The sequence below is a fragment of the Camarhynchus parvulus genome, chromosome 7 (genome assembly GCF_901933205.1).
Source record: "Camarhynchus parvulus chromosome 7, STF_HiC, whole genome shotgun sequence".
Taxonomy (NCBI): Eukaryota; Metazoa; Chordata; class Aves; order Passeriformes; family Thraupidae; genus Camarhynchus; species Camarhynchus parvulus.
In genome coordinates this window covers 36,633,635-36,896,687 of record NC_044577.1, presented here as the reverse complement: position 1 = coordinate 36,896,687, position 263,053 = coordinate 36,633,635, and the positions used below count along the sequence as shown (strand labels likewise).

The following is a 263,053-nucleotide window of genomic DNA, read 5'->3' as shown; positions in this document are numbered from 1 at the left end:
CGCGCACCGCCCCGCGCAGCGGCACTCCCCCCGCGCACCGCCCCTGGATCCCGCCCCGCACCTGCGCCCGCCCGCACCCGCCGTGACCCTGCGCGTCTCAGCGACCCCGCGCACACCCCGCCCTCCGCAGCCTCGGTGCGCTCCGCATCTTCATCCTCAGCATCCTTCGGTCATCCTCCTCCCCCCGGCATCATCCTCCTCCTCATCTTCCTCCCCGGGGCTCCATCCCTCCTCCTCCTCCTCCCTCGGAGCGGCTCCAGCAGAACCAAGCAGGAGGGGCCGAGGGGAGGTCGGGCACTCCTATTCTATTCTATTCTATTCTATTCTATTCTATTCTATTCTATTCTATTCTATTCTATTCTATTCTATTCTATTCTATTCTATTCTATTCTATTCTATTCTATTCTATTCTATTCTCCTATCCTATCCTATCCTATTCTATCCCATCCCCTTTTATCCCGTTTTTACCTTCATTGCATTCCATTTTTTTGAAGATGTTTAGATCCCCACGGCAGCCACGCAGCGCTGCCAGCACACAGAGGGGACACAGCCCCTTCCACCCGGGAAGAATTTCCCTAAGAGAAGCCACAGAGCTCAGCCCTGATCCAGGACTGGTGGGAAGCAGGAAAGCAGCCCCAAAATGTGGATAAATGCCCAAGGAATCATGGAGCAGTTCAGGTGGGAAGGGGGCTGGTGATGCTCCAAAGGGCCAGGCTGTATCCAAGGGTCCTCCTCACCCGCTCCTGCTGCAGGACTGCTGCCATCAGCTCCAGAAAAAATCTTGGATTGGCAGCTTTAACCATGGGATAAAGCCCAGCCACACCTCAGTTTTTAACCATTATCCCTTCACCTTCCTCAGAACTGATTCCCAACGATTTTTCTGGCCACTGTATTTCTATCCCAGCTTTTTTTTTTTCCAGAAAATAATTTAGTTTCTCACTTTTACTCTTTTCTATTCCCAATTTCTCCTGTTCCCCACCCTTTCTTCCTGTGATTGACACAATGCCTGTTAATTTTCCCACCCAATTAAAGGAAATTTTGCATGGAATTCATCCCAAACTCCGGCCATGCTGCCAGAACCCTCCTGGCTCAGAGATCCAGCAGCCTTGCCAGCTTCCCCTCTCCTATTTCTCCTTCCTCCATCCCTCCTGTTTGCCCGGAGGCCTCTCCCTGGGCTGGAATTGGGCAAAGATTCCCTGTGATCCATCCCGATGTGACAGTGGCAATCCAAGGGGAGCCATTCCCTGTAATTACTGCAATTAAAATCCTCATTGCTTTTGGGGGCATGAGCAGATTCCCAGCATGTTCTGCCAGCCAGGGTGGGATGAGGGAATAGTGGGAGTGACAAAGGAGTGGTGGACATGGAACAGTGTCACCCAGAGGGTCCTGGTGACAGGAGGCTGCTCCAGGAAGCCCTGGCAGAGCTGTTCTCCTGGAATGATGGAATTCCCAGCTGATCCTGGTGTGCAGGGACACCTCCTGCTGTCCCAGGGTGTCCCAACCTGGCCTTGGGCACTGCCAGGGATCCAGGGGCAGCCCCAGCTGCTCTGGGAATTCCCAATTCCCAATGTCCAACCCATGCCTGCCCTCTGGCAGTGGGAACCATTCCCTGGCTCCTGTCCCTCCATCCCTTGTCCCCAGTCCCTCTCCAGCTCTCCTGGAGCCCCTTCAGGCTCTGCCAGGGGCTCTGAGCTCTGCCTGGAGCCTTCCCTTCTCCAGGGGAACATTCCCAGCTCTCGAACCTGGCTCCATGGCTCCCCTGGACTCTCCAGCAGCTCCACATCCTCCCTGTGCTGATTATCCCACAAACCCAACCTTCCCCTGCCTGCTGCCATCCCAGGTTTCCCATCCCAGGCCTGAGGTTTGTGTTTAGATCCATTTAAACACCTGGCCAGGAGTTCCCTCTGGGCCTCCTTTCCCTGCAATTCCATTTCTTCTTTCTATTCTATTCTATTCTATTCTATTCTATTCTATTCTATTCTATTCTATTCTATTCTGTTCCGTTCCATTCTATTCCGTTCCTTTCCATTCCATTCCATCCCCTTTTATCCTGTTTTTACCTTCATTGAATTTAAGTTTTTGAGATGTTTAGATCCCCACAGCAATCCCCTGCAATTCCCTGATTTCAGCACCTGGAGGCTTCCCAGGCTTTAGGGGATGTGGGGATGATGACAAATAAAATGATGACATTAATTATGTACTCCCTGAATTAACAGAGACATTCCCAAACCTGTCTCTGCCAATCCCACTGCCTGGATGTGGATTTGAGGGCAGATCCTGCTGCTTTCCCTCAGGAAAATAATTTCCAGTTTGAAATGGGAGTTGGAGCAGGCAGTCATGGCACCAGTACCAGGATATTCCCGACCTAAAAAATATCCTAATATCCTTCCGGATGAATCCCTAAATCCCTTAAATAAATTCTAAAAAAAGGGATAAATCAGATTTCCAGGGAAATGAGACAGAGGTTGGTTCCCTCTCTGTAATTTTCTGTCAATCCTAATTATTAACATTTCTGAGAAATTCCCAAAAAAAGGGGAAATACCTCCGTGCCGGCATTCATCCCTCCCAAAGGGATTACTGGGTGATTCATTCCCAGGCTCCGCAGCCCATCATTAACAGGAGCAGTTAATTACCTCTAAAGGCTTTAATTACTAGCAGGGGAGGCTGGGCCTCACCAGGGTTTGGTGTCACCTGCAGCTCCAACCCCCCAGACACCTGCAGGGACAACCTGGAACAGGGAATTACTGAGAAAAGGGATTTTAGCTGGGGTTTTTCCATGGTTCTTGGACAAGGAAGCAACTCTGGATGTGGTGAATCTCATTACATGAGTTGTTAATTAGTCCTTTTGTGATTTGGTTGATTGAAGGGCACTGCAGCAGTGTAGGATGAATTACAGAGTTATGTGTTAATATAGAAACTCTATTTATAAAATCCTAATTTTGTAAACAGCTCCAGCTCGGATGCCAAGGAGCCTCGGGATGGGACAGGGCAGCGCTGGGAATGTGGAGCTGTGCCCCTCTGGAGCCAGGGGTGCTCCACAGGGAGGTGACACCGCCCTGTCCCACTGTCCCCAGGACATTCCCCACCTCCTCCTTCCCACCCCAACCCCAATTCCCACCACAGGACCCACCCAGGGCTGTGCTGTGGCCAAAACCCTCGGCAAGGAGGTGAAATAAATAACTGGTTCCTCTTTTCCTGGTTAAATTTGATCCTTTTGTTTTCCTGCTCTTTTTATGAAGGAGAACAAAACTTCCCCCTTTTCTGGGAGATTTTTAAACCACATTTTGTATTTTTGGGGTGACTGGAGGATGAGGAGCAGGAATATTTGGGCAGGAGGCTGAAGATGAGCCCCAATTTGAGTTAATCCAGGATATTCCAGCTCCATGGATGCCCAGCAATCCCTTTCCCAGCTGAACCCCCTCCTGCTTCCCCTTTAATGCTCAGTATCCAGCAAACACCCTCTGTCATTTACACCATCCATAAACCCCGGGATGAATCCAGAACCAGCAGAGCAGATACAGAAAATACCAGCATTTTTAATGACCCAGTGCATTTACAGAGATTTTTGGGGAATTGTGAGGGAAATCCTGGGAAATATTTCCCCACTTACCCGTGCTGGGATCCCGCTGCCCTGGGATTTCAGTCTCCTGAACCCTCTGGGCAGTGAGAATTCCCAGAATCCCAGCCCAGAGGGCCAGGGCTGCATTCGGGGTGGCTCCCAGAGGAATGTCCCTGTCCCCACATCCCAGCAGGGAGCAGCTCCTGAGGGCCAGCAGCGCTTTGGGAACAGCCACACCCACACAGGGATGGAGCCCCCAGATTCCTGAAACCAGAAAGGAGCCCCTGTGATTCCAGAGAACACCTGGAGGCAGAGCTGGGAGCGGATCCAGGGACACGGCTGGGATGCAGGGACTCATGGATGTGATGGAGACCTCCAAGCTCCAGAGGTCTCAGTTTTGGTCCTTCCAGGTGTCCCCTGAGCCCCAGGTCCAGCCCCAGCTCCGTTCCCATGGAAGGAGGGGACAGCTCCCTCCATGCCACCCCGAGGTCCCACAAGTGTCACTCCTTCCCCTCGGCATTCCCATGTCTCCTGTGGCCTCATCTGCTGGAATTCCTGGTGAAGTGCACTCCTGGCCTGGTTTTCCCAACGCTGAATCCCGTTTTTTCCCAGCACAACCCAGGAAGCTTTGGTGCTGTCAAATCCCACTGGGCACGAGAGAACACCCAGGATTCACCAGGATCTCCTCCAGGAGAGCCCAGCACATCCCACCGGCTCGGGCCACACCTCCCAGGATGGCTCCCAGTGCCAGCTGGTGCCACAGGGCCTCTAGGCTGGGCCACCTCTCTGGGGTGACATGTGACACCGACACCTCCATATCCCACCTTCTCCAAGGTGCCTCTGGAATCTCTGGAGTGACAGCAACACCTCCATACCCCACCTTTCCAAGGTCAGATGATGCCTCTGGAGTGACAGCAATGCCTGCATATCCCATCTTCTCCAAGGTCAGACAATGCCTCTGGAATTTCTAGAGTGACAGCAATGCCTTCCTATCCCAACTTCTCCAGGGTCAGACGATGCCTCTGGAATTTCTAGAGTGACAGCAATGCCTTCCTATCCCAACTTCTCCAGGGTCAGATGATGCCTCTGGAATTTCTAGAGTGACAGCAATGCCTTCCTATCCCAACTTCTCCAGGGTCAGACAATGCCTCTGGAATTTCTAGAGTGACAGCAATGCCTTCCTATCCCAACTTCTCCAAGGTCAGACAATGCCTCTGGAATTTCTAGAGGGACAGCAACACCTCCCCATCCCAACTTCTCCAGGGTCAGCTGATGCCTCTGGGATTTCTGGAGTGACAGCAACACCTCCATATCCCATCTTCTCCAAGGTCAGCTGCTGCCTCTGGAATCTCTAGAGTGACAGCAATGCCTCCATATCCCATCTTCTCCAGGGTCAGCCGCTGCCTCTGGAACCTGGAGCCCGCTGGTGCCGGTACCAGCAATCCTGGATCACCTGGAGGCCCGGAGGAGTCCCAAGGGCACGGCGGCACCAGGAGCCCCTCGGTGACTCTGCTGGGGCCGGGAGCGGGCTGGGCACTGCTGGGAGCAGCAGGAGCAGCGGGATGGGAAGCGGGAATCACGCCGGCAGGGTCATGTTGCGCAGCAGCCACTGCTGGGCGCGGCCGCCGCCGCAGTCGCGCACGGTGGGCACCAGCCGGTCCTCGTCCGACGGCTCCGCCAGGCACTGGTTGCTGTTCAGGTGCCTCAGGGTGAGCTTCTGCAAGGGGATGGGACAGAGAATTCCTGCTGAAAACACGGCATTCCACTGGAATTCTGCAGCCGTGATATTTTCTGAAAAATCCCTTTGCCAGGATTTTCCTCCTGAGAAGGTGAGAGGCCTCAGAGGAAAAGAAAAACAATGATTGTCTGCTGCTGTGGGATGCAACAGGTGCATCCGTGATTGGTCTCCTGTGGTTGTTTCTAATTAATGGCCAATCACAGCCCAGCTGTCTCGGACTCTCTGGTCAGTCACAAGATTTTATTATCATTCCATTCCTTTCCTTTCAAGCCTTCTGAGGAAATCTTTCCTTCTATTCTTTTAGTACAGTTTTAGTATATCATTTTCTTTTAATATAATACATATCATAAAATAATAAATCAGCCTTCTGAAACATGGAGTCAACATTCTCGTCTCTTCCCTCGTCCTGGGACCTCTGTGAGCACCATCACAGAATTCCACCTGGGGAATTGCAATTTCCTGGCGTTCCAGGCCTGGTTTGGTCACTGGGTGGAACAATCTGCTGGAGCTCCAGGACAGCCCCACCAGAGCCACCCCTGCTCCTCCCTCTGCTGAACCAACAAACCCCTCAGCAAAGGGAAAGGAATTCCAAGGAAATCTTGTATTTCCAAGGCACAGCTGCTGGATGAAGGAGTTTGGTCTCCACAGCCATGGACACGTGGGATGTTTGGGAGCAGAGCAGGAATTTTTTGTTGCTGAGGGGAATGTATTTGCTCAGTATTCCATGAAAATGCTGCTGTTTCCTTCTTGGGACACCCCCTCTGATCCCACCCCATTTCTGTGGGATAGGACAATTAGAAGGACTCAAAATGTATTGGAAGGAATAAAACAGCACCTGTTCCATGGGGAGAACAAATTCCCAGAGAAATCCCAGGAAGTTAAAGAGGAAACTCTGTCCTTAAGCAACACCAGAGGGGTTCAGTCCCAGCTGAGCCAGGAGCGTTCCCATCACCATTCCCTGGGATTGTGGCAGGGCCTGCCCACCCTCCCAGCCAGGAATTCCCAATGTCCCATCCATGCCTGCCCTCTGGCACTGGGAGCCATTCCCTGGCTCCTGTCCCTCCATGCCTTGTCCCCAGTCCCTCTGCAGCTCTCCTGGAGCCCCTTCAGGCCCTGCCAGGGGCTCTGAGCTCTGCCTGGAGCCTTCCCTTCTCCAGGGGAACATTCCCAGCTCTCCCAAGATCCCTGGGAATGGGGAATTTCAGGGCGGAAATCCTGTCTGCATGTCATCCACTGGAGCAGAGCCTGATTTTATGGCAAGGGAACAAACAGGGAAAACCAGGATGGGCAGGAAAATCCTGGAGCCCTCAGGAAGGGAGGAATTAATCCCAAAATTCATCCCAAACAGCCCAGGCTGATGTCAAACCTTGGGATCTCCTCAGGGATAGAGGGGCTGGAATGGTGGGAGCTGCTTGAGGTCTTGGGCTCACCCAGGAGCATAAATATTGATACAATTTAAAAAATTAAAATAAATAAATTATAGAAAAAAATAATAAATTAATATAAAATATAAGATTATAGAAAATATAAAAACAATACATTAAATAATATAGATGACTATAATATATATTACGCACAATATAAACAAATATAAAAATAATATCGAATACGAAATTTAAGGGACTAAAAATAGATTAAATAATATAATCTAGAATAATATAAAATATAAGATATATAAAATAATATACAAATAATATAGCAGAGAATAATATAAAATTTAAATTAAAATAATATAATAATACTAACTGAAGGAAAATCAGGAATCATTTTCACAAGAGTCTGATGCTCTAAGGGCTCATAAACACCATTTATGTTCATTATTTATAATATTTCTATATAATATTATACTTACTGAAAAATATAGCAGTATGTTTATCTATTACATTATAAACATACATGGTGTTTATGAGTGTAAATTTTTATCTATTATATATATTATATATATATATTTTTTTTAATTTTATATCTTTTAATTTTATATAATAAATATATAAATAAATAAAAAATATAAAATAAATTCACCTATAGATAAATATTTCAATACATATAGATACAAAGAAAGACTTTTCTAGTGTTTCAACTAAACTGGTCAGAAATTCTGTTTTTCTTACCACCTATCTCCTTGGGCTACTCCACTGAATAGGAAGAATTCCATGAAAAGTACAGGAAAAAAAATCTATAAAAAACCAAATTCTAGGAAAATTCTAGGAAAAATCTGTGGAAAATCCTAGGAAAAGTGGAACCTTTTTGAAAACTATTTTGCAATTGGGATTATTTTTATGTCTTGGAATAGGAATCATATATTTAGCTCCTGCAGAGTGGAACATTCACAGTGACAGCAAGAGATCAAGGGAGTTTAATTCATACAAAATTAATTAAAACTAACAATAACTAAGACTAATAATTTCTAGTAACTAATAATTACTAAGAACTAAGAATTAACATTAAACATCTGTTCTATCCTACAGCTATAAAATCATCTTCTGTCTTGTTTTATAGAAAAAAAAATTGATATGAAAAATTCTATTAAATTCTATGAAAATTCTATGAAACAAAATGTTAGATTTTATGAAAATTCTATCAAAATTCTATTAAAATTCTACAAAAAATTGTATGAACATTCTATGAAAATTCCACGAAAAATTCTATGAAATAATTGTAAGGAAATTCTATGAAATAATTGTAAGGAAATTCTATGAAATAAGTATACGAAAATGATATGAAAAATTGTTAGAAAATTCTATGAAAATTCTATAAAAGATCCCTGAAAATTGCATGGAAAATTTTAGGGAAAATTTCATGAAACAATGAAAACTGTATGAAAAAGTGTTTCAAAAATTCTTGTGAAATTAACATTCCATGAGGATCTACGAATCCCATGAAAAACGAACAGTTGCGAAACCGCCAAAAAAAAATTTCCAAAACCACAAAAACCTCACCCAAAACTAAAACAAGACAGAAACTCCGCCGAGCTCCTCCAGCAGAACCCGGAGCAGGAAGATTCCCTGGGAATTCCTTACCACATCCCAGATTTGCTCCCAGTCCTGACGCCCCTACAGGAAGTAATCCGTGGGGCTGGAGTAAACCTTCCTAAAGACTTCCAGGCGGGAGTAATTCCTGAGGCTCCAGGTCTGCAGGGCGCTCCCGTCGCAGGCCTCCACCGTGGGGCCCTGGGAGCCGTCCTCCACCCTGCCCAGCGTCAGGCACGACTGCGTGATGATGTGCAGGAACGTGCGCCTCTGGAAAAGCGGGAACGCTCGGCAGGAATGGCGCGGAAAACCGGGAATTGTTCACGGAGAGCGGGATGGGAACGCGCCGCGGACAGACGGGGATGTGCGGAGGGGAATTCATGGGCTGGGGTTGAATCGCACACAAAATCTCCTCCCTGCTCTCGAGAGCATTCCCGTGATCCAGACTGTGGCTCCAAATCCTGTTCTCCCTACCCTTGGATTGCTATTCCCCATTAGGAAGACCCAGGCAGAGATGGGGTTTTCCTAGAAATATCCCCAAACTTTCTCCTTGCTCTGGAGAGCATTCCCATGATCCAGACTGTGGCTCCCAATCCCCTTCTCCCTACCCTTGGATTGCTATTCCCTGCTGGGAAGATCCACAGATGGGCTTTTCCTAGAAATACCCCAAAACTTCCACCTTGCTCTGGAGAGCGTTCCCATGATCCAGACTGTGGCTCCAAAACCCGTTCTCCCTACCCTTGGATTGCTGCAATTCCCCACTGGGAAGATCCACAGATGGGGTGTTCCTAGAAATATCCCAAAACTTCCACCTTGCTCTGGAGAGCATTCCCATGATCCAGACCAGATTGTTGCTCTCAGTCCTGCTCCTCCAACCCCTTGGATTGAGACTATTCCCTACTGGGGAAGACCCAGGCAGAGATGGGGTTTTCCTAGAAATATCCCAAAACTTCCTCCTTGCTCTTGAGAGCATTCCCATGATCCAGAGTGGATTGTGGCTCATTCTCCCTACCCTTGGATTGCCGCAAATCCCTGCTGGGAAGACCCACAGATGGGAAGATCCACAGATCCACATATTTGGAATATTTCTATCAAATTTTCTATTGGATAGAAATATCCCAAAACTTCTGCTTTGCTCTTGAGAGCATTCCCATGATCCAGAGTGGATTGTGGCTCCCAGTCCTGCTCTCCCTACCCTTGGATTGCCGCAATTCCCCACTGGAAAGATCCAGGCAGAGATGGGTTTTGTTCTGCACAAATATCCCAAAATTTCCTTCCTGCTCTTGAGCCCATTCCCAAGATCCATCAAGGAGTGTGGCTTCCAATCCTGCCTCTCCAGCCCCTTGGATGGCTAAGATTCCCCACTGGAAAGATCTGGGCACAGATGGGGTTTTTCCAGCACAAACCACCCTAAACCCCATTTGGGAAACACCCAATTAAAAACAGAATTCATTAAACATTTATGAGTTGGTTTTTTTTCTCCACAATTGCAGCTTTTCCATTCCAGTGCTAATTCCAGGTGGGGTGGGATGAAGAGGAGCTTCCACTTCCCTAAATTCTCCCCACTGTCACCCCATCACTGAGGTGGAATGCTCTTCCCACATCCCTCACCCGCTCCTTTTCCATGATTTTGGCTTGGGAATGGAAAAAGTGACGTGAGGATAAAGGAGGCACCAAAAATACCAGAGCCCAGTGTCCCTGAAATGTCACTTGGAGTCACAGGCAGGGAGAGCAATGCTGGATCTCTCTGGATCAGCACTCCCTGCTCCCTCCTGCCCACCAGCCCTTCCAGGGAATGCAGAGGTCCATCAGCACAGGACTTGGGAATTCTCTCTCTCTGGAGTTCACAGGATATGAAATATCCAAAGGTGGCACATTCCTCACATGGGGATAAACAGGAATGTAGGAATCTGAGCAGGATTTTCCTGGTATGTGGATTCATGGTGTGGTTTGGGGTGGAAAGACCTTAAATCCCACCCCATCCCACCCCTGCCATGGCAGGGACACCTCCCACTGTCCCAGGCTGCTCCAGCCTGGCCTTGGGCACTGCCAGGGATCCAGGGGCAGCCCCAGCTGCTCTGGGAATCCCAGCCCAGCCAGGAATTCCCAATTCCCAATGTCCCATCCATCCCTGCCCTCTGGCAGTGGGAGCCATTCCCTGGCTCCTGTCCCTCCATGCCTTGTCCCCAGTCCCTCTGCAGCTCTCCTGGAGCCCCTTCAGGCCCTGCCAGGGGCTCTGAGCTCTGCCTGGAGCCTTCCCTTCTCCAGGGAACATTCCCAGCTCTCCCAGGCTGGCTAAGGGAGCGGGAAGCTCTGGAATGTTGGAGCAGCAGCTATGGAGAAGCACTGAGTGAGGGCACTGCTACAGGAGCTATTCCAGGGATTGGGATGTGGCACAGGGATTGCACCAGACTTACCTCAAAGCTATACTCCCATTTCCCAAAATACTGAGGGAAGGGAAGACAGAAGGAAAGCGGAGTCAGTGATCCAAGGAACATTTTTTGTGCAGCCCTCCAGCTCTCCCTGGATGGAAATTCCACAACTTTGCAGGGACATCACAACTGGGGACAAACAGTGGCAATTATCCAGGAAAAAATCATGGAATCCTGAGCGGGAAGGGATCCACGGGGATCACTGATCCAAAACCTGGCCCTGCCAGAATATCCTAACAATCCCATCCTCTCCCTTAGAGAGTTGTCCAAACACTCCTGGAGCTCTGGCAGCCTTGGAATAAACCCCGAGGGATCTGTCAGGAATAAATCCTGAGGAATTTGTCAGGAATAAATGCTGACATCACCATCCATCCACAAGGAATTAAACTCCTTCCTATCAGCTGTGACACATTTCCAACTTCATTTTTCCCCTGGATCCCTTCGTGCATGTCACGTCCCAGGATCTCATCCCTCTCCACATCCAGAGGTTTCCCCAGATGTCACAACAGGAATCACCAGGCATGGGAGCCTGGAATCTATTCACTGTTTAAATACCACAAACTAAATTAGGAAATTATAAAAATAATAGCAGGAAATCATCAAAAATTCCATGAAAATCCCTCAGAGAAACCCCTTTTTAGGATTATTTCATGTCCACCTGTGGCCCTGTTGTCCACTGCCAAGCCAGAATTCCTAAAAATTCCTAAAAACCACTCAAAATCCCTCCATGCAATAAACCACTCAAAATCCCTCCAGGCCTAAATAAGGAAGGTAAGGAAAAATCAGTGTAATCCCACTGGAAAATCAAATTACTGAATACAAGGGATTCAGGAAATATCCTGTAATTGTTTCTCTTAGAAAAAAAAAATGGAATATCACAACTGGTTGTTTTCTGGGGGAAAAAAAGTCCTGGATATTAGGAATGTTTGGAGGTTAATAATACAATAACAAATACATAATAATGGCAATAATGAAATGAAAGGGAAAATGGGCAGCTGAAATCTGAATATTTCAAGGAAAATTGGCAATAAAAAGCTTTGCTCAATAAATCCAGGGACAGGGAATGCAATGGGATGTTTTCCAGGAGAACAAGCAGCCAGTCCTTGGAGATGCCATAAAAACACGGAGTATTCCTGTTTTAGGAGCTCCATCTCATGGCCGAGATGGGTTTTACACAATTCCTGGGCAATTCTGCTCAATTTAAGGGGAAAACCAGCACATTCCCTCTGTGTGTATTTTATTGGAAGAATTCCAGCCTTCCAGGCAGGAAGGGTGGAGGTGCCCAAGGAATTCCTGGATGTGGCTGGGCTGGGGAGGAGGTGGGGATGGGGCACAGCCTGGACCTGATGACCTGGGAGGGCTTTTCCAGCCTCAGGGTGGACACCAGCAGGAATTTCCCCAGGGAAAGGGTGTCACCATCAAATTTTCTGGAAAAATCCCTTTGCCCAGGACTTTGCTCCTGGGAAGCTGAAAAGCCTCAGAGAAGAATGAAAACAATAATTGTCTGATTTGCTTCTCCTGTGTTTTGCTGCTTTGGAATATGGTTGGGACATTGTTTACCAACTGGTCATTGTTTGATTGGTTTCATGTGAGTTGTTTTTATTTATTGGCCAATTACAGCCCAGCTGTGTCAGGGCTCTGGAGAGAGTCACGAGTTTTGATTATTATCTTTTTAGCCTTCTGTCTGTATCCTTCCTGCATTCTTTAGTATAGTTTAGTATAGTTTTAGTACAGGATTCTTTTATACAATATAAATTGCATAAATAACATAAAATAATAAATTAGCCTTCTAAGAACATGGAGTCAGAGTCATTCTTTCCCCCTTTATCTGGGGAACCTCACAAATATCACAGAAAGGGGTCTCAGGCCTTGGCAGGGGCTGCCCCAGGGAGCTTTGCAGCACCCATCCCTGGAGGTGCCCCAGGAATTCCTGGAGGTGGCACTCAGGGCTCTGGGCTGGGGACAAGGTGGGCACAGCTGGGACTCCATGACTCTGGAATGCTTTTCCAGCCTCAGGGATGCTGGGATTGTGCCAGAGCCACCCCCCAGGCCCGGGGTACCTCAGCATCGTACTCCCAGAGCTGGTTGCCCCTCAGGTGGTGGCACTTGAGCATGAGGACGGGGCCGTTGAGCCGCGACACGTCCAGGCACAGGTCGTCCGTGCGGATCTCCTTGTCCGCCGTGTAGGAGAACACCTGGAACACAGAGGGGCTGGAAAAGGGCTGGGAACCCCAACCCCAGCCCTGGGAGGGACCCCGGGCTGGAGAGCTGGAGCCTTTCCTCAGAGAAATCCGTGGGAATTCAGCAGAAGGGAAAGGCTTTCCACTGGAGGAATCCATGGGAATTCAGGGAAAGGTTCTCCACTGGAGAAATCCATAGGAATTCAGGGAAAGGTTCTCCCTTGGAGAAATCCATGGGAATTCAGGGGAAGGGAAAGGTTCTCCATTGGAGAAATGCATGGGAATTCAGGGGAAGGTTCTCCACTGGAGAAATCCATGGGAATTCAGGGGAAGGGAAAGGTTTTCCCAGCCAAAAAGCAGGGAAATGAGGCCAAGCTCCAGTGAGGATGGAGGAAGAGACAGGAGGAGATGGCAGGAGCTGGGATGAACCTCCAGGATAAATCAGGGATGGGAACATGGAGCATCCCAGCCTTTCCCACCAGGAATGTGGCCAGGAGCAGGTGTCTGGAACACCAGAACTATCAGGGAATTGTGACCGTGCCAAGCTGGCACCACCTCTGGAAAATTCCACACATAAATAATAAATTCTAATTAATTAAAATAGAGTTAATCTAAAATATGCTTAAAAGTCCCTTAATTATAATTTACATCCCAAACCCCATCTGGAGCAGCCATGCTAATTTGAATATCCACTGGAATATGCAAATTTTGTTCTAATTAACCCAGTGTTGTTGGTCACAAGACCAAGAATTCCATCCACCTTTCTACTCCCCTTCCAGCTCCTCCAAATGAAACTCCCCAGGCCCTCACTACTGGAATTCCACTAAAAATCTTCCATGAATATCCTGGATATTTATTTGCCTTCACACATTCAGAACAGATGGATTCAGCTACGTTTATGGATTATGCCCATTTCATTTTTATGAAATTAAATTCAAATTCCTGATCACATTTCCCAAAGTTCATGCCTGGAATGTTTAATTTATCATTAAATGACAGCAGGATTCTATTCAATATATTCACTAGGATACTTCCCACAGATGTGTACCAATATTCCCCCAAAAATCTGGAGCTAAAATTGAAAAAAAAAAAGGGCTGAGTCCTCTTAAAATCCTTCAGCTCTAAATTGAATGTATTTTGGAATTTTCATTGATTATTTTGATATTACTTTCACACAAAATCTAAAACAGAATTGAAACAGATATTTAAAATATTCCAAAGGAATTCTTGGACAAACAAGCCACTTTTCCCTGGTTTTATTTACCTGGTTTCCTCCCATGCCATGGCAGTTGAAAAATCCCACTTTTTCGTTCTCCTTGCGGCCCATGTTGTCCAAGCACTGGTTGGTTTCAACATTCCTGATCTGGAGAAAGGAAAGAGGTGAAATGTTCTTTAAAATATTTCCTGGACCTGCCAGATCTGTGCAGAAAATTGCAATTTGTGAACAGATCACATTCCTGAATAGTCAGGGAATGGTCTGGGTTGGAAGTGGCCCCAAAGCTCATCCACGGCCAGGGGCAAATCTACTATTCCACATCAAGCCATGAGGGAATTCAGGATGATTATCCCAAATCTGTCAAAATCTCCATTCTTTCTCTCCCTGTCTGCCTCAGAAAACAACAAAACATCCACTTGGGAAATGCACTTTGAGGCCTGGTGCTGCTCACCTTTGATTTACACCATTTTTCCTTGGATTTGAGCCCAGGAGGAGCCATCCAGGGCAGGACATGGATCATTTAGGGCCTAATGATGCTGCTCCAGCTTGGATGGATCAAATCCTGCCCAAATCTCTTCTGCAAGGCAGGAAAATGTCCAAAAAATGCACTTGCAATGCCTTAAAAATCCCCCATTTCTCTGCTGCTCCCCGGGCTTTAAGGCTGCAATTCCCTTTTCCTGCTGCACTGGAACAGCCAGGCAGGGCTTTAATTCCCAGCTCCTGCCTGAGCTGCTGTTTCCATGGGAACTGAGGCCACACTGCACAGATCAGGTGTTTTAATCACTTCTTTCTGCCTTTCTCATCCCATTTTCCAGCCTGACAACGTGCCACAATCCCACTTTATTTGACATTCCCTAGACAAGTCCTTTCCTTGCTGGAAACCCCCATTTCCCTTTATTTTGGCAGGATTAAACCTGGAATCCTCCAGCGCCTTTTATTCCTGCCTACAATGGCAAATTTCAGTGGGAAATCACTTCCCTGGATGTCAAAAAAAAAGCCATTTGTGCCTCAGAGTGTTATTCCAGGATTGTTATTCCATCACCAAATCCTTTGATTGTTATTCCATCATCTCAAATCAACCCATTCCAGGGCTTTTAAAAGGCAGTGTAGGTACAACTCAATGTAATATTTTTAACTGTGTATTTGTTGAATTTGAAAGGAATTCCAGCTCCTGGTGGTCCCAGAACCTGGTGATTACCAGGAATGTCCTTGACCCTCAGCTCCAGGCTGGAAAACACTCAGTGAACAAACATTTCTTTAAAAAAATAATTTTAAAAAAGCCATTTCTAGTATCTTTCTAAGCAATTAATGATGATGGAAGATTCCCCTCAAGGGCTGCATATTCATTGTGTCAAAATATTAATACCAAACTTCACTTTTCCAATCTCCTGCTCCACTTGGGAGATAAATTTGCCTGGTGAACATTTGGAATAGACACTTGATTTAAAGGGAGATTTTAAAGGAGAGGGAATATGTTTGGAACAGTAACTTCTCCTTAAAAAGGACTTGAAAAATGGAAATAAAGAGAAATAAGAGACAAGAAAGGAACTCCAGGACCTGAGTCTTGGCTTCAAAGCCACCTCATCCCCATAGGAATGGATCCATTGGCTCTGGACACCTCCTGGTTCGCTGCACTTACTGGTTTCTTTACTTACTGGTTTGTGGTACTTACTGGATTCCTGCACTTTCTAGTTTTTGGTACCTACTGGTATTCCTTACTAACATGTTTCCAGTTCTTACTGGTTTCCTGCATTGCTGATTTCTTTTACTTACTGGTTTCCAGCAGTTACTGGTTTGCTGAAGTTACTAGTTTCCTTTCCTTACTGGTTTGCTGCACTTCTTGGGTGTCCCAGATTTACTGGTTTACTTTACTTGTTGGTTTGTTGCAGTTACCTGTCAGGTTGCTTTCCTTTGCTTACTGGTTTCCAGTTCTCACTGGTTTCCTTTATTTCTTGGTTCTCCTGCTCTCCTAGACTTCCTCCTTCGTTGTAGTTACTGGTTTCCTTCCCTTACTGGTTTCCAGTTGTTGCTTTACTTACTGGTTTGTACTACTGATTTCCTGCACAGATTGATTTCCTTTCATTCCTGGTTTCCTCCACTCCTGGTTTACTGCACGGATTGATTTCCTTTCATTCTGGTTTCCTGCACAGATTGATTTCCGTTAATTCCTGGTTTCCTGCACAGATTCATTTCCTTTAATTCTGGTTTCCTCTACACCGGGTTTCCTACACTGATTGATTTCCTTTAATTCCTGGTTTCCTGCACGGATTGATTTCCGTTAATTCCTGGTTTCCTCTATGCCTGGTTTCCTGCACTGATTGATTTCCTTTCATTCTGGTTTCCTCTACTCCGGGTTTCCTTCACGGATTGATTTCCTTTAATTCCTGGTTTCCTGCATGGACTGATTTCCTTTAATTCCTGGTTTCCGCTACTCCTGGTTTTCCTGCAATTCCTGATCTGCTTTACTTCCTGGTTTCCTGCAATTCCTGGTTTCTTTTCTTTCCTGCTTGGCTGCCCTCCCCTTGTCCCTCCATTCCCATCCCGTCCCAGCAGGCCCGTGGTGAATTCCAGTACCTCTCCCAGGGAGTAGTAGCGCCGCGGGATCTGCGAGTCGGGGTACACGTTCTCCAGGTACCAGGAGAAGGGTTTGCAGCCCAGCCTCTCCCGCAGGGCCTTCCTCACAGAAACGTCTCCATAATCCACCTTCACCACCCCTGCAATGGGGAGAGAAGAGCCCATCAAACATTTGGGGAAAATCCCGGAGCCACCCCAGCTCCCCTGCTGGAAACATGTCCATAATCCACCTTCACCACCCCTGCAATGGGGAGAGAAGAGCCCATCAAACATTTGGGGAAAACCTCAGAGCTGCCCCCAGCTCCCCTGCAGGGTTTTCCTGAAGGAAATCCATAATCTAGTCTCCATAATCCATCCTCACCACCCCTGCAATGGGGAGAGAAGAGCCCATCAAACATTTGGGGAAAACCCCAGAGCTGCCCCAGTTCCCCTGCAGGGCTTTCCTGATGGAAACGTCTCCATAATCCACCTTCACCACCCTTGGAATGGTGAGAGAAGAAAGAGCCCATCAAATATTTGGGGAAATAACCCCAGAGCTGTCCCAGTTCCCCTGCAGGGCTTTCCTGAAGGAAACATCTCTATAATTCACCTTCACCACCCCTGGAAGGGTTTTCTTAAATCCGGCTTGGCTTTATTAAAAATTCTGGCTCCTGACTCATCTCAGCACAAATAAAGATTTTCCTGTTATGCACACAAAAACAGGAGAAGGCACCAGTTAAAAATATCCCAAAAATTAGAGCTGAGCTCTCCTCCAGCAGAATTCTGTTTTCCCAGGGAACCAGATCTCTCCAGACTTTTAATTTGGGATGTAATTATGAGGTGTGCCCCTCATTATGCTGAGAAGTCTGCTTCCCACTGGGAGCAGCCCCTGGCTCCTCTCTCCTGGGATCTCAGCTCAGGAATGGGATGAATCAGCTCCCAGAGGAGCTGGGGGATGAGGCTGTGCCAGACAACAGAGCCCTCATTACCAACAGGCAAAATCCTTTGTTCTCCCAGGGAATTATCCAGAGATACCCATTTTCCTCATTAATTGGAAGGGAAAAGGATCAAAAAGCAGATTAAAAATATTTTAAAATATCTTTTTATATTTAGGAATGCCCTATTAAAAAAAAAATCTGCAATTTCCTACTTCTTTTTATGGACAATTTCCATGAAAATTTTCATTTTATTTCCCTTTCTCCTCCATTTGCTTCTCAATGCTGGGGAACAACCTCATTATATTTTATCTATTAATGAATGCAGATATTAATAACTTGGGAAGAGATCAGGGGCTGGAGCATGTCCAGGGAAGGGAACGGAGCTGGGAAGGGGCTGGAGAATCCCTGAGGGAGCCGGGAAGGGGCTGGAGAATCCCTGAGGGAGCCGGGCAGGGAATGGAGAATCCCTGAGGGAGCCGGGCAGGGAATGGAGAATCCCTGAGGGAGCCGGGCAGGGGCTGGAGAATCCCTGAGGGAGCCGGGCAGGGGCTCACCTGGAGCAAAGGAGGATCCCCAGGGATCTTTTCCCTCTCTGGAATTCCCTGCCAGGAGGGCGCAGCCGGGGGGGTCGGGCTCTGCTCCCAGGGAACAGGGACAGGAGCAGAGGGAACGGCCTCAGGCTGGCCCAGGGCAGCTCAGGGTGGATTTTGGGGCAATTCCTTCAGGAAAAGGTGTTCAGGTGGAGTCCCCATCCCTGCAGGGATTTCAGAACCCTGTGGATGTGGCACTGGGGACAGGGCAGTGGTGGGAATGGTTGGACTCAAAGACCTCAGAGAACTTTTCCAACCCAAACAACTCCATGACACCTCCATTCCCATCTCCCTTTTTCAGGAAGCACTCCAGACCTCCAGAGGACCCCAAACCCAGCCGTACCCGGGGAGATGATGTAGAAGAAATCCTTGAACTCGTCCATCCAGACCTCGGCCAGCCTGCGGTTGTTCTTGTTGATGACGTGGCCGGTGCCCCCCGGGAAGGTGTAGGGGGTGGCCTTGCGGAACACGTGTCCCACGTGGGAGCAGGTGACGATCTCCAGGGAGCCTCCACACTGCCAGATCTGCAACGGGAACGGGGCCAACCTGCAGGACACTGCTGGAACCCAGGACATCTCTCTGGCTGCCCTGGAGGACTCCAGACCCTGGCAGGGGCTCAGAGACCTTGGCACAGTCACAGACACCTGTGCCTTGGATTTTAACCCATAGAAACAATTCCCAACTTTGTGTGAAGAGTTACAAGCCACAAGGGTTTGAGTAGAATGATAGTGAATTTGTCACAGGGTGAAAAAGTGACAAATTAACTATCACTCTACTCAAAAGACTTCCAAGAATTCTGGGGTTTTAGAATGGGGGTTCAAGAGGCAAGATGGAGGAATCTGGGCATGTCCTGTCCTTCTTCTTCTCCTCCATCTTCTGCTGTGACGGTGGCACTTTTGGATTGGTTTAGAGTAGAGACAGGCCGTCTGACATAGGTGATAGGTATTGGAAAGTTATTGTAAATAAATTACACATGGATTCTCAGGGCTCTGGCTGCTCACAGTGACCCCGAGATGTGTCAGAAATTCTCCTTTCCCAGCCCGGCGCTCAAAGAAGGAGTCAGAGCTCTTCAGTTCTCGGTCCCAAGGCTGTTTGTTGTTCCTTATCTATAAAATTCTTTCTCCTGTCCAGCCCAGGGCTGCTCAGCAGGACAGACAGAGGCACTCTGCCTGCCCCAGGTGGTGTTATCTTTTTATACTAAAAACTACGTGTGCAATATTTACAATTACTGCCCAATGCCCATCACCTGTGTTAGACAGTGAGCTCCTACTCTGAACCAATCCAACAGTGCCACCAGCACAGCAGGAGATGGAGACCAAGAAGAAGAAGAAGAAGGACAGGGCATGCCCAGATTCCTCCACACAGGAATTCTATGGAAAACAACTAGAAAAGGAGAATTTTAACTGGATTTTCCTGCTCTTCCCCAAAATCCATGGAGCTCGGGCCCAGCCCCACTCCAAGGAGCAATAAAGACAATTTTTGACTGGATTTCTCCTGCTCTTCCCCAGAGCTCCCAGAGTGGAAGTGCTGGGGATGGGTCATTTGGATTTGTGTCCTTGGAGCACATCCTGCTGGGAAAGGTGTCATTCCCAATGGATTCATGGAGGGTGTGGATTTTCCAGGATTCCATAATAGTCAAAGGAACGGAGCAGAACTTCTACCTACACACTCAAATATATAATTTTTTCATATATTTTGATATACAGTTATGTATACATATTTTATATATATATTATATATTATAATATAGTTTTATTTTTTATATAATTACATTTTATATCTATATTTACAGAATTTTTTTCCAAGCAGAATCCCATCCATGGCCATCCTGAGGAAAGCCCCAGCATTCCCAGGATATTGCCACACCCAGGGACACAAAGCAGCACATCCCAGACCCTCAGAGGGGTCAGGGAGAAATCCAGGATTTCAGGGTGTGTTCTCTACCTTATGTGATGAAATCCCAAAAATTCCATAATAAATGAAGAAGACAATGCGGGGAACTTTTCCCAGATGGAGATTTTCCCTTTCCAAGTGCCAACATCCATGCTTGGGATAATCTAAAACATGCTGGAATTTAGAACTTTGGGGTTAAAGAAAGTAACAAATTTTGCTGCTGGATCACTGTGGAGTGAGAAATGCTGGGAATCCTGGAATTATTTAGCTTGGAAAATACTCCCAAGATCATTGAGTCCAATGTTAACCACATCCACCACTGACCCATGTCCTCATTCCACAGCTTTCAGATCCTTGGGGATGGGACTCCACCTCTGGCCTGGGCTTTAGTTCCCTCCTAAGGAGCCAGAAGGATCCAAATAATTTAATTATTTATTTTAATTAATTTAAATATTTAATCCTAATTATTTTAATTAATTTTAAATTATTTTTGACTTTCAATTAAATTTCAATTATTTAGTTCCATTTTTTATTTCAATTATTTATTTCAAATATTTCTTTGAAATATTTCTGTTCCATTTTTAAACTTCAATTACTTATTTCAAATATTTCAATTATTTCAACTTTTCATTTCAATTATTTTATTACAATTCTTTTACCTCCAGGCTCCTCCTGGTGTTAAATCCCTGAGTTTTTGGGGAGTTTTAAACAGGAGCTCTGGCAGAATCTTGGAATTAAAGCTCCTTGACACAGACCTGAGTTCCCATGGCAACCAAGGCAGATTTAGCTAATTAGGGCTCCCTCCATTTCCAGAATTCCATGAGAATGAGGAGGGATGGGATCTGTGGGATCAGCAGTGAAACATCCCTGTGGTAACTGCTCAGGTACTTGGGGGAACTTCGGGATCAAGGATGCCGAGGAATTCCAGAGGGAACATGGAAAAATCCCAAATGTACACCAGGGATGTGCCCATGGAGCAACCTGGGAGCATGGAATAACCCCAAATAACTCCATGGAATAACCCCAAATATACCCCAGAGAATAAATCCCAAATATTCACCTAGTATGTGCTCATGGAGCAACCTGCGAGCATGGAATAACCCCAATAACTCCATGGAATAACCCCAAATGATTCCATGGAATAGCCCCAAATGATTCCATGGAATAACCCCAAATAATTCCATGGAATAACCCCAAATAAACTCCAGGGATGTGCTCACGGAATAACCCCAAATAAATCCATAGAATAACCCCAAGTAATTCCATAGGATAACCCCAAACAATACCATGGGATAACCCCAAATATACTCCAGGGATGTATTCCCAGAGCAACCTGGGAGTGTGGAATAAATCCCAAATAAACCCCAAGGAGTAAATTCCAAATATTCACCATGGATGTGCTCTGGAGCAATCTAGAATAACTGGACACACAATTTGAGGCACGCTCCATCCCAAATCCCAGCATTCCCCTGCTGGTTTCCCATTCCAGCTGGCAGGGAATTCCTCCCACACCACCATTTTAAAAAATCTTTGCTCTTGGACACTTTTCCAGCCCATTTTTGGCTCTCCTTGGAGCAATCTGCTCCCTGTGCCAGCTGCGATGGGATGTGGGGGAACCTGCACCCTCTTCTTAGGAAAACGAAATTTTCGACATTTTTTTAAATCCCAACAAACCAACCTTCTGGGACACTCCCTGGGAATGTGATTGCTTCCCAAAAGTTCCCATCCTGCCTAAGGATTGTGGGGTTTCAGGGATCTGCTCCCCTCACAGACTGTGGGATGCATTCATCCCTCGCCGTGGTGACCCCAGGGAGTCAGGGAATTCTGGAATGGTTTGGGATGGAAAGGCATTAAATCCCATCCCATCCCATCCAGAGACACCTCCCACTGTCCCAGGCTGCTCCAGCAGGAAAATCCAGAGAAATCCCCTTTCCCCTGTCCTTCCTGCACTTCCAGCAGTGCCAGAAATCCCAAATGAACCCCATCCTACCCTGCCCAGAGCTCACATTCCCTTTCCCAACCTAAGAAATCCTAAGGAATAATCTCATAGGAATTTTTTTTTTTTGATGGACAGATTAATTTTAATTCCCATAGGAAATCCTTTCAGAGCTTCAACGTTTTCAGGGCTATCTCCAAGTGGGATAAAACCACTTGGAGAATTTAACAGAAGATTAAAAATTTCAGTAATTCCATAAATAAAAATAAAGTTTAAGAATAAATCAGGTTTTCCTTGACTAAAGCAAACCCTTGGAGCTGTAAGAGATTCCTGCCAGGAACTGTCATTATTCTTCCCCTAATTAAAAGACATTCCTAAAAGGAGTCATTAAAGACCCATCAGCAACAGGAAGCAGCTAAAAGAAAAAAACATGGATTTTCCCAAAATAATCAAATTATACCCCATGGATGCTCCTCCTGGAAATGCCCCTGAGAGCAAAAAAGCTGGAAATCCTTTTAATTATTCTTTGGGATAATGTTGGAGCTGGATGCAGATGAGACAGACATGATCCAGGAAAAGCAAAGGCACTGGATAACATTTATGAGGATTCAGGAATTCACAAAATATGGGGGGGAGGGGCTGGGTTTATTTTATTTTTTGAGATTTATTTTTATTATTCTGAACCAGTCCCAAATCTCCTCGCAGCCTTTGGTGATAGAATCCTGGATGTAAGAACAGGAGCACCCCTGTGCCACTCCAATCCCAACCCTCTCCCACAGCAGGAATTGCCCCCAGAGTTTTCCTGGCAGGAGATATTCCCAAATCCCACTGGATAGAACAGCTTTGGAGCTGGAGGAACCTTCCTGATCCTTCAGCTCTCCCTGCCCTCATTTTCCCAAGGATTTGTTCCCTCATCAGCTGGGATTTGAACCCTTTGATATCCCTGAGAAAGTCACACAAAATATCCCTGGATTTTCAGCTGGTTTTCCTTCCTGAGGCTCTAATTAATCCCAATAATCAGCACCAGGTGATTCCCTGGCCTTCCCATGGCAATATCTGCATTTATTCCTCTCCCTGATCCCATTAATTCACTGGTTTAGGGTGGAAAGGCACATTTGGAATGCTTTAACAGGGCCTGGCACTCCCTGCTCCAGGGATCTCCTGTAGAATATGGAAAACCAAGGAAAAGAATTCCTGCACAGGGGCCTTGGCACACCCCAAGAGGAATTTTAGGATTTAAAACAGCAAAAAATGCAGGAATCTCCTTCCTTGGAAGCATCCAGGCTCAGGAGGAGAACGGAACCCTTTGATTTTCCTGCAAAGGGAACAATTAAAGTTCAGAGGAATGGCCTGGGAAAGCTTTCAAACTCCCCGCCGGTGTTCCCTGGAAAAATCTGTTCCCCAAAACACTTCAAAGGGGTTCCTGGCAAGGCAAACGGTCCTGGTTGAATGGAAAAGACAGGAAAAGGGGGGAAAGGGCATTGCTAGGATGTCTGTGGGCACCAGAGGGATCCTGGGGGTTATTCCCATCACTGAGCCCAGAAACTGGGACACATCCCAGGAGTTCAAAGCCATTCCCACCATCCCTTCCAACCATTCCTCAGCCAAGCCTCAATTTCCCACGTTTCTATCCCAAGGGCAGTGACTGGATGCATTTCCCTGAGGTGTGGCTCACCCCTACCGCAGCATTTTCTGCAGGATAGGAACTTCCCCGGAACAGACCCAGAATTCCAGCAGGAACTTGCAAGTCCATGACGCCACCATTCCCAAAACATCTTAAAACTTATTTTTAATTTTGTTTTTTAATATCGAATTTCCACTGGGCACCTCGTTTCTTCCATGAAGGAATGACTAAAATATATGGAATTTTTGAGGGATAAAACCCTCCAAATACTAAAATATTCCATGCAGCAAAAAAAAAAAACCGAAACACTCAACGAGCTTCCCCCAAATTTTAAAAGTTCCATTTAACTCATGACTTGCAGGCCAGCTAAAGCAGGAGCTCCCTGAAGGAATGACAGCACAAATGGGGGATATTTTTGTTGGGGGGTGGGGAAGAAAAGGAAGGAAAACAGAAATTACCCTAAAGGACATTTCAAGATTCTCGCCACCCCAGATATCCATTCCTGCATCGTAAGTTCCTATCTCTTCAAAGTAGTTCCTGTCAATAGAAAACAGGCCACCAGCCATAGTTGGGGTCCTGGGTGGGAAACAAACAGGAAAAAAAACACAAAGGAAAACAGAAAAGAAAAGGAAAAAAAAAAGGGAGAAAGGAAAGAGAAAAGAAAAAAGAAAAAAGACCTTTTAAAGGACACTGGAATTTATAGCACATTTCACTACACAGGAATTCTATGGAAAACAACTGGAACAGGAGAATTTTAACTGGATTTCCCTGCTCTTCCCCAAAATCCATGGATTTCAGGCCCAGCCACACCCCAAGGAAAAATAAAGACAATTTTAACCGGATTTCCCTGCTCTTCCCCAAAATCCATGGAGCCTTGGGCTCAGCCACAATCCAGGGTTGCTCCCATTTCTATGGATTATTTCAGGGGAATTGGGAGGGTAAATTGGGTGGGATTTGGGCATCCTGAGTGAGCAGCAGCTCAAATCCAATCAGGAATGCTTGGGAGGAGTTGAATGGGGAAAAAAAGACTTTTGAAGGACACTGTGGAATTTACAGCACATTTCACCACACAGGAATTCTATGGAAAACAAATAGGAGCTATGAAAAGAGAATTTTGACTGGATTTCCCTGCTCTTCCCCAAAATCCACAGAGCCTTGGGCTCAGCTACACTCCTAGGAGCAATAGAGATAATTTGGAATGGCTTTTTCCTGCTCTTGCCCAAAATTCATGGAGTGCAGGCCCAGCCACACTGCAGGGAGAAATAAAGAAAATTCTGACTGGATTTTCCTGTTCTTCCCTAGAATCCACAGAGCTCAGCCCAGCCACACTGCAGGGCTGCTCCCATTCCCATGGATTATTTCAGGAGAACTGTGAGGGTAAATTGGGTGGGATTTGGGCCTCCTGAGTGAGCAGCAGCTCAAATCCAATTGGGAATGGATTTGGGAGGAGTTTCATGGCTGGGATTTGCCTCAGAAGGAGCCCAAAACGGCATCAAAGGAGCAGGAAAATCTCAGCTAAGAGGATTAGAAATCCTTACAACCAGGCAATCCCAGGGGATGGCTGAGTTTCCCTGGAAATGGAAATGCCATGGAACGCCCAGCCCAGCTGCTGGCAGGGAACACCTCAACCCCAAATCCCAGCTTTCCTCTGAGATGTCCCAGTACAGCCAAAGGGGTTTGGGGTCTCAGCCCATCCCAGCCCCTCTGCTGAAGTCCCAGCAGCCCTAAACCTGCGGGATTTGGGGGAGTGACCCCTGGCAGGAGGCTCTGGAGCTGCTGCAGGGCTGGAGCCAGGCTGGGAGAGCTGGGAATGTTCCCCTGGAGAAGGGAAGGCTCCAGGCAGAGCTCAGAGCCCCTGGCAGGGCCTGAAGGGCTCCAGGAGAGCTGCAGAGGGACTGGGGACAAGGGATGGAGGGACAGGAGCCAGGGAATGGCTCCCAGTGCCAGAGGGCAGGGATGGATGGGACATTGGGAACTGGGAATTCCTGGCTGGGCTGGGATTCCCAGAGCAGCTGGGGCTGCCCCTGCATCCCTAGCAGTGCCCAAGGCTGGGTTGGACATTGGAGCTTGGAGCAGCCTGGGACAGTGGGAGGTGTCCTTGGGTGAAATGGGATGGGATTTAAGGTCCTTCCCAATCCCAACACTCTCATTCCTCCTTCTTCCTTCCCCTGGATGGAGACACTCTTTGCTTGATACAAAATTCCCCATTTTTTCCAAGACTGAGCCTTAAGCAAGTTTAGAAGGATGAAACTGAACTGGACACACAGACCTGGATTCTTCCAAAGGACCCCAAGTGTCCTCTGCTTTCTGAAACCAAAAACCTCCCAAATCCCTCCCTAACAAACCTGGGAGTGCTGAGTTTCCCTCTGGAAAATCCAGGGACTCTGGCCCTGATCCCCAGCCCAGCTCCTGGGATAGGGGAATGCAGCAGGCAGGACTGTTCCCTGGGATGTGAATTTAATGGGACACAACCAGACCTGCAGAGCTTCCCTTGGAAAATCCCCTCCACCAAAATATCAGCAAGATCAAAGGCCTTAAAGAGGTTTTTAAACTGTAAAAATAAATTTTTTTCCTAAATTCTGCATCTTTTCCCTGTGGAATCACCAGACAGCTCCTGTGAATTGCTGTGATTGATTCAGGATTCCCATTCCTGTACAGAAAAATGGGAGCAATCCCAGGTTTGCTGCATGCCAGCCAAGCCACAGCCCATCCCAGGATTTCATGATGGGACAGGAAGAGGGATGGCAAAGGGATTCCAGCCCTGGAGCTCCCCATGGCATCACCTCATCCTGCTTTTCCCAGGGAATCCCATCCCAGGCAGGACTTGAGCAGCACAAAATCCCACTAAACCAGACCTCTGTGGGTATATCTGGGAATAAAGGATTGGCACCAGGATCAACATCAATCCCTGCTGTTCATCACCCAGGCAGGGTTAATTAACTGCAATCAACTCCAGGTTTGATTATTCCTAATCAAGATATTAATATAATATCAAGTTAATGAGTAATATATTAATAATATCCAGAGTTTCAGGAGCATTTGGAAAATGTTCCCAGGCACAGGGGGGGATTTTGGGGATGTCTTGCAGGGCCAGAGGTTGGATTGATGGTCCTTGTGGGTCCTTTCCAGCTCAGGAAACTCCATGATCCTGACAAATTCCTGATATTTAATCTTGTCCTTTTTTCTGTTTTTTTTATCTTGCCTTTTTCCTTGGATTTGATCCTGTATTTTCCCTCTCAATCCCTAATTTATACAAAACATTTCCTGGACCACAATCCATATTTTTTAGTATTTCTAATCCCAGCCCGGAGTGCCTTCAGCTTTGAAAACTGAGGGAAAAGCATGGAAATATCCACAAAAATGGGATGTGCTGAGCCTGGAAATGCCCTGACACCAAAGACTGAAATTCCTGGACTAAAACCTGAGATTTTGGACTTAATCCAGCCTAAAGCACCAACCCTTCACTCTCAGCTCTTTGTGACAACTGCGGCACAGGTGACATTTGTCCCTCTGCCCCCTTTGCTTCCCAACTCCCATTTTATCCACAGAATCCCCCAAGATTCCAGCCAAAAACTGATGGGAAAAAAGAAAGGAATTTTAAAACCCCCTTTTTTTTTTTGCTTTATCAGTTTTAAGAGTCAATTCAGGGTCTGAGCTGGGATTAATTTTGAGCCCAGCTCCATTTCAAGGTAAGGAAATAAGGATGGATGGATGGAGCTCAGCAAGGCCCTGCAGCTCATTAGGATAATTCATTTTCCCAATTTCCATGCACACCTGAGCTTTAATCAAGAGCTGCTGGCCTGGAAAGGAAATTTTGGATCAGGAGGAAAACAATTCTCTTGGCTCTGACAGCCAGGGCCTGCTTGTTTTTCCTGGGAATAAATCCCAAATCCTGGGAATAAACCCCAAATTCACCCCTCCCCAATTCCAGCCTTGCCAGGACAATCAGGGACAGAAATGGGAATTTTGAAAGCAATTTTGGAAGGTTTTTCCTGCCCTTCCATGCCTCCCTTGCCTGGACTGATCCCTGAGCTGTCCCTCCCTCCACCTGCAGGCTGGAATTCTTCCCCTTTCCCAGATTTAAATCCATTCCATCCACTCAGGAACCCTTTTTTGGTCTCTTTTGGAATTTTGCAGGAAGCCCCAGCAGCCTTTGGAGCTGAGCAAACATCCCATGGCCAGGAATTTATTCCATTTGTTCCCTTTTCAGCTCCATTTGCAATTTTGGAAGAGGTTTTGTTCCACTCTGTGATTCCAGCAATTAAATGGAAGAGGTCAGGACGTGCTCTTGGATCATTTTTCCCTCAGGGTGCTCCGTTATCAATCCCATTTTCCAAGCAATAAAACCAGGAATTTAAGTGCAAATCACTGGGGTTCAAAGCTCAAAAGTGCTCAGAAATCCTTTGGAATATCTGCCTTAAATTCTGAAAAAATGGGAATAAAAATCTGTTTGCAGCAAATTAACAGAGGGAGCTGAACAGGCAGGAATCATTGGAATTCCTGAACATTGGGAAGAGGATGGGATGGGGTTAAGCACAAATCACGGGGGTTCAAAACTCAAAAATGCTCAGAAATCCTTGGGAATATCTGCCTTAAAACCCAAAAAACCAGGCATAAAAATCCATTAACAGCAAATTAACGAAGGGAGATCAACAGGCAGAAATCTTCAACAGCTAAACAAGAGAAATCTTTGGAATTTATTAAGATTTATATATTTAGAAATTAAAAGCAAATTTTGATGACTTTGAGAGGATGGGATGGGCTTAAGTGCAAATCATTGGGGTTCAAAGCTTGAAAGTGCTCAGAAATCCTTTGGAATATCTGTCTTAAATTCTGAAAAATGAGAATAAACATTTGTTTGCAGCGAATTAACAGAGGGAGCTGAGCAAGCAGGAATCTTTGGAATTCCTGAATCTTTGGACTCCTTTGGAATTCATTGGGAAGAGGATGGGATGGGGCTGGCCCAAGGTTGCGGCAGCGAGGCGTGCCGGGCTCTCTCTGCCATCCTGCCTCTGATCTTGCAGCGGGATTTTGGGATCTGGGGGGATTTTTTGGGAGAAGAGGGGCACTGACCTGACGGGCAGGGTCCTGTCCCCTTTCCTGCGGTCCATCTCCCTCTGGGGCACGGGGTACCAGCGGAAATTCAGCTTCCAGTTGAAGCCCCCGTAGGTCATGTCCGAGCCCGCCATGTACTCGAAGGTGTCGTCGCTGATCACGTCGATGATGGGACACACCACAGTTTTCCTGGGGGGAAAAAATGGGAATTTGGGGGTTATGGGGGTGTTTGGGCACGGTGGGAGGGGCAGGGGAGGGAGAGAAGGGGAAAGGGGGGGAATAAAATGAGGGAGAAGGGGAAAAGAAGGAGGGAAGAGGGGGAAGAAAGGAGGAAAAAGAGAAGGAAAAAGGTGGGAAAGGGTGAGGAATGGGAGGAAAAGAGGGAGGAAAGATGAGGAAGAAAAGGGGAAAATAGGAGAGGAAAAAGAAAAGGAAAAAGGTGGGAAGGCAGAGGGGATGGGAGGAAAAGAAAAAGAGGGGGGAAAAGGGGGGAGAAAAAGGGGGGAATAAAATGAGGGAGAAGGGGAAAAGAGGGGAAAAAAGGGGGCAAATAGGGAAAAAGAGAAGGAAAAAGGTGGGAAAGGAATGGGAGGAAAAGAGTAGGGAAAAAGGGGGGGGAAAGGAGGGAATAAAATGAGGGAGAAGGGGAAAAGAGGGGAAAAAAGGGGAAAAATAGGAGGGAAAAAGAGGAGGAAAAAGGTGGGAAAGGGAGAGGAATGGGAGGAAAATAGGGAGAAAAGATGAGGAAGAAACGGGGAAAATGGGAGAAGAAAAAGAGAAGGAAAAAGGTGGGAAAGGGGGAGGAATGGGAGGAAAAGAAAAAGAGGGGGGAAAAGGGGGGGAGAAAAAGGGGGGAATAAAATGAGGGAGAAGGGGAAAAGAGGGGAAAAAAGGGAGAAAAGAGGAGGGGAAAAGGAGAAGGAAAAATGTGGGAAAGGGGGGAGGAATTGGAGGAAAAGAGGGGGGGAAGGGAGAGAAAAAGGAGAGAATAACCTGAGGATGAAGGGGAAAAGAGGGGGGAAGGGTGAAAAGGAAGAGAAGAAGGAGGGAAAATAGGACGGGAAAAAGAGGGAAAGCAAAGAAAAGGGGGGAAAGGAGAGGGAAAACAGAATAAAGGTAGGGGATGGAGGGAAAAAAGGGGGGGAAGGAGAAAATGGAAGAAAAAGGGAGAAGGGGGAAAGAGAGCAAAGGGGAGGAAGAAGGAAAAGAAGGGAAAGGGAGGAAAGGGGGAAAAGGAAAAGGAGAATAATGGGGAAAATCAGGGGGAAGAGGGAAATGGAGGGAAAGAAGGAAGAGGAAAAAGGGGGGAAGCAGGGGAAGAAGGAAAAAAGGAGGGAAAAGGGGAGGAAAAAAGGGGAAAGTGGGAAAAAATATGGGTAAAAGGGTGATAAAAAGGGAAAACAAGAAAAGAGAAGGAATAAAAAGGGTGCAAATTCCCATGAGTTCAGGGGGTCAGAGAGAGAAGTTGTTCCTGGTAAAAAACAGGGAGAAAGCTTCCTTTGAATGGGAGAGATCCAGACCTTGGGAAAGCTGCTCCCACATTTATTCAGGAATGAGATTTTGATTCAAATAGCAGCAAATTCAAAAAATATTTGAAATTATCTTCATCCCAGCTCAGCAAATCCTTTTAATTCCTATTTCTCAGCAGCCAGGGAAGGGCCTGGAGCAGATCCCTGCCTCTGGAGCCTGGAATTCCTCACCTGTCCTCCTTGATCCTGGCCAGCAGAGGCTCCAGCCAGCCCAGGGTGCACTCACAGTGGGCATCCAGGAATGTGATCACCTGGCCCTTGGCGGCTGCTGCCCCTCGGAGCCGTGCCCGGATCAGCCCCGACCTCTGCTCCATCCGCAGGATCCTGACGGGCACCTCCAGCTTCCTCACGTAGTTCTCCAGCGAGGCCTTCAAAAACTCTGCCAAAATTGGGGAAAACAGAAGGAAAACGGGATTTTTTTTTAGGGAGGTTTTATTCCAAGGCGGTCACAGAACCTCCCTGCTTGGAGCATCTCACGGGGGTGGGCTTTAAGGTCCCTTCCAAGCCAAAGCATTCCCTGATTCCAGGATAGTATCTCAGGAATTTTAAGTAAAGCACAATCAGTTCCTTGGAGTGAACCAGCAACCACAAAACAAAGACACTTTGGGCAATTTTTTGCTGCCAATTCAATCAAAAAAAAAAGGGGTTTTTTTGATGGATTTCCGCACTGGAGCTCTTTGCATGCTTTCAGGAAAAATGGGAATTACTTGGCTCAAATCCTCCTCCACCTTCTGGCACAGGGAATCATTAAGCCACTTAATGAGCAGGGAAATTCAGGGAGTAATTAGGGTTCAATTAATGCTCCATGGGGCAGAACTGAAAGATGGAGCGGCTGCGGGGTTGAGGTTGCCATCAGCACTCATTGGGCTGCTCCAGGATCCTTTCTCATTCCATTGGATCCATTTAAGGAACTTGATGGGATTCCTTTTCCAGGGAGTCCCAGTTCCACAGGCAGAGTTTGCTTTTTAAAGTCTGGGGTCAAAATAGAAATGAAAAGGCCAAAGAAAAGTGAAGAATGAAGGAAATTAAGCACAAAGAAGAGCAATTAAGGCAGAGTTGGAATGAGATGGTCCCTTCCAACCCAAACTATTCTGGAATTCTATGGAAATGATTTAGTGGGGATATTCAGGAAAATCTGAAACATGGAATGAGGAGGGTGGAGAGACAGGAAGGAAAGGATTGACCTTGCCAGGAATATCAAATTTACTGAGCTGGATCTGATCCAGGGCCTGAAGGGGCTCCAGGAGAGCTGCAGAGGGACTGGGGACAAGGCCTGGAGGGACAGGAGCCAGGGAATGGCTCCCACTGGCAGAGGGCAGGGATGGATGGGACATTGGGAACTGGGAATTCCTGGCTGGGCTGGAATTCCCAGAGAAGCTGGAATTCCCTGGCAGTGCCCAAGGCCAGGCTGGAGCAGCCTGGGACAGTGGGAGGCGTCCCTGCCATGGTGAGGGGCTGGATTAGGTGCCCTTTAAAGGTCTCCTCCAAGCCAAACCATCCTGGATCCCATGAATTTTTTCCACCCCGCTCTAGAACCCAGCACTGCCGGGACAAGCTGGCTGGGAAGCACACTGCCAGGGGCAGGAGGAGGGGGTGGCATGTGGGCTGGGAAGCGCCGTGGCGGCCCCACCTCTCTCGCTGGCATCATCCACCAGGAGGATCTCGGCCAGCAGGCGCGGCGGGGAGCGCTCCAGCACGCTGTGGATGGTCCTGAGCAGCGTGCTCCACGCCTCGTTGTGGAACACGATCACCACGCTGGTGTTGGGCAGCTGCTCTGGGTACACCTTGCTCTTGCACCTGCCCAAAACACCCAGCGAACAGGAAGGGGGTGTGACTGCCATATGGGTAATTTTTTTCTTTGTTTTTTTTTGGTTTGGGGGTTGTATAGTTTGATATATATGATATAGTTGTGATAGATGCTAGTGCATGTAGATAAGAAAAACAAAGATTAGAGGGAGCCAAATACGGGGAGAAACGAAAAGGGGTCAGGCCACAGGAGGGACAGCCCAGAGGGGATCCGTGCCTTCCCGGCATGGAAAAGGGGCTTGGGAGGCACCACGGCACTGCTGCCACTCCCAGCATGTGATGGGGCAGGAATTACAGGGGCAAAATCCCAGAGACTGCAATCCCAGTATGGAAAAGGACCCTGGAAGCAGCCGTGGCACTGCTCCGAGGGGGAGGTTACACATCCAGGTGGTAAAAAATTACAGGAATGAATTAAGGAGGCAAAGCGGACACACAGAGACTGGAATTCCAACTGCTCTGAAGCTGAGGCAGGGTGGAAAAGGGGCCTGGAAGGAGCCATGGCTCTGCTCCGAGGGGGAGGTTCCACATCCAGATAGCTCAGGATGGTGGGGAATTAAAGGGGCAAAGTGGAGCTCCAGAGACTGGAATTCCAGTGGCTCTGAGGCAGGATGGAAAAGGGGCCTGGAAGCAGCTGTGGCTCTGCTCCAAAGGGGAGCTTCCAGATCCAGGCGGTCCAAAATTATAGGAATGAATTAAAGGGGCAAAGTGGGGAGCTGGAGACTGGAATTCCAGTGGCTCTGAGGCAGGATGGAAGAGGGGCCTGAAGAGCCATGGCACCTCTTCAAGGGGTAGCTTCTACACCCAGGTGGTTCAAAATGATAGGAACAAATCAAGGAGGCAAAGTGGAGATCCAGAGACTGGAATTCCAACTGCTCTGAGGCTGAGGCAGGACGGAAAAGGGCCCTGGAAGCAGCCATGGCTCTGCTCCAAGGGGAACCTGCCACATTTCAAGCTGATGGGATGAATTAAGGAATGAACTGGAGACCCAGAAATTGGAATTCCAGCTGCTCTGAGCATGACACAGGCTGGAGAAGGGGCTCATCTCACTCTCCCAATCCTGACATTCCCAGCAAGGACCTGGCTCAGCCCCAGGGATCTGATTCCAGCCCTGAGCTGGTTAATCAGGAATTCCAGGTACAGCCTTTGCCAGGTGGATGCGGCTCCAGGGAGGTCTGGAGCACACTGGGAATGGCCTGGGATGAGCTGCCAAGGAAAGGCAGAGCTGACCCAGGACTGATCCACCAGGAATGTTGAAATCCTGCCTGCTTTCCCAAAGTTCCCACTCAAGGACCAAACCCTGCCAGCTGAACCAAGCACCATTCCATTATTGAGGGTATTTCTGGGAAAGCCAGCAATGTGGGGCACCTGCACATCCTTTAAAAATGGGAAACAGCCACAGATTTTTCAAAGTTAATCCATGCACACCAAAGCATTCAAATCCCCCTCCCAAACCCCATTTCCAGAGGTCTGTGAGGAATGTGGCATCCCAGATTTCCTGCAGATTCTCTGGGAGAAGATACCATGGGAAGGAGGTGAGGGCCCTTCCAAGGCAGCCTGAAAATTCACCCTTGAAAAAAACCAAATCCCTGCAAAATAACCCTGGGTTTATCTGGGCTGATATCCAAACTGCTCCAGCATTTCCTGCAATTCCAAGCCCCTTGAAACCAGGAATAAAAGGAAATAAAAAATCCCCTTTGGAACAATTTTCCTTAAATAAAATCTGTTTTTTCCTCCATCCAGGGATGTCTTGGGGGCCCCTCCGAGGCTGCCAGGGAGGAAAATCTGTTTTCCATGATTTTCACACTAATTAAGGAGCTGACAGCTCCTCTTTTCCAATTATATCTCCCATGCAAACGGCTGCTCCAAAGGCAGCTGCAGCCCACGTGGAAAGCATGGGAGGGAGAACAAGGACTGTGCTTCTGGAAGGGAAATGCTCACATATTCTCAGAATAAAGGAGAACGGCAACAACCCCAGGGTGTCCATGCCCATGAAAAACATTCCAGGGATATTCCATGGAGTGACAGAATTGCCATCATTCATCCATGGGATCAGGGAATCCCAGGTGGGCTGGGATGGAAGGAACCTGAAATCCCAGTCCTGCAATGGGCAGGGACACTTCCCTCTGTCCCAGCTCCAGCCTGGCCTTGGGCACTTCCAGGGATCCAGGGGCAGCCTCAGCTTTCCTGGAAAGCTGGGCCAGCATCTCCCCACCCTCTGAGGAAGGAATTTTTTATCCACCACGACTCAGAGCTGGAAAAACCCCAACTCCAACAGGTCCTGGTGGAGAACAAATGCATCAGGGGTGGCTATCCCAAAATAAACCAAATTTTCCCTCCCCTGAGGGCTGAATTCCAGGAATAACAAATTTTGGTCTCACCTCAAAATCCAATCAAGAATTCCTGCCCTGAAACATGGATCTGAGGGAAGGATTTTCCCAATTAAAGGGAGTTTTCCCACACATCCATTGCCACTGCTTCATCCCAAGTCCTTTCCCCCACCCAGGACCACATCCCAATGTTTTTTTCTTTGGAGAATCCCCACAAAATTCCAGCTCCATGTTTAACCCTGGCTGCTGTTCCAGAAATCCCAATGTTTCTGCTCAGCCCTGGATATTTCCAAGCACTGAACACACCCAGGAGCCAATTCCAGCTGCAATCTCCAGGAGAAAATCCATTTAGGATGCTCCAGCAATCCATGGAATGCCACTTGCAGCCTCACTCATCCAGAAAAGATTGAGGATGGATTTCTTCCCTCACTAGAGAAAATCCTTGGGAATGAAATGAGGCATTTCCCTGGTGAGTTAAGCTGGGTTTAAGGTCTATCAATAGCTCCTAATTAGAGCTGGCTCTGATTAAAATCTCCAGCTTGGCCATTTCCAACAGGACCCTGGAAATCCAGGGACAATCCCTGACAGAAAGTGCAGGATGGAAAGGGAAGGAAATGAAACTCTGTGTGTGAGATCCCACAGATCAGCTGGAATTAAACCATCAGTCCCAGGCTAGGGATGCAATGGGAGTCAGTCCTGCTTGGATACAGCAATGGGATGGGGAATTTCTAGGGTCCTGATGAGGAATCCCATTCCCACAGAATCCCATTGACCCTGGGGCCAGGCTGGGAGAGCTGGGAATGTTCCCCTGGAGAAGGGAAGGCTCCAGGCAGAGCTCAGAGCCCCTGGCAGGGCCTGAAGGGCTCCAGGAGAGCTGCAGAGGGACTGGGGACAAGGCATGGAGGGACAGGAGCCAGGGAATGGCTCCCAGTGCCAGAGGGCAGGGATGGATGGGACATTGGGAATTGGGAATTCCTGGCTGGGCTGGGATTCCCAGAGCAGCTGTGGGTGCCCCTGGATCCCTGGCAGTGCCCAGGGCCAGGCTGGAGCAGCCTGGGATGGTGGGAGGTGTCCCTGCCATAGCAGGGATGGGATGGATGAGATTTCAGCCCCCATCTCATCCCAATCCCTGGGATTCCTGGGATGTGATTGAAGTTCCCAGCCCACCCCAATCCCCATGATTCCCAGGATGGGATTCAAGCCCTCAGCCCATCTCAATCCCTGGCATTCCTGGGATGGGATTTCAGCCCCCAGCCCCGTTCCCAGCCCCCAGCCCAGCCCCTCACCCGTCCAGCCGCACGTCGGGCAGACTGCGGTTCAGCGCGATGCGGTCGCTGGCCAGCAGGTTGAACTGGTTGATCTTGAACAGCTCCTTCATCTTCTCCTGCTCCTCCTTGGGGATGAGCACGGCCCTGCCCATCTCCCCCGGGCCCTCCTGGTTCCGGGAAATCACGGCTGGAAAACCCAACGGCAGAAGGTGCTTTGAGCTCCTGGGAATTGGATTCATCCTTAGGGGAGCTCCTGGTTTTCCACAAGGAATGCTGGAAATCCAACCCCCACTCTCCCTGCTCCACTGGGAGCTTTTATCCCTCTCTGCATCCAAGAACATCCAGATTTATTCCAAGATAACTGAACCCTCCGGATTTATTCCCTTCCACTATCCCAGGTTGCTCCAAGCCCCATCCAAGCTGGCTTTGGACATTTCCATGGATCCAGGGGCAGGCTCAGCTTCTCTGGGCACCTTCACAGAGGAGCTGTGGCTGCCTCTGGATCCCTGGAATTTCCCAAGGCAGGCAGGACGGGGCTTGGAGCAGCCTGGGCTAGTGGGAGGCATCCTTGCCCCTGGAACAGGATTTAAGGTCAACCATCCCATGAAACACAAACACAAACTCAGACAACACCAAAGCAGCAGTAAATCCTGCAGATCCTGGCATTCTGTGCTGTTCTTGTGAGCCAGCAAAGGCCTCCTGATGATAAAGGAAAGCCCCGTATCTCTCCTGAGGAAGACACCAAGGCTGTCACCATGGAGAGGTGATGAAGGAGAGAAAGTTAAGAGATACAGACTCCAGCTGGCTCACAGAATGATGCGGCTCCTTGGTCACTCACTGAGAGCTTTGTTTCTTTCTTGTAACAATGGGCAGCGAATGTGTCTGTTGAGTAAATGTAAATATCTTGAAAAACTAAAAAAGCAACATGTTGCTGTAACAAATCTCTCTCTCTTGCACCCTTCTGATGGAGTCTTGGTACTTTGTGCTTTATAACACTTCCTCTGCTGGGAAAAGCCATTTTGAGACACAAACACGAGGACAAACACTGCCAAGCCCTGCCAGGATGTGAGAGTCTGTTCGAATTTTCCCTCATCTGCCTCACAATCGTCATTTGAGGACCACTGAAGAGAAGACCCTCCCGTCTTCTCTGCAGGAGAAAGTCACATGCCACAAGGCCCTGAGACCTGAGAGCGTTGCTAACTACATTGTTTTCACAGGTGTTGTTTGCTGGATGCTACGCTGAGCCCAGTGAGAAGAAGAAGGGAGCAGCGTGCCCTTTTTGCAACAACAGCCTTGGGAGCTGTCCCACCTCTCGGCCTGGCTGGCCTTCTCCTGAGTTCTGGGTGGTCCCCCCACAGAAGACCCTCACCTGTTTTACAACCGCCGTGACAGACAGACTGAGATGTAAGGAGCCTCTCCATCAAGGACTGAGACATGAAACCCCCATGCCGACTGAGAATGAACCCCTCTGAAAGGCTCCTTCCTCCAAGGACTGGGACTGAAACCCCCAGCCCGGGGCAGGTGTGTGGGGGAGGCAAGCTGACCAAAGCGAGATGTTTGCCTGCAGGTTGTGACCGCTGCACCAAGAACACAATGGCTCTTGTTTACTGCTGAGAACATGGACTGCCTGTTACATCTATTCCTTATTGTATCTGTTTCCCCTCGCCACAATTTCCAATAGAGTTATCATAATAAAAACCTCTGAGTTAGCTAGAGATTTTGAGATCTCCCCAGCGTAACAGGCGGATCCTCGACTGGACTGGACCAAAGGACTTGGTCTCTACGTTTGGTAGCTCTATCCCCCTCTCTCTTTCTCCCTCTCCTTCTCTCTCCATCATCCTTCTCTCTCTCTCCATCATCCTTCTCTCTCTCTCTCCATCATCCTTCTCTCTCTCTCTCCATCATCCTTCTCTCTCTCTCTCCATCATCCTTCTCTCTCTCTCTCCATCATCCTTCTCTCTCTCTCCATCATCCTTCTCTCTATCACATTTTGCTGTGGTCACTCAATAAAGGTGCCTTGGTTTTGATTATACTGCAACCCCCCTGTGCCGTGTGGGATTTTTGCAGCCTGAAATCAATCCATGAACCATGAGGAACCATCAGGTAAGGACAGACTGTGACCCTGGATCGGCTGCGAGGGGCGGGGGCGGCACTCACCGCGCAGGGCGGGCAGCAGGGAGCGCTCCTTGCTGTCATCACACTTGTTGCACTCGCTGAAGTAGAGCAGCAGGAACACGTCCAGCAGCACCCAGAGCAGCGAGGTGGCCAGCACCACCCGGCAGTAGCCAAACCTCCTCATGGCTCCTGGCACCCAGCAACAGCAGGAGCACAGCGGGGTCACAGTCCCACGGCACGGAGCCACCGGGCAGGCAGGGAGCAGCAGCCCACTGCAGGCAGAGGAGAACAGCAGATTCTCATGGATTCGTGGATATTCATCCTTTTGTTGAACATTGTTTGACACTGAAATGTTCATTATCCTCAAATAATGATTTTAGATTTCTCAGCGTTGAATTTGTATCCTGCCAAAATATTTCGGACTCCACCTGGTGAGCACCAAAGATTGCTTGGAAAAGGCGCCAGAGTCACTGATCCAGGGTTTGGGCTCCTGCCTGAATTTGGGAGTTTGGAAAACAAAGCTAAAGGTGAGGCCTCCATACCCAGTTCTCCAAAGGGGGGAGCCAAGCTGGGAATGTTCCCCTGGAGAAGGGAAGGCTCCAGGCAGAGCTCAGAGCTCCTGGCAGGGCCTGAAGGGGCTCCAGGAGAGCTGCAGAGGGACTGGGGACAAGGGATGGAGGGACAGGAGCCAGGGAATGGCTCCCACTGCCAGAGGGCAGGGATGGGTGGGACATTGGGAATTGGGAATTCCTGGCTGGGCTGGGATTCCCAGAGCAGCTGGGGCTGCCCCTGGATCCCTGGCAGTGCCCAAGGCCAGGCTGGAGCAGCCTAGGATAGTGGGAGGTGTCCCTGGGTGGAATGGGATAAATGGGATTTAAGGTCCCTTCCCATCCAAACCATTCCAGAATGCTCTCCCCCCCTATGGCCGCAATCAGTAATTAGAGCTCTGTAATTAATGATCCCCACTCACCATCACTGCCTGCATTCTGTGCCCAGACTCCGTGTCCTGCTCCAGCCATGCTCCCACAGAATTCCCTCAGCACCAAACCACTGGATAATTCTCCAAGTGCCTGGAATAGAAAAAGAGAAGAAAATCCCATCACTTTTCCATATTTCCTAAAATAAAGAAGCTTCTTATAATTAAAAATCCCTCCTCAGTTTTATGCACATTTTAACTTCCTTATCCTCCCCACCTCAGCTCCTCATTCCCAAATGGGATCTTGCCATTTTCCATCCCATTTTAATTCACTTTCATCTGAGCCAAAGGGATGGAAGAGCTGGAATTATTTAAATAAATTAAATAAATGATTTATTTAATTATTCTTGCAGCATTTCTGCATGGACTCCTCATTAATAACAATTTCCATCTGTCCTAAATATCAACCAATGGCTCTTCCTGCTGAGGGATTCCCAGGACACTGATTTAAAATTCCAGGAATTGCTGTTCCAGGGTAACACAATCCATTTCCACAGTGGTCATGGGGAACAGCTTCATTATAGAAAAAAAAAAAAGAGGAAGAAAATACCAAATTTCCCAACAAAACTGTGGATGCTCCATCCTGGGAAGCGTCCAAGGCTGGAAGGGCCTGGAGCAATCTGGGATAGGGGAAGAATTCCCTGCCTATAGAATGGGATGAGCTTTAAGGTCACTTTTACCCCAAAACATCCCAGGATTCTGTGATTCCATAAAATCCCCTCCAAACCTCCAACAGGAAGAACATCCCCCAAAATAAGATTTATTTTAAGCAAAATTCAGCCCAACAAGGTTTGCGGGAAGAGGAGGAAGGGAAAAATCTGGAGGTTCTGAGCTTCCCCTTCCTGGAATAACCCCAATTTTACCCCATTATCCTGCAGTGAAGCAGAGGGAAATTCCTGCCCCAAACCCTGCAGGGCTGGCAGCAGGAAAAGCAGGATTTGGGGTAGGAAACAGGAGGCAAACTAAGGAACCTGCCAGCGTTTCCTGGGACTGGCCCCACACAATGCTGGGGAGGGAATTATGGAGGCTGCAAATCCAAGTGAATGGCAATTCCAGACTCCAATCCTTGATTTGCCTTTTCCCTGGATTAAAAACCTCAATTTTCTGTGCATATAAACCAATTGCTCAGGATTTTCCCCTGTTAGCCCCCAGCCCCTGGTTATCCCCACAGCCAGGCCATACCCAGGATGACCAACATTGAAATTTTTGAACCTCAGAGACACAGAATCCATCACTGCTCCCCGAAAACTTCTTCATTTCCCTTCCCAATACCCCTGCAAGGTAAAATAAACATGGATACAGCAAAAGCCCCAATTGTTGAGCTGTATTTTCCCAACAGTGCTGGGAAATTAATTCTTTAGTGAAACTTGGAGTAATTTCTGACTCTTTCATGGGCTGAAAATGTGGAACTTGCAGCAGCACAGGGTGGGGGTAGGAAATGAAAGGGTGTTCAGAAGAAACTCAGCAGAATTTTGGGGAATCACAGGATTCCAGACTGGTTTTGGGCGGGAAGGGACATGAAGGATTATCCCATTCCCCCCCCAGGGACACTTCCCACCATCCCAGGCTGCTCCAGCCTGGCCTTGGGCACTGCCAGGGATCCAGGGGCAGCCCCAGCTGCTCTGGGAATCCCAGCCCAGCCAGGAATTCCCAATTCCCAATGTCCCACCCATCGCTGCCCTCTGGCAGTGGGAGCCATTCCCTGTGTCCTGTCCCTCCATCCCTTGTCCCCAGTCCCTCTGCAGCTCTCCTGGAGCCCCTTCAGACCCTGCCAGGGGCTCTGAGCTCTGCCTGGAGCCTTCCCTTCTCCAGGGGAACATTCCCAGCTCTCCCAGCCCTTCTGGCCTCATTCCAGGAGGTCAGAGCCCTTCATTCCCAAATGGGCACTGGCTGTAAATCCGGCTCAGCTGAGCCCTGAGCTGCTCCTTAATCCCCTGGCACTCCTCAGGCTCATCACAGATGAAGTGTCCTAATCCCCAGCAGGACAGGAATAACCTGGCCATGGAAATTCCCCAAGAAAATCCCAAAGAAAAGCAGAGGAGTTAGCCAGTTTCTCACCCAGCTCCTTGACTGATTCAGCAGAGTTGGAATTCCAGAGTCCAGCTGCATCCCGGGCATGTGATTAAATCTTCCTAATTAACATCAGAACTGCTCTGACCCCAGTGTGACCTCACAAACCTGCAAGACTCCAACTTTCCTTGGCCACCTGCATTCCCAGGAACACCAAACCCGACCGCCCACATCCCCATGCTTGGATAAGGAAGGACACAAAATCCAAATTATTACCAGGGAAGCACTGTTCCCTAATATTCCCATTTTCATGGAATGAAACCTAAACCAGAGCTGAACACTTTACCAGTCAAAACCGCTTTTAATGCCACCCTAAACCCTAAGGAGGGATTCCATGAGCTGGGCCTGGTAAAGCCCAGCTTAACCCGAGGTGTGGGACAGGAGCAGGCTCAGGATGGGACAGGGATTTCCCCTGCTCCCCTGCCAGATGTGGCCACATCTGCAGCAGCCCCAGCCAGCTGCACATCCCAGCAGTTGCCTGGCAACAGAGGGATGCTGCCCTGGGTACCAGGGTCTGCCCAGCCCCCCAGGCTGCCCAGTGCCCCCCGGTTTGTCCAGCAGATCCAGGATGGGCAGCTGGGGAGCCCAGCCCAGCCTCCCAGGCTGCAGGAACTTTGGGATCACTCTTGTTTTCCCTGCTCCAAGGGGTTCCCAGCTCCTCCAGGAGCCCATTCCCACAGGAGAATGACAAGAACACCTCCTGTCCCCTGCTCACAGCAAAAGGATGCAGGAAGAGAAATAAAATCATCCCAAAATCCAGCCTGGCTTTCCCAGGGGATGAGAGCTCAGCAGTGCTCTGTCTGCAGCTCAGCCATGGAAATGGAATCCAGAACATCCCTGGCAATCTGTCCCTGTTTGTGCTGCTGCTCTGGTTAAACAGAATCAAACCTCACCTGCAGGCACACCAGGATTATCCCCAGTTCCCCTGGAGAGCAGAACTCCTGCTCCTCTCCTGACATCCCTCTGGAAGTGTGCAGGGGGAAATCACCCAAGGAGGGGGTGGGAAAGCGCCTTGGCTGAGTTCAATTTTCCTTGTGAGCCTTCAGAGCACAGGCACATCCCAGAGATGGGGAATGGATGGAACCACCTCCTGCTCCCACTCCAGAGGTGAATTCCTGCCCTTCCACTGTCAGTTTTCCAGGGAATCTCCTGTTTGCCATGAGGGCCCTTCACACCTCACTGAGAGCCCAAACCCAGCACCTCTCACCTCTCCCAACAAAAGGATCTGGGCTGGAAGCAGGAACTGGATCCTTGAGATGGCCTTGGATACTGCTCTGCCATGGATCCCAGGGAGCAGAATTCCAGGGGTTTAGGAGCAGCTCACCCAGGTTTCAATCCCTGAAGCCATGGATCCCAGGGAGCAGAATTCCAGAGGTTCAGGAGCAGCTCACCCAGGTTTCAATCCCTGCTGGCAAATCTAAAGCAGCACCTGACACTCAGGGATGCTCCTGCTCATGAGCACCCAGCCCACGGCAGCAGAATTGGAATTTTTCATGGAATTTTTAGGAGATTTGGGGGGAAAAACCTCCCCAAAACCCCACAGCAAGAAGGGTCTGAGGCTTCCAGGACTCCCCTGCTCAGGCAGGGCCACACAGGGCTCAGGAAGCTCACCAGGAGAAATTCCCAAGCAGGAATTAAATCACTCACAAATACATTCTTCCACCTAAGAAAGGCAGAATCCTGATCCAGAATTCCCAGCTTTCCCCTCTGATAAATTTAAGGATTATTTCTCACAGCTGTCCTGGGATTCACCACAAAAAAAAATTTGGCCAGGAAGGTTTGAAACTCCCCCTTTCCAATTTAAAATTGGATTTTAGGGCTACACTGATCTAAGCAAACCTGAATATAAAACACACCCTCCAAAAATCATCATTTAATTCCATGAGCAGCTCATTAATTCATGGATAAGGAAGAACTTTTAATGGCAGAACTGTCAAACTCCAAGATCAATCCAGGAAAGCTCTTGCACATTTAACAAGGAATAAAAATAGGGAGAGGGGGGTAAATGGAAAAAAAACCAATCAGGTACCTTTAGTCAGAGCCACGCAGTGTTTTGTGTTTTAAGAATTCTGTTTTTTCTGCCTCTCTCCTCTCCTGAAATTTATTAATAGCCCCATTCTTCCCTTGGGAATTCATTCCTGTGACTCAGGAATTGAAGTGGAAAAGCCTCATTAATTCCTCTCATCCCAGACCTCGGGAGGAAAACCTTTGGGGGACTTTGTTCAGGCACAGCCACACAATTCCAGGCTCCCCCAGTTGCATCCTGCCACATTCCCAGCAGCTCCAGAGCCACAAGGTGGGAAATTTGGCAAGAGCTCACCTGGGTTGATTCCCTCCTTTAAAGTGCTGGGGCTGTGCTGGTGCAAAGCACTGAAAAGCTGCAGAGAATTCAAATAAAGATTTTTAAACCCCTAAACCTTAATGGAATATTGCAGAGCCATGGAATGGTTTGGATGGGAAGGGATATTAATCCACGGGCAGGGACAGCTTCCTCTATCCCAGGGTGCTCCAAGCCCCATCCAACCCAGCCCTGGACACTTGCAGGGATGGAGCAGCCACAGATCCCCTGGAACAACCAAAATTTTGGGAATTAACTCCCAACCATTGGAGAACAACGCCTTTTCCTGTATGTTAGAAGCTCAAAATCCTGCTCCCACTCCTTCTTCCAGATTTTTCCCTCAAACACAGCCCACCTAGAAAAGCAAATTGCAGCACTTTGCTCACCAGCTTCCCAAATTCCTCATTCCCAGGCAGTCCTGGCATCTCCCACTCCCAAACCTCCACCTCTCCCAGGATTTCTCCCTTTGCAGGAGCCTCCCCAAGGCTGATCAGCTGCCTCTGTTTGTTGCTGTTCCAGAGCTGGGAGAGCTCCCACATTCCAGGGAAATGCAGAGCACCGAGTGGCACTGACAGCTCGGCACACCCCCCCTGCAGGAGTTTTCCAGCTCCTCCAAGCCAAGGATCTCCTGTTTGCCACGAGGGCCATTCACAGCCCACCGAGAACCCAAACCTTTTTGTGGACAGCTGTGAGAAATAATCCTTTAATTTATCAGAGGGGAAAGCTGGGAATTCTGCATCAGGCACATCCACCCTGGAGGAGTTTTCCAGCTCCTCCAGCCCAAGGAAATGCTGCCGAGAGCCCTAGTGACCCAAGGAGCAGGGAAATCAGGGAATGCACATTCCCGAGGCTGCCGGAGCTGCAGGAATGTCAGGCCAGGGTGGGACTGTGTGGGGTGGATCAGTGATCTTGGGGTCCCTTTTCATCATTCTAGGATCTGAGGAAGCATGGAGCACAGGATGGCCCCACAGAGCTGTGCACAAGCAGAATTCCCTCTGTTTTTCCCATCAAACGGATCAGGAGGGAACCCCAATCTCTGAGCACCAAAAGCCCCCATGACAACCAAGAAATTGTTTAAATCCCACTGGCTCCCCCCCCAAACTCATCCTCCCAAAAGGACTGGGATCTCCTCTGTCCATCCCTGGTTTATTCCTGCCTCATCTCCTGCTCTTTGAGGGAAGCAGATTGGTTGGGATTGATTGGCTCTCACTCTGTGGGATTTCAAAATAAAACAAAAAAAACCCCAAACCTATTTTCCCGTGTCCATAAAGGTGCAGGCACGTGGAGCTTAATCCTCCCACATTCCCAGGCAAAGTTTTCCTTGGATTCACCTGATGGACAAAACCCTCTGGAATTTTCTAATATAAAAAAAATAAAGGAGAGATTCCCAATTCCTTCTTTGCAGGCAATTCCCAAATCTCCTCCATGAGCCACAATTTTCCTGTCAGTTTCCAAACCTGTGGGGTTTGATTCCTGCATCCCCACACTCTGCAACCCCCAAAATCCCATGAAACACGAGGAGGAAGGAACCCCATCCCATTCCACACATTCCCACATTTAGAGCAGCCCAAATTTCCTACGGAATAGAATGCTGGGGGTGCAGATGGTGGGGAGAGCTCTCTCATTCCTAAAAACCAGGAGCTGTTTCTGGAGCAGGTGGGAAGAAGGTGGGAACAGCCAGAAAACCCCAGAACCGTGTGGGATCGTGCCCCTCCCCTCCCCTCGCTTGAATTGGGGAAAAAAAAAAAAAAAAAAAAAAAGAAGCAGATTTTTTTCCCTTCAAAAAAGCAGCTTTTTACATAAGAAAAGCAGATTTTGACCCAAAAAACCCACCAGATTTTTAAACAATAATATCGCTCTTTTTTTCACAAGTAAAGCAGATTTTTAGACAAGAAAACCACTTTTTTTTTTCCACAAGAAAAGCAGTTTTTACACAATTAAAGGAGGGTTTTACTCAAAAAAATAATAAAATTAGGTTTATACACAAGAAAAACAGATTTTTACGCAAAAAAATGAGGGTTTTACTCAAGAAAATTAGATTTTTGCACAAGAAAAGGATTTTTATACTGGTATTTTCCTAAAGTGTGGTTTCTTTGACAATACAAAACACCAAATGTGCAGCACAAGAAGAATATTTAAAAAAAACAAAAAACACATAAAACCCACCTAAATATAACCTATAAACTCCTAAAAATACCTTAAACCCTCAAGTTTTAAGGCCTCATCTCCCCCTCAAAGCCCAGCAGCCACCAAGAGTTAAAATAATCTTTGCCTCCACCATTCCCAGCGTGCCTTAATCTCCCGTTAATCTTTCCTCCCCCTATTCCCAGCGTCCAAGTAAATTCCAGCCCTTATTTTCCCACAAAAAACAGCTTTTACCAGTTGTCTTCACTTTATCCATTCAACCGATTCAATTTCTAACGAAAAAAAGGGAAAATAAATGGAAAATAAACTCGATTTTCTGACAGCTCGGAAGGGGCTTTTCCCCGATTCCTGGGAAAGCAGCTGGTATCCCAACTTTGGGATTTTCTGGGAAAATCCCAGCTTTTAACAGCCAAGCCAAACCCCATTTCCAGCACTGCGGGCTGTTTCTATCCTTATTTCCACGCGGGGGAATTTGGGAGGAATTTAAATGGAATTTAAATGGAATTTAAATGGAATTTAAACGGAATCATCCCGGTCTCTTGCTCTGTGCGAGCATTAGGAGAAACCACCTGCAAAACCGGGAAGCAGCCAGGCTGAGGCGCTTCCAGGGAAACCTGCGGCTGGAAGAGCCCCAGCCGCGATTCCAGGGAATCCCGACAGCCCAAAGCAGAATTCCAGAGAAATCTGACAGCCCCAAACGCGATTCCAGGGAATCCTGGCAGCCCCAAAGCAGAATTCCAGAGAAATCTGACAGCCCCAAACGCGATTCCAGGGAATCCTGACAGCGCAAAACAACATTCCAGGGAAACCTGACAGCCCCAAAAGCGATTCCAGGGAAACCTACAGCAGAAATCGGCAGCCCTGAGCGCTATTCTAGGGAATCCTGACAGCCCAAACTGCTATTCCAGGGAAACGTGACAGTCCAAAACATCATTCCAGAGAAACCTACAGCTGAGATAATCGACAGCCCTAAGCGCTATTCCAGGGAATCCTGGCAGCCCCAAACGCGATTCCAGGGAATCCTGGCAGCCCAAAGCAGAATTCCAGGGAAACCTAGGGGTGAGATCCAGAACGCAAAACGGGGTTATTGCAGGGAACCCTGACATGCCTAAGCGCTGCTCCAGGAAAACCCAGGGATGAAATGGAAAACCCGCCGCTCCGTACCATAGGCAGCCCCCGCGCGGTTTTCCAGGGATATTTGGATGCTCCCTCGCGGCCCAGCGGAGCTTCCTCGGGGAGCTGCCGAGCAGAGCCCGGCGCCGGGGCTGGCTTAGGGCGGCTCGCACACCGCTGATCCCAGCCCGGCTGAGCCCGGATTAACCAAAGCTCCCGGGAAAGCCGGGATCAGGGACAGCGGGGGGAGCGGAGCCGGGAGCCAGGGGTTCCCTCGGGATAACGGAGCCGGGAGCCAGGGGTTCGCTCGGGATAACGGAGCCGGGAGCCAGGGGATCGCTCGGGATAACGGAGCCGGGGCTGAAGGAGCAAGCGAGGGGAGCCCGGCACGGACCCCCCCGGCCTCACCTGCGGCAGAGCCCCGAGATCAGAACTGGCCCGGGGGGCTCGGCAGTGTCTGAGGGGCTCAGCCCCGTCAGTCCGAGGGGTCAGCCGTGTCCGAGGGGTTTCAGCAGTGTCCGGGGTGGGCTCAGCCCCGTCAGTCCGAGGGGTCAGCAGGATCCTGGGGGGCTCAGCAATGTCTGGGGTGGGGGGGGCTCAGCACTGTCCTGAGGGATCCAGCACCTCCAGTCCTGGGGTTCAGCAGCGTCCGTGGGGGGCTCAGACCTGTCAGTTCGGGGGCTCAGCAGTGTCCGGGGGTGCTCAGCCCCGTCAGTCCGGGCGTTCAGCAGCGTCCGGGGGATCTCGGCAGTGTCCGGGGACGTTCAGCAGTTCCAGTCTGGGGACTCAGCAGGGTCTAGGGGGGCTCAGAGCCGTCAGTCCGGGGGCTCAGCAGTGTCCGGGGATTCAGCCCGGCGGCGTCCAGGGGCTCTGAGCCTCCGGCGGGGGCTCAGCTCGGCCCGCGGGGGGCTCAGCGCGGAGCCGCCGCCCTCCTCCTCCTCCTCATGGCCGGGGCAGAGCGGGAGCGGCCCCGCCTCGGCCGCAATGGCCGCGGCTCCCGCGATGCTGCGGCTGGGCCCGGGGGCAGCGGGGAGCGATGGGAGAGGAGGAGGAGGGAGGGATGGGGAGGGAGGGATGGGGAGGGAGGGCCGGGCAGGTGCCGGGGGCGGCTCCGGCCTCACGAATCGCGCACGGAGGGAAGGGCGGAGGCGGCGCGGGAGGGAGGGAGAGGCGGGGATGGGGAGGGAGCGGAGGCAGCGGCGATGGAGAGGGGATTGAGGGCTGGGATGGGGGCCGAGGAAAGGCGGGGATGGAGAGGGGATCGGGGGCCGAGGAGATCGGGGGGAAGGCTGGAATAGAGAAGGGGTTGGGAAGCGGTGAGGAGGAGAGCAGAGGGATGAGGGAGGAAGAGGTGAGAGCAGGGGACGGAGGATGTGGGATGAGGTGCTGAGGAGAGATGGGGAAGGCTGGAGGGGCCGAGGGGAGCCCAGGGAATGCCAAGGGGAGCAGGGGAAGGCTGGGATGATGAGGGGATAGTGAGGGGGTTGGGAAATGTGGGACGGGGTGCTGAGGGAGCAGGGGAAGGCTGGATGGTGAGGGGATTGGGGAATGTGGAATGAGGTGCTGAGGAGAGATGGGGAAGGCTGGATGGTGAGGGGATTGGGGAATGTGGAATGAGGTGCTGAGGAGAGATGGGGAAGGCTGGATGATGAGGGGATGGAGGGATGTGGAATGAGGTGCTGAGGAGAGATGGGGAAGGCTGGATGGTGAGGGGATGGAGGGATGTGGAATGAGGTGCTGAGGAGAGATGGGGAAGGCTGGAGGGGCCGAGGGGAGCAGAGGAGGCAGGCACAGGCACTGGAGCGTTTCTGTTGATTCCAGGCCCGCACCAGGGCAGGTTCCCATCCCCAGGGCCACTCCCGTCCCCCCGGGACCATTGCACCATTCCAGATCCCCACCCCTCAGGCCCGGCTCTCCTGCCGGCATCTGGGTGGAATTCCCTGACTTTTTTTGGAGTGAATTTCGCTCTCAGGGAAAGCGAACCAAAGGGTAAAAGCGGCTCATCCCTCTGTGCAGGAGGAGCGGGGCAAAGGCTGCCCAGACCGGAGCGTTTCTGCCAGGAACCCCTGGAGAAATCCCAGAATGGGTTGGGTGGGAAGGGACCTTAAAGCCCATCCAATTCCATGGGCAGGGACACCTTCCCCATCCCAGGATGCTCCAGCCTGGCCTTGGACACTGCCTCATCCAAAAACAGGCGGGATTAAAAAACATGTTCTCCTTAAAAAAATAATTCATTAAAATATTTCCACCGTAAGAAATAAGCAATAAAAACCATTTTCCCCTTAAATATTAAGTAATAAAAACATTTTCTTCCTTATAAAATAAGCGATAAAAGCATTTTTTGTGTATAAAATAAGCAATAAAATCATTTTTCATTTAAAAAATAAGTAATAAAAGGATTTTTCTCCTTATAAAATGAGTCATAAAACTATTTTTTCCTTATAAAATAAGTCATAAAATGATTTTTTTCCTTTATAAAGTCAGCAATAAATGCATTTTCCCTTTATAAAAAAGGGAATAAGAGCATTTTTTCCTTAATAAAATAAGGAATAAATATTTTTTTTCTTTTTCATAAAGTAACTCATAAAAGGTTTTTTTCCCTTTGTAAAATAAGCAATAAAAGCATTTTTTGTGTATAAAATAAGCAATAAAAGCATTTTTCCCTTATAAAAAAGCAAGAAAAGCTTTTTTTTTCCCTTATAAAATAAGCAGTAAAGGATTTTTTTTCACTAATTAAAATATTTAATAAATTATTTAAGGGCCTCTTTCTCTCCCCTGCACATCCTGAAAAATTCCTCTGAGGTTTTGCCCTGCCTTTGGGCAAGCCAGCAGAATTCCATGATGGAATGGTGGATTTCATCCCAATGCCAGCCCTTTGGAAGAGCAGCAGGAAAATCCTTCCCTTTTACTCATGGAAAAATCCTGGAATAGCTGAGCTGAGAGGGCCCTTCCAGAGCATTCCGGGATTTTGGGAGGTGAGAACCAGGACACCACGCCTGGAAGCAAAAGGATCTTAAAATTCCTGGGTTTTCCAGCAAGGAAAAAGAAAAGTTTTAGTTGGGAAAAGAAATTCCCTCCTAAAAAAGCCTTGGATGAGTGGAAAGGGGAACGGGTTTTGTACAGAAACCAAAAATCCAAGTTTGGCTGGAATTAAAAACTTCCAGGAGACAGCAAAAAAAAAATTTCCCCAAAAATCTCCCTTTTAATTGTGTGCAAGAAAATTCCATGGAGCCTTTGGAAACAGCAAGGAGAGAATAATAAACTCCAAAATTAGTTGGAAATGCTAATTAAAATTGCTAATTATAAATGCTAAACTTTTAAGCCTGTCAGTCCCAGAACTTTTCCTCTGATTCCAGATTCCCACGTGTCAGACTCCAACATAATTCCAGGATTTAGGATTCATTCATTTTTCAGATCTGAGTGAATCTCTGGCCAATCCACAATAAAGGAAACCAGGAGAAAATCGGGAGAGGGAAGGAGATGTCCAAGCCCTTCCCCTCATGTTTCCTTGGAATTTTTCCTCCTCTCTTCCAAAGAAAACTTCCCATCCCAGCTGGAGAGTTGAAAAATTTAAAAAATTAAAATACAGAAAAAGAAAAATTAAAATTTTTAAAAAGGGGGGAAATATGAAAAATAAATATAGGAAAAAATTTTAAAAAATCAGGGGAAAATGCAGGAAAAAACAGGAAAATAATACAGGGGAAAAAATTAACAGGGAAAGAAATTACAGGAAAATATCCTTTGCACATTTTAACTTTCATTTAAATGTTCTAAATGTGTGGGAAACAGGTGGAAAAGAGCCAGGTTTGCACTCAAGGAGGTTCCTGCATTCCCTGATTTCCCTCTGGAGCCACCACTATCCCCTTTTTCCAAGTTTCCAAGAAAAGGAAGAAACTGTGGGAATAAAGGCAGGAAATTGGGGAAGATCCCCAGCATGGACCAGTGCTCCAGAGGATTTGTGGAATTCCCTGCTCAAAGAGCTGAAAATCCCAAAAAGCCCCAGGAGGTTGTGCTGGGTTTGGGCAGCACCAGCAGCTCCTTGGGCTCATCCCAGTTCCCTCCTGGAGAAGAGCCTGGATCGGGCCCTGGGAACCCCTCCTGAGGAGCCTCTCCCATCCCATTCCAACATTCAATTCATTTAAAACCCACGGATCCCACCTTTCCTTTCCCATTGCACTTCCAGGAGGAGGAATTCAGCCCCAGGATCTCCTGGGCCTGGCAGCAAAGCCAGGCCTAACTCAGAGCTCTGTTTTTTCTAAGCCAGGCTCAGCCCCCAGCCTCATTTTCCCCTTTTCCCAAGGCTCTTCCCAACCCAGGACACCTGGATCTGATATCCAAGGGGTGGGAAGGGCTGATCCCTGCGCCTGGGTTTGGGATTTCACTCTCAAATCCCAAAGGAAGAGACCACTCCATCCTCTTCAAATATTTCAATAAAGCCACTCCCTCCTCATTCCTTATCCGTGGCAAATGTGGATGGGCACCATTCCCTGGGAAAGCTGTTCCATTCCCTGGGAAAGCTGTTCCATTCCCTGGGAAAAGGATGGGATGGCACCAGCAAATTAATTTAATTGTTGTTTAATTGGACTTCAGTTGGAATTGTGGCTGTTCTTTATATAAAACCTTGTCACTGCTGCTCTGGGGACATGATTGGATTTTCCTACATTATCCCATGATCCCAAACTTATGGGAAGTTTAAAAAATCCATATTGATTGGATGGCTGATATTAATGGGAATTTGTTGGTGGCAAACTAATAATAGTAACTTCAGGATTGCATTTCCAAGGATCCTTCCTGGAACTGCAAAGGGCACAGAGCTGCTCTGGGAATCCCAGCCCAGCCAGGAATTCCCAATTCCCAATGTCCCATCCATGCCTCCCGGGGAGCCATTCCCGGCTTCCCTCATCTTCCCCAGTCCTCTGCAGCTCCGGAGCCCTTCAGGCCCTGCCAGGGGCTCTGAGCTCTGCCTGGAGCCTTCCCTTCTCCAGGGGAGCATTCCCAGCTCTCCCAGCCTTGGAACATCTCCATGGCCTCTGGGGTCACTCAGCAGCTCCACATCCCACCCATCCATGGGATTGTTTTCCACCCTTTCATTCCTGCTTATCACACTTGTACAACTGGAGCAGAAGCAAGCAGGGATTTTTTACATCCCAAAAAGGGAGGATCCTGGAGTGGGATGTTGGCCCTGCTGGCAGTGTGGATTCCCAGCTGGATCCTGGGATGAAAGGGATCCTGGCACAATCCTTTCCCAAATTTTGTGCATTGTCCTGCTCAGAACCAAACAAATTCCAATCACAACCAAAGCGAAAATGTAGGGGAGCAAATATAGGGGAAAATCAAAGCTGCCAGGGTCCTAAAATTTCCCTGTGGAGATTCCCAGGTTTTTATCAGGCACTGGGATTCCCGGGGTTATTCCCACAGGGAGGTGTGGCTGCAGGAGGTCCCTGCCAGCCTGGATGGTGGCAGGTATCCCTGTCCATGGAAAGCATGGAATGGGATGGGATTTAAGGTCCCTCCCAATCCCAAACCCTTCCATGGTCTGTGATTCCAGCCGTGGAATTCCCGGGAATCTGAAGCCCAAGAAAGGCAGCGGAGCTCTGCAGTGACAGCGAGCCAGGCCGGTGCTCCTGGGATTTCGGGAATGGGATTTGTGCCCTTGGAAAAGGGGAGCAGCGGGGAAGGGGCTGCCCGGAGCCCGCGGCTGGATCCCGGTATCCCGATATCCCGGTGTCCCGGTGTCCCGAGTGTCACTAGGTGTCACTGCTCTCCCGGCAATCCCGGCCCCGCTCCGCATTCCGGGATACGGGGCTGAGTGGGACACCGGGAATCAGGAAACAGGGCCGGGATGTGTGGGACAGGGATGGGGAATGGGACAGGGATGTGTGGGACAGGGATGGGGGACTGGGGTTGGACAGGGATGGGGAATGGGACAGGGATGGGTGGGACAGGGATGGGAATGGGACTGGGATGTGTGGGACAGGGATGGGGAATGGGACAGGGATGGGTGGGACAGGAATGAAGAATGGGACAGGGATGTATGGGACAGGGATGTATGGGATAGGAATGGGGAATGGGACAGGGATGGGTGGGACAGGGATGGGGAATGGGACAGGGATGTGTGGGACAGGGATGGAGAATGGGACTGGGGATGTGTGGGACAGGGATGTGTGGGACAGGGATGGGGAATGGGACTGGGATGTGTGGAGCACAGGAGGAGGGAACAGGAACCTTCCTGCCTCCAATTGTTCCTCTCATAATTTAGGAATGGGACTTTTCCTGTCCTAATTGAGAGATGGGATTATCCCTTCCATAATTTAGGGATGGGACTTTTCCTGTCCTAATTGAGGGATGGGATTGTTCCTGCCATAACTTCGGGATGGGAAGCATTTTCCCGTGGAGTTGCCAAGAGCTGGAGGTGAAGAGCTCAAGGGCAGAGCTCGAGCCATGTGCCTGCTGAGAAGGGAGAGAGCCACGCTCCAAACAGGAATGGTGAGGAGCTCCAAGAGCTCTTCCAGCTTTTCCCCTGGCTGCAGGAGCTGCCAGCCCTCCCTTGGCTCCTTAGAATCAATCCCATCTTCTCCTTCCAGCAGGAAAACAGAATGTTCCCACTGGGTGAGGGAGCGAGGCAGGGCCAGCACAGCCCTGCTGCCGGGAGGATCTCAGCACTGAGGGGACCCCCACGGGGGACTGTCACCCCTAAAGGTGCAGGGGACAGGACAGGGGCACAGGTGGCATCCACCATCCAGCTCATGGCAGAATCATGGAATGGCTTCGTTGGAAAAGCCCCCCCAGGTCACTGAGTCCCAAGTGCCACCCCAAGCCACCACAGCAGGATCAATCAGCTGGAAGGGGTTTGGAAAACATCCTTTCTCCAGGCCTTGGCCTCTCCACCAGGTCATTCCCATGAGGAGCATCCCAGAAAATCCCCAGGTGCCCCAGGGCCACCACACCCCCGTGGGCAGGGACTGTCCCAGCCCCCCTGATCCCACACATGATCCCTGAAGCTGTTTGGGATGATCCCAATTCCACACATGATCCCTGGGGATGTTTGGGATGATCCCATCCCCACACATGCATCGCTGGGGCTGTTCGTGATGATCTCACACGGAGCCCTGGGGCTGTTTGGGATGATCCTGATTCCACACACGATCCCTGGGGCAGTTTGGGATGATCCTAATTCCATACACAGATCCCTGGGGCAGTTTGGGATGATCCCGCACGGATCCCTGGGGCATGTTTGGGACGATCCCAATCGCACTCGGGAAGGACAGCACAGGGTTAATCTCGGCCGCCGCTCCCAGCTCCGCATCCACGCTCTCCTCCAGGAAATCCCCAAGTCACGGCTGGGCCGGAGCTGGGAGCTCGGCCTGGCCGTGCTGCCCATCCCTGGGAATGCCAGGGCGCTGCAGTGCCGGGATACACACCCAGCCCCGGGCTCTGCTGTGGGGAGCTGCTGCCCCCCTCCAGCTATTCCCAAACCTCCAAAATCACCCGTGGGAAACTGGTCTGGAGCAGCCCCAGGCTGGGCACTTCCCTGAGTGGAGGGGGACGAGAATTCCCAACAATTCCCAGGCTCCTGGGAGGAGTTTGGGTCCCTGGGGTGCTCGGCAGGGATGGGCAGTGGGATCCAGGGGCCCCCGATGTCACACCCGGCTGGCACCGCTCCTCTGGCACCGCCCCCGCACCCACGGGAAGGCTCCTAAACACTCGGAGCTTCATCTTCCCTGAAAACAGAGCTGGGGGAACTTTGGGAATGGGGGTTCCACCACCCCAGCCCGCAGGGCCCCGAAGGGCTGCTCGGGCTCTTCCCGCAGCTCCCAGGACTGGCCCTGTGCCCCTCAGCACAGAAACCTCCTCCAAAACGTGTTTCCCCAAAAAAAAACCCACTCCCTTTTCCCTGGGAGTGCACAGCCCGGAGCTCGCTCCCGCTAAAACCCACGTGGGAAATCCCACTCCCGCTAAAACCCACGTGGGAAATCCCACTCGCATTAAAACCCACGTGGGAAATCCCACTCGCACTAAAACCCACGTGGGAAATCCCACTCCCGCTAAATCTGATCCCTGCGAGTTCCCCTATAAGCACTCCCAACCCCATTCCCCCAGAGCCACTTCCCAAAGGCCCCTCCCTCAGGAAAGTCCATCCCTGACATCCCTTTGTCCAAACCCAGCACAAATCCCACCGGCAAAAATCCTGTTCCCCATTCCCCCAAATCCCCCCATTGCCCCAAATCCCCCTCCTCATCCCCCTCCGAACTTCTCCCACCAAACCCATTCCCTAAACGCCCCTCACATCCCCCCGTGCCCCATTCCAGCTCTGCAAGCCCCAATCTCATTCTCCTGACCCCCAAACCCTCCCCTCGCCACACCCAGAGCCCCTCCCAGCCCCTCTGTGCCCCCTTCCCCACGCCCCCTCCCTCCTCCCCAAACCCGCTCCCCTCCCCACCCTTTGCCATGCCGGATCCTCTTCCCAAAAGCGCCGCCCTCCCCGTTTTCCTGACCCCCCATCCCGATTCCCAAAGATCCCTCTCAAAGCCGCTCCCCTTCCCGACCCCTTCCCACGCCGACCCCTCCTCTGTCCCCCAAAACCCCTCCCTCCTTCCCGTTCCCCTCCCTGACCCTTCCCCACCCCTCCCCAAACCTTTTCCCCTCCCTCCCGCCCCCCAAACCCTTCTCCTCCCTTCTCCCCCTCCTTCCCAACCAAACCCTTTCCCCTTCCTCCATCCTCAAACCTTGTCCACTCCCTTCTCGCTCTCCCTCCCCATCCAAGCCCTCCTTTCCTCCCTCTCTCCCTGCCTCCACCCCCTCTTCCCTCCCTTCTGCCCCTCCCTCCCTATCTCCATCCCGATCCCCCTCCCCTCCATCCTTTCCCTCCCTCCCAGCCCATCCCGGTCCCTCCCCGGCTGCCCCGCGGGGCGGAGCAGGAGCGGAGCGGGCGGTGCCGGCCGGGCAGCGCGGCGGCTCCGCGGGCGCGGGGCAGCGCGGGCGGCGCCAGGCTGGGCTCGCCTGGGCTCGGCACGGCTCCGCCCGGCCCGGCTCGGGCCGCCTGCATGCGGCGGCGGCGGCGGCGGGGCTGCCGGGAGGGATGAACGGCTCCGGCGGGGCTCCCGGCGGGGATGAGCGGCTCGCTGGGGGCTCCGGCGGGGATGAACGGCTCTCTGGGAATGCCGGCAGCACCGAACGGCTCCTCGGCGGCGGCGGCGGGGCTGCTGGCGGGGGCCGGGGGCGCGGCGCTGGAGCTGGAGCGGGCGCTGCGCTGCTGCACCGCCGCCTCCGTGGTGACCGACGGCAGCGGCGCGGCGGCGGACGAGCGCAGCCTGTACATCATGCGCGTGGTGCAGATCGCCGTCATGTGCGTGCTGGCCCTCACCGTGGTGTTCGGCATCTTCTTCCTCGGCTGCAACCTCCTCATCAAGTCCGAGGGCATGATCAACTTTCTGGTCAAGGAGCGCCGCCCGTCCAAGGAGGTGGAGGCGGTGGTGGTGGGGCCGTACTGACCGCGGCGCCGAGCCCGGGCTGCCCGCAGCGCTGACCGCCGGACTGACCGCCGGACTGACCGCCCGCAGCCCTCCCGCGGACACGCGGGGTCCGCTCGGAGCTTTTCCTCCTCAAAACCATCAGGCGAACGGATCCCGGCACGCCGGAGGTCGGGAGATGCTCGGGGTGGCCGGAGCCGCCCATCCCGGCCCGGCCCGGTCCGGCCCCGCCGCCCGCGGCTGCCGAAGTAAAGCGTGCTCTGATGGCAACAGGTCTGGGCTCCTTATTCCGTCCGCCTCCATCCCTTCCCCTTCCTTTTCCCCTTCCCCTCCTCCTTCCCCTCTCTCCCGCCCGCGAGTCCCGGGATGCGGCGGATGAAGCTTTCCCTGAGCCCCCGCGGCCCGTCCGGCCGGGATTTCCCGTCCAGCCGGGCTAAATCTTCCCTTTCCAAGTGTCTTCCTAGCGCTTTTCCAGCGTTTCCCCAGCGCTTTTCCAGCCCCCGCGGCTGGCCGAGCGCGGGACCCGCATCCCTGCGCGCCGGGAGATGCGGGAATTGCGTTCCTGCCCCTGTGGCCAGGGAAAGCGCCCAGCCCAGCCCGGCGGGATCCCGCTGCCCGGGAATACAGCGGGAATTTCTGGGAAAGCCCAAACCCCAGGTTTTATTATCCCAGCTACAAGCCGGACCAACAGGTGACTTGGCGCGGGCACATTCCCGGGAAGGAGCAGCCGCTGCTCCCACGGGATTTGGATTTCTCCGTCCGTTCCCTCCGCGGGGATCTTCCCGTGCGAGCTCCCCGAGCTGTTTCTCCCATTCCCGGGGGCTCCGCTGGCTCCTGGATAAATCCGTGCTTCCCGGGAATCCCGGCAGCGGGATGGGCACGCAGAGGCTCCGACAACCTGCGGGAAAATCGCTCTCCGGACACCCAAATTCCTGCCGGGAAATATTGATTGTCCGTGGTTTTTAGCGCTGGAAGCTTTCGGAGCTTCCTGGTTTATCCCGGGGCTGGAGATGGCCGAGCTCCCGAAATTTAATGGACGCCCCTAGGAGAGGTTATCGGGAGTTTAAACTGGGGATAGAGAAGGTGAAATCCATTTACAGCTGGGCTGGAAGGGGTGGAAAAAGCCGGAGCTGCCAGAGGCGCTCGTGGGAGAGGCTGAGGCAGAGCAGAGCATCCCCATGGAATCAATTCCCCGCGCCCGGCAGGAATCTCGGCAGCGATCCCTCATTTCCAGCCGCTTTTAGGGAAGGACAAAGAACAGATCTGCCTGTTCTCCCGGGAACAAACACACCCTGGATCGGGAATCACAGAACAGACATGTTCCCCAGGCTGAACCGGCTGAAAAAATGTATCCAAAATTCCCCTTTTTACCCTTCAGTGCCAGAGGAACGTTGAGAAAAGTGGAATTTTAGGATAGCACAGTAAGAGGGAGAAATAATGGAGAGGTTTCAGTCATTCCAAAGCATTTGCAGCTGTTGAACTGGAATACTTTGTGGTGTGGTGGAGAACACAAGCACTCCCAAATCCTAGAATGCTTGGGCACTTTTTGGCAGTTAATTAATCAGGAATTCTTTATTAATTACAGAGAAGGCTTAGAGTGGAACACATTTTAATTAACCTTAATTCCCAACACCAGAATTCCAAGCCAAGGCAAACTCCTGGTTCTGACCTAAAATTGTGGCATTTTCAGCCTCAGTCCAAGATCCCTCCTTGCCTGGTGCTCCTGCTCTAATCCAGCGTTTGTGGCTCTAATCCCTAAAGATATCTCTCATTTTAGGCAGGAAAATGTTGGGAAAAAGGTTTTTCCTGCTGGGCAATGTGGAGATGTTGGGACACATCCAGTGCATCCATGGGATTTGGGAATTGGAGAACAGATGGGATATTTACAACCTGAGCATGGGCTGGGAGAGGGAGGGGGAGGAAGAAACTCTCAGACTCTGGGATCACCTCAATCCCACATTTTTGGGGTGATGGAGGAGCAGGAACCTCACGGGGAACAGAGATTTTCCAGCTGCTCCCTCCATTTTTAGGAAAACACCTGGAAAGCTGCAGGAAGAATCAGTGGGCTTGACAAATTTTGGATTTTTTTAGGGTTTTTTTGGGTTGCAAATTCCTTGCAGCCCCAGGCAGAGCAGGTCCTTGATGGAATACTTGGAATTCTCCTGGAGTACAGCAGTGCAAGACTCCGGTGTGACTTTGTTGGGTTGGGGTTGGAATGCTCTCACCTCAGGCTCCCTGAATTCCTAATTCCTGTCTCCACAGCCATGACATCATTCCTATGGATTAAATCCCAGTACCAGCAGCTCCAGGGCAGAGCTCAAGGCCACACACCCTCAGTGCTCATCGCCCAGCTGGAAAATCCCAGAAAAACCCTCTGCTGGGAATAAACCCCCCAAATCCCGCCCGGATCCCGGGGCCACCCGCTGCCCCTGCTTCCCCCAGGAATGCAGGATGGGAGAACAAGGATGGATTTCCCCCTCCCAGCCCCAAAGTGCTGCGGATCCATCCCTGGACAATCCTGGAGGTGCTCCTGGAGCCCCTCTGGAGAGGCTGTGTCAATGGCTCAGCTGGGAGAAATTCATTAAAATTCATTAAAATCACTCCTGGAGCCCCAGAGCGCTCCCTCTGGGTTTTCATCCTCTGCTTCCCACCTCTTTTCGGGAATCCTCGTCCGGCCCCGGCTGAGGAAGGAGGGGAAGGAGCACTTTGGCAGCTCAGCCACACCGGGAGCGAGGGGGTTAATTCCAATTCCATGTTCAGGCCAAATTCCCAACGATTTTTAAAGCAGCTCGGCTCCAATGAGGAAAATCTGCACCCAGAGTTCATTTGGAGGTAAAAAAGTGAAATCTTTGTAGGGACAGAGCTGCTCCAGCTTCTTGGTTTACCTTAATATTTATTGTTCCAAATGGAATCTGTTCCTGGATATGGCAGCGCTGGGGCTGGCAACTCTTCATGAAAGGATGTTCCCCAAAAATCCCAATATTCAGCTGAGAATCCCTCTAAAATTCCCAGTATTCACCACTATAAAATTCCTGATATTCAGCTAGGATCCCCCCCTAAATGTCCCAATATTCAGCTGGGAATCCCTCTATATATCCCAATATTCAGCTGAAAATCCCTCTGAAAAATCCCAATATTCACCTGCAAAATATTCACCACAATAAAATTCCTGATATTCAGCTGGGATCCCCCTCTAAATATCCCAATGTTCAGATGAGAATCCCTCTAAAATTCCCAATATTAATCTGGGATCCCTCTCTAAAATTCCTCGTATTCAGATGAGATTTCGTCCCTCTAAAGATCCCAATATTCAGCTGGGAATCCACTTGAAAAATCCCAATGTTCAGCTGGCCCTCATTAGCAGGAGCCCATTAGTGATCATTAAGGAGAGCTCATTAGGGAGCTGCTCCTCCTCCCGGGCCCGTTTGTGTCCATGAATGGATCGGCTCCCATTGATCCCAGCGGGAACAACAACGCTCCAGCCCCTGGGCACAGCGACCCTTCCATTCCTCTGGGACACAACCCAGCAGTGCCAGCTCCAGAATTAGGGGTTGGAGTTGCTGTCCCAAAATCAGAACTTTGGAGCTGCTGCTGGCACCAAATTTCTCCAGGCAATTCCCAGCCCCTGAGCCTGGAATTGTAATTCCCAAACTCTGGAGCCAAAGGGTTGGTGCAGGAATTATTTTGAAGCGTTCAGGGAATGTTGGAATTAAGGGTTGGTTTCTCTCATCCCAAAATTCTGTAAATCCTCCAAGGTGAATTCTAACAACAGCATCTTCTCCCTTCACTGAATTGAATTCCAGCCCAAGGAACATTGGTGGATATGGAATTTCTTCCCTCTGGAATATGGAGCCAGGCTGGGAGAGCTGGGAATGTTCCCCTGGAGAAGGGAAGGCTCCAGGCAGAGCTCAGAGCCCCTGGCAGGGCCTGAAGGGGCTCCAGGAGAGCTGCAGAGGGACTGGGGACAAGGGATGGAGGGACAGGAGCCAGGGAATGGCTCCCAGTGCCAGAGGGCAGGGATGGATGGGACATTGGGAATTGGGAATTCCTGGCTGGGCTGGGATTCCCAGAGCAGCTGTGGGTGCCCCTGGATCCCTGGCAGTGCCCACGGGCAGGCTGGAACACTCTGGAACAGTGGGAGGTGTCCCTGCCATGGCAGGGGGTGGCACTGGGATGGTTTGAAAGTCCCTTCCACCCCAAATCATCCCATAATTCCATGACTTCTCCCCTAAGCATTTATAGGGATCTGGTTTTTATGGATACCTTTATTATTCCATGCCAAAAATCCGATTGTCAGCCCAGACACTTCACTGAAGATGGAAGCTGAAGGAAGTTGGAGCTTTCCAGGGCTCAGCAGATCCATCAAATCAGCCACGGGCAGCCTGGGACCTATTCCACAGTTATGGGATGTATTTTTAGCCCGTGGAAAAACAGTGCCAGGAGCACCTGATATGACAAACACACGAAGCAATCCATCACTGTCCTGGCTGTTATTCCATCACAGTCTGGAGGGCTTCACTTCCCCACTCCTTGCTGCTGCTTGGGAAGTGTCTCCTGGGAGCCTGGCTGGAGCAACCAGGGAGGGAGATGGAGAGAGGATGGAGGAGGTGGAGATGGAGGAGATGGAGTGGGGATGAAATAAATGGATTTGGGATGAAGGAGATGGAGTGAGAATGGAGGAAATGGAAATAAAGGAAATGGATGAAGGAGATGGAATCAGAATGAAATAAATGAAGCCAGGATGAAAGAGATGAAGTGGGGATGGAGGAAATGGAGATGGAGTGAGGATGGAAGAGATGGAGCAGGCATAGAGGAGATGGAGCAGGGATAGAGGAGATGGAATGGAAATGGAAGAGATGGGAATAAAGAAAATGGATGGAGGAGATGGAATAAGGATGAAATAAATGGATTTCAGATGAAGGAGATGGAATAGGGATAGAGGAGATGGAAAGGGAATGGAAGAGATGGAAATAAAGGAAATGGAGCCAGGATGGAGGAGAAGGAGTGGGGAGGGAGGAAATGGAAATGGAAGAGATGGAGTGGGGATGGAGGAGACGGAATCAGGATGAAATAAATAGAGCAGGGATGGAGGAGATGGAGCAGGGATGGAGGAGATGGAATGGGAATGGAAGAGATGGAAATAAAGGAAATGGATGAAGGAAATGGAATCAGGATGAAATAAATGGAGCCAGGATGGAGGAGATGGAGTGGGGACTTCTCCCTGTCTCCAGCAATATCCAAGGAGCTGAAGAGAGGAACATGAGGATTCACCCATGGATATTGCGCCCAAGAGGAATGCAGGGATGATTTCACAGTGGGAAAAATGCAAGTGTGGATTAAATCCTGACACAGGAATTCTCAGGTTTGTTTGGGGCTGCATTTGTGAATGTGCCACGGAATTAATGGTGGATTCATAGCCCTGGATAATGGAAGCTCAAAATCCCACTGGGATATCACCAATGAACGGGGAAGGGAGAGGAACATCAACAAAAATCCCCTGGAATCTGGAAAAAGTTATGAAGAAATAAATCCATGAAATAAAAATGTTCATTTCCAGAGAAATGGAAAGGAGTGTGGAATGTGGGATCCCAGCAGCAAATAATCCCTAATTCCATGTGTCACACCCCTTTGGAATATCAACAGAGAGGGAACCACGAATTACCTTAATTGTCTTTGCACATTCCATGCACTTCCCATCCCTTTTTGCTCTTTTCCAATTGTAATTCCCAAACTCTGCAGTCAAAGAGTTGGTGCAGGAATTATTTTGAATTCTTCAGGCACCTGTTGGAATTGAGGGCTGGGTTTTCTCATCCCAAAACTCCACGAGTCCTCCAAGGTGAAATTTTACAAACAGCACCTTCTCCCAGGCCCATTTTGTCACAGGAATTACAACTGGAACAAAGCAAATCCAGGGATAGCCTTGAAGCGGGAAATTAATTCCCTTGGGAAAAAAAGAGGATGCTATTGGAAAATGGAGGCCAGCAGGAATTAGCTAATAAGCCCTGACAGTGGTCATCCTTGGACACAACAGGAGAATCCAGACATTAATTAAAGTGAAGGTTTCGGGAAAAATGAGGAACTTTGCTGTAAAAAGAGCTCAAAGCTTCCAGGGAGCTCCGTGGTGCCATGGAGGAGCTGGGGCATTAATTGGATTAAAGGCCTGGGGAGACCTGGAACAGCAGCTCAGGGCTGTGGAACAGGGAAAAGGTCTGGGAATTCATGGGAGTTCATGGGGGACTTGATCTAAAACCATGGAATTGTTTGGGAAAGACCAGAGCAAGCCATGAACCATCACCCTTAACCCTGTCCCCAAGTGCCACCTCCACAGGTCTGGGAACACTCCCAGGGATGGGGATTCCACCTCTGGCTGCTGTGCCAGGGCTGGAAACCCTTTCCATGATGGAATTGCCCCAAATATCCAAGCTGAAATTCCCCTGGGCCAGCCTGAGGCCGTTCCCTCTGCTCCTGCCCCTGTTCCCTGGAGCAGAGCCCGACCCCCCCGGCTGTGCCCTCCTGGCAGGGAATTCCAGAGAGGGAAAAGATCCCTGGGGATCCTCCTTTGCTCCAGGTGAGCCCCTGCCCGGCTCCCTCAGGGATTCTCCATTCCCTGCCCGGCTCCCTCGGGGATTCTCCATTCCCTGCCCGGCTCCCTCAGGGATTCTCCATTCCCTTCCCGGCTCCCTCAGGGATTCTCCATTCCCTGCCCGGCTCCCTCAGGGATTCTCCATTCCCTTCCCGGCTCCCTCAGGGATTCTCCATTCCCTGCCCGGCTCCCTCAGGGATTCTCCATTCCCTGCCCGGCTCCCTCAGGGATTCTCCAGCCCCTGCCCGGCTCCCTCAGGGATTCTCCAGCCCCTGCCCGGCTCCGTTCCCTTCCCTGGCCCCTTCCCAGCCCCTCAGGGTCCCTCCTGTTGGATCCTGGAGCTGTCCCCAGCCCTGCAGGTGCCCTGGGCTGTGTCACCCCGAGCTGGCACAGCCCAGCTGCCAGTGGCTCTTTCCCAGCTGGACACTCTGTTTTTTTGGGAAATGGGAATGACTGCACCTCCTGAGCCAACTCCATCGCACTCTGGGATGAATCAGAGCCCTGCACTCAGCCCAGGGATTTTCTTGCATCCAGCAAAGCTGGGATGAGGGAGAAAAGCACAGTTCCATCATTCCCTCCCAGCCCTCAGTGCTGGTGGGTGTTACCTGTGCCAGCGGAGCTCATCCATCCCACAGCAGGGCTGAAAAAAGACTGGAAAATCCCTTTCCATCCCAGATTGCCTCCAAGGATGGACATCCTGCGGTTTCCCAGCTGAAATCCAGGAGCACTCAGAGCCCTGGGCTGGTTTAATGGCCATTAATGGCCCCGTGCTGCTGCCTCCTCATCGTTCCCATTATCCCGCGGCTCAGCAGCACATTCCAGGTACCCAGAGCTCCTTCCTTGGAGAGGGGAGGGAATGGCTCCTGCTGTGCCAAGGTTCATTCCCAAACTGCAGGTTCAGCCAGGCTGCAGCAGCTCACAAGCGAGAGGTGCCGCTGAACCCCCCAGAGCTCTGGGATGAGGATAATCTGTGCTGCTCCTGAGGCACCAGCAGCATCCACACCCTGGATTTAGGGCAGGAATGGGGTGCCAGGGGCTATCTGGGGGTGGAACTCCCGGTATTGTCCCAAATTCCAGCCAGGACCAGGTTCCCGCATTCATTCGGGAAGTTTTCCTGTCAAAACACCAAATCTTGGCAATCCACACAGGCCTGGAATGTGCAGCTCCTGGGAGAGCCCAAGCCTGGCTTTGCCTCCAAGGCAGAGCTCAGAGCATTCCAGGGAGCTGGCGCTGGAATTCCAGGCTGGGTTGGGATGGAAAGAACCTTAAATTCCATTTCATTACAAAAAAAAATTGGGTTTTTTCCCCCTCAAGTGTCATTCTGGACCTGCAGAACTTTTGGGGTTATGAGGACGATGTATGGGAATATTTGGTTGGAAACGGATGATGGAATTATGGAATTCCAGACTGGTTTGGGTTGGAACAGACTTTAAAGCTCGTCCCATAAAATCAGGAGGTTTGCACCTGAAAATAGAGGGGAATTCAGGGGAACCAGGAGGTTTACACAGAAAATAAAGGAAAATAAAGGAAGGGAAAAAAAAATAAAGGAAAATAAAGGAAGGAAAAAAAATAAAGGAAAATAAGGGAAGGAAAAAAATAAAGGAAAATAAAGGAAGGAAAAAAATAAAGGAAAATAAAGGAAGGAAAAAAAATAAAGGAAAATAAAGGAAGGAAAGAAGTAAAGAAAAATAAAGGAAGGAAAAAATAAAGGAAGGAAAAAATAAAGGAAAAAATAAAGAAAAAAATAAAGAAAAAATAAAGGAAAAAATAAAGGAAAAGATAAAGGAAAAAATGAAGGAAAAGAAAGGAAAAATAATGGAAAAAAGGAAAAGGAAGGAAAAGAAAGGAAGGAAAAGAAAGGAAGGAAAAGAAAGGAAAATAAAAAGGAGGTTTTTACTGGAAAATAAAGGGAAAAAAGGAAAACAAGGAGATTTGTACCATCAATAAAGGAAAAAAAAAGGAAAATAAAGGAAAATTGGGAGGTTTGCACCTGAAATAAATGGGAAAAGGGAAAACAAAGAGGTTTACCCCTGAAATGAAGGAAAATAAATGGAAATGAATGTAAAGTGAGAGGTTTGCAGAGCCAGAGGCTTTACTTCCATCTCATTTTAAACTGGAAAATCGCCTCCTGTCATCCAGGCTTCAGCAGAGGATTAGGAACTGTCCGGGACATAAAGGGAAAATAAAGGATGGAAGATTTTATGACAGGAGAAAAATGAACAATAGCCAAAATCCATCTGTGAGGGAGAGAGGGGCCAATCCACGCTTTTTGCTGGGTGTAATGTAATTTCTCTGGCATTTTCTGTCTGATAAGCTTGGGTGAAGTGTTTGTGTTGGGAAAATTCCGTGTGCTCAGGAAGGGCTCATTTCAAGGGATGGCAAAGGGAGGAGAAGGGAGATGGAGCGTGGCCTCCAGCGCTGGAAATTTCCCCGGGATAATTATCCAGAATTATCTTCTCCCACACAAAACCCACTGAGAGCCCATGGAAAATCCTGGATCCAGGTGCACAGCTCATCAGCACAGGGACAGAGGTGGGAATGGCAAAGGAATTGCCTGGAGAAGCCTCCAAATCCAAGTTCTGCTGTCCCTGAGCTCCCCAAGCTCCAGCCCGGCCTCCTCTGGGAAGGGATTAATTCCCAAAAACCAGGGGTGCAGCTGCCTCTTGGATTGGGGCTTCACCTTGGAATCTGCTGGGAAACACCTGAAATTCCCAGGAAACCTGTCCCAAATGCAGATTTTTGGGAAGCAGAGGGACACCTGCAGCCAGGATTAACTCCAAGCTCAGGTTTAACTTTAGGAGCCTCCTCAGGGGCTCTCAATTCCCATCCAGGCTGCAATTCCCTGTTTCTCTTGAAGCCTCACTTTCCAGGGATTCCCTGACTCCTTTCCCTAACTCCTTCCTGCTTTCCTGCCCTGCAGCAGGCAGGGAATGCCCAAGGAGAGAATCTTCTCCTGATCCAATCCCGTGGGATTCTCAGGCTGGAGAACCGGGATCTCCATCCAGGGCAATCCCACCTCTGGAATGTTCCTGCCAAAGGAGCAGGGAAAACACCCCTGAGGCTCCATCCCCTGCATCCAGCTCCCCCCATTCCTGGAGGGATTTCAAATCCACGTGGATGTGGCACTTGGGGACACAGATTGGGCATGGGAAGTGCTGGGAATTTTGGGATCTGATGCCCTCAGATGGTTTTCCCAACCCAAACCCGTCCGTGATTCTCCAATTCTACTCCTCATTTCCCGGCTTTCAAAAGTGCTTAGATCAATATCCCCTCAGTTCTCCCAAGATTTTGGGTCTGGAAGATTTCCTCAAGATATGTATTTGGGAAAATTAAGGATTGGCACAAACAACAGATGCAGTAGAAGTCAGGCATCCCAAAGTTTACTGGGACAACTGGAAAGATGCTGCTTGTAGTTTTGCACCACGTCCCAACATTTTCCCTGGCTCAGAAATCTGCTTTTCCACAAAACCCACGGATTTTTCCACAGACTCCAATTATTTTCCAAAATCTGCTTGATTTGGGAAAATCTTTCAAGCTCTGGAAATTCTTTGGAGTGACTGACTTTGAAATAAAGATCCCAAGAAAACATTTAAATCAAGGATCCTTTTAGGAAATACCTGAGATGGCTGGGAAACATTTGGATTACTGAGAATTCCTTAATTCCTGCTTTTCCATCATGTCCAGCTGTATTTTTAAATTTGTCTGTGTTTGGAGAGAGGAAAAGCAGCAGCTCCAAGGAGCTCTGGAGGGATGGGAAAAACTCTGGGATAAAGGGATATAAAATTATGAGGAATTTGAGCAATCCATAGAGCCTGGAGGAGTTTTCCTTCTCTAATCAGTTCTCCAAGAGGCACACAACTGGAAAACTAAAATTCCAGCCCTGGATACCACCAGAGTGGTTTCCTTGGTGATTGTAACCATGGGAAGGACTTGGATTCCCTTCCCTGAGCCCGAGTGAGCTTCTTCTGATTAAACCAAACAAACAAAACCATAGAAAAAAGAAAAAAAATTGAAATATTTTTTTCCACTCAGGTGCCATTTTCATATTTGGGATTCAGCTCCTGCTGCATTTTGAACACATTTCTTAATGGCTCCAAAACCAGAGGGAATCAGCTGTTCCCCACCTCTCTGCTGCCCTTATTCCCACTTTTTCTTCAGTTTGAAAACTTGGAAAATATCTCCAGTGTTGTCAAATCCAATCCTTGAGCTGCCAAGGTCCCCAAGTGCCACATCCACAGGGCTTTAAATCCCTGCAGGAATGGGAACTCCACCTCCCAACCTTTTCCATGCAGGAGTTTTCCCAACATTTTCCCAACTGCCCTCCCCCACACCAGGGCTGGGACATCCTGGGTTTCCTCAGCCTCCTTCCCGCCAAAAAGGCATTTCCAGGAGCATCCCTGGTATCTGCAGCACAATTCCTGCTTTAAGGAATCCCTGAGATCCCTCCTGCTGCAATTCCCAGATGGCACCAGGAGCTAAAACCAGGTCCGAGGTGGTTTGGGATCAACTCTGCAGAGGCTCCTCATCCCTAAATCCCTGGGACCAGCCTTTCCCAGGCTCCTCATCCCTGAATCCCTGAATCCCTAAATCCCTGGGCCCAGCCTTTCCCAGGTTCTCGTCCCTAAATCCCTTTCCCAGGCTCCTGGAGCCTCCTCTGGTGCCAGCCCCTTCCCATCGCTGCTCCTTCCCCTCCCGAGGAGCTGCTGCCCAGTGGATGCAGGAGGTGAGAGCTGCTCCTCCCTCATTCCTCCCGGGAATTTCACCTCATGGAAGTCTTGGATCCAGCCAGGCTCAGCTTTTCCTGCAAAAGGAGGAATGCCGGCAGAGGAAGCAGAGGATGGAGCAGAGGGAGCGGCTCCTCCCCGCTTCCAGCCAGACCTTCCTCCCTCACAGAGAACATTCCATGAATTCCCCATCCCCAAGCCGCTATTCCAATGAAAATGAGCTCCTGAAAACCCCCGAGCTGTGAGCTGAGCCTTTGGACAGAAATCATTCCCAAAATCCATTCCATGGTGTGGGATGGACGCAGCGATCCCAGCCCCGCTAATTCTGGGTTTGGGGACATCCAGGGAACCTTGGGCACCAAAAAATGGGAGGGAAAACTCCAAAAGGAGGAGGAGGAGGAACTCAAAAGGAGGAGGAAGAACTCCAAAAGGAGGAGGAGGAGGAAAAACTCCAAAAGAAGGAGGAGGAGGAGGAAAAACTCCAAAAGGAGGACGAGGAAGAACTCCAAAAGGAGGACGAGGAAGAGGAAAACTCCAAAAGCTTGAAGTTCAACTCCAAAAACTTAACACTGGATCTTAAATCTTGGAGTAAAACAAGTTTTTTACACCAAATGCACTGGATAGGGGGAAGTTGGCTTTAACCACAGAGCTCCTCTTTCCCTAAAAATAAAACCAGCAAAAATTCCCTGCAAATCACACATTCTAAAAGGATAGGTTAGTGAAAAATCAAGGATTTCTCTTCAACTCCAAGATTTTTCTCCAGCACAAAAATTTCTCTTCCAAACAGAGATTTCTCCTCCCATCCGAGGGAGGTTGGGCTCTGCCAAAAATTCCCGTAAGAAAGCAGGGATTTGGGGAAGCCCGGAATCTTTGGGTGCAGATTCCCAGCTCTATGCTCCTATAAACCCCTTTTTTCCCAGCTGGAATTATTTTGTCAAATGAGGAAGGCTCAGCTAGGAAAGGGATGCTCATTTTGCGTGGAGTTGTAGACACAGAGTTGTAAAAGTTCCGTGGGAACATCCCAGCTACTCTTGGGGTTTCATGGATGCAGACAAAGTGGGACAAATTCTCCTCCCAATGCCAAATTTTCCAGCTGGGATCTCATTTGAGCAGCTCCACTCCAGCTTTGCATTGAGCCATCCCTTTGTATCCCGATGGAAATGAAGGGGAGAGAGGGAAAATGGTGTTCCAAAGCATGGATCTCCCATGCTCCCCCCAATTTCAGGGAATTCCAGCCCCACTGGGAGCTCAGGGAGTTCATCACTCCAAACACAGCTCCAAAATCAGCAAGGATTTATTGTGGTTTCATGGAACCATGGAATGGTTTAAGCTGGGGAATCCTCCAGGATAATGGACAGGAGCCCAGGAATGGCTCCCAGTGCCAGAGGGCAGGGATGCATGGGAACTTGGGAATTGGGAATTCCTGCCAGAGCAGCTGTGGCTGCCCCTGGATCCCTGGAGGTGCCCAAGGCCAGGCTGGAGCACCCTGGGATAATGGGAGGTGTCTCTGCCCATGGATGGGATGGGAAATAAATGGGATTTAAGGTCCTTTCCACCCCAAACCATCCCACAATTCCATGGAATCTGAGTGTGTGCTGTCCAACCCGGTAGAGGAAGGTTAAACCCCTGCATCAGAACAGATCCTGGGATTAAATCCAACTTTTGGGATAACATTTCTCCTCTTGGGACACTCCATGAAAAACAAACCTGGTTGGACACCCCGAACACAAACCCAGCAAAATCTCAGGTGTTCTAATGTTGGCCCAAAGGAGCCAATGCTGTTATTCATTTTTAATCCAAACATTTCTCTGGGAAGAAAGACCTCAGGAATGAGCTTCTCCTGGAGTGACATCCATGGAAAATATCAGGAGTTACAGAAGGAAGTAACAGATGTCACTCAGGCTCCCCTGCTCCCATCCCTAATTAAGTTCAGAACCAATCAGCTCTCATTAACATATGGAGCTTTTCCCAGCCATATTTCCTTGGGTTTAAAAATATCCCATTCCTGCCACACAGGGAATAACGGCTCAGGGAATATTTACCTTTCAGCCATTGATTTGCATATTTAAATTTAATTTTTTTAATGGGTGTTGAACAATTCTGATCCAAAAGGGAAAAGGGACCCTCCAAGAACAGGGAGCAGGAGGTGGCTGTGCAGCATTCCCAGGGAAGGCAAATTTCTGGGAGCTGCTTCCCAATATCCCATTTTTGGGGAAATTTTCCTTCATATACCCTTGGATTAGTCATAACAAAACAGGGACTGGCCTGGCTTTTTGTATCCTAGGAAAATGGGGGGGAAAATATCATTTTAATTCATGAGAGCTGTGCTCAGGATTTTGGGAATGACCAAATCCATCCAGGGAGAGCTCAGAGCCCCTGAAGGTGCTCCAGGAGAGCTGCAGAGGGACTGGGGACAAGGGATGGAGGGACAGGAGCCAGGGAATGGCTCCCAGTGCCAGAGGGCAGGGATGGATGGGACATTGGGAATTGGGAATTCCTGGCTGGGCTGGGATTCCCAGAGCAGCTGGGGCTGCCCCTGGATCCCTGGCAGTGCCCAAGGCCGGGCTGGAGCAGCCTGGGATGGGGAAGGTGTCCATGCCCATAGATGGGATGGGATGGGATGGGATGGCATTAGGCCCTGCAAGGGTCTCTGAGCTCTCCCTGGATCCTTCCCTTCTCCAGGGGAACATTCCCAGCTCTCCCAGCCTGGCTGCAGAGCAAGGACAGAACCCTTCCTAACAACATCCCCATGAACCATTTGAATTCCTCTTTACAGCATCCTTCCCTTGGAAAAGCTCGGGAAAACCTTCCCACCCTTTTGTGAGCTGCAGCAGCTGCTCGGGGGGAGCCTCTGCCCATCCCTGGGGGCGAGGGGATGGATCCCAGGGGAGGGGTCTGAGGGGAGGGATAGGGATCAGGAGGAGAGGGGATCCGAGAGGGATGGATTGGGATCGGGAGGGGATGGATCAGGAAGGGTTGAATGGATCCAAGGAGATGGGATGGATCCCAAGGGGGATGGGATGGATTGGAACCCAAGGGGTGGATGGATGGATCCGAGGGGATGGATCAGGAGGGAATGGATCCCAGGGGATGGATGGATGGATGGATGGATGGATGGATGGATGGATGGATGGATGGATGGATGGATGGATCAGGACGGGACGGATGAATCTGAGGGGGATGGATCAGGATTGAGAGGGGATGGATCCGAGGGGATGGAATGGATCCTGAGGGGATTGGTCAGGAGGGGGTGGATGAATCTGAGGGATGGATCCAAGAGGCATGGATGGATCCGAGGGGGATGGATCAGGAGGGAATGGATGGATCAGGAAGGGATGGATCCAAGGGGATGGATCAGGAGGGGATGGATGGATCAGGAGGGGATGAATGGATCAGGAGGGGATGAATGGATGGGGGGATGGCCGGGGGAGTGGATCAGGGGGGGATGAATGGATCAGGAGGGATGAATGGATCAGGAGGGGATGGGATGGATCCTGAGGGGAATGGATCAGGATCAGAAGGGGATGAATAGATCCGAGGGGATGGATCAGGAGGGGATGGATGAATCAGAAGGGGATGGGATGGATGGATGGACCCGAGGGGATGGATTAGAAGGGGATGGATGGATCTGAGGGGATGGATCGGGAGGGAATGGATGGATCGGGAAGGGATGGATGGATCCCGAGGGGGATGGATGGATGGGTGGATGGGTGGGTGGGTGGATGGATGGCCGGGAGCTCAGCGAGGCGTGGCCTGATGCCGTGTGACACGGCGCTGCCCCGTGGTGTCCCCGCTCCCCAGGACAATCGATTTTGGAGCAGAGAGAACCCAGGTTTATGTAACTGCGGCATCCAGCGGCGCAAAACACAAACAGCCCGGCTCCTCCCCACTCCCACACCCTGATCTCAGCCAGAGAGAAACGAGAAATGGGCTTTGTGCTGGAATATTTGATAGAATTCCGGAGTGCCCCAGCAGATCAGGGGGACACAGCTTTCCCTGTCCTGCTGCCCTGGAATTCCACACCAAAATCCATCGGCTCCCAACACTGCCCCAGGGCAGCGGGTTTTTCCAGGCCACTCTCCTGTCACATCCCTGCTCTCTCGCTCATTGGCCGGTTTCATTTAAAAAAACCAAATTACCCAACGCTGACCCCCTCATCCGCCTCACTTTGTCCCCAAAAACCCACGGAGACTGCAGGAAAATCCTGCTCTGGGCTCCCTCAGGGCTGGGCATTTGGGCCTTTCCTCAGCTGCCTCCAGAATTTGGATCTGGGAGGAAATTCCTCTCGGAATTATTGATAATTCCTTACATTTATTTTATTTTTAAGCAGTCAGGGTTACTCTAAATTGCCTTTATCCTTCTCCTGTGAGGCCTCATCCCACCCAACACCTCCTGTTCCTGCACCACATTCCCACTCCCATTTCATGCCAGGGATGGAAACAGCGTGAGGAAAACCACAATTCCTCACCTCAGACCCCAAATCCAGCTGGAATTCGGTGGAATCCACCACACCCAATTCTCCACCTCCCTCCTTCCATAAGGAAAAAATGCTGGAGCTTATTTAGGATTTCAGCGGCACTCCAGCACCCAAAAGCGACCAAATTCCATGGAAATCACCCAGATTTGGGTGGGAAACGCTCCAGCTCTCAGCTATTATCACCTTCCAATGGATTTGGGTATTCCTTGGACCCCCAAGGTGGGAATTTGTGGGAAAACAAAACATTCCTGGCCTGAAATCCAACAATTCCGAAGGCATCTGAAGGATCAGAGAGCAACCCTGGCTCTCTTACTCCTGAGTTACTCCTTGAGTAGCATTGGAGATGTGGAAATTAATGAAAAGAGGCCCCAGCCTGGCAGGGAAAAGCAGAACAGACTCATCCACAGCCTGGCTTGGGCTTTTTTCCATTTTTTAAATCTTTCCACCCTTTTTTGCCCAGTGGGATTCATCCCTCTGCTGCTCCCAAGCTGCTTTTTCCAGGATGGATTCATGCCTCGACAAGTTTGGGATTAAAAAGTCCAACTCTACCACAAAAAGCAGCAAATAAAATCAATAACAAGCACGGCTGACTGGAAAAAAACATAGAAGATAATTTGAAAAAAGACTCCAAATTGAGGAGTTTCCACATTGCAGGGAAAACCAATCAATTCCCTGGAAAGGTTTTGCTGGCACTGCTGGAGTTTTTTTTTAAAAAGGAATAAAAAAATGCCACCAAGGTGAGCTAAGGTCTTTGTTTGCTCCTGATCTCAGGGAAAAATGAGGGGGAAAAACCCAGTTGAATCCCAATGGATGTAAAATCTCACTTTTCCCTTTAAAACCTGGGAAAACTGCCTGTGACGCCCCTCTGGTCTCACTGAAATGCCAGAGCCTTGCTCTGCAAAACCAGCAAAAACACCAACAGGAATGCTGGAATAGCTGAATTCCCTCTCATTTATTTCCACACAAACCCCAGGACTGCAGCAGAACAAAACCAGTGACAGAAATCTTGGGCAAACTTAAATTTATATTGAATTATTTTCTCTTCACCCGCAGGAAAAGCAGGCTGAGGGTTCCAGGCCCACCCCAGGCAGGTTCTGCACCTTCCCAGGAACAATTCCTTCCCCAAAATTCCAGGAAATCTTCCCTCTTCCACCTCCTTCCCGCCCTGTTTTCCTGACATTTAAGGCAACCCCAGCACCTTCAGAATAAACCGTATTTTTAGGAAGCCTTTACATTTACATGAGCACCAATAAAGTCACTGCTGAAGGAGCTCCGGGAGTGGCTGCTCCCAGCTCCAACATCCCCAAAATAAACAGGATTTACCTTGGCTCCACTTGTTTCTGTCTGGAATTTGGGAGAGCTTTATCCATGGAAACCCAGGATGTTCCCCAGCCCCTGGATATGAGGGAAAATTCATTATTTGCACTCTTAATATTCCCACTGTTCACTGATTTTTTTACTCCCCATCACTTCCCGCATATTCCCCTTTTTCCCAGCAGTATTTTCTCATTTTACTGGAATTTCTCCTCAAGGAAAATTCCTGTTTAAAGAACAACATGGTTCCATGAATATTTCCTTAATGGAAATCATTTGGGCCTAAGCAGCAGTTTACCAGCTGGAGAAAACAAATGGGGTTATTTTAAACTCAGCTTTTGTGCTGCTGTTCAAGCCTAATTTCATTTTATAATAAAGCCAAAGCCTTATCATACTTGGGGAAATATTTGGATGACTTTCCCAATTTTTAATCTAATTCCTGCCAATTTATTTTGAAGGCTTAATTTTCAATTGTCACAACCAGCAGCAGTGTCCAACCTGGAATTGCACATCCAAGCTGCGGGAGGATCTCACACCAAAAACTGCTGGGAACAGCCAGGAGTCTCTGATTTTATCCCAGTGCCTCAGTTCCCACTTGTCCAACAACACAAAAAATAACAGCAACCACCTCTATAAAACTTAAATAATAGAAACAACAAGGTATTAGAGGGATAATTAATATTTAAATAAATTAGGAAGAAAAAAAATGCATGGAAGTGCTGGATTTAAATGCAAATTATTCAGTCGGTTTAGGAGTGAAAAAAAAACCCTGCACAGATGAATTTTGTGCTATTTTTTATTTGATCTGGATGCATTTTGCTGGAAAAATAAATGTGGGAGTAGAGACTTAAACTGTTGGGACTCTGTGTCCTCATTAAGCACTAATTGCTGCTGTTTATCTGGCCAACATTTTTCTGCAGGAGGAGCTTTCCAAAATCCTCCTTTTCTCCTTTAAATCATCCCAGTACTTGTTGGAATAAAAGGAAGGCTTCAATTCTATTTTGGATTCATTTTGATTTAACCCCATGACTGAACCAAAATTCTCTGGGCAGTGGAAGCCAAAATCCCAGGAGGAAATGGGATGGGTTTCACCCAGGAAGGAGTGGATGTTTCCCTAAAAACCAGCCCAGTTGTCAAAGCTCTCCTTCAAAACACCTGATTTGGGACAAAATGTTTTGGGAAAAGAGGATTCTGCCACAAAGGGTGACCTTCAGATTTTTTTGGGAGCAGGCACCAGCGGGTTTGAACAGGGCAGAGCTCTGAAAACCCAGGAAAATGGGATTAAGCAGATTTGGGAATTGCAGCCAGAGCTGCATCTGTATCCCACAAAACCCCTCACAACCCTTTAACTCCCAGGGCTGGAGCCAGGCTGGGAGAGCTGGGAATGTTTCCCTGGAGAAGGGAAGGCTCCAGGCAGAGCTCAGAGCCCCTGGCAGGGCCTGAAGGGGCTCCAGGAGAGCTGCAGAGGGACTGGGGACAAGGCATGGAGGGACAGGAGCCAGGGAATGGCTCCCACTGCCAGAGGGCAGGCATGGATGGGACATTGGGAATTGGGAATTCCTGGCTGGGCTGGGATTCCCAGAGCAGCTGGGGCTGCCCCTGGATCCCTGGCAGTGCCCAAGGCCAGGCTGGAGCAGCCTGGGATGGTGGGAGGTGTCCCTGCCATGGCAGAGTGGGATGGGGTGGGATCATCTTTAACATCTGCTCCAACCCCAGCTATCCCAGCATTCCATGAAATCCAAACCCACATTTTTCTCTCACCCTGTGGCCCAGGAAAATCCAGGCCCCAGGGCAGGAATTGCTTCTCTGCACTCCTTGCCCACAAACACTGCCCACATTCCCAGTTTCGCTTCCTCAGGGGTGGGAAATTGGCCAAATCCCAACGTCCCCCTCCACCTGCAGCCCTCAGGCTTTCCTAGGATGAGCTCAATTCCTTTTCCACGCTCAATGCCCAGCTGGAATGGGGCAATAGGACCTAAAAGCCCCAAATTACACCAAATTTGGGGGGCTGGAGATGTGGAGCCCCAAAGATGTTGGAAAGTGTTTCAATCCCACCTTTCCCCCATTCCTGCCTCACTGAATCCCAGTTCTGGGGCTTCACATGGAAAAGGGATTTGTGTCCATCTCTCATCCATGGCTTTATTGGGCTGAGGGTTACACAGCTCCACAGCCTCATAAAACACAATCAGCTCTGGAAAATGCTTTTCCTGCTTTCCAGCCCACGGCACAAATCAGATTTCAGGGATAAGATCCAGCCTGGCTTTATGAGGAGAAAGGGCATTAAGCCAGGAGTAAAATAAGAACCACGCCATCTTTAGGCTTATGTGGAGAAAGGATTGGGATGTGCTTTTAAAAAGCACTTCAGATATCTTCCCTTTCACTGTAATTCTGCAGCCCAGGGCAAACCTGGGATCAGCAGCAGGAGGCTGCCCAGACACACAGACAGGTGAAGCATCTGCCCACAAAAAGCTGCTCAGACCTGGCAGCACTCCCAGAGGTCGGAATAAATCCTTCAAAAATTGTCAGCCGAGGCACAAAGGGCAGGCAGAGGAAGGAGAAGGAGATGATAACAAGAAAATTTTGCTTTATTGAAGCTGTCTGTGCTAAAGAGGAAACGGCGCCTCGAGGGCAGGGAAGGCTTTGAATCACAAACTTCTCCTTGAGCAGACTTTTCCATGTTTGCCAGCCAGAGCAGCAGGAAAAGCCAGACCAAGGGAATTGTTACAGCTTAAACATTTGGGGAAGGGCCCAAATGTTCTCTGTGGCTGCCCTGGATCCCTGGAAATGCCCAAGCCAGGCTGGAGCACCCGGGACAGTGGGAATGCCCTGCCATGGCAGGGTAGAATGGGATCATCTTTAACATCTTTTCCCACCCCAGCTACCCCAGCATTCCATGAATCCCAAACACACATTTTTTCCCTCTTCCTGTGGGTTTGTGGCCCAGGAAAATCCAGGCCCCAGGGCAGGAAGGGCTTCACTCCTTGCCCACATTCCCAACTTTCACCTCATGGCAGGGGTGCCCCTAGATGGGATTTCAGTTCCCTGGGATTCTGGGATTTACAAGAACTCCATGTCCTGACCAGACACCTCCAACTCTTGTCCAGAACTGGCCTTTTACCCAACCCTGAGTAATTTCTGGTGTTGTTCTGAGGGCAGAGCTTCCCCATCCCTCTTCTTTCCCCACCTGAGAGCTGAATTTCTGCCTGAATTCCCACTTCCAGCAAAGCCAAACCCACAGTCCAGCCAGGAGCATTTTCCGAGAGATCTGCAGAGCGCAAAAAGAGATTTATTTTGGATAAATCCCCGTTTCCTTCCCAGCTCTCTAAAAGGAGGCCGAGGCAGAGCAAGCACAGCTTGGATTTGAAATGAATTTTTCTCCACATGCTCTGGAAGAGGATCCTGGGAATAAAACCAACAGCAGGACAGGCAGCTCTCACTGCACTGCCAGGGTTTGATTTACTGTGGAGCTTTAGCACTTCCACTGCTGAGAAAATACAGAAAAATGTGTAAATACATCTCAATATTGCACCGAGCAGCAAGAACCCCCAGCGTGCTGTGAGAGCTGCAGCTCCCCTGGAACTGCCCCGCTGGGAGAGGCCTGGAGATGGAGATTGATTCCTGCCACTCCAGAATTTCCATCTGGGAGCAGAAAAGGCAGGGTGGGAGGTGCTGTCATAAGCAGCTTTTTTGTCCTGACTGCTTTATTGCTTTGGGAGGGAATAAACAGAACCAGGGTTTGTTTTCTGGATTATGATTTGACTTTTTCTTGCTGAAAAAATGGATTTATTTCAAATCACTCCATGCACCTTGGAACCTTTCCCTTCCTGGAGGGATTTGCCTTTTAATGGCATTCCCACACATTCCCCTCATGGAATGTCCACCCTGTCCTGTTTAAATGCTGGGGTGATCCTTGAGCTCTTCAAATCCAACAAATCACCACAAAATAGCAGAGCCAGCAGCGAAATGCCACTAAAACTCCTCCTTGGGCTTCTGCTGAACATTCATTTCCCAGACTGTCAGCAGTTATGAGCAGCCAGGCATATTTAAACCCAAATTCAAGCCTGGTTTGACTCCTCTGACACCTTCAAAGCCAGAAATCTCCATCCCACATCCTTCAGGGATTTTTCCTCAGCCCTTCCAAAGCACTCAGCACAGTCCCAGGGAATATTTCACAGTAATTATTTGACATTTACAGCTCAGGGAAGTGGGTTTGCCTCAGGGCTGCTCCAGGCTCCCCAGGCAGCCAGGAGGAGCCTCAACCACGGTGCAGGAAACAGGGAAAAGGGAGTTAAAAACATCCAGGGACAACAAATGGAGTTCCATGGTATGATGGCAACCAGGACAAGGGATGGAATTCCATGGTGTGATGGCAACCAGGACAAGGGATGGAATTCTATGGTGTGATGGCAACCAGGACAAGGGATGGAATTCCATGGCAGGCCTGCAACAAGGACGAGGAATGGAATTCCACGGGATGATGGCAAGCAGGACAAGGGATGGAGTTCCATGGTGTGACGGCTACCAGGACAAGGGATGGAATTCCATGGCAGGCCTGGAACCAGGACAAGGGGTGGAATTGTATGGTGTGATGGTAACCACGACAAGGAATGGAATTCCGTGGTGTGATGGCAACCAGGACAAGGGGTGGAATTCCATGGCAGGCCTGCAACCAGGACAAGAAATGATACTCCTTGGCATGCCAGCAACGAGGACAAGGAATGGAATTCCATGGTGTGATGGCAACCAGGACAAGGGATGGAATTCTATGGTGTGATGGGAACCAGGACAAGGGATGGAATTCCATGGCAGGCCTGCAACCAGGACAAGGGATGGAATTCCATGGGATGATGGCAAGCAGCACAAGGGATGGAATTCCATGTCAGGCCTACAACCAGGACAAGAAATGATACTCCTTGGCATGCCAGCAATGAGGACAAGGGATGGAGTTCCATGGTGTGATGGTAACCAGGACAAGGGATGGAGTTCCATGGCCTCCATGGCATCAAATGTAAAATCATCAAGGCTGGAAAAGCCCCCCAAGATGGAGCCCAACCATTGCCAGCACTGCCCCATGTTCCCCCCAGTGCCACATTCCCACAGCCTGGGGATCCCTGCAGGGATGGGAATCCAGGGCTGGAGAGCCATTTTGGGAATGCAGCATTCCCAGCTGGCAGTGAAGGAAGGAGTGAGGCAGGATTTGTTTCCAGCCCTGGAGCTGGGACAGCTCTGCAGCCCCACAGCCAGAGCCCAGTAATTCATGGGCAGCCTCAGACACCCCCACAAAACCCAGGAGTGTCACATTCACATTTTCTGAAAAATCCCTTTGCTCGGGATTTTGTCCTAGGAAGCTGAGAAGCCTCGGAGAAAAAGGAAAACAATAATTATCTGATTGCTTCTCCTGTGTTTTGTTGCCTTGGAATGTGTTTGGAGATTGTTTAATTAGGTTTCTAATGTAAATTGTTTTAACTTATTGGCCAACCAGTGCCGAAGCTGTGTCAGGGCTCTGGAGAGAGTCACAAGTTTTCATTATTATATTTTTAACCTTCTCTAAGTATCCTTTCTGTATTCTTTAGGACAGTTCAGTTTAGTATTCTTTTATGTAATATAGTATCATAATAAATATGATAAAATAAAAATTCATAATAAACATAAATTATAAAAATAACAAATTAGCCTTCTGAGAACATGGAGTTCATCTTTCCTTCCTTCATCTGGGCACCCCACAAATCCAACACAGGAGCTGAGGAGGCAGCTCCATTCCAGGGTAACAGCTCCAGGAGGGAGCAGAGCTGCATTTTGGACACCAATGGAGCTGGAAATGCTGATTTTGAGCCTGGTCTGGCAGCTCGGGGCCTGCTGGGCCTTCAGCTGTTCCCTGCTTTCCTGGCATTCCCAGGTTGTTAAACACTCCCTGGTCTGGTGGTGTTCACAGGGGTCCCAGGACGAGGGAAGAGATGAGAACCTTGACTCCATGTTTCAGAAGGCTGATTGATTATTTTATTATATGTATTATATTAAAAGAAAATTATACACTGTAATTATATACTGAAAATTATATAAAACTATACTAAAAGAATAGAAGAAAGGATTCCATCAGAAGGCCAGCAAAGGAAAGGAATGATAATAAAATCCTGTGACTGCTCACAGCCTCGACAGAGGTGGCTGCCATTGGTCACCAAGTAAAAACAATTTCACATGCTGGGTAAACAATTCTCCAAATCACATTCCAAAGCAGCAAAACGTGGAGAAGCTGAAGCTTCTCAGCTTCTCAGGAGAAAAGGTCCTGGCAAAAGGATTTTTCATAAAATATGTCTGTGCCACCCTGGCACCATTGCCTCCATCCTTCACCTTGGGAACGCTCCCTGGCACAGCTGCTGCCAGCCAGGAGAGCTCTGAGCAGCCAGGAAAGGCAGGAATGCTGTCCCAGCCCCACATGGGACAATCCCAAACCCCCTGCACACCCAGCACCGGGATCCCAGCACTCCCTGCCCAGCCCAAGCCCAAATATTTCATTTTTCCAGGGCATTCAGAGGGATCAGACCCAGCAGGAGCTCCAGGGGAGGAGGAGGCTGACTTTGGTCAGGATGAACAGCTGGAACGTCTGCCCCATCTCTCCCTTCATCTCCTCAGGCACCTGGGAATGAAACCTGGGATTAGGGCCGGAAAAATGGGAGTGAGATGGTTCTGACCATTAATTCCACCCCTTCCACTATCCCAGTGCTCCAAGCTGGCCCTGGACACTTCCAGGGATGCAAGAGCAGCCACAGTTGTTCTGGGACTCTGTGCCAGGGCCTCACCTCCCTCAGTGGGAAAACCTTTCCTTACGTTTACATTTTCTTATCTCTGAAAAGATTCCACTCCAGAATATTAATTGGATTAATTACAGTTATCTCAGCCAAACAGACACTTAATTACAGAACTGAGGACCCATAAACCCCCCAGCATTCCCAGTGTTTTATTTAGCATTCCTTTTAATTAGAGAGAGGGATGGGGGGAGTTATTGATCACGGAATGGTTGGGACATTAAAGCTCAAAATTCCAGCCTTGGCACAACAATCTGGGTCGAAATGTGGAATTCTGAGGGCTGGGGCTCATCCCCACGTTTGTGATTGCCCAGGACAGGGTTCCTGCAGGAATCCCTGGGAATGGGGAATGCTCCAGCCCTCCCACACTGAGCTGCCCCCAGGGATCATCCAGAACATTCCACTGCTCTCCCACTCCCCATGAAAAATTCATGGCTTATTCCTGGTATTTGTTTTTCATCTCCTGTTTTGTCATAAAATAAATTCCAGCTCAGATTCATTTCAAAGCTCTGCATCTTCAGGGCAATGGGGGAAGATCAATTTGCTGCCTTTTTTTTTTTTTTCCTGGAAAAAAAAATACCCGAAAAGCTGCTGAAGAATCCAATTAACTTGGGAAACTTCCTGTCACTGGAGATGATGGAAGTGAAAAATGGGAATAAATGCAGCTGGAGTGGCAAAGGCTTCTCCGAGTGCACAGAGCACAAAATCCATCACCTTCTTCCTGGAATTTTCCAGAGTGTTTTCTCTGCTCTGTGCACCCCTCAATCCCCCAAAATGCTCCCTGGCCAGACCCACATCCAAGTGGGAATTTCCAGCAGGGATTTCCCAGCAGGGACATTCCTGCCTCATGTTTTTATATCAAACAGAATTCCCAATAAAACCCCATCCCAGCCAGAATTCCTGTGGCAGCTCTGCTCCTGTTTATTGCTCCTTGGGTTCAAATCCTGGTTTATTGCTCCGAAAAAGTGCCCAAAGGATTCCTGGGAAGCTGCAGGAGCAGGCAGGGGGAACTGAAGAATTCCCATTATTCCCTCCAGGTTTTGTGCACTTAGGAAACCTGGGAACAATCCTTTGTTTCCATGGTCTGTTTATCCCTGGGAATTTCCAGGTGAAAAACCACAAGGATGGTTTAATTAAGACAAATTATTCCCAATTTCTGTAATGATCCAGGTTTTGTGCAATACTAGGAGGATAAAAACAATTTTTCACAGTAACAACTTCCTTACCAACTTTAATTCCAGAGAAATCCTAAAGCAATCATCCCAAATTACCCAAATGTTAAACCCACGGAATATCCCGAGCTGGAAGGATCCCCCAGGATCATTTTCCAGCTGCTGGCCCTGCACAGGACAGCCCAACAATCCCATCCTGTGCCTGGCAGCATTGCCCAGACATTCCTGGAGCTCCAGCAGGAAAATCCCAGCAGGATTCTGCTGGAATTCAGCCTCGAATCCAAAGCACCCCAGGCAGAGCCCGAAATTTGGGATTCATTCACGCAGGGACCAACTCAACTCCCAACATTTTCACTCCATCCTGGGATGGAGTTTCTGTTGGGAGAGGAGGGATCTCGTGTCCTCACCTGCTTCCAGGGGTCTTTGGGTGCTTCCCAGGGCTCCTCAAGGGGAGGGGGAAACAAATCCCAGCAGGAATATTGGGGAAAGGACACTGAGCACTGAAACTCCCAAGACTGATTTAATTATCAATATCCAACAGCTCCCACTGCTTCTTTCCCACCCCCTTCCCAAGTTCTGAGCAGGAATTCCCTGAGCAGACACCTCCAGCCAGATTTTTCCAGCTTCTGAGCAGGGTTTAGAGGGGAAATAATCTGGGAATATCGTGATTCCAGCTCGTCTGGGCTGGCTTCCATGTGCTCATTAAAATAAAAAATCTCAGAGCAAGAGCTGCTGGCTCCCCACCGAGGGGGTGGATTCAGAGCCACATCCCTCAGCCCTGGAAAATTGACACCACCGAGCCTCCAAGCATCCATCCCAAATTACCTCCTGAATCATTTTCCCCTTCTGGGAAAGAAAAAGAAGGGGAAAAAAAAAGGAAAACAAGCAGCAGCTCCGTGGTTATTCTGTGTTTTGTCTCATTTCACCATTGCCACCTGCTGAGGGATATTTTATGCTCCATTTCTCCCACTCTGGCTGTTTCCAGGTGGGAATGAAATGTCATTTCTTTTCCCCAGGAGTGGGGGGCCTCTGGGCTTTGTGCTGGGTGAGGGACACCCATGGAAGGGGAAGAATGGGAGCGGGAATGAGCCCAAGGAGCTGGAAAATCCCTCCCTTCGTGTCACCCCAAAGCAGGGATCAGCTGCTCCAGGATTTGGGGACAACAGCATGGGAAAAGAGTGGGATTTGTTGGAACAGGGATTTTAGAGGGTGTGACCAGCCCAGGATTAATTCCCCCTTTTTTCGTGAGCAAGGATTTCTCCTGCTACTCCATGGAGCACAGCTCTGAGCTGCTCTGCCTCCCCCTCATTCCCAGTGATGGATTTGATGCCTGAAGCCAAATTTTCTCCTTTTTTTTTTTGGCCTCCTCCCAAGCCAAACCCCAGCCCTGCTGTCACCTCCCTCATCACCTCGCAGGAATTATTGCAGCAGCTGCAAACGTCCCAGGGTGCAGCCCCAGCTCCCTGAAACCCCCCATCCATCTCTGCAAAGCAGAACTAATGGCTCTTCCCCCCCTGCAGCCAATCCTGCCTCCAATAATCCAGAGCATCTTTTATTTCACAGCAGCTGAGAGCAGGGGCTGGCGGGGATCTGTGGGATAACAAATCCATTCCTGCTCTTCCCATTAAAGCTGTTCCCTCCAGGACAGCCCAGAGCACACGGAGGGAGGCTCAGGATGTTCTGGCACTGCTTGGCCACTCAACCAAACCCCAAATTCATCTAATCCCAGCTTTGTCTCTCTCTCCCCAATCCTGGTGTTGCAAACATTTGGGCACCTCCCTCTGGAGACAAAACTGGAGGAAGAAAAGACAATTTTCCTGCCTAAATTCCCCCAGTTCTTCCAGCTGCTGGCTCCAGCAGGATGCAGCAGAGGGGGTGAAAAAGACAAATCCTTTTAATTGACCTGAGCCTCAAACCCTTCTGCCTGCACCTGGATCTTGGGATATTCTGGCTGTTCCTGCCTAAATAATCCCATTCTCAGCAGGCAGGGTTAAGGGCTTGGCTGAGTTTTGCTGGGATAACCCCAGAGCCTCATTTTCCCTCTCCGGGCTCCTGGAATTGCAGTTTTCCTTGCCAAACAGAAGGAAAAGCATCCACTCCAACTCTGGCACTCCTGCTGTTGAAAAGGAATCCCAAATCCTTCATTTTTATGGGTTCAAAGTTGGATAAAAGCCCCAAGATCCCCAGATCCATCCCCCCTCTCAGCTGAGCCATTTGGGCTCAGAATCAGCCCAGGAAAAGGCTGTGGACCCTGCAAACCCAGAGCAATTTTAATTGGGAGCTAATTAAGGGTGTGAGTGACAGCACAGATGGGAGCCAGCAGAGCTGAACCTTTGGAATTTAAACCTCCCAACAATTCATCTCCCAGCAGGGGAGAGGTGAGGCTGGAAAATCAGAGCAGGGACACCAAAGGGAGAAATGACAACTTGGGGCAGCTCAAGGAGCCTGGAATTTGTAGGGATTTTACACAGGCAGGTGTTAAGGAAAAGGACTCTCCCTCAGTAATGGATATTTTTTAACTCTCTAGGATTTTGCACAAATCCATCATTTTTTTGCCATGTTTTGTGACTGAACAAAACCTCCTGCACCTCCCTCCTGCTTCCCTTGGGACTGAAACAAACATCTGGAGAGGAGATTTGGGAATAAACCCATTCCCAGCTCTGCAGAGGAGGTTTGGGAACAACCCCATTCCCAGCTTTGGGAATTACCCCATTCCCAGCTCTGCAGAGGAAGAGATTTGGGAACAACCCCATTCCCAGCTCTCCTCCCCTTGTCCTTGGCACAGATCCCCCCATGGATTGTGCCCCCTCTCCTGCTCTCCTGAGGCAATCCCTGTGTTCACATCCAGGGATTTTTGGCACTCAGGGAGCAGCTTCGGGATTGTCCAAGTGTCCATTTTGCTGAGCCACCAACAGCAAATCATCCTGAATTTTATCATCTCCATCCGTTTTCATTCCCACATGGAAAAAAGATGATTTTAAACCCAGGAAGTCCCTGAAATCTCCTCCCTGACCTTCAGCCAAATCCATGTTTCACCTTTCCCTGTGAGCACAAACCACCCACAGATCCTTTCCCGTCCTCTCCTGCTCACATCCCCTCCCTGGTTTTTGAAGTGGGGTTGCTTTGTGTTCCAGCAGAGGAAGGATAAATGTCAGGGATTCATTGTTATGGGAGATAATGGGAAAAAATAACAGGCAGGAAGCAGGCTGGGGTATTCGCAGGAATGCAGGAAAACATTTAGGGAAGGCTTCAGGCAGAGCTCAGAGCGCCTGGCAGGGCCTGAAGGGCTCCAGGAGAGCTGCAGAGGGACTGGGGACAAGGGATGGAGGGACAGGAGCCAGGGAATGGCTCCCACTGCCAGAGGGAGGGATGGATGGGACATTGGGAATTGGGAATTCCTGGCTGGGCTGGGATTGCCAGAGCAGCTGGGGCTGCCCCTGGATCCCTGGCAGTGCCCAAGGCCAGGCTGGAGCAGCCTGGGATAGGGAAGGTGTCCCTGCCATGGAATGGGATGAATTTAAGGTCCCTTCCCACCCAAACCAGCCTGGAATTCCACCAAATGCTGGACTGATCCAACAGAGTAAATCCAAGGAATCACGATTTCAATCAGAACCCAGCAAACCTGGAAAATCCCAGCGATTTGGCCATGCTGTTATTAAAACAACATTCCTGTGCTCTGGCAGCACACTCAGATATAAATTCCCAATTTCCCATGACAACTTTATGATTTTCCCAGGAACAATTTCATAGTTCCCAATGAACTCTTCCATTAAGGACCCCCCCAGCCTGGAGCAGAGTGGAATTAATCCCAGTTTTATCTTTTGGAACATCAAACCTCCTTCTCCACCTCTGCACGGGTACAGTTTGTGAGGGAAGACAAAGAGGGGAATTTCATTGTGTGATAACAGCACAAACTCTGCGTGGAGAGCTCCATCCCTAATGGGTTTCATCTGCATTCCCAATTAATCTTGCCTTGTTATCTGCCCGTTAATTACCTGGCATCAATCTTTGAAGTGTTGCAGGGAGTGGGAATGAATCTTCCATGGAAACTGCAGAGCACCTCAGAAATGCCATGGGTGGGGTGGAGATAAACCAGTTAAACCTCATGGGTGACCTCTAAAAACAGCCCTATCCATGGACTCGGAATTCCCAGGATCAGTGTGGAGTAACCTGGGCATATCCCAAAGATTTGGGTGTTAACACATATTTATTTCACAAAAATCCCAAAATACAAACCCCTCTTGGCGCCTTCTTCCCATCCTGCTCTCCTCAAATCTCATTTTCCACCCAGCGCATGCTCCAAACTGATCATGTTCCAAATACAGGAATGTGCAAATGTCCATAAATATCAATAAGCACCCCTAAATATCCAATAAAGGTCATCGCTTCTGGGCCCCCTAAAGGCAGAACCAATTCTGATTGAATTGGTAAAAAGGGCAAGAACCACCCCAAATTATAATTCCCACCCTCATCAGGGAATTTAAAACTGCTCCCAGAGCTTGGTGGGCAGAGTTAAGATCAGAAACACAAAATAAGGAGATGCAGGATAGAATTACTTGGGAAAAGAGAGGCTAAACTGGGCATATCCCAAAGATTTGGGTGCTACCACACATTTATCTCACAAAAGTCCCAAAATACAAACCCCTCTGGGCAGCTTCTTCCCACCCAGCTTCCCTCACTTCCAATCCACTGTGTGTTCCAAACTGATCACTTGCCAATTAATGTCCACAAGTACCCAATAAATAAAATGAACATCCGATAAACATCATCACATCCAAAAGCAGAACCAAAGCTTTACCTTTGGTGCTCCTAAAGGCCAAATCCCACAGGAACATCCCAACTCCTCCATCCTCCAGAGCCATAATTCCTCCTCCAACCTCATTTATACCCTGGCAGTTACTACCAGGTGTAGCTGCTCATCCCTCAACCTTTTCCCTAAAAAGCTGGGAGGAGACCAGGGGATGGGGTTATTCCTAAATATTTTTTAAAAAATATTTATATATGATTTAGTCTATTCTTTTAAGTATTATTATTTTAATTATTATTAAAATGTTATATTTACTATATTTAATTTTCATATATCTATATTTACTTTTCTTTTATATATATTTACTTTTTTATATTTATATTTTAAATATTTTATAGTATACATCCTTTTTCTATGTTTATATTTTTCTTATATTTACATAATTCTATATAATATATAAATATATAAATATATAAAAATTATATTTGTATATTATAAATATAATATATAAATATATAAATACATAATATTTATTATAAATATAAATCAATGATAAATTAATTATTTTTATTTTTATTATGTTTTTCTTCTTTTTGTTATATTTATTTTCATTATTATTGCTGCTGCTATTTGTTTCTATTTTATTTTATTTATTACATTTATTTTATGATATTTGTATTTCTTTTGATGCTTTTGATTTTGATTATTTTTTAATCTTCACGACAACCCCAAAGCTACAGCTCCAGCACGACTTTGCTGTTCTGCTCTCATATTCAGATATAATTGAATATAAAAAATTCATTTAAAAAATGAATATTAAAAAAAATTGAATTAATTCCAGCTCTCCCTGGATCCTTCCCTTCTCCAGGGGAACATTCCCAGCTCTCCCAGCCTGGCTCCAGAGGGGCTCGAGCCCTTGGGGGCTCCTACAGACTGATTCCAGCCCTCGGAAGCCCTGGAGCTGATTTTGGGAAGTTCTGCCTGAAATTCTCCGAGTCTCCAAATGACCCAGAGCATTCCCAAGGCCTCAATAATTCACTCAGAGCTGCTCTGGGCTTTGGTCAAGGCCAGCAATTCCTTCCTTGGGTGGCCCAAATCCCACCGGGACGTTCCCCACGGATCAGGGGTGGAAGCAGCTCCAAGGAGGCGGCAGATCCCGAGGTTTTACTGAGGAATTAAACCCAGCAGCTGCCTGTGCTGCTCCCAGGACATTCCCAGCTTCCTGCAGCAGCCTGGAAGGAGGAGGAATGAAGGCCAGCCCTAATGGCTCGTTAAGCCCAGCAGTGAAAAAGGCCACAGATGGAAAATAAGTCGTGCTAAGCCGATCCGAGCGCAAAGATCCTTTCTGGGATCAAGGATATCCTTACGTCATCCCACGGAGCCCAGGAAATCCTTCCCTGCTGGGCTTGCACGAGCTGCTGAGGGCACAGCAAACATTCCCTTCCCACAGGGATCCCGCCCCTGGGCAATGATCCCACTCCTGGGGAATGATCCCATCCATGGGGAATGATCCCACCCCATGGAAAATGATCCCACCCCTGGGGAATGATCCCATCCATGGGGAATGATCCCACCCATGCAAAATGATCCCACCCATGGGGAATGATCCCACCCACTGGGAATGATCCCACCCATGGGGAATGATCCTACCTAGAGGGGAATGATCCCATCCATGGGGAATGATCCCATCCCATGGAAAATGATCCCATCCATGGGAAATGATCCCATCCAGGGGAATGATCCCACCCACTGGGAATGATCCCACCCATGGAAAATTATCCCACTCATGGAGGAATCATGTCAACCATAGGGAATGATCCCACCCTGTTGAGAATGATCCCACCCCATAGCTAATGATCCCATCCACAGGGAATGATCCCACTCATGGGGGAATGATGTCACCCCATGGGGGATGATCCCACCCATTGGGAATAATCCCACCCCATGGGGGATGATCCCACCCCATGGAAAATGATCCCATCCATGGGGGAATGATCCCAGCCATGGGGGATGATCCCACCCACAGAAAATGATCCCATCCATGGGGAATGATCCCACCCCATGGGGAATGATCCCACCTCTGAGGAATGATCCCACCTCTGGGGAATGATCCCAGCCATGGGGAATGATCCCACCTCTGGGGAATGATCCCAGCCATGGGGAATGATCCCACCCACGGGGAATGATCCCACCTCTGAGGAATGATCCCACTCATGGGGAATGATCCCACCCATGGAAAATTATCCCACTCATGGGGAATGATCCCAGCCCCTGGGGGATGATCCCACCCCACAGGAAATGATTTCGGTGCTGAAGCACTTTAAAGGCATTTCTGTCGTACCCATAAAATCTTTAGCCGTGCGTTCACGGGAATTCCGGAAAAGGAGAGAATTTGGGAAAAGCAGAGGCAGACTCTTTGGGAAAACAGATTTCCAGCTGTGCCTCCACGTGGAACCCTGGATGGGCTCTGGGATGTGGGGGCTGCTCCAAGGAGCCAGAGCTGCCAGAGCCCCTCCATCCCTTCCATCCCTGATCCCTCCCACTCCTCTCCCTGCTCATTAACAGCCCAGCACTAATTGTGTTAGGCGTTTGCCCTGCCCCAAGGCCGGGGTGCAGAGAGCCCCAAGCCCCCTTTCCTGCCGGGAGCAGCTCCCTGCAGGAGATCCTGGGCTGATCCCAGGGGAGGGAGCTGCTCTGCTGCCCTGGGATGTGCTGCAACATCTGGCAGGAGCCGCAATCCCGGCAGCCCAGGACGCTGCACATCTGGGCGAGATTTGTTCTGTCACCCCGGGACACGCACGTGGGAAATGCCACAGCATCAGTGGGGTCATGGGGAGCCAGCCCGGGGAGGGACAAGGATGGAGGGCACACAAAGGGAACAGCGGGACAGTCTCGGGGCTCTGGCTGCTCACAGCGACCCCGAGATGTGTCAGAAATTCTCCTTTCCCAGCCCGCGCTCAAAGAAGGAGTCAGAGCTCTTCAGTTCTCGGTCTCAAGGCTGTTTGTTGTTCCTTATCTATAAAATTCTTTCTCCTGTCCAGCCCAGGGCTGCTCAGCAGGACAGACAGAGGCACTCTGCCTGCCCCAGGTGGTGTTATCTTTTTATACTAAAAACTACGTGTGCAATATTTACAATTACTGCCCAACACCCATCACCTGTGTTAGACAGTGAGCTCCTACTCTGAACCAATCCAACAGTGCCACCAGCACAGCAGGAGATGGAGGCCAAGAAGGAGAAGAAGGAGAAAGGCTGGACATGCCCAGATCCCTCCATCTTGCCCCCTGAACTTCCATTCTAAAAACCCTAAAAATCTATTTTTTACCCTGTCATAAATTCACTATTATTCTACTTAAACTGTCGTGGCTTGCAGATCTTCATATAAGGTTGGTAATTTGCTCCATGGATCACAATCAAAGCCACAGGGGTTGTGGGCTCTGTGCCAGGGTCTGTGAGCCCCTGGCAGGGTCCTGGCAGTGCAGGACAGCCAGAGGGATGTCCCGAATTTGGACAGAACAGCAGCAGGGCCTTGGATTGGGACACAGCTCCTGGGGACTGGCATGCTGCGCTGGGAATTCCAGGGAATTCTCCGTAAGGACAGGTTGGGAATGGGAGCACAGCCTGGGCTCTGCTGGATTTGATCTTCCCTGAGGGAACTGGGGAGCTTCTCCTAGAAAAAAGAGGGATCAGGAGGGAGCCTCTCATTCCATAATTCCCTGCCAGGAGGGCACAGCCGGGGGGGGTCGGGCTCTGCTCCCAGGGAACAGGGACAGGAGCAGAGGGAACGGCCTCAGCTGTGGGAGGTTTAGTTGGATACAAGGGAAATTCCTTCATGGAAAGGGTTTTCCAGCTCTGGCCCAGCTGCCCAGGGCAGGGGTGGAATCCCCATCCCTGGAATTGTTCAAAACCTGGGATGTGGCACTTGGGGACAAGGGGCAGGGATGGCCATGGCGGTGGTGGGTTGGACTCAATGATCTCAAAGGGCTTTTCCAACCCAAACAATTCCATGGCTCCGTGGTCTCCTCAGCAGTGATGGACAAAGAGCCATTCCCACCACCATGGCTGGAAGCAAAATTCCATCCCAGAATGATCAATTCCCACCTTGGGACTGCAGCCCTGGGTAAAGCATCAGTTTTCCCAATGTCCATCTGAAAATATTTGAGCCCACAACCTCAGACCAGGCTGGAATTGTGCGGCGGGAGAACCTGGAAGTGCCCACAAACATCCCTCAAAAACTTGCTTAGGGTATCCACACCCCATTAGCCAAAATCCTTGGAGTTCAGCCGTGTGACGTCCAGCCGGATTGCACTTTTTGGACATAATTACAAGAATTTCCCATCAGGGAAGGGTTCAGACTCAGTGTGGAAAAGCCAGGGATGAACAGAGGTCACTTCCCTGCTGGGTTTGTCCTTCCTTGCCACTGCAATCAAAAGCAGCATTGAGGCTGTCACATAAATCCAATATTTTAGATCCCTGTGAAATTCCCTGGGGATGGAGCAGCTGGAGGGGGCTCGTCCCCACCAATCCCAGGTTCCATATTCCTGGAACAGAAATTTGGAGATCCCAGGGGTGTGGACACCTCAGGGTTTGTTCCCCCACCTTCATCTCCACGAGATGAACACATCCTCCCAATTAAGTTGCCACCTGCCAGGATTCTCATTAATTCCCTGTTCCTAAAGTTGAGAAAAACTTGGGGAATGGCTCCAAATGTTCCTTTGTGCTAGGCTGAGGGTGATGAGTGGAGCTGAAGGAGCAGCAGGACAGAGGGAGCCACAGATGTTCTGCTGCTTGAGCTGCTGCCCAGGAAAAAGTGCCACAAACCCATCCCAAATGCTACCACTGCCCTTGAAGCTGGTTGGAATTGCTGTTCCTCGCTGAAATCAGGGGTTTATTTGGGGTATCCCAAAGAAATGATGCCCAGAAAGGGGTGCTCCAGTGCCAGCCCCGCTCTCCAGGCGACTCAGCTGCTCCAGACATGAACTGTTAACCACAGGCCAGGCAGAATCCCTTTGATTCTTTGGATAATCTTCCAATAAAGCCCAGATTTGGCTGGGAGCACTCTCACTTGGTAGCAGAGGCTCCTAATTTGTGGCTAAACCACTTTGGGAGGGATATTGATGGATATTCATCAGCGCTGGGATTATCCTGCATTTGTCCCTGCTCCATTGGCAGCTCTGCCTGAATCCCCCACAGGTTTCAGAGCAGTGGGGGCACAGAACTTCCAGCCATTCCTGGGAATACTGAGGGTGGGATGCTCCCCACCCACCTCTTCCATGCTCAGAGTCCTCCTGAGAGCTTGGGAGAGGGTGGGTAATGTGAGTGAGGGGAGAGGGGATGAAATCTCTCCAAGAAATGTAAGGAGTGTGACAGGATGAGTTCTGCCAGGAACATCCCAATCCTTTCCCCCCAGTGTCCTTTGAGCTGCTCCAAGGATGGCAAATCCAGGGAAACATGGAGCTGGATCCCTGCTGGGCTGCCCAAGCACCCTTTTGTGCTCCAGGGAATCCCACAATTCTGCAGAGATGTCAGTGGAGCCGTTTTCCAAGTGCCCTGGACATCAGGATGTGGAGGGACCTGGGAACCTTCTCCAAGCTCCTTCTCCCACAGCTGCAGCCCATAGCAATGAATATTCCTTGGAGACTGAATCCCAGTGTTCTCCAAGGCGCAGGTTCCTCTTTCCCAATGAAACCAGACACAACAATCCCAACAAAACACACACTCCAACCCCAAATTCTCCAGGATGTGTGAATGACTCTGTTCCCATCTACCACAAGTCCCAAATTAGGGAATTTCCCAGCTCTGGCCATGATGGATCTCCCCATTGCTGGGGAGGTGATGTATTCCTCTTTCCCAATGAAACCAGACACAACAATCCCAACAAAACACACACTCCAACCCCAGATTCTCTGGGATGTGGGAATTCCCCTGTTCCCATCTACCACAAGTCCCAAATTTGGGAATCTCCCAGCTCTGGCCGTGATGGATCTCCCCATTGCTGGGCAGGTGATCCATGGCCTGCTCCAATGGGTGGAGATTCCCAGAATTCTGAATTCCCCATCCAGCTCCAATGCCCTGCAGCCACAGCCCTCAAGCACTTGGAGCCTGGGAAGCAGTGGAGACATCCCAGGAATTTTGGGAATTCCTGCATGTGGCACTGGGCTGGTTGGGATTGGTCACAGGTTAGACTCGGTGACTTTGGAGGGCTTTTCCAACCTCAACAATTCCACCATTTTGTGGGATGTAATCACCCTTATGGCTTATTAACTACAACAACTCACACTGGATTTGTTGGAAATTTAATTTTAATTTTAATTTTAATTTTAATTTTAATTTTAATTTTAATTTTAATTTTAATTTTAATTTTAATTTTGAGGTGAGAATGGATTGTAAAGTTCCTCGTGGATTTGTTGGAAAACAAATCCGTGAGGAACTTTACAATCCGTTCCCACTTCAAAATGATTCGTTTCCATGAGAAAACCCATATAAATGTTGATTTCTGGGAGAACTGGATCCCAGCAGGTGACTGCCACTGACCCACCAGGTGTGAAAAGAACACCAGAGCATCAGCTCCAGAGAATTCCCAACTTTTCCTGAAAAAATCCTGGTCAGGATGCTCGGGGCCACATTCCCCCACTTTCATCAGTGTTTAAGAATCCTTTTAACAAGGATGAATTTTAATTTTAATTTTAATTTTAGTTTTAATTTTAATCTAATCCCAGCAATTGGACAGCATGGAATTGGTAGAAGATTCCTACAGGGATGGGAGAAATCTGGAAGGAACTCGCTGGAATTGTTAATGGGGTTTTGAGCTGCATTAAAATATAAAATCCAGCAATAATTAGGTAAAATCAGAGTTCTAATTAGGTAAAATCAGAGCTGTAATTAATCACTCCTTTTAATGAAGCTGCACTTTAGGTGGGCAACATGTGAAACTCCCAGGAGAATTCAATTTTAGGACTTTTCTCCTGGAATTTCAGGCTGGTTTGGGTTGGAAGGGACCTTAAAATCCATCCCATTCTGAGCAAGGGACACCTTCCACTATCCCAGGTTGCTCTAAGCCCTGTCCAAAATTTTTCATTTTCATTTTCATTCTCATTCTCATTTTCATTCTCATTTTCATTTTTGTTTGAATTTTAATGTTAATTTTAATTATAATTTTAATTTCATTTTCTCTCTTTCATTTAGAACTGAGATAAACAAAATTAAAACCCAGATCCAGGTTTCTTCTTCCAAGAGCTGCAGCCAAGCCTGATCCTGGAGTTCCTCCGCAATAAATCTTCACGGATTCCTCCTGGAATTTACAGCAGCAAGGAATTAGTGGGGAAATCTGTTTGTTCTTGTGTTATTGTCTGGGTGAAGCCAAGGAAAGAGCCAGGCTTTGATGGAGTGTCTCCTCTCGGGAGTTTTTGCCTGGAATAAGTGATCTGGCCAGCTCCAGCCATTCCAGAGAATTACAGATCATTAAAATGTGCATCATCCCCTGTAAAATGAGATTTACTGAGGGCCTCTGTGTTCTCCACTGCCCCAAACTTGCTGTCCATGGAAATAAATCCTGGGAATGCTAATGGGAGCATTTCTGGAGGCTGATTTAAAATGCAGGAGCAGCCAAGCAAGTAAAAATTAGCACAGGTTTGGGCTGAGGAGGTGTGGGGTGGGATTAAGGTGTTTAGGAGTTTATGGCAGGAAATATCCTCATTTATTTAGGTAAAAAGTGAAATTCTCAGAGTTTTCAACTCCTGTAAAGCTTTTTTCCATTTCCAGTAGTTGTTTGATATGGGGATGTTATGGACGGATTAAATATAAAATAAATGTAAATGTAAATTAATTATAAATAATCTTCACTGGGTTGGGCTGCAGCTGCCACCAATGAAGTTGTGGGACACCAGGAGACATCAATCCTAAACCCACTTAGGATTCCAGAATATTCCTGATTTTTTTCAACACCTGTAAAGCTTTTTCCCATTTCCAATAAATGTTTAATATGGCGATGTTATGGACAGATTAAATATAAAATAAATGTGCGTGTAACTATAAATATAAATATAACTACTATAAATATAAATATATAGAAATATAAATATACATCAATATCAATTAGAATTATAAAATATAACTATAACTATATAAATATAGATATATAAAATGGTAAATATAAATACACTGTAATTATAAATAAGTATAAATATACATATACATATAAAATTGTAAATATAAATACACTGTAATCATAACTATAACTATAAATATATAAAAATATACATATACATACACATATAAATATAGATAAAATTGTAAATATAAATGCACTGTAATTGTAATAGTAACTATAACTATACAACTATAACTATAACTATACAACTATAATTATAACTAGCCATATATACATATATATATACATATATACATATAAAATTGTGAATATAAATACACTGTAATTATAACTATAACTATAACTATAACTATAGCTATAACTATAAACTATAACTATAACTATAACTATAACTATAACTATAACTATAACTATAACTATAACTATAACTATAACTACTCTCCCCTGGGCTGGGCTGCAGCTGCCCCCAGTGAAGCTGTGGAACATCAGGACAGATAATCCCAAACACACTCAGGATTCTGGAATATTCCTGAATTCCTGGATTAGCCAGCACCATCCCAGGTAGCCATTAGCATTTCCTCATTAACGCTCACTCATTAACACTCCTCATTAAGGGGCTGATGAAGCCCAGCTCCATGCCCTGCTGTCACTCGGTGCCCCTGGCAGTGCCAGTTGGCAGTGCCATGTTGCTTTGGTTTTTTTAAGTTTTTCTAAGTTTTCTGATGTTTACATTTTTGTAACAAACTTTCTTACACACTTTATGTAAATAACTTATTATTTTACATTTTTTAATGGAGGAAAAAAAAAATTAACAGACTGTTAGTTTGTCCAGTGTCATTGGAGAGGTGACACTGTCACCATCCAACCCACTGCCACTTTTAGAAATCTATAAATGTTAAAATCAAAAATTAGAAAGCTCTCTTTTTTACCTTAGAGTCCACGCCATTTTATTTGGTGCTCTATAACAACAGTGCTGGACAATTCCCAGCACATTCCCTGGGCAGACCCCAAAGCCCCCTGCTCCCAGCTGATCCCAGCCCTGCTGCCGTGGGATACACAGGGAGAACGGCATGTGGGCACTGTCACGGACTATTTTATGAAAAATCCTTTTGCTAGGATTTTCTTTCTCTTGACAAGCTGAGAAGTCTCAGAGGAAAAGAAAAACAATAATTATCTGCTGCTGTGATTGGTCTCATGTGGTTGTTTTTAATTAATGGCCAATCACAGTCCAGCTGTCTCAGACTGTCTGGTCAATCACAAGATTTTATTATCATTCCATTCCTTTCTGTTCCTTGCCAGCCTTCTGATGAAATCCTTTCTTCTACTCTTTTAGTACAGTTTTAGTATATCATTTTCTTTTAATATAAAATATATCATAAAATGATAAATCAGCCTTCTAAAAGATGGAGTCAAGATTCTCGTCTCTTCCCTCATCCTGGGACCCCTGTGAACACCACCACAGTTAACTGCTAACTCTTAGCTTCATCAAGGCCTACCTATTTATTCTAATTAACTCCAATAAAGCTTATCTCTGACTAAACTCTTAGCTCCTCTAAAATCTCTAAATTCCTAAAATTCCTAAATTCCTTATTTATGTCTCTGCCAGTCTCTGCCCTCCTCAGGCTGCTCCGTCCTTCCTGCCCCTGAGCCCATCCCTTGTCCTTGGCAGCACCACGGGATCCACATGGAATATTTTCCTGTCCGAGTGGCATCCGGCAGGGCCATCTGTGCCAGCTGTGGGGACAGCGCTGCTCCTGCACGGGGAAAACTCGGGATCTGGCAGTGACATTGCGTGCCTGCGGTGTTGTGAGGTCCCCAGGACGAGGTGAGAGATGGGAATCTGACTCCATGTTCTCAGAAGGCTGGTTTATTATTTTATGATATGATATTTATTATATTAAAGAATGCTATACTAAAACTTTACTAAAGAAAGAGAAGGATGCAGACAGAAGGCTGAACAAGAATGAATAATAAAAACTTGTGACTGACTCCTCAGAGCCGGACACAGCTGATGGTGATTGGTCATGAAGTAAAAGCAATTCACATGTTTGGATAAACAATCTCCAGGCCACATCCCAGAGCAGCAAAACATGGAGAAGCTGAGGTTTCTCATCTTGCCAGGAGAAGAAACCCTGGAGAAGGGATTTTTCAGAAAATATGACAGTGACACGTGCCCTTGGAATCAGAATGGGAATGACAGGATGGTTTGGGTGGGAGGGGATGGCAAAGGTCAACCAGGGCCATTTCTGCCATGGCAGGGACACCTCCCACTGTCCCAGGCTGCTCCAGCCTGGCCTTGGGCACTGCCAGGGATCCAGGGGCAGCCCCAGCTGCTCTGGGAATCCCAGCCCAGCCAGGAATTCCCAATTCCCAATGTCCCATCCATCCCTGCCCTCTGGCACTGGGAGCCATTCCCTGGCTCCTGTCCCTCCAGCCCTTGTCTCCAGTCCCTCTGCAGCTCTCCTGCAGGCTCCCCCAGGTCCTGGAAGGTCACAATTCATTCCTCTGGAATTCTCCCTTCTCCAAGCTGACAGTCCCAAAATCCCACTTTTTTTTGACACGCTCCTCTGCCAATGCCAGGATGCTGGTTCCACGCAATCCCATGGACACAGACCTTGCAGGAGGGCAGGGATATTTGCCTGGCATGCTTTTTCAGGAGCAGTTGGTGAGGGATAACTCTGCCCACGCTCCCTGCAGGCCCTGATAAAGGCTGGCGTTCATCACGGTGATGGAAGGGCGTCCTCAGGGCTGCTCCTTCCTGCCGAGAACAATCAGGGCCTGGAATTATGATCCCTCAATTAGCTGCAGGGATAATTCCTGATGGAAATGAGGCATCCAGAGAGCCTCAAACTGTGCTTGACGAGGCTTTTCCTGATGAATCTCCCGAGCTTTTGGGCACCAGCAGAGCTGGGGCTGGGCTGAGCTGCAGGGTGCAAAGTGGCAGCTGGGCTTTGTAAATCCGAGTTTATGCTGTGGTGAAGCAGGGTTAGGTGGGAGATTGGAAAGGAATTCCTGGCTGGGAAGGTGGGGAGGGGCTGGGATGGAATTCCCAGAGCAGCTGTGGCTGCCCCTGGATCCCTGGCAGTGCCCAAGGCCAGGCTGGGGCAGCCTGGGACACTGAGAGGCGTCCCTGCCATGGCAGGGGGATTAGGAAATCTCTAAGGTCCTTTCCCACCCAAACCGTTCCATGATTTTATGGTTTTGTGCTTCAATGATCTTTGGGAAGCTCAAGGTGCTGCAAACTGGGGAAATAAATTTAAGGATTCATGTTCCTTATGTCCTGTATGGTGCTATGGGATCCGTGGATTTTCCTGCCCCAATGGTGCCTCCTAATTTTGGAATCAGCCTCTGGAAGCCCCAGCTGAGCCTCACTCTGCATCCCTGCCTGGATTCCAGGGGAGCAGATCCATCCTCTGCCCTTGCCTGAGGGCAGGACTGGAAAAAGGCACAATCCTGAACCTATGGATGCACTTGGGAAATAAAGGGATTTTTGTGGGGCACCTGTGAGGACCAAAGAGAAACAACCCCAAACATTTCCCTTTCTTATTTCCCAAGAAAAGTTGAAGACATCATCCCTTGATTTTTCTCTCTCCCATCCAGGCTTTTCCAAAGCCAGCAGACCCCCCAGGAGCAGCAGCTCCTGCTGTGCCCATTAATTCCACCTCATTCCCAGGGAGACACTCCGATGTGAAGAGCAACTCTCAGGGCATCCTTTATTCCCTACAAATAATTCCAACACAAAGCAACGTTGGTGTAAAACATCAGGACTCCAATTTATGAAATGCCTGTGGCCCGGATGAATCACTTTGCACATTAATTATGGTAATTTATGCAGATGAAAGGCCAGAACAAGAGAAGTTTCTATTTATTTAGACCAAAAGCACAAAAGACTCAGCAAATTGGGTTTTAACTGGTGAGGAAAAAGGGTTTTCAGTCATTGCAGCCTCACAATGGAACTCAAGCCGAGCTGGCATTAAAGAGATAAGGAAGAAGGATTTTAATGGGGTTTTTTAGCTGCTTTTTGCCATTAGTTCCTTGAATTATCCCAGAATCCTGGACTTTTGGGTGGGGAGGGACCTTAAAGCTCATCCATGTCCACCCACAATACCTTCCCACTGTCCCAGGCTGCTCCAGCCTGGGCACTGCCAGGGAATTCCAGCTTCTTTGGGAATCCCAGCCCAGCCAGGAATTCCCAATTCCCAGTGTCCCACCCATCCCTGCTCTCTGGCAGTGGGAGCTATTCCCTGGCTCCTGTCCCTCCATCCCTTGTCCCCAGTCCCTCTCCAGCTCTCCTGGAGCCCTTCAGGCCCTGCCAGGGGCTCTGAGCTCTGCCTGGAGCCTTCCCTTCTCCAGGGGAACATTCCCAGCTCTCCCAGCCCTTGGATCATTGCACCAACAACATCCATTCCATTCATTTTCTCCCAAAAGCCAAAGGTTTTCCTGCTGCTGGGTACCTGTATCCACCTGTTGGGAGCAGGATAAGATTTCCATCTATCCCCCAGCACTGCCTTTCCCAATTTCTTGCTTTTATTCAGGATTTTGCACTGGAATTGCCTGGCATTTCCTTTATTGCCTAAAAAATAACTCAGTCAGTGCCTCTAAATAAACCTCCACAAGATTTCAGGGCTGAAAGTGGGAACAGGGGCCACCCCTTGGAAAAGCTGAAGGAACACGGAATTCTCAGCTCATTTGCAGAGTAGTCTTGATGAATAAATTAACAAAAATAGCGTTTGCTTAAACTGCAGCTTTCCAGGACAATTTGTTTGTTGTCAGAAATTAACCAAAAAAAAAAGGAATTAAACCAGGACACAGGTCCTGTATCCAAGAGGAAAAAGAAACCAAGGTGAGTTTTAGGAATCCTACAAAACCTAAAGGAATTGTACATTACAGATAACAGCGTAAGAGGAATATTGTCCTGGAAATCCTGGAGAATCCCTGAGAGAGCCGGGAAGGGGCTCACCTGGAGCAAAGGAGGATCCCCAGGGATCTTTTCCCTCTCTGGAATTCCCTGCCAGGAGGGCACAGCCGGGGGGGTCGGGCTCTGCTCCCAGGGAACAGGGACAGGAGCAGAGGGAACGGCCTGAGGCTGGCCCAGGGCAGCTCAGGGTGGATTTTGGGGCAATTCCTTCAGGAAAAGGTGTTCAGGTGGAGTCCCCATCTCCGCAGGGATTTCACAGCCCTGCGGATGTGGCACTGGGGACAGGGACAGTGCTGGGAATGGTTGGACTCAGTGATCTCAGAGGACTTTCCCAACCAAACCATTCCACAATTTTATCCTTGAGCATCATTCCTTCAATCACCTTTTCTCTGTCCCTCCTCCTCCTCCTCCTCCATGGTCTCACCCCCCTCCAGCAGCCCTTTCCCCAAAGGCAGCTGAGGCCAAGTGCCAGAAGGGGAGGAAGGATGGGATCAAAGGCTCAGGGTGGATTTCCAGAGCCTCTCCTGGGTCTCCAGAGTTGAGAGCAGCTGAATAATTCATCCTTGGGATATCATCACCCGCCTTTTGTAGGTCACCGGTGGCAGTGACAGACGTCGAGCACAAACCAACGGCCTGAAATTGCTCCACGGAGGGAAATTTAATCCAAATCTGGGAATTATTTGGGAAAGCCTAAAAATAAACTCTCAAAAAAAAATCCGCTGGGGAGGCTGGGTGTGCTCAGGGACTCACACACTGGAGTAAAGAAATTGTGAATCAGCTCCTCAGGGTGGAGGTTTTTGGGAGCCATCCAGGGGGATGAAGCTGCAGGGAATGGTGAGGGCTGGAAGGTCAGATTTCAATCCACACAGGAGGAAAAATGAAGGAGAAGGGATGAGGCCACCCGAGCACAACTGTGGCAACTCTCAGCACTCCCTCAGTGACATGGAATTGGATCTCAGACACTGTCCTCACCCTGTGCTTCCAGCCAGCAGTGCTGAGAGAAATCGGAAAGCTCTCGGGAAAATCTGATCCTGCTCGTGGAAAAGGTGCAGGTCTGGGTCAGGGAGGGGTTTGTCCATCAGGAACAGGCCAGGATCAGACCCTTGGGAGCCTCCTCCAGGGCTGGGGACACCTCTGGGACCCTCAGGACAAGAGGGACCCTGAGGGGCTGGAGAGTGTCCAGGGAAGGGAACAGAGCTGGGAAGGGAATGGAGAATCCCTGAGGGAGCCGGGCAGGGGCTGGACAATCCCTGAGGGAGCCGGGAAGGGAATGGAGAATCCCTGAGGGAGCTGGGCAGGGGCTGGAGAATCCCTGAGGGAGCCGGGCAGGGAATGGAGAATCCCTGAGGGAGCCGGGCAGGGGCCGGAGAATCCCTGAGGGAGCCGGGCAGGGAATGGAGAATCCCTGAGGGAGCCGGGCAGGGAATGGAGAATCCCTGAGGGAGCCGGGCAGGGGCTCACCTGGAGCAAAGGAGGATCCCCAGGGATCTTTTCCCTCTCTGGAATTCCCTGCCAGGAGGGCACAGCCGGGGGGGTCGGGCTCTGCTCCCAGGGAACAGGGACAGGAGCAGAGGGAACGGCCTCAGGCTGGCCCAGGGCAGCTCAGGGTGGGCACAGCAGGAATTTCCCCATGGAAAGGGGGCTCAGGCATTGGAACTGCCCAGGGAGGTTTGCAGTGCCCATCCCTGGAGGTGTCCCAGGAATTCTGGAGGTGGAACTCGGGGCTCTGGGCTGGGGACAAGGTGGGCATCGGGCACAGCTTGGATTTGATGATCCCAGAGGGCTTTTCCAGCCTCAGGGATCCTGGGATTCTGTCTTGGGAAGCTCCAACTTTGCCATTTCCAGACAGGCATATGGAAAGATGCCGTGCAGAGCTGGAATTCCCCTCCCACCCCTGGCACAGAGGGGGAAATTCCAGCTCCATCCCAGGGGCAGAAATTCCAGCTCCATCCTCTCTCCCTCAGCTCTGCCCTGCTCGGTGCAACAGCTGAGCTGCAAACCCATTTATTGAATTATTTCAACAACCAAACCAGGCTCTGAAGACTCACCCTGATTTTTAAATGTATTTATTTGAAATTCCTCAAATTCTGATGGTGAAGAGACTTGTAAGGAGAGCAGGAAATTTGTTTTCCTGGTGTTTTGACACCAACAGCTGGAGGAGGAAGGGGACAGGCCTGGTTTGAGCACAGAACCTGCTGAGCTCTCCCACAGACAGCACCTGCTTGAATAAAACGCATTTTTAGACCAATCAAAATGTATTTTTATACATTTTTAATTAGGGGCTGTCAGTCACACAAACACCTGCTGCCACTGCAGCTGTGGTTTCTAAGAGAACCGCTCATTCCCAGGCTTCCCTGGATAAATAATTCCTTAAAATCCTGCACTTCTTACAGGGAATGTTCCTCGATAATTTAATCCTGACACACAGCCGGTTTATATTTCTCAGAGCCACATCTTTTCCCTCATGATTTATATGAAGGAAATTAAGTGAGACAAATGAAATTCCATACACGACTAGAGACTTGATTTTCCTGGGAAAAATACTGCAGGAAAAGTGGGGTTGTATCATTTGTAAGGACAAAACCTCTCCTAATAATTCCTTCTGCAATTATTTAGTCTTTAAATCTGCAACTAAATTCTAAACAATGCTAAAATATATAAAATTTAAATGTGCAATAACACAGCAGTAATTTTAGCCTTTGTCTCTTTGTCCAAACCCTTTGGTAACCTTGGTGCAATTAATTTTGGAATGTACTCCTGGCTGCAAATGTCTGGCATGGAATTAAAACTCCAGGATTTATAAAAACCATAGGGAAGAGAAACTCCTAAAATCAGATAGAAAAGCAATCCTGTTTTCAGTGAATCCAATAAAAATTCTTAAATAACTCAGTACCTGCGGGGTTAGAAAATAAAACAGTGCTGTACAAATATCACCGAGCCCAAGGGTTCGAATATAGGAACACAAAATTGCTGATTTGTATCAGGTGGAAGTTAAACAGAAGGAGAAGTGAGGAAAAATTACTGTATTTCATCACATTTTAATTGTAAATTGGTTTTGTCTGTTTTTCCCTTCATCTCCAAACCAGCATGAAAATAACATCACAGCAAATTTCCCAGGGGCTTGGAATTCTGGGTTGTGTGGAAGATAAATATTCCAGTTTTGTGTTTAGACACTTCCACTGTCCCAGGCTGCTCCAGCCTGGTCTTGGGCACTGCCAGGGATCCAGGGGCAGCCCCAGCTGCTCTGGGAATTCCAGCCCAGCCAGGAATTCCCAGTTCCCAATGTCCCATCCATCCCTGCCCTCTGGCAGTGGGAGCCATTCCCTGGCTCCTGTCCCTCCAGCCCTTTCCAAAGTCAGCTCACGGGCACAGGCCCTGCCAGGATGGAAACACAACGTGCTGTAATTGCATTTTGCATCCAAATTAAAAAATCCAATTATATCCAATGCCTTTAAACACAGTTAATGAATTGAAAACTTCCTCAGGAACTCAGCCTGGAGGAGAGGAGCTTGGGGGTGACCTAAATGTGACCTTCCAGGGCCTGAAGGGGCTCCAGGAGAGCTGCAGAGGGACTGGGGACAAGGGATGGAGGGACAGGAGCCAGGGAATGGCTCCCAGTGCCAGAGGGCAGGCATGGATGGGACATTGGGAATTGGGAATTCCTGGCTGGGCTGGAATTCCCAGAGCAGCTGGGGCTGCCCCTGGATCCCTGGAATGCCCAAGGCCAGGCTGGAGCAGCCTGGGATGGGGAAGGTGTCCCTGCCATGGCAGGGATGGGATGAGATGGGATTTAGGGTGTCAACCCAAAGCAGTCCGGCATAAAAGAGGAAGAAGTAGAAGGGAAAAAAATAAGATTTAAGGGGGAAAGCATTCCAGAGGATTCTTCACTAGGAATTTGCCTTCCTGAGGGAAGCCATACCTGGATGTGGAGGGAGCTGATGTCCACAGCTATTCTGAAAAATCTGCCCTCACGGTGTTCATCCCAACTCTTTGATCCCACTTGATACTCCCTGGAAAAGCCACTTTTGTTTCCCTTCCTGCTGGGAGTAATCCTGTGGCCAGGAGCAGGGAATGGCCATTATCCCACTGCTCTGGATATTCCCTGGAAAATCTGCCTTTTTTTCCCCTCATGCTGGGAGTGATCCCATTCCCAGGAGCATGGAATGGCCGTTATCCCACTGCTCTGGATATTCCCTGGAAAAGCCACCTTTGTTTCCCTTCCTGCTGGGAGTGATCCTGTGGCCAGGAGCATGGAATGGCCGTTATCCCACTGCTCTGGATATTCCCTGGAAAATTTGCCTTTGTTTCCCTTCCTGCTGGGAGTGATCCCATTCCCAGGAGCAGGGAATGGCCGTTATCCCACTGCTCTTCCCAGGGCTTGGGAATTAACTGCGTCTCGGTTCCCTTTAAGCTTTATCCACACACTTTTATCTTCAGCCTCATGAGGCTCCTTAGGGCACATCCCAGACAGCTCCAAAGTGGGAAAACAACAATTCCAGCTTATCCAGAGCTGTTTTCTCGGGATTTCTCCACACGCTGCTCCTCCACCTCTTGCCCACTTTTATTTCCCGTATCCAAAGGCTCCCAAGTGCCACTGGAGAGCTGGATTCTGGGAAGCAGCTGTCACCACTCTCTCAGCTTTTGAACATTTCTCTGGAGAGATTTTTTATCTTTCCAATTTTAATCCTCTCTTACGACTCCGGGATTTGTTTTTTCCACCAATAGTCCGGAGCCCGTTTTTATTTCTAGCACTTACTGGTAATGAAATCGGGATTATTTGCCCTAAATCCATGAATTCATCAGCTATGCAGCAGCGGGATCAAGGCACAAATATTACTGATCTCTGCTCCGGGGCGTGATTTTTATGGAAAGCAACAAGCAGATGGAAACAATAAGGTGGGAGCTGCAATTCTTTAGGATCAAATCCCTTGTTAACCACCGAAATCTGGGATTAGGCACGTGAGGTGCAGCAGGGTTTAACTGGGATTCTCCTGGAGGGCAAATCAGGTGGGAAAAGTCCAACATTTATTATACAAAGTCTAAATTATCCCTCTTGCAGTGAGAATTCCTGTATCCAAGGGGATCCAAGGGGAATGTCAATTTATTTTTGGAATTCTTACATATTTTCCTTTGCATTTTGCCCTGGCTTTGCTCCACCTGGATTTGGGATGTGCTGCTCCTCATGGTGCCCATCCCTCAAATTCTCACTTTCCTGAGCTGTTAAAAAGAGGAATTCCCCAGATCCTGAGTTTTCCAGGCTCCCAAATTCCCTCACATGGATCTTCTGAATGGACACTTCCATGCTCAAGCTGCTCCAGGGACATTCCAGACCCCTCCAGAGGTGACACCTCATTTCCAGAGGAACTCCCACTGTTCCCACCACATGAAACATTCCCTAGGAATTATTAATCCTCAGATTCAGACCTTTTTCCCAGGAAAAGAAGCTGGATTTCGTATTTTTACTTTTCCCTACATTGGGCTGGTGAGAATCCAGCTGTGGCCTGACGTTTTCCGGGATGAAAAGCAGGAGCAGAACACGCCTGGGATAACACATTTCCACAGGGAATACTGCAGCATCCAGAAAACCCAATCCCACAGGAAATATATGAGGAAAATTCTGATTTATAAAGAAAATTCACTGCTGGGAAATTTGATTTTCATGGGCTAAAGAATGAAAAACAAGTTCACCAGAGGAAAAATAATGGAAAAAAATACTTGGGGGATATGGGGAAAAGCTCCCTGCAGTTGTTTTCCAAAGGGTGATGTGCAGAGTCCATGGATTCAGACATCCTGACACTCCTTGGAATAGGGGGAAAAGCTCCCTGCAGCTGCTTTCCAAAGGGTGATGTGCTGAATCCATGGACTCAGACATCCTGGCACTCCTTGGAAGGAAAGCAGAGCCCCACCCTCCCCACAGAACCACTTTAAAACCCCAAATCACTGCAATTCTTAAATAATTTATGAGCTCTAATGGAAAACAACCAGCTGAATCTGCTGGAGGCTGAGCTGCCGAGAAAAGCCGGCCAAGGGAAGGCAGCCACAGCTTCCCTGCTGGATCCCATTGGATGATAGCCTGCTGGATCCCATTGGATGAAATCCCAAGGAATGGAATCCCACTGGCTCCCACTGCATGGAATCCCACTGCATGGAATCCACTGGATCCCACTGGATGAAATCCCTCTGGATGGAATCCCACTGCGTGGAATCTCACTGGATCCCACTGCATGGAATCCCCCTGGATCACATTGAATGGAATCCCGCTGGATCCCACTGGATGAAATCCCGCTGGATCCCGTTGGATTGAATCCCCCTGGATCCTGCAGGATCCCATTGGATAGAATCTCCCTGGATCCCACTGGATGGCACCCCACTGGATGGAATCCCACTGGATCCTGTTGGATGGAATCCCCCTGATCCCACTGGATCGAATCCTGCTGGATCCCACTGAACAGAATCCTATTGGTTCCCGTTGGATTGAATCCCACTGCATCTCATTGGATTGAATCTTGCTGGACTCCATTGGATGGAATCCCACTGGATCTCATTGAACCCCATTGAATGGAATCTCCCTGGATCCCATTGGATCAAATCCCACTGGATTCCATTGAATGGAATCCCGCTGGATCCCACTGGATGAAATCCCGCTGGATCCCATTGGATTGAATCCCCCTGGATCCTGCAGGATCCCATTGGATGGAATCTCCCTGGATCCCACTGGATGGGACCCCACTGGATGGAATCCCCCTGATCCCATTGGATCGAATCCTGCTGGATCCTACTGGATGGAATCCCGCTGGATCCCATTGGATCGAATCCCACTGGATGGAATCCCCACTGGATGGATTCCCGCTGGTATGGAATCCCACTGGATGGAATCCCACTGGTATGGAATGCCGGGTTTGGGAATGCGCACAGTGAGGTTTCACCTGAGCGAGGTGTGGCTCCAAGGCCACCGTGCCCATGGAACCACCCCGCGTTTTCCCGGGAATCCTAGAATTCCAAATGGATTGGGAATGGAAAATCTCTTTCCAAGTCCTCTGGTTTTCGTCATTGCCCAGCTGCTGCTGATTCGGGATCGCGGGAGCATCCGCGAGATCCCTGCCCGAGAGATTCCGTGTGCGAGCCCTCTCCCTGCTGGCCGCTCCAGGAATTCCCTTGGAATGCTCTGGCTTCCCACAAGAAATCCGGCTCTCGGCGCCAGGGAAACACCCGAGGGCGATTTTATGTTGAGTTTACAGGAAATAAAAGAGTTTTTCCTATTAAAAAAAGGTTAAATACATTAAATACAAATTCCACTGGTTCAATGCATCCCAGCTAACAGGTAAAATTCCATGGAAAAGCAACTCCAGGGCTCATTGTCCCAAATATCTGGTATTCCAGAATTCCATATTTCAGAATTTACATTGTAGAATTTATATTTCCAAATTTTTATTTCACTTTTTTTTTTTTATTTCAGGGGTTTTGTTTCAGAATTTGTATTCCTGATTTTGTATTTCAGAATTTGTGTCTTGGGGTTTTTATTGCAGAGTCTGCATTTCCAAATTTATTTTTCAAAGTCCTCTATTTTGGAATTTTCAGCTCAGATTTTTTATTTCAGAATTTCTCTTTCAGAATCTGCAATTCAGAATTTGTATTTCAGATTTTTTATTCCAAAATTCTCTATTTTAGAGTTTGTATTTCAATTTTTTAAATTTTGGAATTCTGTATTTCCTTCAAATCCTGTCTGAAAATCCAAATTAAAAACCAGGAGTTTCCTCCAGGATCGAGATGAGTGAATGCTCTATAAAAATTTGTGTAAAACCACAAAAAAAGTTTAAAAAATCAGAAAAATTTTAAATAAATTCGCTTGATTTGGACTGAGTTTAGGCAGCTGTACTTAAAAATAAAGAAATAAAAATACTCCAAGTACTAAAGTTACACCTCAGGCTGACAAAAGCAGCTGTGCCCCACCGGAGCTCTGCTCACTGCACACCAGGAGAGATTGAAATGAGATTTCAAGATTTAATTAAAAGTCAATTTAAATTTTAATTTCACTGCTTGATCGTGGCAGAAAAATCTGATTAATCGAGGCCTTTTTGGGTGGATTTAGAGAATTCTTTAGGCCCAGGGGGGTGAGGGTTGGTGTTTATCCCAAGGCCAGGCTGGAAGAACCTGGGACAGCGGGAGGTGTCCCTGCCCATGGAAAGGTGGGATTGCAGGAATTTCTGTCCTTTTTATCCCAACCATTCCTTATTTCCATGAGCTGAACCAAACCAGCCCCTGCCTCACTGCAGCCAAGGGATTTATAAAATATCTACACATTAAAGTGTAAAATGAGGTGTTTGATAAGCCATGGAGGTGTGTGGAGATCCAGAAATATTATGGAAAATCAAATCCACATCCCTGAAAATCCCTCTGCTCCAGGACAACAATGAGACACAGGCCATCCAATGCCAGGGACAGGAAAATATTCCAAGTTGTGCAATTCCAGGGGCAGGAAGAGAAACACAGATAAATAAATACACCAAGGGAGCAGAGATCATTCCCTGGGTCTCCCGAGTCGTTCCCCTTTGGAGTCCCCACTTAAATTCATTTATCCCACAGAATTCCCAGCCCTCTCCCGCTCTGCTGTGCGGGGTCAGCTCCATCCAAATAAACTTGGTGTGAAGTGGCACAAAACCAAATTATTAATTATTGGGAATTTTTTCCTAACTTTCCCAGCCCTTCTCCCACTTCTTTGGGTGGATTTTGGCTATTAAACCAAGATTATCCAATATATTATATGCATCTCTCCCAGTGATTTGATTGCCAGGCAGGAATTTTGGGTCATACACAATTTTACTTTGATTTAATCAATTAACTCCTTCCGCCGCACCAAAACCTTGGCAGGAGGGCTTTGTGCAAGGAAAACAGCAGGATTTTACCCTTTCGCGGAAAACCAGATTTACATTTTAGACACTTCCAGCCGAAGTTACATTGAGCTTTAACATTGTTTGCTTTCAGTTCTCATTTTCTGGCCTTTTTCCTGAGGCCCTGAGGGACAGGACACAGGGACTGGGTTCCCTCGGTCACAGGGCAGGGATGGATGGGATATTGGGAATAGGGAACTCCTGGCTGTGAGGGAGAGGAGTCCCTGAATGGCATTCCCAGAGAAACCGAGGCTGCCCCTGCATCCCGGGCAGCGCCACGGCCTCACGGCTGCCAAAGCTCCCGGAGCGCTTGCAAAGGACTTGCAGGCACAGTGGGGGGACTGTGGGACTGTGCAGGTGCAGGAGTAGGACGGGCTGGTCCCTGTGGGTGCCTTCCCAGCGGGATATTCCCAAATCCCAGTGGGATATTCCCCGATCCCACCGCGCTCTCCCGCCCGCCATGGCGGCCGCTCTCCCTCAGCGGCGCCAACCACGGCGCGTGGCGCGGGGGGGATCCGAGCGCCTCCTCGGCCGCGCTTGGCCCGTACCACCCGCACCGTCACGGGGGGGGAGGGGAGGGGGTGCACGAACGCGGCGCGTACCACCCGCAGCACGGCTGAGGGGAGATCTGCCGCCACCTCGCGAGCTGAGCCGAAATAGTGGAGCGGGAAGTCACCCCCTCCTTCCGGCGCTGTTGGTACCGCCCGGCTGATCGCGCACCGCCCCCGGTCCCACGTGAGCGGTTTCCCGGCGTGCCCCGCGCTCGGCCGCCGCAGCCGCCGCTTCGCTCCGCGTCCCGCGCTCCCGGGAGCCGCCCGAGCCAGCGCCGCGCCGCAGGGCCGGGCCGCCCGCCGCCGCAATGTCCGGCGGGGACTCCACGGCCGCGGCCGCCGCCGCCTCCCCGCAGCCGCTGCCGTTCTCGCTGCCGAAGCCGCCGCCCCTCATGCAGCTGACGCCGGGCGACGCCGTGCGGCCGGTGGGCTCGGGCGCCGACCAATCGCCGAAGAGCGCGCGGCTGGCGGCGCGCCCCGATTGGCCGGCGGGGAAGCCCGTCAGCCTGCTGGCGCCGCTGCTCCCCCCCCGCGGGGAGCCCGAGCCGCTGCTGCCCTTCGGGCCCGCGGCCCCGCGGCCGCCGCTGCGCGGGCGCCTCCTGGGCCGCTGCGGGGGCTCCCTGCTCAGCCCCGCCATGCGGCCCGGCGGCGTCGACCGCGGCTCTCTCATGGTGAGTGCGGGCTCGGGAGGGGGGGCGCGGAGTCGCGGCGTGCGGAAGCTGGTCCCGCCTTCCTGCTCCGGGGTCATCGCAGGGTTGGGTGGGATGGGCGTCCCATGGCGCAGGGCTGTGTCCAGGCGGTTCTGGGTGTCCTCGCTGAGGGAGACGCCAAAACCTCTCCGGGCACCTGTCACCCGCACAAGGAGGAAGCTCTTGCTCGTGTACAGGTGGAACTTCCTGGGCATCAGTCCCTGCCTTCCCCTGGTGCCATTGCTGGGCTCTGCTTGGAGCTCTCTCTGAGGCCCCTCTCGCTGGGGCTCCTCTCCAGGCTGAGCAGCCCCAGCTCCCTCAGCCTCTCCTGGGCACAGAGCTGCTCCAGGCCCTTGCTCAGCTCCGGGAGCTCCTGGCCCTGCTGCGCTGAGGGACAGAGCTGGACACAGCACCCAGAGGTGCCTCGGAGGGGCAGGAGCACCCCAGAGGTGCCTCGGAGGGGCAGGAGCACCCCAGAAGTGTCTCGGAGGGGCAGGATCCCTGCCTGACCTGCTGGGAATGCCCTTCCTGATGCCCCCCCCAGGGCGCAGTGCAGCACAGACCTGGCTGTATCCAGAGCTGGGAAGGATCTGGAGCTCCAGGAGCAGCTGAGGGAGCTGGAAAGGGGCTCAGCCTGGAGCAAAGCAGGCTTGGGAGGACCTTCTCAGCTCCAGGGTGGTAGGTCCCTCTGGAAGTGAATCAACACTCCAGAGAGGGTCAGAGGAGATTTTTGGGAATCACTGTTCCACCTGGAATTACCTGGGACTTGGGAAACAGGAGCTGTCACTGCATGTGCTGTGAGAGGGATGTGATTGGGAAAAGTCATGAGTTCTGCCCAGAAGATTGAAACCTTTTTAGTTGCTCATGGTTTCTTTTCATCCAGCCCCAGGGAGCCTTCTGGGATAAGAAAAAAATTATTGGAAAACTGCTTTTGGACTGAAAGGTGGTACAGTTAGGGGAAATTAGGGGAGAATTCCTTCCCTGTGAGGGTGGGGAGGCCCTGGGATGGAATTCCAGGCTGCCCCATCCCTGGAAGTGTCCAAGGCCAGGGTGGAGCACTTGAGAATAGTGGAAGGTGTCCCAGAGGGTGGAACTGGAAGAACTTTAAGGTCCCTCCTACCCAAACCATTCTGGGGTTCTGTGAGCAATAATTTGATTTTTTTTCCCTCCTGCTAAATGTGTTTTCCAAAGGGAAATTCCACCCAGGCTTTATCTTAAGGTACTCTCAGAGCTGTTGCATCTGTGTGGAACAGAAAGTTCCTAAAGTGTTTGAAGAATTACAAACTCTAGGAAAGGGATCTTTCTTGTTCCCTTTGGTGAGCGTGTTTGGGGTGGCTGCCTCGGTGCTGATTTTCCCTGTTTGTTGGTGTTTTCCAGATGGGCCACCCAGGCATGCCCCACTACCCCCCGATGGGGATGCACCCCATGGGCCAGAGACCCCCCAACATGCCCCCGGTTCCCCACGGGATGATGCCTCAGATGATGCCCCCCATGGGAGGACCCCCGATGGGGCAGGTAAGGCCATTCCAGCAGCGTTCTGTTCCCTGGGGTCATCCCTCAGGGGAGAATCTCCCTGGGAAAGGAGAGGGGATAACTCAGGGGGTTTGATCCTGGCCAGGGTAAAACTCTTCTTATGGCGAGCAGGGAATTGATGCACCTCTGTAACTTTCATTGGAAATTGGTAATTGATGCACCTCTTAACTTAAATTATCAATCCTTCGTTTGGGATTTATTAAAGTTTTTGGAACGAGAACAGGTAATTAGTGCACCTCGAAGTTTAATTATCAATCCATAATTTGGGATTTATTCAAGTTTTTTGGAAGTTTCCTGTAGATTTTGAAGGGATAAGTTTGTCTTTCTGTAATTCTTGGCCAAATCCTGCATCCACACACGTGAACGTTACAGCAAGCGAAGAAACAAAGAAGTCCAGAACTTTTGCAGAATTCCTGTTGGAATCCTGGGGGTTGGTTTGTAATCCCTGTATCCCATTGCTGCTGATGCCATGGGATTGGAAAAGCCCTGGCAGGTGACACGGCCATGGCCCTGCTTTTGGCAGCTTTTCTTCTCAATTACCACATTTCCTGTGTGGTTTGTGATGAAATCCTCAGCTCTTCAAAGAAATAATTCTCCTTGTGGGTATAATAAATATCTCAGGAATGCTGAATGTCCTTGGGATGCTCCATGTGATGGTGGATTGTGGAAGAGAGGCAGGGAAGGATTAAACCTTTGGGAACAGCCTGTGGTGACAATTCCTTTGGACATCCTTGGACCATCCCTATTTTCCTTCAACTATAAGGGCTTGGTAGGAATTTTTTCAGCAGGGATTTGCATCTTCTGGGGTAAAAATAAATTTCTTAAATTTTTAATTTTTAAAAAATGAGGGGTTTGACTCATTAATGCTGTGTGTGTTCATTAGGAAGTGAAGTAGAAATTCTGGTTTATTTCTCTGCTTTTTTGTACCTCCTTTTCCACAGTTCCCACTCTTAGCCAGGGAATATTTTAATATTTCATATTTTAGGGAGCAACTCAGGACTTTTTGGTAGATGGAGAGCAAAAAGCTGAAGGTAAATGTCACACCTGGGAGTTCACCTTTCCTCTGCTCCTTTATTCCCTGTAGCCTTGGAATTCTGCAGGAATCATTCCCAACCTTTGCTTTTCCTGCTTTCACTCAGGATTTCAGTAATGGAATCAGCTCCCACATCATTTGCTATTGTTCCTTTGGAACTTAAATGGTTTTTATTGTTATTTCCTGTCCAGCTTTGGAATCTAGACATGCCTTTCCTAAAAGGAATATCTCAGTTTAGTGGGAATGTGATGAAGGGAATCACAATCCCACAAATCTTTTTTTTCCCTTGCCTAGGAGGGGGTTTGGGTTGTTTTGTTGGTTTGTTGTTTTGGTTTTGTTTGGTTTTTTTTTTATTAAAAAGAAGTATCAGATAATAGTTTTTAAATAAAAATACAGTATTTTGTGTTGAGGCTATGATAAAATATATGGGAAATGCTCTTGAATTCCAGATGCCTGGAATGATGCAGTCAGTGATGCCTGGAATGATGATGTCCCACATGTCCCAGGCTGCCATGCAGCCCACGGTTCCTGTGAGTTTAATTTCTTCTTTTAAAGTTTTTAAAAGCTCTTTTTAGCAGTTGATCACTCTTTGCTTTCTTTAATTAGAAAATAAGAACTTAAATTTTAAATTATTTTTCATTACAGTGGAGTTTTATATGGCTCTTGAATGATTATAAAATAAGATTTTTGTGATTTTCATCAGTCTTTAAACTCCTTTTAGTTTTTCTTTCATTGCTTATCCTTCACTTCCTGGAGTTTGGCAGGAATCACTGTGACCTTGGATTGTTAAATTGTCTGACCAAGAGATTCTGCTCTCTTAAATTGTCATTTTTTTAAAAGAATTTTAATTCAGTATTAGAGAGATTTGAATCCGTTAGAAAGAGATTTTTTATTAAAAGTTCCTGAAATTCAGTTGACTATAAAAATTGCTGGAATAGCTCAGAGAATGAGGAATTCTTTGGGTGGAAGTGGAGAGGGAAAAGTTAAAATCCAAGTGAAATCTCTGAGGGGAAAAAATTTAAGTTAAATCCCATTCTTAAGAAATAAATTTAATGCAAGCCTAAGAGATTCACTTAAAACCAGTTCCAGCCATTTCAATATAAAAATAAATTATTTTTATGGGTTTTTTTCCCCATGCAGATTTAAATCCCTAAATTCCTATGGAATATCCTGTAGTGCTGAGCACAAACCTTTGCTGTGCTGATTTGAAGCAGTGAAATTCCTAAAAATCAGTGTTTTGGTCAGATTAATGCTCTTAAAATACATTAAAAATACCTAGAAATTACTGTTTTGGTCAAATTAATGCTCTAAAATACACAACAAATTCCTGAGAATTTCCTGGTTTATTCCTGTTGGATAATATAAAATCAAAATGATCCAATATGATTTATTTTCACTTGTTTCACAATTTTTCTGTTTTCTTGAGGAATATTTGTAGTTTGTAGCTGAGAACTGAAAATAAACCTTAACCAAAGCTAAATCCGCAAGGGGAAAAATGGGAAAACTTGGAATTTTGTTGATTTTTTTCCTTAATTGAAAGAAAGTTCAAGAAGAAAGAGCTCCAGGAATGCAACTTTAATACACCCAAAGCCTTATGCCCCATAATTATCCCACCTAATGATGTTCCTAATTGCTTATTTAAGGAGCAGGAATAATTAAATGGGGGAAGCAGGAATCCTTATTTAAGGGATTGAGCCTTTTGTGGCAGAAAAGCCTTGTTTGGATAATGAATATTGGATTTTTTTTTTTTTTTTTAGTATTTAATTCCTTAGGAATTAATTACTTAAATTTAATTGTTTAAATGTTTAATTGTTTTAATTGTTTTTACAGCCAGGAGTGAACAGCATGGATGCACAAGTAGGTGAGTAAAACAACTTGATATAATTTCAAAATATTTAACCAAAATCAGCTGAAACATTAAAAAATTCCACTTTTCTCTAAAATGGAATGGAGCATTTCAGTCCTGGAGTCTCCAGTGGGGCCCAGGACATTTTTTTTTCCTTGCACATGTGGAGGAATATTTAGGAAAATGAAGCAACCAAATTTTTAATTAATTTTAAATTATTTTTCAGGTGTGACCCCTCCTGGGACTCAGGTATGTGGAAAGCACAATTCCAGAAGGTTGGAATTCCATTGTGATGGGGGAAAACTTAGTTTTAGGGATTTAAAAGAAAACCTTAACTCAATTTTTTCCTTCACTCCTTTTTCCCCCCTGCTTTTTCTCCAAGTTTTTGGTTGTTCCTTGAAATCTGTGGGCCTTGTCTCAGCTTAATTATTAAATAGATGATATCCACATTATTTCCATGGAATTTCCATCCTGTCCATTGGTCTGTCAGGAAATCCAGTTTTCCCTGGCCATATCCAATCCCTGATCCACAGCAGGTGGATACAGTCCTGATTCCAGGGAATTCGTGGGAAAGCTGGCCATGGAAAGCAGCAGCAAGTGTGGTGTGAGGGAGCTCAGAGAGCCAGAAACTTCCTGAAGCAAATTTTCCTCAAGATGTGGGAACAGGGAGTGCTGCTGGAGTTGTGACTTGGGGTTGTTGTGGTCTGACCCCTACACCTGCACATCCTGGGGAAATCAGGCCCTTGGGAATGTGCAGTTGAACAGCTTCACTCCCAAAAATTGAGTTTTTTGGGAAAAATAGTGACTTAAGGTGTGAATTTGGCTCCCTGCCTTTGCTGTGCTGCTGAACCACTTGGAGAATCCAGGATGTTTGAGTGAAACCCAGCAGTTAGTGAGGATTTTCCAAGGCCTGTTTTGTCTCCTCCTCAGACAACGCATCCCGTGGTGTCCACAGTCCAGCAGAGCTCCACCACCACCAGCTCTGCCAGCGAGGAGCACTCCAAGCAGGTCTGTATCCCACTCTTTCTGTGGGGTTGGATCCCATCTTTTACATCATTATTAATTTCCCTTGGGATTTTCCCAGAAATCCACGTGGACAGAGCACAAGTCCCCGGATGGAAGAACTTATTACTACAACACTGAGACCAAGCAGTCCACGTGGGAGAAGCCAGATGACCTCAAAACCCCTGCTGAGGTAACCAAATCCCAAATTAATTCTGGGATATTGTGGGAACACGAGGAGTTCCAAGCCTGACACCTGCAGCAGGGAGAATTCTGCTGGAAGCAATTGGAGCAAACTCTTCCAGTAAGAAATGTTCCTAAAATATTTGGATTGTTCTCCTTATGTTGGGAGAACCTGAGGGTGCAAAATTCCTCCATTTTCTTCATTTTTAAGTAGGTTTTTTAATTTAAAATGTGTCCTTTTTTATTTTTTAGAGAAGTAATATAGAAATAATTTGGAGAAGTATTTAGAGAAGAAAAAATTCCTAAAATTACTGTTTTGGTCAAATTAATGCTCTAAAATACACAACAAATTCCTGAGAATTTCCTGTTTTATTCCTGTTGGATAATATAAAATCAAAATGATCCAATGTGATTTGTTTTCACTTTTTAACCAATTTTTCTGTTTTCCTGAGGAATATTTGAAGTTTGTAGCTGAGAACTGAAAATAAACCTTAACCAAAGCTAAATCCACAAGGGAAAAAATGGGAAAACTTGGAATTTGGTTGATTTTTTTCCTTAATTGGAAGGAATTTCAGGAAGAAAGAGCTCCAGGAAAGCAACTTTAATACACCCAAAGCCTTGTGCCCACCTAATAGTTATCCCACCTAATGATGTCCCTAATTGCTTATTTAACGAACAGGAATAGGGAAGAGGGAAAGAAGAATCCTTATTTAAGGAGTTACTAAAGGAGATTTTCCTTGGAAAATCTTTGTTTTCTCTTCATCAGCAATTGCTGTCCAAGTGTCCCTGGAAGGAGTATAAATCAGATTCTGGGAAGCCTTATTATTACAATTCCCAAACAAAGGAATCCCGCTGGGCAAAACCCAAAGAGCTGGAGGATCTTGAAGGTAAAAGACAGATGGACTTGTATTTTTATAAATATACATTAATTAATTACATTATTTATTTAAATAGCAACAAAATCAGATGGGGGAAAAGAATAAGCGTAAGAAAAATAATAGGCTGCAGTAATTTAAATATTTCCGTTCTTAAAATTCTGTTTAATAATCTTGACTTTCTTTCTGGGTCTTTGAACTATTTTTTTGCAAATTAAATAATTATTTTAAACCTGAAAGTCATTTTTATATTCCCCTATCTTCTCATAATGGCATTTCTAAACTTTATTTTAATCTCGATTGATTTCAGTCTTTGAAGGACCCAAACATTAAAATTTTTGATAGTAACAAAAACATTTAAAACTTTGCTTTTATTAATTCAAGAATTACCAGAACTTCCTGTGTTTATGAACTATTTTAAAACTATATTTTAATTGTTTTTCTCCTTTTTTCCTCTAGCAATGATTAAAGCTGAAGAAAACAGGTACATTTTTAACATTATACTAATTTTTTCATGAGGGCCTTCACACTTTTTCTGAGGGCCTTCAAGCCTTTCCTGGGAATCTTCAAACCTCTCCTGAGGGTCTTTGAACTTTTCCTAGGGTCCTACAAACCCTTTTTATCCTGAGGGCCTTACAAACCCTTTTTTTTCTGAGGCTCTTCAGACCTTTCCTAGGATCCTTCAAACCCTTTTTTCCTGAGGCTCTTCAAACCCTCTTTCCTAAGGGTCGTCACCTCTTTTTTTCCTTGTGGGTCTTTCACCCTTTTTTTCCTGAGGGCCTTCAACCCATTTTCCCTGAGGACGTTTCAGCCCTTTTTTTTTTTTGCTGAGGCTCTTCAAGCCCTTTTTTTTTCCTGAAGGCCTTTCAGCACTTTTTTTCCCTGAGGGTCTTCAAACCTTTCCTAGAATCCTTCAAGCCCTTTTTTCCCTGAGGCTCTTCAAACCTTTTTTTCCTGAGGGTCTTCAAACCCTGTTTCCTGAGGGTCTTTCAAACCCTTTTTTCCTGAGGGTCTTTCACCCTTTTTTTCCTGAGGGCCTTCAGTGCATTTTCCCTGAGGGCCTTTCACCCTTTTTTCCTGAGGCCTTACAAACCCTTTTCGCCAGAGGGCCTATAAAACTTTTCCAAGTCTTTAACTCACCCTACACCCCTCATTCCCCACTTTGACCACATCCCTAAGCTGCCCCTTGGCCTTAAATCTCCATACGGTGCCAGCAGGTGACTTGTTGTTGTTTTTGTCCCCAGCACAAAGCCAGAGGATGCGGCTGCCGCCGCCTCGGCTCCGGCCACAGCTGGGGACGCTCCGAACGGGGCCAGCGCGGCCCCGGCCGCCGAGAGCACCACGGCCACGGCTGCTCCTGCAGGAGCTGCTCCCGAGGGGGAATCTGCCCCAGCTGCTGCCACGGGGGACACGGACACTGCTGCCACAGCCGAGGAGCAGGGCCAGGGCAGCGCCGCCCCCGGCACGCAGGATGGGAGCGCAGACACCGCAGCAGCCACCACGGATGAGGCGGCCAAGCAGGAGGCCTCGGGAGAGTGAGTGCCAGGGGATGGATGTCAGCTCCAGGAAAGGGGATATGGGGGGATGTTAGGGGGATCATTCCCTGTGAGGCCCTGGGATGGAATTCCCACAGAAGCTGTGGCTGTCCCTGGATCCCTGGAAGCGTCCCAGGCCAGGTTGGACAGCGCTTGGAGCAGCCTGGGATAGTGGATGGTGTCCCTGCCCATGGCAAGGTTGGATTGGGATGATCCTTAATGTCCCTTCCCATCCAACCCCATCCCATGGTTCCCATCCCAAACACCAAGATCTTCCCACAAGCCTGTACCACACTTAAAGCAAGTTCTTCAAGGAAATGAATAATTTTCTCCAGGACAAGAGGGAATGGCTTTGAGATGATGGAAGGCAGGCTTAGATCAGGGATTGGGAAAGAATCGTTTCCTGGGAAGGGGATGAGGCCCTGGCACAGGGTGCCCAGAGCAGCTGTGGCTGCCCCTGGATCCCTGGCAGTGCCCAAGGCTGGGCTGGACACTGGGGCTGGAGCAGCCTGGCACAGTGAAAGGTGTCCTTGCCCTTGGAACTGGCGGGGCTTTACTGTCCCTTCCCATCCAAGCCAATCCATGATTCCATAGTAATTTATGAAGCCTCAAGGCTTTGCTGCAGTTTTTCATTTCTCAGAACCATCAGTGACAGGAACATTCCATGGATTTTCCAGTGTCTGCAAGAATTTCCCAGGGTGCCATTAAGCACTCCCCTATTTATGCTCCTTTTCCATGGATCTGTGCCATTGGTTATCGCTGGAAGATAAAAATCCATTTAGTATTTTATTATCTGTTCCAGCTATGATTCCTTTTTTTTCTTTTTAATATGAAAAGATCTATTATGTGGAAAATTATAACTTAGGATTTTTATAATTCAAAAAAAAAAGAATTGCTGTGGGGGATTTTAGACAGCAGGATGTAATTAAAGAGAAGACCATTTTTAGGAATAATTTCTAGATAACTTCTGCAGGCAGCCAATTGCAGGAGGGAAATATTTTGCCTCAACAATTCACTTTTTGGATCTCTTTTTCATTAGTTGTGGTGCCTGTAAGGAAAAGCCTTGAATGAATTATTAGAATTTTTTTTTTTTGAAGTTGCTATTTATAAAACTCATTCTATGGTCGTTTTTGACTCTTCAGTGCCTCTAACTTAGAAAAAAATGATGAAATAATAAAATTTATTTTGCTTTAGTGCTGCTGCAAAGAAGGAGGATGAGGATGCCCAACCAGTTAAAAAAACCTACACGTGGAACACAAAGGAAGAGGCCAAACAAGCATTTAAAGAACTGTTAAAAGAAAAGGTATTTAGGCCAATTATTAATATTTTCTTGACTAATTATTAATGTTTTATTGAACGACAAAACCTAGTTTCATTTCTGTTTTATTTGCCAGGTTTTACTTGATTTTCTTGGGGAAGAATTCCTCACTCTTGAGGAAATAAAAGAAAAAAACATTGCAGTGAAGTTTTGTTTTAGCTTAAAAATAAAATGTTCTTTTTCCTTTTCCCCATGGCTGTTTTTAAGGAATTATTCCTTGTTGGATGTTAATTCCAGGTCTGATTCATCCTTAATTTCCTGTTTTCACAGCGGGTTCCATCCAATGCTTCTTGGGAGCAGGCCATGAAAATGATCATTAATGACCCCAGATACAGGTACTGAGTCCTCCTTCAATTCCACACAAACCTTTTTTTAGGGAATTTACTTCCAAAAAATCTAAAGTTCTGTCAGCAACAGATACTCCTGCACTTGTGCCATTGGCAGGGAATTGTCTTCATCCCCTCCATAAGGAAATTCTTCCAACAGCTTCATTGTTATTGGGAATAAGTGTGGAAGTTGGTATTTTATGTTGATTTGGGGATTAAAATGTTAGATTAATTTTATCTCAAATCTGAATTACTCAAACCTGTTGCCTTTTGATTTCTGGTTTTGATTTTCTTTGTTGTTTTTCTTATTTTCTTTTTCTTCTTTCTCTGATTGTTCTGGTTTTTCCTTTTTTCCCCTCGGTTTTCCTTTTTTTGTCAGTTTTTTTTTTGACTTTATCTTCCAATTTTTCTTTGATTTTCTTTTCTTTTTTCTTTATTTTTTTCCAATTTTCTTTCCTTTTTTTTCTGATTTTCTTCCTTTTTTCCCCCTGATTTTTCTGATTTCCTTTGTCTTCCTGATTTATTTATTTTTTATTTATAAATAACATTGCTCATTCCTTTTCTTTCCTGGGAAGTGCTTTAGCAAAACTGAGTGAAAAGAAGCAGGCCTTTAATGCCTACAAAGTTCAGACAGAGAAGGAGGAGAAGGAAGAAGCCAGATCCAAGTACAAGGAAGCCAAGGAATCCTTCCAGCGTTTCCTGGAAAACCATGAGAAGATGACATCCACCACCAGATACAAGTAAGAGACTTGGGATAAAAATCTGGGATAAAAATCCTGATGGGATGCACTGCTTGGAGTGGCATCAACTTCCATTTTTACTTTTTTTTCTTCCTTTATAAAAATTCAAAATATATCACGAAAAATAAAAAACTTCCAAGAGGGAAAAATCAAGAATTCCTGTAAGCCTGTTCTTTCTTGGAACAGAGCTCTTCCTGATGTTCTGGGGAATTGATGGATAATTCAGACACCAATAAATAAATAAATAGTTGTGTGGTTTTCATTTGCTCTGCCCAGAAAAGCTGAACAGATGTTTGGGGAGATGGAAGTGTGGAATGCCATATCCGAGCGGGACCGGCTGGAGATTTATGAGGATGTTCTGTTCTTCCTGTCCAAGAAGGAGAAGGTAAATTCCCTTCAAATCCATCCAACATCTCCTCACTTGTTCCTAAATCACTTTAAACCTGTGCTTGAGGCTTTATGGCAGATAAACAGCAGCTTTTAGGGAAGGTTTTGAGGTTTATTGGGAGTTATTCCTGCTGATTTTACCATGTGTTGTGTTTTGGGGGGATTTTAGTCAGTCACATGATGGATTTTATTCTGAATCAGTGAAATATAATAATATGGAAAAATTGTGTTGTTTTGTGTCCAGGAATGGGGCTTGAGTAACCTGGTCCCTGTCCAGGGCAGGAGGTTGGAATGGGATGAGCTTTAAGGACCCTTTCAAGCCAAACCACTCTAGAATTCCATGCTTTTATATAAATTAAAGATTAATTTCATATTTTCTTGGAGAACACACTAGATATCTTACATTTCTATCCAAACCACCTCAAATTGAGCCCCAAAAATAAACTTTTCCCCTCAGGAACAAGCCAAGCAGCTGCGCAAGAGGAACTGGGAAGCTCTGAAGAACATTCTGGATAACATGGCCAATGTCACCTACTGCACCACCTGGTCAGAGGCCCAGCAGTACCTCATGGACAACCCCACCTTTGCTGAGGATGAGGAGCTCCAGAGTATGTCTGTGGGCTCTGGAATTCTCTGGGGAGGAGGATTCTTCCTGATTTGGAAGGAATAAACTGATTTTTTTTCCCCTTCTCCCTGTTTTTTTTGCTAGACATGGATAAGGAGGATGCCCTGATCTGTTTTGAGGAACATATCAGGGCCTTGGAGAAAGAGGAGGAGGAAGAGAAGCAGAAAAGTTTGCTGAGGGAAAGGAGGAGGCAGCGTAAAAACAGGGAATCTTTCCAGGTTGGTGCAATTTGGGATTCTGTCATAAAAATCTCATGGAATATCATGGGGTATTCCACTATTACTTCTGAGGGATGATTCAAGGGGGTGTTTAAAGCCTGAATTGTTGGGTTGTGGCATTTTCTCTGCTGTGTTACACCCAAGGGAAAATCAGAGGGGATAGCCCTGGATGGGAAGGAGATGCAGCTGGAACGTTGTAGGTGGTGGAGAAAAGCAGGAAAAACAGAAAAAGGGATTTTTGTAGAACAAAAGTGGAATTCCAGTTACCAAGCCAATGCATCCCAGCTGGTACCAAGGAGAAGCTGGAGGAATGGCTCCAAATTCCCTTTTCCCCTGTTTTTTGCAGCTGTTTCTGGATGAGCTGCACGAGCACGGGCAGTTACACTCCATGTCCTCCTGGATGGAATTGTACCCAGCCATCAGCTCTGACATCAGATTCACCAGCATGCTTGGCCAGCCTGGTAAGGAGGGGAAATCCTGGGATTTGGGGCAGGCCACAGCAGTCCTTTCTATTTTTTAATACCTGAAAATGCTGCTCTTGGGTTAAACCTGATAAACCTTCCCTCAGGATCAACAGCACTTGACCTGTTCAAGTTTTATGTGGAGGATTTAAAAGCTCGTTACCACGATGAGAAGAAGATAATTAAAGACATCTTAAAGGTGAGCATTACCTGGCTTCTCCTTGAATTGCAAATTTCCCATCCAAGGGAACTGGGATTTCCTTGGAGTTGAAGGAATTCCTGATTTCCCTCATGCCAAAGGAGCCGTTTTTTCCAGGATAAAGGATTTGTGGTGGAGGTGAACACTTCCTTTGAGGATTTTGTCACTGTCATCAGCTCCACTAAAAGAGCCACCACGTTGGATGCAGGGAATATCAAGCTGGCTTTCAACAGTGTAAGTATAAATTAATAAATTAATTCATTAATTAATTGGGATATCTGGATAATTAAGATGGGAAATCCCTTCTCCAAACAGGAATTAGGGCTTATTTTCTAACTAATTCCATAATATTTCAGGAATATTTTGTTATTTAGGGTTACTTAACTGATTTCAATTGTCACAATAAAAATAAACTTTTATCCAAGCAGTCAGCATTCCCAAACTTGAGGAATTCTGATGCTCTCCTTTTGTACATAGATTTCTCCTGATTTGTGTGGTTCTGTAGTTTTGCATAATTGGATTTTGATCAACAGCAATTCCATGCTTGGAAAAAAAATAATTGATCAATTTTTAATAAAATAATATCATAGTTTTGATTTATTAATTAAGTACAGGAAAAGCAGTTAATTTCCTTGTCATTTCCAAGTGACTCAGACACAGCTCAGAGGGAGCAGAGCTGTGCAGAAATCCCAATAAATGGAATTCTTTTCCTTTCATTCCCGCAGCTGCTGGAGAAGGCGGAAGCGCGGGAACGGGAGCGGGAGAAGGAGGAGGCCCGGAAGATGAAGAGGAAGGAATCAGCCTTCAAGAGCATGCTGAAACAAGCCACCCCCCCCATCGAGCTGGATGCTGTCTGGGAAGATGTAAGGATGAGAATTCCTTGGGGAGAACATTCCCAAATTCCCAAACAGGCCCCTGCTCATCCCTAAAAAACCCCACCAGGTTCGCCAGGCTCTTCCTGGTTCTGCTGATGAGGCTTCAAAATCCCATCAAACCCTGTGGATTCTTCAGGAAAACTTGGAGTTGGGTGGGAAAAGCTTCATCCTTTTGAAACAAAAAACATCCTAAAAGAACTGGGAAAAAAACCAAAACACCCTCAAAAAATCTCACACACCCCCAAAGTTAATTGAAATTATTTAGAACTTTGTCCTGGATAAAATACCCTGGAAAACCTTTTCTTTCCAAGGATAATTTGTATAAATATTTGGGGTTTTAAAGTTTAAATGGAATATACAGGGAAAACAGTAGGATTCTCCATGTTTCCATGAGTTAGAGCTTCCCTGAACACTGGAAATTTGGGATTTGCTTGGAAATTGGGATTAAAAATTTAGCCTTGTAGCAGTTCAGGGGCTTCTCAACTGATGAAAATAATTTTTTAAATCATTATTAATTTATTATCTTCAGTTTTTCATTTTCTCTATTCTATTTTTCTTATATTTTAAAAATTATTTATTTTTTATTTTTATTATTTCTTCATATTTCTGTTATTGTTTTTATTTTTCCTTATCTTTATTTCTTCAAGGGTTTAGTTTTATTTTTGTTATTTATTTTTTTCTTATTATTTTTCTTATTATTTTTCTTATTACTTTTATTATGCCTTATTATTTTTATTATTCCTTTTAATCTTTATTAATTAATATTGATATAGTTTTTATTATTATTCCTCACTGGTTTTCTTATTGCCATTTTCATTACTACATTATATTTCATTATTTTCTTCTATTTCTTTTATCCTAATATTTTAATAAATTTACAATTTAATTTCTTTGAATATCATTAATAGAATTAATTTTCCTGACAGATCAGAGACAGATTTGTGAAGGAACCAGCATTTGAAGACATCACCCTGGAATCTGAAAGGAAAAGGATATTTAAGGATTTCCTTCATGTACTTGAGGTAATTGTTCCTTTATTTTTGAAATCATTGGACAACAGACCAGGAAAATTGCTCCTACCTTGAGTGGGAAGGGGAAGGATTTAATGGAATTTTTTCCATAAAGTGGTAACAGGAGATTAATTTGATTTTTCAGCTCTCACACTTGGGGGTCTTGTTGCATTTCTTGCAGTTTGGAAGAATTTGAACTGAAATTTTGACTTTTAATTCTGTAATTTCCAATTAGGCAGAGCAAGGAGTGGGTTTAGGCCAGGCTTAACTTGGATCCAGGGAGCAGATCCATGGGAATCCAGGTGTTTTTCCTTGCTCCTGCCTGCCTTTATTGCAGCTCCAACATGGCAGCAGTGCCCATTTTGAGGTATTTTGACATTAAATGGTGATTGTGGAGTTTTTAACCTTTCCCAGCTTTTGTGGATGAGGAGAAAGATCCCATCAGATTTTTGGGATATTCTGTAGGCAGTGATGAGATGGTTCTGCCATGAAATGGTGATTATGGAGTTTTTATCCTTTCCCAACTTTCTTGGATGAGGAAAAGCATCCCATCAGATTTCTGGGATATCCTGTAGGTGCTGATGAGATGGTTCTGCCATGAAATAGCGATTGTGGAGTTTTTAACCTTTCCCAACTTTTGTGGATAAGGAAAAGGATCCCATCAGTTTTTTGGGATGTCCTGTAGGAGCTGATGAGGTTTTACTGCCCCATCCCTGGAACTGTCCAAGGCCAGGTTGAGCATCCTGCTCCAGGGAAGTTGTCCTTACCCATGGTGGAAGAAGCTGGGATTTTAGGGCTTTTCCAAGGCCAATCCCTGCTGGAATTCCAAGCTCTCCCCTCCTTGCTTCGCCCACAGCACGAGTGTCAGCACCACCACTCCAAGACCAAGAAACATTCGAAGAAATCCAAAAAACACCACCGGAAGCGCTCGCGTTCCCGCTCCGTGAGTATCCCTGGGAGCCCTCCCTCTGCCATTCCCAGCTGCACTGATTGCTGCTGGAATTCCCATTACTAACTGGAATTCTCCCCTGGGCTGTGTGTGAAGGGCTCAGAGTCCGAGGATGACGACAGCCACTCCAAGAAGAAGCGGCAGCGCTCGGAATCGCGGTCGGTGTCGGAGCGTTCTTCCAGCGCCGAGTCCGGTACGGGATGGGATGGGGTTGGCTTTAAACCAGCTGTGCTGTTCTCCTTTGGGATTATCCATTGATTGCTGGGGGTTTTCTTTCTCCCTGTGGCTGCAGAGAGGAGTTACAAGAAGTCCAAAAAACACAAGAAGAAGAGCAAGAAGAGGAGGCACAAGTCTGTAAGTGGAGCTCAGTTTTTAATTGGGTTATGGACAACCTGGTATCTGCTGTCAGTAATCCCTGCTGGATTTTCCTAGGGAAAAATTGGGATCAAGCTGGAGGAGGGTGTTGCCAAAATAACAGCTTTCTGTCATGTATTCCTACTATTAAACTACTGAAAACTGCTGAATTTGGAGGGTTTAACTCCAGGTGAAGGACTCCTTGAGTCCTGGGATTTGCTGTTTACCCTGGGAAATCCAGGTGTTCTCCTTCACTGGGGGGAGCTGGGAAGGGTTCCAGCCACAGCCATTCCTTGTGCCTGCCTGAGCATCAGGGTGGTGTTGGAAGCTCCGAGTTGTAAAAGAGCAGCAAAAGGATCCAAAATGCAGAAAGAGCTTCACTTCTTCCTGGGAAGGTGGGGAGGCCCTGGCACAGGGTGCCCTGAGAAGCTGGAAGTGCCCAAGGCCAGGGTGGACAACCTGGAGCAACCTGGGATAGGGGAAGGTGTCCCTGCTCATGGCAGGGGTGGAATGGGATGAAATTTAAAGTCCCTTCCCACTTAAAGAATTCGATGATTCTGCAATCCTTTAAATGGCAGTTGGACTTAAAAAATATTCAACATTAATATTCACTGTTCCCATTTTTTTTTTCAACAGGATTCACCAGAATCTGATGTGGAACGAGAGAAGGACAAGAAAGATAGAGAGAGGGACAGTGAGAAGGAAAGAGCCAGACAGAGATCCGAGTCCAAGCATAAATCTCCCACTAAAAAACGCCCTGGAAAAGATTCCGTAAGCTCTGCTTCCTCTTTTTCCTGATGCTTTGGGCTCTGCTGGATGCAGCTCTGTAGCTGTGCTCTGGGAGAGGTCAGAGGTTACATTTGAGGATCCTGGAGGTCTTTGCCATTCCCCAGTTTGGATTTTGGGGTTTCTGAGTGACACAGAGCAGCTCTGGCTGTGTGTCCCTGCTGAGGCTCCCAGTGTGGAACCTCCCTGGACAACCCCATCCTGACCTCTGTCCCATCTCTCCACAGGGAAACTGGGATACCTCTGGCAGCGAGCTCAGTGAGGGGGAGCTGGAAAAACAGAGGAGGACTCTTTTGGAACAGCTGGATGAAGATCAATGAGAAGATCTTGATACCAAAAATGTTTACAGGTGGCAAAATAAAACCAAGCCTTGTGTGGGCAAGGCCCTGGGGCCGGTGGCCGGTGGCCCATGGCCACAACAGCGGTGGCTTTTAGTTTTTTACCACTTCAATCCAGTCAAAAGTAGAAAAATCCATGGAATTCTGAGGGCAAAGCTGTGCCTGGCCTGGAGCTGCGGGGCGGGATGGGGGCTGGGATCCCCTGGAGGGGACACAGAGGTGGCAGCAGTGTCCCCAAGCACTTTCCCGGTGTCCTTCCCAGGGCAGGGGACAACCCTGGGCTGCCTGGGCAGAGCCCAGTTCAGCTTCGGGAAAAAAACTAATTTAATTCTTTGTGCTTTTGTTCTTTAAAGAATTTGGTTAGGTGGGATTATTTTTGGGAAGGCAGCAGAAGTAAGGAGTCCATGCCCTGATGTGTTCTGCAATCCCCTGGATTTTGGGGTTGTTTGGCACCGGGGCTTTTGTCCAAGACTGATTCGTGTCCCGACTCCCATCGATCCCAAATCCCGGGAATGTTGTGGATGGGAATTCTCCTGCTGTGCCAGCAGAGGGAGCGTCTGGGACACAACCACCTCGGCATTCCCGAAATCCCACCCCGCCCCAGCCCTGGCTGTTACTCCAGCGTTTCTCTCCACCTTTTCTCTCCCCCTTCCGAAAACTTAGGAATAAAAATCCAATGTTAAACGCAATTCCATGTGTTGCCTTAAGAACCTGCTGCAGAATGTACCTGCACAGCCCAGAGGAGGGAGGAGGAAGCAGCTCCAGCCCTGTTTTCCAGCCCCTGCACGTTCAGGAAGGTGCCCCCAGCCCTGCTCGGTGAGAAAATTGGGAAGCCGCTGTCCTTGGAATATTTTTGTACATTTTTATCAATGATTAAACCTTGTCTTTTAGCATGTACTGGTATTTATTTCTCCTTAAATACTCTGTACAGCTCTGAGCCACAGAACCACTCACAAAAGCTGCTTGAAGACTGTTCAGATTCCTTTTCAGGAGTTTTTTCCTGAATTTTGACCACTTTTACCAGTGCATAAACACCTAAAGGATCAGTTTATCCAGGGAATTTCCTGGCTGGGGTGGTTACAAGGCTCAGAATCCTTAAGAACGCCCTGAGATTGAAATGAGTTATTTGAAATATAAAATGCAGGAGGTTGTAACCATTTTTCCCTGGGATGCTTTGGGATTTTCCCTGGGATAGTTTGGGATGGGAAAGCACATCCCAGTCCTGCTGTTTCCCCCTGAAGGTTCATTGCTCATCACCCATTCCTTGGGGGAAAACCACCTGGATTTGGTCAAACAGGGCTTGGGGGGATTTTTGGTATCCATGGGTGTTTGGTGTGGAAATCCAGGTTGGAATACTCCAGGTTTTTCCCTGCAGGCTCTCCCAGGAAGGATGGGATAATTGCTGCTCCAGGACTGAACAATGAGCCAGGTTTGCTTTGCTCACCTGCCACCCACCTCCCTGGATTTATATCCCAAACGGGAATGCTCCAAGTGGGAACAGCCCAGCAGAGTTTGGAAAACAGGAGGGCAGCAGGTCCTGGAATCTGCCATGGAGCTGGGAGGAGGAATCAGAGCCTGACAGGTCCTGAGGGTTTGTAAGCAGGGAGGAACTTCGTCCAATGCTCCTATTCCCTTGCAAATCCACACAAATTCAAGGAAAAAGTTGTTCCTAAGGGAGTATCACTTTTAAAAGGTCTGCATTGATTTTTCCATCAAAAATAAAAAACTGGCAGTGTCCATTATTCCAATGCTGGGGTTTTCTGAACATCTTAATTCAAATTGCTGGAAGAAACTCAGCTTAAGCTGAGCCTGCTTTTAAACCAAGCAAGGCAGGATTGAGTTTTCCAGGGAATTGAGTTCAGGCTTATTTTTCCAGCTTTTTTTGGTGTTTTCCTATTTCCCAGCCCCATTTTTTTCCTGTGGCAGCCCAAGCACGGCCAACAGCTCAACCTCTGCATTTCTACCTGGAAACCGGAAGGAATTTTAGCCAAATTGACTCTTTTTGATCAATTATTGGATTAGTTTGGATGATTTTGAACTGTGTCCATCAATGTTGAAACCTTGGCTGTGCTGGTTAATCCTGACCCCCCCCCGAATAATTTTACTAAACCCTTTCAAAAATTACATTTAATAATAAAATTCAAGTTATTTAGGCCTTAAATATTTGGATTGTTTTGAGTGCATTTCTGACAAATATTACTCCCCATTTATTTCTCTCCTGGTGTCTCCCAGGAACATCCATACCCCAAATTTCTTCCCTCAGCCTCTTCCAGAATAACAAAGAATTCTTTCAAAATTCTTTCAGTCTTCATCCACACAAGCTTCAGGTGTTCACCTAGCAAATACCAGCATTTTTTGGAAAAAAAAAAAAAACAACACGGAAAAGTGACCCAAAAAACCCCTGGATTTCAGTGTAGTAGTGTAAATAGTTTATTTGATTTTATGGCAGGAACAAACCAGGAAAGGAACGTGAACTGCTTTAGAAACACTTCTAATCTTGCTAAGAAGCAGATCTATGACTAGAAAAATATTAAAGAGAACATGCCAGCTTGGCTTTCATTCAGGCTTTTATTACAAAAATACCTTTGAGCTGAAGAAAATGAGATTTAGTGCTTATACCCCAACAAGTGCTGAAATCTGAAATTCAAATTATCCAATTTTCTTTGATCTAAACACTCGTTCCAACAGTGGCATGTTCTCTTTAGCAGGTCAAGTACACAGTGCTGTAAATGCAAAACTTGGCAGTTTTTCAAGGAAAAATTCCTGGAAATTGGTCAATGTGGTAACTCTGAGTCCAAAACCGTCCTTTTAGTTAAATATAAAAACAAAAACTATAAGTTAAAATAACATTCAGATTGTATAGCACAGGCTCGATGCATTTATTTCCTTTTAAACAATATTTACAATATTACCCAGAGGCTAAAGTGGGGGGGAAGTGTAAAAACCATAAAAAACTGCACCAATTTTGTAGCAAAATATCTGTACATTTAAAAACAGATTATCATATAACTACACATTATCCAAAGGAAAAAAAAAAAACAAAACAGGGACCTTCACCAGTGGTTCACAGGAGCACAATGGAAAAGGGCAAAGAAATTCAGTGGTTAAATACTATACAAGAAATTTTACAATTAACAGATGGATGAGCCCAGGCAGGGAAGCTGGAAGCAAAATGGGATTTGGGAAGGACAACTTTCTCCTCAGTCCAGCTCTTCCCAACTCCTGGCTGCTGCTGGCAGGGAGTGGGATCCATCCCGCTGCTCCGGGCCACAGGGAGGGGCACCATGGTCCTAAATCAGCCCCCTGTCCCTTTTTAGGCTTGGAAAATGCCATGGAGAACCTAAACCCTACTGGGAATTCTAGGCTGGGCTTCCCTTCCGAAGGAGCCTCAGCAGGGATCCGAGCGGGAACGTCTCGGAGCCGGAGCAAGGGTGGAATCCCCCTGCCAGGAACTGGACTGCACTGGTCCTCAGAGCCTAATACTGATTACTGGGTGTTAATTGCTTAGTGCTAATTAATAAATACGCTGTTATCCCAACGCTGCCTGCCTCGGCCGCCCAGCCAAAGCCCTGGAACATCCCAAACCCCCGCGCTGGGCTGGGGGCACCTCCTGTTCCATTCCTAGCCCTGGGACTGTGGGCCCACCTTCCATGTGGAGGCTGCATGGGCTGGGAAAAGGGCTGGGCTCTTCCTTGGGATTATTTTAGTTCCAGGTACAGAAATCCCTCAAATATCTTTGTTTGTAGATTGAATTAAAAAGAGCCATTAAGTGCAGCTGAAGGCCGGGCCTGCCCCTCGGCCCAGCGTTAAAAGCCAAGCACATCCCAGTATTCCCAGGATTCCCAGTTTCCAACCAGTCAGGCCCACAGGAGCCCTTGCTCTCACCAACCCAACCCCCCCAACCCAACCCCTATTTTACATTTTGGTTACAAATCCTGCAGAGTCTCGGCAGAGTCCGGAGAAACCCAACCAAGCCCAATCCTATTGCTTGGATCCGTCGGAGCAGGAGCTTCCATTTGAGGCACTTGGCGCGGAGAGCCCGGCACGGGGCCGGGATCGCTGCGGAGGAGGAGGAGAAGGAGGAGGTCCGCGTTCCCCGGAGCGGGCGGGATGTGCCGCAGCCCGTGGCTCACATGGCCAGCTCGGCGCCGTTGGAGCGCAGCCCGTGCTCGTCGAAGCGGCGGCGCACGCTCCTCCTCAGCGCGTCGGCCCGGCGGTACGGCTGGTTCCGGAGATCTGCGGGGAGCCGGCAGTCAGCAGCGCCCCCGCGGGATACACGGACACGCGGACGGCACAACAGACACGGAAAGGCCCGCTGGAAGCCAGTCAAAGCAGCTTGTGGAGCACGGGAGCAGGGATCAGCCCCAGCGGCGCGGGGAAGGATGGACGTGCCCGAACTACGCGCCCCAGCGGCCGGTTAATACTGGTGGGATCAGGGTGCTGGTGGGAATGGTGGGAATGGTGCTGTGGGAATCTCCTCACAGCTCTCACCAAGGCCACATCGAGCCCAGCCAGGTGGTTTGGGGTGTTCCCTGCCTGTTCCCACACTCACACCTGAGCTGGAGGATGTTGCTCACGGTGGGTGTGCGACCCTAGTTGAGCTGGGATGGATTTAGGATCCCTGCAGCCCATTTAGCGCGGAATAGTTCAGGTTGGCAAGGACCTCCAAGATCTAAAGGAGGTGCCCTGGGAAAAGCAGCTGGCACTGGGTTGGGATTCTCCAGCTGCTTTCATGGCTGGAGTGATGCTTCATCAGCCAAAGGAGGGGAGAGCTCGGGAGGGAACACTGAGCATGGGATGGGATATGGATGGATGGATGGATGGATGGATGGATGGATGGATGGATGGATGGATGGATGGATGGATGGATGGATGGATGGATGGATGGATGGATGGATGGATGGATGGATGGATGGATGGAAGAGGGAGAAAGCTGATGGATGGGATGGTGGAAGCCCTTTACTGGTGTCACATGTGCTGTCACCTGTGCATCTACAAGAGAACAAGCACTTAAGACAATTCCAGTTCAAATACTGGACTCCTGGCCAACAAATTTGTGTTGGACTGGGCAAATCCCTCAGATTTCCTGGATGACTTGTGTTGGGGGTTACACAGAACTCCCAAACTTCTCAGCTCTCCCCTCTCCACACCTGGAGATGGAGATTGTCCACCTCATGCAGAACCCAACTGTGGGGCTGCAACACTAGGGACAAGACTATTTTGGGCTGGACTTGAAAAGAAATGGCCAAACCAGAGTGTGATGGTGGTCACCAACCAACAACACCTGGGGACAAGATTATTTTGGGCTCGACTTGAATTAAAATGGCCAAAATGGAGTGTGAAGGTGGTCACCAACCAACAGCACTTGGGGACAAAACTGTTTTGGGCTCAGCTTGAGGAGAAGTGGCCAAAACAGTGTGATGATGGTCACCAGCCAACATCCTGTGGATCCCTGCACCTCCAGAGGTGAAAATCAAGGATCTGGGTCTCAAGTGGCCTCGAGGGTCTCACCAGTATTAGCTCAGCCAGATCTACCACCAGCTGCCTGGCACAGAGAGAGAGGAGGAAGCCAAGTAAAAAGAGATGCTTGCCAGCTCTGGGAATCCTCCACCACGGCTGTGCTAGAAGAAATCCTTACCCTCGAGTGAACATTGGGAAATTTAGTGATATTATTCTTCTTTAGGGCTGAACAGAAAAAAAAACAAAAACAAAAAACAACAAAAAAAAAAAAAAAACAGAACACAAAAAAATGATGGTTAAGTAAAAAATGGGATGGAGAATGAAGAGCAAGTCAAATCAGTGTTCAAACCTCCCGGGCAGAAACCACAGAGCGAGAGGGGTTAGACAGGGCAGGAGGGACAGGAGGCTGCTCCCTACCCCAATTCCAAGCTGCTTTGAAGGTTGGCTCCAGGAAGAGAACACAGAGAGAACCCGGAAGAGCAAAGAACCATGGAGTGGGTTAGTTTGTGGGTTTATTGGCAGCACTGATGGAGTTACACAGGGAACGGTGGAAGGAATACTGCTGGCTTCTTAAGCTGAGTCCTTAATGAGGACAGCAGTGTCCAGGGCCATGCTTGGTGAGGGACACCACGATGGGAATCACTCAGTTCCATGTCAGGTTTGCATTGACACCATTCTGGTGGTTCTGCCCTGTATTCCCAGCTCCCAGCCCTGCTCCCCAGTCCCCTATTCCGTGCACTGAGCCCAGCCTCGGCACAGGGTCCAGGCTCAGAGAGAATTCCTGATTCCATGAAATAAAGCTGGCATGGAACTGACGTGGAATAAAAGAGTTAAATACGGACGTGACAGAACAAGGAGAGATTTCACCCCGCTGTTCCACCCCATGCAGCTGAACATGCAGGGGCTCGTTAGGAATCCTGGACCACCCCATGGGTGTTATTCCCGAGCCAGAAGCCACCCCCAAGGCCATTCCCAAGGTCCATGCAGCCCAGAATTCCACTCGGAGGTGCCACATGCACGGCACCCCGAGGTGACACAAGCCAAGTGAGCTGTCGCTGCTTGGACTCCTCAGCCCTTGCACTGCAGGAGACTCATCCCAGTGACTCCCAGCTTGCTGTTCTATGGGACACAAGGACAGCCAGATGGAATGGCATGGGAACAGGGATGGGATGAAGAGGACGTGCAACAGAGGGGACACCACTACAAAGTCAGGAGGACGCTGGACACCACTACACACTCAACAGTCACAGATTCCTGGCTCAGATCCGCACAAACAAAGTGGCAAAAAGTCTACAGCGACCTTCCTGGTTTCTAAGAGCGTCAGGTGTGAAAGAGGGAGAGTTTAGTAATGGAATTCCTCAGGGACAACAGGGTCGCAGAAGAACCGAGAGCCGCGCTTGGCGCTTCGGGCGGTGAACGGCACCGTCTTCAGCACTGCATGGGAACAACAACAGCCACACACAAACCAAGGTCAGCCTGCTCCAGCAGGGCACAGCTCAGGGCTCCCACACGGACACTGGGACAAGGTGGCTGTGAGGCCTCAGGAGGTGTTTTGTCCACTTGTGGAATCCCAGCCTGGTTTGGGTGGGAAGGGACCTTAAACTCATCCCATCCCACCCCACCCTGCCATGGCAGGGACATTTCCACTGTCCCAGACTGCTCCAAGCCCTGTCCAGCCTGGCCTTGGGCACTGCCAGGGATCCAGGGGCAGCCACAGCTGCTCTGGGCACCCTGTGAGAGGGCCGCTCCACCTGCCCAGCCAGGAATTCCTGCCCAATCCCTGACCCTTCCTTCATCTTAAAGCCATTCCCCCTCTATATAAAATAATTCCCTTGAAGAACTTGCTTTAAGGTGTGCTACAGGTTTGTGGGAAGACCTTGGTGTTTGGGATGATTTGGGTTGGAAGGGACCTTAAATCCCACCCAGTGTCACCCCAGCCTTGGTCAGGGACACCTTCCACTGTCCCAGAGTGCTCCAAGCCCCATCCAACCTGGCCCAGAGCACTCCCAGAGATGGGGAGGTGCAGGATTTACTGGGAGATCTCCAGGGATGGGGAGGTGACCTTGGTCCTACCTGACCTTCCATGCCTGACCTTTCCTCCTCCGTGGCTTGAGGCCCCAAAATGGGCAAATCCAGACACAAGAGTGCAGGATATGTTTAATTGGAGCCTGGCACCTTCTCCCCTGGATGGTTTTTTCCATAGGGATGGGCATCTGCCACACAATCTGTTCCTTCCACAGAGCAGGAAAACCATTTTTCCAATTAAACAAGGTCCCGGGAGCCTGGAGGAGTTGTGGAAGCAATGCCAGGTTGGATATTATTGCCACCCTGCCCTTTAAATGAGGAACGTTATCTCAGTGCCATTAATCAAGGTTAAAAGGAGTTGGGCAAGCTTCACACACTTCATCCAATTGGGCAAAAATTCCCTGGCTTCCTTAGTGAGGGATCAAAGAGCTCTCCTGCCCTTCTGCAGGAAAAACTCCTGTGGAAAATTTCCAGGAGCAGTTGGCAAAGACCTTTTATTTTTGGGCTCTGTGCAAGGAAATGGAGTTTGTGAAGCTCCTGAGGTGTTAAATCATTTTCCTTCCACACCACAGGTGAAAAACGTGTGGAAAACTCCCAGTTCTGCAATCCCAGAAGCTGGAAGTGTTAGAAAGGACTTCATTCCTGGGAAAGATGCAGTTCAGGTGGCTCTTTCAATCAGCAAATATTTGCAGCCAAGTGCTGACTGTGCCTGGCGCACCAGGGGCTGTGTCCCTTCCCTCTGGGATCGGCAGGAAAACATGGAGCAGTCTGGGGGCTGACTGAAGGATTTCTGGGATCAATCTTAATGAGAACAGAGGTTCTTCATGCTGACCCTGATCCCATTTGTGGGGAGAAAAGAGGGATCTGGGACAGATCCACAGGGCACAGCTGGAGCAGCTGCTGGCATCAGGCACTCCCTGCCTGCCCTACAACCCTGCGCATGTCCCCCCAAGCTGGAAGAGAAGGAGCAGAACCTTCTGCAATTGCTCCACACCACACAAGCAGGAGGGGAGCAAAGGAGGGGCCAGAGGCGTGGGCAGACCCCCTGGGCACGGCTGGGGTGCCATCTGGCAGAGGGTACCTGTGATGATGTCCTCGATGGCGCCGTCCTTGCCCTCGTACACGTGCCGGTTGTCCTTGACCTGCCGGCGCCGCAGCTCCGCGATCAGCTCCTGCTGCTGCCGCTTGCTCTTGTGGGATGGGGACTGGGACACACAGGGCCATGGTCAGCACGGAGCTGCCCCTGCTCTCCTGGGCTTCTTCCTGAGCCTCACTCACCCCTGTGCCCCAGCAATTCCCACAGGAACTGCCATTCCCACCCATTCCCAAGGCTGCGAGCAGCCTCGTCCTCCTCCTCTTCTCTTTCTCCTCCTCATCCTCCCCCCAATTCTTCTCCTCCTAGACTCTTCTCCTCCTCCTTCTCTCTTTCTCCTCCTGCTTTTCCTTTCCTCCTCCTCTCTCTCCTCCTGCTTTTCTTTTCCTTCTCCTCCTTCTCCTCTTTCTCCTCCTGCTTTTCTTTTCCTCCTCCTTCTCTTCTTTTCCTCCTTATCCTTTCTCCTTCTCCTCCTTTCTTGCTCCCGCTCCATGGAGAAGACAGGGAAGGATGAAGTTTAGCTCATTACAACTTTCCACCTATTTACTTTCCCTTAATTTTGCCGACTTCCAAAGCAGCAGAACCCACACTGGAACTTTTCCAGCCTATCCCAGTTCCCTCCATAAAAACTTCCAGGCTCTTTCTAGGCAACTACAGTTCCTCACTTGGAGCTGAGGTCTCTGAAAATCAGGAAGCCAACCCCACCTGGAAGCTGTGTCTGTGCCATACCTTTTGGTCCTGTTGCTCCATCAACGCTTCTTGCTCCATGAGTTTTTCCATTAAGGCCTGTTCCTGCTTTTTCCTCAGCTCGTTCTCTTCCTCTGCTTGCTGTTTGTGAGAAAATCCAAGGGTTAGAGATCCCAGGGGAGCCAGGGAGGAATGGGATCTGTGCCACCATGGGGCCTTCTGAGGGAGGGAGAGGACAAGGAGAAGGAGAAGAAAGGAGAAGGAGAAAAGAGGAGGAGAAAGGAGAAGAAGAAGGAAGAGGAAGAGAAGAGAAGAGAAGAGAAGAGAAGAGAAGAGAAGAGAAGAGAAGAGAAGAGAAGAGAAGAGAAGAGAAGAGAAGAGAAGAGAAGAGAAGAGAAGAGAAGAGAAGAGAAGAGAAGAGAAGAGAAGAGAAGAGAAGACAGAAGGAGAGGAGAAAAGGAAAAGAGAAGAGAAAAGAGAAAAAAAAGAAAAAAGAAAAAAGAAAAGAAAAGAAAAGAAAAGAAAAGAAAAGAAAAGAAAAGAAAAGAAAAGAAAAGAAAAGAAAAGAAAAGAAAAGAAAAGAAAAGAAAAGAAAAGAAAAGAAAAAAAAGAAAGAAAAGAAAAGAAAAGAAAAAAGAAAAGAAAAAAAGAGAAGAAAAGAGAAGAAAAGAAAGAAAAGAGAAGAAAAGAAAAGAAAAGAAAAGAAAAGAAAAGAAAAGAAAAGAAAAGAAAAGAAAAGAAAAGAAAAGAAAAGAAAAGAAAAGAAAAGAAAAGAGAGAAGGAGAAAGAGGAGGAGAAGGAAGAGTATAGGAGGAGAAGAAGTTGGGGAAGGACAAAGAGGATGCGGAGGAGGAGAAAGAGGAAGGAGGAGAAAGAGAAAGGAGAAGGAGAAAAGAGAAGGGGGAAAAGAAGAGAAGGAGGAGGAAGAAAAGGAGGAGGAGGAGGAGCAGGAGAAGGACGAGTACAGGAGGAGAAAAAGTTGGGGGACGACAAAGAGGATCAGGAGGAGGAGAAAGGGGAGGAAGAAGAGAAGGAAGAGGAGGAGGACAAGGACAAGGAAGCTCTGGTTTACCTTGTAGGCCTTCACAAAGCGGACAAACACCGGGAAGAAGACCGAGGGTGGAGTTGTCTTGGGATTCTCCCCGAAATACTTCACAGCATCATCGAAGGCATCCTGCAACAGGCCCAGCCTCAGTGCCCTGCACACCCTCCCAGGCATCCTCCCCACCCCCAGCATTCCATGGAAACACAGCCCATCCCTGGGTGTCACCCCCCTCACTGTAAATCCCGGGAGCACAGAAGTACCTGGGCTATTTTGGCATCATCCTGGAGCTTCTTGAGCTTGCCCTCGTTGCTCTGGATGAACTCCTTGAGCATGGTGTTGTGGTCGTGCATGGTGTACTCGCGCTTGGTCAGCTCCAGGCCTCGCTGCAGCTCCTTCACATCCAGCAGGACGTTCTCCAGGGACACTGGGGAGCAGCACGGGAATGCTGAGCGTGCCAGCCGTGCCAGGAATGTCCCAGCAGGGCAGGGCAGGGCAGGGGGCTGTACCTGCTGCTGCCTTCTCCACGTAGTGCAGCTCGTTGTAGAACAGGGCCACGTGCTGGTACTTCTCCTTCACCACGTTGGAGATGTAGTGCAGCAGCGTCTGCTTCCGGTCCGTGGACTTGGTCTCCAGGAGCTGGGAGCAGCAGGAACACAGGTGAGGGGAGCAGAGGGACTCACTGGGGTGCTCCAGCGTGTTCTCCATGCTGGGAACCACCAGTGGAGTCCCCAGCAGCCACCAGGACCCCCTGAAGGGCCACAATGTTGGGATAGAGAGGCTGGAAAACTGGGACAGGATCTGGGGGTGATCAACACGAGCCCAGGGGTGCCCAGGTGGGCAAGAGGCCAATGGTCCCTGGGCTGTGCCAGCCCTGGTGTGACACAGCCCCAGGGCAGTGCCCGTCCCTGTGCTGGGGGATTCTCCCTCTGGAGAATCCCTGAGGGAGCCGGGCAGGGGCTGGAGAATCCCTGAGGGAGCCGGGAAGGGAATGGAGAATCCCTGAGGGAGCCGGGCAGGGGCTGGAGAATCCCTGAGGGAGCCGGGCAGGGAATGGAGAATCCCTGAGGGAGCCGGGCAGGGGCTGGAGAATCCCTGAGGGAGCCGGGGGCGGAGAATCCCGAGAGGGAGGAGAATCCTGAGGGAGCGGGAGGGAGGAGACAAGGAGGAGAATGGACAGGAGAAGGGAGAGGGGGGAAGGGAATGGAGAATCCCTGAGGGAGCCGGGCAGGGGCTGGAGAATCCCTGAGGGAGCCGGGCAGGGAATGGAGAATCCCTGAGGGAGCCGGGCAGGGGCTCACCTGGAGCAAAGGAGGATCCCCAGGGATCTTTTCCCTCTCTGGAATTCCCTGCCAGGAGGGCACAGCCGGGGGGTCGGGCTCTGCTCCCAGGGAACAGGGGCAGGAGCAGAGGGAATGGCCTCAGGCTGGCCCAGGGCAGCTCAGGCTGGGCACAGCAGGAATTGCCCCATGGAAAGGGGGCTCAGGCTTTGGCAGGGGCTGCCCAGGGAATGGTGGAATCCCCATCTCTGCAGGGATTTCACAGCCCTGTGGATTTGGCCTGGGCAGTGCTGGGGATGATTGGACTCCATGATCTTGGAAGGTTTTTCCAGCCTCAAGAACTCCACAGCTCCAGTTCCCAGCTGGTGCCCACAGCACACCCCTGCTTTTCTTACCAGGTCTAAACTCTGCAGCTTAAATCCATACACAGCCCCTCGTTTGCTGCTGTTCATGTAATTCCCAAGAGCCAGGATGATCTGCCAGGATGAAACAGAGCAGAGCAGGAATTCTCAGGATAAATTCCTGGAGGTTTAGACACCCCTAGAAGAACAGCTGAGATCAGACCTACCTCCAGGATTTTCTTAAGTTTTTGGGATGACTTTATGGAGACAGAGGCAGCGATTATGGCGTGGAGTTGCTGTGAGGAAACAGAGGGAGAGCTTTGGTTAATGCACATCCAGCCAGGAGGAAAATGAACATCCAAATACATCCTGGAAAAAGAAACTTCCTGGTTTTCATCTACACCGTGGGACAGAGCACTCATGCCCCTCTGCCATGAAGCCAGGCTGGGAGAGCTGGGAATGTTCCCCTGGAGAAGGGAAGGCTCCAGGCAGAGCTCAGAGCCCCTGGCAGGGCCTGAAGGGCTCCAGGAGAGAGGGACTGGGGACAAGGGATGGAGGGACAGGAGCCAGGGAATGGCTCCCAGTGCCAGAGGGCAGGGATGGATGGGACATTGGGAATTGGGAATTCCTGGCTGGGCTGGGATTCCGGACAGTGCCCAGAGCAGCTGGGGCTGCCCCTGCATCCCTGCAAGGCCAGGCTGGACATTGGAGCTCGGAGCAGCCTGGGACAGTGGGAGGTGTCCCTGCCATGGCAGGGGTTGGAATGGGATATTCCTTATTTTCCCTTTCCCCCACACCCCTCTGGGATTCAGTGAATGTTCCCGTGCTCTGACACCCCAGGATTCCAAACCCAGGATTTACCCCCCTCAGATGTAAATGAGGATTCACATTCCAACCCCTACAGCTGTCCCAGGGATTCAGGCTGGATGGAACAAGGGCCCATGGACCAGCACCAACTTTTCCCAACAATATTCCTTTGAGGCTGCCCGGGCTCCCCAGGGAATGGGCACATTCCCAAGAGCTCCAGGAGGGTTTGGACAGAGCTCCCAGGGATGCCCAGGGTGGGGTTTTGGTGTGTCTGTGCAGGGCCAGGGGCTGGATCCATGATGCCATGATCCCTTCCAGCTGTGGTATTCCCTGCTCCCGCTCACCGGGGTGAGCATCTGGATGCTCTCGGCGAAGTTGCCGATGAAGGCCATGATGGTCATTTTCTGCATCAGCCTCTCAATCTTGCTGAACTGCATCATGAACCTGTCCTCGTCTGACAGGTTCTCCAGGGGCTTCCTCTCCCTCTCGTAGAGCCTCAGCACCTTCACCTCGTTCTCCGTGGGCAGGAACCGCATCAGGCACTCCACGAAATCCACCGGCAGCGTCTTCAGGTCAAACCTGCGGGAAAATCCCGGAAAAGGGTGTGGGGACAGAGCTCCAGGCCAGGCCATGGATGTCCCTCTGCCATGCAGCCAGGCTGGGAGAGCTGGGAATGTTCCCCTGGAGAAGGGAAGGCTCCAGGCAGAGCTCAGAGCCCCTGGCAGGGCCTGAAGGGCTCCAGGAGAGCTGCAGAGGGACTGGGGACAAGGCATGGAGGGACAGGAGCCAGGGAATGGCTCCCAGTGCCAGAGGGCAGGCATGGATGGGACATTGGGAATTCCTGGCTGGGCTGGGATTCCCAGAGCAGCTGGGGCTGCCCCTGGATCCCTGGCAGTGCCCAAGGCCAGGCTGGACTTTGGGACCTGGAGCAGCCTGGGGCAGTGGGAGGTGTCCCTGGATGAACTGGATGGGCTTTAAGGTCCCTCCCAACCCAGACCGTCTGGGATTCAGCTCCACAAGAAGAAAAACAAAGAAGAAGCTGTGAAGCTCCTCCTGCCCTGCCCATGCAGATGGGAACAGGATCCAGGGATAATGGGAATGATGCTGCTTCCATTTCCAAACACGTGGCCGTTCCCCCACCCCTCCAGGCTCACTTTTCCAGGGGAAAAGAGGTGGGGAGGAGCAATTATTTGTATTTAAGTGGCCCAGAGCCGCCTAAAGCCCAACTGCTGAACCTGCCAGGACCTGGGGCAGGTTTGGGTCATTCTCAGCCAAAGGCAAAGCTTGTGCATCCATTTGGAGGTATTCCTTAAGGGGAGGAGTGGGAGATGTTTGCCATGGCCCTGATGAGTCTGGATGGATTTGGGATCAGCCCCAAGGAGCAGCTCCACCTGTCCCAGGAGCAGGGAAGGATACATGTCAGTTCCTGAGGCCACTCCACAAACCTAATTCCATGCAAAATCTGCTCCAGCACCTGGACTAAACCCATCCTCCATGGAGCAAACCAGAAGAGCTGCCTCTTCCTGAGCTCCCTCTGGATTTTGCTCAATGGGACAGGAAACACCGTGCAGCTGCCATGGCAAACTGGACAGGCTGGAACGAGCTGCTTTAATAAAGGAAGCGCTGATTCGTCCAACTCCAACAGTGACTCAGCAGCACAAATCCAATTCTGATTTCTGGGAATCCACCACCACTGCGTCCTCCCCCTGGCATGTTTTCCATCAGCACTTCCCAGCCCTCCCAGCAAGCCCGGGGCAGGGTTCCTTGGCCGCACTCACACGTGGATGGCTTTGCAGATCTCGTCCGCCGTCTTGCCGGCTTTGCGCAGGGTGATGGCCAAGTTCTTGGCTCTGTTGGCATCCAGCAGCGTCACCTTGTTGGATCCTTTCTGAGGGATCTTCTGCTTGCTGGAGGTCAGGTCCATGGCTGGGCCCTGGGCTTTCGTTTTGAATATCTCCTCAAATTCATCCACGTTTAGATCCTGGAGAGGAAAGGAAAGGATTTATCCTGCAGGGAACACTAAATCCTAATTCAGAACTGCAGGGAAAGTATTGTGGTGGCTGAGACAGGGTCATGGAATGATGGAATGGTTTGGGTTGGAATCTTAAAGCTCATCCCAGTTCCACTCCCTGCCATGGGTAGGGACAGCTTCCACCAGCCCAGGTTTTTCCAACCCTGTCCAACCTGGCTTTGGAGCCCAGAGAGCTCTGACAGAGGCTGAGGGATGGAAGGAACACACTCCTGAGCTGGGATGAGGAATTCTGGCCACATCCCAGAAATCCAGCCCCAAACAGCTCTGCACAGGTTCAAAAATTCAGGAAAACATTGGTGAGCACTGGAGCTTTATCCAGCCGCGACTAAAGCATCCATGGGAGCATCCAGCACCTGGAATGAGCCCTGTTCCAAAATCACTGCTGTGCCCTACCCCTGTGGAGAACTTCCCACTCCCCACAACTCCCTGACAGGAGGGGACAGCCAGCTCTGCTCCCAGGAACAGGGACAGGAGGAGAGCAAATGGAGCCAGGCTGCTCCAGCAGAGCTTTAGTGGAATATTAGGAAATATTGGATTTTGGCAAGCGTGGACAGGCACTGGAAGGGGCTGGAGCCCCCATCCCTGGAGGGATTTAACCCCTGTGGATGTGGCACTTGGGGACATGGGGCAATGCTGGCTTGAGGGCTGGACTGGGCGGTCTGAGAGGCTTTTCCAAGGCAAACATTCCCTGTTTGGAATGCAGGCTGGGCTGGGCAGCAGGGAGGGAGGGAGCAGGGCACCTCGAGGATGCGCTCGTCGTCGATCTCGTTGAAGACGGTGCCGTTGATCTGGTTGGGCTTCAGGGCCACCCAGTTGAACACGGGCATGCGGAACTTGGTCTTGATGGGCTTCTTGATCTTCACAGCTGGGGACAGCACAGGGACAACTCCTGAGAAACCACCCGGGAACACCCTGGCAGCTCCCCAGCACCGGGGCCCAGCACTGGGCTGAGATAACTGTCCCACTGGGAGCCTGGAAAGGTGTCACTGCCTCCAGAGGCTGCTGGAGAGGGGAACCCCAGCCCTCAGCAGGACAGCACCAGCCCCCAGAGCTCTGCAAACCTCCCAAAGGGAAATCTGGGATCCCTGCATCCCCACGAGCTGCCTGGATTGATCTGAACTGCCAGGCTCTGTGCAAATTCCGTGGGAAGGGGGGAATGTGGGTGAATTCAGCCCTGCCCTGCTGCTGGCAGAGCCCACTCTGAGCTGTGCCACAAACAGGTGACAGGAAGGGAAAAAAGCCCTGTTCCCAAGGTTTTGGGAAATGGGATTTGGGGAAACTGCAGCGGGGCACCTTCTCAGCAGGTCTGAGTTTCAAAGGCCAAAGGGGATGAGCTGCAGCAAAGCTGGGCTTTAACAGGGATTTAAAACCAGGTTTTAATTCCTGTGCTGTGCAAATCCAGCAAATCTGAGTCATTTGGGAACTTTGGAGTAATTTAGGAATTTAAACAGAGGAGCTGTGAAAATGAAACCTGAAAATGAGGCCTGATTGAGCAAGGGAACAACCCTATTTCTTTTCCTATTCCTATGTCTATTCCTATTCCTATTCCTAACCTATTCCTATGCCTGTATGTCTATGTCTATTCCTATTCCTATTTCTAGTCCTAATCCTATTCCTGTTCCTATTTCTATTCCTATTCCTTTTGCTATTCCTATTCCTATCCCTATTCCTATTCCTATTCCTATTCCTATTCCTATTCCTATTTCTATTCCTATTCCTATTTCTATTCCTATTCCTAATCCTATTCCTGTTCCTATTTCTATTCCTATTCCTATTTCTATTCCTATTCCTAATCCTATTCCTGTTCCTATTTCTATTCCTATTCCTATTTCTAGTCCTATTTCTATTCCTATTCCTATTTCTATTCCTATTCCTATTTCTATTCCTAATCCTGTTCCTGTTCCTACTTCTATTCCTCTTCCTTTTGCTATTCCTTTTCCTATCCCTATTCCATTCAATCTGGAAGCCACATGTATAATTTCCATAATCCAGTTCCCACTTCCTTTTCCTTACATGAGAACACAAATTTGCTCCTTGCTACAAAATCAATGAATTCAAGTCCATCAATCGACCTTTTGCTCCTGAATTACTCCCCAGAAAATCTGGCAAACATGGAACAGAAACCCTGGTCCCACAGTGCTGGACACCAAGTGGGTAACAGGGAATACACAGAATATTCCAGTGGGTGTTTTGGGAACTGTATTTATCCAGCTTGTGCTCATCCACACTAAACAGGGTTTTGCTCTCTGCTTAATTGATGAGGTTACTTAAAATAATTCCTAAAAGAAAAGAAGGAACAGCTTTGAACACCCATGGAAAAAGGAAATTTTCTACTTGTGCACACACTGGAATGGATAATTAACTGCTCCCAGGTTATTCCAGGACAGGGAAGGCAGGAATGCCTTGTGGGAAAGATAATGGAGCTCAGAATCCCTTCAGATTCCCCTTCCTCCTCCCTCCTCCTCCTCCTCCTCCCTTCCCGAGCTGTGGGTGCCCAAATCCCGAGGGCTGGCTCCGACCTCCCCCTGCCCATCCCCTGGACACCCCCCAGGTGCCCCTGGACACCCCCAGGACACAGGGCATGCCAGGATAAGGAATACTTAGCAGGAAGGAACCTACAGAAGAGCTTGATGGGCCCATCTTAGCAGGAAGCAGAAGGAACAGAGAAACAAGTGTTAGGAGAGGTCAGAGAAGCAGCATTTGTTACTTCCCAACTCCCCTCGGCCCCACAGCATCCCTGCCCTGGGAATGCTCCTTCCTGCAGAGCCCCTGCACCCAGAAAAGGCAATTCCAGTCCCATTCCCTCAGAATTCCCACTGAAAAATGGGATCTGCAGCCCAGCAGCCCCCAGGCACCTCCACAGCCACATCCCGAGGGATCAGCCCTCTCTCTGGGGCTGGATTTTCCTACAGGACACCCTGGGACCCTCTGAGCCAGGATGCTTCTTGTCTTCCAAGGAACCTTTCAAGGCTGGAATATTTGAGTAGATTTTTTGTCTTTAACAAAGCTCTTAAGGAGAGTCTCTTGTTTTGGACTCCTAACGAGCTCTGGAGATTTCTGGGGACACCAGTGAGCCCTGAGACACCTGGCAGGAGGCAGTGACTAAAACATGGCTGAGGATGGGCAGCACATTGTTCCTCTTTCCAAAATAATCCCCAAATTTTGCCTTTTCTTCCCAAATTTCCACAAAAAAACAATCACAAATTTTGCACTGACACTTCTTCTCAGAGGAAATCAAACCCATATTCTGTCAAAGTCAAAACCGAAAACAGTCAAAAACTGTTTATAAAACACTTTTGGTGTGAGTTTTGCTGTGATGGAGAATCCACCTCTTCCAGACCAAACCCAACCCATTGGGTTGATAAATCCCAGAATCTCCCACTGGTTTGGGCTGGGATGGACATTGAGGATTATCCAGTTCCCCCATCCCAGGCTGCTCCAAGCTGGACACTTCCAGGGCTGCATGGAGCACCCACAGCTCCTCCGGGCAGCCTCAAGGAGCCTGGAATGCTCCTTCCTTCCACTTCCAGGAGCCCCTCATCCCCACCCCGGTGAGGAACAGTGGGGTTTGTCTGGGGAGCCCAGGGGGAGCTTTACCTGCCAGGCCAGAGTTGAAGACCACGGTGGGCGAGGCTGTGCCGGGCAGGGGGGGAGCCGAGGGCGGCGGCGGCGGCAGCGGAGCCGCTGGAGCTGCATCCGGGGCTGGGCCCGGCAGGGGAGGAGGAGGAGGAGGAGGAGGAGGTGGAGGTGGTGGAGGTGGCACAGGCACCGCCACGGGGCCGTTGGGCACTGTGGGAGGGAGGGAAAATGGAGTTACTGTGGAGGGAAGGGGCACAAAGAGCCACAGCATCCCTGCCATGTCCCCTCCCCACCCTGAGGGAGTAAAGGGTGGAAAATCCCTTTTTTAGAATTATTTTCCAAAAGCCAGGCCATGTCTTCCAGCCTAAAGGAGCTGACCCCGAGGTTTGGGACAGCAAACCCTGAGCATCTACACAAGAGGATTTTCCAGCCCTTTCCCTCCTGAGCCCCTGTTTAAAGCATGTCCAGGATGTTTTTCCCCTATTTTGGGCCTGTTCAGCTGAGGAGTTGGAGTTTTGCATGGAAATCAGCTCTCCCAGCTCCTACACCTGTGCCAGGGGAACCCTCCTGGAAGCACAACCAGTGCCTGGTTCTCTCCCAGTTCAGGGGCCCAGTGATCCCAAGGGTTTTTCCCAGTGAGCCTCCCCCCAAACCATTCCCTGAGCCACCAAATTTGGGCCTTCAGCGCCTGGAAGTGCCCTCAGGAAAGAAGGGACCAATTTTCCCATCCATGGAGGGAGCAGCCAGGTGTGGGTCACCCTCTGCTCCCAGGGAACAGGGGCAGCAGGAGCCTCAGGCTGGGCATCAGGAGGAGTTTCCCCATGGGAAGGGTGGTGAGGCCCTGGAACTGCCCCATGGGGGTTTGGTGCCCACAGCTGGGATCTCCTCCTTCCTCACCTGCCTCAGGTGAGCCTGGCAGGGCGGGCAGGGGGGGCGGAGGTGGGGGCAGTGGCACTGTGGAGGCAGCTCCAGGTGTGGCACAGGTCCCTGGCACCGCCTCTGCTCCTGCTGGCACCATCCCGGAGCCCAGGGCCACGGGAAGGATGGAGATGTCCCCATCCCCTTTCTTCTGGATCTTGATGGTTCCCTGCTTCTCCAGCTCGTGGATCTTCTTCTCCAGCGTGGATTGGCGCTGGATGGCTTCCTCCTTCTCCTTCACCATCTTCCTCAGGGTGTGAACCTGGCTGTTGGCATCCTTGTAGATCTCCTGGAATGACACAGGAGCAGGGAATGTGCATTCAGAATCCCAAGGGCAGCACCAGAACAGCCTGATCCAGAGAAGGCATTGTGCTGCACGTGCCCAGGGCAGCCCCCAGAGAAATTCTGGGATTCTCCCACCCTTTGGAACCTCCAGAGGTCCAAAACTCCCACCTGGAATGCTCCAGAGCTGGGGAATGAGATGTGTCCACCTCACTCAGTGATTCCTGGCACATCCAAAGGGATTTCTGTCCATCCCTTGAGTGCACATACAAACAATTCCACCTGGAATCTGCGCCAGGTTCAACATTGGAAAACCAAGAGAATTTCCCTGCCCCAGGTCCATGATCTCCACTCCTGCATCCTGAATCCTCCCAGGGCTTCCCTGTGGAACCCACTCACCCTGATCACGTCCAGTTCTTTGTTCCTTTGCATCAGTTGCTTTTCCAGTTCCACAATCTTGGCCATGGCTTCGTTCTCCGTATCCTGGAGTTTTTCAGATAACTATCCAGCAAAAGAAAAATGGATTAAAGAACTGCGAAACTGGCAGTTTATCCATCAAAATAAGAGGTAAGAGGTATCCATGTTGGATAAATGGATAAATTATTGAGATTCCAGGAAACCCTGAAGCCTTTCCTTGGAAAGAGAACAGATTCCTGCCTGAGATGGGAGACATCAAGTTGGAATGGGCTTGGAGCACCCTGGGATAGTGGAAGGTGTCCCTGCCCATCATGGCAGGGGTTGAACTGGATGGGTTTTAATGTCCCTACAAATCCAAACCCTTCCCTGGCTCCTACAACACCTCAGGGTGGCCAACACTGCACAGCGAGTTAAGAACATTATTTATTCCAAGTGATGGGAATGCAGGGGTGCTGAGAGAAGGAAAAGCCTTTTCTCAGTTTTAAAGTATGGAAAATCCCTGTTTTTAAAAATTATTCTCCAAAAGCCAGGCCATGTCTTCCAGCCTAAAGGGACTGACCCCAGGGTTTGGGACAGCAAACCCTGAGCATCTACTCAAGAGGATTTTCCAGCCGCTTTCCTCCTCAGTTTAAAGCATGTCCAGGATGTTTTTTCCCCTATTTTGGGCCTGCTCTGCTGAGGAGTTGGAGTCTTGCATGGAAATCAGCTCTCCCAGCTCCTACACCTGTGCCAGGGGAACCCTCCTGGAAGCACAACCAGCGCCTGGTTCTCTCCCAGTCCAGAGGCCCAGCGATCCCAAGGCTTTTTCCCAGTGAGCCTGCCCCCAAACTGGGCCAGGCCAGTCCAGAAGAGTTGTCAGTTTGAAGGTATCTTGATGTTAAACACGCTGTGAATGTGCAAAGCCTTGGGGCACTCACGTGGGACAGGTTTTCCTCCAGCTCCTCCACCCTTTCCAGGGCCGCGTTCTTGGTCTCGGCGTCCTCCAGCAGAGCCCCCACGTCGAACACGTTGTCCAGGTAGGCCTGGATCTGCACCTGCAGCTTGTCACTCTCCGTGTGCTTCAGCTTCTGCAGGGCCCAGGGCACACAGGGAACACTGGTGACACTGGGCACTGGCACAGGGCTGGGGACAGGGGCAGCTCAGGGCACCTCCACCACCCAGGGAAACCCTTTGGACCCCAAACAGCCCCTGTTCAGTCAGGCAGGGTCTTGTTCTCTGTCCCTGCAGGGGACATGACAGCTTCCCTGCCCATGGAATGGGAGCTTTAGGGTCCCTTCCAGCCCAAACCATTCCATGATTTCCTCTGTGTCTGCTGGGAAAGGCTCTGCCTGGTCCCCATGGACTCCCAAACACACCCATGGCCAGTGCAGCCCTGTCCAAACACATCCCACGGACCCCAAATCCCTCTCCTGGTGGACCCTGAGCAGGGACAGGCCACTCCCATGCCAACAGCAGCAGGGTTTCCATGGATGTGCTCCCAAGGACAGGCAGAAAATGCTGCCTGGAGAGGCTGTGGCTGCCCCAATCCCTGAAGTGCCCAGGGCCAGGCTGGAGGGGCTTGGAGCAGCCTGGGACAGTGGAAGGGCCCCTGCCCAAGGCATGGGGGGGTTGGGAAACTCTTGAAGGTCCTTTCCAACCCAAAAGCTTCTGGGATCCCATGGAGAACAGAGAAGGGGAAACAAAGAAGCAGCTGACAGACAGACAGACAGACAGAGACAGACAGACACCAGAGGACTCGTGGCTGTCAGAGAATCCCACAGGAGACTTCTCCAGCCTGGAGAAGGAGGGAGCCCCGTGGCTGGAGCTGGGGGACGTGGCAGGGCGAGGGTGGCTGTGGTTCATCCTCCCTTTGTTATCAGGCTCCAGATTTAGCTCCAGGCTGTAATTCCAGCTGGCTGCAGCCATTCCCTGCTGGCCAGGGCCCCTCCAGCTGTGGGAAAGGGGGGTTTGGGAATGGGAGCAGCCCCAGACTCACGTCCAGGTACTCGTCCAGGCCCAGCTTGGTGAACTCGTACTGCAGGTGCACTCGGAAGTTCATGTCCTCCACGGAGTGCACCACGATGTTGATGAACTGCATGCAGGCCACCTGCAGGGACACCCAGGGACACCAGGGGTGGGAATTGAAATGTGGGGAAACCTCAGAACCTCGGGCATGTAAGCCAAAGCTCAGAATTAAATACAGAATTTGATCTGAGAAATAAATACAGGATTTTATCTGAGAAATAAATACACAATTTGATCTTTGGAAAAGGTTTCTAAACTTAAGTGATAGAATAAGAATGTAAATTTATAGTTCCAAGTTAAGTTAACATGTTAACTTAAGAACAAGAAAGTTTAGAGTTTTAGAGACTAAGATACAGAAAAAAGTAGTTACAAAGGCAAATAAGAAGTTTACACTATAGCACTGCAGGTTTGTATGTTATAATATGATTAAGAAAGTTTACATTATAACACGAGTTCATAAGATGAAATATTTAAAGATTAAGTTAAAATATAAATATCTTTGTTAGTAATGTTTTGTTGGTTAATAAGTCTTTAAAAGTTCCTATAATTAGAGGTTTTGTGACCTTCTGAGCTGTGTGGTGAAGATGTGAACAGAACCCACCTTTCTTACTTATGCAGAAGATAAGAAAAATAAGTTGCATCATCTAAAACAATCCAGAAATCATGTCTCTAACTTATTCCTCCACAAATCCCCACCCCAGGTATCCCCAGGAAGAGCTGGAATGGGATCTGTGGGACCAGCACTGTTCAGGATCCCCAGGAGCAGGATCTGAACAGGCTCCCCAGGCTGGGCACAGCCACCAGCACACTGCCCTGTGCTCCTCCCAGGGAAATCCACCAGCTGCTCCCCTGAACTGCTCCATTCCCAGCCCAGGCTGGGCTCAGGGAGTCCTGGTCAGCTGGGATGGAGGGGAATGAGCATTCCAGGAATTAAATCATGTCTGCAGAGCCACCTCCCCAGAGCAGGAATACTGCCCGGGCCAGGACAGGCTCCAGGCTCTGAAAAAACAGGCCTGGTTCTAAATAGCCTGGAAAAGGGAGATTCATCTGGGCTTGGTTCTAAACAAACAGCCTGGGAAAGGGAGATTCATCTGGGCTTGGGTTTAAACAGTCTGGAAAAGGGAGATTCATCTGGGCTTGGGTTTAAACAGCCTGGAAAAGGGAGATTCATCTGGGCCTGGTTCTAAACAGCCTGGAGAAGGGAGATTCATCTGGGCTTGGGTCTAAACAGCCTGGAGAAGGGAAATTCATCTGGGCTTGGGTTTAAACAGCCTGGAGAAGGGAGATTCATCTGGGCTTGGGTTTAAACAGCCTGGAGAAGGGAGATTCATCTGGGCCTGGTTCTAAACAGCCTGGAGAAGGGAGATTTATCTGGATTTGGGTTTAAACAGCCTGGAAAAGGGAGATTCATTGTTGGCTTGGTTCTAAACAGCCTGCAGAAGGAAGATTATTCTGGGCTTGAGTTTAAACAGCCTGGAAAAGGGAGATTAATCTGGGCCTGTAAAAGTGGGATTACTCTGGGCCTGGAAGCCCCCGTTAAGGAAAGGGGACTTGCACAAAAGGACCTCTGTTGGGTGCCCAAAGCACATTTCCCAAGCTGAACAAGGAGCAGATCCTGGGATTGGCATCCACACACATCCCAAGCCAGCCAGGACAAGGCAAAGGCTCCCCAGGGTGTGGGATGTGGGCAGATCTCCTGTGGAGTGGCAGGAATTGGGTACAAATCCCAGAAAATTGTCCTTCCCTTGCCACACCCTGCTGTGCTCAGGTGCCTCTCAGGATCCCATCTGCCACCCCTGGAGCTGCTCCAGAAGGAATTTCCCTCATCCTTGCTGGGTTTCTCATGGATGAAACCCCATCCTGTGAGCAGCAGCAACAGCAGCTTCCCAACATCCACCAGGATCCCTCCCAGATTTCTAGGAGGAACCTGAGATTGAAGCAATCTGATTTTCCTGCAGGAAAAGCCTCCAGAGACTCCACATCTCCAGGGCATTTGGTGGCAAGAAGGAACTGAAGGCACCCCCTGGATCACCAGTTTGGCACTGGGATTTGGCCACTTCCCTGGGATCTGTTCCAGGGCCCAGAGGAAAAAGGGATGGGATAAATCTGAGACTCCAGGCTGGGTGCCTTGAGGGAAAATTCAGGGATCATGTAATTTCCTCCTTTTCTTTTTAAATCCAAGGAATTTGCCAGCCTGCCTCCCTCACAGCACCTCATTTTTAACCTGCTGGCCCTCAGGGCTGTGATCCCATCCTGGAAACACTCCTGGAGCCCACGGGAATCACCTCACTGGTGCTCCAACACTGATTTTTGGCAGAAAAAGGTCTTTTACACAAAGCTCGGCACTAAATTGGCACAAAGTGCAACAGAAGCCTCAGACTTCCAGTGCTGGGGTGGGAAATCCTGCTCAGAATGGACCCACATCAGATCCAAGCCCCGAGCAGGATTCAAGGGAGGCATCTCCTGATTAAATCAGGATTTCAGTTTCTCACCCTCCAGCAAAGACCTTAAACCCCCAGATTTGGGAGATTTTTGCCATCAGCCCTGGAACCAACACCCTCCCTGAGGCAGCAGAAGGGCCCAGGGAAGGAAGGTGCTGGAAAAAAGCAGGAGTTTGTGGCAAAGGGACTCACCATGAAGTCAATGTTGTTGTCCTCGTTCCGGAAATGCTCCATGAGCTTCTCGAAACGCTGCTTCTCCCCACACACCTGAAAAGCAGCAGCACACCTGGGTCAGCCCCAAAGGGAACCTCAAACACACTTCATCTGCCTGCTCACACCCTCTCCAGCCAGGTCTCCTCCCGTTAAAATGTCATGAATAATTCCACGTGTGAGGCTGAGCCGCCAGGCACAATTCCTGTGCCTCTGTCATTACAAAAGAACTCTTTTTATCTCTTTTCTCCTTAAAAGTTGGATCTCATCCGTGAGTGGAAGGAGCAGAGCTGCACCAGGCTGTGCCACAGCTCAGAGCTGACTTTTCTCTGTAATTAGGGAGAAACCCAAATGACAGGGAGGGGAAAAAAGAGAAAATTATCCCTGGCTGAAGGAGGAGTGAAAATAAATCAGTGCAACAATCAGCTGGTCAGAATTCCAGAGTGACCTTCCCAAAAGCTCTCTGGATGAGCTCAATCCCAATTTATTTTCTTGGCATTTCCTCTTGCCTTGGAGCAAAACACCTTGGGTTCTCCAAAGTCCTGGACCACCTTCAGCAAAGCTCCTCAGTTCTGGGTTTTTCCCAAAGCACCTGAATCCTGGGTTTATTTGCAAATTCCAGCTGATTTCCCACCCAGAGATGCCACGAGCACACCTTCCCCTCTCAAATCCCATTATTCTGGAATATTTTTGTCTAAACCAACCCAGCAGCTCTGCTGGGTGAGAGGCAATGCTGGGAAGCGTTCCCTGCACAGGGAATAATCCTGGATCCCTGTCCCACCCAGATCCCAGCTTGGATCCCACAGAGCTCTCAGAGATTCTGGATTTCAGGGGAGCACCCGGAGCATCCCAAAGCTGTCCCACTGCTCTCCTGGAATTCTGCTCCTCCTGCAACACCAACCTCAGCAAATGGGGATGAACCATGGAGCTGCTTCTCCCACATCCATGGACAGCAGGACAAAGGGCTGGGAATGCTGAGGGAGCTCAGCTGGGATATTCCATCCCAGCAGAGTTTGAATTATTATGAATTCCAGTTAGTTGGAAATTTTCCAGCTCAGCTGGGATATCCCACTCCAGTTTGCCTGCCCTGCTGGAATTAGAGGTGCTGGAATTGCTGGAATTACAGCTCTTCTGCATAAACATGGAAATGATGGATAATATTATTATAATATTATTCCAGTAATTTGAAATATCATGGAAAAAGGGTTTTATTTATTTTATATTTGGAATAGTACTGATTTCTATAGTGGTTTGGGGTTTTTTTGTATTTTGGGTAACGATTTTTGGTGTTTGTGTATTTTTCGTAGATTTTGGGTAATATTTTGTTATATGTTTAAATTTTTAATACCTGAATATGTTCTTTTGGTGTGTTTTGTTGTTATTATTTTTGTGGAATTATTTTGTTGAGGGGCTGCATGGAGAGTTGTGAGGATGTTTTTGATTTGGTGTTTTCAGAAGTTTTTTGAATTGCTTTTTAAAGATGTTTGTTTGGATTGTTGTTCTGTGTTGAGGAGTGTTTATTTTGTTGTAGGTTTTATTATTTGATTACTTCTCTATATAAATTATATGTTAATTATATATAATGTTAAGTTAATAATAAATAATTATTATTTCTTGTAGGTATTTATTATTTGAGAAAAGGTAGAGGTAAGCTCAGCTGGGATATCCCATTCCAGCAGTTTGCCTGCCCTGGGAGGTGCTGGAATTGTTGGAATTACAGCTCTTTTGCATAAACATGAAAATTATGGATAATATTATTCCAGTAATTTGAATTATTATTTCCAGTAGTTGAATTGTTATTAGTACTTCCATTTTTATATGGTGGTTTTACTTGTTGGGAAACACTTTCTATGGTAAAAGATCTCCATTGATGTTATATTTGGAGTAGTACTGATTTGTATAGTGGGGTTTATTTTTTTATATTTTGGGTAACAATTTGGTGTTTGTGTATCTTTTGTAGATTTGGGGTAATATTTTTTAATATATTTAAATGTTTAATCTTTGAAATACATTTTTTGTGAGTTTTGCTGTTATTACTTTTGTGGAATTATTTTGTTGAGGGGTTACGTGGAAAGTTGTGAGGGTGTTTTTGAGTTTTGATTTGCTGTTTTCAAAAGTTTTTTGAATTATTTTGTTAAGATGTCTGTTTGGATTGTTGTTCTATGTTGAGGAGTGTTTATTTTGTGGTAGGCTTTCATTATTTGATTAATTATATATATAAATGATATTGATTAATTATATATGTTAATTATATGTTAATTAATTATTAATACTTCTATTACTTAATACTATGTATTATTATATAATATATATAATATAATATATAATATAATATGATATATAATATATTATATATTTTATATATAATATAAAATACATAATATATATATAATGCATAATATTATATACTATAATGTATTATAAATTATAATTATAATATAATTTTACTTATATTGCTTGCATTACTTATATTACTTAATATTAATACGTATGTTACTTAATACTTATGTTATTTAATATTATTAAGTTAATAATAAATAATTACTATTTATTATTTATTGTAGGTATTTATTATTTGAGATAAGGTAGAGATAAGCTCAGCTGGGATATCCCATTCCAGCAGCATCTGAATTATTATTATTTCCAGTTATTTGGAAATTTTCCAGCTCAGCTGGGATATCCCATTCCAGCAGTTTGCTGCCCTGGGAGGTGCTGGGAATAGAAGGTGCTGGAATTGTTGGAATTCCAGCTCTTCTGCATAAACATGGGAACCATGGAGTGGACATGAGGGTGCTCCAGGGGAAACCTGCAGGGAATTCAGCTGGATGAGGAGGCTCCAGTCAACCACAGGAGAAGTGGGGACCCCCAGATGTGCTGAGGCAGCTGCACCAACCTCCTTGAAGTTGTCAAATGCGGACAGGATGATCTCGTGGCCCCCTCGGACCAGGCACACAGCTGCCAGGAGCTCCAGCACCAGCGCCTTGGTCCTGTGGAGAGAGCACAGGGACACCTCAGGGACAGCAGTGAGCCTGCAGGGGGACAGGAGGGAGCTGCAGCCTCACTGTGTGTGTTTAACCCTGGGATCTTGCAGGGTGCTGCAGCCTCACCCTGTGTGTGTTTAACCCTGCAGTGGATCCTTCAGCCTCACCCTGTGTGTGTTTAACCCTGCAGTGGATCCTTCAGCCTCACCCTGTGTGTGTTTAACCCTGCAGTGGATCCTTCAGCCTCACCCTGTGTGTGTTTAACCCTGCAGTGGATCCTTCAGCCTCACCCTGTGTGTGTTTAACCCTGCAGTGGATCCTTCAGCCTCACTCTGTGTGTGTTTAACCCATCCTGGAATGGATCCTGCAGCCTCACTGTGTGTGTGTTTAACTCTGGAATGGATCCTGCAGCCTCACTGTGTGTGTGTTTAACCCTGCAGTGGATCCTGCAGGAGCTGCCTCACTGTGTGTGTTTAACCCTGGAATGGATCCTGCAGCCTCACTGTGTGTGTTTAACCCTGCAGTGGATCCTGCAGCCTCACTGTGTGTGTTTAACCCACCTGGAATGGATCCTGCAGCCTCACTCTGTGTGTGTTTAACCCTGCAGTGGATCCTTCAGCCTCACTCTGTGTGTGTTTAACCCATCCTGGAATGGATCCTGCAGCCTCACTGTGTGTGTTTAACCCTGCAGTGGATCCTGCAGGGTGCACAGGGAGCTTTGCCTCTCCTGGGGCCATGCAGCTCCCCCCTTTTTAAAAAGCTTCTCAAACCATGCAGGGATCAAAACCCCAAGTTGGAAACTCAAGCAAAAGGCACGGGTGGCACTGTGGCAAAGGCAGGGCAGTGTGTGAGAGCTGCTGCTCCCAGGGAATGCCCTGCACACACCTTTGCACCCCCAGCCACCTTCCCTGGAGCCCAGTTTTTAATGGGGAGCTTAAAATTCCAGTCTGCTGTTTCCCTGACACAAATCTGAATTATTCTCTGTGATAATTTGTATTTTTAGCCCCCCCACACACACACACAATTCACTGCAGGCTGTTGGAGCACACGTCCTTCTCCTGAAAAATCAGGAATTTGAGCTGATTTTCAGCAGTGAAGCAGAGAGAAAACGAGATCACTGAGGGAAAAACATGCAGCAAACTCTGTGTAACCCTCATGGAAACCATCCACAGTATTTCCTTCCAGGATTCCTGGAAAACAAAAGGCTTTCTGGGCAGCCGAGCTCTGAGCAGAGGCAAACCATGCACACACAGAAAAAAAAATTAGTCCCATGCTCAAGCAGCGACTCAAAGCAGATGTTACAGAACAAGAAATACCTTGTGGGCTCTCAAAGGGTCAGGGTTATCTTTGGAAACCAGAAAAAATGGTCACTTCCCTAGGAAATTTTAAATGGAATGTTCAATTCTGCCTCCTCGAGGGTTGGTTGTTTTTATTTTCCTCCTGGCACAAGAAGAACTTGCAGGGTTTTTCAGGACCGAGGGGATTTGCTGCAATATTCCCTCCATGGGGAGGAGATGGAGATCCCTGGGGTGCTGCCCACACCTCTGGGGTGAGCACAATTCCCTGGAGCTTCCCCTGGGCACATCCCAGCCAGCCCTGAGCTCCCAAACCTCACTGAGGGCTGAAACAAACCCAGCCCTCAGATTATTCCTGTCACATTTTAAAGCAGTTTTTTAAATCCACCAAAATTGAAATAACCCACTTCTTCCAAAAGTGAAAACTTGGGCTCTCTCCTGATTTCCAGGCACTGGAAAATGATAAAAATGATGCTAAAAAATGATGCTAAAAAGTGATGCTAAAAATGATGATTAAAAATTATGACAAAAAATTATTTTTAAAGTTATAAAAGCAATAAACTTCCCATTTATTCTTGGCTTGCTGACTTGGGGCTCAATAAAAGAAAGAAGGAAGAAGCTGCTTCCCTCAGGACAGGATTCCTGCTCCCAGCCTCAGCCCTGGGAATACACATCCAGTGAGGTTATCAGCTCATCCCTTGTTTCACCTTTCCTTGGAAACATCTCTGTGCCAGAGCTGGACTGGTTTGACCTGCCAAGGTCAGAACTCCAGGATCTGCTGGAGGAGGGACCACAGGGATGTGTGGGACAGGAGGGACATGGAATCACCAGCATCCATTACTGCAACCTGACCCAGAGCAGAAGTGAAACCCTCTCCCAGAGGAATTCCAAGCTAAGGATCTTGGATAACATTTCCTAAAGAAGATTTTCCCTCTCTTTCTGCAAGAAAATCCCACATGAAGCTGCTCATTGCCACTGGGGCTTCCCTGCACTGCAACAGAGCAGAAGGGCCCCGCCAGCCAAATTTCAGCTGAATCCCAAAATTCCAGAATGGTTTGGGTGGGAAGGAGCTTAAAGATGATCCAGTGCCACCCCTGCCATGGCAGGGACACCTCCCACTGTCCCAGGCTGCTCCAGCCTGGCCCTGGGCACTGCCAGGGATCCAGGGGCAGCCCCAGCTGCTCTGGGAATCCCAGCCCAGCCAGGAATTCCCAATGTCCCATCCAAATCCTCCCTCGCTCAGCCTGAAGCCATAATTAAATCTGGAGAAGCAGCAGCTTCTGGCAGCACTGGGATCAGACACCCACTGCTGGTTTATCTGCCCCCTTCCAGATCCCCTCTGATCCAGAGCAAAGCCCGTTTCTCCTCCAGAGCCCCCTCTGGAAGCCCTTCCCAAGCCCTCTTTACTCACCTGCTGGTTCAGCCCTAGGAGCCAGAGGAGCCTACCTGGGGTTCTTGTTGTTCAGGCTCAGTGCAATCTCATTGACGGCGTGGGGGTGGGACATGACCATGTTGAATCCATACTGGGGAGAGAAGGGACAATCCTGCCTCAGCCTGGCCCCAAATCCCACCAATGCCACCAATCCCACCTGCCTCAGCCTGGCCCCAAAGGCCGCCAATGCCACCAATGCCACCAATGCCACCAATGCCACCAATGCCACCTGCCTCAGCCTGGCCCCAAATCCCACCAATGCCACCAATGCCACCAATGCCACCAATCCCACCTGCCTCAGCCTGGCCCCAAACGCCGCCAATGCCACCAATGCCACCAATGCCACCAATGCCACCTGCTTCAAACTGGCCCCAAACCCCACCAATCCCACCAATCCCATCTCCCTGACAGCCCCTCCCAGAGCTTCAAGCCAAACAAAATCCTATGGAATTTCAAACCAGAACACATCATTCTCCCACCGTCCATCACAGCTTCCAGCTCTGGATAATCCATGAGTTTACAATTCCATGAGTTTATAATTCCATGAGTTTGCAATTCCATGAGTTTGCAATTCCACGATTTTACAATTCCACGATTTTAAAATTCCCTGCCATCAGCAGTGCTGGAAGTGCTGGGTTTGGCCATTTCAGCAACAAAAAGGGTCCCTGAGCTGCTCCTACACCACTCCAGACTAATAAATACATAAACTATAACTCAATTCCTTTATCATAATATATTATTTTATAGCTTATAATGCATTTTATAATTATTTTATAATTATTTAACATTAAATAGTAAATGTTATTTAATATATTTGCATTATTTAATATACTTGTTATGTATTTTATATAGCAGTTAATATATTATTTATTGTATTTATAACAATTATTTAAATATTAAATATTAATCTTTAATATTATTTTTATTTATTGATATAATTATTATAAATATATAATGTAATATAGAATATATTATATATACCATATAATAGATATAATTATGTTATATTATTTTAATATAACTACATTATTATCTTTATATATTTTATATATTATCATAATACAATAATATACAGTCAATAATTATTAATCATCATCAATTATTAATATATAATAATAATTATTAGTACAAATAGTTATACTAATAATTTAAATAGTATTATTTTATATTATTTATATTATATAGATATTTTATAGATATTTTAGATACTATATAATAGTTTATTACTTATAATATATTTAAATTTCATTAATTTTATTTTTTAATTATTTATATTATATAGATAATTTTATATATATTTTTTTCTATTTATATAAAGTAATAATTTATTATTTAGAATAATACACTAAACTCGACTAATATTTATTATTAATTTAATTTATTTTTCTATTAATTTTATATTTATATTTATAATTTTAATTATGTTATTTTCTATTTATATAAAATAATAATATATAATTTTATTTATAACTTAGAATAATACACTAAACTCCAGACTAATAATTTATTATTTATAATATTAATTTATATTTCTATTAATTTCATGTTTCTATTAATTTTATATTTATATTTATAATTTTTGTTATATTATTTTCTATTTCTGTAAAGGAATAATACATAATTTTATTTATAACTTATAATAATACACTAAACTCCAGACTAATAATTTATTATTTATAATATTAATTTATATTTCTATTAATTTTATGTTTTGATTAATTTTATACTTATATTTATAACTTTTACTGTTATTTTCTATTTATATAAAACAATAATATATAATATAATTTAATTTATAACTTATAATAATACACTAAACTCCAGACTAATAATTTATTATTTTTAATATTAATTTATATTTCTATTAACTTTATGTTTTTATTAAATTTATATTTATATTTATATTATGATATTTTCTATTGATATAAAATAATAATATATAATTTTATTTATCATTTATAATAATATACTAAACTCCAGACTAACAATATACTAAACTCCAGACTAACCTAATTAGCTGCATATCCAATGAACAAGAGCCGGCCCAACACATCCAGGCTCTAATGCCCTTTCCCTAAATCCCTAAATCCCATCACTGTGCCTCATTCCTTCCCATTTGGTGACAATTTCACCATTTCCATCAATTTTACCCCCCAGCGGGCTCCAGGGCTGACCTGGTAGTTCATGATGGCGCGGAGGCACATGATGCACACGTGCACATCGTCCTTCTTGCTCACCAGCCGCGAGTTCTTCAGCGTCCTGCGGCTGGGCAGCGTGTTGTACCTGCAAAACACATCCCATTCCTCATCAGTCCCGGGCATTTCCTGGCAAAGGGCAGGACTTCTACAGAGGACAAGCAGAAAACATTCCTGGGGATAAAGGAGGGAGAGGTCCTGGCAGGGATGAAAATGTCGATGTTCGGCTCCAGCAGGGGCTGCACCTCGGCCCTTCCTGCCAGCACAGGTGACAGGCAATGTTCCCAATAAAACTGGGACAGGGAATACCACACTGCTGTATCGTCACACCCTGGCTCACCCCTGAAAATTCCTGGTTTAAATCCATGAGAAAAGCAGGAACAGGGAATACCACACTGGTTTATTGTGACTTCCCTGGCTCATCCCTGAAAATTCCTGGTTTAAATCCATGAGAAAAGCAGGAACAGGGGAACACAATACCACACCAGTTTTTTATACTTCTTGCCTCATCCCTGAAAATCCTAGGTTTAAATCCACAAGAAAGGTAAAGACAGGGAATACCACACTGGCTTATTGTGACTTCCCTGGCTCATCCCTGAAAATTCCTGGTTTAAATCCATGACAAAAGCAGGAACAGGGAATACCACACTGGTTTACTGTGACTTCCTGCCTCATCCCTGAAAATTCCCTGTTTTAATCCACAAAAAAGTAGGGAATACCACACCAGTTTTTGTGATTCTCCGGCTCACCCCTCCAAATTCCTGGTTTAAATCCATGATAAAAGCAGGAACAGCAAATACCACACCAGTTTTTTATACTTTTTGGCTCATCCCTGAAAATCCCAGGTTTAAATCCACAAAAAAGGTTAAGGACAGGGAATATCACACCAGTTTTTGTGACTCCCTGGCTCATCCCTGCAAATTCCCTGTTTAAATCCATTATAAAAGCAGGAACAGGGAACACAATACCACACCAGCTTTTTGTACTTCTTCCCGGCTCATCCCTGAAAATTCCCTGTTGAAATCTACAAAAAAGGCAAGGACAGGGAATACCACACCGGTTTATTGTGACTTCCCAGTTCATCCCTGAAAATTCCTGCTTTAAATCCACAATAAAAGCAGGAAGAGGGAATGTCACACCAGTTTTTCATACTTTTTGGCTCATACCTCCAAATTCCGTGTTTAAATCCACAATAAAACCAGGAACAGGGAATACCACACTGGTTTATTGTGACTTACCTGGCTCATCCCTGAAAACTCCCTGTTTAAATCCACAAAAAAAGGTAAGGACAGGGAATACCACACTGGTTTATTGTGACTCCCTGGCTCATCCCTCTAAATTCCTGGTTAAAATCCATGAGAAAAGCAGGAACTGGGAATACCACTCTGGTTTATTGTGACTTCCCAGCCCATCCCTGCAAATTCCCCCTTTTTAAACTCACAACCCAAGAGGAGCAAGGTCCCACACTAGGGCTGGGTGCTCCCTGTGCCCACCCTGCCCACAGTTCCCAGCTTCCCTTAATCCCTCCCCCCTGGGCTTCTCCTTCCCTGACAAGATGAAAGGAATCCCCAGATCCAAACTCAAAGGAGTTTTTCCTTTTTTTTTTTCCCCATCCATAAATATGAATGAATCCATCAGCTCAGGGCACTGCAGGATTTTGGGAAACGTGACCCAGTTTGGGATCAGCACTCCATATTAACTCATGTACAAAGTATGTCTAGTAAGTAGATTAAATAATAAATTATAAACATCTACTATTGAATATTAATAAAAATAATTATAAAATCAATTATAAAAAATACATTATTATAAAGGAGTTTAGTTATATTATATTTTGTTTTTAGTCTGGAGGGGTTGGAGCAGTGGAGCTGAATTTTGGGAGCAGCACAGGAGGAAGCTGCTGGCCCCAAGCTCTGCTCCTGCACCTGGATATTTGGGATGCTCTGGTGGGAATGGGGCTGCCAGGGCTGTCCCACATCCCCTTGGGTCAGCTCTGTGCCCTCCTGTCCCAAATGTCCCTTCCCCAGCCACAACAGGAGCTGAGTGACCCCAAACTGGGAATCTGAACTGGGAAGTGTGGAAGCACCTCCAGAGCTGCCTGGACAATGTGCACCACCCCAGACCTGCCAATCCCACACATTCACCCCACCAAATGTGAAAAACACAGCAAAAAAAAAAAAAAAATTAAAGTATTTTTAGTCCCACAGAGACAGTTCCTACACTGGCTGATCTCAGATTTAAATTATGAAGGGCTGCAGAATTATTTTCCATACATTTTAAAGCAGATTAATGAGATTTTTATCATGCCACTGCTGGAAGAAAAAGAATTTTCCTCAGTGCCTGGTGAATCCCTGAATTTCAGAATTGAAGCATCCACCAGTTCTGTTGGCTCCAAGAAATGGGGAGAAGTCTCCTTAAACAATAAAAATGACCATAAACCCAGATTTTGGTATTTGGAAAAACAGAATTGGGAGGCAGGGATACTCCAGCACGTCCAGCACTGGGTGTGATCTGCCTGGAATTTCAGCCTGGATCCAACCCCTTGGATGGAACCTTCCCAAGCTGAGATGTCCCTCCTAAACCTCTCCATACCTGGGTGGCTTTCCAGGCCAAACTGGGAGAGCTGGGAATGTTCCCCTGGAGAAGGGAAGGCTCCAGGCAGAGCTCAGAGCCCCTGGCAGGGCCTGAAGGGGCTCCAGGAGAGCTGCAGAGGGACTGGGGACAAGGCATGGAGGGACAGGAGCCAGGGAATGGCTCCCAGTGCCAGAGGGCAGGCATGGATGGGACATTGGGAATTGGGAATTCCTGGCTGGGCTGGGATTCCCAGAGCAGCTGGAATTCCCTGGCAGTGCCCAAGGCCAGGCTGGAGCAGCCTGGGGCACTGGGAGGTGTCCCTGGGATGGGATGGGCTCACTGCAGATGATTCTGGAACATCCCCAGGGACGAGACTGCATCCAGGGCTTGGGCAGTGCCCAGGGAATTTCCCGGGGTCAGCTCCTGCCCCTTGTCCCACTGCCTGGCATCACCCAGGGCACCCACCCTGGCATCACCCTCTGGGCACAGCTCCCCCAGCTTCCCCCCATGCCAGGGCACAGTCCAGGTGGGACCTGGCCATGGAACATTCCCTGGAGAGCTCCTGTGCTGAGCCAGCCCCTCAGGACACAGGGAATCCTGCCCTGGCCCCCCAGCCCATCCCCTCAGCAGATGTGGCTCCTTCCCAGAGCCACCAGAACCAAGCACCAAGAAGGATTTTAGGTACAGGACCCCCAGAACGTGGCTCTGCCCCTGGAATTCCAGCTCAGGATGCTTTTCCCTGTGCGTGCATCCATCCCAAGGCTCCCTGATGGTTCTGTCTGCTCCCCAAGGTGGGGCAGCTCCAACACCTCCCCTTGTGCCCCACCAGCCAGGGAAGGGGTGGATGGTGGCTGAGCTCCTCCTGCTCTTCCCTCACCGCTGGCTCCCCGAGGCTTGGCCCAGCAGCTGGAGGACTGGTTGGGTTTGATTTCCTGTCTGCTGCAGGTCCCAGATGATGTCACCCCCAGGATATTTTTCCTGCTAATTAAAGTCAGATGGTTCCTCTTTCATTTCCACGGGCCCTCCTCGCAAGGGGAACTACGAAACCTCTCCCCTGCAGAAGAGCAGGAGCTGCAAAGCTGAGCCTGTGGGAGCCCCTGCAGAGGGGAAGGGTCTGCAAGGGGGTGGCACATGTGGGGAGGGAGCTGGTCCAGAGGTTTGGGATGAGGAGGATGAGGAAGAGGGCAGGATTTCAACAGCATCGTGGGAAAACCAACAACCAGCAAAGCCAGGGCTGGGCCTGCGCTGGAATACAGTCTGAGGTTCCTTTTCTCACCCAGATCTGAGAGAAAAATGTTTCTGTTAAAGAATAATTCCACCTTTTTTTAATATATTTCAGGGCCATGGAGCTGCTGCAGGGCTGGAGCCCCTCTGGGGCCAGCCTGGGAGAGCTGGGAATGTTCCCCTGGAGAAGGGAAGGCTCCAGGCAGAGCTCAGAGCCCCTGGCAGGGCCTGAAGGGGCTCCAGGAGAGCTGCAGAGGGACTGGGGACAAGGGATGGAGGGACAGGAGCCAGGGAATGGCTCCCACTGCCAGAGGGCAAGGCATGGATGGGACATTGGGAATTGGGAATTCCTGGCTGGGCTGGAATTCCCAGAGCAGCTGGGGCTGCCCCTGGATCCCTGAAAGTGTCCCAGGCCAGGCTGGACAGGGCTTGGAGCCGCGTGGGGCAGTGGGAGGAAAGTTGGAATTAGATCCCAAACCCTCCTGGAATTCCAGGACGTGCCCACTCCAGTGGTGCAGACTTTGAATGCCCCAATTTAACACAAAGCACAGCTGATTTCTCCCATCATTTTCACCTTTTTCAGCTGCTAAAAATTATCCTGTTCTCCCCTGGCTCCCAGAGAGCAGCCCAGGGTGGGTCTCACAGAGATGAGAAGCTGAAGTTCATCAGGGCTGGGTGGGTTTTGGGTTCCATCCCTGCAATTTTTTTGCTGGTGGTGGGTTGGAAACTGTTGGGTTTGTATCAACTGACAGCAAAAATTTCATTCAGAAAGGGGAATTTTGGCTCATCCCAGCAGTTTGGGGTTTCTGTGATCTCCTGGAGCTGCTCACAAAGATGTTCTGGAGAATTAGGAAGTATCTGACAAAAGGATGACTTCCCCCAGGCCCCTGAGCAGTGCAAGTGTCACTGGCAAAGCCCAAATTCAGTGACTGCAGCTCCCAAAACCGTGTCAGATTTAAGCCCCATTATCAAAGCCCATTTCTGGATTTGCCTGGATCATTCTCTCCTCACAGACTCAACAGATTCCAGAGGAAGAACTGAAGTTTCTCACTTCAATCCACATGAAAACTCCAACATCTTTCTCAGAAGAAAGGGAATTTCTAATGGGCTGGGACACTGCAAAACCTGCATTAATATTTATCTGACAGCAGAGCCTGGCTCTCAGTAAAGCTCCTTCTCCCAAAAAAGCAGCACTGAAATCCCCCAAGGTTCTTCCCCCTTTTTCATCCTCCTGCCCTCATTTTGGTGTCGGTTTCCCAAATCCCTGTGCCTCCTCTGAAGGAAAAACCCCCTCTCAGTTGCCAGGGAAACAGGGAGCAGGGAATTGGCAGCTTCAGCACTGCTGAGAGGAGCTGCAGGGAGGCAGTGGGGCTGGAGTTAGGGAGGGAAGGTCCTGGAGCAGGGACACAGCTCTGCCCACCCCAGCCAGCTCCCGAATTTTGCATTACCCTGGTGAGATCTTCTCAGCCTTCTCCTTTCTCCTCCAAATCTTTCAGCCCGGCTTGGCTGGGCCCAGCCTGGGGGAGCGGGAGGTGTCCATGCTCATGGAATGGGATGAGTTCAAACTCTTCCAACCCAAACCAGGCTGGGATTCTGGGGTTCCCTTCTCCCACTGCACAGTTTACACCATTCCAGGAGTGTCCACACATCCCAAAAAATCTCATTTTTCACTCAGAGATGGGGCAGAACCTCTTGGTTTTGCCCAAGAAAACCACCCTGCACCCCCTCTTCAGCTGAGCACCTGCCTTGTTCTGAGGAGAAGATTCTCCTTCAGTTCACCAATATTTACTTGTATTGTATATTTATAATATACAATATGATAATCATAACAATTAAAATTCAAAAATTATAATAATAAAAAACCCTCCCTTCTTAAAAAACTCTCACCTATCTTTAACTTTCAGGGTTTTTTTAACACACACAATCTCCAGCTATTGAAATAATACTGTTTTAAAAACAGACTTTTTAAAAAAGCATGTACTTTTAAAAGATACGCTTTTTAAAAAAATGCCCATTTAAAAGAATATTAAAAATACAGATTTTAAAATTTAAAAATTATTTTAAAATCTGTATTTTATTAAATTATTAAAATTATTTTATCTAATTATTTTAAACCCGTATTTTATTTAAAAATACAGATTTTAACATTTATTTGAAATTTTAAAACACGGATTTAAGGAAAGAAACCCTCCAAAACCCATTCCAAAAATGTTGCCCCAACACTAAGATGGCTCTGCAGGCAGGAGGAAAATTTTGGATGGAAAACTCTGTCAGGTCCTGTTTCCGTGGCAGTTTCGGGTATGAGCAAAGCCTCTATTTATAACAAAAAGGGGAAATAAGAGGGACAAGGGCTAAAAGCTCTAAGTTCAGCTATCAAACACAACTATTTGCACCATGATAAGGAGAAGCCAGCCCTTGCTTCCATGCCAGCTGTTTCCCTCTCTCGGCGGAAACGCCGCTCTGCGGAAGCCAGCTAGGCTGGGAATTGTTATGTGCCAACCACACGTACTGAGCCCGGGTCCCTTCTCCTGGGGCTGGGGCTGTCCCAGCCCGTGTGGCCACCACATTTCCCACAGCATGGCAGCAGGGCTGGCCCCGGGCTCCGTGCCCTGAGGGGACAGTGCCCACTGGGACTTACGGGATTTTCCGGGCGGCAGCGCCATCGGCGGAGCGCAAAGGGAAGCTGCTCCAGAGGCAGTCGGCTGCCAAGCAGCTGTGGCAGCGTTTGAGCTCAAGGTGGTCGGGCAGAGAAACCAGTCTGATGGTGGGTGAGAGGAGATGAGAGCATGGGGAACAGTGGGAGAGGTGGGAGAACGGGGGAAGAGCAGCCAAACGGGAAAAGGGAACGGAGGAGACGTTGAAAGGGAGATTCAGACAGGTGAGGAATAAAGGGAGATGTGAGAAAGGGAAAAGGGTGGAAGGAGATGAAGAGAAACAATGTAAGAGACATGTAAGGTATTCCTGAGTTAGGCATTCCTAATCCCAAGCACTCCTCCCGAGGACACGGCATCTCCTGCCAGCTCAGGCTCCGCCACTTCTGGCAGAGCAATTCAGGAGCAAAGATGACCAAAAACCCTAAAAAAATCCCTAAATCAACTGGCCAGGTGATCCTGCTCCACTCCACAGCTGGATTTCTTCCCCAGAGCTCTCATCCTTTGCACTGCCTGAGGGCTGGGAATTAAATCTTCCAGGTACAAGGTTTGGAGCCACTCAACATGGACCCCAGGGCCAAGGTCAGTGCCTGGCACACCAAAACCATCCCTGCTGGAAGGGAAAGGCTGGAAGTGGCTCCAGTTTTGGGCTCTGCAATGCTCACAGGATTATGGAGCAGAACTCCATAAAAACCTAAAAAATGTCCCAAAGGATCCAGCACTCTGAGCTGCATCCTGAGTATCAGCACTGGGAGCTGAGGGTGGTGGTTGGAGTGGGACACCCAAGGAATGCCAACCAATCCTGGGAAGTGATCCTGCCTTTTCCATAAATAAAACTCGGAAAAAGGAATATTGAGAAAGAGAGAGTCAAGCGTGGAATGGTGGGAGGGTGACAGCAGGTTTGGGGGAGGGAAGTGGCCTTTCCAAAGAATCCAATGTCCCGTTCATGGCAGCACAGAAGAAACGTGCTGCTGGGAGAGAGAGGACACGGGATGGGAGCCCCAGCCTGGCTGGGTGCATGGGAATGCTCAGTGACATTTTGGAGAAGAGGAATGGCACAAGGAGACGCATCCTCAGCTCATCCTGCCCCTGAGAGGCTCCTTCCACCTCAACCCAGCAATTCCTTCGCTGGGCTCAGGCAGGGAGGGATGCCCTAGAGGGAAGAGCTGCTCCCAGGGATCCGTACCGGAGCGTGGAGTGCCGGCCGGAGCGGGACACGCTGTTCCCCACGGGAGAGGGCAGGTTGCTGCCCCTGTGCAGGTCCTCGATGGAGCGGCTCCAGGGCTTGGACTTGTCCATGGAGCTCTCCACGCTGCTCTCCGGGCTCTCAAAGTCAAACCTGCAAGGAAGAGGAAATTCCAAGGCCGGGTGAGGCGGGAGAGGCACGCGCAGAGTTCTCATTCCCGCTGCAGGTTTTGCTGGAATCACAGAATCACTGGACAAAGCCAAACGGGACAAAAGCAAAGGAAAAGCTCTCCAGAACCACCAAATCCAAGTGATCCCCCAGCGCTGGGAAGGTCCCTTCCCACCCAAACCATTCCAGGGTTCTGTGATGCCAGCAGGTGGAATAATGGTGGAAAAGGAGAATTGTGATGCTGGAGGGACATGGAAAAGTCCAGGGAAACAGGATGAGCTTCACAAGGGGAAGGAAATTCCACAACAGGCTCATTCAGGCTGGGAAAGCCCTCCAAGAGCATGGAATCCAACCATTCCCAGCCTTGCCAAGGCCACCAGTAGGCCTTGTCCCCAAGTGCCACATCCACAGGGCTTGCAATCCCTCAGGGACACATCTTCAAACAAACAAACAAACAAACAAACAACTTCTTCAACATAAAATAAATCCAACACTGACTGTTGCTGAGGAATACCCCTGCCTGGAAGGAAAGGCTGGGAATTCTGGGAGCTCTCTCCAGTGAATCTCCATAGATCAGCTGTGCCAGCACCACTTTGGTTTCCTCCATCCCAGTCTGGCCCCACAAACCTCCCAGCACATTCAAATATCACCACCATCATCCCAGATTCCCTGATTTCTGACTCCTTGCCCGCTGTTCTGCTATTCCAAGCAGGAATTGCTTGTTCCCCTTCCAGCTCCTGAGGTTATTACTCATGTTCCCCATGCGAGAGGGGAAAAACCCAGCGAGCTCCTTGCGTACATTTGTATAAATTTAGGAAGAAAGGCTTTGTACAAACATTTCTTTTTGCTGTGCACGGTTTTTTCCAGTGGCTAACATTTGAAACCATAGGATTTTCCCTCATAAATTTTCCTGCAGCCCCACCACAAATCTCTTTTCTGGGCAGTGACGGATGTAAATCTGATGGCAGCCTTGCTAAAAATAAATTATCGGCTCTCCCCAGCTCGAGTTTTTACTCCAAAATTATCTTTAACCTAAGGCTTCTCTTTCATTTTTATAGAAAAAAAATCTGCTACGATATCCTGAATGAATGTGGATTAATTCCCCATGCCTGGAATTGCCCACAGCCAGCTTGGATGGGGTTTGGAGCACCCTGGGGTGGGTTGGGAAGGCTCCCTGGCCATGGCAGGGATGGGCTTGAAGGTCCCTCCCAACCCAAACCAGTCTGGGCTGATTCCATCATCATAAAACAAAGTCTCAGCTGAAGATCTCCACTGAAAGCTGATTTTCCCCTCTGGTTTTTCAGAGCCCATCTCATGATTTATGACCCAAACAACTAAACCTGATCCCAACGCCCCAGATGTCAGAAAGAAACTCGGTTTCCACTCTTCCCAATTCCCAAAATGCCCTGGAATTGCTGCTGAGCTGTGCTGCAGCACATCTGCTGCCCAGCACCCCAGCCTGGCTGCAGGGTGGGAATCCCTTTGAACACAGCAGGAATACAAAGCCCTGGGCCCAGACACCAACTGCAAACCTATTTCCAAGGAACCCTGCATCTCTCCACACACTGTGGGATGGGTTCTCCACCCCTAAGATGCTCAGAAACCAAAGGTAAAAAATATGAACACAGATGAATAATCTCAAGGTTTAAATTCAGGTTGTTTTTGGTTTTTTTTTTTGTCTGTTGTGATGAAATAATTCCAGCCTCACATCAAGATTTCCTCTGCTGTCAGGCCCACAGAATCATGGAATCATTGAGGCTGGAAAAGACCAGAACCACCAAACACTTCCATGCCCACCAAGCCACTTTTTGAACAATTCCAGGGACTGTGACCCCATCACTGCCCTGGGCAGCCTGTTCAATGCTTAACCCCTTTGCAATGAGGGAATATTCCCTAAAATCCATGTATTTCCTGGCAGGAAATCCCAGGAATGTCTCACTTACGTGACTGCATACTGGGCAAAGGACAGGTACTCCACCAGGACATCCAGGCCTTTGTTCTCTTCATTGAGGAACTCCCTGACCCACCTGTGAGAGAAACACCAGACATTAGAGCCTTCCTGGGTCTTTGGGATTCCCTGGAATTCTCATAAAACCGGAGACAGAGCCACTGCAGCACTCTGGGCAAAAAAAAAGGGTTTTCAGAGTGATTTAGAGGACTTTAAAGAGTCCTTTAGATGCCTTTCCAAATGTACTGAAATGAGGGGGTTTTTTGCAGCACTGTGAAGGTCAGCTCCTCACACAGGGACTTGGCTCAGTTTTTATCTCCTCCTGATTTCCAGCAGGCTGTAAAAGCAGGGAAAGAATCTCTGATGGACACCCTGGGTGTACATTTAACAGCAATTTGGCCTCTTTTTTTTAAAAGGTGTTCACCTGTAGCAGTGAATTCCGGCCCCTGGGTTTTGCAAAATAATTCAGGGAAGTCTGTATGTTGCAAAGCTTTGATAATGCCAAGAAAAACCTGAAAATCCATCAATTAAGGGGCAGAGTGAGGGGGGAAAGGAGCCTCAGCACAGCCCCAGCTCTTCTCTGAACCCCAGCTGGGGCAGCAAATCCCCTGGGAGTGTCTGGGTGCCACTGGAATGAGGGAATCCAGGGAGGGAAGTGGGAATTCCAGGCTCATGGAGTGGGAACCCATCACCTCTGACTGATTCTGCTCTTCAGGAGGGACATTTTTTATCATTTCCCTGAGAAAATAACCAGCCTGGTGTTTCACAAAATGTGTTTTGGAAAGAATCCCTCAGCCAGGGGGCACAGAGAAATGAGCACTGGTGCTGTGCCCTCTTTTCTTGCTCTGGGGCAGCAGCCAGGCTCCTCCTGCCCATCCCAAATCCAGGGGGATCCATGGATGCCCTGAGCCTCTGGGGGGAAATCCCTGGTGCTGGAAAAGGAGGGAACACCTGGCAGGGCTGTGGGAGGAGTGTTTGGGATGGTGCAGATCCAAGGAAGGTTCCCATCCCCACACTGGGACTGCAGTTCCTCCCACAGCTTAAAATACCCCCATTCCCTCAAAATCCCAGCAGAGTCCCGAAAAATCCATGGGACTGAGCTGGACACAGGGTGTGACCATGGAGAAAACCACTGGAAAAGCTCCCTGGCTGATGCCCCAGTGCTGGACCAGCTTCTGGTCCCACAGGAAGGTGAAACTGGTGGGAATGAGGACGGGAAAAGGGATGTCTGATAAAAACCTAAACTCTGATAAAAACAAAACCTCTGGCAATTCTACTGCAGCAATCTGGGATGGATTTGCTGCTTTGTGCATAAATCCTGGTGCTGTTATTCCCAGCCAGGCTCCGTGTTAAAGCTATGAGGACAGCAGGGAGGGTGATACATAAATTTATAGTTAAATTTAAAATTTAATAATTAAATACATTAATAATTTCTAAAATTTTATTATAGTATAATTTTAAAATTTTATTATTATTTATATATTATAATTTTAATTTTTAAAATTCTAGAAAATTTAAATTTCTAAAAATATTATTTATTAAAATTATTATTTATTTAAATTTTAAATGTATATAGTATAAATTTATCACATATATATACAATTATATATATATTTATTCTGGACACAGCTTCACTCCCCGTGCTCTGACTGAGCAGGAGCTGACACCAACCTTCCCTTAGCCCTCAGAAAAATGTGGATGAATCCATCAGGAAAGGATTAAAGCTGAATTATCCTCTTGAGATGCCCAGCTCCTCTTAACTAAGCCCATCAGGCTTTAATTAGCAATCAAGTGGCATCACTTATTGACATGCAAAGGGGTGTATTCTCAAAGACAGACACCTTCAGAATTCAAAAATTAATTATTAAATAATAAAAAAATAAATTAATGAATAAAATCAATTTTATAATAAAATTAGTAAAAAATAGAAATAATAAAAAACAGAAATTAAATTGAAGCAGAGGCATCAAAAACTCTCACCCAATGTGGTTTGTCCTCAAGGAAATTTCCAGTTCTCGGAGCACCTGAGTCGACTCCTGGACTCGTCTCCTGAATTTCTGCAATGGAATGAGCAGCAAAAATAACAATTAGGCTCTATTAAAAAACATCAACATCTCACCCAGCACAGAGGGAATGAAGAAAACATGGGGGGAAACTGAGAACTCCTCTAAATCCCCAGGAATGCAGCAACAACAGCCCAGCAGTCAACAAAAACACGTGTGGAGAGATCCCTTCTGTTCCCAGGAACATCCTGGAGCTTCCAGGATTAAGGAAATTAAAAGCCTGGAGATAAATAAACATTTCCTAATAAGCCAAGCTTTGGTTTAACACCAAACTTTCTCCTGAAGGTTGCAGAGTCCCTCTGGAGGTGGCAGAGAGCCAGTGGGGGCACCTCAATCCCATCTGGAGCAGGACTGGAGGATCCTCTCCTCCCTGCCCATGGGAAGGGGCTAAAACAGCTGGAGAAATCCCTCTGGAGCAGCTGTTCTGGCACATTCTCCTTCCTGAGCAAGACCCTAATGGGTGAGGAAGGATAAGGGCAGGCTCAGGTGGGATATTGAGAAGGAATTCCTGGATGTGAGAGGCCAGGTAGAGCCATGCAGCAAAACCAGTGCCAGCACGTGAATGGCAGCAGGAACTCCAGTGGCATGAGCTCTCCAATCCCTGTGGAAACCTTCAGCAGGAATCCTGGTGGGATGAGCTCTCCCATTCCTGCAGGAACCCCAGTGGGATGAGCTCTCCCATCCCTGCGGAAACCTTAACCCCAGCGGGATGAGCTCTCCCATCCCTGCAGGAACCTTAACCCCAGTGGGATGAGCTCTCCCATCCCTGTGGAAACCTTAACCCCAGTGGGATGAGCTCTCCCATCCCTTCCCGTGTCAGAGGGGCTGAGCAAAGGCTGTGGGTGATCTGGAGCGACCCAACAACAGGCAGGAAACCAGGGCAGTTATTTTTAGGCCCTTTGGGTTTGTCCTTTATCCCGGGAGCCCTGGGTAAGAAAGGCTCCAATGTGAGCCCAAGGAGCGAAGCCAAACGCGGAACAATCTCCAAACCCTGCGGAGGAAAAGCACAAAGACCCCGTTCACCGGGCTGGGAAACTTTCACACAGGGAAACCTCAGGGTTTCCAAGGAAATGGCTCCCTGCTCCTGGCTGGGGGCTCCAACCAGAGCAGTGTCAGAACCCAGGACATTGCTCTGGCTGCCCTGGAGCACTCCAGACCCTGGCAGGGGCTCAGAGACCTTGGCACGCAGTCACAAACACCTGTGCCTTTGATTTTAACCCATAGAAACAATCACCAGCTTTGTGTGAGGAGTTACAAGGCCACAAGGGTTTGAATAGAATGATAGTGCATTTGTCACAGGGTGAAAATGGAGAATTTTGGGGTTTTGGAATGGGGGTTCAAGAGGCAAGGTGGAGGAATCTGGGCATGTCCTGTCCTCCTTCTTGTCTTCCATCTTCTGCTGTGATGGTGGCACTTCTGGATTGGTTTAGAGTAGAGACAGACTGTCTAACACAGGTGATAGGTATTGGAAAGTTATTGTAAATAAAGTACACGTAGTTCTTAGTATGAAAAGCTAATACTGCCCCAAGGAATTGTCACCATGGATGGAGATGATCACCATAGAAGGAACTGATCACCAAGGATGGGAGCTGATCCCCATGGACGGAACTGATCCCCATGGATGGAGCTGTCACCATGGATGGAGATGATCACCACAGAAGGAACTGACCACCAAGGATGGGAGCATATGTCCAATGGACTGATCCATGATGGCTGTCACTGGTGGAGTTCCATGGGATGTGATCATGGATGGAGCTGTCACCATGGATGGAGGTGATCCCCATGGATGGAGCTGTCACCATGGATGGAGGTGATCCCCATGGATGGAGGTGATCCCCATGGTTGGAGGTGTGATCATGGATGGAGCTGTCACCATGGATGGAGGTGATCCCCATGGTTGGAGCAAATCACCAAGGATGGGAGGTGATCCCCATGGATGGAGGTGATCCCCATGGATGGAGCTGACCACTATGAACAGTGCACTCAGCTGCACTGAGCCTCTGCCAGGCAAGTTCCCAGAGAAAAGGACTCAAACCTCGGACACCCCTTCCCAGGGGTGAGCAAAGGGCCATCAGACAGGGGCTTAGCCAAAGCCAGGCCTAGAGCCCAGCTCAGAGACAATGTGTCAGGTTATTTACTGAAGCCAACATTATTGAAACAAGCTGTGCTCCATGTCAGATGGCCCTTGGCTTCCCAACATCTGCTCTCCTTCCCAAGCTGGAAAACTGCAGCAGATTTAGCAAATTCCCAATTTCTCTCTGCTTCTCCCTGCAACTTTGCAGGGCATTTGCACAAAGGCAGGAAGGAACCTGGACCCCAGGACCATCCTGGCAGGAGGAAACAGGATGCTCCTCACCTTCCTGGTCACTGCTGGGTCCAGATATCCCTTCAGCTTCTGGATGTAAGTGTGTGGAGGATTCTTCACTTGGAATCTTTCCTGGAAAAGAGGCAGGAATAAACATCAGCCATTTTTCCGTATTTGCTTTACCCAGAAAACACACGCACCACATATATATTAAACAATACATATTTATGATGCATTCTCTTCCTAAGTGGATAATCTAGGCATGCAATTAAAATAGATTTAAATGGATCTTGATATTTATATCAACAGTATAAAAAGACACCTTAAACATTCGGTGGGAATTCTGAACTTTAGTTGCACATCCATCTGAAGTTCCAGGGTTTCTGCTCAGCAGGAGCATGGAGAGGAAGGAGAAGGGTCAGGAGAGGAGATGCATGCACCAACACAAAATCCTTTTGGAAAAAACCTCCCACTGTCCCAGGCTGCTCCAGCCTGGCCTTGGGCACTGCCAGGGATCCAGGGGCAGCCCCAGCTGCTCTGGGAATCCCAGCCCAGCCAGGAATTCCCAATTCCCAATGTCCCACCCATCCCTGCCCTCTGGCAGTGGGAAGCCAGTCCTCAAAGTCCCAGCTCCTCCTGCAGGGATCACTCAATCTCCAATCAATCCCTCCTCAGCCCCAGAGCACAGATTTTGCTGGCAAACACCAAAGCTCTGTTTTCTGAGAGTTCCCTGATTTTTCCCTGCTTTCCCAGTGTCCAGCTGGAAGTTTATCCCACCAGAGCTGCTGTGAAACACGAGCTGTTCCCTGGGCAGTGTGCTGTGTCCAAACCTCCTCACAGCATCCCCAAACACTCTGATCCTACTTGTATCTTGGAAGAACTTTAAGCTATTCTAGCCCTTTCCCTGGAGGAAAGACCTCATCCCAATCTCCTGAAACTTCCTCTTTTATCTGAAACCTCCCTTTATTAGGTCAGGATGCAATTCTGACTGCATTATCCCGAGCTTATTCCAGAATGAACAGGACACTGCTGCCCAGTTACCAGAACTGTCTGAACACCACAAGTTCTTCCTGTTATTTTCTTGTTGCTTGCTGGAAAAGAAGCAACCCATCATGGCCAGCAGGAAAAGAATGAAGGAAAATCTCTTCTGTGAGCTCCACCAGCCCTGGTGGGAGCTCTGGAAGCCACAGAGCACTCATGGCTTTCCTCTTTTACAACTGGATTCTTTTTCCATGCACCTCCACACGGCTCTGGAATTGGCATTTCCTATTTTATCTAAAAAACAGCTCAGAAAATGCAAAGCTCTTCCCTGAGGGTTCTTCTCTGGACAAAGTGACACCAGCAGGGTCTGCCCTGCCCCTGCACCATGTCCACCACCGTGGATTCTTCTTGGCTCTCTCTCGGAGATCCTTGGGGCCAGGCTCACCTCAGTGGCTCCCATGGGGCACTCAGAGATTTCCTGGAAGCCCAGAGTGGTTTGGGTTGGAAGAGCCCTCAAGGATCCCCCAATTCCAGCCCCTGCCACCTCCTCCTGGCAGCAGAGTCCCATCCCAACAATGCTCCATGTTCCCTCTCCCATTTATTCCCCCATTTCTGCTGACAGAGCCGTGTTCAGTCCAACCCCCCAGAGAAGCTCTTCTGCTTTTATGGATTAATTCCTCTTCCCAAGTAATCCACCCTCATCTGCTGGAGTGACAGGAGCTTTTCCCAACCACCAGCTTTAATTGCCTGGAATCCTCAAAATGAAACGTTTAAAGAGACTCAAGGAGCACATTAAGCAGTCTGGGATGCAGCTACTGGATGGTTTTGTTTGTTTTCTTCAAACCTGGCTGTAATTATGTATTTATGTAATAATCTCTGCAGCAGCTTCGTGTAAAAAGATGCTGCTCATTCTCGTGGAGTGGAATTATTTGGGTTAAAGAACTTTCCAGACATTATCCATGAGCAGCAAGCTCCAGCAAGGCTCCTACCTGAGGAGTGACCAAAAATTACTCGTGGTAAACACCTCCTAGGCCTGGAAACATTTTTACAGCCCCCTCAAGTGTTTCTTTTTTTGCTGGTTTGGAAAGCTAGGAGGGATTAGCTTTTAAAATTGCCCTTTCCTGGCTATGAGTCCTGTCTGGGTTTATCCAGCTCGGAGTGTTTTATATTAGAGGCTGATTAAGAAGTTGCAAGGGCCAGGCTGTGCAGTGAGGCCTCCAAGTCACCCTGGATGTCTGGTCACAGCCATCCTCTTCCCAAAAATCTGACTGGCAGCTCCCAGGGGTTGGGAATGGAGCTGGTTGCTGGCTGATCTTCCTGGAATCCACCAGGATGCTCTCATCATCCCCCTTGGGAGCACCCCAACACCAACACTTCCCAAGGCACTGCTGTGCCTCAGAAACCATAATTAAAGAGTTAAAAATCCCTGCTTTTTTTCCTGTCAGCTCCTCCCCTCCACTTCTGGCAATTCCCACCCACTCCTTGGCCAGCTCCGCTTCCAAGCCCAGGATTTAACACCATCTGAGTGGTGAGGTCGGGCATTTTTACCACACACACACAAAATAAAAAAGCCTAAAATCCAGATTGGAGCGGCCAAACCTTGCTCAGCAAATGCTGTGGGGTGACATCACGACTGGGACGTGGTGGCTTCCCTGGATTGAGCCATTCAGACACAACAAAGTTCCTAAATCCTGGTGAAACCCTTTTTATCTGCCCTGTGTGACTGCTGTGAGCTGCAGCATTATCTGCAGGCTGGAAGGACAGGGGCACAGAGCAGCAGTGACTGCACATTGCCTTTGTCAGCCACCTGCAAAGCAAACCAGCTTAACTCCCAAGGATAAAGATCCTTCCTGGCTTGGAAAATCCCTGAGGAGGGGTGTTGGAAGGCAGGATGGAACAGCACAGGGAATGCAAGGACAGAGAGCAATGAGATGAGCTGGGCCCAGCACCTTCCTCTGCAGGAATAAATGGGGAGAATTCACTGGGATTAAATCCTGAGAGGGATTTGGGACAAGGGCTGGAGGGACAGGAGCCAGGGAATGGCTCCCACTGCCAGAGGGCAGGGATGGATGGGACATTGGGAATTGGGAATTCCCGGCTGGGCTGGGATTCCCAGAGCAGCTGGGGCTGCCCCTGGATCCCTGGCAGTGCCCAAGGCCAGGAATAACCTGGGATGGGGAAGGAGCGTGACTGAATGGCTCTAAAGTCCTTTCCAACCCAGCCCATTCCATGATTCCGTAATTCAGGGGAAAAGCAGGAGCACAACAGCTCTCCTGTGCCCCCTTCACCCAGAATTAGCACTTTCTTTTCTGATGGACACAGAAAAAAAGGGAGGCTGGGGGGGCTTTGCTTCAGCAGCCAGGAGGAACTGCTGGACCTGTGCACTTCCTCCTGCACGTGATCCTACAAGGAGCCTGACACATCTCCTGGTCCCCCAGCTCTGGAAAACGCATTCACTCCGGAACCAGGAAATTGTGCCTTTCCCAACAACCCCTGGCTCCCAAAGCCACTCAGGGCATTTTTCTGCATTAGCCCATCTGCTATTCCCATTATTATCATTATCCTCACTAAGCTGTTTCATTCCTGGGATTCACAGATGCTGGGGAAGCACCCAAGTCGGGATGAGAATCCCACGGGCTGTGCTGGGAGCGCATAAACCTCACGGGCTGGGACAGGGGGGAAGGAGATGGACAAGGAGATGGGGAGCAGCGTCTCAAACACATCTTGAGCACGGTGCAGAATTCCCCAGCTCCCACAGATCCAGAGGGTGGCTCGGTCCCATCCCAGCAATCCAGCCATTCCCACCAGCAGGACAGCATGTCACTGTGGAAGTGTCCTCGTGGAATGATTTATAATATTTATGTATTCCAGGGCACTATTTATATATTGTGAATATATATATTTTATATATTATTTTATATATATATATTTCTATTTTTATGTATTACATGTAACATTTTTATTATATTTAATATTTATAATATTTAATATTTATAATATTTATAGAAATAATATTTATGTATTCCAGGGCACTATTTATATATTGTGAATATATATATTTTAAATATTAATAATATTTAGATATTATTATATAATATATTATATATATATATATATATATTATTATATATATATATATATATATATTATATATAATAATATATATAATATATATATTATATATTATTATATAATAATATATAATATATATATTATATATATTATTATATATGTATTATAATATATATTATATATTAGCATATATTATTATATATTTGTATTTTTATATTACGTGTAATATTTTTATTATATTTAATATTTATAGATATAATATTTCTATATTCCAGGGCACTATTTATATATTGTGAATATATACTATATATGTTATATATATATATATATATAAAATATATATATAATTAACATATTGTTATATATGTTAATATATAACATGTTATATATATGTTATATGTTATATATACAATTAACATTATTAATAATAATATTAATATTAATTTTATATATATTTATGTATTCCAGGGCAATAATTCTATATTTTGAATATATATTATATTTTATATATTATAGATAACGTAATGTTTATTATTATTATTAATAATAACAATAACAATAACAATAACAATAATAGTAATAATTTTGATATTCCAGGGCAATATTTCTATACTGTGAATATATAGATATTTCACACCCCATATGCTGCATTTTGGTGCTTTTAGTGACACCTGCTCACACTGCTGTGATTGAGGGGGTGGCAGCACCCCCAGGGGGCTGTGCCAGACCCCAGGCTGTCCTCCCTGCCCAGTGTGTCCCATGGGATGGCTGGCCAGGGCAAAAGTGGCACTTGGTCCCCTGGCCCTGCTAGCTCCCCAGCGCTGCTCCACCAGCCCTGCTTCCCTGCCTTTCCAAAGGATGGGAAGGGCCCATCCCAGGGAAGGGACTCATCCCAGCCCGGGGGTGGACTGACTGGGAGTTGTGCAAGGAGATTACTCCAGATTGCAAATTTCCTCCCCATCTGCTCAGGCTGCTGTCTCAGCCCATGCTGGGCAGTGAATCAGCAGCAGCTGCAAAGGGTGGATCAGCTCCGAGGGGGAATTTGCACATCCAGGCTGGGATCAAACAGCTCCTGCCTGTCCCACTGCCAGCAGGAGCTCAGCACAGAGCTCACACCTCTGCAGGGAACAGCCTGGCACAAATCATGGAATCACAGACTGGACTGGGTTGGGAGGGACCCTAAAGCCCACCCAGTGCCACCCCTGCCATGGCAGGGACACCTCCCACTGTCCCAGAGCGTCCCCAGCCCCATCCAGCCTGGCCTGGGACACTGCCAGGGATGGGGAATCTGCACTCACTCACAGCAGCTCCTGCATTTTAGAATGTCTCAGTAAAATGAACCTTTAAATAGCTCAAGCTTTACATTCTCTGCACAGGAAACTCATGGGAAAAAAGCAATTCTTCATTAAGCTTTACTTTAAGGTACCTGTGCAATGAATTTAAACTGCCAGAGGGCAGGGCTAGATGGGGTATTGGGGAAAAAATCCTCTCTGTGGGAGTGGAGAGGCCCTGGCACAGGGTGCCCAGAGAAGCTGTGGCTGCCCCTGGATCCCTGGAAGGGCCCTAGGCCGGGTTGGATGGGGTTTGGAGCAATCTGGGATGGTGGAAGGTGTTCCTCAGGTTGGAACTGGATGAGCTTGAAGGTCTCTCCCAACCCAAACCAGTCTGGAATTCCATGACTGTATCAGACAGCCCACCACTGTAACAGCTGACTAGGAAATGTCCCATAAATGTCCTTATCCCAATGTCCCTGACCTCCTGCCAAACTCTCACCCTGGTTGTGCCAAGCTCACATCCCAAGGGAATATCCCACTCCCCCAGTGCTGGATCAATTATCTTCATTGGCCATTACTGCTGAACTTCAGGCATTCTGCTGCTGGCTCCCAAGTTCAAATCCCACTCTGTCACATTTTGTATTCCCCCCCAAAATGCCATTCTTGCTGATCCACCACATCCTGCTGATTGCTGCACACCCTGCACAGCTCACCAGGAGCTGCCTCAGCAGCTGGCACTGCCTAACCCAGGCTGTTCCCAGCCTCTGGAGGTGAACAGGGGCTCAGCCTCCTGTCCCTGGAGGTGACAGCTCCAGCTGGCACCACGGAGCATGACGTGGGCAGCCAGGCACTGCCTGGACTGAGATCATCTGCTCATTTGCTCATTTGATCACTTGATCACTTGTTCATTTGCTTGTTTGATCATTTGATCATTTGATCCTTTGTTAATTTGTTCATTTGCTCATTTGATCATCTGATCATTTGTTCATTTGTTCATCTGATCATTTGTTCATTTGCTCATTTATCATTTCTTAATTTTTTCATTTGATCATTTGTTCATTTGCTCATTTGCTTGTTTGATCATTTGTTCATTTGATCATTTGATCCTTAGTTCATTTGCTCATTTGCTCATTTGATCATCTGATCATTTGTTCATTTGATCATTTGTTCATTTGCTCATTTGCTCATTTGATCATCTGATCATTTGTTCATTTGATCATTTGTTCATTTGCTCACTTGTTCATTTGTTCATTTGCTCATTTATCATTTGTTAATTTGATCATTTGCTCACTTGTTCATTTGATAATTTGCTCATTTGATAATTTGCTCATTTGTTCATTTGATAATTTCTTCTCATTTGCAAGACTCTGAGGTCAGGCTGAGCCTGTGCAGGGCAAACCCAGCAGCGTTCAGCAGCCAGAGGGAATCCAGGAGGGAAGCATCAGAGTGGAAAGGGATATCCCTCTGTGAGGTGGCATCAAACAGCTTCTGCCTGACCTGCTGCCAGCACAGGCTCCAGCCCAGAGCTCACAGCCCTCTGGGACACAGAGAAACACAAATCAGGGAATGACAGAACCCCAGGATGGGCTGGGGTGGCTGCAGCTGTCACTGCAAGGCCTCCAGGAGTGGTTACCAACAAGGGAGCAGAAGGAAGGAGTGTCTGAAGCTCCTGGGAACAGCAGTTTCCTGGGTCCTGCAAGGTCCTGCGAGGTCCTGCGAGGCCCAGGGACGCTGTGGATGGAGCAGCTGGGAAGAGGCAGCTCTCAAGGCTCTCCAGAGCTCCTTACCTGGTCACAGATGAGCTCCCACTTCTTCTCGTTGTCATACTGCCGCAGGAGCCGGGCTTTGTCGGGAGGCAGGTTCATGGCATTCTGTGGAGAGACAGCAGCACTGTGAGCATCAGCCACAGCCAGACTCACTGCAGCACACCGAGGCTGAGGCTGCTGAATTGCTTCCTGTGAATTCCTGATGCCAGAGCTGCTCAGGAACGTTCCCTCCCCGTGTTGGTTTTGGCCCCAAAAGCGCCGGTGAATCACCAGGCACCCAAGGGCAGAGCTGGGACACACGAGGTGAGCGACCCAGGCCAGCCCCGAGCCCCAGGTCCTGGGTTTTTAGGAAAAAAGTGTTCCCTGTGAGGGTGGGGAGGCCCTGGCAGAGCTTCCCAGAGAAGCTGTGGCTGCCCCTGGATCCCTGAAGTGTCCCAGGCCAGGTTGGACAGGGCTTGGAGCACCGTGGGATGGAGGAAGGTGTCCCTGCCTATGGGATGAGCTTTAAGGTCCCTCCCAATCTAAACTAATTTTGGATTCTGTGACCATCCACCTCCCTCCAGCAGAGAGGACAGGATTCCCTGAGCTGCCACGGCACAGGAGCCAGTCTGTGCCCCAGCCAGGTCCCATTCCCTTCCCCTGAGCACATTCCCAAGGGAAACAGCTCCCACTGCAGCTGGGCTGCAGGACAGTCCTCTCCCAACAGGACCATGAAACGCCACTCCATTTTACTGCAGCAGCCATCCGGGCTGGAAAAGCCACCACACACCACCTTATCTGGATGACACAGATCCTGCAGTCAGGATTGCTGCTGCCCAAGCCCCAGAGATAACAATCCCAGACTGTGAGTGACAGGAGTCAGAAGGAAGGGGAGAGGCAGCAATTATGTGATTCCTATCGCTCCTGGCTCCTTTGATGTGAGCTCTCCTTCCAGGACAGCTCTCTCTTGGGAAGGGCAGCTTTCCCAAGAGCCCGGAATGTGCAGCATAACTGTCATGCTTGTGCTCCTGGAGCAGCCAGGAACAGCTGGAGGGGACCCAGGAACAGCTGGATGGGACCCAGGAACACCTGGAGAGCTCTGCAAACATCAGGTCTGGAAAGGATCCCCATCAGCACAGCAAGGCCAAGAGGTGGGTGGAGAATCTGCTGAGCACCTCCTGGGCTCCAGCACCTCCTGGGCTCCAGCTGGAATCCCCAGAGTGGCCCCAGTTCACCCAGTTAACCCCTGGGACCACAGGCCTCTGGCTGCCCATTCCCAGTGAGGAAGAGCCGGCTGGTCCTGGTGGCACCAGACACAACAATAAATCAGCAATCAATAAATCAGGGTTTCAGACTGAAATCCCACTCCAGGAGCACCTTCCCAAGCTGTGTGACACACAGCCTCCAGGTTTATTCCAGCAGGATGTCCTGGGGGTCCCTGGAACCACCCCAGACCCATCCTCTGCCCAGACTTCCTTTGTTTCCTCAGGGAAGGGAAAAGGAGGGATGTGGACAAGCAGCACCTGTGGGCATCCAGGACACCTGCCAAGCAGGACACCTCACTGGCACCTGGAAAATGGGAATTTAGGGAAGCTCCTGGCAGGACCACAGGTGCCAAGGGCGGTTCTGTGCCAGGGATGCAGTGCTGACCACACTGATGGACACCAGGACAGCCTTGGGAACGAGGGGCAGCTGAGGATTTGCTCCATCCCAAGGAGTGTTCCTGCTCCTGGGGATCCCCTCCACACCTCCTGCTCCCATGGCTGCTCCTCCCAGAGCTTGTTTTCCATCAGATAACAATGACTCTTTCTCCTGCTCATCTCTGCTGTCATGCTGACAGTATTTATAGGCTCTGATCATATCTGCGCTTGCTTCTCCTCTCAGTCTCTCACCAGGCACCTTATCAGCCCTGCTTATCATTTCATGCACTTCTTGGTATTTTTCCTGAGGGTTCTTCCAGCGCCATTCCTCACTCCCGAGCCATATTTCACAGCTCCACTGGCTCCCAGCTGGAGGAAAAGCTCCGGTGTTTACCTGCAGTGCAGCCCTTGCCAAGCCCTGATCTCCTTAGAGCTAATCAGCTTAGGCACCCCGGCTGGCAGGGGGACAACAAACCTGCCTGGAACCCTGGGCAGGGCTCAGCCATGGCAGGGCTCCAGCAGGGATCAGAGCCTGAGCAGGGAAAACAAGGGCCAGGCTGCAGGGATCTCACTGCCAAAGGCAGGCAGCTGGTCCCAGGCTGCAGCAGGGAGAGCTCTGCTCTGCTCCACACAACCAAACCAACTCTAGAACCCTCTCCAGACACTGCTGCCCTCTCCCACAGGGAAAATCCTCCCTGCACACCCTGAGCAGCCAGGCTCAGCCCCTGTGTGCAGGCTGAGGGTGAACTGCACTTCCCACCACCATCCAGAGTAAATCACCAACCAATCAGCCCCCAGATTTTACATTCTTGTAGCTTATAACAAGCATGACACTGAAGATGTCAAGATGGCTGCCACACACGCCCAAGGACAAAAGACTTAGTCCCAACCTTACTGTTAGTTTTTGCTAGGTATGTACATGCAAGTATCTGTGCTCCAGCGTAGATGCCCTGGACACCTTAATTAGGTAGACAGGAGAGGGTATCAGGCTCACCTGTAGCCACGATATTTTCTGAAAAATCCTTTCCTAAGGATTTTTCCTCCTGAGAAGCTGAGAGGCCTCAGGAACAAAATGTAACCAATGGTTATCTGCTGCTGTGGGATGCAACAGGTGCATCTGTGATTGGTCTCGTGTGGTTGTTTCTAACTAATGGCCAATCACAGTCCAGCTGGCTCAGAGTCTCTGTCCCAGACACAAGCCTTTGTGATCATTCTTTTTCTATTCTTAGCGAGCCTTGTGATGAAATCCTTTCTTCTATTCTTTTAGTATAGTTTTAATGTAATATATATCATAAAATAATCAATCAGCCTTCTGAAACATGGAGTCAGATCCTCATCTCTTCCCTCATCCTGGGACCCCTGTGAGCACGGTCACAGTCACCCCTTGGCTGGAGGGAACTGGGAAGGGAAGAACCACCCTGGTTACCTGCACAGCCTGAGGGAGGTTTGGATCTGCCAGTGAGTGCCCAAAGGAGGGCACAGGGATGGGGAAGGGTCTGCAGGGGACAGATGTGGAGCATTCGGGGTCACTGGGTTTGTGCAGCTGCAGGAGAGGAGGCTGAGGGGAGACATCTGGAGCTTCCTCCTGAGGGACAGCTCCGATCTCTGCTCTCCGTGATCAGGGACAGAACCTGAGGAATGGCTGGAGCTGTGCCACAGAATTTCAGGTTGGATTTTGGGAAAGGTTCTTCCCCCAGAGGGTGCTGGCACTGCCCAGGCTCCCCAGGGAATGGGCACATTCCCAAGGCTGCCAGAGCTCCAGCAGGACTTGGACACCAGGGATGCACAGGGTGGGATTGTTGGGGTGTCTGTGAAGAGCCAGGAGCTGGATCCATGATCCTTCTCACTCAGGATATTCCAGGATTCTGCCAGGATATTATTATTATTATTATTATTATGATTATTATTATTATTATTATTATTATTATTATTATTATTATTATTATTAATAATAATAATAATAATAATAATAATAATAATAATAGTAGTAGTAGTAGTAGTAGTAGTAGTAGTAGTAGTACAGGATATACCTTCTCTGAAACCCGGACTAAGGATTTTCTTACTCTCAACAGCCACTCCCTGCTGGAAAACAGGATCCCAAACCACAGTATTTTTACCTCCATGGGAAGCAGCAGTTTGGGTTTTTTTTACATCCCTGCATGGCACTATCTCAAGGGGCCCCTGAAATCCAAGTGCACTGCTCCCAGGTCCCTGACTGCAGCAGGATCTGAGGCAGGGGCTACTGAGCTGGCTGCAGGAGCTTTGCTGGAGTCCCACCCAACCAGACACACTGGGTTTTCTCATTCCCTGTGGATCCCTGGAATGACTCACCAACATCTCCTGGCCACTTCCAGCTCCTACAACCCTGGGCTTCACACATGCCAGTGCTCTTCACTTAATGACAGGTCTATGTCCTGTGGTTTCCCGTTTCCATCTTTTCCCAATTAGAGCTTTGGAGGCTTCTGAGAGCAGAACTATTCCCTTCCCAGAACAATCCAAACTCCTGCCTGTGTCCCCTGTGTCACCACCCACTTGTGCAGCTGGAGCAGATTTCCATTCAAAATGGATCCCCAGCTTCCACGAGGATCCCATAAAACCCTTTCCTGTCAGTAGGAACTGCAGCTGAAGCAGCCCCACTGCTCTTCATCCTCATTTCCATCCACATCCCCACCCCTGGCCAGGGATGGCTCCTACCAATCCAGGTGAAAAATAATCACCCAGCTTATTTTATTTTTAAAATTTAAATTTTATTTTAACATTTTATTTTAACCCAAATTTTAACAACCCAGGTGTTAAAAACAAACAAATTTCTGGCCATGCTGTTTTGCCCCCCTGGCCGAGCAGCCGAGCCCAGGTGATCTCAACAGCTTCACCCCTCTCCTTCCTCCCACAGCCTGGGGAATCAGTCCCACCTTCCTCACTGCAACTTTCCACTATCTCACGGTGCTCCCAGGCCTGGGAGGGGGGAGAAGCCAAGCTCTGGCACATCCCCCTGCCTGGAGAGGCTGCAGGAAAGCGGAGCCCTGCGCTTCCGAGCGCTCAGCAACACCTCCAGCACAACCCTGGAGGAAGCACAGCTGGATCCTGCTCAGCCTCCTGCTGTCTGCAAGGGCTCCTGTCCAAGCCATCCTGGCTCCAGGAGCACGGCACTTGGCTCTTCCCCCCGAATTCCAAAGTTATTCATGTCTGCTGCTGCCTGCCAAACAACCTAGGTAAGGTTTCCATTCCTTTTGGTTTGCTCTGCCTTGGCTGGATAGAGCTGGGCCTTAAATTAATCACAGTAGCAGATGGAAAACTGGGGGGAGTACGAGCAGACCTCCAAAATATTAAATGGCTGAAGAGTTAAAAATAAAACCAGAGTGCAACAAGGAAATTTCTGTATTTTTAACCAAGGAAACAAAGCCCAGCTCCATCCAAACTGGCGGAGCCTCCAATTCCAGGTTCTAGGACTAAAAATCTCACTTGTGGACTGATCTGCAGGGTTGGGCACCACCACCACCACGGCTTGGCTTTGTCCTTGATGTCAAACATGTCCCTTGGGGCTGTCCTGCTGTCCCCTTCCATGGGAAAAGGGCACTGAGGGAGCTGCTGGTGACCACACGTGGTGGCCTCAGCCCTTGGGGGCAAAGTGCTGCTGCAGCCAGCAGTATCCAGGGAAAATGCTGAAACACATCCCACGTGGCAGAGCAGGATAAAGCATCCAGGTGGAAAGGGAAGCACCAGCAGATGCCTCCAGGTGCCACCTGCAGCCCAGGTCACACCAGCACCAACACCAGTGCCAGTGGTGGAACGACTGAGCTGTGCTTCTTCCAACTTATTCCTCATTTTCCTGAGGATTAAAAGGCACAATGTTTTGGAAAACCAGTGTAGGAGCAACTCAAAAGCATGAGCATTGCTAATTAATAGCATTGCTAATTAATAGCATCAGACTGCTGCTCTTATTGATCACATCATCTTCAAGTCTGCATCCCTTTTATTAATGAATCCTGGCATCAATTGTGCTGGGAATGAGCACAGAGTCCTCCTGATCCATTTGTTCCCATGAACAGCCCTGGATGTGTCAGTAGGAGCTCATGAAGCCCTAAAATGTGGGATGTCCTCACCATCCAATGGATGGGGATGGAAAAGGCAGAGCCTGGCAAGGGGAGCTGAGTCTGACCAACACCAGCACTGGAAGAAGGGACATTAAAACCATCCCAGCAAAGAGTTAAACTTCCCACTTCCTTGAATGACCTTGAAAGGAATAAAGGTATCCCAGGAAATCCTCCTCCACCCTGATGTGGCAGGTGAGGGTGAAGGGAATTCCCACTGCTCCTCCATGAGATGCTGCACAGGAACTCAAACTCCTGGGAATTAACTCCCAGCTGGCTTTTCCTCCTGTCCTCCCTCTGACTGGGATTACTCCCACCTTCCAGGACTCCCAGACAGATGGAAAAGCAAACCTGGATCGTTTCTGGCTTCCCAGCAGCACTTAGGAAAAAGATCAGGGCTTTAAAATCCTTCAAACAAGTCTTGGTGCTCGTGACTCAGATTTACACACCCACATCAAAGCTCTGCCCATACTCCAGGCTCCAAGGCCTCCCTATCCTCACCTGGAACTTCCCAGTCTGAGTTTATTCTCCAGCCCACCTCCTTCCCAACTCCTCAGGCTCAGCACAGCACTTTGCCTGCAGCTCCCTGGGGTTTATCTCACTTTCTCCACCACGATGAGCTGCAATCCTGATTTTTCCTGCATTTCACTCAGGGCTGTTTTAAGGCAGAGCCTGAAGTATTTTAACTTTTATTAATACCCAGTGAGTTCTTACAAAGCAGGCCCAAAACTGGCTCCTAAGTCAAGCCCATACCTCCCAGCTCTGTAACCCTGAGGCAGAGCAGCCCTTCCCTGGCTGGAGGGAGCCTGAGAACCAAACCCCAGCTCCTCAGTGCGTCCAAGTTTCCTGCCTGGCACTGAGCTGCCCACATCCTCCCAGTGACCAGGATCCAAGAGCAACCAAATTCCAAAACCATCAAAAAGAGAACATAAATCAGCTCAGATGGGTTCATGTGATACTGTGACCCCTGGCTGCCAGAGATGTGATGGCTGAGGCTGGAAATGTTCCCTCACAATCCCTAAATTTAGCTGGTGTGAAAAGGAACAGTTTAGAACAGGAGGGTGCCCAGGCAGGAGCAAACCCAGGGCTCTGTGCTCATCCTTTGAGGCTGGAGCAGGACAACTCCAGCTTCCCAACTCATCCTCTCCTGGGACAACCAAGGGGACAGGGGCTGCTTGGAGCCACCAAGAGTCACCAGTGGGAGCTCCTGCCTCACCCACTCACTGAATCACCTCTAACCCGAGTTTACTAAAGGTCTGCAACACCTTGGTACAGCGTTAATGGGTGCATTAATGTGGCACTTGGGGACAGGGGTCAGAAATGGCCTTGGCAGTGCTGGGGGAATGGTTGCATCTGATGATTCTAGAGGGTTAGGGTTGGATCTGATGATCCTTGAGGGCTAGGGCTGGATCTGATGATCCTAGAGGGTTAGGGTTGGATCTGATGATTCTAGAGGGTTAGGGTTGGATCTGATGATCCTAGAGGGCTTTTCCAACCTTGATGATTCCACAATTCTTCATCCCAACACACTTCCCAGGTGAAACACACACTGAGCAGATCACCCACAGCACAGGAGGGCAGTGCCAACCAGGGGGAAAATTCCCAAAATCCCAGAATCATCCAGGTGGGAAGAGACCTCGAAGATCACCGAGTCCATCAACCCTGCATCACCACAACCATCCCTAAGCCACGTCCCCAGGTGCCACATCTTGGACACTCCCAGAGATGGTGACTCTACCACATCCTTGGACAGCTCATTCCAATGCCTCACTGCTCTTCCAGGGAAAAAAAAATTCCCAATATTTAACCTGAACATCCCCTGGTGCAACTTAGGGTCATTTCCTGTCATCTTTTCACTTGGGACATGGCAGAAGAGCCCAAGCCCACCTCACTCCACCCTCCTGTCCAGGAGCTGTAGAGATCAATGAGGTTCATGTTTTTCTCCAGACAAAAATTCCAGAAGAAATCACAAAATTCCAGAAGAAATCACGAAATTCCAAAAGCAGCAGATCCTGTCCCCGAACCCTGCTCACTTGCCACGGCTGGAGAAGGTTCCTCACCCTGCCCTGACCCTGCCCTGTTCCTAACCCCTGTCCTGTGACCCTTCCTGCAGAAAAAGTCTTTGTGTAGCTCCAGGAGCTGCCTACCAAAACAACCTCGGGATTTTTGTGCAGCATTAAAATTTAATTCCAGGGCCTGGCCTGTAAAACTGCCCTTAATATTCTCCTAGAATATTAAAATGCAACTTTTTGCAATTTTCTGTGCTGCTTAACTTCCCAGCCCTGCTCCAGTGTGTTTATTTAGGAAAGCCAGAGGCAACTGAAGCTGAGCTCCAAGTTCCCTGACTTTATGAGGAATCCAGGCTAGGCTAAAATTAAATGTGCTTATTGTTCTAATCCTCCTTCTCCCCTCCTGTTTTTTTATTAAACTTGTCTTTGATCTAAAAATACCAATGCTCTGCCTGCACCAGGTCTTTCTCTTCCTAAAGATGCCCTGGATCCGTAGGGAAGAGCGGGAGAAGCTCCCCCAGCATGGAGGGACCTGCTGAGGAGAGAGGACACGGCGTGTGGAGCTCATCCCTGGGAAATGATTGGGAAAAACACCCAAGTCAAGCTCTTGGAATTCTGGATCCGTGATTCCCCAGGTGCATCTCTGTGGGCCTGAGGTCATACAGGAACAACTTCTTCATCTTTGGAAGGGCAAAGCTCCCAAAAGCATTTGGAAGGGGATGTAGAAATCTGTGGTGACAACCTGTGGTTCCTCAGCTGGTAAGGAAGGACTGGAGCATCCAGGAATTCTGTGGAAGGGAAGGGGGAATATTCCTTGGGACACCAGCACTTCCTGGGTGTTCATGGCCCTGCTACAGCATCAGCCTGGAATCCTGATGGAGCCTGGCTTGGGGACAGCCAGGCCTTCCTGCCCCATGGTGCCCACATGCAAGGCACACACTGAGATTCCCATGTTTTACCACCACTGTGGTTTTCCATGACTTTTCTGAGCCCTTCTGTGTCTTTCCTCCTTCCCCACGTGCAGCTCTCTGCTCCCTTTGATCAGCACTTCCATTTGCATATTTATCATAAATTAGCATTTCCTTCCCAGAGGTTAATCAGGGCACTGTAGGGATGGAAGCAGCAACACAGAGCCACCGGGGGATCACTCCCTGAGTGATGGGATAGGCTGGATACGAGGGACAATTTCCTCAGGCATTGGAATGGGCTGCCCAGGGCAGTGGAATCCCCATCCCTGGAGGAATTTAAAGCCATGAGGATGTGGCATTGGGAACCTGGGGCAGCGCTGGGAAATGGTTGGACTGGAGATCTTGGAGAGCTTTTCCAACCTTCAGGATTCTCTGATTCTCTGCTCCTAAACCCCTTCTCCTCACACAGCAGTGGGGTCTCACCGGGAGAGCCATCCAACCCCTCTGAGAGAACTTTATCCAGGAAACCTCTGGAAGGTTTTGGGGACTGAGGGCTGCAGTGACCACAGAGCTGCTTGTTCCTCTCAAAAATCCAGACTCAGCTTAAGGGCCTCACGTTTTGGGAAAGCTGAAACCACATTAATTCACCACTGGGAAAGAATTCCATGGTAAGGAACGCTTCAAAGGCCAAGCCAGGCCTGACTCACTCTGAGCTCGTCCCATGGCTTTATTCAATTGCTCACTGCTGATAAGGCAAACCACAAAACCCAAAATTAAAGCCCTTTCAGTGAAATGCCAGAGAAAGTGGCTCCCAAAGAGCCAAGATGTGTATTCCAAAGGCTGTGCTGGGAGTGGCACAGATGGTGGGCAGTGCCCACGATTCCATCCATGGGGCAGCCCACAGTGCTGAGAGCTGCAGGGCACAAAAATGATGGAAAACACACACAAAAGGGGTTCCAGCAATTTTCACATCTTTTTCACTCCTGTGCTGCCTCACAGCAGCACAGACAGAGCGGTGAGGTCCAAGCATCCCTACAGTTATCCCAAATACACCAAGGGATTTCGGTTTTTCTCTGGAACTCTTCCCCAGATCCCATGAAAAAAGCAGCTTTGCTGTGAGTCAGAAGATCCCATGCCCTCATGCTGCTCCCTGCAATCCCTCTGGAAGTGGAGCATGTGTCACCTGTGGGGCTGCACTGCTGCTCGCCCATCAGCTGCTGAGGAGGAAAAGGAAAATTCCGGGCAGCAGCTCCGACTGACTGACGGCTGGCACAGCCCATGTGGCAGCTGTGCACACCCCACTGCACCACAGCTGGAGGGCATTTCAGCAAGGAATTCCTCCCTGGGAGGGTGGGCAGGCCGAGGCACAGATTCCCACAGCAGCTGAGGCTGTCCCTGGATCCCTGGGAGTGCCCAAGGCCAGGCTGGAGTGCCCTGGGATAGTGGGAGGCGTCCCTGCCCATGGCAGGGTGGAATGGGATGGGATTTAATATTCCATCCCAAACCAGTCTGGGATTCTGTGATTTCTGTGATATTCCTGAGGGTGAGAAGGGATTTTCACAGGGTGGGTGGAACAAAACCCCCCTGAGCTCCCCTCACGTGGAGGATCCCTCAGTTTCCCTCCAAAGGGATGAGCTGGTCAGGGACGTTGGCCAAGTCAACCTCATTCAGGAAAAGCTGGATGAAATTCTCATCAAAACACTTCAACTTCACCTAACTGCAATTCTTAAGGCAGTTGATGATCCCAAATTATCCTAAACACACTTCTGTGATAGAGATGACGTGTATTTTCCCGTCAGAAATGATGGAATTCCAGAGAGGCTTGGATTGTGAAGGACCTTAAACCCCATCCCATCCACCCCAACACCTTCCACTGCCCCAGGCTGCTCCAAGCCCCATCCAACCTGGCCTTGGACACTTCCAGGGATGCCACAGCTTCTCAGGACAACCTGTGCCCACAAACACTCCCCTCACACATGGATAGAAACCCATGGAATTCATCCCAAGTGAGCTCCTTATGCAACACCAACTGAGATTCCAACTGCAGCGCCCACGAAAATCCCCCACGTGGCAAAATCCCACCAGCACCCCCACACAAGCAGATGGAAAACATCCCCCCAGAGCCAGAATAACCCACAGGGATGTGTTCAAAGGGACACAAATAAAATCCAAGAGCAAATCCAACCCACGGGGCCCGGCACGGTTCAGTCCCAGGACACCCTGATGGATGCTGCTCTAGGAACAAAACCTTCATTTGAATAATATTAAGGGTTGGATAAACCAAGAAAAATAAATGAAGTCAGGGATAAAAAGCCTGGCCCAGGGCCTGGTCCCAGGTTTTCTGTCTCCAGTGAATGTCAGCATGAGCCTTCCTAGGAAAACCATGTCCCAGACAAAAGTGCTGCTTTGGAGGCAGCCAGGAACTCACTCAGATGCTCAGAACTGGAGCCTATTTTTAATTTTTTAATTCTCCCTGAGCTTCCAATTCTCTCTTCCCAACATCCTCCAGCCAATCCAAGTCTCTGCACTCCCCTCACACTGCCCAGAGGGAGCAGACAAATCAAAAGATTTGATTTAAATCTTAAAATTTGATTTAAATTTGCATTTAAAAAATGCAAATTATTTACATCCCTCTTTGCTGCACTCAAGTACTTGCTGAACAGGGACAGGACATTTATTTGGAAGTCTATTACACCTAAAAATGTAAACACCAGAAAAGGCTCTCACACACCAAGCCTCAATCCCAAGGGAATTTTTCACAGCAAATCACAAACCTGGATTTATACTGGAAATATTTACAGGTCTCACTACTGCAGGCACCACTCCAGCCCGGAAGAGGAGGTGCAGGGAAGCCAAAATAAACCCAAATCCTGTGATTTTCCAGCCCTAATGAGCAATAATTCCTGCAGCAGGGCTGCTGTGTCCTGTGCTCCGGTGTCACTGTCCCCAGGGCTCCCCGACACTGTCTGCCTGGGCTGGCAATAAATCACTAAAATCGTGTCTCTCACACACATGGGCACTGTGTGAGAGATCTAAGTGACTAAAATCCAGCATTTCCAGGCACCAGCCCTGGTTTTTGCTGCTTCACCGGACACAAATCTCACGGCACCTTTTTGAAATATAATTTCTGAAGTGTTCAAGGCTCCACGGATTCGCCAAGAATGAGGCATCGGGATTTCAGGGAATGCCACCTGCATTCTCTGAGCAAACACCTCTGTCTGCCCTCCCTTTGCTCCCTTCCCAGAAAACCCAGTGTCCTAATTCCAAATTCACCCACCTGTCCTGCCTGGTCCTGCTCCCTCCTCCTGGACACAGATATTTTACACGTCAGACCCAGGAATGCATCAGTGTTAAGTTTCTTTAAATTTCTCCGGATCTGGGGGAGTTTATTCCCCACTTTCATTGGATTTCCATGGATCTTGGGGTGGGTAACCCCCCTTTCCTTGAGTTTCCCTGGGTCTGGGGGGGTTTATACCTTATTTCTTTGAGTTTCCCTGGATCTAGGAGGGTTTAAACCTTACTTCCTTGACTTACCCTGGATCTGGGGGGTTTAAACCTTATTTCCTTGATTTACCCTGGATCTAGGAGGGTTTAAACCTTATTTCTTTGAGTTTCCCTGGATCTGGGGGATTGAAATCTTATTTATTCGAGTTTCCGTGGATCTGGGGGGTTTAAATCTTATTTCCCTGATTTACTGCGGATCTAGGGGGGTTTAAACCTTATTTCTTTGAGTTTCCCTGGACCTGGGGGGTTTATCCCCACTTGCCTTGAGTTTCATGGATCTGGGGGAGAGTTTATCCCTTTTTCCCTTGAGTTTTCCTGGATTTGAAGGGGTTTGTCCCCCTTCCCTTTTATTTTCCTGGTTCTGGGGGGGGGTTTCCTTTATTTCTTTGAGTTTCTGTGGCTCTGGATGGGTTTATCCCCCTTCCCTCCTATTTCCCTGGATGTGGGAGGGGTTTCTTCCCTATTTCCCTGAGTTTCCCTGCATCTCAGGTGGTTTATCCTTTTTTCCTTGAGTTTCCCTGGAGGGGCCACACGAGGAGCAGCTGAGGGCACTTGGTTTGTTGGAGAAAAAGACTGAGGGGGAAACTTACCCCACTTTGGAGCTTCCTCCTGAGGGATCACTCTGCTTATTCCTTAAGCACTTGTACTGTGGCCGTCCCAAAAGCAGTCCCAAAGGTAGGTGCTAGACCAATAAATGTTTGAACTCGCCCATAAAATCCCTACTAGGTCACTTTTTCCAAATAAATCTGTGGCTGTGCTGGCTGGGCTCCCACTCCTGAGGCAGTTCTGGATGCTATTTTTAATCTCTGTGAGAAGATGATTCCCAAATTTCTGGACAACGTAAGCAGGCACCTAAACTCAGGAAAAGAAGGGAGAGGAGAGGAGAGGAGAGGAGAGGAGAGGAGAGGAGAGGAGAGGAGAGGAGAGGAGAGGAGAGGAGAGGAGAGGAGAGGAGAGGAGAGGAGAAGGAGAGGAGAGGAGAGGAGAGGAGAGGAGAGGAGAGGAGAGAAAGAAGAGATTTCTCTCCAGCTCCTGTCATCCCAGAGTCATCCTTACAACTGAATCCCACAGGATTTCTCACCTGATGGCAACACATGTTTACAATTCCCTTTGTTTATCCACAAATATGTTTCTAATTTCATCTTTCCATGTCAGACACGCTTCACCTGCTCACCCTCCCAGACATCCACCTCGTGATTTTCCCGCTGCAGGAAGCCTGTAACCAGACAAAACTTGGATTTCATCAAAATTCCCTTTGATGAATGTTCATAAACTGTAAAACAACACAAATTGTGATGGAGAATTGTGCTGCAACACCACACTCTGGTATCTCCTGCCAGGAGCACACTGAGGATGCTGCCAAAATAATGGAATCATGGAATCATTGAGCTTCGAACAGATCTCCAAGACCACTGAATCCAGCCTGTGATGGACCACCCAGCCCAGAGCACTCCAGCCATGGTGCTGATGGCACAAAAATGGAGAAATTATTCCACACACCTGCTCTTCCTCAGGCTCTCTAAGGCACAACTATCCCTGATTCCTGGCTGAATTAGTTTGGCTGTCAGGATGGCTCTGGAGAAGGAAGCTGGATTCAGTTATCAGTGAATACCCAAGGACTGTGAGGTGCAGCTCCCAGGCAGAAGGAGCTGGGCTGGCTGTCAGCACAATCAGGAACTGAACAGCTTCAGGCTTGAAGAGAGAAACAGCCAAAAATTATTTCTGAAGAGGCTTTCCTGGGAAGATTTTAGTCCCCAGGTCCTTCCCCCAGAGGCAGGTGCCTGTGGCACGTGGCACCTGTGTGCAAGGGTGTCACCCACGAGTGAAACTTTGGGATTTCATGGTCACCCACGAGTGAAACTCTGGGATTTTCACCTCTGGCTCTGGAAGTGCTGACATGAAGAGAGCTTTGTGAAAGGAGCCCTGGCTCTCCTTGGCTTCCCACGCCGGGAGCTGGGAATGGGAATTAGGTTAAAGAGCTCCTGGGCTCCCAGGCAGAGCATGGCACGGAATGAAAAGGAGCCCTGGGCGGCACATGACCGGGATGAGCAGCAGGATTAATCCCACCCTGGCACCAGGAACAGCCAGCTCCCAGCCTGGCGTCAGGACAAGCACTGGGTCAGGCTGGAATACCTCAAATTCCACTTGAAACGGTACAAAAACAAACCAAAAATCCTTTTATCCACTAAGTATGATCCAAGTCTGGCACAGGCAGCTGCATCCTCGGAGGGTAAATGGGATCCAGCCCTGAGCAACCTGCTGGGAATGCCTCAGCCTGTCAGGGATTCCAGGGAAACTCACTGGGGATGGGAGGAGCAGCAGCAATCCCACAGCACAGGGCAGACAGAGCTGAGGAAGTTTTGTGCTCCAGATCACAAACAGCTTTTACCTTTAGCTGGAGTTGGCAAAGCAGAAATACTCTTCCCAGCAATGGTACTTCCTTATCAGCCCCACACTTCATTATCCTTATCTGCAAGAACTCCGAGATGCTATCGGCAGGTCCCCGCTTCCGTGGCTGAAGGAATGCCAAAAAACCAGCCAAGGATGCCAAAAAAACAGCCAAATCCTTGTGTGTGAGCTCAGCCACGCTGCATGGATGGGGTGCATCGGGGAGCCAGGGGTCAGCTCCCCCTCCAAGCCCCGGCACAGGTCCCACTGCGAGACCATCCCTGCCTGGGAGCTGTGTGTTCCGGGGGATGCTGAGCTTCCCCTGGGATCATGCCTCAGCTCCAGGGCTTCCACAACACCAGCCCTTGACTCCTGCACCTCTAGAACCCAGTGAGAGTGTCTGGAAGCCCTGTTGCAGGCATTCCCACAAGACTCAAATTTTGGGTCCCACACAACGTGACGTGGTGCCAATCTGGAGACTTTGGGGAATTCTCTCCTCCCAGCCTCACCTGCCCCTCCAGTTGTCTGGGACCTGCTCAGGGATGGCCAGCATGACTTGTGGGTTCATTTTTGGGGCACAAAGATGAAAAGAGAGCCCCACACCAAAGGAGAGCTGTGGATCTGGCTGTACCCACCAGCTGCCACCAACACGGAGCAGTGACACCAGCATCCCAGAGGAGAGGGGAGGATGGCACAGCCAGTGGAGCAGCTGCTCCAGGAAAAAATCCAAATATCTCTCACAGCAATGGAGCTCTTGGATGGTGCTCCAACCCCAGGGTCCCACCAGCACCCCCATTCCCAATGGGAGCCAGTGGGCATGGACCAGACCCATCCTTCCAGAAGGCTCCAACTCCTCCATGCCTTTGGGAATGTCTTCTCCAGCTCAACAGGCACCAGAGATTATGGGAAGGTTGTAAATCCCTGCATTACCAAGGCTGCAACCAATTGCTCCTAATGATGCCCCTTTGGAACATATGCTCAGCCTTCTGTCACCACACTCAAAGTGGCTTTGGAAGCAGGGACGCCCCAGCACAGCCCCACAAACAGGATTTCACACTTCCAGGGTGGAATTCTGCTTTTGATCAGGCACTGGGGGATGGCAGCACCCCAGGGTACCCGCAGAGCTCCATAGGGATGGACCAAATTGGAAGATTTGGGCTGGGACTTGGCAAAACTTAGCTCCCTAAAATTTAGCTCCAGGCAGAGGGATGGCCCTGATCCCCAGGGATTGTCACATTCCCAGGGCTCCAGAGCTCAGGGAATGCTTGGACAAGGCTCTCAGGGATGCACAGAGGTGGGGTGTGTGTGCAGGGCCAGGGGTTGGATCCATGGTCCTGTGGGTCCTTCCAGCTCTGGTTTGAGATGGAAAGGAAAATTCCTACAGCAGCCAGGCACCTCCAGCACTCAGGGAAATGGGAATGGGGGGAGTGTGCGGCCCCCAAAGCAGGGGGGACACAGTGAGCAGGAGCAGCAGCACAGCCCTGGCAGCCCCAGAGATCCCAGCCACGGAGAGAGCCTGGCTCTGCTCCTGGGCACAGCACAGCTAATTAGTGTCCTTTTCTGTCACTAATGAGGCTGGGAAACAGCACTGGACGTGTGATGTCTGTGTTCCAGGACGGCTGACAAGCCCTCCCAGGCGAGCGAGCGAGTGAGGGCCTGGGATAAATTCCCTCTGCAGGAAGGGAATCCCAGCTCCATGGGGCTGGGATAAATTCCCTCTGCAGGAAGGGAATCCCAGCTCCATGGGGCTGGGGTAAATTCCCTCTCTGCAGGAAGGGAATCCCAGCTCCATGGGGCTGGGGTAAATTCCCTCTCTGCAGGAAGGGAATCCCAGCTCCATGGGGCTGGGGTAAATTCCCTCTCTGCAGGAAGGGAATCCCAGCTCCAGGGGCAGGACTGGGAGCTCCACACCTTCCTGCCAGAATGACACAGGTGACAGAGTGAGGAGCACCCAGCCATGCTGCTCTTATATCCATTCCCAGCAGGGATGAATCCTGATTTACAGCCCACACTTCCTCCTGGATGCCCAATCCAGGTGGTTTTCCTACCAAAACACACTGAGCTGGCACAGGGTGAGGAGACCAAACCAAACCAAACCAAACCCCACAACCCAAACACAAAGCACCAATTTTATAAACACATCTTCTCGTTTCCTTTGGACAGTGAGGTCTGTGCCAGCTTCAAAAGTCCAAGAGCTCAATCCTTTTCCATAATCCCATTTATTTCTCCAGCTGTATTTCAGCCTTTTAAATAATGCAAGATAAAGGCACACCTGCAATTCCCTCTTCAATGCCTGTGTTCCAGACCAGTGCAGGGAACAGCCCCATGACACCTTAATTTCAAATGTCACCTCAGCAGATGGTAGAGGAGAGCCCAGGAGGGACAGGTGACAGCAGAGGCAGCAAAGCAGAAAGCCTGCTTTCCATGGGCTTTCTTTGAAATTTCCTTGGAAATGACGTGGCATCCAAACCGACTTGGCACAAATAACAATTGTGGAATTAGGGCAGGACCTGGACACGGCCTCTTCCCAGACTTCCAGCAGTTATCTGGGGGATCTGAGCTGATACTCTGCATTTCAACAGCATTTATTTAGTATTTCTAAGGTACAAGGTGGATTAGGCGGGCAAGGATTTATTCCAGGAACTCCTCACAGGATTTATTCTAGGAACTCCTCGCAGGATTTATTCCAGGAATTCCTTACAGTATAAGGTGAAAGAAAATCCTTAAATTTGAGTGAAATGGTGGAAACTGACTCTCACAACAGACTCCAGGGTACTGAGCTTGGTAGGATGGATGGATGGATGGATGGATGGATGGATGGATGGATGGATGGATGGATGGATGGATAGATGGATGGATGGATGGATGGATGTGCTGATGGGGATGGGGGTGTGCCAAGAACAGGGGGCACAGTGCAGCAGCTCAAATCCCAGGAAATCATGGAATCTTTTAGGATGAAAGAGACCTCTAAGGTCATCAAGCCCAACTCAGCCCAACCCCATCCTGCCACGGCATGGTCAGAACTCTCGCCTTTCCAACCTGCACAGAATTCCAGGAATTCAGCCCAAAAGCTCAGGCTCAAAGTCACCTGAACAACACATCCACAGGGATGAACACAAATCTACACAAGAGCTGCCAGAGCAGAGGAGAGAGGCTGGGACTGTTCCAGCTGGGAAATGAGTCAGTGACACAGCACCTGGCTCATCATTAACCCCCTGCATTAATCAGGTTCCTTGGAAGGGTGGAATCCAGCAGGAAGAGCTCAGGAGCTCCTGCCTGGATGCTCAGAGCTCCCATCTCAGCACCCACCAGGAATGAAGAGTCATTCCTGGGCACAGGGCAGGAGCTCTGTCCCACAGGGAATGATTTCCCCTCCCAGGCATCAGCTGGGAGCTTGGCTCAAGCCTTGGAATGAGATTTAAGTGCCCTGAAAGAAACAGCAGCTCTGGGGAGCAGCAGGAGCCCCGGGAATTCTCCTCCATGCCATGCCAACCTGGCCTCCATGGGAAGCAGAGAAATGCTGCATGGATCAAAGACAAACTCCTGCACGTGCTGCAGGCTTAGCAGGAACCCGGGCTCATCCCTAGGGAATGGACAGCAGCAGTGTCCCTGCACTCTGCCTTTGGCTGGAAATTCAGGACAGAATTCAGGATATAATCCAGAGCATGTGGGACTCAATAACCACCCACCTTTTTATGTAAGGCAGCAAAATAACTCAGATAAATCCAGCATTTAGAGCAAAGTGTGGTGATTTTGCTCTTAAATTCCCAACCCTGCACCTCCAGCAGGCTCTGGGGAGCAGAGATTGGATACTTGAAAATCCCACTCTGCCTGTTCACCTGCATCCCAGTTTCCTCCCCAGCTCTCAGTTCAGGAAGGAAAACAAGCATCCCTCATGGACAAGGGCCAGGGGAATGCTCCTTGCCCTGGGCTGAGAGACCAGGAGGTTTCACTGTGGCCAAAATGTTATTTTTATAAATATTTGCCAAGCTTAATTATACCAAAAATATTCCAAACATATTTTTCTTCCACCTCACAGAAAGCGGCAATCGAAAAGTGTTGCTAAAGGTTCCCTTGGAGGAGTGAAACCCAACCAAGCAGAGCCTTCTGAAATGCAAACCCTCCCTGAACAAGTTAAAAGCAAAAATGGGATGCTGGAACACCTTCTGCGTCCAAACACAGACAGGAAAACAAGCATGGATAAAAGGAAAAATCCAGCCAGAGAACAAGGAGTGGTGGAACTGCTCCGTGTGGGCTCGGGGCAGGTGGCCAGGCAGATGGAACAGCCTCATCCAGATGGACACACAGCTCCAGAGGGTCAGCAGGGAGCAGGAACCCTGACAGTGGGACAGCAGGGCTGGAGAGGGGCCAGGGAAGGGAACTGGCTGGGAAGGGGCCGGAGAATCCCTGAGGGAGCCGGGAAGGGAACGGAGAATCCCTGAGGGAGCCGGGAAGGGACTGGAGAATCCCTGAGGGAGCCGGGGAGGGAATGGAGAATCCCTGAGGGAGCCGGAAGGGGCTGGAGAATCCCTGAGGGAGCCGGGCAGGGAATGGAGAATCCCCTGAGGGAGCGGGAGGGAATGGAGAATCCCTGAGGGAGCCGGGAGGGGTGGAGAATCCCTGAGGGAGCCAAATCTGGGCGGATGAATTGCTAAATTAGCGGGAGGGGCTGGAGAATCCCTGAGGGAGCCGGGCAGGGGCTGGAGAATCCCTGAGGGAGCCGGGCAGGAGGAAGGAGCCGCAATGGAGAATCCCTGAGGAGCCGGCCAGGGAGAATCCTGAGGAGGCAGGGCTGGAGTGAGGGGGGGCTCGGACCTGGAGCAAGGAGGTCCCCAGGATCCCCTTTTTCCCTCTCTGGAATTCCCTGCCAGGAGGGCACAGCCGGGGGGGTCGGGCTCTGCTCCCAGGGAACAGGGACAGGAGCAGAGGGAACGGCCTCAGGCTGGCCCAGGGCAGCTCAGGGTGGATTTTGGGGCAATTCCTTCACGAAAAGGTGCTCAGGTAGGGCCCCCATCCCTGCAGAGATTTTACAGCCCTGTGGATGTGGCCTGGGCAGTGCTGGGAATGGTTGGACTCCATGGTCTCCGAGAGCTTTCCCAACCCAATGGATCCATGGCAGCTGACAAGAGCAGCTCCATCCTCTGCAAACAAACACCTAAGGCAGAACTGGTTCCAAGCCCTTTGGTCATCCCAGCTAATCCTGGATGTCCTAAGGCCAGGCAAGAAGGAATTCCTGGCTGTCACTGCTCCCACCAGCCAGGCTGCCAGGAAAAGGAACACACTTGGGATTCCACAGCCAGTGCTTCCCATTGACTGCAATCCGTGGAATTAAAAAGGGCACCTTCGCTGCTCAGTCATACCATTAATACCAGCTAAAATTCCGGGCTCTTGGCTTAAAGTGAAACCAAAAGAGAGCGTTATAAAACCAAAGTGAAACCTTCCACCACATCCATCTTAATCCCTCTAGATTCCCTAAAATGAGACAGAAACACTGGAAGACACACAAAAGGCCACACCAGGCACCTGTGAAGGGGAGGGCAAGACAATGCTGTTCTGTAACCACGAAATCATGGAATTCCAGACTGGTTTGTGTGGGAAGGGACCTTAAAAACTTCTCATTCCACCCCCTGCCATGGGCAGGGACACCTTCCACTGGACCAGGCTGCTCCAACCTAGATCTGAACACCTTATTTTTGCATCTCTGTGCCTCTGAGAAAACACCTCCCTCACTGTGCTTCATTAATAAACCTTTCCCAACTGCTCTGAGTATCCAGGTTATTATTCCTGTTATTATTATTCCTACCAGAAAAGTGATCAAATCACCTCTATAAATACATCACAAGAGACATTGCTTCAGGTCCTTCCTGAACTTCACAGAAAAGCAGGAATTGGGCCCTGCATCCGCCCCCAAACCCTGCACCCCGACCTGGTGGTGATGAATCAAGTTTGTGGAATCAAGTTCACACCACCCTGAGAAACACAGGCCTTTGTCCAAAAGCATTTGTCAGAACAAAAACAGAACCACCCAAAGTTGAACTGCACTCAAGTACTTAAAAAAGGAGGAAGGGCAAGGAAGGAGCAGACAGGGCTGGACATGAGGGGTTTGGGCTGGAAGGGACCATCTCACAAGGATACCGACAATTTAAGAAATGCAAGAGGAGGGAGAGGGATTGATGAAGTATTTTCTGCAGGGTGGCAAGATTTCTATCAGGGAGATGCTGTTTGTCACCCTCAGGGGCTGAGGTGGCAGTGGGAGCTGTGTTATCCCCAACATCTTCCATGGAAAAACACCCTTCTGCTAAAAAGGCCCCACAAACCAACTGCAAACCACTCCAAAAGCAGGATCAGGGGCACTTGTGTCCCTAAGGACAAAGCCAAGTGGAGCACCAGAAAAAATGCATTTACAAGGAATCACATAAAGACTGGAAATGATTTAAATCCTCTAAATCTGCCCTTGTTTTCCCTTCAAAGCAACATCACCACTGACCCCGTGGTGATGGGATCCTAAAGGGAACTTTCAGTGATCACAGAATCCCAGAATGGGTTGGGCTGGAAGTTGGAGCTCATCAGTGCCACCCCTGCCATGGGCAAGGACACCTCCCACTATCCCAGGGTGCCCCAAGCCCTGTCCAAACTGGCCTTGGGATGTGGAGTTCCCAGAGTGAAGATGGGATCCCATAGGGCAGAGAGTGAGGATGGGATCCCTCTGGGATGTGCTCTGGGATGACCCTGCTCCAGCTCCAGATCACCCCACTGGGGTCCCCTCCATGCCATGAGGGCCCCCAGAAACGCCATGAAAACCCAAAGCAGGAAAGCTCCAGCCTGCAGGAACCTGGTGAGGTGCCAGGGGAGCAGGAGCAGGCAGAGAGGAGGGATTTGAGGGACGTGCCAGGGCTCCAGCCCCTGCCCAGGTGTGAGAACACCCTGGTGGGGCTCCCCCAGGCCAGCAGCTGCCGTGGCTTTGGTGAGGAAGCAGGGCCAGCAGGGATCCCAGCCCCGAGCCCAGCTGACCCCGAGCTCCCGCAGATCCACCCAGAGAGCTCAGGCCAGCGCAATGCGGGCGCGGCGATCCCCACGGGGATCTCAGCGTTCCGGCACTTCCCAACTTCCCTGACAACCACGGATTCCAGGGAAAGCCAAGCACGAGGGCAGAGGGCTATTTTCACTGAACATCTTTTACTGATTAGGGCCTCGTGGTCTCCACCAAAACATCCAACACAGCACAGCAAAGCCATGAATAAAGCCAACACACGGAGCGGGTTTTGGGGACACCGCAGGCTCTGGGTCCCTCTCCTGGCTCCAGCACTCATCAGAACCCCGGGAAGCTGCCTAAGCTCTAATTAATTAGAGTCATTATCCAAGTCATGCTGTTTCCCTGTTTAGATACATTTAAACTTCATTATTTCACCCCAGGATTTTCTCCTGTTGCAGGTTTCCGCACACCAGCTCTGCCATGGCCATTTTCTGCTCCGGAGGGATAAAAATCCCTGGGATGTCCAGCAGCCCAGGGAGGGACACAGCCAACCCTACAGGGCAACAGAGGCTGCTCAGGGAGCAATCCCAGGGAATTATAAATAATTCAGGGATCTCAGCACTGATCAAGGCCTGTTAGGATTTCATTTAGCAGAAAACAGGGATTGTTCTGCCTGGTTTTAAACCCAAAACTCCTTCCCACCCTGTGCTGTTCAATTAAACATAACAAGCTCCACGCTGACAGCCAGGATGCTCCTTCTTCCACACCCCAGGATTTCCAGACACTGCTGTCAGTGCTTTCCATCCAGTCTTAGGGGAGATTCATTTATCAGTATCGAGCTTGCTTTTGCTCTTACCAAAGCCTGACAGTTTTACAGAACTTTCAGCCTCATTATTGGTCCAAAGAGCTCAGTCAGCCCCCATCCCACCTGAAATCCAACATATCCTAAAGATAGGAATCCACCTCAGCATATTCCTCTTCTACCTCTTCAATCCAAGCTCTTCCAGGTGAATCTCAGCCCAAAACTCAGAGCAGTAACAAACCCCAGAATCCTCATCCATGACTCCCCTCTGCATCCAGCCACTCCCTGCACTTCCAGGGCTCTCTGATGCCCCCAGTTTTGCAGCAGGCTCGGCCTCTGGAAGCAGGACAATGCCAGGGGGATTCCCTGAGGCTCAGGACTGCATCCCAAGGATATCCTGCACACCAGCACTGTCCCGAGGGAGCTCGGGCTGTGCCTTCAGCTATTTCACTGCACTGCTCACAAAGAGCAGGCTGCTTTCTCAGGATTCAGTAAACAGGCTCCTTCTGCCAATTATGCAAATCAGATGCAGATTTATCCCAACAGACTTGGCCAGTCCCACCAAGGAGAAGGGAACAGCAGCATCCCGATGGTATCGGCCCGTCCCGGTGCTCCATGAGGGGATCCCGAGCCAAAACCATGCCCCGACATGGCTGGAAGGGCTCCCCTCACTGCCCCCACCCTGCAAAGCGGAGCCAGGGCACCTCTTCCATCCCAAATTTCCAACCACACAACATCTGGATCACCTTTGGATTGATTTCCAAGATTCTGGTTGGTTTTCCTCAATCCTTCATGGAGGTGACACGCAAAGCACCCATGGGCCCACAGACCTCTCCTACTCCTTCCATATCTTTGGAATTGGGGCATCTACACAGACAGGGAACAAACATTCCTTACACCAAAAATCCCACTTCAGCCCCAAATCCCATGGGAGAACATGCTGGTTGTGGGAATGGTGTGGCACAGCCCTGAGGGGATGTGAGGCCCATCACCTCCAACACCTTCCATCCATGCTCCCGCTCTTCCACACAGCAAATAATCCCCTTTTTGAAGGCTCTGGGTGCTAAATCCTGGCTCTGTTGCCCAGTTCTCCTGCAGAACATGGCTCTGGTTTGGAAAAGCATCCCATGGATTTCCCAGTATACAGCATGTGCTGAGATGGGTTTTGGGATTTGCTTCCTGCAGGAGCTGTCTGAAGCCAAATTACAAAGTCTCAGCACCAAGCTGAGGATCATGCTGCTAATATGATGCAGCCTAAAAACAGGGGGGTTATTTTATTCTTTAAAAATTTTTCACAGAGTCGTTTGATTGTGTCTTCTGGGCTCCACAGCCACCTGGCAAACAGGAGGTGCCAAAAACTCCCGTGGAAGGCAGCAGGAATTCTTTGCCACGCTGGGCATTTTCCCACCCCGCACTTCAGAACATCCCCTGCCCTTACAGAACAACTCCCTGCTGGAATTGCCTCTCTAAACCCACATCCAGACGTGTTTTGGAAAATTTGACTTGGAAGATGTTCTGGATGAGCCCTTTTGGAGACCAACACGGCCCCTCCCAGGGTCACACCTGGGGCCTGGGGGCTCCCTCCTCTTCCTGCTCAGGGGAACTTTGCAGAACTCCTGGAAGCTGCTCCAGGGACAGGATTAGGACTCGGATCAGGAGCTGAGCCCAGCTCTGGAGTCGGCTGCTGACCAGCTCTGCACTTAGGAACACGGAGACACACCCTTGGGACAGGAACTTGCTTGTTTAGGGGATCACTCAAGGATTTAGGAACTGATCTTTAGAGCCCAGGAAGTTTTTTAATTGCTGATGAATAAGTGGCCAAATTGTCAGGAAGAGTGGTGGGATTGAGGGAATAATCCATGGACAAGAACAAAAGAAGATGCAATGAAATGTATCCACAGGGACTTGGCACCCACAGCATCAAGGCTGAGTGCTTCGATAACTGATCCCAAACTCTGCTCCTGCCTCCCAGCATTCCTCCCAGCCCTGAATCACCAGGGAGCAGGTTAGGATTGCTCAGGAGTCCACCATCACCACACATCACAAACACAGACTTAGTACTTCCCATACTATTCCTAATTTCAGTAAGAGTATCTAATCTCAAAGTTACTCCCCCCAAAAATGTCTTTAAAAGGAACAACAAGCCAAACACCCCTAAAATGCAACTCAGACTTAATATTTCTCATACTATTCCTAATTTCAGTAAGAATCTCTAATTTCAAAGTTACTCCCCTCACTCAAAAATGTCTTTAAAAGGAACAACAGCCAAACCCCCCTAAAATGCAACTCACAAACAAATTTTTCACCTTCTGAGAAAGCTTTCCACAAACTGCAAAACCCCAAAGGCACCCCGACGAGGTCACTAATTAAAACGTCAGCAGGGGAAAAAAAACCCCACCAAAGCCCAAACCTGCTTAAAGTCGCTCTTTAATTAGATTTGTTTACAATAGCAATAGTATCGCTCTGGAGATATTCTGGGAAGCTCCTGCCAGAAGTGATTTACCTTCCTCAGCAGGAAAGGTCAGGCAGAGAGCAGCTTTTAGCACTTTCATGGACATCTGCTGATGCATCCGGAACACAAAGGAGGAGGCAGGAAAGGCTGGAGTCAGGCAAACCCTCTGAAATATGTTTTTGTCCAAACAATATTTTTTTTTTTTTGGTAACCCAAGAACAATCAAGTAAACTCGTCTGGGTGTGTTTCAGTGCTTATGAAAGTGCTCTCCAAATTCTGCTTTTTGGTTACTATGAAATGGGGCTGGGGCTGGGGGTGTTGTCAAGCTTTGACAGGCTCTGAGAGCCCAGAGAAGCTGACAGAGGTGCAGCCTCATCCCGAGAGCATCCACGCAATGGGAAGCAGCAAAAATCATCCCCATCCCCACTGGTGGCTGAAGAACTCAAATTATTTACAGCCAAACAAGGCAGGACCTCCAAATGGAGGGGAATTGTCACTGGGAATTGTTGGCATCTGCTGGATGCCTTTCATTCCCGGATCAAAGCTCTTTAGGAACCTGAAGCAATTAAGGCTCACAAAGCCCCTGTGAATCATGGAGGCTTTTATTGGGATTTCTCCAGGCCCAGCTGAGAGCAGACACACTCATGGGGCTTTGAAGGTTGCCCAGGATAGAGGTGAGAGGTCTCTGTGAACTTCCCATCCCTGGCAGTGTCCCAGGCCAGGCTGGACAGGGCTTGGAGCAGCCTGGGACAGTGGGAGGTGTCCCTGCCATGGCAGGGGGTGACACTGGATGGGCTTTAAGGTCCCTTCCAGCCCAAACCATTCCATGATCACTGAAAGTTCTACAGGATGCTTCCAAAAGTCTGAAGTTTATGTGGAAAGCCATGAAAAGCCAGGATTTACCTGCACGGCAGGCTCCTGCCCTGACAGCATCCAGGGAACGGGGATTCCTCCTCGTTCTCTCCCATGGTTTGACCCCCTCCTTAACCCCATTTGCATAACTAATTACTACACTGGGCTTGCTGCATTTAAAGTTTAACAATCCTCAAGGCTCTGAAAAGAGATTTACAAGTTCATGTTTCACAAAATCCCAGCATCACTGAGGTTGGAAAAGCCCTTTAAGGTCACAGAGTCCCAGCTGTGCCCCATGCCACCCTGTCCCCAGCCCAGAGCCCCGAGTGCCACCTCCAGAATTCCTGGGACACCTCCAGGGATGGGCACTGCAAACCTCCCTGGGCAGCTCAATCCCTGAGCCCCCCTTTCCATGGGGAAATTCCTGCTGTGCCCACCCTGAGCTGCCCTGGGCCAGCCTGAGGCCGTTCCCTCTGCTCCTGTCCCTGTTCCCTGGGAGCAGAGCCCGACCCCCCCGGCTGTGCCCTCCTGGCAGGGAATTCCAGAGAGGGAAAAGATCCCTGGGGATCCTCCTTTGCTCCAGGTGAGCCCCTGCCCGGCTCCCTCAGGGATTCTCCATTCCCTGCCCGGCTCCCTCAGGGATTCTCCATTCCCTGCCCGGCTCCCTCAGGGATTCTCCGCCCCCCGCCTGGCTCCCTCAGGGATTCTCCAGCCCCTGCCCGGCTCCCTCAGGGATTCTCCATTCCCTACCCGGCTCCCTCAGGGATTCTCCAGTCCCTTCCCAGCTCCCTCAGGGATTCTCCGGCCCCTGCCCGGCTCCCTCAGGGATTCTCCATCCCCTTCCCGGCTCCCTCAGGGATTCTCCATTCCCTTCCCGGCTCCCTCAGGGATTCTCCAGCCCCTCAGTGTCCTTTTTGTTATGTGGAGAGAATAAAAAAATTGGAGAAAAAGTAAGGGGAAAAAAAACCAACATGAGGGAAGTTCATGGAGGGCTCTGCTTCCCCCTGGATGCTCTGGGATGCACATTGGCACCACAGCAGGTCCAGAACAGATCCCTGCCAGGCTCTGCTGCTGCCCAAAGCTGCCACTCCTGCAGCTCCAGCAGGGCTGGAAGTGCAGCACAGAGTGGAGCATCCCACCCCTGCACCAGGGCAGAGATAAAGGAAAACCACAGGGAGTTTGGGGAAAAAGGGGAAAAACAAGCTCTGTAAACACACTCAGTGTTCCTGGGTGGTCTTCCAGGAAATCCAGAGTCCCTGGGAGGCAGCTGGAGCAGCTCCTGTGGGGTGACAGATCCTCACTGCAGCCCCAGTGATCCAGGTAACTCTGGGTACACCCAGGCTCCAGACCTGGGAACGTGCTCAGGAGAGGCACATTCCCAAAAAACAGAAAACCCCACTGCTCTGGAGGACCCCAGCCCAACACCAACTCCCACTCCCAGAACAAATTCCCTCATTCCCATCAACCCTGATCCCCACCATTTCATCTCCACCCTGCAAAAGGGAAGTGCAAGGGAACTATTCCAGTTTTTGCTACATGCTGTGTGTGGAGTACACGGAATTCTGTGTCCCAGCTGCTCCCTGAGCTAATTCCTGTCAACTCTCTGACCCTCCTTGGCAGCCCAAAAAGCCAATCCAGGCATTTGGGTCAAAGAGAAGACACAGAGGTTTTTGTGTGTCTCTTGTTTTGATCTGTTTTTCAGTAAAATACCAGAAAAACGCTGAGAAACCCACTTTAAACTGAGAACAAAACATCTTGCTGGCTCACCATATATTAACTCCAAAATTCTGTATATAAACAGCCCTACAACCCTGCTGGGCTCAGAGCTTTAGTGAGAACCCAGGAACAGGGATTATTTTGGAATTACACCACTCGGTGAAAGCAGAATCTGGCCCCAAATCCTTCCATCCAGCTGCTGGTGCCATGTCTACATATCTGCAATGAAGTAAACAACAAATTTTTGGACAAAAATTAGAATAACAACTTGAAGTGAAGCTTTTGGCATCGTTTCCTTCAGCAATTCCTGCAGCAAACCCACAGATCTGTGGTTAAAAATGACTGTGGAAAACGGGGCAGGACTAGGAAAAGTAATAAAAGCTTTTTAAAGTCAAGTTGTTGCAGTTTTAAGAGCACTGAGCTCTGGCCACCACAGATGTCCATGGATCCTGCGGTGCAGAGGGATGGCAGGAGCACCTGGAGATGTCCAACCTGTGGTGGTCACATCCCCATCCATCCATGACGGGTCAGAGCCAGACTCCGCTGATCCAAATTCACCAGGAGTTAATTTGGCTTTTCATTATTTGTGCTGCTGCTGCCTGAGCTCATTGTGTCCCCAGCTAAGCCAAAAATAGTGTTCCTGACCCAATTAAATTGCCATCCAGGATGACAAAAGGTGAGGAGAGGGGAGAGAGCAACTGGAGCAACCTCAATTAACAGGAATTAATTTGAAACTCAGCCCTCCTTGCCCACTGCTGAGCCACCTACAGGAGAAATAAATGCCACATGCAAAAAGGGTGATGTAGGCAGCTCGTTGCTCTTAGGTGTTTCAGTGGCTCAGATTTACATGAATTATAATCTCTGGGGTTTGATCTCGCGCTCCCTGCTCCCCATCCCCTTCCTTTTGATGTCACTGGGAATTTTCCCTGTGTGGGATTGCAAGGCAGGGACCTCTCTCTTCCTGTGAGACACAGACACAGCAATTGCTCCCTGGGGCCCTCCCTGGCCTTACACAACATGGGAAGCACAACCAAGCCTGGACATTTCTAAAAAGTCCGAGTAGAGAACTGAAATCCTGCTCACAGAGAAGAAAACAGCATTAAATCCTCTCAGCCTAAATCAAGGTAAGATTTCACTGCCTGCATCTGACATTGTATCTCCTGACTTCCCTGATCAGATACCAAAAAATCCCCTGGCAGTTTGTTTTTAATAACAGATATTTTTGTGATTAAATCCCCCTTATTGTCTATGGAAAACTCCCAGTGCTTTGATACTCCAGGCAGCATTTAACTCCTGGATGCCTCCAACACCCCCTGCCCACCTTCAGAAACCCTGCTTGGAAGGAAAAGCTGGGGAAGAGCAGGGGTTGTGCACAAAGCAAAGACAAATAAAGAGAGGAGAGCAGGAAGCTGGAGGCTCCTGCACACTCCAGCCCATCCTACACCCACTCCTTTGGGGCAGGAGCTCGAGCCAAGAGCCCTTCCCAGCACGGAGGGAGGGATGAGCACACATCCACTGCCCTCCCTCAGCTCTTCCATCCCCCTCATCTCCCCATCCACCCCAGGAAAATGATTCCTGTGGATTGGCCTGACACGTTAATTGGTTAAAATCTTACTGTTGTGGCATCTAAAAGCTGTTGTGTAACAATAATAGTAATAAAAAAAATACAGTGCCCTGCAAAGTGGGGAAAATTATTATTGTATCTGTGAATCCAACAGATCTGACAACAAACTGATGCAGGACAAGGTACAAGGAGGATTAGAAGGAATCCCTGGGAGGGTGGGGAGGCCCTCAGGTTCCCAGAGCAGCTGAGGCTGCCCTTGGATCCCTGGAAGTGTCCAAGGCCAGGCTGGACAGATCCAAATCCCTCCTATCCCTCTGTGCCAGGCTCCTGCTGGTTATGCACCTGCTTGAAATAAAATGTTGGCATCTCAGGGAGTAAGTGGGGGGAAATACAAAAAAAGGGCTTTAAAACTCCACCTTGCCTCTGACAAATCTGCAATAACCTGGAAACTTCTAATTCCTAGGATAATTCCCTCTTTTACTTTCCCCCTGCACTCCTTGGAGGATTTGCTGGATCCCCATCCAGCTCACATCCAGGGAAATGGGTCCTGGCTGTTTGGGATTTCTGGGAGCAGCAATCCATGGCATGTGTCCCCCAAAACAGCAACACCCTCAGAGCAGAAATCAGTACAACCCCCCATGATTTCTTCAAGGAGGTTTTTGGAGCATCCCAAAACAGCAAAACCCTCAGAACAGAAATCAGTAAAACCCCATGAGTTCCTCAGGGAGGATTTTGGAGCACCCCAAAACAGCAGAAATCAGTAAAACCCCCCATGAGTGGCTCAGGGAGGATTTTGGAGCATCTCAAACCAGCAGAAATCAGTAAAACCCCCCATGAGTGGCTCAGGGAGGATTTTGGAGCATCCCAAACCAGCAGAAATCAGTAAAACCCCCCATGAGTGGCTCAGGGAGGATTTTGGAGCATCTCAAACGAGCAGAAATCAGTAAAATCCCCCATGAGTTGCTCAGGGAGGATCTTGGAGCATCCCAAACCAGCAGAAACCAGTAAAACCCCCCATGAGTTGCTCAGGGAGGATTTTGGAGCATCCCCAAGGCGGGGACACGGTCCCTGCTCTCGGCCAGGGTCTGGAACGCCGCGCCTTCCGCCCGGGGTGAAGCCGCTGTTGTTCCTCCTCACGGTGAGCTCACACCAGATAATTCTTGGAAGCAGCCACAGGAATATTGATGGGAAACATCTGGCAGAGGATGCAGAGTTACCTCAGCTCCCCCGGCCCCGGCAGCGCTCCGTGGACGCGCTCCGCATCACAGCGGCCGGAGCCTCGCTGCTGCGCTCCTGTCACACCCCAAACCGCCCCTCCTTGTCCCTCCACCTCCTTGTCCTTCTCCTCTCCAACACCCCTCTGGGCCAAGTGGCACCAGGAGACACCTGGATGAAACGAGGCAGCTCCTGGATGTCAGCCCCCTCCTGAATTCTGGGAGCAGGGAATGCTGCACCACGTCCCCAGCTCTCTTTCCAAAGGACGGGCTCCCAGGGGAGCCAGCCCTGCTCACTTCCACTCCAGGCACCCCAATCCTTATGGAATCACGTTCTAGAATCCCAGAATCGTCCCAGAATCGGTTGAAAGGGACATTAAGGATTATCCATCCAGTCCCACCCCCTGCCATGGCAGGGGCACCTTGCACTGTCCCAGGGTGCTGGAATGCAGGATATGGATACAAGCTCTCAGCATTATGGCAAAATGTTCCCAATTTGTCACTCCCCGTGACACAGAGCTTCCTGCAGCCACCTCTCAGGGACACACAGAGGGAATTTCAGCATCTCCACAGGAAAATATATTTTGTTACATTTCCTACAGCTTTTTTTCTGGAATATAATGGGATAACAAACACCATCCTTCATCCTTCCAGGGCAGTTCTGCTACACTGGAGCCTCCACTCCAAACTGGACAATTCCTTTGGTGATGTCTCAGTCACTCTGTGCCCCTCAGATTGAGTATTTTTACCTGCAATAATCCAACACCCCACTCACAGACTATTCCATGCCCTTTGAATCCAACAGCTTCCAGGGAAAACAGAAAACATTTCCAGCACCAATTCAATAAAGGCACCAAAATAGATAATTTTGTCTTGATAATTTTAACGTCTTCTTTGGCACATCCTTGGTTTAACCATCTGCTTAAACCCACACAGCCCTGTCACTCAGGGAGCTCTCAGGAGCTCCAACTTAGATGATGGAGAATTTCATGGAATCATAGAATCACTGAGGTTGGAAAAGACCTGTGAGACCATGGAGTCCCAGCTGTGCCCAATGCCCACCTTGTCCCCAGCCCAGAGCCCTGAGTGCCACCTCCAGGAATTCCTGGGACACCTCCAGGGATGGGTACTGCAAACCTCCCTGGGCAGCTCCAATCCCTGAGCCCCCTTTCCATGGGGAAATTCCTGCTGTGCCCACCCTGAGCTGCCCTGGGCCAGCCTGAGGCCGTTCCCTCTGCTCCTGTCCCTGTTCCCTGGGAGCAGAGCCCGACCCCCCGGCTGTGCCCTCCTGGCAGGAGCTGTGCAGAGTCACAAAGTCCCTCCTCAGCCTCCTTTTCTCCCTTTCCCAATTCCCTCATCCTCTCTCCATATGATTCACTCTCCAAACCCTTCATTTTCCTGGCCAGGTGCAACATGGATGATGCTGAACCTCAACAGTGATGACATTGATGCTGATGAAGCACAACAAAAAGGATGAGGGACTCCTTTCCCTGTGGATCTGGGCTCTTCTCCTGGCCTGGGACACTTCTTGTCCCTCTGAGGTCACAGAACTTTGTGGCCAACACAGAGGAACGAGCACATCCAGTGATGCCTTGAGAAAGCTGCCCTAGGCTGGACAGAGTCACAGAACAAAGCAGGGATTCATTCCAAGGATCTCCTGCATGGATCCACCTTGGGCAGCACAAGAGCCCAGCCAGGGCTGCGCCAAGATGAACCAAAATGGCCCCAAAATGCACGAGCGCTACCGGGGTCTCTCCCTGGGATCAGTTCTGCTCCATTTGCACCTTGCACTTCATTGTCCCATTCCAGCTTTAGCCCAGGCAGTCCCACCCTGCTTGTTTTTCTCTCTCCAGCCCACGGGGTTTGTGCTCCTGGGCTGAGATTTGGGTCATTTGTCCTTGGTGCCCAGCTGGAGCAGGAATTGTTTTGTCTCCCTGCTCTGTGCAGAGAGCTCAGCAGCACTGAATGTGAAGCTCAGAGCTGCACACTGAAGCAGCACAGAGCCTGAAAAACATAAAAGATAAACCCTGAGGCATCAATGGCACTGCCCTGCAGAACTGCCATGGTCACAGCGCTCCCAGCCCTGAGCTCCTGTTCCTCCTCGTGCTACAGGGAGCCAGTTCTGCTGTAAACAACTCCATGAGCCACTCCAGAGGGAGAGGAACACCTCCCTGTGCCCGGGGTGGGCACTTCCCACTGGCAATTAGAGCCCAGCTGAAGGGCTCAGCTTCTAACGCGATCGGATGCTTGGAAAATCCGGTTGTTCATTTATTACTTCAAGAGGAGCTGAGCTCGTTTGAAAATCTAGTCCTGACTAGCCACTGAGCCTCTGCTGAAAACTGGTCCTTAATCTCACCACATCTTGGTTTCCTCACCTTTAATTAAAAGGTATTTAATATATAAACCTCCTCCACTGAGACTCTCAAGTAAACTCCATCGGTTTTCCCATCCTGGGAAGGATTGTGCAAGGTTTTCCTCGGTGACAGACACAAAGGAATCGCTCAGAAATTGTGGGATCCCCCCAAAAAAGCCAAGGGGGACACCCAAATGGAAAAGAGATCTGGTATTTTCTTATTTCATGGTCATGGGTACTGCAGGCAGCAGGGTCAGACAGAGACTCCTGATCCCAGTCCCACAGTATTCCCTGAATTCCTCAGCCTGGCTGGAGGTGTGGATACCACAGGCAGCCCCACCAGGTGTCCTGACTCCCAGAGCAGAGCTGCAGAGAGGAGAAACCCTGGCTGAGGTGGGAGGGCATCCCCCAGCCAGGGCCTGGATGCAGATATGGATTAGGGCACTAATAAAACAGCCTTCAGTTAATTCCAGGGGGAAACATCCCAGGCACAAAATCCCCGCACGCTCTGGCACAGACTGAAAGCTCTTCCCAAGAAGAGGGAAAAGCAGGGATGAGGGAGGGACTGGGGAGACTGGTTAGCCCTGCACCAGCACTCCCAGCCTTTCCCTTTCCCAGGCACAAAAATCCCTCTGGAACTGAGCTCCCGACAGGAGAAACAACTCCCAGGCAGGAACAGGCAGCCTGGGATCTCAGGGGTGGCTCTGAGGGAAGGGCTGCACTTGTCTGGGGGAGCTGTGGCCCCGTGTCCAGCACTGACCACATCCCCTGGCCGCAGCCCACAGCTGGAATCACTTTCCCTCTCCAGGAGGCTGCTCTTGCAACACTCCCCAGCTGGGTGTTCTCCTTTCCCATCGCCCTGCTCCCACTCTGAGCGCCATGCCATCCCTCTGGCTCCCATCCTCAGGAGGAGGAAGCTTTTCCTGCTTCGTCCTCACACCCAGGTGGTTCCCAACACCAGGAATAACAACAAGAACCAGCCATCAATTAACTGTTACAGCACCACTCCAAAGAAATATCCCGAGGCTGATCATGGCTCCCAGGTTTATCAGGGAATGATGCACTTGGATGGATGCAGCTGCATAAATTCCCAACAAATCGTGATCCATCCCAGAAGGTTAGGCCAGCTTTTGCTTTGTCAAATACAGTGGGGACCTATTTGCACCTCCAGAGCCCATTCCAGGCAATCCCCCCTCCAGGCAGTGCCCAAGCCCAAATTCCACTTGGCAGTGACTCCAGAAATAATCCAGCTGAGTGGCAAGTGGGCACAGAGGAGCCTGTGGTGATTATGTGGGTTCTGCCTTCATGTGAATCCCATTATTTATACAGAAACACAGCTTTAAGCCAAGCACCACAAACATAAATAAATGGATAGATATCCCTGGCTCATCCCAGGCTGTCCCATCCCTCAGCATCCCAGGCTTTCACAACTTCTGCTGCCTCTCCTTTGAGCCAGGAAAGCAAATCCCTTCCTTGGAGTTTTCCATTGATCCCTCCCTGACCCACAGCTTGTTCCTATCACTAACCCACACTCGTCCCCTTAATCCTTTTCGGGATTAGCTCCATGGGACTGGGAAACCCACAGGAACACTGAGGTCTGGTTTGCAATTCCCAGCAGGTGTTGTCCCCCATGGAAGGTGCAGGATGGGGCTCTCCCCAAGCCACACACCCAAATCCCAACCTGTGTCTCACTTTGTCCCTTCTTCCTGGGCTGTTTGTGCCTCAAATCCCTTCTCCAATGGATTTGAATCACCCACTCAAGGGCTTGGAAACATTCCTGCCATTGCAAGGAGCAGGGCTGGCACTCACTGGGTGGAGACAAGCTGGAGGAGGAGACCTGGAGGCCGGGAGATAAAATTCCCTCTGGCACCACACAGATCTCAGCTGATGGAGAACACCACACCCAGCTCCCCGGGCTCCATGCAGACAGGAATTCCCATGCATGAAGGATGCAGCAAACCAGATCCTTGTCACACATAAAGCAGCATTTTCACTGCTCTCACTCCCCATAAAGTCACTTCAGTTCTCACCTGCTTTGAAAGGAGTGATTACTGCCAGTGCTCCCACGTGAATAATATTCCTATTAAAAGTGAGGAAATGACACAGGGTTCCTCCTCAGATGTTACAGGTGGTGACAGAGCCACCATCAAGTCACAGCCTGTCCTGTCTTGAGTGCAAAGGCAGACTAAAACATGAACCTACAGCTGCAGTTTACAGGAGGAACGTGACATTTTCCAAAAACCAATAAATCAGCAAGGTGCATTTATTGATCCTTCCTAGCATTTCCCACAGTGGAGATGCTGGGATGGGGCTTCCACACAGCTCTCCCTTCACAGGAGCACAGCCAGCTGCACCTCCCTGCCCTTGGGGTGTCCATGGGGTGTCCCTGGGTCATCCCAGGAGCTGGGGACAGGCAGATGTGGTTGGAGAAGCAGCCTGTGCTGCCAACTCCCTGGCATTTTATCCCTCCCATGGAAATATGCAAGGGACCACAGCATCAATGCTGCTTTTGTGATCTCCTCAGCTGACTTCATTCCTAACATATATCCAAATGGAAGAAATTAAATGACATGACAAATCCATGACATTTTCCATCTGAAGAATGCCGAGGAGCAGCGCTCGCTGGGATGAATGAGGTCCCACCGCTGCCAAGCGTGTATCTTCAGGAAACTCAGAGTTATCCTGCCAAAGGGTGGGGGGAGATCAGATCCCCTTCCTGTCTATAAATATTTTTCTGCTGCTCTGCTCCTTCAGCAGAGCTCTTCCAGATTTCTGTCGGAGCAAAGGAGCGCTGGGGCTGCCTCTGACGCAAGCCTGGAGCAACTCCAGCGACATCAAACACCAGAGGCTGGGAAGGACTGGGCATAACCCACGCTCATGATGTCCTAGAACTCCTCTCCTCCCAAAAGCTTCACCCAAATCCCCGTGGCTGTGTCTGTCTCACAGCTCTCCTGTGGGGCTGGGTCATGGGGAGTTAACACTGCACATCCCCGAGGATGCTCCCAGATGCTCCCCAGTCCCTCATCCGGGGCTGGACGTGCAAAATCCGAGCAGCAGGTGGTTGGGAATTTGAAAATAGGAAGGCTTAATCTGCCTCCTGCTTTTCTGGAGCCTGCACAGCCCCTTGAGCAGTGCAAGGGAGAGAAGCCTGGCACGATCCTGAACCTTTCCCCCAAAGGGGAGGTCTCCGGGTCAGATGTTCGGGAAGCCAGCGAAGGCAAACCCTGGGGTTTGTACCTTCAATCTGCTCACCAGATGTGCACTTCAAAAAGCCTCCACGTCCAAGCCAGCTGTAGGAAAAAGCCTTTAAAGTCCTGTGCTGTGTGACCTACATCCCTGATTCTTCACTCCTTCAGCAAAACTCTTCTTTTTTTCACTTGACCTCCGATTGTTTCCCGTTTTATCCCAAAGGCGCAACAGCCATACGAAAGTGCATCGCCAGCGATTTAAGAGCAAGGAAGAGAGAGATGTGCAGCTGACATGGAAAACCTTGATGTGTGTTATACCCTCGAGGGTCCAGCATTTCCCAGGCAACACTTCCCATCTCCAAATCCCTAAAACCCAAGCCGGGCAGGCGGGGAGGGAGCAGCCAGAGCCGAACAAAGGCGGGAGCGCTCTGTGGAAGCGGTCGGCTGGAATTTTCTCCCCAGGTACTCTGAGCTGCATTCAATGGCAGGAGCATTAATGTCTAGTCCATTCTTCCAGCACGTTGGCTTGACCTCCTCAGATGTTCAGAGCCGAGCAGCCTCTGGCTCTGCCCTCCCTGTCACCCCCAGCATGCCGGGATGCTGCAGGATTCCTGTGTGTGCCCATCCTGCATCGGCTGCTGCAGAGGGATCATGCTGATGCCTTGAGAAAGCTGCCCTAGGCTGGACAGAGTCACAGAATAAAGCAGGGATCCATTCCAAGGATCTCCTCCATGGATGCACCTTGGGCAGCACCAGAGCCCAGCCAGGGCTGCGCCCAAGATGAACCAAAATGGCCCCAAAATGCACGAACGCTCCCGGGGTCTCTCCCTGGGATCAGTTCTGCTCCATTTGCACCTTGCACTTCATTGTCCCATTCCAGCTTTAGCCCAGGCAGTCCCACCCTGCTTGTTTTTCTCTCTCCAGCCCACGGGGTTTGTGCTCCTGGGCTGAGATTTGGATCATTTGTCCTTGGTGCCCAGCTGGAGCAGGAATTGTTTTGTCTCCCTGCTCTGTGCACAGAGCTCAGCAACACTGAATGTGAAGCTCAGAGCTGCACACTAAAGCAGCACAGAGCCTGAAAAATAGAAAAGCCAAACCTGAGGCATCATTTCCCCCCTTTAGAGGCCTGACAAGGCCTTTACCTTGTCGAGTCTCTATTCTAAATATCCACTAATAACAGGCATTCCCTGGGTGCTGTCCCTGTCCCAGAGAGCAGAGGTTGGCACTGCCCCTCAGGAGCCCAGGTGAACCAGGGACAATCCCAGTGCCACCAACGCCTGCCCACTCCTTCCACACGCCCTGCAGGAGAGCAGGGAAGCACTCAGAGCTTCCCCAGCTGAGCCTGGAACAAACATGGCACAGTGCCAGGCTCAGCTCGTCCAAAACCATCTTAAAACTCTGCAGCCTGGTGCCGGTGCCAGGAGAGGATATGGATGTGCCACTGACCCAGTGACACAGTGACTGCGGGCACGGCTGGCACCAGACAGCTGCCAGGGACACCACGGTGCTGCCAGCCTGTGCCAGGGGCTCCTGCAGGTAAAACCAAATCAGGAGCCCAGGGAAACTGTGCTGGCAGATGCTCCTGCACTCTGGGAAAGGGAATCCAACAGCGAAAAGGGAAAGGGAGACAGAAATGTAAAGAAAACAGGGAAAAAACCTTTCTGTCCACTGGAATCATATCCCATCTATTTTTAATATTAAAAAGGAAATGTGTTTGCTGGCTCATTTACAATAAAGTTTTTCATCCTCTGCAGCAGAGTAAAGCCCCAGTCACAACTGCAGGAGAAGCAGCATCACCAAGCCCCCAAAGCTGCACCTGGAGCTGGGCCAAAGGGGATAAATTAGAAAAAAGGTTTTAGAAAAGCCCTCCCTGTTTGCATTCTTTGTGAAATACCACCGAACCCAGCAGCAGGGCAGTGCTCTTCTCCTGCTCAGTAACAGCTCAGGGTCTGGTTTTAGCCTTGGAGCTGGGAGATCAGGGCCATCCCCAGCCCCAATCCCTCCCCTCCCAACACACAGCAAATGCCAGGATTCAATCCTTCCACACGTCCCCAGGACAGCAGCACAAGGACACAGCGGGCTGGAGCTCACATTCCCTGCCTGATGTGACAGGGATGTTGGGCACAGCTCCACACTGCCATCCCACCCTGGGTTAGTCCATGGCAATGCTCCCCAAACCCTCCTGAGCATCCTGTGCAGGAGGGCAGCCAGGTTTGGGCCCTTGGCCCTGCTCAATCTCAGACAATGCCATTTCCCTCTGTTTGCTGACATAATCCCTAAAATAGGAAACTTGTTCATAACAAAAACAGACACACCCACACCCACAATGACAAAACTGTCTCCACAGTAATATCAACACCAACCTGCTTTCTCCCTTGTTTTCTCGCAGAGTTTATTTGTAACATAAGCACAGATAAATGCTTTGTGCCTTTAATTTTCTTCTCGCATTTTAGGATGAAAAATCCCAGGAACAAAACTTACAGACAGAAGTTTTTCATTGCCAACCCTCCAAACTGACCAGGGTTTATTTTAATTTCTCTGAAACAACATAAAAGCAGACATTCTAGGGAACGGGGCTTGTACTTCTGAGTGATTACACCTGTATTAATAAAGTCACAGTTTTCTCATTTGCCAAAACTCATGGATGGAAATGGATCAAAGCCCTTGCCAAGATGACGAGGTGGAGAATCACAACTGAGGTTGGATAAGACCTCTGAGATCATCGAGCCCAAGCCTTACCTGTGCTCACCACTAACCCATGTCCCCAAGTGCCACATGGACACAGCTCTGGAACACTTCCAGGGATGGGGACTGCACAGGAGGAGAGCCTCCAGGAGAGGAGGGAGCTCCAACAAACCACGGTGCTGACGGGGCAGAGGGAGCCAAGCACGTCCCAGCTCCCACTCCATGGCCAAGGGCATCCCTGTGTCTCCTCAGGCATTTAGGAAGAATAAAAACATAATGTAGGAGTGGTGTGACAGGTACAGAGAGCGTGGTGACATCCCAGGGGTGACAGCCAGGTTTTAATGAGGCACTTTCACCTGGACGAAGCCAGCACAGATTCCCAGCAGGCAGGATTTGACAGACAACACAAAATACTGTTCCCATGTCCCATATCCCCCCTGGAAACCCAGCTGCAATGTGTGCTGCACCCCACATTACAGCCAGAGCTGGCACCTCATCCCAAACCAGGGATGTGAGCATCAACCTGGATGAAAAGGGAGCAGCACCAGCACCAACAAGCACCAACACACGCTCGGCACCCTCACATCTTCCTTGAAATCACAGCCACGTTTCAGCAGGAGCCCTGTCCCTCTGCCCACTCCTCCTCCTCCTCCCTCCTGGGAGGATCCAGAGCCCGTTCCCATAGGAACCAGCACACCATGGCACTGGGACAGGAGGAGCCCTCAGGGACAGGAGGGAGCACAGAGGGACAAAAAGGAGCCCACAAGGACAAAAAGGAGCCCAAGGGGACGGCAAAGAGCCCACAGGGACAGCAGAGAGCCCACAGGGACAAAAAGGAGCCCACAGAGATGGGAGGGAGCACAGAGGGACAAAAGGAGCCCACAGGGACAAAAAGGAGCCCACAGGGGACAGCAAAGAGCCCACAGGGACGGGAGGGAGCCCAGAGGGACAAAAGGAGCCCACAGGGACAGGAGGGAGCCCACAGGGACAGGAAGGCACAGACAGAGCCCAGGGACAACAGGGTGCACCCAGTTTTCCCTGGAAACCCGTGTGTGGAAGGAGCTCCCCTCGGAAGCACAGCCAGACAGCACCAGGCCCTCAGCACACACAACCACAACAGAAGTGCCCGTCTGAAGGGGAATTTTTTTTTAATGAAAGAGCCCTTTCAACTCCAGAAGGTACAAGGAAGTAAACACGCTCGTGGGTGTAAGAAAATAAAGCCTTTTCATGTAAGCAGCACTTAACATAAGCTGTAAAACAACAAGAAAATCCAGGCGTGCTCCTGCCGCTCCGACGTCCCGCGTGCCAAGGCCGGGGTGCCTCCAAGGCGAGCACAGCCCTGCACCCCTCAGGTACCCTCAGAACATCCCTCAGGTACCCTCAGAATGTCCCTCAGGTACCCTCAGAATGTCCCTCCTGCTCTCCATGGCAAGCTCTTCCCAAGCCCCTGGAGCTGCTGCAGCTCTGGGTTGACCTTAAGGAAAGGTGAAGGAAAACTGGGGGAAAAATTCATGTTGGGCCTTTTCCCTTGGCTGCGCTTTCTCCAGTTCCCTCACATCAGTTCCAAGGCTGGGGTTGTCTCCTGATCCTGCCAGCTCCTGAGGGGGTGCAGGACCATGGCTGAGCCAGGATTGGGCCCATCCCACGGGAAAACCTCTGTCTGTCCCTCTGGCCTGCCCTCGGACAGGGGGAAACCAAACCCTGCACCTAAATCACTGTAATGGCTGCACAGGCACCACGGCACTGCTGGCAACGGCAAGGAAGGTTCCCTGATTAACAGATAATTAATAACTTTGTCCCCACAGTTACCAGAGGATGTGGCAAAGCCACTCCACATTCCCTGGAGCAGCCCCTGGGAGCCTGGTTTACCTGGAGCTGGGAGCACTGGGCAGTTTAATGAGCCCTGGGAGTGAGGTAATTAAGTCACTCACTAATCATCATGGCAGACAACACGGGGGACTTTTCACTGCAGCAACCTCTAAACATCACCAGATTTCCACCCAAAACTGACTTTGTTCATCAGCTGAAACCCCTCCCACAGCACAGCCTCCCACCAAGGGCCTCATCCATCAGCTGTCAGGGGGCTCCTGGCACCAAAATTCCTCCTGTCCAGAGAGAACTGGGAGAGAGAGCATCCCAAAAGTGAGAGTGATGATGCTGAACTCTGCAACACCTTGGCCACTGCCTCTGTCACCCACTGAGCCCCGGGGAGGTGGTGGGAGGGTGGCACAGGAGGTGCTCCCCCCTTGGAGCTCTCACAGGGGACAGAGGATGAGCAACCCTAAAAATCCTTCCTCAAGCTCCAGCTGCCTCTGACAACCAAGCAAAGGAAAGGGGGAAAAGCGAGGCTGGTGCACACCTTCTGCTCATCCCAAGGTCTTCCAAAGTGCCCACAAGATCACAAAGCCAAGGAGATCTAATTCCTCTCTTCCCTGATCCCACCGAGGGAAATTTCTCCTCCAGACCAGGAGGGTTTGTGATTTTCTTTCACTTTAATTTCCCCAGGCTGCTGCAAACCTCCTGACTGGTTTTGGATCCAGAGTTCATCCATCAACCAGCCCAGGCCAGGAGCCAAACTCACATCCCCTGGAGCCCCCAGTGCAGGGCCAGCCCCACTGGAAAAGGGGTTTTCCAGATGTCCAATGGGAAATCCAAGCCAGCTGCCCACGCGTCTGCCCTGACCGTCAGCAATTCCAGGCTCCCCTTCCTCCTCTCACTCCAAATGCTCCAAAAGCACAATTAAAATAAACCCTGAGCCCTTGTGTCCCTGCGACCATGTCTACTGAGCCTCACCATCCCAAAGGACACTCAGAATTCCAGCCAGGCAAAACCCTTGGGAGAAACAGAAGCATTCACAAAACTCCTTTCAAGTCCCTAAAAATCAAAGTGGTTTCAATTTCTTCAAGTCACTCAGAGATCTTTCTTTACAAGCAGCTCGTGCTTCAGAGCCTCTTCACAAAACCACCCCCAGCTCTGATGCATTTTCCACTGCCTGAACAGCCCCAAATCAGGGATCTCCATGGGATGCAGGAGGAGCCTGAACCAAGGCCAGCTGCCCATTTTGCAGAATCTAAACCTGCCTGTGTCCTGCTCAGGGAGGTAAACCAGAGCCTGCCTGGCTCAGTTTTGGGCTCATGTTATTCCTGCTCTTTGCTGGCGTGTTTGGATGTGCAATCCACATAATTATCCCCAATAATATGCCTTGTCCATGGCAAACATACAGAAATTCACATTCCTGAGCTGGCTATTAATGGCTCCACAGAATCCATTATTTTCTGGAAGGCCTACACCTACCTCTACTGCAGTAATTTTGCACTCAATTCGCTTTTCAGCCCCAAATTCCTACATCTTTTAGGAAGATGGATCTGCATGTTGCAGCATTTTCTAATTTTGAGGGAAACCAGGGAAGCTCAGCTGGTTTTATCTTTATAGCTGAGATTTGTTGCCCAGAGCAGCTGTGGCTGCCCCTGGATCCCTGGAAGTTTCCAAGGCCAGGCTGGATGGGGCTTGGAGCACCTTGGGACAGTGGAAGGGGGTGGCACTGGATGGGATTTAAGGTCCCTTCCAACCCAAACCCTTCTGCAATTCCATAATTTATCAACATTTTAATGCTCCCAACATCTTAAAAGTTCTCAGGTGTAACTGAGGTCAGGGTAGCACAAGATTAATTTCCCAAATCAGACACTCAGAGCCTGGATTTCCAGCCTGCCCCAGCAGCACCCCCAGCTCTGGGGACATGAATCTGTTGAGGCAAGCCCAGAGCTGAAGCTGTAATTTCACAGAAGGAAGAAGCGCCTGTGAAACGCCTTCCTTGAATGCAGGCAGGTATTTACAGTTATCCCAGCACAAAAAATGCAAAAATTATCTGTTCAGACATGTGGTCTGACTTGGAAGCACCAGCAGGGTTATGCTGCAAGCCTGGAAAAGTGGTTCAGGAGAAACATTATCCTGCTGGTATCATTATCCTTTTTGATTATTTATTTTAATACTTTTTTTTTTTGCCCCGATCCTTAATTTTTCACTATGACTTCCTTTCATCAGGAAGCCTTCCTGGGAAATGGCTCAGAATCCCAGGCAGTTTAGAATGAAGCATTTTAATCACCTGCTTATGTGCAGGTTACTGACTTGGGAGGGGTTTTATTTCATTTCCAGGCTCGGCAGAGTCACTTCATTAAACCCAACAAGGCTTCAATGGGAGCTTTTGTATTGGAATCTATAAATTACCTGCAGTAATGAAGAGAGGGGAAGGAGACACCCCTCCCACACGGCATTCCTGGGATCCCTGTCCAAGGGGAAGGAGTGGAGCAGGAACTTTGGGCTCTCCTGAGACCACCACGACCCCACAGTGCCCAATTTTCACCTCCATCCCACTAAAGGAATGAAAATGCTTCACCCACGCTGCCATTCAGCTGTTGGCACAGGGAAATTCCCATTCCTGGAGGGATTTCAAAGCCCTCTGGATGTGGCACTTGGGGACACGGGCGGCCTTGGCAGTGCTGGGCAAGGGTGGACTCAGCCTTGGAGACCCCAAACCACGCTGTGATCCCACGACTGTAACACATCCCCCAGGGCAGGATGGCTGCTGCTCCCTCCAGAATTCCCATTCTGCCCATCCCATGGCCAGGAGGCGCTGGGAGGCTGCTGAGAGCCCTGTGCCAGCCCGCAGGGCACAGCCAGCATGGTGCCACCCCTCGGCTGGGGACACTGGTGACAGGAATGGCACAACAGACGGCCCCAGCGCCGGCCCTGCCAGCAATCCTGCACGTGCCAGGAACCCAAAGGGCCCCTTGCATCCATCAGGGAAAGGTCGGGCCAGGACAGAGCCCAGCAGCTCAGGAGAGGCACAGAGAACAAAGTCACAAATCCCCTCCTGCAGGAACTCAGATACAAAGCAGCACCTCATTGTTTTTAAGAGTTAAAAAGTCTTTTTGGGTTTTTTTGGGGGGATGTTTGGCCCAGCCATCCCTGCTGTGGGAGTTGTTACCCTCTCAAGTCAGGAGTTATTCCTTCTGGGCTTGCCCTTCACAGGTCACAGCATCCCAGCAGGAAAACAAGCTGGATTTCAGCCCCAGGGCCAGCGGCTTTGGAGGTGGCACATCCCCAAAAGCAGAGAGAAGGATCCCACTGCTTCTGGCCCTGCCCAGTGCACCCCAATCCCCTCAATCCCCGTGGGCACACAGGCGGCACCACAGCTCACTCCAGGCTGGAATTCAGGGATCACAGCTGGAAATTCCAGGTTCATTCACACCCCTGAAATCTGGCCCCAGGAACAGCCTTCAGTCCATGCTGTAAAGCCACCTCTCTGCAAAGTGACAAAATGTGTCCCAGCACCCAAAAATACCTCACCACATGGGATCATGGGATCATGGAATGGTGTGGGATGGAAGGGACCTTAAAGTTCATCCCATCCACCCCTGCCATGGCAGGGACATCTCCCACTGTCCCAGGCTGCTCCAGCCTGGCCTTGGGCACTGCCAGGGATCCAGGGGCAGCCCCAGCTGCTCTGGGAATCCCAGCCCAGCCAGGAATTCCCAATTCCCAATGTCCCATCCATCCCTGCTCCCTGGCAGTTTCAATCCATTTCCCCTTCTCCTTGACCAAACCCAGGACAAACCCAAACACACAAAGCTGAACCAAGCTCTCTCCCAAGTTTAAGAACCCCAAATGCAAAATATGGAAAGAGCAAAGTAAGAAACTGTTAATATTATGGGAGTGCAAAATTTAAACACACAGCGCTGCCCGAGCTCTTGATTCCTGACCTCCCACCACAAATGCATCTGCAGGGAGTGCAACAATAACAGGACACAAAGCAGATCTGTGTGGGACAGGAATAAATTTGGGTCTGAAATGAGGGGCATCTGTTCTTTGTAATGGCAAACAGCAGAGATCTGCCCCCGTGAGCAAAACTGACAGCAAGAAATGCATCGAACCAGGGAGAGCTCCTCCTGACGTCAGCCAAGCTGTCCATAAGTTAACTCAAACCAGAATCTGACCAGGAATATACACAGAGCTGAGCACAAATTAAATGTAAATTGAGCTCTTCCAAAAAAGAAAACACAGGAAATATGCAGGATGAGGCTGATTACTCAAGAGGAGCTACCACAGGGACCGAATTTCCATCCTTCCTGAAAATAAATCAGGAGTTGCATGTACACAAATCTGACTCTGGGGCTGGAATATAGAAAGCTTTCATATGCATGCCTAAAATATTTATTATAGAGGCCTGGAGTTTTAAGACACACAGTGATATAATTAAAAAAGGATTGTGCTGTGCCGTCATCTGTCATGTCCTAAAAAATGGGAGAGTGCTGCAAGAGCCTGGGGAAAGAGAGAGGCTCGCCTCAAATCATTGCTGAGACCCCCAGAAATTAACTGGATATATAATAATCATTAGTAATTATTATTAACAACAACAACAACAACAACAATAATAATAATAACAATAATAATAATAATAATAATAGTACCACCAACAGTAACAAGAATAAGAAAAATAATTTGTTTGGAGCCCCTGGGCAGTGTTAATTTACTCCTTGATGGTCACAAACAAAAGGTGGCCAAAGCACGGCTCATCCCATGGTAAAACCAGTCCTGGATGAAGGATCACTAAAACCAGACTCAGATTTAGCTAACAGAAGCTTTTCACTCTCTTGTTGAGTGGGAGCAAGAAGAAAAACCCCTAAAATGTCCTAAATTCACTTTTTTTGAGAGAGAACTCATTTAGGATAAGTGCTTTAATTCCCTACCTATGCCAAGCCCTGCTGCTACTCCTGAAAATTGGAAATACAGGATTTTTTTTGCAGGGCTCTGGGCTGGCACCACCACCTTTGCTGTTCCACAGGGGTGACAGGGGCATGGATGGAACCTGGACCCCCAGGAATGTGGCTCCAGGGATGGCTGACAATGATTCCATCCCAGGGATGGATGACAATGATCCCTTCCCAGGGATGGATGACAATGATCCTCTCCCAGGGATGGATGACAATGATCCCATCCCAGGGATGGATGACAATCCCAAGGAATGGCTGACAATCCCAGAGCTGGCCCCAGGCTCAGAGCAGGTGGCTGCTCCAGCTGGTCCCAACCCCAGGCAGCGGGAAGGCAGCTCCAGCACTGAGCCCAGCAGCCTTCCAAGGAATGTGGATTTTGGAAGTCACCATGTCCTGTTTGATGAGAGAAGGTGACACCACAGGGATGTTCTGCCTGTCCCTGCATCCCTGGGAATGCTCCAGGCCAGCTTGGACAAGGCTTGGAGCAACCTGGCATAGTGGAAGGTGTCCATGGGATGTAAGATTCCTTCAACCCAAACGATTCCATGATCCCATAATTATTATCACTGTGTCTAAAAAACCTTTAGGGACACAACCCCTGACTTTGTTCTCTCCCTGATTTTTTATCTGCAGGGATTATGAAAGAAACTGAGAAGTTCCAGCTAAAAACAAAAAAGAAGAAAAGGGAAGAACGCTGGAGGTTTGGTATCAGCCTTCAGGCTGTGAGAATTCCCTCAAAAACATGGGAAGGGCTCCCAACAAAATTCACCCCAGAGCACCCATGCAGGATTCAGCTCCTGAAGGATTTGCCCCTCACCATGAATTAACAACAGCACTGTCAAACGTTCCATCATGGAATTCCACACTGTTTGGGTTGGAAAGGACATTAAGGATCATCCCAGCCCACCCCTGCCATGGCAGGGACACCTTCCACCATCCCAGGGTGTTCCAGCCTGGCCTTGGCACTGCTAGGGATCCAGGGGCAGCCACAGCTGATCTGGGAATTCCAGCCCAGCCAGGAATTCCCAATATCCCATCTATCCCTGCTCAGCTTCAGTTGGAAGCTGAGAATAAAATGTTTCTGTAACAATGGCAAAGACAACTATGTAATTTATTTTTTTAATACAATTATTAAATACATCTCCAGCCTCCCGGGGCCAGGAGTTTTCCAGGCACGTTCAGATCTAATATTTGCCAGGAAAATAAACCCACACAGGGAGTTTTCTGTGAGCTGGACAGGCAGGGGATGTGCAGAGGGTGTTCCTGACCCTTGGAATATAATCCCACCCAAATATGATATTGGAATATAATCCCACCCAATCTGAGCAGGGCTTAGGGGCTGGCAGACAGGATCAGGAAGGCGAAACCTTCCCAAATTCCTGCTTTTCCTTACTTAAGCAATACCAGCAGAGAGATTTCCACCCCAAGCTCAGGACATTTTTGGATAAATAGTGTCCCACACACCCCAAAGCACCCCTTGTCTGGCAGATGGGATTGACAGAAAACCCAGAGCTTAAAAGGTGGCAGAGGGAGAGAAAAGAGCCCTTTGGCATCCCCAAAAAGCCAAGGGAGCCAGAGCCAGGCAGTCTGGGGCTGGAAAAGCTCCTTTGTCTCCCTGAGCTGTTTCTAACTCCCTGTCTGGGTGTCTTGGGAGCCTTTCCTTGGCCACAGGGAATTGAATCCATCCAAAAGCCCTTGGGGGAGCTGCTCCCAGGTTCAGGGCACCAAACCCCCCTCGGCTCTGTGTCAGCTCCCAGAAGGGCTCAGAGCCAGCCAGGATCTCCCTGGAGCCAGAGGAGGCTCTGGAGCACAGGGAAGGCTCCATCAACAGATGGCCAGATGAGAATAAACCCAATTATGGGGGAATTTTTGTCCCAAAGTGGCTGGAGCCCAGAGCGCAGGAACCCCTTGAACTCAGGTGCTCTCCCAACCTGTTCCCTGCCAAGAGATGCCATCCAGGGGCTGCAGCTGAGGGGAGTTATTGTGATTATTCCCCTCACCCTGCCGAAAATCTGAACAGCAATTAAATTCATTTCCTTCCCAAGTTCCACTTCCCTGATTAACACCTTCCACAGGCACAAAAAGCAGCCTTCAGGGAAGTGTCCCTCCAGCAGCCCCACTTCTACAAACAGGCCAAACCACACAAAGCCTCAACAAATAAATACAACTGCAAATAATGCCTTCTTTTTCCCTGAATCTCTCTTATTTTGTCCTTAACCACTTGTGTCCCATCGTTCCCAAAAACTGCTTCCAAAACCAAGGCTGTGGTGCCAATTCTCTGCTGTACAGCTGGGTCTACACAACAATGCCAAACCCTGGGATTTATTACAATTTATTAGGATTTATTCCAGTGCAGAGTCAATAAGCAGCTCTCAGTATGGAGCATTTTGCCCTGCTAAGCCTAAATTTGGAGGTGATGTTGTGAAAGTTTAAGGAATTGAAAAACTAAAATTGGTTTCATGTGTTTTGCTGTTTCAGGCTATATGAAAAACCATTTGCTGGGATTATTTTTGTAAGGACACCCGTTCAATTGGATTAATTATCCTCATCTGTTAGTATTCCAAATACTGCCACAATAAAAGCATTAAACAATCAACTTTTAATCATATATGCTGATATTTATGCACCTATTCCTGCACCAGTCTAGGTGTGGCAAAGCCCTAATTTAAGGACCAGGTGAGGCCCAAAAGCATCAAACAAATGGGAAAGCTGAGCCTGGAAACGTCCTGGATTTCAGGCCTCCTCAGCTTTTCCAATCCATCCTCTAAATGAATGCCCAGAAAGATGATTACTGCTGCTTTGCAGGTGTCATGTGCCACCAGTGCTCCTGCCTTCAAAGCAATTTATGGAGATTTCTCCTCCAAAACAAGCAGGGAAGAGCCTTGCTGGGGGTGCTTGGCCAAGCCATTCCCCATTTGTGGGGATTTCCATCTGTTGGGAACGCTGGGCAGGAAAAACCCTGTCCAAAGCACACAGGGCAAACACAAAGCTGGGTTCATCTCTTTGGGATGCAGGCTCCTGGGTGCTCCAGCACTCATCCCACTGCAGCCATCCCCAAGGAGGCAATAAAAAGCCCATTTTGATTTTCCTCAGCCCAGGAGTTAACCCCAGCTGAGAAACAGAGACAAGCAGCACGATTCATGCTCAACATCTGCGGGCCAGAGCCACTTCTCCTTACACTGGGCTGTGCTCAAGCGGGTTTCCAACAAAAAAAAAAAGGGAATGACAGCCTGGGTTTTATCCCACAGGAATGGTGCAGGGAGAGCAGCTCTGCCTGCCTGAGCTGCTCCCTGCGAGCTCCCAGCCCACTGGGAAAACACAGCCTGAGGGAGGCTTGGCTATAAATGGGAAAACAGCCTGGATTTCCAGATGCGGACCCCTCAGAGAAGGACTCTGGGTAAGGGATGGAGGGACAGGACACACAGGACACAGGGGATGGATTCCAGAGGGATGTTGGGAGGGGATTCCTGGCTGGGATGGAATTCCCAGAGAAGCTGGGGCTGGATCCCTGGAAGTGCCCAAGGCCAGGCTGGAGCAGCCTGGGACAGTGGAAGGTGTCCCAGGGAGTAGCACTGGGAAATCCTTACATCCCTTCCCCCCCAAAGCATTCCATGATCCCAGGTCACAGCCATCCCTTCCTGGTGGCTCCTTCCCATCCAGGGAAGCTCCGGGAACACTCCAGAGACTCCCTGGCTGATTGTGCCATAAATAACCCTGGCACTGAATTACTGCAACAACTAAAACTTAATTGAGTCACCCAGGAAATTACTGGAAAATGATCCTTGTTTTTATCCCTAAGCTACTTAAGGGCCATGCAAGCAAACCTGTGGAATATTAAGCACAGACAGGCAGGGATAATATTGTCTGCAAGCAAAAAAATAAAAACACAAAAAAACTAGATTGATTTTGGCAGAGGAGGATTAAGTTATGGAAAAGAAGCTCAGGCCAGAGCAAAGGAAACAGCAACAAAATAAAAAGCTGCAGATGGAATCACAGGGAGAAGGAGAAGGAAAAAACACTGGAAGGGAGGTGGATAAGGGAAAGGAATACACAAAATAAAGGAGAATTCTCAGGAGCCCACACTGGGCTCACCAAACACCTCAAACTACACCAAGATTGGATGAGTTAAACTCCTCCATCTTCATATTAAACCATAAAAGAATGAAAATCTATAAACTGCTGGGATGGAAAAAATGAAGAGATGAGAGGTGCCACAAACAACAGTAAACATGAATTATTCCAGCATTCACAAACTAGATCCAAACAAGCATCCAAATATTTACAACTCAAAAGTCTTGAGCACCTGAAAAGGTGAGGAAAACATGAGGGAAGGGAGGGATGCAGTGCCCCACAAAAAGGGAAAGAAATTATCCTTTCCCAAACACCAGAGGAACAGAATGAAAAGAGGGTGTCTAAAACCAATAAACCTGAGAAATTCAACATGCAGGATGAGATAACAGCAAATCTATTCTAACCCAAACCTTAAAATAACCTGCTCAAGTTGTGCAGCAAGCGAAGAACAACATGAGCATTAAACAACACAGAACAGGTTATGCAGTGCTTGGGAACAGCAGAATTCCCTTTTCCCCTGGTTTTACCAGCTTTAAAAATCCCCAGCAGCAGCTCAGGGAAAAGCCATGGTGCTGCTGCACCCCCATCCTGGGGAGGGCAATCCCAGTTCTCCCTCTCACATCCACGTGTTCCTGGGTGATCTCTGGCAGGCTGGGGGATAAATTCATTTCTCCAGGGATTTTGGGTTAAATTAAAATTCTTTGGTCTTTTCTGTGCTCAGCAGGAACTTCTTTCACTCTGCAGCCCCCTGGCACACAAAACCTGGCAGACAGCACCCCACAAGGAGATCTGCTCTTCCTCAGCTCCCAAAAAACCCCCTGGACCAAGGAAGCCTGGTTTCATCCCCAGCTCCTTCCTCAGCATCATTCCCTTATCCTGCATCACCTTCTAAAAATCAGATTTCACAACTCCCCCCTAAATACCAACATTTAAGATAAAAATATCTCCATTTAATGCCCATTCCAGGCATCCATCCCTCATGAATCTCAACACCTCTGCTGGAATTTCAGCTCTAATATTCCCACATGAAGACAAAAATACCACTTTACTTGGAGAGCTGAAGTCACTCCTGAAACGAGACATTTCCAGAGACCAAAAAATCTCTTTGGTTGGGTGAGAATCGTGACTGCTGTGGGGCAGCAGCACTTCTGACCATCCCACATGGATCTGCCAAATCACCCAATCCTACTCAGTCCCTGATTTTTTAGCACTCCAGTGCTAAGTACTGTATATAAATGCTATCCTTGAATGGGCTCCTGCTTTGTTTCTCCCTGGATTTCCTACTCCAAATGATCCAATCCCAGCAGAATGTGAGGCTGCCTGCTCCCCAGTTTTGTTTGGAAAACTGCTGATCCATGAGCTGTCAATTAGCATCAATTCTCCTGCTGGAAGCACTGTCTCCATCCCACCCATGCACCCTCCCAGCTCATTTCCTAGGAAGAAATGGGATCCATGAACAAAGCTCTGCTTTTCCCATTATTCCATTCATCTTATGCACAAATACTGGGATAGCAGAGTCGATTCAGTCTCATTTGAGGTTTTTCCTGGCGTCCTGGTTCAGAAGTTATCAGGAATTGCTTGATGTTTAAAGGGGATTTTTGAGGATTTGATGTATGGGATTTGAAAACATCCTATTTTAGGCTGGAATGCTGTTTTAAGGAGAGGGAAGCTCTCTTATGAAGGTAAAAAAATACCAATCTGTGGCATTTAATCAGCCATTGCCAGCCAAACCCAAGGCACTGCCCTGATTACACTGAATTTTAAAAACTATCAAACTGCTCCTGCTGTATCCCACGCTGAGCTGGGACATCATCCCAGCCCTGCACACTGAAGAGCACTGATGGTGATTTTCAGACTGGTTTCACCTCAGGAAAAAACCCCACACAACATAAAAAAACCCAATCTGTTTTCCAGATGATTTAGCTATTAAGTGAAAGGCCAGTAAAAATCTGCCTAGAACTGAAATTGGGTATGACCAAGTGAAATGGTTGTTCATGTAACATAAACCCCTGCTCAGTATGGTGCTACCACAACCCAGGGACTCTGGGAAAAAGATGTTGCCTATTAAAATAAAATTAAATTTAAAAAAAAAGAAAGTTTTCTATTTTCATATGAGCTGAGGAGTTGAGCACTGAGCAGAGGGAAGGAAGGGAAGAATCCAGTGTAAAAAACTACCTAAACAATTCAGAATGGTTTGTAAGTACAGCTATTGTTTTATTTGCAGTAAAATAAAGCCCTTTTTATTTTACAGGAGTTTCTGTGTTGCATGGGAACCGAGGGACTAGGTTAACACCTGGATAGGTGACATCTTCCAGAGGTCAAAATGTGACATGAAAGTGGGGAAATGGCATCAAAACACAGCAGGAAACAACTTGAGGACACCCTGGGTTCTCCTGAAAGGAACAGGAGACACTGCTCTGAGATCCCAGCAGCTGGGAGAGGCTGCTCCAGTCAAAAACCAGGGAAAATAATCCTAATAAATAATCCTAACCTGGTGGAAGAGATTGGCTCAGCACAGGCTGGGCATCCTCAAGGGAACTGTGGGAACTGTGGAATGATGGAACAGGGAAATGCCCCCTCCTTCGACCACAGCTTTCCCTGGAGAGGAATCCCAGAATGGGCTGGGTCACAGGGACCTTAAACCCATCCCAACCCATCCCTGCCATGGACAGGGACACCTCCCAGGCTGCTCCAGGGTCCCTTGGGCACTGCAGGGATCCAGGGGCAGCCACAGCTGCTCTGGGAATCCCAGCCCAGCCTCTCCCAGGCAGGAATTCCTTCCCCATATCCCGCCTAAAGCTGCCCTTGCCACTGGCATCACCTCCCACAGCCACTCCTGTGCATCCCAGCCAGGATTTCCTCCAGCTGTGGCACAGCAAACCCAGCCTTTGGGGTTTTTTCCTTTTCCCCACCTTTCCCATTCTGATGGGTTTCCATCCCCCACTACCCAGACACAGCACACAGATCCCTCCTCCTCCTCCACCCCAAGCACACAAACACCACAGTTCAGCCTCCCACTAATGCAAAAAAATGTTAAACCCTGCTCCCTAATGAGGTGGATTTGCTCGTGGCATGTTGATATTTCTCCAGCCACATTCCCTCCCACGAAGTTCCAAATGCCTCCGAGAGAGCCACGAGCACACAGAGCGGGCTGAGCTTCCACAGCTGGGCTGGGAATGTCCTGGAATGTCCAGGGAGCCAGGGATGGGGCAGGGACAGCACCACAAACACCACCCTGGCCAAGGATCACCCCCCACCCTGGGCTGGGCATCGTCAGACATCTCCGAGGATGGAGGCTGGCCAGAAAAATCCATAAATCTGCTCTTGTAATCACTGTCTGAAGCCTTTATCACTGTTGTTATTCTTGTTGCTGTCATTCTCGTGGTGCACTGGGATGCTGCAGGAGCTGCTGCACAGGAAAGGGGAAGTTTTCATCTAAAATGTGCTGATGGAGGGAATGAGCAGAAAACAAAAAAAATCTCTGCTGATTGAAAAGAGGAGAGAAACAGGCAGAAAACAGGCACCTTGGAAAACAAAACTGGGTCGCTGCTGAGCTCCCAGAGGAGCAGCAGCCATGCCCATGGCTGTGGCATCCCCAGCACAAGGTCAGTGGGATAAGAGCAGCCCCATGCCAGCCCTGGCTCAGTGTTTTGGCTACACACAGTGAAGGCCTCCCTGTTTGCCTGGTATCTCTGTGGGAAAAGGCCCTGAGCAGGAAATCATGGCTAAAAAGAGTTAAAACGTGAGCCCAGGGATGGGTGGCCCTGGGACAGACCCTGAGCTGCCACAGCAGGAACATCTTCTTGACAAGGCATTCCCAAACCCACTGTTTCTGGCATGGAAGAAACCCAAATCTGAATTTTCCCACTTTAAAGAGGGGATGCTTTTCTCCCTCCACATCTTCTCTGTGAAATATTTTGGCACAGCAGCAGCAGCTGGGACGTGGTACCCAACAAGCCTGTAGGTTAAACTGAAAACATTACAACAGGTATTATTTGTGATGTTTCAGTGCATCTGTACTTTTATTTATGTGCTGTCTGCTGCTGTTTCAATAGCAGAACAAGGCACACAAGTAATACTCTGCTCCACACGGGTTCTTGCACCTCAAGTACCCCCAAGCACTTCCTCAGAGCACCTCGAACAATTCCAACAATTCCAACAATTCCCTGAATGCCTCACAAGTGCATCGGGGTTGTTTTCACTCCACTTGCTAAACAGAAGGGATAATTCACCTTTAACAAAGATCTGCCATCAGACAGAAAATAAACACCAGCAAAACCAAACAAACAATAGCTCTGAGCTTTCCAAATAAAATTCCTTTTCCCTTTCAGTTGTGCAACCTTTTGTCCCCGAGCCAGCAGAGAATTCACTGCCAGAGAAGAATTTCATGCTTAATCAATTTTTGCCTCACTGGTGTTTGTAGGTATCCCAGTTCCTCCTCTGCCCTGCAAATCCAGCTCAGGATCTGCCACACCCAAGGATGCAGGAGAAAATTGAGGTTTTCTGACATTCAGGAATCGACCTGCATCCCCCTGGCTGCTGAAGGATCCTGAATGGGGACTCAGCTCATGGGAACTCTTGCACAATTCCTTTCATGTTCTCATTGAAGCACTTAAATGTGACAGAACCATTCCCTAGCAGGGAGAAAGCCCACCTGCCTTCTGCTCAGAACAGGCTGCACTTCCAGGAATACACACAGATTTATTTCTGGAAAACACCTCTTGCCCCCATACCCAGTGATGGGAGAGCTGGGAATGGCCCCAAAGCTTCTGCAGGCTCAGAGGGAGCAAGAGAGGCCTGAGACAGGAGAAAAGGGCACCAGGCCCTGAGCTGACCCTGAAACCCCTGCGTGGGCTGAGCTGAAAGGTCACTTCCCTCTAATCCACACCAAGCCTGAGCCTCAGCTTCCTAAACTCCTCCTGCCCCACTCTTCTGCCATTTGATCTGGGTCAGCTGAATCTCTCACTGCTCCTGAGCGTGGTCAGCACAACAAGGAAAACACCCCCGACTACCGCAGGTACCACAGGGTCTGGTATTACAGGAGACAAAAAACAACATTTCAACAGCAAAGTGTTTTCTCCATGGTGTTTTCTGCACTTCAGTATCTGCTCAGGCACAGAATCATGGAATGCTGGGATGGTTTGGGTGGGAAGGGACCTTAAAGGCCATCCCATCCCATCCCATCCCATCCCATCCCATCCCATCCCATCCCATCCCATCCCATCCCATCCCACCCCATCCCACCCATCCCACCCCATCCCATCCCACCCCACCCCATCCCATCCCATCCCACCCCATGGGCAGGGACACCTTCCTGCTGCTCCGAGCCCCTCTCACTCCTCTCCATCCCCCACAGCACTGCCAGAGGCTCCTGAAAAATTCATGGAGCAACAACGCCCGTCAAGCACCAAAGTTCTTGTTTCATTTAGCAAAGAGCACATTGTGCATTTGCCTCGCTCAGATACTCATTTAGATGATCAAGAGAACAGGGATGTGCAGCTGAAGCTGTGCCACGGAGCGGAGCTGAGCTCTCACACACAATTCCCTGCGAGCTGATCACTGGGAAGATCTGACAGCTCCCAGGCTATTCCAGGGAGCTGCACTTTTCAGCCAACAACTCACAGCCATCCAGCCCAGCTACCTGTAAGCAGCTGCTATCACACAAGGATTCAATTAATTACCCAACAATCCATGAATAATTATCCTGACATCAAAGGGACTTTGGTTACCTGGAGAGTCGTGGCCACCGAGCAACCAATGCCATGAAAAATCACCCCAGAGCCAAAGCTTTTTGTAGGGATGGCATGGCCAGCCCTGCAGTCCTCAAAAGTGTGACTGCCCTGCTCACAATCCGTTTTCCATCAGCTTCCCAGGAAAACTCCTTGTGCCACAATTCATCCCAATGCCACCCAGGGCTGTATCCCAACCTGCTGCCCATGGAGGGGGAATAATTAATGCAATTCATTATTATTTACATTTCCAGTTTTAGGCTTCTTGTATCTGAGAGAAGAGACGAATTCAATGTTCACCCAATATCCCTGGGAGAGTGCACAGCCACACAGAGGCTCCCCCACACACACTCAACATCAAAGCTCCTGTTTGAGCAGGCTTTAAGTTAAATATTTGTGATAGTTAATTTATTTGATCATCTGCACTTGCAAGGCTCGGAGCTGGGCAGAGAGGCCTTTGAAGCACTCCCCAGCACAGTAAATCATTGGGAACCTTTGTCAGAAAAGTGCTGTATGAACTCAGCCAAGCCATTTCCATCCCTTTCCATCCCTTCCCAGGCCCTCTGGATAACGGTGCCACCCAGCCAGCCCCAAACCTGGCCCAGGTGGATCTGGGCTGTTTGTCTGTCCTCTGGAAAGCAGGACAAGGGGAGCCACAGGGGGACATGCCAGGATGCTGGATGCATGAACAACCAGGGTTTCTGGATTGAACAATTTGCTTCTTCATTGTAATTACTGGCTTCTGAAAGACTTCAGCAACTTTGCCAATTTGTACAACCCTCTATTCTCTGCTTTTGGCCTCCACTGTACAGTCATTTTGCAGACAAACAAGGAACAGATGTACACTCTAGAGCTGCCCCAAGTCCTTTTATAGTAAAGGATTTCTGGCCAAACAATATATGTTAAAAAGAAAAAAGAGAGGGGAAAACAATTTTTGTACTTTTTAAGGTATCTCTCACAACAGCCAGACACACAGTACAAAATCTAAAATCTCCTCACATGATTCTGGAAGGCTCAAGAATGTTCTGTCCTGGATCAACTCCTGCCCTTGGCCAACACCCACGTGGGGAGCATGGCCAGAGCTGCCCACAAACTCTGGGGACACCAGGGGCAGCCCTGGGGGCTCCTGCGGCCACCACCAACCCCTTCTGCCCCTGGACCACCAGGACACAACCTCTGAAAGGAGCTACAGAATTCCAGAGTGGTTTGGGGTGCAAAGGACATGAAGGATCACCCAGTGCCACCCCAGGCACGGGCAGGGACACCTTCTGCTGCTCCAAGCTGTTCTGGAACAGCTCCAGGGATCCAGGGGCAGCCACAGCTTCTCTGGGAAACCCATCCCAGCCCCTGCCCAAGCTCCCAGCCAGGAATTCCTTCCCAAAATCCCAAAAATCATCCATCCCAGCCCTCTGGGACGCCGCTCCCGTGTCCTGTCCATGGTTAACCCCGCTCCGCGCCACTCAACGTGACGAGGGAAGTCACAACCTCTGGGAGCTTTCCTGTGGATCTTCCTGCCACGGGATCCCTCCCTGGGGCCCAGCCCAGGCCTGGGAGTGCTGTCCCAGTTCCCAGGGCAGTTCCCAGTTCCCAGGGCAGCTCCCAGCTGCCGAGGTGTCCCCAGCGTTGGGAAGCGCCAGGCGCAGCTCCAGCCCCCGAGCCAGGACACAGAGCCGCTCTGCAGAGCTGAGGCAGAGTCCTGGAGGTCCAGCAGAGCCCAGCTCTCATGTGAGGAGCATTCATTGGCAGGACAATGCCCCCATTCTGGTGCTTTATGAATATCCTCCCCAAATGTATGTTTAAGGCTGCGCAGTCCCCGCAGACAAACACTTGTTTTGTCACAGAGCTCCCGGGCTGAATTGAAACCCAGCACACGCTGCAGCTCTGCAATATGGCCCTGAGAGCCCAGCATATACAAGTTACACATTAGCCAAGCCTCTGGGCCATGAAACACTCCAGAAAGGCGTGACTTTAGGAAGAGGCAAAGCCTGCACAGATCAATGCTTGTGTTTTCCATATATCCATACGGAATTCTGGGCATTGGGAGCTACAGAGAGGATCAGGGCTGGAGCGTTGAGTGAAAACATCACAGACCTTTCACCAGCCACAGACCACAGGGTCAAGGAGTCTCCTGAACTGGAAGGGATCCACAGGATCATGGATCCAAAATCCCAAAATCCACCCTGGGCATCCCTGGGAGCGGTGTCCAAATGCTCCTGGAGCTCCTGGAGCTCTCAGTGCCCAGCAGCCTGTGGGGGAAGAGCCTTTCCCTGGAATCCATCCTAAACTGGAGCAGAACTAACTGGCATTTCCCAGCAACCACGTGGGCAGGAGCACAACCCTGGGGCCAGCTGGTGAGAGCACATCAAGGGATGGAAACCTGCTCAAGCCTCCAGAACTGAAACCAGGACGTGATAAACGGGAAATTCCCACTTTTTAAGCACCAGCAGCTCCAAGTGCAGTTACCTGACCAGCCTGAGCCCTTTGGCCCCAGGGCAGAGATTTTCTGTAACCTGGATATAAATCAAATGGAACAAGATGGTGTCACTTATTTCCCATCCCGAATTCCCACATGGACTCTCCCAAACAAAGAAAGCAATAATTCAGCTGAGTTTGTCTCAAATGTGGCTGCACACTGCTCACCACAGAAATCCACAGCAGCCGGCTCACCAGCACTGCCTGCAAGCACACTGCAAACTGCTCTGCTGCTTTTAAACTCTAATCCTCTGCTCACCAAAGAAAAATCCCACTTACACCTCCCAGCAGAGTTGGGAAAACCCTCCAGAGGCACAGCTCCAGCCTCCTGCTGTCCCCACACCTTCTGAGGACACAGAGAGGGGGCAGGAAAACCAACCCTTCTCATGCCTGCCTTCCTGCACGGGGCAGTGCTTGGATCCTGATCAGAAAGTGCTTCATTCAAAGCCAAGAGGCAGCCAAGATGCTTAAAAATCAGCCGGTGCTGAAGTGCTGCCGCATTAGCATGCTGTGCATAATTCATGAGCTCGTGCTGGGGAGAGCAGAGCAGGTCAGGGTGCCAGGGCTCCAGCGCGGATTCCTGCGGGCACAGCCGGGTGCCAGCCTGCCCTGCCAGAGCCAGGCCAGCCCAGGGGACAGGCAGGGCTGGCTCTGCATCACAGAACCCCAGAAAGCTGGGCTATTCCCAGAGACACTGCCCCTGGATCCCTGGCAGTGCCCCAGCCAGGCTGGACAGCACAGTGGGACATGTCCCTGCCATGGCAGGCATGGGATGGGATGGGACGGGATGGGATGGGATGGGATGGGATGGGATGGGATGGGATGGGATGGGATGGGATGGGATGGGATGGGCTTTAGGGTCCCTTCCAAGCCAGGCCATGCTGACAGGATTCTGTCCCTCTGGCCTCCTGCCCTTTCAGAGATCCTGTCCTGGTGGTCCAGGGGCAGCAGAAGGGGTTGGTGATGGCAGCAGGAGCCCCCAGGGCTGCCCTTGCCATCTCCCAAGGTTTGTGGGATATTGGGAAGGAATTCCTGGCTGGGAGGGTGGGGAGGCCCTGGGCTGCAATTCCCAGAGCAGCTGTGGCTGCCCCTGTATCCCTGGCAGTGCCCAAGGCCAGGCTGGACAGGGCTTGGAGCAGCCTGGAATGGTTTTGGTGCAAAAGTGGCACCAAACTCTCCTGCTGGATGTCACCGAGCCCAACACCAACTCGTGCAGCAGGACCTGCAGCACAACCCAGGGGATTTGACAAATTCCCTGTGCCCTAAACCCACAGTGGGCACGAGTGCCAGCCCTTTGAGCTGGGCACAGCAGTGCTGGTGGCCCCGGAGCACCTGAGCCCTGCCCAGAGACCCTCCCCAGCCACCTCCCCACTGCAACCATCACCAACCACGGCTGGGCCAGCAAAGGAAAGCAAAAGCAAAACTGCAACCAGTGCCAGGGATTTCCCACCTCCAGAGGAGCACTGGGCTGTGCTCATCCCCCCTTCCAGCTACCGAGCTGGGAGAACAGCAACAGCCTGGAAACAATGAGCAGAGAGCTCCAAAGTCAAAGTGGGTTTGGGGGGAAAGGCAGGGATGGCACAAGGCTTGTCCCTCAGTGAGCAAACTCAAGTCAGAAAGTGAATGTCAAAGGTTGGTTTCGTTTTAGGATGGATCCAGAGCGAGAAATGAGGAAAATAAAACCAGAGTCATTCACCCCCTCAGCTCCAGAGCAAGGGGACAGATTTAAACCACTTCTTCTGACAGACTGGGATGAAAAAATCATTTCTACAGCAGGTGCTGGACCCAAAATGAGGGCAGCAAACTGCCTGGACCCTGTGGAAGCAGGGGTGGTGCTCATCCCACATGGAACAGCAGCCCAATCCCTTCTGCAGCTGGAAGGAGAACCCAAAACTCCAGCAGGTAAAACCCAAAACTCCAGCAGGGAAAAACCCAAAATTCCAGCAGGGAAAACCTCTCCCCGTCTCCAAAGCAGCCCCACAAACACAGGACAGGGCTGGTAATTACCATGCACACCTTCACATGGATGTTTTACTCCAAAAGGGGTTGGAGTGTTTAAGAAGTTGCCAGAATGATTCACAGTCTTTGTCCATCAATCCCAAAATACAGTAAAAACAGCAATGTGCTTCTGGAAGCACAGGAGGAAATCCAACATCTTGGTTTGGGTTTGTTATCTGCTGAGCTTTGCTGTTCAGGGGGAGAAGTTTCTGTGCACTTTAATACCTCCTCATGCAGCAGGAAAAGCTGAAGTGGTTTTAAAATGAAATACTGAGGGCAGCCACCCGTGGCTTCAAGTCATTCAATCACCAATCAGAAACCACTCAAGAGCCACTGATTGATTTCAGATCGCTTTGTAAACTCTGAATTTCATCCTGCACCTCTCAGTTCTTTCTTCAGCATCACCCAGGCCATGGAGTAGCTCACAAGAGAGCATTTCACACCTCAGGACCAACTCCTGCACGACCTTGCTCGTGCAGACAAAACAAAAATCATAAAAACCCCTTTATCTCTCACACAAGGTTAAGGAAGTTGATAGGGATGTTGGATAAAGCTTCAATGCTCTGAGGAAAGAGGATGGGACAGGTTAAAGGTAAAGGCAGAGGGCTTGCTTGACCTGTTGTTGTTGACCTTAAATAAAATTTACTGTGTAATTTGGAGGGTTCATCCCTCCACCATCACCAAATTAATGGGATTGTTTGGCATGGAAAAATGGCACACCAAAAAATATATGCATCTGCATCAGCCCAGCCATTTTAGAAGTCTTCCAGGTTTCCAGGAGCTGAAATTAATTTTAGCAGGGTTACCACCAGCTAAATACCCACCACAGTATCCTCCCATTCCAGACACTCAAAGGAAAAAATCTGTTTTACAGAAATGTTCTCTGGTGATGTCTGGGTGGAAAAACTTACAAATGCCATCCCCAGAGTGACAAAGCAGCTGGGCAGAAGTGTCACCACCAGGCACTGCTGCCCATTTAACCCCTGTGAAATATATATATTTAACCATGTGATTTATGAGGTTGCTTCTTCAAGCAATGGTGCCACTGCCCCAATCACTTCATGAGACCTTGAGGAAAATTCCCAGTGGCAGGAGCCTGTCAGAGCTGAGGCCTGAACCAGGAAACCCCACAGGTCTGTTTGGGTTCTGCATTTCAGAAACCTCATTTTCCTCAAGATTCCTAAAGCCACCGCAGCGTCTCCCACCTCCCTGCACCACTCCCACCTCATCAGGTGTTCCAGGATCTCAACTCAAATTCGTGCCAAGGGAATCCTGTTAAATTTAGGGATCACAAGAAGGAATGCAGTGCCCCACCACAGCAGGGAGGCTGATCCCATCCCACAGATATCTCCTGCAGCCCCGTAATGATTTGCAGACCCTAAACCATACATACATATATATATATATATATATATATATATATATATATATATATATATATATTATAAAACAATGCCTAAAATATCTGATAGACAATGAGGAAGGGGAACAGCTGGGAAACATTAAGAGTTTTCACACTGAGCTTCCAAATTCTTCAGCACGAGACACTCAAGCTGCCTTCCCTGGGATGGAAAACAACGCTGGGACAAAATCCAGGGGCAAGAAGGGAATTCCAGCAGAAGGGAGATGCTCCTGTGGGCAAAGCAGGACCAGGTAGGTGCCTCACCTGGGCATGGCAGGAACACCTCCCTCACCCTCTGGCCAAGCCCTCCACGGGCACAGAGGAGCCCTTTGTGCACCCAAACCCCACTGAGGGGGGGGAAGAGGATATTTCCTGTTAACCTCGCCGCAGATTTGTAATCCAGCAGTCAAATTATGTCAATCACAGCTCATTAGGCAGCGATTTCCCCTGCCAAGCCCGGCCTGGCTGCTTCCTCCAAACCACGTGGCATCTGCAAACGTGCAGCCCCGTGCCGGGTTCAGGGAGACCACCCTGCTGCAGGAGCTGCAAACCTGGGAGCGGCTCCCTCAGCTCCCAGCTCCACTGCCACCCTGCCCAGGGATGCCTCTGGCACCCCTGCCTGGCTGCTGAACTGGGCTTTGCCCTCAGCAGACGTGGGGTGTCACCAGAATTCAGGATTCATGCCCAAGTGTCCATAAGGAAAGATCCCACGTGGCTGAGAGATGAGAGCACTGGGGAAGGGACAAGGCTGGGATGTCCCAGTGCTGGGAAGCTCAGAGCTGAGAGCCAGCCCAGCCAAACTGGGAACTTGGTGGCAAAACCACACCAGTGCTTCCCTGGAGTCCACATTCTCGTGTAACCCTGAGAGGAAGGGAATTACCTCACGGGAAAAGGGGAGAATTCACATCAGCTTGAGAGGATGGAAGAACACCACTCAGCTTACAGAAACCTGGATCTCTCTTGGGTTGTCATCCCCATTTTCCTCCTTGAAGTACATCCCATCAAACACATCCTCCTGGAACACACACAGAGCCCAGTGCCCAGCAGCACAGGCTCAACACGCCAACCACAGCAGCACATTTACTACAGCAGTGCCCAAAACAGCACCAGGAGACACAGACCCAGGGGAAAAACGCTGACTATTGCCCAACAGACCACGAGGAGTGACACAGCCAGTGACATCCCTGTCCCTCCATTGGCTCAGGACATCCTCAGGAACGCCGAGGGCACAGGGAGCACAGGATTGGAGAACTTCACCCAAAAAACGTGACCTGGAGCAGCGCCCATCATCTCCTGCAATTTATGCACCTCAAGGAGCATCAGGAGGCAGGGAGGTGACAGTGTGTGTTCAAGGTGACTGGGTGTGTGTTCAAGGTGACCAGGTGTCTTTTTGAGGTCACCAAACCACCACACCAGAGCCCTTCCTCAACACAAAATCCTCTGAGAGCCCCACAAACACAAGCTGGCTCACATCCATCAGCTCCAGGCACAGCATCCCCTCAATGAAGGGACTCCAGAGATGCTGGAGCAGCTCAGGACAGCGTGTTTGAGGTGGAAAAAATAAACCAGTTGGTGTCACAGTGTAATCATGGCCAAGTGTGCTCTCCTCGTGGTTTGGAGGGCTCCCTGCTCTGCACGAGGGGAGACAACAAAACTTCCAAACACACAGGAGGGACCTCTCCCACACAGAAATGGGCAGAACCCCCCCAGTGTGAGGAGGGAGACCTGCACACAGCCACTCACCGTGTTCATCAACGTCCACATCAGCCTCGGGAATTTCATCAGAGATCTGGAAATTGGTATTGTCAGCACAGCCCTCGGGACCTCACCAGGGCTCTGAGTGCGCCAGCAACGCCTGTGCCAGGCTAATTTCTTAAGACAGCACATAAAGAAGGTGAGATTTAGTCTTATAACCTTCAGCATCTCCTTCTTCAGACTCCCTGCTCCTGACTAATCCTCTCTCCCACAGAAAATATTCCTCATGGTTTTTCCCCTAATCATTCCTTTCTTGTTAATCCCTGCACTTCTCCAGCCTACCCCACTCTGGGGTTTGACCAGTGGCACAGTCATCTCTCCCTCAGAGCCACAGAGAAAACAAAATAATCACAGCCTGGCAATTTATTCTTTCACGAACCGGTCAGAGGTTTCCTGGAAGCTGCAGCAACACCAGTCACCCCTGGCTGGCTGCAAGAACAGCACAAAGGTGATTTTTGGCGCTGTTTGAGTCCCATCTCGCAGCTTTTCCCAGTGGGAGAAGAGATCACTGGGGGAAAACCATGGCACACCACGTTTGTACAGACTGCCCACCTGCATGGCCAGCCTCTCCCTCCAGCAAAGCTGCAGCACCCACCCTCCCAGCCTTAACTGAAGTCCATCTCCTAAAACCTTCCGAGCACCTCAGGAAATGACAGGCTGGGTGCTGTTATCTCCCGTGTATTTACGTTTCACGTTTCTAAGGCTGCCCCAAATGACGTCTCTGCCTTTTACCGATGCCATCCATCACCATCCCCGAACCCAAACCCACCGATTTCCTCCCGCAGACCACGCAGGCAGACGGAGCCAGGAGCCCTTCTGGGAGTCAGAGATGAATCCACCCCGGATTCTGAGCCATGTGCTGCCTGTGGGAGCATCTCCCATCCCCAACACGACCCCGACAAGAGCAACGCGACACCAGGCTTTTTTCCACTGTGCCTAATAATCGTAACATCTCACTCGCCATTTGGCTCGTCAGTGGGGGTTCCTGACTGAATAGGCTTATTCTTTTCTTAGACATGATAATCTAATTGGGTCTAACCAGAAATAATCCCCAACACACACCAGTGGTGAATCCTCTCCCAGCGCCGGGAGCGTTCCGGGGAGCGGGGGGGCGGCTCTGGGATGCGGGACGGGAATTACCCCGGCAGCTCCGGGCTCCCCGTGGCATCGCAGCGAGCGCAGGGCATGGCACGCACATGGAGCCGCTGCCCTCCTCCCCCTGCTCCCCTTCCACACGCAAACGTGGCTGCGAGTACAAAAACCACGGCAGAAAAGAGATGGGGCCGCGCAGCCTGGGTACCCCAAAGGCAGCGGGAGCTTTGCCCAGGGAGAGCTCAGCCCTTCCTTCCCGCAGAGCCGATCCCACACGGCAGCGACCCGTCCGTGCTGCTGAGCGAAACCCCGCTGGCCCGCACACGGCCGGGATGGGCCGGGGGACAAGGACCGGGGTGTCCTCTGGAGGAGGGGACAGGACCGGGGTGTCCCGGGGAAAAAGACGGCGGCGTCCACCAGAGGGGAAAGCCGGAGGTGTCCCGGGGGGCACAGGAGCGGTGTCCCCGGAGGAGCCGCTGCCGCTCCTCTCGCTCCCCGGCGGAGCAGGAGCGGTGTCCCCGGCGGAGCAGGAGCGGTGTCCCCGCAGTGTCCCCGGCGGAGTCGCTCCCGCTCCTCTCGCTCCCCGCGGGCTGCGCTCCGCGGCGCTGCCCGCCCCGGCCCCTGGAGCCGCCCGGGCCGGGGCACGGCGGCCCTCGGGGGGCTGCCGAGACAAAGAGGAGCCGCGGCCCCGTCCCGCGGGCCGCGGCACCGCCCCGCCGAGCCCACCTGTGCCCGGCCGCGGCTCCCGAGCCAACTTGGCGGCGCTCCCCCTTCCCCCGCCGCGCTCCTCCCCGGCGGCCCCTCCGCGCTGCCCGCAGACAATGGGGCCGGCGCTCACCAGCACCACGGCGAAGCGCTCCTCCAGCTCGCCGGGCTCGGGCATGGGCAGCTTCAGGGGGACGCTGTGCGCCCTCAGCTCCGTCTGCTGCGCGTCCACGCTCCCCGCGTTGCCCATGGCGGCCGCTCCGCGCTCTCCGCGCCCCGCGCCGGCCCGGGCGGGCTCCGCGCCCCGCGCTCGCCCTCTACCACCGCGGGCGCTCCGCGGCGCCGCCGCCCGTCATGGCTCGCCGCCCTCGCCCTCCTCCCCCCGGGGCGGGCTCCGGCTCCGGCTCCGGCTCCAGCCCCGGCTGCGGCTCCCCCGCATGCCGCCCGCACAAAGCCCCGCTCCGCCCCCGGCCCGCGGCGCCATGGGACTCGTAGTCCCGCCGCCGGCCGGGGCTGGGAATGCCTGGAAAAGGGTGGAAAAGAGTGGGAAAATGGGGGAAAGGGGTGGGGGAGACCCCGCCGCCTCCATTTTGCCTCGGCGGCCGCGCTGGCTGCGGCCGGGAGTGAGTGGACGCGGGGAATGGTTTAAGCGAGGGCACGGGGAGAGCGGAGATTCGGGAGAAATCCTTCCCTGGCAGGGTCGGGCAGGCCTGGCACAGGGTGCCCAGAGCAGCTGTGGCTGCCCCTGGGTCTCGGGAAGTGCCCAAGGCCAGGGGAGACGGGGCTGGGAGCAGCCTGGGACAGGGGAAGGTGTCCCTGCCATGGCAGGGGTGGCACTGGGTGGCCTTTAATGTCCCTTTAAATCCAAACCTCTGTGATTCTGGGATGCTGTGATTAACTCTAGACCTTTGCTGTGGAAAGCCGTGGTCCTGCTGCTCGCCAGAAAGGCTGTGGGTGCCCAAGGACTTGATCCCCCCGGCCCTCATCCCGAGTGAGGGAAATCAGGACAAACGAGGACAGAATTCACCACCCGACACATCCCTACCCGAGCTGAAGCTGCCGGGTGTGCTCAGGAGGTCCATCCTCCCCACCTTATCAAACCTGCCCGTTCCTCAGGTGTGATCCCCCATTTCTTCAGTATTCCCCAAGTTCTCTGCAAGGTGAGGTTTCAGCACCCCCGGAATGCAGGGCTGCACAGGAATCAGGAGCCTGGAGCCCTGACCCTGCAAGATGCCTTCAGCCCATTTGGTGTCTGTGCTGTCCTCACTTACATCTGGTTTAATCCCAAATCCAAGACCTCATTCCCTCCTGTCAGCCCCACCAATCCATATCCCACTGTCCCCTATTAGCATCCCATTATCCTTCCAGGGAAGAACGATTTTCACTCAGCTCTCACCTTTATGACAATACTGGTGCTGCTGCCTCTCCTGCTGGCCATGGAAACTATCCACGTGGAGATGAATTTGGGGGGAAAGCAAAAGGATAAGCGTCATAGTTTGGAAAATGACCATTCCTTCACTTCCATTCTCTGGGGTAAGGGTTGTGCCAGAGGCACGGCTTAGGAAGTGCCGCAGAAGCGACGTGCTGGGAATCCTGTATGGCAGCACACGCACTCCTGCAGGGGAAATCCATGCAAGGGACAGGCAGCTCTTCTCCCTAAACCCACTACTAATTAAATGTGCTCGTTGCAATTAAAAAACGAGATGTCACACATCCATAACAGGATGGGGAGGAACACCTTGTCCTGGCTCGCTGCCCACCTTCCCCATGGAGCACCAGGACGTGGCCCGGGATCCCGAGTGATGCAAAAGGTGTGGATTCCCCACTCTGCAGGCCCCAGGAACAGCTCAGAATTTCACAAACTGCTTTGTTAAAAGCCTGAAAATCTGGCAATATCCTCGGTAAACCAAGGTTTGAATCCTGGAGAGCTCTCGGGAGTTAATAACGACGTTATTGTCGATAGCCGAGGAAGCGGTAATAGATACTTTGCCCCGTGTCTTTTATCTGAGACTATCACAATTCTCTGAAAGATTAATTAGTTAATTAAGCTTCACAACAGCGCTGTGAGATAAGGCAGCGTTAGAGTGCCACTGATAACAGAGGAGGGCAGGGAGCAGTGACTGAAGACAGTCCCCAGCAGAGGATCCTTCTCTCTGCCAGCAGCAAATCGCCAGCGGGGCTTTTCATTACCTGTGGTCACAAACTCGCTGCAATGTCAGGAATCCCAGGATTTTCCCAGTCAGTAATTCCCACCATGGAATCACTCAACAGCTTTCTGATGATCCTTGTAGGTCCCTTCCCACTCAGAATTTTCTGGGATTCCTGAACCACCTCAGCATTTTTAATCCCTCTGGACACCGAGAGATCTCGGGGAACAGGGAGATGCTGCTGGCCACAAATACCTGGGACAGGTTTGGAAAACTGCAGGATAAACTGGATTCCTGGGTTTCAGCAAGAAGTCAAAGGCAGCTCTAAATCCTGCTATGAGGCATATTCAGGTCAAACCAGGCCTTGCAAAATGTTTAATGAATTTAGGCATCCTTACACGCAGTGAGCATTTAACATCAATGCAGCAGAGCAAAGAAAAGAATTCTTTTAAAGGATGAGATGATTTTTAAGCAATTTGTTGTTGTCTCTAACTGGGATGTCGACATTTGCAAATGCCAAAATTAGTGTGGGTAAGTGAAAAAAGGGACTTAGCTGGCTCGTGCAACGTAAAGAAATTATTCTGGGATAAAAAGCTAATAAACAAGACCTTTGTTTTCACATTTATTTATTCAAATAAAAGAAGCGGCTACACAATGTGCAGTTCCCAGAGCTCATCCCAGGCACCTGGGTGATTCACACCTGGTGATGCCACCAGGGAATGCTTGGTCTGCCCAGGGGTCAATGGCCATACCAGCTCTGCAAGGGCTCCGTGCCATGAGCGTGTGTGGAGTTTCACTGGAGAATGAGACTTCTCAGCCTTTCCTCAAGTTCTGTTTGTCACCAAAACCTCCTCATAACGAGCTGGAAGTTGGGGCTGAGTCGTTCCTAAAACCCCCTGAACCAGTCTGTACCTATTTGTATACAAGAAGAACCTCTGAAGGGACAAGATTGATTTGTGAACCCTCATTTTCCCTGATGCTCAGCACTTCCAGATGGACCCTGAGCTGCCATTTCAGTGAGGTTCCAGGTGATCTGATAAAGCTGGAGAGGCTTTAATAGATAGCCAGACCCTGGCTCAGCAGTGGCCAAGGATGCTTCATTCACAATAAAGATGCAGAGCACCCATAAAGTCCATCCCTGAGCTGGGCAGTGCTCACTTCAGGAGAGGTTATTGACTGCAGTTTGTGAATGCTGAGCTTGCCTAGAGAGGGGCTTTTCTGTAATAAATGAAAAAATATATCAAAATCACGGGCTGCTTTCTGAGGAGAGCCTTCCCAAGGGAAATGAGCTCCTGCAGAAGCTGCAGGGTGGAAATGCCCAGTGCCAGCACAGCGAGCTCTTAGGTTCATATCCATCCAGCCCTCTCAATTTTCTCTGTGTGCTGGAAATTAAATGATTAACTTTGGATCTGATTTGCTCCTGCCCTGCTGATGTCCTTGGGTGTCACTGCCAGCACTGCTGTGGATCAGGTCAGCGCCAGCAGAGCCAAGTGTGGTCCTGTCACCAGGATCCACCTAACCCTGCCCTCCAGGCCTTGTCCCCAGTGCCTCTGCAGCTCTCCTGGAGCCCCTCTGGGCCTGCAAGGGGCTCTGAGCTCTGCCTGGAGCCTTCTCCAGGCTGAGCATCCCTCCAGGTGTAAATTGAGATTAAAGCAATGCAGAGGTGGGATGGAGAATGCCCAGGGTGCGAAGATAAGCACCTGAGGGTGAAGGTGAAGGTGATGGTGAAGATGAAGGTGAAGGTGAAGGTGATGGTGAAGGTGAAGGTGATGGTGAAGATGAAGGTGAAGGTGAAGGTGATGGTGATGGTGAAGGTGAAGGTGAAGGTGAAGATGAAGGTGGAGGTGAAGGTGATGGTGAAGGTGAAGGTGGAGGTGAAGGTGAAGGTGAAGGTGAAGGTGAAGGAGATGGTGAAGGTGAAGGTGGAGGTGAAGGTGGAGGTGGAGGTGAAGGTGGAGGTGAAGGTGAAGGTGAAGGTGATGGTGAAGGTGAAGGTGAAGGTGAAGGTGATGGTGAAGGTGAAGGTGATGGTGATGGTGAAGGTGAAGGTGAAGGTGGAGGTGGAGGTGAAGGTGATGGTGAAGGTGAAGGTGAAGGTGAAGGTGGAGGTGGAGGTGAAGGTGAAGGTGATGGTGAAGGTGAAGGTGAAGGTGAAGGTGAAGGTGAAGGTGAAGGTGATGGTGAAGGTGAAGGTGAAGGTGAAGGTGATGGTGAAGGTGAGGTGAAGGTGGAGGTGGAGGTGGAGGTGGAGGTGAAGGTGAAGGTGAAGGTGAAGGTGAAGGTGATGGTGATGGTGAAGGTGAAGGTGAAGGTGAAGGTGATGGTGAAGGTGAAGGTGGAGGTGGAGGTGGAGGTGGAGGTGGAGGTGAAGGTGAAGGTGAAGGTGAAGGTGAAGGTGATGGTGATGGTGAAGGTGAAGGTGGAGGTGGAGGTGAAGGTGGAGGTGAAGGTGAAGGTGAAGGTGATGGTGATGGTGAAGGTGAAGGTGAAGGTGGAGGTGGAGGTGAAGGTGATGGTGAAGGTGAAGGTGAAGGTGGAGGTGGAGGTGAAGGTGAAGGTGAAGGTGAAGGTGGAGGTGAAGGTGAAGGTGAAGGTGGAGGTGGAGGTGAAGGTGAAGGTGAATGTGAACGTGAAGGTGATGAGGTGAAGGTGATGGTGAAGGTGAAGGTGAAGGTGCAGCCTCTCCCTGGAGCCCACCTTGCTGCCATGAGTGCTGAGCAGACCCAGCAGCAGCTGGGGTTATTAAAGCCAGCCTGGCTGGGAGCTCCTTCCTTCCTTCCCCGTTTCTTGGCAGGAAGGCAGGCAGACAAAACACAGCCTCGGAATTCCCAGCAAGGCCAGGGATTGCAGATGCTGAGCAAAGTGAGATAATGGAGCAGAAAACAGGGCTGGGGAAGGAGTCAATATTTAATAAGGCTGCAGGGTGAGAGCAGGGCAGCGCCGAGGGCTGCAGGAGGTGCTGGCTGGAACAAGGGCCAGGAGATGCCTGTCCCTGCTCTCCCTGGGCAGGGAGGGGCTGGAGCTCAGCCCCCTGCAGGGACAATGGCAGCCCTGTCCCCGAGGCAGAGGACACGCAGGGCTCGCTCACCAATGCCCCACGAGCTCCCACTGTGCTCCCACCAAAGGCTCTCCCCAAAGAACTGCCCAGGAGGCTCAGGCAGGAGCAATAAAAGGAATTTGATTATTTTTTTTTTTTTTAGCTGATAGGAGCTGCCTAGAGGCCTTGAGTGGGTTTCAGAACTCAGGAGAAAAATATGGATCTCAATTTACAGGGCTGATTAACAACATTTGCCTCCCAGCAAGGCAGAGGTGGGGGGGGCTTTGCCAGAGCAGGAGTTGTGCAGTCACTGGAAACACCTTTTCCAGACCTTCCAATCACTTTTTCCAATGTCACCAGCTCCCTTCTGTGATGTCTTACCACGGTGAGAGCTCCCAGCAGGGCTGAGATCCCCCTGAGCCCACAGCTGCCATGTACCTGCTGCTCCTGGGATGCTCCAGGGACACTGGGGCACGAAGGATTAAACCATTCCTTGTGTCCTGTCAGCCCAGGCCTTGCCCAAAGTCTCTCCCCATGTCTCCTGCAGGCTCAGGCACTGGAAAACCACAATTAGGTCACCCCAGAGCTTCTCCTCTCCAGGGACCTGCGAGGTTCTGTTTCATGCTAAATTAAACACAAGGCCAACGATGCAGGTTTTCCCATAAAACAAACATTTCCCCTTTGCAAGCAGCTCTGAACATCCCCACTGCTGTTCCAGACAAGGAGAACAGCAGTTCCCCTGAATTATTCACTGCCTGGTGGGGCAGGGGCAGCCTGGCTGCCTTTGGCTGAACGCAGCCAGGAGGGAAATGCTGGGGGATGCAGGAGGGAGAGCCAGACCTGCTGCATCCTTAACAGCTCCTGTGAGCAGCCAGCTGGGAGGGCTGGGAGACCCCAGGGACAGAACCTCCCCAGCCCCTGTCCCTCTGGGGATGGCTGTGCTGTGCTGGCACCGCCAGGGCACCAGCCTGGCCTGGGACAGGCACATCCCAAACCCTCCAGGAGGCTGCTGGTGTGGGTTGGAGGGGGTTTGTGGCAGCTGCAGGGCACCCCCTGCCCTAGGGCACTTCTGTGTGGGCAGCTGCACCCAGCAGGGGTGGCAGAGCAGTGGAGATGAATCAGGGGTGATGGGGCAGAGCTGGTGGTGCAGTGGTGATGCAGCAGTGGTGATGGAGCAATGGTGATGGGTGGTGATGGAGCAATGGTGATGGAGCTGGGGGAAAGTTCAGCCTGGCTCCAGGCAGAGCTCAGAGCCCCTGGCAGGGCCTGAGGGGGCTCCAGGAGAGCTGCAGAGGGACTGGGGACAAGGGATGGAGGGACAGGAGCCAGGGAATGGCTCCCACTGCCAGAGGGCAGGCATGGATGGGACATTGGGAATTGGGAATTCCTGGCTGGGCTGGGATTCCCAGAGCAGCTGGGGCTGCCCCTGCATCCCTGGCAGTGCCCAAAGCCAGGCTGGAGCAGCCTGGGACGGTGTGAGGTGTCCCTGCCATGGCAAAGGGGTGGCACTGGGTGGGATTTAAGGTCCCTCCAACCCAAGCCAGTCTGGGATTCCATGTCTCAGCACCACTGCACAACAGAGAGCTCAGGTTTCCCAGTCATTGGTAACACAATTAAAGCTCATTTCCCAGAAAACAGGCCAGGGTGACAAATGGAGCCTCTCTCTCCTCTGCAGGGCACAAAGCCCAGCCAAAGCCCAGCCTAAGCCCTGCTGTGTGTTTAAGCCACGTGCCTGCAGGTGCCTCCACGTTAAAACCTGCCACCTTTCTAAATGCTTCAAAGGAAAGGGAGCTGTTGCTAGAGCAAATATTTACAGCTGGAGAGCAGTGGCTGCATCCTGTGGCTGGAGCCTGCATGCTTGCATTGCAAATCTCATCACCCAGCCCCAGCACCAGGCCAAGCCCCTCGCTGTTGCTGGGGAGGCAGTGATTGAGTGTGAGCAGTGGCCATGCAAAGTGCTGGGATGTGTGGCAGAGAAAACGCTTGTCCAGAGGGATCTGCAGTGTCCTGGGGGCAGCAGGGAGGCTCTGAGCCCGTGTCCATCCCCGCTCCTGCCGACTCAGCTCCCCTTTGTTTGGCTTCTCCCTGCTGGCCAGAACAGAGATGCTGCAGTGCAGGGCTGGGTGGGTGAGCTCAGCCTGGTGCCAACTGGATGGATGGATGGCTGAAATGCAGGCAGAAAACACAATCCATTGTCTTGGCCCTGAAATGCCAGCTTTGTTCCACGGGGAGCTGCTGGGGGCTCACCGTAACCCCTTCCTCCCCTGCTGCACAGGGCTTCCAGCTCTGCTCCCTGCCCGTGCATCCCTCCAGATCCCTCAAAATTCCTGCCAAGGCTTCATTTGCACCTGGCAAAGGCAGATCCAGAGGGGTGGCAGTGGTGCAATGCCACAGCACACCCTCCCTGGGCAGGGTGTTTGCAGTTTGGTGCAAATCCACCCAGATTTGGGTGTTTTCACCTCTGGCTGTGGTTACACCTGTGCGGATGAGCTGGAGAAGTTCTTTCAGCACGGACAAAATTCTCATCCTCAAGGATGAGAAAGACTGGGAGCACAAGGACTGGGCTCCTCCAGCAACAGCTCCTGTGGCTGGTTTGGAAAAGAGCAGGATGTGGCCCAAGGACATCCTTGGAGAGCCCAGGTCCTACCCGTGCTGGATGGACAGCACAGCCTGGGATGGACAGAACAGCCTGGGATGGAGAGCACAGCCTGGGATGGACAGAACAGCCTGGGATGGAGAGCACAGCCTGGGATGGACAGCACAGCCTGGGATGGACAGCACAGCCTGGGATGGACAGCACAGCCTGGGATGGACAGAACAGCCTGGGATGGAGAGAACAGCCTGGGATGGACAGAACAGCCTGGGATGGACAGAACAGCTTGGGATGGAGAGAACAGCCTGGGATGGAGAGCACAGCCTGGGATGGAGAGCACAGCCTGGGATGGACAGAACAGCCTGGGATGGAGAGCACAGCCTGGGATGGACAGAACAGCCTGGGATGTCCCTGCAGAGCCCAGGGCTGCTCACTCTGTGTCTGCAGGACGGGAGGACCCTCACAAGGACAAGTGAGCCCCTCTCAGTGTCCAGGCATGGAAAAAAAGCTGGTTTTTGCTAACTACAGCAGGTGCCACTCGTGTCCTGCAGGGCTGAGGGGATCTCCTGCTGGCTGGGAGCTCCTGCAGCTCCATCCCTCGGAAAGGCAGAGCACAGCTCCTCGGGCAGGTGCTGCTGGCAGGGACGGGGCTGGGACCCGAGCCCTCCCTGCCCTGCCAGCTCTGTCAGCTGCTGCTGGATTTTCCGAGGGCTTTAACACGAGTGCTCCGAGTCCCAGGGAGCATTTGCCGCTCATTTCAGACGAGGGGGCGCCGAGCTCGGCGTGTCCCTCCCCAGGCTCTCCCTTATCAGATACACAGATAAGAGCCCTGAGTCTGGGATCAGCCGGGCTCTGCTGACAAGCACAAGCACGGCATTAAAAGCAAGGAAGATACAAACCCTAGAGGAGCACAGCAGAGGGGATCCCGCTCCCTGCAGGGCTCTCCCAGTGCCCTGCTGCCCATCCATCCTCTGCTGTGATCAGGACAGATATCCCCGTGCCCATCCCTTGCCCATGCAGCTCAATCCCTGCTTTTAGGGATTTGCTTCCTGTCGCAGACAACTTCTATGAAAAATCCTTTTCTTTAGGTTTTTTCCTCCTGAGAAGCTGAGAGGCCTCAGGAACAAAATGTAACCAATGGTTATCTGCTGCTGTGGGATGCAACAGGTGCATCTGTGATTGGTCTCATGTGGTTGTTTCTAATTAATGGCCAATCACAGTCCAGCTGGCTCAGACAGAGAGCCGAGCCACAAACCTTTGTTATCATTCCTTCCAATTCTATTCTTAGCCAGCCTTCTGATGAAATCCTTTCTTCTTTTAGCATATAGTCTTCTTTTAGTATATAGTCTTTTAGTATAGTTTAAATATAATATATATCATAAAATAATCAATCAGCCTTCTGAACCATGGAGTCAGATCCTCTTCCCTCACCCTGGGACCCCTGTGAACACCATCACAGCTTCCCAGTGCACAGGAAGCAGCAGAGGTTTGTGTGCATCCCAAACCCCTTGCCCACCCAGCTCACTCCCTGTTTTTAGGGATTTATTTCCCAGTGCAGAGGTTTTTGTGCATCCCAAGCCCTGCAGGGCCGGGCAGGGATCGGCCTCAGCTCCTGGCCACAGACATCCCTGCCCCCCGGCCATGCCACCCCAGCCAGGGCCTTGTTTGGGAAAAAACCAAGTAAATAACCACCCAACCCACAGCAGACTCCTCCCTGGGCAGCTGCTCACGCCCTCCCTCTGCCAGAAGTGGGTTCAGAAGAGTCCATGGTTTTTCATGGTGTGGGTGTGATTAATGAACTTAATCACAGGATACTTTGATGCATCTCTTGTTTTTAAGGGATAGTCAAAAACAAGCAGAACTGCTACCCTTTGTGCTTTTGTAATTTTGTTAATCGTGGAAACCTGGGAGACTTTTGCATAGTCAGCACTTGCATGCATTATAAAATATATTTGCAAAACACAACAACACTTGCTTTCATATTCCACAGCCAGCGAGCGTATCCTAGTTGGCAGAGAGCTCAAAGGAAATTTATGAAGACCCAAGAATCTCGCAGGAATTTAATTAAGCCCTAATCTTGGTAACACTCACACATCTCTGCTTCCACAGTGTCGTCTGCAGGCACAGCTGCTCGTGCTTCTGTCTGGGGTGGTCCCAGCTCAGAGCTCAGCAGGCTCGTGGGGCACCCTGCCCAGCTGGGGATGGCCCTGATGGAGCAATCCCTCTGTGCCCAAATCCTTTCATCCCTCTGTGCCCAAATCCTTCAGTCCCTCTGTGCCCAAATCCTTCAGTCCCTGCTGCAGCAATCCCTCTGTGCCCAAATCCTTCAGTCCTTCTGTGCTCAAATCCTTTCATCCCTCTGTGCCCAAATCCTTTCATCCCTCTGTGCCCAAATCCTTCAGTCCCTGCTGCAGCAATCCCTCTGACCCTAAATCCTTCAGTCCCAGGCACACTGAGTTGCAGACTGGGCATTTTTCTGCAGCTGGGTCCCCGAGGCTGTGCCATGGTCCTGCAGCTGGAGAAGGGCCAGGTTGGGTTCATTTGGGCTGTGTGGGCTCACAGGGACACAGCTGTCCCCATTTGGGGCTCACAGGACACAGCTGTCCCCATTGGGGCTCTCTGGGCTCACAGGACACAGCTGTCACCATTTGGGGCTCTCTGGGCTCACAGGACACAGCTGTCACCATTGGGGCTCACAGGGACACAGCTGTCCCCATTGGGGCTCTCTGGGCTCACAGGACACAGCTGTCACCATTTGGGGCTCTCTGGGCTCACAGGACACAGCTGTCACCATTGGGGCTCACAGGGACACAGCTGTCCCCATTGGGGCTCTCTGGGCTCACAGGACACAGCTGTCCCCATTTGGGGCTCACAGGACACAGCTGTCACCATTGGGGCTCACAGGGACACAGCTGTCCCCATTTGGGCTGTGTGGGCTCACAGGGACACAGCTGTCCCCATTTGGGGCTCACAGGACACAGCTGTCACCATTTGGGGCTCTCTGGGCTCTCTGGACACAGCTGTCACCATCAGGGGCACAGGGGTTTGTCACACCCCACCCAGCAGCACCCAGAGGTGCCCCCAGGGGTGGGTGGCACGTGCTGTGCCAGTCCCAGCGTGGCCAGAGTGCAGATCCATCACCCCTGCTCAGCCCCACGCTGCAGCATTGCCTTTCAATAGGAACAACAACAAACAAAACCCCAAACCCAAAGATTTGAGCATCCTGCATGGCAATCCCAGTTCCCACTGCCCCTGCCCTGCATCCCAAATCCCTCCAGTGGGATTTCACTCCCTGAGGGCAGCAGAGGCGTTGGGGGTGCAGCAGTGCCCTCAGAAAGCAGACAGAACATTATGGAAAGGGAGGAAATTTCGACTGAACTTCAAACTGAAACTCCTTTAATTAGTAAACTCTTCACTCAAGAACCATTTCCATTGGTGGGGACGTGGTTCCTCATTGCTTGAGGGATTTAAAACCAGCCTGCTCTGTGCTCCAAAAGAGTGCTACAAGCAACAGTTCTGTGCTTGTGATGACCTGGAAATACTGGCACGTCTCCATGTCCTGCACAGATTTTCCCTCGCATCTTCAGAGGTTAAAATAAATCACCCTGAGATGGAACAGATGTAGAATGCAGCCAGTGACACTCTGCAGCTTCTTCAGCTCAGTTTTCTTTCCTCATGGAGAGGCCCAGGCAGCGTGGCCATGCCATCCTGCCAGCCTTTGGGAGGTGGCACTGGTGGCACCTGCCCTGTCCCCGGGGCCCTGTCCTGTGCTGAACCCATCCAGCTGGGCTCAGATAAACTCCCTGCCCGAGCTGGTCACACCAACCATCGGCACTGGTGTCAATGGAGCTCCCAGAAACTCCCTCTGCAGCAGGGCAGTGCTTCCAGCAGCCTTCCAGGATCCATTCCCATCAGTAATGGGCACCACAAGGATAAAAGGGACCCAGCTGTGAGCCCCTGGAAGCCCAGCCCTGCCCAACCTCTGGAACTCCAGGGCTTCCCAACCCCTGGAACCCCAGCCCGGTCCCAGCCCTGCCACTGCAGAGTGGGAAGCAGGAGGGATGGAGCTGTGTGAGCCATCAGGGAATTTCCTCCTGTGAGAGGCAGATCCTGCCCAGAGAGGAGCCCACAGCAGGGTTTGGAAGCAGCGAGGTGCAAAGGGGAGAGGGGCTGTGGTGCTTTGCCCACAGAGCTGGTTTACAACAGTTTTACAACAGAAAATGGTTCCTTTTTTTGCTGTTCTTTTTTGGGCACTTCCTACAGCAGATCCTGGTCAGCCCAGCAGGCACCAGCAGCACCTCCTTCTCCTTCTCCCTCTCTCCTCTCCTCTCCTCTCCCTCCTCTCCTCTCCTCTCCTCTCCTCTCCTCTCCCTCCCCCTCCTCTCCTCTCCTCTCCTCTCCTCTCCTCTCCTCTCCTCTCTCCTCTCTCCTCCCAAAGCCACCCAGTGTCCCAAGGGAAGCACCAGGGAAGCTGATGGAAGCAGATTCCTGCAGCAGCAATGGAAAACCATCTTTTTAAGCACAGAGAAACTCCTGGGATTTCCCTGCCACACTCAGGAACTCCTCAGAGCCACTTGTGCCCGCAGAGGTTGTGGATTCCCCATCCCTGGCAGTGTCCCAGGCCAGGCTGGATGGGGTTTGGAGCACCCTGGGATGGGGGGAGGTGTCCCTGCCCTGGCACTGGATGGAATTTAAGCTCCCTCCCAACCCAAAGCATGCCAGGATTCCGTGATTTCCCCAAGATTCTGGCAAGAGGGAACAGGTTGAGTTTGCAGTGAGAGCCAGGGAGGTGCAGGTACAAGTATTCAAATGGCCCATGCAGTGCTGCAGCAGGAGTGGTTAAACAGGAATTATTTGACAATGCCAACGTGGCTAGGTCAGGTTTTTACACATCCACACTTTCCCTGGCAGTGGCAGCACAGGGAATCCTCCTGCCCTGTCCCTGGCCTGGCTGAACCAGCAGCAGGGGAAGCCCCATCTGGCTTTGGGACACTTTTTCTTTCCCTGGGTTTATAATCCAGCCTGGGTTTATTTGCTGCTGGAATAGTGAACAGCACAGCCCTGGGGAGCAGCCTGGGCTGGGAGGGGAGTCCTGATGCCAGCTGGGCACCCAGGGACATCCAGAGACACCCAGGGACACCCAGGGACACCCAGGGACATCCAGGGACACCCAGGGACATCCAGAGACACCCAGGGGCATCCAGGGGCATCCAGAGACACCCAGGGACACCCAGGGACATCCAGGGACATCCAGGGGCACCCAGGGACATCCAGGGACATCCAGGGGCACCCAGGGACACCCAGGGACACCCAGGGACACACAGCTGGCAGCCCTGGCCCTGCTGAGGAGCATCCAGGGGCATCCCCACAGGTGTGTGGGGCTCCTGCTGACTGAGCCAGCATTCCTGGCAGTGCTGGAGGAGCCTCCACAGGGAAACTCCACCTGGAGATCGGCTCTGCCTTTGCAGAAAGGGTGGAAAAGTCAGGGAGCAGCAGCCTGAGATGAGTGCCTGAAGGAATCAGGGGGCTGAGTGGCACAGCCATGTTTTCTGAAAAACCCTTTCCTTAGGATTTTTCCTCCTGAGAAGCTGAGAGGCCTCAGGAACAAAATGTAACCAATGGTTATCTGCTGCTGTGGGATGCAACAGGTGCATCTGTGATTGGTCTCATGTGGTTGTTTCTAATTAATGGCCAATCACAGCCCAGCTGGCTCAGACTGTCTGGTCAGTCACAAGATTTGTTATCATTCTTTTTCTATTCTTAGCTAGACTTCTGATGAAATCCTTTCTTCTATTATTTTAGTATAGTTTTAATGTAATATATATCATAAAATAATCAATCAGCCTTCTGAAACATGGAGTCAGATCCTCATCTCTTCCCTCACCCTGGGACCCCTGTGAGCACGGTCACAGCTGAGGGTGACATTTCCCAGGGTGGGAAGCCCAGGGTGGCCAGCAGAGCAGGCTGTGGCCACCAAGCCACTGCTGCCTCTGGTTATCAGAGAATTCCAGAGTGGTTTGGGTTGGGAGGGACAGTAAAGCCCATCCCTGCCATGGCAGGGACACCTCCCACTGTCCCAGGTGCTCCCAGCCCCATCCAGCCTGGCCTGGGACACTCCAGGGGCAGCCCCAGCTCCTTTGGGCACCCATGCCAGTGCAGCGAAATTAATTATTATTAATCAGCCTGCTTGCAAAGTGGCCCATGAAGAACTGCTGATTTCCTCACCATCCCTCATTCCCCCAGCGGCTCTCGGGCTGCCTGCCCAACCATTGCAGCTTTCCCACTGCAGGAGGGAGGAGGAGTGGAGCCACGGGGTCCCAGCTCAGCTGCACAGCTGCTCGGGTGATCTGCTGCACGGGCTGGTTTGTGGGACACACAGGAACAAAGTGAAACCCGGCTGAATGGATTCCCACATCTCAGTCCGCATTTCCAGGGAGCTTTTCCCTAACGCCACGTGAGCACAACACAAAGGGAGGAACAAAAGGAGGAGGAGGGCAGCAAAAAAAAACAACAAATGAGTTTCCCATTTTTACAATGTAAAAAAATATCTTTAGAAAGGCTTTTTCACAGTTAGTGTTTAAACACAAGGCTGGGCTTGCAGCAGTGGAGGGAATTGTGCACTTGGAGCTCTCAGGATGGAGGATGGAAACTGCTCCCAGTCCACTTGTGTGATCTTGCCCTCCTCTGTGTCTCCTTGAATTTAAAATGATGTGTTTATGAGGTTAGAAACTGTTTGGCAACTTGTTATTTTGCACTCGTAAATCCTTTTTCTCAGATCTCAGGGTAGTTTATAAACATGAACGAAGCCACAAACACTGGGGCAGGGCTCCCCAATCATACTGGTCCAACAGGTGGGGAACGGGAGCAGGGCTTGCCCAGGTTTGCACGGGAGAGGGAGCTCCTGGAGATCTGGGGAATTTCCTTCAAGTCACACTGGGGCAGATTTGAAATACATAAAAAAACCAAAAAACCAACCAACCAACCAACCAACCAACCAACCAACCAAACAAAAAAAACCACCAAAAAACAAAACCAAAAAAAAAAAAACCAAAAAAAAAAAAAAAATAAAAGAAGGCAAGACAAGGAAACGGGAAGAAACATTTTCGTAGGAATGTACCAACAGAGTGTCACTGATCCTGGGAGAGAGACATCCTGTGGTGCTGATCCTGGGGCAGGGACACCCTGGCATTGCTTATCCAGGAGCATCCTGGATAGCTGAAGTCCAACAGGATCCTGCTGTGAGTGGGACACAGCTGGGAGCACAGGACATTTCTGCTCCTCATCACTTCCATGACCCCCTTGGGAAGCGAGCCCTGGAGGAAGCAGGATTCTCTAGCAAGCTCCCCAAAGCACAAGCTGCTCTTGGGGACGGGGAGCAGGACAGGGGCTCCTGTGGCATCCTGCTGTGAGGCTGGCACTGGCCTGGTCCTTGCCACTGCCAAGGGATGGGAAAAGGATGCACATGAATCCCAGGTGCAGCTCTGCCCTTGGAGCCCTGCCTCTGGATGTGCCCACAAGCCCTGCGGATCTTCCAGCTCCTGCACTGTTAAATCACCAGAAATGCTGGAATTCGTGTGCAATTCCTTGTTTATCTCTCATTTCGAGTGCCTTTTCATTAGGCAGAACCTGCGGGCTGACACCGTTTAGGAGAGGACTGGATCCATGGATTCCTTTCACTCCCACTCCGCCCAGTTTAACCCGCGGCGCTCGTCACCTGCAGGGGTTAAATTGAATCTGTCACACTTGGGACACGCTGTGCCCCACAGCTTCCCCATTCTCCTGCTGACCCGGGCCTGTTTGGGTTTGTTCTGGTTTTCGGGGGAGAACTGGAACCAGCCTGGCAGCACAGACCGGACGCGGGCTGGATTTGGGATCAGCTGATCCGAGCCTCATTAAAGGCGCACTCATTAAAGGCGCACTCATTAAAGTGCCCCGGGGGCTCCGACACTGTCTGGGCGCAGCCAGCCTCCCTCCTCTCCCCTCCTGACCCCCGTGCAGGTGCTGGGATGTTCCAGGGCTAATTAAAACCGTGCCATTTGCATATTCCAGGCTGTTGGTTAATGATCTCCTCCAGTCTGGGCGCTCACTGCGGCGGTGGGACGAGCATCCCGAAAGAACGCGCGGCGCTGGGGAAGCAGGAGGGCGTCGGGAAAACGGGATATTTGGGATATTTGGGATGTTTGGGCTGTGGGGGAGGATGGGGGCAGCCGGAGGTGCAGACGAGGTGCCCTGCTCTGCAGAGAGAATCGCTTACACGCTGTCTGCGAGCGCGGATAGCGAGAGGCGGCACTTTCCATTCACAGACAAATGCCCCCGCTGAAAGGACACAGATAAATAAAATAAATGCCCCCGCTGAAAGGACACTGAGCCCGACTTTGCCTTGTGCCGGGAAACAATCGGGATTGCCCGCGGCCACATTCCTGCCAGGCTACATCCACCCAGACCTGAGGCCAGATGGGACCAAAGGGAGCAGGATTTGTCCACAAAACCTGGCTTAGGATCACAAGGGATGGGCACCGGGATGCTCCATGTGACCCAGCCACAATAAAATCCCTTCTCCCAGGCAAATTTCCTGCGTTACAGGAGAGATCAGCAATGCCTGGAGAGCATCTCCAGGATTTGTGGGCTGAGGTCTTTGACAACGAGCTGCCAGGGCAGGGATGGATGGATGGATGGATGGATGGATGGATGGATGGATGGATGGATGGATGGATGGATGGATGGATGGATGGATGGATGGGATAGTGGGGAGAAAGCTGGGGCTGTCCCTGGATGCCTGGCAGTGCTCGGGTCCAGGTTGGATGGGACTTGGAGCAGCCTGGGACAGTGGAAGGTGTCCCTGCCGTGGCAGGGCTTTAAGGTTCCTTCCAACTCATCGCATCCTAGGATTCTGTGACTCTTTCCAGAGTTCCCTACTGCAAATAGGGAGTCAAGAGCTGTGGCTCAAGGAGCTGAAGCACTCCCAAATATTTCCCAGAGTACAGGGAAATGTACAGGATTTAAGTATTGGATCTTCTGGCTGCTCCAGAAGGAGCCACTCACACTGCTGGCCCCACCCTGCCCTGGCTGAGGCTGTTTTTAGGGAATGCCAAGACTCCCAGGCCGTGGCCATTAACCAGGTCTTTTGCCACTGGAATTGTCTCCCTGCATTTGGGAGAATTCTGGATGCAGACACTGGGTGGGTGCTGTGCATGGAAGTGGGGAAAATCTAGGGTCCATCTCCTCTGTGGCAGTTAATGTAAGAGGAATCCCATAGCGTAACAAGAAAACAAAGTGTGATTGGAAGAACAAATGTGTTCCTGTTAACACCAACTTGTGTGGAAAAGCATCGAAGACACTTCCATGAGGAAACTAGAGTGTCTGAGCTGAGTGACACAGCCCAAGGGAGCTGAGCAGCAACGAACCAAAGCGTTGAGCAGCGAGGGGATGCTCACTGAGGCGGCATCAGGCTGTGAGGGCAGTGACAGGACTTATTGACACACTCCAGCCTTCCCAGCTCGCTCCTCCTGCAGGAATATCCCATGGACACAGAGCGTGTCCAGCTGCTGAGCAGAGCTGGGAAACCCCAGCACACTCACACTTCCAAGGGTGGGTTTCTGTCTCGGTTTGGAAAGCCAAGTGCCTGCTAAGGAAGGCAGGAGCCTCCCCTGAAATGGAGAATGTAAACCCTCCCCACCCCTCTGAATTGCTATAAATTTTAAATTAAGGGGCTCTCAGGCAAAAAATATGGGAGCAGGAAATAACAGTTCTTTGATAGGGGAGAAAATAAAAAGATAAAATAAACAATGCAGTACACTAAAATAACACTGACAGAGTCAGAACCCAACCTGACACCCTGTGGGTCAGGGTGCTGGCAGCAGTCCCATTGGAATTGTGGCTGCAGAGCTCCTGGAGTGTCAGGGGTGGTTCTGCTGGAGCAAGGGGGATCTGTAGAGAAGGATGTGTTCTTCCTCTGAAGATCCAGTGGAAGAAGAGGCAGCTGCTATTCCTCTGGGGAATCCCGTGGAGAAAGCCGTGTTGGTGTTTCAAAAACCTCTGGATTATATCCAGGCAGGAATGCTTGGCTGGTGTTCCAGAATCTCCAGATTATATCCAGGCAGGAATGCTTGGCTGGTGTTCCAGAATCTCCAGATTCTATCCAGGTAGGAATGCTTGGCTCCTCCCTCTGGGCTCACATCTCCCAGTGGGATGCTGCAGTTCTTATCAGTCATGCAGTGACATTCAGTGGCTGTTATCAGCAATGTCCCCTCCCAGGGAGGAGTGAGTGTGGTCACTCAAAGAGGGGACAGGCAAACTGCCCACTTGACAAAAGACACCTGCCATACAGATGGTAACAGAATACATCTTGCCTTGCAATCTGGAACAGTTTCTCACCTAACAGCACCCTCACAGCAGCTCCTCGCTCCCATCTTGGAGCGCTTTCCATGGAATCACTTTGGGCATTCCTCTGTTTCATCCTGTTTGGGGCCGCGTGATTCCCACATGGAGAGAATGGCTTGAAAAGCAGGGAACAAATATTGCAGCAAACCACAGAGTAAAGGAGAGGGCAGCTGGAGGAATCCAGGGGATCCAGCCAGACACAAAACAAAGCTGGAGGCCTGGACAAGCTGCTTCTGTGCACCAGGAAAAAGCTTCCTGGGAGCTTCCCGTGGGTTTTCAGAGCACTTTGGGGAATATAAATTGTCCTTTCAAACAGCTGCTGCCGAGGCCAAGGCTGCAGATTAAATATTATGACAACATTTTGTAACAAAGGAACTGGGAAAGCTGAATGGGCCCCTGGATGTGGGGCAGGGCAGGGAGGAGGGGGAGCAAGGATTTCCTACAAAGCCCCGGATCCATCAGGGATGTGGACATCATGCAGGCAGCTGGGCCTAATGGTGGTGCCACAGCTGGGACACAGGGCACAGACTGCTCAGGGAGAAGGAGATTCCCAGAGCCAGAGTCTGGAAAAACAGCTTTGGGAACAGCTTATTTTTATATCATCTTGCTGTCCTCCTCTCCTGCTTCTGGCTTCTCCTCAAGGAATGGTTTGTTCCTCCACGGCTTGGGACGGCAGTGCCCTGTTGTTTTCTTTTCCCTTCCCTATTGTTGTTGTTGATTTTTTCATTTCCTGGGGGATTTTTCCTTTGGGAATTGTGCTGTGGCTTTGGCTGTGGTGTCACCCAGAGCAGGAGTTCTGTGGGTGCTTCTGGACTGGACGTTCTCCGCGACCGCTTGGACCTGGCAGGCTCAGACTTCCCAATCCTTCCCTTCCAGGTGGTCTTGGATGCATTGTCCCACCACATCCAGGTAAAAAATGGAGCAAAGCTCCACAGAGCCAAGTGTCATTTGATTTGAGGTGACAAAACTATGGAAATGGAGGAGCCATCCCTAAATTTCCACGCCCAGCTGCTGTGACTGTTGCACCACGTGGGATGTATGGAGTTAATAAAAGCCCAAACTCTGGAATTAACCAGGATCCATTACAAATTCCCACTTTGGCCAGACAACATCAGTGTTTGGTGCCTTCCTGCACTAATGGGTTCATAATTCCTTTTTTAAGGCAATTAAACCAATTAATGCCGCTCTCGCTGTGATTCACGACCCGAAATTAGAAGTTTCGGTGCAATTAGCGAATTCAGACCTCGGGAAAGACTCTGCATTTCGCCTTAAAAATCTGGCAGGAGGTGATTCCCAGCAGCCGGACCGGGATGGCAAAGGGTGGCCGGGAATGTGAGGCAACTGTGCCCCCTGCAGACAGCCGGAATCCCTGGAACAAATCCCTGGAAAACGGGAGGGGAACAGCCGGGCAGGAGATCCACTCACCGGACGTCCACAGCCCATC

At 49.7% G+C, this 263,053-nt stretch overlaps 4 protein-coding genes across 12 annotated transcripts; 2 read left to right on the top strand and 2 right to left on the bottom strand.

Annotated features, from left to right (window-relative positions):
* Positions 1–3,532: 3,532 nt before the first annotated feature.
* Positions 3,533–47,405, bottom strand: GALNT13 (polypeptide N-acetylgalactosaminyltransferase 13). 3 transcript variants are annotated; one of them, XM_030952670.1, is made up of 14 exons: positions 46,422–47,405; positions 38,699–38,798; positions 37,771–38,000; positions 35,632–35,800; positions 31,843–32,009; positions 30,384–30,591; positions 28,702–28,872; positions 24,087–24,165; positions 18,519–18,699; positions 16,669–16,808; positions 14,143–14,241; positions 12,759–12,893; positions 10,684–10,713; positions 8,132–8,536 (listed from the first exon to the last, which is right to left on the bottom strand). In XM_030952670.1, the coding sequence occupies exons 3-14, from the start codon at positions 37,910–37,912 to the stop codon at positions 8,351–8,353; spliced, it is 1,707 nt and encodes a 568-aa protein (XP_030808530.1). In that variant the 5' UTR covers positions 37,913–38,000; positions 38,699–38,798; positions 46,422–47,405; the 3' UTR covers positions 8,132–8,350. The 3 variants fall into 3 exon arrangements, with proteins under 3 accessions (XP_030808531.1, XP_030808530.1, XP_030808529.1); XM_030952669.1 differs by having other exon boundaries at positions 24,087–24,204; positions 46,779–47,405; XM_030952671.1 differs by lacking the exons at positions 8,132–8,536; positions 10,684–10,713 and adding an exon at positions 3,533–5,276 and having other exon boundaries at positions 24,087–24,204.
* A 7,972-nt stretch (positions 47,406–55,377) lies between these two features.
* On the top strand, positions 55,378–56,110 carry RPRM (reprimo, TP53 dependent G2 arrest mediator homolog). Its single transcript, XM_030952506.1, has one exon. It carries the CDS (start codon positions 55,481–55,483, stop codon positions 55,859–55,861), a length of 381 nt encoding a protein of 126 aa, XP_030808366.1. The 5' UTR covers positions 55,378–55,480; the 3' UTR covers positions 55,862–56,110.
* A 52,286-nt stretch (positions 56,111–108,396) lies between these two features.
* Positions 108,397–126,302, top strand: PRPF40A (pre-mRNA processing factor 40 homolog A). The gene is made up of 26 exons (XM_030952561.1): positions 108,397–108,796; positions 110,192–110,329; positions 111,830–111,910; positions 113,211–113,241; positions 113,453–113,475; positions 114,157–114,234; positions 114,311–114,421; positions 115,178–115,298; positions 115,746–115,770; positions 116,531–116,821; positions 118,016–118,124; positions 118,410–118,474; positions 119,041–119,205; positions 119,482–119,590; positions 120,050–120,200; positions 120,302–120,435; positions 120,782–120,896; positions 121,004–121,095; positions 121,213–121,329; positions 121,821–121,958; positions 122,897–122,992; positions 123,837–123,923; positions 124,026–124,122; positions 124,222–124,283; positions 124,920–125,054; positions 125,297–126,302. The coding sequence occupies exons 1-26, from the start codon at positions 108,434–108,436 to the stop codon at positions 125,387–125,389; spliced, it is 3,027 nt and encodes a 1,008-aa protein (XP_030808421.1). The 5' UTR covers positions 108,397–108,433; the 3' UTR covers positions 125,390–126,302.
* A 1,519-nt stretch (positions 126,303–127,821) lies between these two features.
* Positions 127,822–243,765, bottom strand: FMNL2 (formin like 2). Of its 7 annotated transcripts, none has more exons than XM_030952021.1 (28): positions 243,586–243,765; positions 179,162–179,245; positions 172,099–172,179; positions 169,660–169,736; positions 167,675–167,758; positions 165,564–165,716; positions 157,908–158,016; positions 155,748–155,824; positions 152,919–153,012; positions 150,008–150,082; positions 147,346–147,456; positions 146,288–146,437; positions 145,353–145,454; positions 144,651–144,960; positions 143,772–143,963; positions 142,794–142,814; positions 140,915–141,039; positions 139,921–140,123; positions 138,487–138,721; positions 137,563–137,631; positions 137,390–137,470; positions 136,224–136,353; positions 135,978–136,141; positions 135,745–135,846; positions 134,715–134,813; positions 133,974–134,097; positions 132,168–132,301; positions 127,822–129,643 (listed from the first exon to the last, which is right to left on the bottom strand). In XM_030952021.1, exons 1-27 carry the CDS (start codon positions 243,700–243,702, stop codon positions 132,210–132,212), a joined length of 3,261 nt encoding a protein of 1,086 aa, XP_030807881.1. In that variant the 5' UTR covers positions 243,703–243,765; the 3' UTR covers positions 127,822–129,643; positions 132,168–132,209. The 7 variants fall into 7 exon arrangements, with proteins under 7 accessions (XP_030807881.1, XP_030807880.1, XP_030807883.1 ...); XM_030952020.1 differs by lacking the exon at positions 132,168–132,301 and adding an exon at positions 130,999–131,092; XM_030952023.1 differs by lacking the exon at positions 132,168–132,301 and adding an exon at positions 131,046–131,092.
* Between the last annotated feature and the right edge of the window lie 19,288 nt (positions 243,766–263,053).

Excerpts from the sequence above, each read along its gene's own strand:
- GALNT13 (XM_030952669.1), bottom strand. The coding sequence starts at position 37,912 with ATGAGGAGGTTTGGCTACTGCCGGGTGGTGCTGGCCACCTCGCTGCTC. Across the intron at positions 35,801-37,770 it reads CCTGCTGCCCGCCCTGCGCG|CCGTGATTTCCCGGAACCAG; the intron begins GTGAGTGCCGCC and ends TGGGTTTTCCAG. Across the intron at positions 32,010-35,631 it reads CCCGACGTGCGGCTGGACGG|GTGCAAGAGCAAGGTGTACC; the intron begins GTGAGGGGCTGG and ends TGTTTTGGGCAG.
- RPRM (XM_030952506.1), top strand. The coding sequence starts at position 55,481 with ATGAGCGGCTCGCTGGGGGCTCCGGCGGGGATGAACGGCTCTCTGGGA.
- PRPF40A (XM_030952561.1), top strand. The coding sequence starts at position 108,434 with ATGTCCGGCGGGGACTCCACGGCCGCGGCCGCCGCCGCCTCCCCGCAG. Across the intron at positions 120,897-121,003 it reads CAGCATGCTTGGCCAGCCTG|GATCAACAGCACTTGACCTG; the intron begins GTAAGGAGGGGA and ends ACCTTCCCTCAG. Across the intron at positions 122,993-123,836 it reads ATTTCCTTCATGTACTTGAG|CACGAGTGTCAGCACCACCA; the intron begins GTAATTGTTCCT and ends CTTCGCCCACAG.
- FMNL2 (XM_030952019.1), bottom strand. The coding sequence starts at position 243,702 with ATGGGCAACGCGGGGAGCGTGGACGCGCAGCAGACGGAGCTGAGGGCG. Across the intron at positions 150,083-152,918 it reads CATTTGACAACTTCAAGGAG|GTGTGTGGGGAGAAGCAGCG; the intron begins GTTGGTGCAGCT and ends GCTGCTTTTCAG. Across the intron at positions 145,455-146,287 it reads TGGAGGAAAACCTGTCCCAC|TTATCTGAAAAACTCCAGGA; the intron begins GTGAGTGCCCCA and ends TTTGCTGGATAG.